The sequence below is a fragment of the Hemiscyllium ocellatum genome, chromosome 11 (genome assembly GCF_020745735.1).
Source record: "Hemiscyllium ocellatum isolate sHemOce1 chromosome 11, sHemOce1.pat.X.cur, whole genome shotgun sequence".
NCBI classification, from domain to species: domain Eukaryota; kingdom Metazoa; phylum Chordata; class Chondrichthyes; order Orectolobiformes; family Hemiscylliidae; genus Hemiscyllium; species Hemiscyllium ocellatum.
Window position 1 is genome coordinate 4,058,483 of NC_083411.1, and position 233,519 is coordinate 4,292,001.

The 233,519-nt window shown below is 44.6% G+C and overlaps 1 protein-coding gene and 1 long non-coding RNA gene across 3 annotated transcripts; one reads left to right on the plus strand and one right to left on the minus strand.

Moving 5' to 3' along the window:
• Positions 1–29,625: 29,625 nt before the first annotated feature.
• On the minus strand, positions 29,626–228,672 carry mcf2a (MCF.2 cell line derived transforming sequence a). Of its 2 annotated transcripts, none has more exons than XM_060832397.1 (30): positions 228,165–228,672; positions 184,481–184,564; positions 180,293–180,407; positions 163,139–163,229; positions 126,539–126,658; positions 122,695–122,811; positions 110,657–110,806; positions 105,463–105,578; positions 98,651–98,765; positions 96,035–96,154; positions 94,115–94,306; positions 93,236–93,427; positions 89,498–89,672; positions 85,858–85,943; positions 78,131–78,219; positions 75,955–76,021; positions 74,135–74,250; positions 73,975–74,044; positions 73,797–73,889; positions 69,406–69,498; positions 67,126–67,251; positions 63,813–64,034; positions 60,838–60,930; positions 57,213–57,291; positions 52,520–52,574; positions 52,218–52,327; positions 49,253–49,347; positions 40,430–40,542; positions 35,423–35,523; positions 29,626–33,527 (listed from the first exon to the last, which is right to left on the minus strand). In XM_060832397.1, the coding sequence occupies exons 1-30, from the start codon at positions 228,259–228,261 to the stop codon at positions 33,484–33,486; spliced, it is 3,336 nt and encodes a 1,111-aa protein (XP_060688380.1). In that variant the 5' UTR covers positions 228,262–228,672; the 3' UTR covers positions 29,626–33,483. The 2 variants fall into 2 exon arrangements, with proteins under 2 accessions (XP_060688380.1, XP_060688379.1); XM_060832396.1 differs by having other exon boundaries at positions 85,858–85,946.
• Positions 131,836–159,579, plus strand: LOC132820354 (uncharacterized). The gene is made up of 3 exons (XR_009645190.1): positions 131,836–132,253; positions 138,344–138,464; positions 159,372–159,579. It is a non-coding gene; the product is annotated as an uncharacterized LOC132820354 (long non-coding RNA).
• Positions 228,673–233,519: the final 4,847 nt, after the last annotated feature.

Genomic DNA, 233,519 nt, shown 5'->3' on the forward strand with positions numbered 1-233,519 from the left:
TTATATCTTCAAGGACAGGAGCAGCAGATACATGGGAGCACCACCACCTTCAGGTTCTGCACTCACCGTTCTCACTTGGAAATATATTGCCGTTCCTTCACTGTCGCTGGGTCAAAATTTAGGATTCCCTCCCTGAAGGTATTGTGTGTCTACCTACAGCACATGGACTCTGGCAGTTCAAGAAGGCAGTTCACCCCCACCTTCTCAAGGAGCAACTAGGAATGGGCAATAAATACTGGTCTAGCCAGCAACGCCCACATCCCTCAAAAATGTTTTTTAATAAATCCCAAAAATGTGGGGTAATGCAGCGTTTAGTGAGAGAGAGGAACCGAAGGAAATCAGTATGATTAGGGAAATGATGTTGGGGGAATTGATTGGAGTAAAATCCCCAAGGCAGATTCATCTATAGCCCAGCATACTGAAGAACATGGTCCCAAAAATAGTGGATCCATTGGTGGGATATACTCTGGAACAGATTGGAGAGTAGCTAATGTGATCCCATTAGTTAAAAAGGAAAGTTGAGAGAAAACAGGAAATTATAGGCCAGGGAGTCTGATGTCAGAAGTGGGGAATGTGCAAGAGTGAATTATTAAGGATTTTATGTCAGAGCACTGAGAAGACAACGGGAGGATCAGCCCCAGTCTGCGTGGATTTACAAAAGGGAAATCATGCTTGTTAAATCTACTGCAAGGACATGGTGGATGGTGAGTCTAGAGATGGGTCTGTTGATTCTGTAGGGCATGTCAATACAAAAATGGAGGAGATGCTGGGTGTTTGGAAAAGCATTAAGGTAGACGTGTCCCCAGGACCTGACGGGACGTATCTCAGAATGCTGAGGGTGGCATTCTCTCTCAGAATGCTGAGGGTGGCAGATGAGGAAATTGCTGGGTCCTTGTACAAAATCTTTCTATCCTCTTCGGTCAGAGGAGAGGTCCGAGAGGGCTGGAGAATAACCAACATTGTTCCTTTGTTTCAGGAGGGCAACAGGATAATCCAGGAAATTACAGGCTGGTGAACCTCACATCGGTGGTAGGTAAATTATTGAAGAAGATTCCGAGGGGCAGGGTTTATTCATAATTTGGAAAAAATATGGCGGCATGGCTTTGTTTGGAGAAGGTTGTGTCTTACAAACTTGATTGAGTTTTTTTTGAGGAAGTGACAAAAATGATTGATGAGGGCAAGGCGGCAGATGTTGTCTCCCTGGACTTGAGCATGGCCTTTGACAAGATCCCGTACAGAAAGTGCAGTCCCATGGGATCCAAACTGAGCTGGTAAGATGGATACAGACCTGACTTAGTTATAGAAGACAGAGAGTAGCAGTGGGAAGGTGTTTTTCTGATTGGGGATCTGTGAGCTGTGGTGTCCTGCAGGGATCAATGCTGGGATCCCTGTTATTTGTCATATATGTATAAATGGTGGAGAATGTAGGCAATCAGATTAGTAAGTTTGTGGATAGCACAAGGATTAGATAGTGGGGAGGATTGCCAGAAGATAAAGCAGGATATAGATAGGCTGGAGCTCTATTCCTGATGAAGGGCTTTGGCGCGAAACATCGATTTTCCTGCTTCTCGGATGCTGCCTGACCTGCTCTGCTTTTCCAGCACCACACTCTGATCTAGGCTGGAGATTTGGGCAGAGAAATGGCAGATGGAATTTAAACTAGGCAAATGTGAGGTGATATATTTTGGAAGAAGCCTTAGAAGTGTTCACATACAGAAGGATTTGGGTGTAGAGTTCACAGTATCCTGAAAGTGGCAACACAAATGGATAAGGTGGTCAAAAAGACATGTTACATGATTGCCCTCATTGGTCAGGGTATAGAGTAAAAAGTGAGGTCTGCAGATGCTGGAGATCAGAGCTGAAAATGTGTTGCTGGTCAAAGCACAGCAGGTCAGGCAGCATCCAAGGAACAGGAAATTCGACATTTCAGACAAAAGCCCTTCATCAGGAATGAAGGGCTTTTGCCCGAAACATCGAATTTCCTGTTCCTTGGATGCTGCCTGACCTGCTGTGCTTTAACCAGGGTATAGAGTACTCTGGCAAACATTGACAAATCGTGTTGCAGCTGTATTGAACTTTCATTAGGCCACATTCAAAATATTGTGTACAGTTCTGGTTGCTATACTACCAGAGGATGTGGAGGTTTTATAAGAGGGTGCAGAAATGGTTTGCCAGGATGTTGCCTGGGATGGAGGGTATTAGCTGCGGGGAGAGGTTGGAGAAACCTGGTGGAGGTGGATACAATAGCAATGTTAAAGAGGCATCTTGACAGGTAACAAAGGTGGGAAATAGATGTGTATGGACCGTGTAGGGTCAAAAGGTTTTTGGATCAGAAAGGCATCATGTGTTGGAGCAGTCTTGGTGGATCGAAGGGCCTGTTCCTGTGCTGTACTATTCTTTGTTCTTCATGGATGTAGTAGAGTTAATCAGGGAGCCAGTGGATGTGGTTTATTTGGACTTTCAGAAGGTTTTCAACACAGTCCAACATCAGAGATTAATGTGTAACATTAAAGCACACAGGCTTGGGGCAGTGTACTGAGGGTGAAAGAAAATTGTTTAGCAGAAAGGAAACAAAGAGTGAGTGTAGATGGGTTGTTCTGTGAACGACAAGCAGTGACTCGTGGGGTACTGCAGGGATTGGTACGAGGACCCCAGCCATTCACATTGTATATTAATGATTTAGATGAGGAAACGAAATGTGATATCTCAAAACTTGCAGACAACACAAAGCTCCTGGGTGGGAGGGTGAGTTGTGAGGAGGATGGAGAGATATTGCAGGGTGATTTGGACAGGCTGGGTGAGTGGGTAAATACCCAACTGACACAGGATAATGGGGATAAATGTGATGTCATCCACTTTGATAGCAAAGACCGTAAGGCAGATTACTATTTGATTGGCTGAAAATTGAGAGAGGGGAATATTCAACAAGACCTGGGTGTCCTTGAACACCAGTCCCTGAAGGTGAGCATGCAGGTGCAGCAGGCAGTGAAGAAGGTAAATGGTACATTGGCCTTCACAGTGAGAGGATTCAGTCCAGGAGCACAGATGTCTTACTGCAATTGAAACCTATAAAATTCTAACAGGTTAGATGCAGGAGGGATGTTCCTGATTGTGGGGGGAGCCCAGAACCAGGGATCATACTTTAAGAGTAAACAGTATACCTCTTAGAACTGAGATGAGAAAAAATTCCTTACTCAGAGAGTGGTGACTGTGAAATTCACTATCACAGAAATGGGTCGGGGTCATTATGTTTCAAGAAACAGGTAGATGTAGCATCTGTGGCAAAAATGATCACGATGTATGGGGGGAGGATGGAATTAAGGCGTTGATTAAGAGGTCGATGATCATCCGTGATCACATTAACTGGCAGCGTAGATACAACATGTTAAATGGCTTACTCCTGTCCCTATCTTCAATGTTAAACTAAAACCCATTGACAACCATCTCACCATCTGCTCTTATATAAGAATGGCCACCAGAGGGTGCTACTACACTGAGGTCAGAAAAGGTGCTTTAAAAATGAAAACCTTTCTTAATTTGAAAAACGAGCCCACTAATTCTTTACCTTCAGCTGTGAGGAAATGCCTAAACTTTCAGCTGGCAGAGGGTAGGCAGCAGAGAAGGCATGTGATGTGGTAGCGATTCTGCAGAGAGATAGCTGCAGGCAGGGCAGTACAGGAGGACCCCTCCGAGCAGAAAGGAGAGAGGGGCAGATTCTAAATCAGAGTTCGGAGCTGCAAGGGTGGAGTTTCAGGAGCTGTGCAAACAAGGACGGCAGGGTGGCACAGTGGTCAGCACTGCTGTCTCAGAGACCCGGGTTCAATTCCCACCTTGGGCAACTGTCTGTGTGGAGTTTGCACATTCTCCCCAGGTCTGCGTGGGTTTTCTCTGGGCGCTCCGGTTTCCTCCCACAGTTCAGGGATGTGCAGGTTAGGTGAATTGGCCATGCTAAATGGCCCATGGTGTTAGGTGAGGGGGTAAATGTAGGGGAATGGGTCTGGGTGGATTGCTCTTCGGAGGGTCAGTGTGGACTTGTTGGGCCGAAGGGCCTGTTTCCACACTGTAAGTAATCTAATCTAATCTAACCCCTCCAGCTGAGTCTGAATCACTGCATCTTCCTCCCTCAGTAAACAGGCATCTGGTCTATCCTCACAAGACCTGGGCTTTAGGAGGGAATATTTACCTGTCCCTTCCTTCCTGGGAGACACAGAGCAAACAAAGAACATTCTAGTTTGATCACAGGACCCACACACAGCAGAAGCTGTAATTATTGTGTGGTGTTTTCCACCAAACTGTTCAAATCTCAGGAGAACAATGAAAGGGAAGGCCAGGCTATACATTAATAATCTGTTAGGTAAGTGGCTGACATCATGTTAAACTTCCTGGCAGTTGGCTGTTAAAGTCTTTAACACGTCCCAGGAGCTAGTTCGAAACAGCAGTGGGTGGCACAGCAGCTGGAGAGTATCCTCTACTTGGAGAGTGAGGTGGTGGGGGGGAGGGGGTGCTGGTCAGTAGAAACAGAGGCATCAAGAACTGACTGGCATCTTCATGATGTTCTGCCCTGAAGCATAAAGGGGACAAGTTCAGAAAAAAGTCCCCTCCGGACTGGAATAATTACCCACTGCTCAACTCAGAATGATATGAGGAGTAGACTGGCTCGGAGAGATCTGCAGTTACAGACACAGCTGCCTATAACCAGCTACAGTGCCTATTCATTGGGAGTGTTGCAGCAGGTTGGCAGATGAGACAGGTTTCACACAAATCTCACACTCCAGTCTGAACCCACACCCCACCCAGTCTATTCACATTCTCCATCCTCGCAGTCCACTCAGAGTCCGATTAACAGGAATAATACCACAGGAACTGTGTAACCAACTTCGCCTGATCCTGCTATTACATATCTCTGGAACAGGTGAGATTCTAACCTGGGTCTAAATTAATCCGTAAAGAATTGAAGCTGCTGGAAATCTGAAATAAAAACAGAAACACAACAGCACAGAAGAAGCATCTCTGGGACCTATATATAAACATAGAAGATAGGAGCTGACTCTGCTTTCTGTCCATTCTCTGATTTAAATTAGTTACTTGCATTTATTGTCAATTGAACACAGGAATTAATTCCAATTGTAAATTCACAGCAGCAATGTTTTTAGTGCATATTTGCCAATATTTAATTGCTTGACTCTGTCAGTTAACTCTGAACATTAGACATGTAGTTATTGAGGGGTGACACGGTGGCTCAGTGGTTAACACTGCTGCCTCACAGTGCCAGGACCCGGGTTCAATTCCAGCCTCAAGTGACTGTCTGTGTGGAGTTTGCACATTTTCCCCTTGTCTGTGGGTTTCCTTCAGGTCCTCCCATCGTCCAAAGGTGTGTAGGTTAGGGTGGACTGGCCATGCTAAATTATCCTGTAGGTGGGTTAGCTAGGGGAAATGAAAGGTTAAGGGGTAGGGCAACAGAATTCTCTTCAGAAGGTCTGTGTGGACTCGATGGGCTGAATGGTCTGTTTCCACACTGTAGGGATTATGTGACGGATGGATACAGTACCGTAGGCTGAACAGGAAGGATACTGCCTGCTTGATCCCTAATGTCTCCACTCGGTTCCTGCTGACTCTGCCATCTCCCCATTGGCTGTCATTCAGGACCGTGTGATAATCACAGCAGCTGCAATAACAAACACAACTTTAATTGGACAATGCCAGTTAGTAAAAGGTAATTGTTGATCCTGAATGAGTCAGCCAGACCCATCCTGTTCCCTTTCTTTCCACGGTAAACAATTTCTGTTTAAATCAAATCCGTAGGATTTAATATGGTTTATCCAACAGATTTCTAATAAAACTATCCAGCTCAGAGGAGCTCTTATCACGCAATGTTGTGTGACATCTCTATCTAGTGTCCAATTCACGTTAATCTCTACTCTTTCTTCAGCGCCCTGTCATCTTTTCCTTTACAGATATTTTTTGAAGTTATTATTAAATCAGTTTCCATCATCCCTTCAGGCAGTGCTTTCCATTTCACAACAGCTAACGGCATCTGGAAACATTGGAAATAAAAACAACAAGTGCTGAAGAAATGCAATGCCGTGTGTGGAGAGAGAAACTGGGTTAACGTCTCAACTCCAATGGTTCTTCTCTGGTTTGTTTCCATTTCTTTCAAAAACATTTCCTCATCTCCTCCCAATGCTTTTGCTCGACATGCCAAAATTTGTCTCCCCGGTCAGTGATTTTCCCTGTGGCAGAAGCCTTCACAGCAGAGGTGGGATCTTTGAACGTGTTCCAGGCTGAGTTCGATGATTTCTGATAGAGAGGAGGCTTGAGAGATTATGGGGGGGCTCCAGGGAAATGGAGTTGAAGCCACGGCCAGTTTTGCTGTGATCTGACTGAATGATGGAACAGGTTGAAGGGCTGAATGGCGTACTCTTACTCCTCAGTCACATCTTCCTATTTATCTCCTTATCTGCTCAGTTGAAAACACCTCATAATTTTGAAAACCTCTATCAAATATCCCGGGAACTTTCTCTGCTCAATGGTAACAACCCCAGCTTTGCCAATCTCTCCACGTGATTAAATCATTTTGTTCCACGGAGGGGGGGTGGGTGTTTGGAATGCACCGCCTGAGTTGGTGGTGGAGGCAGAGACTCTAAACTCTTTGAAAAGGTACCTGGATCTGTAGGTGCTATAAGCTGCAGGGCTGTAGGCCGTGTGCAGGAAGACGAAATGAGAAAGGACATCCGGGTGTCTGTGGGTCATCATGAATAGGATGGGCCAAATGGCTGTATCATTTCTAGGGTTCTATGATACTATAGAATGGTTTCTCATGTAGGTGCTTGTTAGTTGATGAGCAATATACCAGTCTCTGTCAGAACATGAAGGGTTAAACTGGCACCAGACAGTGTATCTGATCGTGGCAAGTTAACCATCAGTGCCCGGATCAGTAATTTAATATTTAAACTCCACAATAGGCTCATGCACTGCCAATGTTAATGATTAATCAGATAACTGTATACTGACTAATCCATGAGAATTCTTCTCACTCTGTTCCGAATGCCAAGCCAATATCCTGGTAAACTAGTCTTAACTATGTTAACCGCAAGAACCCCAGCTGGTAAACCAGCTGTTTCAAGGTGGTTAACGCTAAACTTCACCCCGTGGCCAGTCTCAAACTAGGAATAAAAGTAAAATACTGCCAAGGCTGGAAATCTGAAATAAAATGAAGAAGTGCTGGAGAAACTCGGCAGCAGCAGTGGTGTAAGGAGAGAGAAATAGCATTTATGTTTCGAGTCTGATCTGACTTCTTCAGAGCACCTTGTTTTTATACTAGCATGTTGTGTTGGCTGTTTATAATACACTGCCTGTACCCAACCAGCTCAACACACAGTGACCATTTGATGAATACCCGGAGGGCACCAATAATGATACTGATGGACCAATTAATGATCGTAAGTCATGCTCCCAATGTGGTGCACTTTCTTGCACTGTGCAGACAGTATTCCATTCAACTAAATAGGTGACAGCTATTCTCTGTCACATTCTTCAGGGTAATGTCTTGACCAATCAGAATCAGTCTGCCTGGTTTAAATTTAAATATTGGTAGTCACTATCTAACTGGTGCATCTCCTTGGCAACACCTTGACCAATCAGAGTCCACTTGCCAACCAATCTGCTCTCTCCTCTCATGGACTAAAATACTATTTCCCAAAACATTGGCATATGTTCCAAATACTGATGACAGCAAGGTGGAAGACATTGTTAAAATGTGTTCTTTTAAATATCAATAACATTCAACTTCTGGATTGCATCACTAAATGACCTTGGGTAAAGGTATAGTCACAATAAGACTGTTCTCTCATTAGTGAGAGATCATAAGGCCATAAGACATAGGAGTGGAAGTGAGGCCATTCAGTCCATTGAGTCCACTCCGCCATTCAATCATGGCTGATGGGCATTTCAACTCCACTTACCCACATTCTCCCCGTAGCCCTTAATTCCTTTTGACATCAAGAATCTATCAATCTCGGCCTTGAAGACATTTAGCGTCCCGGCTTCCACTGCACTCCACGGCAATGAATTCCACAGGCCCACCACTCTCTGGCTGAAGAAATGTCTCCGCATTTCTGTTCTGAATTGACCCCCTCTAATTCACAGGCTGTGTCCACGGGTCCTAGTCTCCTCGCCTAACGGAAACAATTTCCTAGCGTCCACCCTTTTCAAACCATGTATTATCTTGTAAGTTTCTATTAAGTCTTCCCTTAATCTTCTAAACTCCAATGAATACAACCCCAGGATCCTCAGCCGTTCCTCGTATGTTAGACCTACCATTCCAGGGATCATCCGTGTGAATCTCCGCTGGATACGTTCCAGTGCCAGTATGTCCTTCCTGAGGAGTGGGGACCAAAACTGGACACAGTACTCCAAATGGGGCCTAACCAGAGCTTTATAAAGTCTCAGTAGCACAACGATGCTTTTATATTCCAACCATCTTGTGATAAATGACAACATTGCATTCGCTTTCTTAATCACGGACTCAGCCTGCATGTTTACCTTTAGAGAATCCTCGACCAGCACTCCCAGATCCCTTTGTACTTTGGCTTTATGAATTTTCTCACTGTTTAGAATGTAGTCCATGCTTGTATTCTTTTTTCCAAAGTGCAAGACCTCGCATTTGCTCACATTGAATTCCATCAGCCATTTCCTGGACCACTCTCCCAAACTGTCTAGATCCTTCTGCAGCCTCCCCACTTCCTCAGTACTACCTGCCTGTCCACCTAACTTCGTATCATCGGCAAACTTCACTAGAATGCCCCCAGTCCCTTCATCCAGATCATTTATATATAATGTGAATAGCTGCTGCCCCAACACTGAACCCTGCAGGACACCACTTGTCACCGGCTGCCATTCCGAAAAAGAACCTTTTATCCCAACTCTCTGCCTTCTGTCAGACAGGAGAAAGTGAGGACTGCAGATGCTGGAGATCAGAGCTGAAAATGTGTTGCTGGAAAAGCACAGCAGGTCAGGCAGCATCCAAACAGCAGGAGAATCAATGTTTCGGGCATGAGCCCTTCTTCAGGAATGCTGATTCCTGAAGAAGGGCTCATGCCCGAAACGTTGATTCTCCTGCTCTTTGGATGCTGCCTGACCTGCTGTGCTTTTCCAGCAACACATTTTCAGCTTCTGTCAGACAGCCAATCCTCAATCCATACCAGTAGCTCACCTCAAACACCATGGGCCCTCACCTTGCTTAGCAGCCTCCCGTGTGGCACCTTATCAAAGGCCTTTTGGAAGTCTAGATAGACCACATCCACTGAGTTTCCCTGGTCTAACCTACTTGTCACCTCTTCAAAGAATTCCAACAGGTTTGTCAGGCATGACCTCCCATTACTAAATCCATGTTGACTTGTTCTAATCCTACCCCGCTCTTCCAAGAATTTAGAAACCTCATCCTTAATGATGGATTCTAGAATTTTACCAACAACCGAGGTTAGGCTAATTGGCTATAATTTTCCATCTTTTGTCTTGATCCTTTCTTGAACAAGGGGGTTACAATAGCGATCTTCCAATCATCCGGGACTTTCCCTGACTCCAGTGACTTTTGAAAGATCTCAACCAACGCCTTCGCTATTTCCTCAGCCACCTCCCTCAGAACTTTAGGGTGCATCCCATCGGGGCCAGGAGATTTATCAATTTTAAGATCTTTTAGCTTTTCTAGCACTTTCTCTTTTGTAATGGCAACCATACTCAACTCAGCCCCCTGACTCCCATTAATTGTTGGAATATTACTCATGTCTTCCACTGTGAAGACTGACTCAAAGTACTTATTAAGTTCTCCTGCTATTTCCTAATCTCCCATCACTAGGCTTCCAGCATCAATTTGAAGTGGCCCAATGTCTACTTTTGGGGTAAAAACAATGACTGCAGATGCTGGAAACCAGATTCTAGATTAGTGGTGCTGGAAGAGCACAGCAGTTCAGGCAGCAACCAAAGTGCAGCGAAATCGACGTTTTGCCTGTCGTTTGTTTCTTACGTATTGAAAGAAACGTTTACTATCATTTGTAATATTACTGGCTAGCCTACCTTCATATTTAATCCTCTCCTTCCTTATTACTCTCTTTGTTATCCTCTGTTTGTTTTTGTAGCCTTCCCAATCTTTTGATTTCCCACTGCTCTTGGCACTTTATAGGATCTCTCTTTTTCTTTGATATATTTCCTGACTTCCTTTGTCAGCCATGGCTGTCTAATCCCTCCCCGGATAATCTTTCTTTTCTTGGGGATGAACCTCTGTACATTGTCCTCAATTATATCCACAAACTCCTGCCATTTTTGCTCTACTGTCTTCCCCGCCAGGCTCTGCTTCCAGTCTATTTTCGTCAGTTCCTCTCTTGTGCCCTCGTAATTACCTTTATTTAACTGTAACACCATTACATCCGATTTTGCCTTCTCTCTTTCAAACTGCAGACTGAGCTCTACCATATTATGATCACTGCTTCCTAAGTGTTCCCTTACTTTCAGTTTTTTTATAAAGTCTGGTTCATTACATAGCACTAGGTCCAGAATAGCCTGCTCCCTTGTTGGCTCCATGACAAACTGTTCCAAAAAGCCATCCTGTAAGCATTCCATGAATTCCCTTTCTTTGGATCCACTGGCAACATTATTTACCCAGTCCACCTGCATATTGAAGTCTCCCATGATCACCGTTTCCTTGCCTTTCTGACATGCCTTCTCTATTTCCCGGTACATGTTGCGCCCCTGGTCCTGACCCCTGTTAGGAGGTCTGTACATAACCCCCATTATGGTTTTTTTGGCTTTGTGGTTCCTCAATTCCACCCACACAGACTCCACATCATCCAATGCTATGTCATTCAGTGCCATAGATTTAATTTTGTTCTTAACTAACAAGGCCACCCCACCCCCTCTGCCCAACTCCCTGTCTTTTTGATAAGTTGAAAATCCTTGGAGGTTTAACTGTCAGTCCTGACCCCCCTGTAACCACATCTTTGTGATGCCTACCACATCATAATCATTCACTATGATCTGTGCCATTAGTTCATCTGCTTTGTTAAGAATGCTACGAGCATTCAGGTAAAGTGCCTAAATGCTAACTTTCTTATCATTGGAGATATTGGAAGTCATAAGATGTCCAAAGTTATCCTTCCTTTTTGCTGCATTCCCAGTCTGCCTCGAGTTTAGATCCGCCTGCACATATACTATCCTGTTGCTTATCTTTCCATTTAACTCCATACTCCCTGTCGCTTTCACTTTCCCTTCCCCCCAACTCAGAAGTTTAAAGTCCTACTGACCACCCTATTTATCCTCTTCGCTAGAACATTGGTACCTGATCGGTTCAGGTGGAGACCGTCCCGACGGTACAGATCCCCCCAGTTCCAAAACTGATGCCAATGCCCCATGAAGTGAAATCCCTCTTTCCCACACCAATCCCTTAGCCACGTGTTTACTTCCCTAATTTTCTTATCCCTATGCCAATTGACACGTGGCTCGGGCAGTAATCCGGAGATTATGATTGGAGATATTTGGAGGTAGTTTTAACCTGAGGGTCAATATGTCTCAGGCGAGGGGAGAGGTTGAGGAGGAGACTTCTTCATGGTGGCCTCAGTTGGAGCAGGAGTTGAACTTACACTGATGATATCACTCTATGTTGTGAACCAATCTGCCAAGTTAACCAATTCCTGAGTTTTGTGTGAGCTACGTTAGTGTTGTAAGGGAGCTGCAGCAATATTAAACTGGGAAACAGTTTGTAGAGATTTTAATTCATTCAGACTTCCTCACAATGCGCAATTCCATAAAATGCTTCACAGATCACAACTGTCCACATAACAAGTTTTACCCTGACATTTCAATGATACATTGCCTTAACAATGCTCATTGATGAACAAAAGAAACTGTCCGTACCTCTCAATATCATTGACAAGAGTCTACTTTATTATAATTTTATAAAGAGCCTCACAGAATCTCTCCCTGATCTGAGTACTACAGCGCAGTTTTCCATAGCATGCCGAGGGTGGAATTAAATCAACAAGAGTAGATATTTATAGTAACAATTTGCAAGGCAGAATTACCATTGGCTATTCCAGCTAATAATGACAGAAACTTGGAGACAGTTAGTCACTGTCACACACTCTGACAATGCTTTACTGAATATATCTCTGTCATAATTATAACGTTATAAACTGCCTGCAGGGACATCATCTACAAAGTACAGGGGACCTGAGACCCCACCTCCATCCCCACAGTGAGTGTAGAAAGCCCAAATACAGCCTCATATTTCAGACCCCGTGCTGCCTTCAATCCAAATTTGCAAGTGGAGGTCATGAGTCAGATATAAACAACTACATTGCACAATTAGGTAAGTATATTTTTAAATTATTACCCCTATAGTGTGCAGCAGACCATTGGGCCCAACCAGTCCACACCGACCCTCTGAAGAGTAACCCACCTGGGCCTATTTCCCTCTGACTAATACACCTAACACTATGGACAATTTAGCATGGTCAATTCATCTAACCTGCACATCTTTGGACTGTGGGAGGAAACCAGAGCACCCAGAGGAAACCCATGCAGACATGGGGAGAATGTGCAAACTTCACAGGAATCAAACTTGGGATCCTGGTGCTGTGAGACAGCAGTGCGAACCACTGAGCCACCAAAGACAGTATGGTGTTGATTCCAGCCTTGGGTGACTGTCTGTGTGGAGTTTGTACATTCTCCCCGTGTCTGCAAGGGTTTCCTCCGGGTGCTCCAGTTTCCTCCCACAGTCCAGAGATGTGCAAATCAGGTGGACTGACTATGAGAAATGCAGAATTAGAGGGATAATGTGAGTCTGAGTGGGATGCTCTTAGGGGGTTGGTTTAGACTCGATGGGCCAAATGGCCTGCTTCCACACTGTAGAGATTCTATGAAGTTGCTGTTTGTGAGTCACATGTAATGTTTAAATTGAAGGTTTGCCTTTGGCTGTGGCTCAGATTTAGGGTTTGTATTGAAGCAACAACATTAAAACCACCCCATTCCAAACCTCCAAGACCCAAGAATTACGAACAGGTGAAGCAGTGAGTAAGAAACGGAAACACAAATAGAATCAGCGTTGTGGGTGACCTGAGTGTTAGGTTATAAACAGCACATGCATCACTTTCACGGTGAGTGGCCAGGAAGTCAGTGGAAACTCCATCACATTAAGATTCTGATGTTCCAACACAATCGCACAGCTCTCAGTCAGATCCTTGCCTGGTATTGTGGGAAAGTGTGAGGCCATGCACCTGGTCAGAAGAACAGAGGCTTAGACTATTTTCTTAGTGGGGCAAGGTTTCAGAAATCTGAAGCACAAAGGGATTTGGGAGTCCTAATTCAGGATTCTCTTAAGGTTAACATGTAGATTCAGATGTTAGGAAGGCAAATGCAATGTTAGCATTCATTTCGAGAGGGCTAGAATACAAGAGCAGAGATGTACTGCTGAGGATGTATAAGTCTCTGGTCAAACTGTATTTGGAATATTTTGAGTAGATTTGGACCCCATATCTAATGAAGTGCGTGCTGACCTTGGAGTGGGTCCAGAGGTGGTTTACAAGAATGAACCCAGGGATGAAGGGCTTGTCATATGAAGAGTGGCTGAGGACTATATGCCATCAAGCTATGTTGACATTGGCAGAACACCAAATGGTGGGATCACACTCTTAAATTAGCCACTAACTGGCAACCCCCAATGAACAAACGGAGTTGGCAAAGCGATGGGTGCAGGAGAAGGCAGCCAGTTGCTGAAAGGGTTAATTGGCATCATGAGATAAGCTCCACCCATCCAGATATAAAGGCCTGTTGCTGAGAGGAGCTAACCAGAGTACTGTATGTCCCACAGGCTCTGTATATCTTCACCAGACTGAGTGTACTGCTTCAGGTATTCCTCCCCGTGTTAACAGCATGCAGCTAACATAATAATGTCCTTACACTTAAGTTGAGCCTGAAAGTCTTACAAGTGATTATTATGTGTCTTATATGTAACATAAATGGCTACTAACTATTAGAAAGTAAGCTATTTCCTGTTCATCAAGATCAGGCTTTGGTTGGCATCTTTCCCCACATGGTATCATTAGCCCAGATTACTAGCAACAAATGGTAGCAGTGAATCTACTCCAAGGTATCCCACTGGTTGCAACAGAACCCAACACATAGAGAGTTATGACAGCTGTGGGTATCTAGGGTGTCACTTAGCTGGAGTACAGATGATCACAGAGGCAGCAGCAGGCAGAGGTGATATTCTGAAAAATAACAAATCAGTTCTACAAAAGCCACAACCAACCGAAGGGAAGAGAGAAGACAAATTCCAGTCAGAAAACTGAGTGTGTTTCTAAATATTCAACAGCATAGGAGTGCACAGAGACACTGTGGATGAAGCAGCCATCATGTCCATGGACTCTGCGAGTAACAGCGGCATTCTGTGAAGGTTCAAATAGCTAGAAATAGTTGGAAAGATTATCTATACCACAAACCGTCTCACCAGAATGATGAGTAGGAAAATCCATAAATGTGGGCGGCACTGTGGCACAGTGGTTAGCACTGCTGCCTCACAGCGCCTGAGACCCGGGTTCAATTCCCGACTCAGGCGACTGACTGTGTGGAGTTTGCACGTTCTCCCCGTGTCTGCGTGGGTTTCCTCTGGGTGCTCCGGTTTCCTCCCACAAAGATGTGCGGGTCAGGTGAATTGGTCATGCTAAGTTGCCCGTAGTGTTAGGTAAAGGGCAAATGTAGGGGTCTGGGTGGGTTGCGCTTCAGCGGGTCGGTGTGGACTTGTTGGGCCGATGGGCCTGTTTCCACACTGTAAGTAATCTAATCTAATCTAAAATCTTGGATACAGTGGGAGTTATTGCACACCCACAGTAAGTTCAGACCCAAAGGGGCAGTGTGAAAATTTCAACACTTCTGACAAAATATTCCAAATGGAGAAATTCACAGAATTAATTAGTTAACTTAATTACTTAGCATGCTGCCTCACAGTGCTGGGGACCTGGGTTCGATTCCAGCCTCGGGTGACTGCCTGTGTAGAGTTTGTATATTCTCCCCATGTCGTGTGTGGGTTTCCTCTGGGTGCTATAGTTTCCTCCAACAGTCCAAAGTTGTGCAAGTTAGGTGGATTGACCATGGGAAATGCAGGGTTACAGGGCTAGAGGATGTGGGTGGATCTGGGTGGGATGCTGTTCAGAGGTCAATGTGGACTTGATGGACAAAATGACCTGCTTCCACACCTCAGGGATTCTGTGATTAGTTCACTATATTAACCCAATGAATGTCATAATCTTTGTAAAAACAGCACCTGTAAATGAATTATTAAAACAGAAGTATGATTTGACAAATTAGTGAAAACAAAATGGAAGGCAATAGAAGAGTTTACTCAAAGTCAGTTTTTTGAGAGAAAATAATAATTTTCATTGCTCGATGGAAATTATTGCATTAAATGCAAGGTAAGTGCAATGCCATTTTTCCAATTTGAACCCGTGCAAATAGAGTTAAAAATCACATAACACCAGGTTATAGTCCAACAGATTTATTAGGAAGTACGAGCTTTCAGAGCGCTGCTCCTTTGTCAGGTACCTGGATATAGGCAAAAGTGAGGACTGCAGACGCTGGAAACCAGTGTTTAGATCAGAGTGGTGCTGGAAAAGCACAGCAGGTCAGACAGCATCTGAGGAGCAGGAAAAATCGACGTTTCGGGCAAAAGCCCTTCATCAGGAATAGAGGCAGGAAGCTTCCAGGGTGGAGAGATAAATGTGGGGGGTGGGGCTGGAAAGAAGATAGCAAACTTAGGTACCTGGATATAACCTGGTGTTGTGTGATTTTTAATTTGCCGACCACAGGCAGTCACCCGAGGGCAGCATGGTGGCACAGTGGTTAGCACTGCTGCCTCACAGCACCAGAGACCTGGGTTCAATTCCCGACTCAGGCGACTGACTGTGTGGAGTTTGCACGTTCTCCCCGTGTCTGCGTGGGTTTCCTCCGGGTGCTCCGGTTTCCTCCCACAGTCCAAAGATGTGCGGGTCAGGTGAATTGGCCATGCTAAATTGCCCGTAGTGTTAGGTTAGGGGTATGGGTGGGTTGCGCTTCGGCGGGTCGGTGTGGACTTGTTGAGCCGAAGGGCCTGTTTCCACACTGTAAGTAATCTAATCTAATCTAATCACAGTCCAACACTGGCATCTCCTTATCTATGCAAATCATTCAGGAGAGCAACTCAGAGCAAATGAGTTCTCCAATGTGTTAAAAAGGGCAAATGAGAAACAGAGAAGAAAAGGGAATGACACAAGATGATAGTCTTTCGTCCACTTTTAGAGAAATCTAAGGTTTCTCCATTTGAAATACTTGAAATTATGAAGTCAGCAGAAGTAGGAGGTCAGTCTGATACAATTAGAAATCGTTCAACTTTAATTCACAGAAGCTGAAGACATTTCTGAAAATAAAGAATAAGATAAAAACTAAGAGTCTTGATTAAAAAAATCAATACTTTTCAACTACAAAGCCTTATTTGTAAATCATCTTCAGGAAAAACACAATTAAAAAGTAATTAATCATCAGGACGTCATCTGATGAAGGAGCAGCGCTTTGAAAGTTTGTGGTTTTGAATAAACCTCATTTGGAGATGCCGGTGTTGGACTGGGGTGTACAAAGTTAAAAATCACACAACACCAGGTTAGAGTCCAACAGGTTTAATTGGAAGCACACTAGCTTTCGGAGCGACGCTCCTTCATTAGGTGGTAGACTATCACCTGATGAAGGAGTGTTGCTCCGAAAGCTAGTGTGCTTCCAATTAAACCTGTTGGACTCTAACCTGGTGTTGTGTGATTTTTAATTGAATAAACCTGTTGGACCATAACCTGGTGTCATGTGACATCTGACTTTGTCCACTGCAGCCCAACACCGGCACCTCCCCATTGTAGAAAACAATGAGTTGTTGGGTAGTGCACCGCTTGTGTATTGTGGAAGGTAAAACATCTCATTGGTAGCAACAGCTATGGAGAGTGCACCAGCTAATGATAACAGAAAGAAATATATTCAACTGCATCAATTCCAAATCAACAGATTATAGGTGACAGCTACTGACTGGTTCATTTCTAAGGTAACACCTTAACCAATCAGAGGGAATCTGCCTGGTTTATAATTTAAACAAAGATTAGCAGTAAACTTTCCAACATCATTAACTTATGCATTTTCCAAGATGATGCTTCCATAAGTCAGAGTCCCTGCTCCTTATTCACATGAACTATGTTGGTTTTCCCTTTACTTTGACATTCTTGTAAACTATCTGATGAGTGCAACATGAAAAATTTTGACACAATGTGCCTTTCTATAGCAGTTAAAAATCATCAAAATACTCAAAAGGAACTTTTTTTTTAAATGTGAAGGCTCAATGTTAATACATTTACTGATTAGTGTCATAGAGTCATAGAGTTGTACAGCATGGAAACAGACCCTTCAGTCCAACTTGTCCAGGCCGACTAGTTACCCTAACCTAATCTAGTCCCATTTGCCAGCACTTAGCTCATCCCTCTAAACCCTTCCTATTCATATACCCATCCAGATGCCTTTTAAATGCTGTAATTGTACCAGCCTCCACCACTTCCTCTGGCAGCTCATTCCATACATGCACCATCCTCCATGTGAAAACGCTGTCCCTTAGGTACCTTTTGTATCTTTCTGCTCTCACCTTAAACTCTAGTTTTGGACTCGCCCACCCCAGGGAAAATACCTTGTCTATTTACCCTATCCATGCCCCTCATAATTTTATAAAACTTTATAACATCACCCCTCAGCCTCCGACACTCCAGGGAAAACAGCCCCAGCCTGTTCAGCCTCTCCCTATAGCTGAAACTCTCCAGCCCTGGCAACATCCTTGTAAATCTTTTCTGAATCCTTTCAAGGTTCACAACATCTTTCTGATAGGAAGGAGACCAAAATTGCATGCAATATTCCAATAGTGGCCTAACCAATGTCCTGTACAGCCGCAACATGATCTCCCAACTCCTGTACTCAATACTGTGACCAATAAAGGAAAGCATACCAAATGCCTTCTTCACTATCCTATCTACCTGTGACTCTACTTTCAAGGAGCTATGAACCTGCACTCCAAGGTCTGTTTGTTCAACAACACTCCCTAGGACCTTACCAATGATTTGCTTTTCTAAAATGCAGCACAGCACATTTCTCTAAATTAACCTCTATCTGCCACTCCTTAACACAATGGCCCATCTGGTCAAGATCCTGTTGTACTCTGAGGTAACCATCTTCGCTGGCCACTATGCCTCCAATTTTGGTGTCATCTGCAAACTTAATAACCATAACCCCTCTGTTCAAATCCAAATCATTTACATAAACAAAAAAAAGCAGTGGACCCAGTACCGATCCTTGTGGCACACCACTGGTCACAGGCCTCCAGTCTGAAAAGCAACCCTTCACCACCACCCTCTGTGTTTCAGCTTCGAGTCAGTTTTGTATCCAAATAACTAGTTCTGCCTATATTCCATGCAATCTAAACTTGCTAACCAGTCTACCATGAGGAACCATGTCGAATGCCTTATGTAGGCCTTATGAAGTCCATATAGATCATGTCAACCACTCTGTCCTCATCAGTCCTCTTTGTTACTTCTTCAGAAAATTCAATCAAATTTGTGAGATATGATTTTCCACACACAAAACCATGTTGACTATCCCCAACCAGTCCTTGCCTTTCAAATGCATGTACATGCTGTTCCTCAGGATTCCCTCTTAAAACTTTCTCACGATCAATATCAGGCTCACCGGTCTATAGTCCCCTAGTATTTCCTTATCACCTTTCTTAAATAGTGGCACCACATTAGCCAACCTCCAGTCTTCCAGCACCTCAACTATCACTATCGATGATACAGATATCTCAGCAAGGGGCCAAGTCATCACTTCCCTGCCTTCCCACAGAGTTCTAGGGTGCACCTGATCAGGTCCTAGGGATTTATCACTTTTATGTGTTTTAAGTTCATGTAATTTCAAACACTAAACTGATAGAAAAAACAACTCGTACAAAAAATGCTTAAAACATTCCAGCAACAGTTTTCAAGTAAATCGTTTAAATAGAAGAAATAACAGAGAGTAGTAAGGGTATGGAATGCTTTGCCTGCAACGGTAGTAGATTCGCCAAGTTTAAGTGCATTTAAGTTGTCATTGGACAGGCAAATGGACATACATGGAACAGTGTAGGTGGGATGGGCTTCAGATTAGTATGACAGGGAGGCGCAACATCGAGGGCTGATGGGCCTGTACTGCGCTGTAATGTTCTATGTTCTACCTTCTATGTTCTATAACAATGTAATTGGTGGTAGGGCCTTGGGTGGTGTTGTCCAGCAGAGTGACCTAAATTGTTGGTACAATTACTTCAAGTCTTTGAAGTTTGCTTTGCATATAGACAGGGTGGTTAAAAAGGCATTGAGCACACTTGTCTTCATTGCTCTGTCCTTAGAGTATAGGGGTTGGGGTGTCATGTTGAGGTTGTCCAGGACATTGGTGAGGCCTTTTCTGGAATACTGTGTGCAGTTCTGGTCACCCAATTAAAGGAAAGGTATTGGTAAGTTGCAGGGAGTTCAGAAAAGATGTACCAGGATATTGCTGGCTATGGAAGGTTTGAGTTATCAAGAAAGGCTGGATAGGCTGGGACTTTTTTTCTACTGGAGCATAGGAGGTTGACGGATGATCTCATCGAAATTTATAAAATAGTAAGGGGTATAGATAAGGTTAGCAGTAGTTGTTTTTTCCCTAGGATGGGGTATTTCAAGGCTCGGGGGCACATTTTTAAGGTGAGAGATTTTAAAAAGACATGAGGGGCAAATGTTTTACATAGAGGGTGGTTTGTGTGCAGAATGGACTTCCTGAGGAAGTGGTGGATGTGAGTAATGGAAACGCCAAGGGAGCAGATCTGGTCCTGTGTAATGAGACAAGAATAATTAATGACCTCATAGCTAGGGATCCTCTTAGAAGGAGTGATCACAGCATGGTTGAATATAGAATAGAGATGGAGAGTGTGAAGATAAAATCCAATACTAGGGTCCTGTGCTTGAACAAGGGGGACTATATTAGAATGAGGGAGAACCTGGCTAAAGATTGGAAACAAAGATTTTATGATGGGACGGTTGACGAGCAGTGGAGGACTTCCAAAACAATTTTTCAAAGTGTTCAGCAAAAGTATATTCTAGCAAAAAGGAAGGACTGTAAGAAAGGGGTAATCTGCCATGAATGTCTAAGGAAATGAGGGAGGCTATCAAGTTGGAAGGGAAGGTGTACAAAGTGGCCAAAACAGCATGAAATTAGAAAACTGGGAAAGTTTTAAGGCCACCAGAAAGCCATAAAAAGAGGTATAAAGGAAAGTAAGGTAGAACATGAGAAAAAAACTAGCTCAGAATATAATGGCAGATCTATGGAATTCCCTGCCCAGGGAAGTGGTTGACACCACAGTGGTGGCATGGTGGCTCAGTTATAAGCACTGCTGCCTCACAGTGCCAGGGACCCAGGTTTGATTCCAGCTCTGGGCAACTGTCTGTGCGGAGTTTACACGTTTTCCTTGTGTAGGTTTGCTCCGGTTTCCTCCCACAATCCAAAGATGTGCAGTACAGTTGAATTGGCTATGCTAAATTGCCCATAGTGCTCCGGGATGTGTAGGCTAGGTGCAGTAGTCAGGGGTAAGTATAGGATAATAGAGTAGGGGAATGGGTGTGGGTGGAGAACTCTTCGAAGGGTTGGTGTGAACTTGTTGGGCCAAATGGCCTGTTTCCACATTGCAGGGATTTTGTGATGATGACTTTAGTAAATGTTTATAAAGCGAAGGTAGATTTTGTTTGAACAATGAAGGAATTAATGGTTATGGTGAGCAGTCAGGTAAGTAGAGCTGAGGCCAAGAAAACATCAGCCATGGTCTTACTGAATGGCAGAGGCTCGAAGGTTCAGATGATGCACTCCTGCTTCTAGTTCTTACGTTGTTCTATGTCCAATGTTTTAAAGAATAAGTAAGGTTTGGAGGGATATGGGCCAGGAGCAGACAAGTAAGACTAGTTTAGTTTAGGATTATGTTCAGCATGGACTAGTTGGACAAAAGGGTCTGTTTCCATACTGTATGATTCTATGTCTCTCGAATAGCAGTTAAATGCAATGTCAAGAGGGAAAGCTATTTTCCCCAGTCACAAATATTACAACTTACAATATTTCAACTCACAAATGCTACTGGCAAGGAATTAAACTGGGTTCTATACAAAGAGGGTTTAAACTAGATTGGCAAGGGGGTGGGAACCAGAGCTACACATCTGAGAGGGGGGTAGTTGGAGATGGAGAAGTGACAGGATGTAGTGAATCTATCGGGAAGGATTTTCACATGGTGAAACAAACAAATCGGTTAAAGTGTGTCTGCTTTAACACAAGGAGTGTCAGAAATAAGAGTGACGAACTTAGAGCATGGATTAGTACTTGGGACTATGATGTTGTGTCCATAATGGAGACGTGGGTTTGACAGGGGCAGGAACGGTTGCTAGATGTTCCAGGGTTTAGAATGTTTAAAAAGAACAGGGAGGGTGGAAAAAGAGGAGGGAGTGTAGCATTGCTAATCAGAGAGTGCATCACAGCTACAGAAATGAAGGTTGTTGAGGAAGGTTTGTCTACTGGGTCAGTATGGGGGTGGAAGTTAGGAACAGCAAGAGAACAGACACCACATTGGGGGTTTTCTACAGACCCCCTATTAGCAGTAGGGAGATCGAAGAACTCATCGGCTGGCAGATTTAGGAAGAATGAAGATGTAGCAGGGTTGTTGTTATGGGTGACTTCAGCTTTCCCAAAATTGACTGGAACCTCCCCAGTGCAGATGGTTTGGATGGAGCCTTTTTTGTCATGTGTCTTCAGGATGGTTTCCTTACTCAGTATGTAGACAGACTGACAAGGGGAGAGGCTTGGGAAAGAGGATAGAAGAGAGAGAAAATACATTGATTAGCAACAAGGTGCCTAATGACACAAGATGTCAACATAAATTTAGAAGCCCTACAGAGTGGAAACAGGCCATTCAGCCCAATAAGTCCACACCTATTCTCCAAAGAGCATCCCATCCAGACGCACCCTCCTATCCTATCACTGTAATCCAAGGTTTCCCATGGCTAATCCACCTAACCTACACATCCCTGGAGACCTTGGGCAATTTAGCATGGCCAATCCATCTAACTTACACATCTTCAGACTGTGGGAGGAAACCGGAGAACCCAAAGGAAACCCATGCAGATACGGGGAGAATGTACAAATTCCACACAGACAGTTCTGAGGCTGGTACTGGTGCTGTGAGGCATCAGCGCTAATCATTGAGTCACCATACTGCCCCCATTTTAGAAAGACAGAACAGTCAAGGAATTGCAGATAATTTAGAGAGCTGAGATATGTAAAAGTAACAGTGTGATTTAGCAGGCTCCAAAACAGTCAGGGAATGAGAAACAACGAGTTAATTGCCTTAATATTAGTCAAAGAAGAGTTCTGGAAACAAAAGATTGCCAGAGAGGAGTTTCTGGAACTCACTTAAGAAATGTGTATAAGGATAAATATCTGAGGAAAAGATGTACAACTAAAGAAACACAATCAAGTGACAACTGAGATTTATTACACAGAAACCAATGACAGCACTCACCTGACCAATAAGGTTGAAAGTGGAAGCAATGTGACCTTCACCAGGGTCTGAGTATCTGTAAGGTTGTTGTTAAGGATAAAAGGATTACTTCAAATATTTGTAATAAGATTGCTTCAACCAATTCTTGTGAGTGGAATATAACTGGTGTTTTTACCCTTTTAAGCATGAAAACAAATTATGTTCTTTTGTAAAAAGTATGTCAACCTCTTGTGAATAAATTTAGTTGCTGTATGTGAGTGAGTGAGTGAATGAATGTGTGGATGGGGTTCCTGATGAAGGGCTTATGCCCAAAAAGTTGATATTCCTGCTCCTCGGATGCTGCCTGACCTGTTGTGCTTTTCCAGCACCATTCTAATCTTGACTGGGGTGGGTCATCAGGTGAGTGGGAGTTCAGTACAGTCAGAGGGGAGGTAAGTCTGGGCCAGGGTTTACTCAGGGAGCAGTGGGAATTGGGTTTACTCAGCAATTAATGGGAATGGGGTATAATTGGTGAGTAATGGGGATGGGGTTTACTCAGGGGTTGGTGAATGTGGAGATGGTTGATGGGTGTAGAGAAGTCAGGGGATCAACAGGGTTATACAATCGAGTGGGGGTGGTGGGAGTAGGAGAGAGTTAGATCGAAGAATGAGGTGAGTTTGGGGTGTGAGGCAGTTTGTGGAGAGAATCCTGTCAGTGTAAATGATTTGGGGGATGGTGGAGGTTAGTTTTGTAGTTAATGAGGAGTGTTTAATTGAACATTTCCTGGATAGCTCTGATCAGGCATACTGCCCTGAGGAATATACAAGTCCGACTATGCACCATTCACATGTTTCAGTGGTTTCTCCCAATGGGGAAGTCAGCACATTGGGACTTCCCCAGGATCTCCATGTCCATGCTCTGACTATTGGGCATGGCTATTATTTCTTTGGGTTAAACTCCTCTCTCAAGTGAAACGCCATGGCTCAGTGTCAGGGTCAATGTCAGAGCGATTGGTGTGAAATATTGATCACAGTTACCTCTTTCCAGACATCTCAGAAACTGGTGCAAGATTAACTCATTGAAGTGAGTCACAGAGAGCAGTGCATAGAAAACAGAAGTAAATTCAGACTGGTCCCCCAGCTGATAATTTCCCATTCCATGAAGTGTTCCTTTCCAAAATGTTACTTTTTGGAACTTTTATATGCATATTGTAAAGGGGGTTTAGAACCCACAGATGTATATGATAGTGGAATATTTGCAAATAACTCTAAGGTAAGTTATAATGTTTATTGAAAAACAACAGTTCAGTTGTGATATATTGTATAAATATAGGGGAGGATTCTTGTGGCAGAGTGGTAGTGTCCCTACCACTGAGTTAGGAGACCCAGCTTCAAGTCTCACCTGTTCTCAAGGTATGTCATATCGTCTTTGATGAGATAAAATCATTAAACTGGGAGACTTGCACGGAAACCAGAGGCCTCACTGATGGATGGCAGACAGTGTTTTGGTTGCAGTAGCTTATGATGGCAGTATTGTGCTGTCAAAACTAGTGTTAGGGGAATAGTCTCCTAGTCCACCTTCTATCTGAACGAAGGGACTGCCCATTGTCTCTGAGCACTTTGGTATGCTCAGATTTTTCAGTCACTTATTCACACCTTTCTAACCAATAGGTATCAATTCGCAACCTCTCGTCTTTCACTTTATCTCAAGGCTATTTCATTGTTTATCTCAACTAAAGTTACTTATGTTACTAGACACTTCTATAAAAAGCGAGGAAAAAACAATAACTGCAGATGCTGGAAACCAGATTCTGGGTTAGTGGTGCTGGAAGAGCACAGCAGTTCAGGCAGCATCCAAGGGCGTACGTATGGGCCCCAGCTATGCCTGTCTCTTTGTTGGCTACGTAGAACAGTCGATCTTCCGTAATTACACCGGCACCACTCCCCACCTCTTCCTCCGCTACATTGATGACTGCACTGGCGCCACCTCGTGCTCCCACGAGGAGGTTGAGCAATTCATCAACTTCAACACATTCCACCCTGACCTTTAATTTACCTGGACTATCTCTGACACCTCCCTCCCCTTCCTGGACCTCTCCATCTCCATTAATGACGACCAACTTGACACAGACATTTTTTACAAACCCACCGACTCCCACAGCTACCTGGATTACACATCTTCCCACCCTATCTCTTGCAAAAATGCCATCCCGTATTCCCAATTCCTCCGCCTCCGCCTTATCTGCTCCCAGGAGGACCAGTTCCACCACAGAACACACCAGATGGTCTCCTTCTTTAGAGACCGCAATTTCCCTTCCCACGTGGTTAAAGATGCCCTCCAACGCATCTCGTCCACATTCCGCACCTCCGCCCTCAGACCCCACCCCTCCAACCGTAACAAGGACAGAACGCCCCTGGTGCTCACCTTCCACCCTACCAACCTTCGCATAAACCAAATCATCTGCCGACATTTCCGCCACCTCCAAAAAGACCCCACTACCAGAGATATATTTCCCTCCCCACCCCTTTCCGCCTTCTGCAAAGACCATTCCCTCCGTGACTACCTGGTCAAGTCCACGCCCCCCTACAACCCACCCTCCCATCCTGGCACTTTCCCCTGCCACCGCAGGAACTGTAAAACCTGCGCCCACACCTCCTCCCTCACCTCTATTCAAGGCCCTAAAGGAGCCTTCCACATCCATCAAAGTTTTACCTGCACTTCCACTAATATCATTTATTGTATCCGTTGCTCCTGATGCAGTCTCCTCTACATTGGGGAGACTGGGCGCCTCCTAGCAGAGCGCTTTAGGGAACATCTCCGAGACACCCACACCAATCAACCACACCGCCCCATGGCCCAACATTTCAACTCCCCCTCCTACTCTGCCAAGGACATGAAGGTCCTGGGCCTCCTTCACCGCCGCTCCCTCACCACCAGACACCTGGAGGAAGAAAGCCTCATCTTCCGCCTTGGAACACTTCAACCCCAGAGCATCAATGTGGACTTCAACAGTTTCCTCATTTCCCCTTCCGCCACCTCACCCTAGTTCCAAACTTCCAGCTCAGCACTGTCCCCATGACTTGTCCTGACTTGTCCGACCTGCCTATCTCCTTTTCCACCTATCCACTCCACCCTCTCCTCCCTGACCTATCACCTTCATCCCCTCCCCCACTCACCCATTGTACTCTATGCTATTTTCTCCCCACCCCCACCCTCCTCTAGCTTATCTCTCCACGCTTCAGGCTCACTGCCTTTATTCCTGATGAAGGGCTTTTGCCCGAAACGTTGATTTTGCTGCTCCTTGGATGCTGCTTGAACTGCTGTGCTCTTCCAGCACTTCTATAAAAAGCACCTTATCGGTTTAGGGATGTCCAATGGAAGTCTGAATCAAGAACTCTCAGCATTTCTAGAATGTGGTTAAATGTTTTTACCAGTGAGAGAAAGAACTGATTTCTCTGTTGAGGTGATCGTAAGCTACGCCGACCAATCCCACAAGGACTTTGGAGTTTTTCAGAAAAGTATAATTTATTAGAGGTCTCATTTCTGACAGGGCTAAAGGCCAGTAGTGGAAAGGATTGGAAAACAAATTGAAAGCTTCAAGGATGGAAGCAAACATCGATTATTAAATGAAGAAAACAGCCTGATTATCATAGGCGTCCAGTAGGAAATCAACTGAGAAGTGAACTAAATGAAACCAGTTCAGATTGACAGAACAATTAAAAGTAATAAAAAGGGATTATGTAAAGAGACTGGCAGTTAACATAAAAGTGATTGCCAAAGTCTTCATTAGACAATAAATCATAAAATAGTGACTCAAGGCAGAGCTGATTCAGGAACAAAAAGGAAAGCTTACGCTTGGAGACAGGTGGAATGGCCGAGATATGAGAGGAATAGTTTGCATCTGTCTTCTCTAAGCAAGTAGATATTTATGCCGGTCCTGACCACAAAGGAGGAAACTCAGACACTGGAAGGACAATGTTTTTGTAGAAGCTCTTGGTACTGATGACAAAACCAGGTGAGTTGCATCCAAGAGACTGCAGCAAGTGTAGTGGAAATTGCACAGGCAGTGGGAATAATCTTCCAATCTTTCCTCCACTTGGGAGAGGTTGCATTGCAAACAATACAAACTTGTTCAAAGAAAATGTTTTAGGGATTTGCCCTGAAATTACAGACCATTCAGTTCAAATTTGATAGCAGACGTGGAACTTCTAGATACAATTGTTCAGGACAGAGAAGTCACATGGACAATCGTGGATTTATTTGAAAGAATTGGCAAGGTTTAGTTAAAAGGAACCTCATGTCAGACTATCTTGCTGGTGTGTTTAGAAGAGAGAAGAGTGTGTTTAGAAGAGAGGCTGCTGGCTTTATTAACAATGCCCTATGCAGTAAGAGCAGGGAGGTCATGCTGAGTTTAATACGTTACTGGTTAGACCACAGTACTGTGCACACTTCTAGACAGGACATTTTAAGGTGGATGTGAATACAATGGATTGTGGAAGAGGTTTATGAGAATGGCTCCAGGAATGAGAAATTTCATTTAAGAACACAAATTGGATAAATTGATGAGATAGATTGGTAAATTGCTGAGACTGTTTTCTTTGGAGAGCATCCTCAGAGGAAACTCAATTGAAGTTTTCATTGTCACATGTGAGAAGTCTAGACGGACAGAAAAATCTTCTTGCTGCTTGTAAACAGATTGAGAATGAGAGGGCACAGATTTAAAGTGATTTGCAAAAGAATCAAATGTGAAATAAAACTTTCTTCTTACACGTGGTATGTCTTTACAGCAAAAACAGTGAGAGGAAGGTTCAACTGAGGAACTGTACAGGACATTGGATGATTGTATAAACCTGTGTAGGATTATGGGGAAAGGGCGAGAGGATGGTACAAAGGTTTAATGTTCATTTTTGGGCCAATTCCATACTCAATGGCCTCCTCCTACTCTGTAACAATCATCTGTCATCTGTTTCGATATTTCTAGCTGGCTTTTTTTTGTACTCTTTCCTTCGTTATTCATCTTTTGGCCATTCCTTCCTCCCCACCCCCCAACTGACAGGCAATGCACATCTCCAACAAGAGAGAATGTAACCATGTGCCCCTGACCTTTGATGGCTATATCAGCACTGAATCTCCCCCCTAACAACGTGATGGGTATTACCGAGGAGAAAATGGGTGTGCCATAAAAATACTATGCCTTCAATAGCAGGCCAGTAGCTTGGAATTCTACAGTGAGTGACTAACCCCCTGACTCTCAAATGTTGTCCCATACAGCATCAGAAGACGCAAGTCAGAAGTGTAATGGAATACACCCCACTTCGATCATAGAACATTACAGCGTAGTACAGGCTCTTCGGCCCTCGATGTCATGCTGACCAGTGGAACCAATCTGAAGCCCATCTATCCTACATTATTCCATTTTCATCCATATGCAATCCAATGACCATTTAAATATCCTTAAAGTTGGCGGGTCTACTGCTGTTGCAGGCAGTGTTCCATGCCCCTACAACTCTCAGAGTAAAGAAACCACCTCTGACATCTGTCCTAAGTCTATAATTCCTCAATTTAAAGGTCTGTCCCTTTGTGCTAGCCATCACCATTCAAGGAAAAAGGCTCTCACTGTCCACACTACCTAACCCTCTCATTATCTTGTATGTCTCAATTAAATCGCCTCTCAACCTTTTTCTCTCTAACAAAAACAGCCTCAAGTCCCTCAGCCTTTCTTCATTAGACCTTCCGTCCATACCAGGCAACATCCTAGTTAATCCCCTCTGAACCCTTTCCAAAGTTTCCACATCCTTCCTATAATGCAGCGACCAAACTGAATGTAATACTCCAGTGTGGACCTCGTGGCTCTGAAACTCAATCTCTCTACCACTAAAAGCTAACACACCGTATGCCTTCTTAACAACCCTATCAACTTGGTGTGGCAACTTTCAGGGATCTATGAACATGGACACCGAGATCTCTCTGCTCAGTTACACCAGCAAGAATATTACCATGAGCCCACTTGCATGGATGGATGCAGCTCCAACACTCAAGAAGCTTGACACCATCCAGGACAAAGCAGCCGTTTCATTGGCACCACATCCACAAACATCCATCTACTCCCTCTACCACCGAGGCTCAGTATTGTCTACAAGATGCACTGCAGCCATCCTTAGATAGTACCTTCCAAACCCATGACCACTACCATCTAGGAGGACAAGGCTAACAGATCCATGGAAATACCAACATCTACAAGTTCCCCTCCAAACCACTCACCATCTAGAGTTGGAAATGTATCGCTGTTCTTCCAGTGTCACTGGGTCAAAATGCTGGAATTGCCTCCCTAACATTGTTACAACGTTCAAGAGCACATTTCACCACTTACTTCCCCGGGGAAAGATAAACATTTTTAAAAACATACAGAAACTACTGAAAAAACTCAGCAGTTTTTGTGCAGGGAAAGCAGAATTAATGTTTCAGTCCAGTGACTCTTCTTCAAGAATAAATGTTGGCCCAGCCAGTGATACTCACATACCGTGTAAGGTTATAATAAAATGAAGACTTCAAGTTGGAAGAATGTAAGGTATTCTTCACTGGGGGTCATGTCACATGGAAGTTAAACATCTTCCCAGTAAACATTGTCTGAGGAATTGTCTGAGGAATTTGAAAATGCATTCCCCAGGGAATTATTTATCTTCTTGGTTTTGGGTTTGTCTTGCTCTCTGAGGAGATCACGTGACTGTGGGAAAGGGTCTGGTTTGCAGGCTCCAGCGGTTTCTTGTGTGGGATAATCTCAATCGAGCCAATGCTCCCTTCCTAGCCATCATCTTTTTCTGTTAAAACTGCATTCAGAGGGAACTAGTGATCAAAGCCCAGCTAGACAGGAAAAAAATTCATCAAGAAAAAAGACAGGAAAGGAAAAAGGGGAAAAAAATGTCAAATAAAATTGGAATCTTGGAATCTTTTTATTTATTACTTTGTACAGTGTTTGCTCTGTAAGTGCAGCAGCAAGTGTACCATGTGATTACTTCTGTAAATTGAAAATAAGTTCAAATATTCAACCATGACAGAAGTACATGGCAGATTTTGTGAATAATCTTATCAAGTATTAATTCCTTCATGCAGCTGAGGTATTTGTATACCAGATACCCCGGATATGAGGCACAGCTATAGAGCAGGACAGCTACGTGAGCAGTGCTATCTGCATGACACACAACATAGATGGCTTTCTTTCATGTCCATCCAACTGGTCAATACAGGGGGTAAATATTTTGAATAAAATTGAAGTTAAGCAGGAAAGTTATGTCACCAATGAACCCTTTAGCTACCTTCTCAGCAAGCACAGAGTACCCTGATCTTCAGTGAAGAATGAGGTGAGGCTGAAACATTAAACTAAATGAAAATAGAGACGGTCATTTAATACACTGGAAAATCTTTCATTTTTGATGTGCCTCTGTATTCAGGGCCAAATGGGCAGAGTGCCTCAGAACAGAGCTAGCTGCCTGATGATGAATTAAATTCACAAATGAGTTGGTAGGTTCAATTTTTAACCCTTTCCCTTCCAACACCTCTCAATCCTCTTTCCACAACCAGTAAATTGCAATGAGTTAGCTGCTTTACATAAAAGAGTTAGTTGGTTTAGATAAATGAGTTAGCTGGTTTAAATAAACGAGTTAGCTGGTTTAGATAAACTACACAACAAAGGATTCAGCTGCAATTATAGATTAAAAGGAAGGTGACAATTTGACTGGAATGGAGAAGCCAGATTGGTAATGGCAAACACGTCAAGAGTTGGATTCAAGGAGAATTTCAATCAATTGTTGCTCTTTCTGGTAATGCTGGCCTTTGTATCAACTGAATTGGGAACCGTCTGAAGTGAACAGAATGCAGATAGTAGCAAAATATTTCTAAATAACAGTGAGGGCAAAATGCTGATACTTAATTAATGAAAGAGTAACAGGCTGGGTCTATGCACAAGGTTTGGGGGTGAAATCCAGAGTGAGTTTATTTCCATCTGCTTCTGAGAAGGGAGTGGAGTGATTATGTTACCAAACTAGTTAATCCAGAGAAAATAATTTCAAATACCATTGTGTCAGTAAATACACTGTGGAGGCTTGACAATGCAGTTGCATTTGAATAACAGCTTCTTCCTGCTTCAATAATCATTGGGTCGAGGTACATTACTGGGCCACAGTACTTAACAGGTTTGGACTATTAATCCTCACGACTTAAGTATACATTCACCATTAACAGTTTAAGATTTGGAATTCAAATTTTCTTCTTTAAAAAAAACCTTGAAATGAAACGTTAACATCAGTAAAAGTGAACGTTAAGCTTCTGGATTGTTGTAAAAACCAACTTGTTCATTGATCAGGAGGGAAAGCTGCTGACCTTTCTCACTCGAAGTGTATTTGTGACTCCAGTCCCCACAAAAACTTGTGTGGAGTCTTAATGCTCCTCTGAAGTGGTCCAGCATGACATTGAGATTCTGATGACTCGAGACCCTGGCCTTCAGCAATGTACAGTTTCAGAGGATTGACAAAAAAAATAATGCAAATACCTGGACTCCCGGTCCATTTAACTTAAAAAGCATCCTTGTGGAGTACAATTCTCTCGAGAAATAACAGCATTGAGCACAGTGCAATTAACTTAACAGCAAATATAAATAGATAAATAACAACAAGGATTAAATAATCACTGAGTTTTGTACAGCTAGCAATCCTGGTTTAAAAACAATTACAAGGAAAACAAGTGAACTACAAAATGGTGCTGGGTATCATGCATTGTGCAAGGTTTGAGGTTGCAATGTGAAAGATGTCCACCATTTTCTAACTGCTGAATGCATAGCAAGGTTTAAATTCACCAGAGACATGTGCACGGAGGACTTTGCTTTTCACTGATGATTTTTGCAGTTTTCTGGTCCGCATTATTGCATCACGTCACCACTTCCATCAAAAGGAGTGGAAATTCTACTCCCTGATGTAAGATACTTAGTCAAACTGAAGTCAGCATTCACTGTACTCTTCACTGTTAGTGAAACAACAACTGCATTCTGATAGATTGATACATTCTGAGGAGAACTGATAACAGGCCATGTCACAGGGGAGACCTGCAAATATTGAAATGCAGGGCTATGATGGGAAGACATATGGGCAGACACATGGAAATTGGAGGAATAAAGAACTGAAGATCTCATCTTTGGATGAAGGAAGTATATGCGCTATGCAGATGAGGCAGAATTGACAAGGGCCACCAAGTTTACAACAGCAAGAGAGAGAAGGGAATAGGTAAGAGTAAGGAACATATTCTCCAGTATTGCCTCAGTGAATATAATGAGTTTGATGCAATGAATCACATGAGTTAACCACAAAGATTCAAAGGAAGCAATGTGATAGAGTCATACAGCACAGAAACAGACCCTTCAGTACAATTCATCCACACTGACCAGACATCCCAATCTGACCGAGTCCCATTTGCAAGCACTTGGCCCATATCCCTCTAAACGCTTCCTATTCGTGTCCCCATCCAGATGCCTTTTAAATGTTGTAATTGTACCAGCCTCCACCACTTCCTCTGGCAGCTCATTCCATACACACACCACTCTATGTGTGAAAAGGTTGTCCTTCAAATCCTTTGTTAAATCTTCCCCCTCTCACCTTAAACCTATCCAGTTTGGTTTTGGACTCCACCACACCGGAGAAAAGATTTTGACTATTTACCCTATCCATGCCCCTCGTGATTTTATCAACTTCTAGAAGGTCACCCCTCAGCCTCCAACATTCTAGGGTGATAGAAATTGCATCTACATTTCCTTTGGACTTCGGCTTTTACTGTTGTTTTAAATATTGAATTAATATTTAGCAGGACTGCAGCCTTCTTGCTCACCAATTTCTCCCATTAGATTTTGCTACTGGAGATTTGGATTCTCAATCTCCTTCAAAGGAGGGATTCTGTGTGTTGAGTGGAAATTGTAAATCAAACAGCAAGCCTGCAGCATTGGGGGTGAGCAGGAGTGGAAGGGGTCAGGGGGAAACAGCAAAAAACGAAAGGGAGCACTCAAAGGGAAGAAAGGACAGGAAATAATGGGAAGGAGCGTTTACAGATGCATACAAACTGTTATAACAAGGCAATGGACATGAGCTGCCACGTACAATAAGTAATAATGGATCATGGGTTTCAGGCCAATGAGAAATCCTGCGATCCTGATCCCTTGTTTGCAAACAGAAATTAAAGTATGAAAACATACCAACATTCTAAATACTTCCATAAGAAGCCTTGTGAAAGTCATAATTACATATAAATGTTCATCAACAATGTCAACGTGTGTAATCGAGAAAAACACAGAACTTGCACAGTTACATTATTTTTCTGTGTAACACAAGATTAAAAATATGGATTACGTGAACAACATTTCCTCAGAATGATCGCGCATCCACACATTAAATACTCAGCAATTACAGAACCAGGAGCGTCTTCTCCTTGAGTACACCATGAGTTCAGCCAGGAGAACGCAGCAGCCAGTGAGGCTGTGTCCAGACTGGCGTGCCTTTGACTGAAATGGCAGTAAAAGGTCCAGAACCTGCTCATCGTTCCATCACTGAACGACCTCCACTACCTCGAAGCTCACAAAGTCACACCTTCACAATCCTTCTCCGAATTATTGCACAATGACCTTGCTTTCCACCTGCTCTGTGATTTATGGGACTGGGATCTCATTGGTCCCTGCTGACAAGTGTCATGAAGTACATATGGAGCAACATTCTACCTGCAAAGATCCTCCAACACAGAGGAAACCTGGATATGGTGAAGCTGTTTGAGGGGAAAGAGAGGATTGCTATATGGAGAATGTCCAAGGGACTGGCAACCCTGCATCGTTCTGGTCAGGGCGATGAACTGACTTTCCTTATCTTATGAATATCCAAACCTGAAAGACAAAAGAGGAAGCAGAAATCTTCACAGATAAACCACAATCTTCTCTTATGTGCAGATATCAGTAAATACTATTGGTATTCTAATTCTAGATATTTTCTAAATCAACTTATGGGTGGCTCAGTGGTTAGCACTGCTGCCTCAAAGCACTAGCCTCTGGTGACTATGCAGAGTTTGCACATTCTCCCTGTGTCCGTGTGGATTTCCTCCCACATTCCAAAGAGATATAGGTTAGGTGGATTGGCTAAACATGGGGCTGGGGTGAGTGAGCTGGGACTATTTGGGATGTATTTCAGAGGGTCATAGAATCCCTATTGTCTGGAAGCCCATTGAGTCCATACCAACTGTCCAAAGAGAATCCTACCCAGACAACTACCCCATTCCTGTAACCCTATACGTCCCATGGCTAATGGGCTGGTGTGTTCTCAATGGGCTGAATGGCCTCTGTCTGCACTGTAGGGATTCTATGATTCTAACCTGTTCAGGCACGTTAGGAACAAGTGAGACTCAAACCCAGACCTCCTGGTCTAGAGGTAGGGATACTACCCCAGCTCCTTAAGGATTGAGTTTATATTTTGAACAGCCTGCTCCGAGTTTTATTACACACCACTGGAGCGAGTCGGACTTGAACCTGGGGCTTCTTGGTGCAGAGTCGGGACACTACCACTGCACCACAAGCACCCCACCCACAGGTTAACTCTCTTGTTAATTCAAAATGCCTTTCAGCTGTACATTATAAATAGTTAGAGCACTTTTAAAGAGAAATACTGCGGGACACAGTACTGTTGGAGGGTAGGAAGTAGACATTTGTCATGCTGCATTTGAGAATAAATTATCGTCAGGAAAAAATGTTAGTGTTTAGTCTCACATGTCATTGACTGGTTAGGGGTCAATTTAATAATGAGCAAGGCAGTCAGGCCAACAGACTACAGGCTTCTGCTGTGGGTTGTCTAGAAACACAGGATTAAGACCAGGTGAGGAGGGGTCATTCAGCTCCCCCATTATTAACCCATCAGATTGCCACAATACAGGTTTCTCACTCTGATCATTTTAAATAAAAGATATTGGTCTATAACTGGATCGTAACAGTATATCGGTCAGCATCATACAGGCCCTTTGGCCCAACTATACACTGTCACCTATAATAGCCTTTCTTTCCATCTCTGGGCCGTAGCCTTGAATGTCTGAGTACTCTTGAAAGGTTGTGAGGTTTCCTGCCTCAACTACCCTCACAGGCAGTGCAACCCAGAGCCCCACAACCCTCTGGGTGAACAAAGCATTTTCCTCAAATCCCCTCTAAACTTTCTGCCTTTCACTTTGTAAATATGTCCCCTTGACCCTTCGATGAAGGGGAATAGCTGCTTGCCATCCACTCTGTCCATACCCCTCATCTTATATACCTCTGTTAAGTTCCCCCCTCAGCCTTCCCAGCTCTGCAGAAAACAACCCGAGCTTATCCAGCCTCTCTCTCCCCATCGCTGAATCTCTCCATCTCAGGCAGCATCTTGATGACACTACTCTGCACCCCCTCCAGTGCAATCACATCCTTCCTATAATGTGGGGGCCAGAACTGCACACACTACTCGCCTAACCAAAGTTCTGTTCAGTTCCAACATCACCTCCCTGTTCTTGACTGATAAAGGCAAATGTCTCATGTGCTGACCTGCGACCTTCAGAGGCCATCCATTGAGTACTCCGTTGTCTTGTTACTTCTTCCAAAGTTCATCATCATAGATATGTCAGAGTTAAATTCCACCTGCCATTGATCTGTCCACCTGACCAATCCATTTACATCCTCCTAGAACCTGAGACATTCTTCCTCTCTGGCAGCTACATCATATACAGCTGGAAACTTTTATCCAGTTTCTATGTACGGAGACGGACCCTTACCTGATGAGCTGGAGGTTTGAGAGCAACAGTCACCAACGATAATCTGGAGACTGTTGACAGAAATCCACGCTTGCTGCCCCCGGTTCAGGTTTTTCACAAACCTGTGAACATTACAGAGAAAAGGTGGCCATTGTTCAATCATTTCCATTCCAAAGACGAGCCCCATTGCCCTGCTCCCTCTCTGCAGCCCCACATCTGTCTCAAAAGTTCATCAATGCTCCCTTTAAGTGATGACACTTTCTTTGCCTCTGTTGCATCCTCTGGGAAAGTATTCTACAGCTGAAAATGTGTGGTTGGAAAAGCGCAGCAGGTCAGGCAGCATCCAAGGAACAGGAAATTCGACGTTTCGGGCATAAGCCCTTCTTCAGGAATGGCTTCAGAAAGTATTCTACACTTCAGTCACCTCCAAAGAAAATCCATGATCCAAACTAAACTGGAGTGCCAATCACTTCTGCCAGTCTCTATTGGCAGGGAGTGGTACTCTAGAGGGATTATCCTCAGGCCACTGCTGACCATCTTACAAACCGTTCATAAATGGGAAGCTGAAATATACGATTCCCTCCCTAATGGCATTATGGGTCAACCCCCAGCAGGTGGACTGCAGCGGTTCAGGAAGGCAGCTCACCCCCACCTTGTCAAGGGGCAACTAAGGATGGGCAATAAATGCTGGGCCCAGCCAGCGACGCCCACATCTTACAAATGAATAATTTTTTTAAAATTCCATTGGTGAACAACATCGAATTGAGGAGTAGAGTTAATGATAAGAAAGACTGCATTAATTTTCAAGAAGCCTTTCAAAGATTTGCAGTAAAGGGTAAATTAACCATCAGAACAGTGTCACAGTATCGTAGAAGGAATAAAGGAGCATATGCACTTTTTCAGAAATAAGAGTTTGAGTGGGGATTGGAGCACTATGAGGTGGTCAGATTGCAGGTTCACAGGTCAACCAAGGCAGAAAAACAGTGTCAACAAATAACTTGGGATTTATTTCCAAAGGGATAGCTTTGGAAAACATAGAACTTCAGTGAAATCTATCTGCATCATTGGCTGGGCTGTGCTGAGCACAAATTATTGCTGTGAAGTTAGAAGCACAGAGCTGCTACAATTCCCGACTTTGAAAAATGATTTGGGAGAAAGTATCCAACCTTAATGTTGGGGGTGGGGTAGTTTTCTTGGTGTTTGGCTCCGGAAACAATTTAGAGACAGACACAGCGGCTGCTGAGTGTGAAGGTTGTACCAACACACACCAGCCCATGTCCCATCTAATATGCCTCACCCTTACACCCTACAACTTGGGAAACCTGGGTTTGGTTTGTGACCACAAACTAGAGACAAACAAATGACAATCGGTCACCATCAGCCCGGCAGAACATTTCCTGCCGAATTCTGGGGGGTGCAAGCTCGAGATCTTCCAGAACTGGGGTTCCAGTGCCATATTGGCCAGGCTGGAGACCACTCCAGCATTACAGTACTGTGCACTGCTCTGGTTTCTCTGCTAAATGTTACCAAGTCGAAAGCATATATATTCACTTTAAAGTAGTGTGTGTTTTCTGAATTTTGGAGTGAATTTGAAGTGCAGGCTCAGCTGGAAAGACTGGGAAATGAGGTTTTGCAAATTAATATGTCTAACAATTTACTGTTAAATCGATTCCTGAGTTTGTTCAACCAATTTGTTTAAATTATATCCAGGAAAATAAAACCCAATTGAACTTGAATTTATTGTATTGACAACACTCGAATAATGACAAGGTATGATGCTGGCGAATATAAAAATACGGGCATTCTGGAAATTGCTCAGAACAACTACTACCATTCAGCTGAGCGACTGCCGTAGGGCCAGAGAGCTAACTGCACATTGAAAACTTTGCTCTCAAAGAAATTAGAAAACACTCTCTATCAAAAGGTACCTTTTCCTGTAAAACACACACACAGTAAAAAGAAAGAAGACGACCCAGAGAGATCAGCAAATGGAAGAGTGAAGACCGTGAAGAAAAAGGAGACTGTGTGGACTTGAGATTAAGTTAATGTAACGTTTAATAAGGGTGTGATTGGAACCGCATGTTAATAGGATTGTGTTCAGATAAGGGAAAGAGTGTTCAGTTTGTTAATAGTTTTGCTTAGTATTCACTGTTAGAGTTAAGAAAATAAATTGTTATTTTTTTCTTTAAATACTGGAAATTAGGAGTTGTCTGTCCTTCCCTCACACTTTAACAGATTACTACAGGAAGGGAGCTTTTCTGGGTGTTTGGTTTTAATTAGCAAAAAGGTTCGACTTCCGTGTCATAGCATGAAATAAAAGCCTCGAGAGCACTGGAACAATAAAGGAATACAGTGATAAAACATGGTGCCTACAGCCAGCAGGAGCGACAAGACAGGCTGAGCCATTTTCTCTTGAATAATAAACTGACAGAATTCTTTCCGATGACGAGAAGGTTTGTTCAGGTAGATGTGGAGAAAATGTGAAGAGTTCAAAACTTGGATCCAGAAATAGAAGACAATCACTAATAAATCCATTGAGAATTTTCGGATAAATCTCTTTACCCAGACAGAGAAATGAGAATGTGAAACTTGTTATAAAAAGATGAATGGCACAGAGGCATTTGCAGGGAACTCAGTCTAACATATGATGGACAAATATACTGATAGCCTGAGGTGATACAAGGTGGGAGGAGACTCATACAGAGCAGAAAAATAGCACAGATCTGTTGTGTCCTGAAGCTAAGTGGCCTAGTAAATAAATTTATTCCGAGCAATGAAAGGCACTACAGAAATGCAATTGTTGCTGGCCTCATTGATCATAAACCATTGAGCATCTTGTAGGCTCTGTGAATAATTAGGAACTTGCCAGTATAAGTTCAGCTGAAAATAGACTAAAGCCCTTTCAGAAATAGCCCCTTCTCTGTGTGGAGGTGCTAGACTAGTGGTAATGCCACTTGACTTGGCACCTAGACCCAGGCTAAAATGCTGGGGATGGGAGTTCAAGTCCCACCATGGCAGATGGCGACACTCAAATATACAGCTAGTCTGATGGCCATCATGTAAGATTCCTGATGAAGGGCTTCTGCCTGAAATGTCAATTTTCCTGCTCCTCGGATGCTGCCTGACCTATTGTGCTTTTCCAGCAACACACTGTCAACTCGGATCCCTAGCATGTTCAGACCTCACTGTCTCCATCATATAACTATTGTCTAATACCATTAACACAAAAAAAACTGCCTCATTTAATGGCCTTTAGGGCAAGGAAATCTGCTGTCCTCACCTGGTCTGGCCCTATGTGTGACTCCAGTCCCATAGCAATATGATTGACTGTCCTCCGGATTATTAAGGATTAGCAATAAATGCTGAGCCAGTGATACCCATATACATGAATGATGTTGTGACAAAGCCTGCACGCTGGGGTTGTAACTGAACCATGAAGTATGGGACATTTATTTAGGATGACCTGCCTTAATGGGGATTCTGTAATAAATCTGAAAGGGCAGCTGAGGGCCACCTTTTCCAGGGCAGCTCAGGATAGGCAATTAATTCTGGCTCAGACAGTGCCAACCACATCCTGTGAGTGAGAATCATTTCAAAATAATTTCAGGGAAGCTCTTGAAGGTTCAGGGCATAACTGAAATTGGATGCTTCCCCGTAGCTCCTGCCTCACTCAGTTTGTCCCCATCCTCCTCCTCCTCCATCACCATGATCAGGAAACATTCTCCAGAATCTAACGACGACAGAGTGACCTCTCCACGGGCACAGGCTGCAGCTCCACTTCTGATGGTGAACTCAGGTTAGTTTCGGAATGTAACCACCCAGCTGCCTTTCCTGAATAGATTCGCTGCTCCTTTCTTCAGACTGGGTCAGAAGTCACAGTTATAGATCAACATGTTTATTTTGAAAACACAAGCTTTGGACGTGCTGCTCCTTCGACAGGTGCTCAGAGTCAAATTGCTCAGAGGGTTAAACAATTCCCTTTGCCTCACAAAGCCCCAGGATTGATTCAAACCTCACGCTGGAGAGTTGAGAATGTCATCCAGTCCAGCAAAGCCAGCAGAACATAGAACATAGAAAAATACAGCGCAGTACAGGCCCTTCGGCCCTCGATGTTGCGCCAATCCAAGCCCACCCAACCTTTACTAGCCCACTATCCTCCATATGTCTATCCAATGCCCGTTTAAATGCCCATAAAGAGGGAGAGTCCACCACTGTTACTGGCAGGGCATTCCATGAACTCACGACTCGCTGAGTAAAGAATCTACCCCTAACACCTGTCCTATACCTACCACCCCTTAATTTAAAGCTATGCCCCTTTGTAATATCTGACAGTACTCTGACAGTTGCCCTGTTTGAGACACATCTTTCAGACAAGGCTGGGCCTCCACTGTCTGGTGGGTTAAAGGACTCTGGAGCTCACTCCAAAGACAAAAATGGGGTCTTTCTCTAGTATCCACGCTAGTCACTCAACCAACAGCACTAATCACTAATCCTGCTTCCTCCACAGCTCTCCTGCATCACAGAGACCAGCCTTTAGCCAATTCATTTCACTCCACATGATATCGAGAAAAGGCTGGTGTGACTGGATGTTGCAAAGGTTAACAATCCTGACAGCATTCCAATAACAGTCCTGAAGACTTGTACTCCAGAACTTCCCGCTCCACTAGCCAAGCTGTTCCAGTACAATTACAACACTGACATTTACCTGACAATGTAGAAAATTGCCCAGGTATGTCCTGTAAATAAAAAGCAGGAAAAATCCAATGACCACCCTATCAGTCCACTCTCAGCTATCAGTAATATAGGTATCATCAATAGAACAAGTAAGGATGGCAGATTTCCTTTCCAAAGGGATATTAGTGAACAACATAAGTTTTATAAAAATTAAGTGTCACCATCAAGATTAGGTTTAGATTTTAACAGAAATCATAATTCCACAGTGGGATTCACCTGGCATTCTCAATTGCTAACCCAGTCAGTTGAAGGAGGATTACTTAATTTTCATTTCGGTGGAGAGACTACACTTACCACTGTCCTTCACCGTTCTCATGCATTAACTGGACAACATCTCCTGTTTTGATCAACAGCTCATCAGAATCCAGGGTTTTGCCATCTGTGCGAGCTTTGTACCTCCCAGGGGACTGAAAGCATAAACAAAATTGATTTATAAAAATATTAAACTATTCCCAGAACCTCATTGTGTCTCTCAGACACCCCTCCCCAACCCTTGACCACTTACTTTGCAACAACAACTTGGAGTTACATAACACCTTTGACAGGAGCAATTGTCAAAATTTTATATTGAGCCACAGAAAGAGAAACTAGAGCAGGCAATCAAAAGATTGGTCAGAGAGGTAGATTTTAATAAGTATCTTAAAGGTTGAGAGAGAGGTGAGAGACAAAGAGGTTTACAGAGGGAATTGGGCCCAAGGAGCTGGAAACCAATGGGAATGAGAACCAGGAGTAGATTCACCAACTTTAAGTGCATTTAAGTCGTCATTGGACAAGCATATGGACGTACATGGAATAGTGTAGGTTAGATGGGCTTCAGATTGGTATGACAGGTCGGCACAACATCGAGGGTCGAAGGGCCTGTACTGCACTGTAATGTTCTGTGTTCTATGGTGTTTGCACGACTTCAAATTGCTGCTAGGACAATGTCGATAGTTGTCGTTCATTTATTACACCCTAATTTGTGTGTTATACACTTTATGCCGCTCTGAGTATGATTTGTAGTTTGTGTTGTCCATGGTCCTGGTCCTGGAGAAACACTGTCTTGTTTTTTTACCGTATCAGTTGTATAAATGACAAATAAAATCTACTCTACTCTACAGGGTGACCTGGACAGATTAGGTGAGTGGGCAGATACATGGCAGATGCAGTTTAATGTGGGTAAATGTGTGGTTATCCACTTTGGTGGCAAGATCAGGAAGGCAGATTACTACCTAAATGGAGTCAAGTTAGGTAAAGGGGCAGTACACCGAAATCCAGGTGTTCTTGTACACCAGTTAATGAAGGTAAGCATGCAGGTACAGCAGGTAGTGAAGAAAGCTACTAGCATGCTGGCCTTCATAACAAGAAGAATTGAGTATAGAAGCAAAGAGGTTCTTCTGCAGCTGTACAGGGCCCTGGTGAGACCACACCTGGAGTATTGTGTGTTATTTTGGTCTTTGAGTAAAAAGTGAGGTCTGCAGATGCTGGAGATCAGAGCTGAAAATGTGTTGCTGGTTAAAGCGCAGCAGGTCAGGCAGCATCCAAGGAACAGGAGGTTCGACATTTCGGGCACCCTCACCTTGACCTCCTTCCACCTATCACATCTCCATCACCCCTCCCCCAAGTCCCTCCTCCCTACCTTTTATCTTAGCCTGCTGGACACACTTTCCTCATTCCTGATGAAGGGCTTTTGCCCGAAATGTCGAATTTCCTGTTCCTTGGATGCTGCCTGACCTGCTGCGCTTTAACCAGCAACACATTTTCAGTTCTGCTATTTTGGTCTCCAAATTTGAGGAAAGACATTCTGGCTATTGAGGAAGTGCAGCATAGGTTCACGAGGTCAATTCCCAGAATGGCGGGACTATCTTAGGCTGAAAGACTGGAGTGACTGGGCTTGTATACCCTTGAGTTTAGAAGGCTGACAGGGGATCTGATTGAGATGTATAAGATTATTAAAGGATTGGACACTCTGGAGGCAGGAAGCATGTTTCTGCTGATGGGTGAGTCCTGAACCAGAGGACACAGTTTAAAAATATGGGGTAGGCCACTTAGAACAGAGTTGAGGAGAAACTTCTTCACCCAGAGAGTGGTGGCTGTGTGGAATGCTCTGCCCCAGAAGGCTGTGGAGGCCAAGTCTCTGGATACTTTCAAGAAAGAGTTGGATAGAGCTCTTAAGGATAGTGGGATCAAGGGTTATGGGGATAAGGCAGGAACAGGATACTGATTGAAGATGATCAGCCATGATCATAATGAATGGTGGTGCTGGTTCGAAGGACAGGATGGCCTACTCCTGCACCTATTATCTATTATCTACTCTATAAATGCTCAGTTGTTCAATTGTTCACTTACTCGTTGTATCTTAAAAGTATTAGATCTGTAGTGACCTGGGAAATTGACATGAGATGTAATGACAGATCTTATATGAGTTTAATGCTGCAGCTAACTTTACAGACAGTATATCCCTAACTCCTTAAGTGAAGAGCCATATTGGACTCAAAACGTTAACTTTGTTTCTCCCCCTACAGATGCTGCCAAACCTGCTGAGTTTCTCCAGCAATTTCTGTTTTGGTTTCAGATTTCCAGTGTCCGCAGTGTTTTGATGTTATTTGAGGTTTCATCACAAAGTTTTGCTTGAATAAATGCTGAGAATTATCTATTTAGTTACTTTTAAATCAATTTGAGAAACTTCAAAGTAATTGTGAGTTATTTTGGGCAGGTTTAGAAACTGACAACCATTTTTATTCTCTGGTGGGATGTGGGTGTTGCTGGCTAGTGTTTATTGCCCATCTCTAGCTGCCCTGGAGTTAGCTGCCTTCTAGACCTGCTGCAGTCGGTGTGCAGTCTGGGTTGACCCACAGTGCCATGAGGGAGGGAATTCCAGGAATTTGTCCTAGCAACAGTGAAGGGACAGCAAGATATTTCCCAGTCAGGATGGTGAGTGGCTGGCAGCTGGTGGTGCTCCCATGTATCTGCTGCCCATGTCCTTCTAGGTGGAAGTGGTCGTGGGTTTGGAAGGTGCTGTCTGAGGATTTTTGGTGAATTTCTGCAGTGCATCTTGTAGATAGCATACCCTGATGCGACTGAGTGTCGGTGGTGGAGAGTGGGTGTTTGTGGATGTGGTGCCAACTAAGCGGATTGCCTTGTCCTGGATGGTGTCAAATTTCTTGAGTGTTGCTGGAGCTGCCCGCATCCAGGCATGTAGGGAGAATTCCATCACACTCCTGGCTTGTGCCCTTCCAGCTGGTGACCATGCTTTGTGAAGTCAGGAGGTGAGTTACTCTCTGCAGGATTCCTAGCCTCTGACCTGCTCTTGTAGCCACTGTATTATGTGGCGAGTCCATTGAGGTTCTGGTCAACGTGACACCAAAGTTATTCATAGTTGAGGATTGGTTGTGTCTTTGAATGACAGGGGACAGTAGTTAGATTTTTGGAGGTGGTCACATCTGGCATTTGTGTGGCATGAATGTTACTTGCCACTGGTCAGCTCAAGCCTGGAGATTGCCCAGGTTTTGCTGCATCTGAAACATGGACTGCTTCAATATCTGAGGAATCGCAAATGGTGCTGAACATTGTGCAGTCATTGGTGAACATCCCCACTTCTGACCTTTTGATGGAGGGGAGGTCATCAATGAAGCAGCTGAAGATGGTTCGGTCTAGGACACCTGAGGAGCTCCTGAAGAGATGTCCTGGAGCTGAGATGACTGACCTCCACCAACCACAACCATCTTCCACAAGGATATTTCCAAGATTGGAAGGTTTGAGTTATTAGGAGAGGCTGGGACTCAGTTTTCATGGAGCGTAGGAGGCTGCGGATGACCTTATAGAGGTTTATAAAATCATCGGGGCATAGGTAAGGTGAATAGACAAGGTCTTTCCTCCAGGATAGGGGAGTCCAAAATTAGCGGGCATATGTTTATAGTGAGAGGGGATAAGATTTAAAAGGGACCTGAGGGGCAACCTTTTCATATAGAAGGTAGTACGTGTATGGAATGAGCTGCCAGGGGAAGTAGTAGAGACTGATACAATTGCAACATCTAAAAGAGAATTGGACACGTACACAGATAAGAAAGGTTTAGAGGGACATGGGCAAAGTGCTGGCAGATGGGACTAGTTGAGTTTAGGAAAGCTGGTCGGCACGGTTGAGCTGGGCCGAATGGTCTGTTTCTGTGCTGCATGACCCAAACCAGCGGAGAGCTAACCCTGTGATTCCCACTGACTCCAGTTCTCCTGGGCTTTTTGATGCCCCACTGTGGTTGCTTGTAGAATCTTGCATACACAATTAAAGTCTGACCTTGTAGAAGGAATTATACTGGGGGAATGAAGCTCGCAAATGTCACAGCTAACTGTGAAAGATACTGAGAACAGACGTGCCCATTCTCCAAGCCTAGCTTCAGCGTGGTCATATTTAAGAACATGTATATGTGGACATTGGCAGAGTGGTGTCTAAGATGCTCAAGGTCCATCGGCGCCCGCTCCCCCCTTCGCAGAGGGTTGCAGATCTTGAGAATTCTTGATGCCAGAGGAGAAATTTAGAACGGACCTAAGGGCAACATCTTCACACAGAGGGTGGTGTGTGCATGAGCTGTCAGAGTAAGTGGTGGAGGCTAGTACAATTATAACATTTAAAGAGCATCTGGATGGGTATATGAATAGGAAGAGTTGAGGGGGACATAGGCCATGTGCTGACAAATGGGAGTCGATAAGGTCAGGATATCTGGTCGAAATGGACAAGTTGGACCTAAGGATCTGTTTTCATACTGTACATCTCTACAACTCTACAACACTATTGGATGGGGGAGCAGGTCAAGGGGCTGAATGGCCTAATCTGCTCCAGTTTCACATGCCTTTGTGACCTCACAAAGGTGCCATGGTGGCTCAGTGGTTAGCACTGCTGCTAGGGACAGATAGTATCCTTTGCAAGCTGGATCGGGAGTCTTGCATGGTGCGTTGCCTGCCCGGTGCCAGGGTGCGGGACATCTCCGACCGGCTTGAAAGGATATTGGAGCGGGAGGGTGAGGATCCAGTTGTTGTGGTCCACGTTGGGACTAACAACATAGGCAAGACTAGGGTGGAGGACCTGTTTGGGGATTACGAAGCACTATGAAGGAAATTGAAGCACAGGTCCTCAAGGGTCATAATCTCTGGATTACTGCCCGAGCCACGTGCCAAATGGCATAGGGATAAGAAAATTAGGGAAGTAAACACGTGGCTAAGGGATTGGTGTGGGAAAGAGGGATTTCACTTCATGGGGCATTGGCATCAGTTTTGGAACCGGGGGGATCTGTACCGTTGGGATAGTCTCCACCTGAACCGATCAGGTACCAATGTCCTAGCGAAGAGGATAAATAGGGTGGTCAGTAGGACTTTAAATTTCTGAGTTGGGGGGAAGGGAAAGTGAAAGCAACAGGGAGTATGGAGTTAAATGGAAAGATTAGCAACAGGATAGCATATGTGCAGGCGGATCTAAACTCGAGGCAGACTGGGAATGCAACAAAAATGAAGGATAACTTAGGACATCTTATGACTTCCAATATCTCCAATGATAAGAAAGTCAGCGTTAAAGCACTTTACCTGAATGCTCATAGCATCCTTAACCAAGCAAATGATCTAATGGCACAGATCATCGTGAATGATTATGTTGTCGTAGGCATAACAAAGATATTACAGGGGGGTCAGGACTGGCAGTTAAACCTCCAAGGATTTTCAACTTATCGAAAAGACAGGGAGGTGGGCAGAGGGGGCGGGGTGGCCTTGTTAGTTAAGAACAAAATTAAATCTATGACACTGAATGACATAGCATTGGATGATATGGAGTCTGTGTGGGTGGAATTGAGGAACCACAAAGGATTAAAAACCATAATGGGAGTTATGTACAGACATCCTAACAGTGGTCAGGACCAGGGACGCAACATGTACCGGGAAATAGAGAAGGCATGTCAGAAAGGCAAGGTCACGGTGATCATGTGAAACTTCAATATGCAGGTGGACTGGGTAAATAATGTTGCCAGTGGATCCAAAGAAAGGGAATTCATGGAATGCTTACAGGATGGCTTTTTGGAACAGTTTGTCATGGAGCCAACAAGGGAGCAGGCTATTCTGGACGTAGTGCTATGTAATGAACCAGACTTCATAAAAAATCTGAAAGTAAGGGAACACTTAGGAAGCAGCGATCATAATAAGGTAGAGTTCAGTCTGCAGTTTGAAAGAGAGAAGGCAAAATCGGATGTAATGGTGTTACAGTTAAATAAAGGTAATTATGAGGGCATGAGAGAGGAACTGACGAAAATAGACTGGAAGCAGAGCCTATCGGGGAAGACAGTAGAGCAAAAATGGCAGGAGTTTGTGGGTATAATTGAGGACACTATCCAGAGGTTCACCCCCAAGAAAAAAAAGATTATCCGGGGAGGGATTAGACAACCATGGCTGACAAAGGAAGTCAGGAAATGTATTAAAGAAAAAGAGAGATCCTATAAAGTGGCCAAAGCACTGGGAAATCAGAAGATTGGGAAGGCTACAAAAACAAACAGAGGATAACAAAGAGAGTAATAAGGAAGGAGAGGTTCAAATATGAAGGTAGGCTAGCCAGTAATATTAGAAATGATAGTAAATGTTTCTTTCAATACATAAGAAACAAATGACAGGCAAAAGTCGACATTGGACCACTTCAAACTGATGCTGGAAGTTTAGTGATGGGAGATAAGGAAATAGCTAAAGAACTTAACAAGTACTTTGCGTCAGTCTTCACAATGGAAGACATGAGTAATATCCCAACAATTAAAGGGAGTCAGGGGGCTGAGTTGAGTATGGTTGCTATTACAAAAGAGAAAGTGCTAGAAAAGCTAAAAGGTCTTAAAATTGATAAATCTCCTGGCCCCGATGGGATACATCCTAGAGTTCTGAGGGAGGTGGCTGAGGAAATAGCGGAGGCATTGGTTGAGATCTTTCAAAAGTCACTGGAGTCAGGGAAAGTCTCGGATGATTGGAAGATCGCTGTTGTAACCCCTTTGTTCAAGAAAGGATCAAGACAAAAGATGGAAAATTATAGGCCAATTAGCCTAACCTCGGTTGTTGGTAAAATTCTAGAATCCATCATTAAGGATGAGGTTTCTAAATTCTTGGAAGAGCAGAGTCGGATTAGAACAAGTCAACAAGGATCTAGTAAGGGGAGGTCGTGCCTGACAAACCTGTTGGAATTCTTTGAAGAGGTGACAAGTAGGTTAGACCAGGGAAACCCAGTGGATGTGGTCTATCTAGACTTCCAAAAGGCCTTTGATAAGGTGCCACACGGGAGGCTGCTGAGCAAGGTGAGGGCCCATGGTGTTTGAGGTGAAGGACTGGTATGGATTGAGGATTGGCTGTCTGACAGAAGGTAGAGAGTTGGTATAAAAGGTTATTTTTCAGAATGGCAGCCGGTGACAAGCGGTGTCCCGCAGGGTTCAGTGTTGGGGCCGCAGCTGTTCACGTTATATATTAATGATCTGGATGAAGGGACTGGGGGCATTCTCGCAAAGTTTGTCAATGATATGAAGGTAGGTGGACAGGCAGGTAGTACTGAGGAAGTGGGGAGGCTACAGAAGGATCTAGACAGTTTGGGAGAGTGGTCCAGGAGATGGTTGATGGAATTCAATGTGAGCAAATGCAAGGTCTTGTACTTTGGAAAAAAGAATACAAGCATGGACTACATTCTAAACGGTGAGAAAATTCATAAAGCCAAAGTACAAAGGGATCTGGGAGTGCTAGTCGAGGATTCTCTAAAGGTAAACATGCAGGTTGAGTCCGTGATTAAGAAAGCGAATGCAATGTTGTCATTTATCTCAAGAGGATTGGAATACAAAAGCACTGTTGTGCTACTGAGACTTTATAAAGCTCTGGTTAGGCCCCATTTGGAGTACTGTGTCCAGTTTTGGTCCCCACACCTCAGGAAGGACATACTGGCACTGGAGCGTGTCCAGCGGAGATTCACACGGATGATCCCTGGAATGGTAGGTCTAACATACGAGGAACGGCTGAGGATCCTGGGATTGAATTCATTGGAGTTTAGAAGATTAAGGGGAGATCTAATAGAAACTTACAAGATAATACATGGCTTGAAAAGGGTGGACGCTAGGTAATTGTTTCCGTTAGGCGAGGAGACTAGGACCCGTGGATATAGCCTTAGTATTAGAGGGGGTAAATTCAGAACAGAAATGCAGAGACATTTCTTCAGCCAGAGAGTGGTGGACCTGTGGAATTCATTGCCGCAGGGTGCAGTGGAGGCCGGGACGGTAAATGTCTTCAAGGCAGAGATTGATAAATTCTTGATGTCACAAGGAATTAAGGGCTACGGGGAGGTTCCAGGTAAATGGAGTTGAAATGCCCATCAGCTGTGATTGAATGGCGGAGTGGACTCAATGGGCCGAATGGTCTTACTTCCATTCCTATGTCTTATGGTCTTATGGACCCAGTTCAATTTCAGCCTTAGGTGACTGTGTGGAGTTTGCACATTCTCCCTGTGTCTGTGTGGGTGCTCCAGTTTTCTCCCACAGTCAAAAGATATGCATGTTAGGTGCCAAATTGTCCCATTATGTCCAGGGATGTGTAGGTTAGGTGCATTAGTCAGGGGAAATGCAGCGTAATAGGGTTGGGGAATGGGTCTGGGTGGGTGACTCTTCAGAGGGTTGGTGTGAACTTGTTGGGTCAAAATGCCTGTTTCCATACTGTAGGGATTCTATGATTCATGTCAATTTGGAAACTGGCCTCTGGTGGAACAGTGAAGATCAGGTCTCCATGCAAACACCATGCATCCCAACCATGGGCTACCACATGCCCTTTCCTGGTCACCCTCAACACATGGAACATCCAATTAGACTTGGCTCACTCTTTGACCTGAAGAACAGAGTACGTTGAGTGATCAATTTGGCGAGTGGGTAGAGATCATTCAGTCATTTCATGTTGTGCTTTCACATAAATAACTCAGGAAGGTGGGGGTGCACTGAAATAGAGGTTGGGGGTGGACAGAGGGGAGGGAAGGGAGGGAAGGGTAAAAGAGCTAACCAATGATAAACAACAATCACTTCAGACAGATTAGGACCAGAAGGGTCTTGTTTTAAAAACATTAACTTTTGATGTTTCAGCCATTGATCTGTCAGAGTCACTGACCAGTTGATTTGAATCCTCTTCCTCAGTGTCATTGTTACTGGACCAGCCATCATTTCCCTCAGAGGCTTCAACATAACGTAAAGTCCCGGTCCAGTCTGTGGGGAGAGAGAAACACAGGGTCAGGTCACAGTCTCTGATTACATTCCCCTTACAATGTAGTGCTCACTGTGAAAGACAGGTACTGCAGTGTTCGGATTACACAGAATGGGACTTCCAGGAGATACAACTATCAAGATGGCAGAGAGGAGAGCTCATTAGCCAGGCCCATCCACTCCAACTGCTTTTATTTTTTTCCTCCTCTTTTCCTTTACTTATCTTTTTTCCTGAGCTCAAATGGCATTGGCAGCAGTGAGGGATCCCAGCACTGACCCATGGCAGCAGTGAGTGAGCCCAGCGTGGACGTGACCAAGCCCCTACTTACTTTACAGGGGCGAGTATGGGACCTGGCATCTGAATGGGTGGCTGCTACATTGGTGGGGGCGATGATGACAAGATGGACCGAGCAGCAAGGGTTGGCCTGAGGCTTGGCACCTTCATCACTATGTTGGGGGCAGCTAAGCAATGGCAGAAGGGCATCACAGTGACATTGATGAAGTGGGTCCAATGGCAAGAGATGTGACTCTGACTTCGGTGGGCCCAGCGCAGACAATGTGAGGTGGTGGGGGTGGGGAGGTGGGGGGAGGTGTGGGGAGGGTGGGTGTGGGGGGAAGTGAATGGTGGAACAGGCGCCACTGATGATGAGCTGTTTCAGGACTGATGGACAGATGATGAGCTGGCTCAGGACTGATGGATTCTCCTTAAGCTCTATCTTTCTACTATTTTTCTTAAACTATTCAAAATAGCACCGATCGTGGTGACAGTGGACAAGCTGTTTCCTGTACTTTACTGTTCTTCCCTCTGTAACATACACGTAACAATAAATCATGCATTCATTCAAAGCCTACTATGGCAGCTTGATAATCTTGAACTCAGTTTCTACGAAAAATATCTGGAAATAAAATAATACAAATGGCCATGAACTGTTGACGAAAGTAATGTCTTTTAGGGAATGTCATTCAGTCTGGCCTACACGTGACTCCAGACTCACAGCAATCTGGCTGACTTTTACTCATCCCTGAAGTCACTCATTTGTATAAAGCATACATAAATGGAATCTCACAGCTCTGCAATCTCTCACCATTTAGATAAAGTGCTTCATTTTTACTCTTTCTCCCAAAATGAACAATTCTACATTTTCTGATTTGCCGCTAACACGGAGATGCTGCTCATATATCTGTCAGTGAAAACCGATGCAAATTCATTAATCTGCCTTTTCCATTAGTAATTCCCCAGATTCACTTTGTTAACTACTTCCTTTTTAAAGCACCCACAGAAACTCTCACTGTTTTTCAGCCAGCCTGCTGTACATTAATTGGAAAACATTCCCACTTCTGACCTTACAATGGAGCAGCTGAAAGATGGTTGGGCTTAGGACACCACTTGGGGGAACTCCTGCTGAGATGTCCGCCAGCTGAGATAACTGAACTCCAACAACCACAACCATCTCCCCCATGTGCCAGGTATGACTTCAAGCAACATAGAGACTTCTCCTCATTCTTCCCATTGACTCCCTCCGGTTTTGCTGGGTGCCTCAATGCCACACTCGGTTAAATGCTGCTTTGATGTCCAGGGCAGTTAGTCCTCTTTTCCTTTGCTCCATGTTTGGATCAAGATTGGAAAGAAGTATGGAGCTGAGTGACCCTGATGGAACCCAAACTGGGCGTCAAGGTCATTGCTAATCAGGTGTTGTTTGATGACGCCTTCCCTCATTCGACTGATGATCGAGAGAAGTCTGACAGGCCGATAATTGGCTGGCATGGATTTATCCTGCTTTTTATGTGCAGGACATATCTGGGCATTTTCCACATTACCGGGTAGATGTCAGTGTTGTAACTGTACTGGAACAGCTTGGCTAGGGGAGTGTCAAGTTCTGGAGCACAGGTTGTTGTCAGAGACTACAGTCCTTGCAATATCCAGTCTCTCCAACGGTTTCTTGATATCATGTGGAGTGAATGGAATTGGATGAAGACTGATATCTGTGATGCTGGGGACCACTGGAGGAGACCGAGATGGATCATCCACTCAGCACGTCTGGCTGAAGATTACTGTGAATTCTTCAGCCTTATCTTTTGTATTGATGGGCTGGGCTCATCTGTCATTGAGGATGAGTATATTTCTGACGTCACTTCCTCCAGTGAGTTCATTAATTGCCCACCACTATTCATGACTGGGTATTGCACGACTGCAGGGCTTAGATCTTATCATTTGGATGTGGGATTGCATAGCTCTCTGTCTATTGCAGAGGATTATTGCGTCCTGTAAATAATCCCATGTTGTAGCTTCACCAGGTTGGCATATTTGTTTTTGTTATACCTGGCTCCAGACACATTCTCCCACAATTAATTTTGAACCAGAGTTGATCCCTGGGTTGATGGTTGAGTAAGGTTAGGTGGGGGGGGGGGCAGGGGCGGAGAGATTTAAATTGTGGTTAAATACACTTCTGCTGCCAATGACCTCATGAGCCCCCAGTCTTGAGCTGCTAGGGTTTTTTTTCTGAATCTACCTCATCAATCATGATGGTAATCTCACTATAAATACATAAATATGATTAAACAGCTAGCAATGGTGTCACTTCAACTTCCTTTTCACTCATTTTCTTTATCTAGAAGTTCTAAGTAAAAGCAAGAGAGTTTGGTGAAAACAGCTTCTGAGCTAACAACTGTATAAATTTAGCCCACAGAGCACACTGTTCTAGGAACACAGTCAGCTCAAAAACCACACAGCCAGTAACGCTTCGCTGAAAGATGACGAAACTCTCTGATTAGCATCACTGCAACTTGCGTATGTGCAGACCCACTGGCCTTTACAATAAATACCAGCCTGACATTTTCAGTTCCGATTTGTGAACAGGGGTTTGGGGCAGTACCTTTCCGTGTTGAAAGATGCTGAGGGGACAGAGAGAAGTTTTCCAAAATCACAGGATTTGTCAGCTCAGAATCGTTTTCCTCTGAGCTTAAAGAGGCTGTTTTCTGTTTCCTGTAGGAACGATAAAAATTAGAAAATTGCCTGAGACAAGACAGAAAGGACAAACTTGTCTTCTGAAGAACTGCTCAGATCTCTGGAACCGTATCTTTCCAATTGCATTAAATTAATGCAAAACTGATTCAATCTACTTTGTTCCTTTGCAAGACAAATAGAGCAGATCTTATGGACCATTTTAACACTTACCCTGGGGATAGAAGAATCTGATCTGTAAGATGATGATGATGAGATTGGCTGTCATCTGTGGAACCGAAGCACAGTGAGATAATGATCAGGCATTGTTATCACCCAGGGGTTGCCTGTATATCCTGTATCCATTCAGTTCTCAATTAAATAAATGGTTCCAATTAAGTGGAAATGAAATTCTTGAGCAGGCATGACTACTGAGGCAATCACAGGGACATCATTTAATGGTATTATAATAGAGAGGGAAGATTGTAAAAGGATATGGAATAGGGACTGTCGGCTGGAGCTTCAGTTCATAAAGCTGTGCATGAACAGGAGACCGTTCAGTCCCTCAGTCCTGTTCTGCTATGTGTAAAAAATGAGGTCTGCAGATGCTGGAGATCACAGCTGCAAATGTGTTGCTGGTCAAAGCACAGCAGGTTAGGCAGCATCTCAGGAATAGAGAATTCGACGTTTCGAGCATAAGCCCTTCATCAGGAATAAGAGAGACAGCCAAGCAGGCTGAGATAAAAGGTAGGGAGGAGGGACTAGGGGGAGGGGCGATGGAGGTGGGATAGGTGGAAGGAGGTCAAGGTGAGGGTGATAGGCCGGAGTGGGGTGGGGGCGGAGAGGTCAGGAAGAGGATTGCAGGTTAGGAGGGCGGTGCTGTGTTGAGGGAACCGACTGAGACAAGGTGGGGGGAGGGGAAATGAGGAAGCTGGAGAAATCTGAATTCATACCTTGTGGTTGGAGGGTTCCCAGGCGGAAGATGAGGCGCTCCTCCTCCAGCCGTCGTGTAGTTGTGTTCTGCCGGTGGAGGAGTCCAAGGACCTGCATGTCCTCGGTGGAGTGGGAGGGGGAGTTAAAGTGTTGAGCCACGGGGTGATTGGGTTGGTTGGTTCGGGCGGCCCAGAGGTGTTCTCTGAAGCGTTCCGCAAGTAAGCGGCCTGTCTAGCCATGGGGTGATTGGGTTGGTTGGTTCGGGCAGCCACGGGGTGATTGGGTTGGTTGGTTCGGGCAGCCACGGGGTGATTGGGTTGGTTGGTTCGGGCAGCCACGGGGTGATTGGGTTGGTTGGTTCGGGCAGCCACGGGGTGATTGGGTTGGTTGGTTCGGGCAAGTGACTCCCTTGTCAGATCCACACCCCCCACCAACCCAACCTCCACCCCCAGCACCTTCCCCTGCAACCGCAGGAAATGTAAAACTTGCGCCCACACCTCCACACTCGCTTCCCTCCAAGGCCCCAAGGGATCCTTCCATATCCGCCACAAGTTCACCTGTACCTCCACACACATCATCTATTGCATCCGCTGCACCCGATGTGGCCTCCTCTATATTGGTGAGACAGGCCGCTTACTTGCGGAACGCTTCAGAGAACACCTCTGGGCCGCCCGAACCAACCAACCCAATCACCCCGTGGCTCAACACTTTAACTCCCCCTCCCACTCCACCGAGGACATGCAGGTCCTTGGACTCCTCCACCGGCAGAACACAACTACACGACGGCTGGAGGAGGAGCGCCTCATTTTCCGCCTGGGAACCCTCCAACCACAAGGTATGAATTCAGATTTCTCCAGCTTCCTCATTTCCCCTCCCCCCACCTTGTCTCAGTCGGTTCCCTCAACACAGCACCGCCCTCCTAACCTGCAATCCTCTTCCTGACCTCTCCGCCCCCACCCCACTCCGGCCTATCACCCTCACCTTGACCTCCTTCCACCTATCCCACCTCCATCGCCCCTCCCCCTAGTCCCTCCTCCCTACCTTTTATCTCAGCCTGCTTGGCTCTCTCTCTTATTCCTGATGAAGGGCTTATGCTCGAAACGTCGAATTCTCTATTCTTGAGATGCTGCCTAACCTGCTGTGCTTTGACCAGCAACACATTTGCACCTGTTCTGCTATCCCATTCAATCATGACTAACCTGTACTTTAACTCTATTTACAATACTTTGGTTCTGTAACATCCTTAACATTGTAACCAAATAAGGGTGTAACAATCTCAGTTCTGAATTGTTCAGTTTATCCCCAGATTTGTGTGGATAGCATACTATATTCCTGTTGCTCACCTCATCAAAATTATTGGTTCTATTTTTCAGACAATTTTGCAGCGATGACTCCCAGCCTTATTTAGCGTGATGAGTGATGAGAGCAGAGTGGGGAAGGCAGTTCTGGTGCATGAATTGAAATTTTGAAAACTCTGTATCTGGCTTATGGAGCACAGTGATAACACCACCCTGTCTCCTGGAGTCACGCAGCTGATGTATACAACACAATGTGATCAGGAGACCAAACAGAGAGGAACGGGACTGTCCAATTACAGATAAAATTGGGATCACCTCACACCCAACGTCTCAAAGTTGGCGAGGCTCGGTGTTTGTGAATCTGACCAGAATGCCAGTAATCAATTGTTTTCTCATTATTAGTCATTAATATGACCATTGAGATAATCACTGGACAACTATTAAAAACCAAAAGAAGTGTAGATGCTGTAAATCAGAAATTCCTGGAAAAGCTCAGCAGGTCTGCAGCACCTGTGGAGAGAAATCAGAGTGAATGTTTCTGCATCTCAAGAGTGCTCACCTCCCGCCCCCTCCCATGGCTACACTATCAGTCTATTTCAATCCCCCCTCCACAAATTCACACCAGACTCACTGTCCCCACCCGTGAGATTCCTGTTACTGAACTGGGTGGGAAAAGGGTCAATGGGCCCAAAACGTTTCTCTCCACAATGATTTCTCTCCACACGTACTACCAGAACTGCTGAGTTCTTCCAGTGATTTCTGTTTCTGATTTCCAGCATCTGCAGTTCTTTGACATTTTTATAAGTTATGGTTATAAGTTTAAGGTGAGGGGGGGGAAAGTTTCAAGGAAATGTTTTTACACAGAGGGTGGAAGGTGCCTGGAATGTGGCAAAACTAGATACATCAGCAAGGTTTAAGAGGCATTTAGACAGACACAGGAACAGAGAAGAAATTAAAGGATAGGGACCATTGCAGGCAGCTGGGGTTGGCTGAGAATGACATCATGGTCAGCACAGATATTGAGGGCCAAAGGGCCCATTTCTGCACTGCACTGTTCTACATTCATAGAATCCCTACAGTGTGGAAGCAGTCCATTTGGCCCATCGGGTCCACACTGACCCTCCGAAAAGCATCCCACCCAGACCCATCTTCTCACATAATCCCTATAACTCTGCATTTCCCATGACTAACCCACCCAGCCTGCACATCCCTGGGACAATTCAGCATGGCCAACCCTCCTAATCTGCACATCTTTGAACTGTGGGAAACTGGAGCACTTGGTGGTTGGGTTGGTTGGTCCGGGCGGCCCAGAGGTGTTAGCCACGGGGTGGTTGGGTTGGTTGGTCAGCCACGGGGTGGTTGGGTTGGTTGGTCTAGCCACCTCCACCCCCGGCACCTTCCCCTGCAACCGCAGGAAATGTAAAACTTGCGCCCACACCTCCACACTCACTTCCCTCCAAGGCCCCAAGGGATCCTTCCATATCCGCCACAAGTTCACCTGTACCTCCACACACATCATCTATTGCATCCGCTGCACCCGATGTGGCCTCCTCTATATTGGGGAGACGGGCCGCTCACTTGCGGAACGCTTCAGAGAACACCTCTGGGCCGCCCGGACCAACCAACCCAACCACCCCGTGGCTCAACACTTCAACTCCCCCTCCCACTCCACCGAGGACATGCAGGTCCTTGGACTCCTCCACCGGCAGAACATAACAACACGACGGCTGGAGGAGGAGCGCCTCATCTTCCGCCTGGGAACCCTCCAACCACAAGGTATGAATTCAGATTTCTCCAGTTTCCTCATTTCCCCTCCCCCCACCTTGTCTCAGTAGGTTCCCTCAACTCAGCACCGCCCTCCTAACCTGCAATCCTCTTCCTGACCTCTCCGCCCCCACCCCACTCCGGCCTATCACCCTCACCTTGACCTCCTTCCACCTATCCCACCTCCATCGCTCCTCCCCCAAGTCCCTCCTCCCTACCTTTTATCTTAGCCTGCTTGGCTACTCTCTCTCATTCCTGATGAAGGGCTTATGCTCGAAACGTCGAATTCCCTATTCCTGAGATGCTGCCTGACCTGCTGTGCTTTAACCAGCAACACATTTGCAGCGGTGCTCAGGATTAGCAAGGCTCCATTGGGAAATATCTGAAATCGAATGGCTGAGGAGGAGCTGGGGACAGACCTCTTTTCTGTCCTTCAGTGGGAGTTGCTGTGATCTAAAATGCTCTGCCTGAAAAGGCATCTTAGAATAACTGGAGAAAAATAATTGGATGTACACTTAAATGGAAAGGCCTTGAGGAATGTGGGAAGGAGCTGGTGCAAGGGATGAATTGGGATAGCTCCCTCCAGTTCATGACAAATGGGCTGAATGGCCTTCTCCTGAGAATATAATTCCACATCAAGGAGGTCATCCACGTGAAGCCGGACTTCGAGTGGCCCCTCTGCACCAGAATTTGCACATTCCAGTTTCCCACAGTCTCTAACACGACAGCTAACTGAGAAATCAGCTTTCACAGGCAGAGTTTCTTACACTATTGCACAGTTAGACAAAGCATCTAGCTAAATGTTCATTTTAAACATCATAGTTTCTTACACTATTGCACAATTAGACAAAGCATCTAGCTAAGCGTTCATTTTAAACATCATAGTAGAAGACTTTTCTAGAGCCCAGCATCAGCACAAAGTGGCAAAATACCTCGAAGGAGCCTCTGTTGATTTGTTAATACTTTCCTCATCTCACTCAACCAGGCCACCTTAACATCGACTGATGGAGCCTGAGGAGAAACAGAGCAGATTGTCCTTCATTGGGTAAATCACTTCAAAATTGCTCCTAAAGACATTGGTTCTTCAGAGATAAAACACAGACAGGTCAAACGCACGCTCTGACTGCCACTAGTGGGAAAGGAGGAGCTAGTGCTAATTTGGGCAGCCATTCTGAGGGAGGGGTTTGTGAAATACCCCAGGTAAAAACAGGTAAAAACAATGACTGCAGATGCTGGATCCTGGATTAGTGGTGCTGGAAGAGCACAGCAGTTCAGGCAGCATCCGAGGAGCAGTAAAATCGTCGTTTCGGGCAAAAGCCCTTCATCAGGAATAAAGGCAGTGAGCCTGAAGCGTGGAGAGATAAGCGAGAGGAGGGTGGGGATGGGGAGAAAGTAGCCAAGAGTACAATAGGTGAGTGGGGGAGGGGATCGAGGTGATAGGTCAGGGAGGAGGGTGGAGTGGATAGGTGGAAAAGAAGATAGGCAGGTAGGACAAGTCATGGGGACAGTGCTGAGCTGGAAGTTTGGAACTGGGGTGAGGTGGGGGAAGGGGAATTGAGGAAACTGTTGAAGTCCACATTGATGCCCTGGGGTTAAAGTGTTCCGAGGCGGAAGATGAGGCGTTCTTCCTCCAGGCGTCTGGTGGTGAGGGAGTGGCGGTGAAGGAGGCCCAGGACCTCTATGTCCTCGGCAGAGTGGGAGGGGGAGTTGAAATGTTGGGCCACAGGGCGGTGTGGTTGATTGGTGCGGGTGTCCCGGAGATGTTCCCTAAAGTGCTCTGCTAGGAGGCGTCCAGTTTTCCCAATGTAGAGGAGACCACATCAGGAGCAATGGATACAATAAATGATATTAGTGGATGTGCAGGTAAAACTTTGATGGATATGGTAGGCTCCTTTAGGGCCTTGGATGGAGGTGAGGGAGGAGGTGTGGGCACAGGTTTTACAGCTCCTGCAGTGGCAGGGGAAGGTGCCAGGATGGGAGGGTGGGTTGTAGGGGGTGTGGACCTGACCAGGTAGTCACGGAGGGAACAGTCTTTACGGAAGGGGTGGGGAGGGAAATATATCCCTGGTGGTGGGGTCCATTTGGAGGTGGCGGAAATGTCGGCGGATGATTTGGTTTATGCGAAGGTTGGTGGGGTGGAAAGTGAGCACCAGGGGCGTTCTGTCCTTGTGAAATACCCACTCACCTCTCAGCCTGTATAACTGATTGGGATGGGGTGGGGGGTTGCATTTTTGTTGCCTTTTCTCCAGCCAACTCCCAGACTCTTTCTCCCCAACCTCGTACAGTCAAGGGTTTCAGAGTATCCTGATATCAGCACTGCAAGGACACAGGAAGGAGTCCCCATGATGTGTCTGCATTCATCACTGGAACATGAAGCAGGGTCAGTGGCAGCTGATTGTACTGACCCTGAGTGTGGATAGCAGGTAAACTGATTACTCCATCTACCGAAAGAAACATGCACCTTTCTAATTCTTCTGTATTCCTGATCTGAAAGCTCAGATGAAGCTGCCAGCTACAATCGGTCACCAAGAGTCATGGCTACGCCCCAGTCTAATTACAGACGGAGAATGTCCATGTGACAACACAAAGCTGGTCTCAGTATGGGTGACCCTAAAGCTGTTGAATGCCAGTCAAAACCTGACTAGTTCACTAGTTCCCTTCTTAGAGAAAGAGCCTGTTTATAATGTCAGATCTACATCGACACGGGCGGCTCCAATCTAACAGACCTAGCAATGCACTTTGTTGCATCTACAGCAGAAAAAATATAGTAAAACTTGTGAGTGACTCACATTGGTCTGACTTGGTTTGCATTCCTCAGAACAGTGATCTAGAATGACCACAACAATCTTTTCCAAGTATTACTACTTTTTTAAAAATTGGTTTTCCCAACATTTTGGAGACGGTCCAATCACCATCCAGTTAGTGCACCGAGCAATGGGCAATAAATACCAATCGTTCCAGCAACACCAAACTCTGGTGAAAACCCAAAGCCTGGGTTTGTTCAGGAGGCGGTAAATAAAGACAATGGTAATAACCAGTGTTCAGTCAAATGAGGACGGTGACATTTGGGAGGCTGGATCTGGAGGATCTGAACCTGTTTTTAACAGGTCGACCTCGGGAATCCCCTAGATTCAGTGATCCACTGTAAACCCTTGCTGATGTCCCTGGGGCCAGGGGAACTATGCATTTCAATGTTAAGTGATGGCACCACTAGTGAGGCTACCTGACTGATTAGGCGGGGGGGGAACTGCAGACAGTTCAAGGGGGTAGGAAAGTACAGGAATACACCGGGGGCCCACTACCTACAGTTCTCACTCTCTCTCTCGCTCTCTCTATCTCTCATTCTCTTTCTCTTTCTCCACCAGCTTTGAAAAGGAGCAAACATTTCTTCAAGGAGAATTGTACCCGGCTGGGGACTTCAGGCCACAGTTCAGGCTTCGGTCTCCCATTGGCTCCAGTGTAGCTTTTACACAAGGTGTAAGCAGGGACTGCCATCCCTCAGCTCCTCAGAATGTGGGAACTCTCAACAGAAGGGAGGGAGCTCTGAAGATGGAGCGATGCCCCTTACAATTACCAACAGGCAAGTCCTGGAGAGAATGCCTCAGCTGCGCCATCAGTGCTTTCTTCAAAATTCACTGACAGGATGTGGGTATCACTGGCTCGGCCAACATTTCTTGTCCTTCCCTAATTGCCCAGGAGGCACTTGACAGTGAATCACATTGCTGTGAGTCTGGAGTCACATGCAGGCCAGACTGGGTAAGGGTGGCAGTTTCCTTCCCTCAAGAACATTAGCGAACCAGATGTTTTATTTTCCTAAATAATCAACAACAGCTTCATGGTCATCATTAGATTCTTAGTTTGAAATTCTTTGCTGAATTCAAATTCCACTATCTGCCATGGCAGGATTTGAACCGAGGATTCCCACAGCATGTCCTGGGTCTCTGCATTAACAATACCACTGGGCAAACAGCTCCCTCCCTGGAGACTGGGTGAAGCAATAATGCTGAAACCCTGTTATGGATATGTATTAGAATGTGGTCCATAAAGGTTTACAGAGACATTACCATTGGATCCTCAGCTCAACTTGAGTTTGAATTTGGTTCTTTAAATGCTGTAACTGGATGTAAATGCAAGATAGATTTCAGAAACTCATCAAGTCTCATCTGACAACACATCTCAAGCCTCAACCACTTCTATTTGGAAGGAGAAAGGGCAGCAGATACATGGAAACATCACCCTTTGCAAGTTCCTTTCCAAGCCATTCACCATCCTAACTTGGAAATATATCACTGTTCCTTCACTGTCGCTGGGTCAAAATCCTGGGATCCCTTCCCTCAGAGTATTGTGGGTCTACCCTTAGCAGGTGGACTTCAGCAGTTCAAGAATGCAGCTCACCCCCACCTTCTCAAGGGCAACTAGGGAGGGGCAAAATTTGTTTTGTCAAAGATGTCTGCATCCCAAGAATATTTTTAAAAGAAGGAATAGTTGAGTCCTGCAATTAGAAGCAAGTCAAATCTTCCAAACCCATCCGGTGAATCCTGACTGCAACAAACTCACTTGAATGAGATACACTTCTTCACGGCCACTGTTCCAGACTTCAAACTTCCGCCGATCTCCTTTAACATTCTCCGTGATTCCGACAGCGCTCATCTGACAAATAAACCACAAGAAATATTACATTCCACCATTCTCCTCTCAGTCGCAAGTCACAGCATTAGATTTGTCAGCAGTATGTTTTAAAAGGGCTGTACAAAACCCCTGGTTAGACCTCATTCGGAGTAGGGAAAGCAGTTCCGGGCACCAGACCTTAGGAAGGATAGACTGGCCTTGAAGGGAATACAGTGTTGGTTTACAAGAATGATACCTGGACTGCAGAGCTTAAGTTATGAAGAGATTGTACAAATTAGACTGGTTTTCTCTAGAATTTAGAAAGTTAAGGGGTGATCTGATCCAAGTCTTCCAGATATTAACAGGAAAAGACAGATTAGACACACTATTTCCACTGATTGGGGATTCCAGGGCTAGGGGTCGTAATATGGGTAGCACAGTGGCACAGTGGTTAGCACTGCTGCCTCACAGCACCAGAGACCGGGTTCAATTCCTGCCTCGGGCAACTGTCTGCGTGGAGTTTGCACGTTCTCCCCGTGTCTGCGTCGGTTTCCTCCCACAGTTCAAAAATATGAAGGTTAGGTGAATTAGCCGTGCTAAATTACCCGTAGTGTTAGGTACAGGGATAAATGTAGGGGAATGGTTCTGGGTGGGTTGCTCTTCGGAGGGTCAGTGTGGACTCCATACTGTAAGTAATCTAATCTATAAGATTTAGGTCCAGACTGTACAGAAGGGATGTTAGGAAATACTTAACAAAGGGTGGGAGAGGTTTGGAACTCTCTTCTACAAATGGCAACAAACGCTGGATCAGTTGTTAATTTTAAATCTAAGATTTTTTTTCAGTCAAGGTATTAAGGGATGTGGGCCAACGGCGAGTGTGTAGAGAGTTAGGTGAAAGACCAACCATGATGTCACTGAAAGGCAAGGAAGGCTGAATGGTCTAGTTCTGTTGTTATGTAGATGTAACAACAACAGGTCAATAACTACAGGAATCAATTGCAAAAGGCTAGTGCTCTCTTGCTGTGAGTCGGAATTATTAGACTAATTACGTTGACCCAGATTCCATGGTGAATTTGTTTGCGTTCACTGTCATCACTTCACTGAAACTGATATCTGCACATTCACAGCGGAGTGTGGCAATGGGTATGAGGTTCTGAAAGTCTTTTTATCAACGGGATGGGTGGGGAGAGAAGTGGAGCCTTGGTATATTTTTGAGGCAGAGGTAGATAGGGGGTGAAAGGTTAGCAGCGGTAGGTGTGAATGTGGAGTGGAGGTTTAGATTAGCCATGGCCTACTTAAATAGCACAGAAGGAAGGTGGGGCTGAATGACCCACTGCTGCAACTCCCCAACCCACTGCCAGGAAACAACGGGGAATCTATAGATTAATTAATTAATGGAATCTTTCACTTTACACTAAATATATGTTGAAAATATTAACTCCATAATTACTGAACACACTCATTAATGCTGAAAAAGATTTCTTTTATTTGATAACCAACAAGTTCTTGCATTGCAATAAAAAAGGTATTTTAATTTATTTTCCATAGTTGTCTTATCTTGTGGTTTTAGTTTTCATCTTAATCCAATCACAAATCTGGTAGACTGATGTGGCAGTAATTGGCCGGGTTGGATTTGTTTTGCTTTTTGTGGTACAGGACACACCTGGGCAATTTTCCACATTGTCAGGTAGATGCCAGTGTTGTAACTGTACTGGAACAGCTTGGCCAGGGGAGCGAGAAATGGCAAACAGAGTTTAATATCGATAAGTGTGAGATCCTGCATTTTGGAAGGCCAAATCAAGGTAGGAGTTTCATGGTGAATGGTAGGGCTTGAAGGATTATAGTGGAACAGAGGGACCTTGGAGTTCAGGTACATGGTTCTCTGAAAGTCAGGTAGACAGGGCAGTGAAGAAGGCTTTTGGCACACTGGCCTTCATCAGTATATATTGAGTGCAGATGTTGGGAAGTTATGTTACAGTTACACAGGACATTGGTGAGGCTGCACTTGGGGATTATGTTCAGTTTTGGTCACTTTGCTATAAGAAGGATGTTGTTAAACTGGAAAGAGTGCAGAAGAAATTTACAAGGATGTTGCCAGGACTCAATGGTCTGAGTTATAGGGAGAGGTTGGACAAACTAGAGTTTTTTCTTTACAGAGTAGGAGACTGAAGGGGGATTTTATAGAAGTGTATAAGATCATGAGAGAGCTTTTTCCCAGGGTTGGGGAATTGAGGACTAGAGGGCATCAGTTTAAGTTTAGAGGGGAAAGAATAAAAAGGAACCTGAGAGCCAACCTTTTTACACACAGGGTAGTACGCATATGGAATAAGCTGCCAGCGGAAGCGGTTGAGGAGGGTACATTAACAACATTTAAAAGGCATTTGGACAAATACATGGATAGGAAAGGATTAGAAGGATATGGGCCAAGTGCAGGGAAATGGGGTTAACGTGGATGGACATTTTGGTCGGCTTGGACCAGTTTGGGCTTGTAGTACAATTTTACACACACCAAATTCTAACTTCCAATCTCCCAATCTACAATTACTCTACCCAACTTCCCAACACACCCACTGTCCAAGGATATGCAGGTTAGGTGGATTGATCAGGGGAAATGCAGGGTTACAGGGATAGGGCTGAGTCTGGGTGGGATGCTCTCTGGAGGGGCAGTGTGGACTCGGTGGGCCAAATGGCCTACTTCTACATTGTAGAGATTACATGAAGCTCTACAAGTGGAACAGTGTCAGTAACTCGCTGCTCATGATGAGCAACCTCCCAAAAAGGGGAAAGGGCTGGAGCTGGGTGTCTCTCACAACAGAATCCTTGTGTGGAATAGCAATCCTGGGGCACAGCAACACTGAACCTGCCCCCAGAACAATAGCACAACTGAGAAACACAACAGCAAACGGTCAGATTCGCTGTCTTACTTTTAAGAAATGTTTGAAACTGTAAGAAGGTGCTTTGTCATAACCTTCTCCATGCTCCTCGCGTTTCTTACAGAACAGAAGTGCTGTCTCGTGAAGGAAGAGATGGCGTTGCATGGGTTTGAAGCGAGCGAGATCCTTCATTTTGGTGGGACCTTTCTTGTGGTTGATCCAGATGTTGAACGAGCCCTGCATCAAAAGTGGACCAAATTCTTCCAGGTTGCCCTGTCAATCAAAACCATTAGATGATTCTTCTGCTGAGAATCCACTGTCTAATATTAACAAAATTAATTAATAATCAATATAAAATGTATATGTTTAACTGTCATTACCAACATTTGTTCCTTTTTTTTCCAAGAGCATTTTTCTAAATGCAATCTTGATCTGTTACTGAAAAGTCCCATATTTCTTGTCTAAATGTCCTCGAGAATGTGGTGGCCAGCTACCAATTGCAACCAGCACAGACCGTGTGTTGAAGGTGCCCCTGCTGTGTTTATGCCTCTTATCCCTCTTAGTCAAAAATACCTTGGCATATCCCCCACCTTACTATTACCATTGGCTGGAGACCAGGTTCACCAGAGAGTGCAGGAGGGTCAAGGGCAGTACTGGACAGTCCTAAATGCGAGCTGACCACCCCCTGGTGAAGCTGAAGCACGGCGTTCCCAGTGAGACAAACAGCAGAAGCAGTGTGCAATAAACAGAGCTAAAGTGATCCCACAACCAACAGATCAGATCAAAGGCTCTACAGTCATGCTACGTACAGTCGTGAATGGTGGTGGACAATGAAACAACTCACTGGAGGAAGAAGCTGCATAACTATCCCCATCCTCAATGATCGAAGAGCCCAGCACATCAATGTAAAAACTAAGGTAACAATGTTTAGCCAGAAGTGCTGAGTGGATGAGCCACCTCAGCCTCCTCCAGTGGTCCCCAGCATTGCAGGTCTTCAGCCGATTCAATTCCCTCCACGTGATCTCAAGAAACAGTTGGAGTCCCTGGATATTGCAAAGGCTATGGGCCCTGACAACTTTCTGGCAATAGTACTGAAGACTTGTGCTCCAGCCCTTACTCTCGATCATCAGTAAAGTGATGGTATAGGTCATTGACAGTGCTCTCAAATTATGCTTACTCAGTAATAACCTGCTCAGTAATGCCCAGGTTGGGTTCTGCCAGGGCCACTCAACTCCTGACTTCATTACAACCTTGGTCCAAACATGGACAAAAGAGCTGAATTCCAGAGGGGAGGGGAGGGCAACAGTTGCATTTGATCAAGTGTAGCCGAGTTCAAGGAATCCTGAACAAAGCCGGAATCAATGGGTATCAAAGAAACTCTCCACTGGTTGGAGTCACACATGGCACAAAGGAAGATGGTTGTGATTGTTGGAGGGTCAATCATCTCAGCCCCAGGACATTTCTGCAGGAGTCCCTCAGGGTAGTAAACTAGGCCCAATCAGCTTCAGCTGCTTCATCAATGACCTTCCCTCCATCATAAGGTCAGGAGCAGGGATGTTTACCGATGATTGCACTATGCTCAGCACCATTCACAACTCTTTAGATACTGAAGCAGTCCATGTTCAACTGCAACAAGATCTGGACAATACCCAGACTTGGGATGACAAGTGACAAGTAACATTCATGTTATGCAAATGCCAGGCTATGACCATCACCAATAAGACACAATCTAATTATCACTCCTTGACATTCAATGGCATTATCATTGTCAAATCCCCCATGACCAACATCCTGGGGGTTACCATTGACCAGAAACTGAACTGGACTAGCCATATAACCATAATGCCTCCAAGAGCAGGTTCAAGGCTAGGAATCCTGCAGTGAGTAACTCACCTCCTGACTCCCCAAAGCTTGTCCACCATTGATAAGGCACAACTCAGGAGTGTGATGGAATACTCCCCACTTGCTCGGATGGGTGCAGCTCCAACAACACTCAAGGAGTTGACTGGCAGCACATCTCTCATCAACAGCATTATGGGTTTCCCTACCACCGTGGTTCATGGAAGTGGCTCAGCACCAACGTCTTGGGGGGAATAGCAATGGGGGAATTGACAAAAGAAAAATATTGGACCCTACAGAGAGATGAATGAACCACTCTCTAAATCTTGAGAGGCAGACATTCAGAAGTGAACTCAGATGAAAAGTCTTAGGTCGTAAGTACACCTTAAAGTCACTGAGATTTAAACAATCCTTGGATAAGCACATGGATAATGATGGGATCGTGTAAAGGTATGGGCTTAGATTAGTTCACAGGGCGGCGCAACATTGAGAGCTGAAGGGCCTGTTCTGTGCTGTATTGTTCTATGTTCTATGTTCTATGAATAAGGGCGTCGCTGGCTGGGCCAGCATTTATTGCTCATCCCTAATTACCCAGAGAGCAGTTCAGAGTCAACCACATCACTGTGGGTCTGAAGTCATGTGTATGCCCAGACTAGATAAAAATGGCAGTTCCCCTTCCCTAATATGGAGGTGCTGGTGTTGGACTGAGGTGAACAAGGTCAGAAGTCACATGACACCAGGTTATAGTCCAACAGGGTTTTCTTAAATCACAAGCTTTTAGAGTACTGCTCCTTTGTCAGGTGAAGTCCATCTTTTTCAGCTCTTACACCTGATGAAGGGGCAGTGCTCTGAAGGTTTGTGATTTCAAATTAACCTGTTGGACTATAACCATTTTTTGGGTCATGTGACCTCTGACCTTCTCTAATGGACGTCGGAGAACCAGGTGGATTTTTACAACAATCCAATACTTTGATAAGTCCTATCACTGAAAGCAGCTTTTAATTTGCTGGCTATGCTACCATATACAATCATCCACTGGAGGTGAATTAACAGAATGAGAAATAAGAAACAAAGACAGAAAATTGCTGGAAAAGCTCAGCTGGTCTGGTAGCATCTGTGGAGTGAAATCAGAGTTAACATTTCTGGTCGAGTGACCCTGCCTCAGAAACTGGGACTCGAGTTCTGAGGCAGGATCACTCGACTCAAAACATTAACGGATGTCTCTCCACAGAAGCTGCCAAACCTGTTGAGCTTTTCCAGCAATTTCTGTTTTTGTTTCTGGTTTCCAGCATTCGCAGTTCTTTTTAGTTTTTTTATTTTCAGGGAGAAATAAGCTGAGCAGGTAAATTACTTTGGCAGTTGGATTATAATGTTTAATTCAGTTGCAACCTTATCAACACCTTGTTTTGCACAGCCCTCAGTTTCCTTGGCAATGCAAGAGCTCAAAAATATTGGAATAAATGCATGTTTTTTCCTCATTAATTGATGTTTAGGGTCAGTTACTCCTTCATAAAGAGGTACTCACGTTATATCCTGTGATAGCAATCTGGTGCATGGAGTCATTCACTGACTTCAGTAAGTTCAACATAGCTGTGAGAGCTTCATGTAACTCCTGGGTTCCCTCACCATTACTGCTGAACCTCAATAATTCCTGCCAGGAGACAGTAATTTGCAAATTACGTCAGAGAAATACCTCATTAGCTCAAAGAGTTGCACTCGACAGCATCTTTCTGGATGGTTGGTGTTTCTATAAAAGAGCAGAGGATTATCTACGTTCACATGTCATCAGGGTTAAAACTGGGGACTAGCAACTTAACAAATGATGTTTTAAAACCAAGTACTGTGGAAGGAATTGCTGCACTTTTAAGAAAGGCTTGCTGAAACTCGTTGCGTGTGGTATTTACACAACTGCTTTGTTAAAGTGGTTGGGGGCTAGGGGATGATGTTTCTAGATGGTATGACACCACAGGAATGGATGTTGAGAGTGATTTGACAGGAAACAAGTAGCTGATTTGGTTTGTGCAATTGTGACCTATCATGGAAGCCACATTGCCTAATGAGAAATCGCTGATTGGTTCCGGGATTGCTGAACTGCTTGTGGGTATAAAGAGTACAGTGTGAAAGTCTTTGGATCACTGGAAGGGCAGATTGTGTGTGTGTGTGTGTGTGTGTGTGTGTTTGTGTGTGCATGCGTGTGTGTGTGTACGTGTGTGTGTGCATGTGTGTGTGTGTGTGTGTGTGGAAGAGAAAGCATCTGTGTGTGTGTGCGTGAGAGAGAGAGCATGTGTGTGTGTCTCTCTGTCTCTGCAGTAAAAGTCTCTTAAACATGGAGAAAGCAGTTTTCCTCTCTGACAGTTGCTATAAGCTTTGCCTTTAACCAGGAATGTAGAGACTTTGCAGTTTGTGCACCAATTGCTCGGTACCTCCTACAAAGCAGATCAGGAACCTGAGAAAGGAAAGTGAAGAGCAGCAAGTCCTGTCAAATCAAAACAAACATCCCAACAGACCCTGTGGACTATGGCTCCAGGCTGTTTTCATTTGATCCATGAAACCAACATTTTTTGTCTGTATCTGTGGGCATGTGTGGGCTGGGATTTTAAAAGGGGGTTAGCGTTGTAGCTAGCAGAGTGATATGTTGGATAATTTATAGCTGTTTATTTGCGATTAGAAGGTATTCATCAGTAATAGACAGTAGTTCTTATTAAGTACAGGAACATGTCCAACAGTAAAGCATTAGCAAAGGAAGAAGGGTGCTGTCCAGATGGAGAAATTAACTTAGCAACTTTTACTGTTTACTGAGACTTAGGCACAATTGCTAACAATGAAGAAACATACTTGTATGAAATTATTCTGTCCTCTTATTTATAACAGCATATAATGTAACAGTTTTACAAAATTTCAAATAAAAGTTGAGTGAATTAAGAGAAAAAAAGGTTAAAATAGTGGACAGCATAATTTACGTTAACTATTACAACAACCATGCTTTCATTTTCGAATCATGTGTATTTTTGAAGTTATATTTCAAAAAAGCATCCCTTTGTAGACAATGGAACGTAGCCACATTTTCACTTGATCTTGACTCTTGCTGAGAGTCTCCAAGGCTTTTGCAAAGAATGAGCTAAGTTGTGCACAGCAAGATCCCACAAACAGTCCTGAGGTGAGGAGTCATTGCTTTTTATATTGGCTGGTCTTGGTTGAGGGTGGAATGGTGGTTAGGGAGCTACAAAGCTCTCTGCCCTCCTTTGAAGAGTGTGCCTTCCTGGATAGTGTTCTGGACAGTGTGGCTAAAGCTGCTTTCCAGATGCAAACACTTTCAGCTAAAGGAAGTACACAGCCTCAGCAGATCCCAAAGCACTTCACAACCGAGAGATCACACTGCAAGGTCAATGACCTTTCATCAGAAATGGAAAGTGTGAACTTTCCAACTTCCTGGAACATTCCTGGTATCTTCCAGTTCTGACAGAGGGCTATTGACCTCACTGATGTTGACTGACCTCCTGAGTCTCTCTAGCATTTGTGTTTTTTTTATTTCAGCTCTCCAGCAATGTGCGGTGTTTAACCTTTGCATCTCTGGAAATGGATTATCCAGCTGTGTTCACAATGTTGTTTGTGGGAGTTTGATGTGTACCAACTGGTTGCTGCATTTCTTAAACTACCACAGCAACTCCCCTTCAGAAAGAAAAATACTTACCTGACTGGTAGAGCTGGAGGATGGGAAAGGTACTATAGAAATGTAAGTCTCAGAGCAGGGTGAACATGATCGTGGAGTCTGCTGTGGTTCTGCTACAACAGCTCAGTGACGTACCTTCAGTAATAGCTGGTACTTTGTTAACCGTTGGATGGGTTTCAGTAAGTATGAGTCCAGCCCAAGTTTATGGTCTAGTTTACGTTGACATTCCTGGTAAAGAGCAGACAAGTTAGGAAGAGACAATGGTATCAGCTCTGAAAAAAATACCAAGCAACTCTGAATCCGATCTAAATGGATCACTGAGAGGGAAGAATATAAGAAATGGGAGCTGGAATAGACCATTCAGCCCCTGAAGCTGCCCCTCCATGTCTGCTCTCCTGTTCCAACTCATTTTTCTCGCTCATTCCCCTCATCACTTGGTTCCCTGAGAGATCAGAACTTTCTATCATAGTCCAGAAGATCTTCAATGGTACAGCATGCAAAGCCCTCTGGGTTGGATAGTTCTAAAGATACATGAATCTCTGAATGAAGACATTTACATGTTCTCAAATCCTCTCAGGGAGTCCAGGAAAATACAGCTTTGACCACAATCAGATCAGCCATGATCTTATTAAATAGCAGAGGGAGCTCAAAAAGCCAAAGAGTCTGCTCCTTCTCCAAAACCCCCTGTTCTTATTGACCCTTATCCTGAGGCTCTGGGTGCTCCAGTTCCCTCCCACAGTCAAAGATGGGCAGGTTGGGTGGATTGGTCTTGCTAAAGTGCCCCATAGTCCCCAGGGATGTGCAGATTAGGGTGGATTACTCTGGGCTGGGGTAGGGGTATGGGTGTGGGTGGGATGCTCTTTGGAGGGTCAGTGGGCTGAATGGCCTGCTTCCACACTGTAGGGAGTCTATCAACCTGCCAGACATTATCTTATGGTGTGAGAATGGTATTTCCACTAGTTCCACTGGATTGTGTCAGGGATTGCACTCCTCTTGGTAATTCTTCTAACTGCTGAAGGTAATGAGTACTGCACAACAGGAAGCCTCTGGAAACCAGACTGGCAATCAGACTAGAAGGATTATGTTATGTTAGGTTCCACAGATCATGCTTTTTTCCTCTTTAATACTGAGAATCAAAGTCAAGATGATAGAAGGAATTGATTGGAGAGTTGGGAAGAATGTGTTTTTTCTGCTAACTGGTATGGGAGAGGCGATCTAGAATAAAGGGACACAGAGCATGCACAAAAGAGAATAAAAGGCTTGCATTCTATAAAGTGTAGGAACAGAAGTTGGCCATTCAGCCCTTCTTGTCTGCTTCACCCTTCAATGAGATCATGGCTGATCTGGTAATCCTCATCTTCACTTTCCCCTGCCTTTTCCCCATAATGCTTAGTTTCCTTCCTGATTAAAAATCTATCTGACTAAGCCTTGAATATATTTAATAACCCAGTTTTAAAAGTCCTCTGCAATTAAAAAAATCCACAGATTCATTTCCTTCGGAGAAGAAATTCCTTCTCATCTCTGTATTAAACGCCGGACCCCTAATTCTGAAAATATACCCTCAGGTTCTAGACTCTGTCAAAAGGGAAACAACCACTCCAGACCTAGCCTGTCAAGTCTCTAAGAATCTGGTATGTTCCGAAAAGGTTTGATCTCACTCTCTTAAACTTCAATGTCACCCTCGTCAATCTCTCCTCATAACACAGTACCTGGGATCAGCCCGGTGAACATTCTCCGGACTGCCTCCATGGTACAGTATCTTTCCTCAGATAAGGGGCCAAAAGCTATTCATAATATTCCATTCCGATAGATTCTTTTGGTATCAGATGTTACAAGGTAACATAAGAACCAGGGAAGCAAACCCCCACAAACAGCACTGTCCCTTTATTCTTCCATGGGATGTGAGTACTACTGGCTGGGCCAGCATTTGCCACCCATTCCTAATTGCCCTTGCGAAGGTGGCGGCCAGCTGCCTTTTTGAGATGCTGTCCTTAAGGAGGGCGTTCCAGGATTTTGACCCAGCAACACAGAAGGAACTGTGATATATTTCCAAGTCAGGATGGGGAGTGGCTTGGAGGGGAACTTGCAGGTGGAGGTGTTCCTGTGTATCTGCTGCCCTTGACCTTCTAGATGGTAAAGGTTGCACTGAGATTTGACCCATGACCCCACAAACTTCTGGATTACCACTGTCACCTTGGTAACATAAAGCTAGCAAGAGTCAGAAGTCCATCTCAGTCCACAGCTTCGAATTCCCACTGATGGCATCAAATGAATAGGTTACTGCCAATTACCTTAAACCTGTATCCTCTGCTTACAGACTCTTCTACCACTCAAAACTGTTTCCATCTATTTACTCAATCAAAACCCTTTCTGTTTTAAAATTGTTTTTTTTTTACCTTGCCTTCTAAATTGGTTTCTAAATTCTTGGAAGACCAGGGTCGGATTAGAACAAGTCAACATGGATTTAGCAAGGGGAGGTCGTGCCTGACAAACCTGTGAGAATTCTTTGAAGAGGTGACAAGTAGGTTATTACAAGATAATACATGGCTTGGAAAGGGTGGACACGAAGAAATTGTTTCCGTTAGGCGAGGAGACTAGGACTCTTGGACACAGCCTTTGAATTAGAGGGGGTCAATTCAGAACAGAAATGTGGAGACATTTCTTCAGCCAGAGGGTGGTGGGCCTGTGGAATTCATTGCCGCGGAGTGCAGTGGAGGCCGGGACGCTAAATATCTTCAAGGCAGAGATTGATAGATTCTTGATGTCACGATGAATTAAGGGCTACGGGGAGAATGCGGGTAAGTGGAGTTGAAATGCCCATCAGCCATGATTAAATGGCGGTGTGGACTCGATGGGCCGAATGGCCTTACTTCCACTCCTATGTCTTATAGTCTTATGCCCTGTTCTAACGAAGAAATCGCCAAATTCTCCACAGAACTGAAGTTCCCATTCCTCCAGCACGTTTCCAAAGCTTAAACATTCCTTCAAAATGATGGTGCCCAGAGTTGAACCCAGTACTCTGGCAAGGCCTGACCAGTCTAAGAGTGCTTTAAGGAACATCTCCAGGACACCCCCACACCAATCAACCCCACCTCCCCGTGGCCCAACATTTCAACTCACCCTCCCACTCTGCCGAGGACATGCAGGTCCTGGGCCTCCTTCACCGCCGCTCCCTCACCACCCAAAGCCTGGAGGAAGAATGCCTCATCTTCCGTCTCGGACACTTCAACCCCAGGGCATCAATGTGGACTTCACCAGTTTCTTCATTTCCCCTCCCCCCACCTTACCTCAGTTCCAACCTTCCAACTCAGCACTGTCCACATGACCTGTCCCATCTGCCAATCCCCCTTCCCACCTATCTGCTCCACCCTCCTCTCTGACCTCCATCCCCAACCCCATTCACCTATTGTAATCTTTGATACCTTCTCCCCAGCCCCACCTCCCACATTTATCTCTCCATTCTGGAGGCTTCCTGCCTCTATTCCTGATGAAGGGCTTTTGCCCGAAACATCGATTTTCCCGCTCCTCAGATGCAGCCTGACCTGCTGCGTTTTTCTAGCATCACTCTGATCTAAACCCCAATCTAAGAGTTTTCCATCATCTTTCAGCTTTTGCAGTTTGCCCCTGCATTGATGTAGTCAAGGTTCTAATTTGCTTATTATCTGAATGGGGATAGACTAGGAAAGGGCGGAGATGCAGTGAGACCTGGGTGTCCTTGTGCAGCCGTTGCTGAAAGTAAGCATGCAAAGACAGCAGGTGGTGAAGAAGGTAGACAGTATGATGGTCTTCATAGTGAGTACAGGAGCAGGGATGTCGTGCTGCAACTATATAGGGCCTTGGTGAGACCACACCTGGAGTAGTGTGCAGTTTGGGTCTCCTTATCTGAGGAAGGATGTCCTGGCGATGGAGGGAGTGCAGTGAAGGGTGACCAGACTGATTCCTGGGATGGCAGGACTGACATATGAAGAGAGACTGGATTGGTTAGGATTATATTCACAGAAGAATGAGGTGGTGGGGAATTCATAGAAACCTGTAAAATTCTAACAGGACTTGACAGGACACATGTGGGAAAGATGTTCTTCATGACTAGGGGGGCCAGAACCAGGGGTCAAGTCTAAGGATATGGGGTGGCCATTTAAGACTGAGAGAAAAGTCTATGCTCAGCGGAGAGTTGAGGCTACAGAGGGCAGTTGAGGCTAAAACATTGAATGTTTTCAAGAAGGAGTTAGGTATAGTTCTTTGGGATAATGGGATCAAAGGATATGGGGGAGAAAGCAGGAACAGGACACTGAGTTGGGTGGTGTGCCATGATCATATTAAATGGTGGAGCAGGCTCGAAGGGCTGAATGGCCTACTCCTGCTCCTGTTTTTTGTGTTTCATGAATAACTTTCTCAGCTTGTTCTATCACCTTCAAAGATTGATGCACAAAAAAGCCCCCATGTCTCCATATTCCTGCAGCCCTTAAAAACCCAACCATTTGATTCTTAATATCATTTTAGATCAACATTTTTGAAAAATCTATTACCTGAAAGAAGGGGCAGTCTGAGCACTGTCTCCAGAGATGTTCTGAGCGTGGCTTGTTCTGACAGTATTTCACATACATTTGGAAATTCTCCCTCTAAAGACCAGAGTGAGAAACACTGACATGAAGCCAACAGATGCAATTAATATAAATGTCAGTCTAAAGAGTAGAAAGTTCATACCCTCTGAAGGAAGCAGACTCCTACTTTCTCTGGCATCTCGATGCAGTTCTGAAGGTCATTAAGAAAAATCCTGGGGAAGATATGAGCTATTAATAAAGGCAACGTTCATCCAAAAACATCCACTGCAATCTGCAAAGGGTAAGGCACGTCTGATTTATACCTGCTGTGAAAATCATAGATCTCTGACATATTCCCAAACAATACCTCCTTCTTGTTCTCCAATAAGGAAGGCATGAGCGATATCATCATTGGATTGTCCATCTCCATTTTGTAACCCTATAAAAGTACAGGGAAAATCAACTTGAGCCAACGTACAGAGATAGGAAGCAGAGGTGGATTACATCAGCTCTATGGGTAAAAAATGAGGTCTGCAGATGCTGGAGATCACAGTTGAAAATGTATTGCTGGTTAAAGCACAGCAGGTCAGGCAGCATCCAAGGAATAGGAAATTCGACGTTTCGGGCATAAGCCCTTCATCAGGATTCCTGATGAAGGGCTTATGCCTGAAACGTTGAATTTCCTATTCCTTGGATGCTGCCTGACCTGCTGTGCTTTAACCAGCAACACATTTTCAACTACATCAGCTCTATCCAGACAATAACCACATTTTGCTTCAGTTATGACAACCCCAATTTGCCTTTGGAGGTCACACACTGGTTTCTGACACTCCTGGAAGCTGGTGGCTTTTGGTTTGGTAGCTGTTGTATTTTTGAGGAACGAATGGGGTTGATGAAGAAGTTGCACTCAAGTATTTGTCCAACCAACCTCAAGTTTGTACCCAAAGCACAGAGAATTCTCTCTCACTACCTTTGTTCTTTGAGAGATAATCTTCAGTCTCTGACTCCTGGTTTACCAACCAACGGCTCACAAAGACTGTCCACATCTCAATTAGCCCCCAGCACACCCTCTTCTTGCCTCAATAAAGTAACCACAATTTTATTGAGCCTTTCTTCATAAGCACAACCATAGTATCACGACTCACTGAGCCAGCATATTGGAAATAAAGCCCTCTATTCCCAGAGTCATCACAAAATTTAAAGGTTTTACGAGTATGCAAAGTTCACCAACTTCCCTGATTTTCAGATCCAGGTTGACAGAAAGCACAGACCAGGTTTCTGTAGTTACCAAGAATTACTATTTATTACAAGGTACACATTTACAAACTGTCAGATATAACTCTGACAATTCAAACTAATTCCCTCTTACATAAAACACACACACACCCACGCACGCATGCACACTTACACACGCGCGTGCTCCAACACACACTCACGGACACACACTCACGGACACATGGGTGTTTTGGGTGGTGGCAGAGACTGGGGAAAGCTGTTTAGTGGTTCCTGTTATGTTGAGATGGTTTCTGTGCTGATGGGAATGTTGCTCTGGCACTTCCCTTTTTCTGGAAGTTTTCACTGGCTTGCGGAAGGCACAGGATGGGGCTGCCTCAATGATAAAAGGCGCCTGGCTTTTACTGACTAAATGTCACAGCTCATAGCAACTGTTGAAAGAGAAGGCAGCTGAACATCTTCAGCTTTGAAGTTGCATGTATTGCTGAGCACAGAGAGATCTCCCATGATGGAGCTCTGAACCTTCTTTGTATCTTTCTCACAGCCACAAGCTGTTCAGAGACCTGAGAACCAATCACACATTTGTTGGCAGTCAGAAGACTTTGTCATTGGTAGCTAGTCACTGCAAACCAATCTGCTAAATGTTGCCAATCAACACAACCCTTCAGCTCCAGTTCACCTGCAGCCATTGCTGTAACCCACAGCTGCACAAATAATTTTCACAATGAGCATCGGGTGAGTTGCTTTGAATTTGTATATCAACTCTTGCAACACCTGGTTTTAGAAATATCTTTCCTCATTTCAGACCGTAATTACAAAATAACACAAAAGTAAAGATTGGTCTTTGCAAGTACAAACAACCTCATGTAGATGATCAAACTCAAAGCAGCAAGCTGGTTTGTGGTGTTACCTGTAGTACACTGCTCAGCTCCTCCACATACACACGCTCCGTCTCAATCAGCTCATTTATCACGTGCCTGCAAAAATAAGCATTAAAGTGACATGGCAACAGCTCATCAACATCAGCATGCATTTATATAGCACCTACAACACAAAGCAACATCCCAACATACCTCACAACTGTGTAAATTTCACATCGAGCCACATGATGAGGTGCAGGCCAAGGGTTCAATTGTTTGGTGAGATGGAGGGTGGGGTTCACACAGCAAATTAAAGGACAGGTACAGAAGACAGGAGAGGTACAGAAATGAAGAGGCTGCAGGAGAGAGAACTGCAGTTGCCAATAGTTCAGTTTTAAACTCTGGGACCAAAGGCAGCTCGGTTTGAAGGAACACGGAGATGCTGGCCATAATGTTGGGTGACAGCACAGGGAAATAGGGGGTTTGTGACCACAGAGGGATTTGAAAATAACAATATGAACTTTAATGTGTGAGTATTTCTGGACTAGGAGTCCCTACTGGTCAGAAAGCTTAGGGGTGATAAAGATGGTATAGGGTGGGAGTTATGACGCACATATCAGGGTTTCTGAGGAGTACGGGTTTCAACAGGATGGAAGATGGGAGGCTAGAAGTAACAGAAGGTATAGATACACATCCTTCTACTCTTAGGGACATTCAACTTTGTTTTTAACACCAAAACAATGGGTCTATGACTTACATCTCCCTCAACGCTTATCACTAATTTATATCATTTCACTACATTCTTCCTTTCTGTTTTCACCTGACTGAGTTAAGGTGAGAGATTTCTGAGCAGTGACTGAATCCTTTATCAAATGTAATGCTAAAACATTCCCATGTCCAGCCCTCTCTCACCTAGTCAGCTGTAGTCTAGCACACTTCAGTCAGTTCATCAGGCATGTTACTCTTTGGATAGACTCGTTTTAGATAACAGAAGGTTGTGATTTCAAATCTAACCCGAGATTTAAGGAAGAAAATACAGGATGCAACACCCAGCACTAACAAAGTGCTGCACTGTTGAAGGGTCATTACTGCGGTAGCCCCCAGCTGTCAGAGGGTCAGTGCTGAGTGAGTGCTGCACTGTCGGAGGGTCAGTGCTGAGGGACTGCAGCACTGTCGGAGGGTCAGTGCTGAGGGAGTGCAGCACTGTCGGAGGGTTAGTGCTGAGGGAGTGCAGCACTGTTGGAGGGTCAGTGCTGAGGGAGTGCAGCACTGTCGGAGGGTCAGTGCTGAGGGAGTGCTACACTGTCGGAGGGTCAGTGCTGAGGGAGTGCCGCACTGTCAGAGGGTCAGTGCTGAGGGAGTGCCACACTGTCAGAGGGTCAGTGCTGAGGGAGTGCCACACTGTCGGAGGGTCAGTGCTGAGGGAGTGCAGCACTGTTGGAGGTGTAATTTTTTTATTTCATAAAACCAAGGCCTCTTAGGTGATGGCTAAATATGCCCCACTAAATTTCACGCAAGATAAATGATTTCTAATTAGCGCCGCAGCCAATCTTATAACAATAAAAAGAGATTATCCGTCAGTACCTGATTGCTCCTAGTTTGCTTATTGACTTGCACATGTTGTGACAGAGAGTACACTTTAAAGGGAAACGTATGTTCTTCCTGCACACTGACCCAGACAGGACTCACTGTCTCATACTGCATCTGTAATTCTCATAAACCAGCAGAAACACGCTGGAGGTGACAATAACCCCTACTTGACCCACAGACACAATTATTCCTGTCTTCTACACCATGTCATCGATATATTCATGAAACAAAAATGATAATAGAAGTTGTGAAGCAGGGATTCATTTCCAAGCTGTTGAGTATTTAGTTGTGTGGTGAATTCAGTTTATCTCTATGTGTTATAATGAAAGGTTAAAGATATGCCTGGAAAACATAAATTATAATAAGTGTTTATATCTGAAGTATAAGTACAAATAGGAAACAGTGAAACAGCCTTACAGTAAAATTCATTTCCAATTTCCATTGAATCATTCAGGAGCAAAATATATAACTGTTGATTGATCCAGTATCGACTGTTTTACATGATCATCCAAAATCAAAACGATCCCAATGAATTCTATTGTGATTAGCAGGATCAGCAAATAGTAACGTAAAACATTAAACACTGTGTAACTTAAAAAGTACTAAGACCAGATTGCAATTTTGTAAGTCTCTCACCCTTTTAGGATTTCCACGCTGTCATCACTTTCGGAATTTAGGGAGTACAATGCATTTCTTGTTTGACTGATTTCATGCATAACCTCAATCTGGGTGTGGGGAGATAAATAAAAATTGGATCAAACTCCTGTGCAAATATTCCTCTTTATGTTACCTTCTCTGATGTATCACACTCCAATTCTCCTGATTGACAGGGGCTTTTCTGATTACATCGTGATCGTGTCTATCACAGAGAAGAACAGAGTTTCATTCCAAATCTTTAGTGAGGAAGCAACTGTTTCAAACTCTGAGCTGTCCCACACTGACTCAATGGAGCAACCACTCCACGACAGCACCCCACAGCAAAAGTCCATTCCTGAACAGCTTCTATCCTTCCTGGTGTCTGGAAAGGACCAAGTCACAGAATGGACATCCCTTTCCAACTCCCCATGTCCTCTCCACAATGCTGACCGACAGTGAGCCTAATTTTAAACCTCTCTCTGAGGGAACAGAAACTGAAAACTGGAATTGAAGGATCGACTGGGCTTCAGAAGAACTGGGATCTCATTGAAACATACAAAATCCTATGGGGCGGGACAGGTACAGCAACATAGAACGTTACAGTGCAGTACAGGCCCTTCGGCCTTCGATGTTGCGCCGACCTGTCATACCAATCTGAAGCCCATCGAACCTACACGATTCCACGTATGTCCATATACTTGTCCAATGACGACTTAAATGTACTTAAAGAATGTTCCTGTTGGGGAAGTCCAGAACTAGGGGTCATAATCTAAGAATAATGGGTAAGCCATTCAGGACTGAGATGAAGAAGAATTTCTTCACTCAGAGAGTTGTGAACCTGTGGAATTCTCTCCCACAGGATGCTGGGGCCAGTTCATTAGATATATTCAAGAGGGAGCAGCAAGTGGTCCTTGCAGCTAATGGGAAAAAGTAGAGAGTAGGGATAAAAGGATACTTCTTACAGCCAGTGACTAGTGGTGTTCCAAAGGCTCAGTGTTGGGACCACAACTTTTCATTTGTACATTAATGATTTGGATGAAGGAACTGAGGGCGTTCTGGCTATGTTTGCAGATGATGCAAAGAGAGATGGAGGGACAGATGGCATTGAGGAGGCAGGTAGGCTGCAGAAGGGTACCCGCCCTCGATCTATTTATAGCCAACTGCCGCCGCGACATTAACCCACTCAACCTGTCCACCCCTCTTACCCACTCCAACCTCTCACCCTCAGAACGTGCAGCCCTCCACTCCCTCCGCTCCAATCCCAACCTCACCAACAAACCAGCAGACAAGGGAGGCGCGGTAGTAGTTTGGCGCACTGACCTTAATACCGCTGAGGCCAAACGCCAACTCGCGGACGCCTCCTCTTATCGCCCCCTCGACCATGATCCCACCTCCCACCACCAAACCATCATCTCCCAGACCATCCATAACCTCATCACCTCCGGGGATCTCCCATCCACCGCCTCCAACCTCATAGTCCCACAACCCCGCACCGCCCGTTTCTACCTCCTGCCCAAAATCCACAAACCTGACTGCCATGGCCGACCCATTGTCTCAGCCTGCTCCTGCCCCACCGAATTCATCTCCGCGTACCTCGACACGGTTCTGTCCCCTTTAGTCCAAGAACTCCCCACCTACGTTCGGGACACCACCCACGCCCTCCACCTCCTCCAGGATTTTTGCTTCCCCGGTCCCCAACGCCTTATTTTCACGATGGACATCCAGTCCCTGTACACCTCCATCCCCCATCACGAAGGACTCAAAGCCCTCCGCTTCTTCCTTTCCCCCCGCACCAACCAGTACCCTTCCACTGACACCCTCCTTCGACTGACTGAACTGGTCCTCACGCTGAATAACTTCTCTTTTCAATCCTCCCATTTCCTCCAAACTAAAGGAGTTGCCATGGCCACCCGCATGGGCCCCAGCTATGCCTGTCTCTTCGTAGAATATGTGGAACAGTCCATCTTCCGCAACTACACTGGCACCACCCCCCACCTTTTCCTCCGCTACATCGATGACTGTATCGGCGCTGCCTCGTGCTCCCACGAGGAGGTTGAACAGTTCATCAACTTTACTAACACCTTCCATCCCGACCTCAAATTCACCTGGACTGTCTCAGACTCCTGCCTCCCCTTCCTAGACCTTTCCATTTCTATCTCAGGCGACCGACTCAACACAGTCTTCTACTATAAACTGACTGACTCCCACAGCTACCTGGACTACACCTCCTCCCACCCTGCCCCCTGTAAAAACCCCATCCCATATTCCCAATTCCTTCGTCTCCGCCGCATCTGCTCCCAGGAGGACCAGTTCCAACACCGCACAGCCCAGATGGCCTCCTTCTTCAAGGACCGCAGATTCCCCCCAGACGTGATCGACGATGCCCTCCACCGCATCTCCTCCACTTCCCGCTCCTCCGCCCTTGAGCCCCGCTCCTCCAACCGCCACCAAGACAGAACCCCACTGGTTCTCACCTACACCCCACCAACCTCCGTATACAACGTATCATCCGCCGCCATTTCCGCCACCTCCAAACGGACCCCACCACTAGGGATATATTTCCGTCCCCTTCCCTATCAGCGTTCCGCAAAGACCACTCCCTTCGTGACTCCCTCGTCAGGTCCACACCCCCCACCAAGCCAACCTCCACTCCCGGCACCTTCCCCTGCAACCGCAGGAAATGTAAAACTTGCGCCCACACCTCCTCCCTCACTTCCCTCCAAGGCCCCAAGGGATCCTTCCATATCCGCCACAAGTTCACCTGTACCTCCACACACATCATCTATAGCATCGGCTGCACCCGATGTGGCCTCCTCTACATTGGGGAGACGGGCCGCTTACTTGCGGAACGCTTCAGAGAACACCTCAGGGACGCCCGGACCAACCAACCCAACCACCCCGTGGCTCAATACTTTAACTCTCCCCCCCACTCCACCGAGGACATGCAGGTCCTTGGATTTCTCCACCGGCAAAACATAACAACACGACGGTTGGAGGAAGAGCGCCTCATCTTCTGCCTGGGAACCCTTCCAACCACAAGGGATGAACTCAGATTTCTCCAGTTTCCTCATTTCCCCTCCCCCCACCTCATCTCAGTCGGTTCCCTCAACTCAGCACCGCCCTCCTAACCTGCAATCTTCTTCCTGACCTCTCCGCCCCCACCCCACTCCGGCCTATCACCCTCACCTTGACCTCCTTCCACCTATCATATCTCCATCGCCCCTCCCCCAAGTCCCTCCTCCCTACCTTTTATCTTAGACTGCCTGGCACCCTCTCCTCATTCCTGATGAAGGGCTTATGCCCGAAACGTCGAATTTCCTGTTCCTTGGATGCTGCCTGACCTGCTGTGCTTTAACCAGCAACACATTTTCAACTGCAGAAGGATTTGGACAGGTTTGGAGAATGTGAAAGTGAGGTCATGCACTTTGGTAGGATGAATATTCAGAAAGCTGAAGTAAAAAGGGACTTAGGATTCATAGTTCAGTATTGTCTCAAGGTAAACTTGCAGGTTGACTCAGTAGTTAGGAAGGCAAACACAATGTTGGCAATTATTTCCAGAGGAGTAGAATATAAAAGCAGGGATTATTTCTGAGGTTTTATAAAGCTCTGGTCAGATCATATTTAGAATCCTGAGAGCAATTTTTGACCTCATACTTGAGGAAGATGTACTGGCCCTGGAGCGGGTCCAGAGGAGATTAACGAGAATGATCCCAGGGTGAAAGGCTTAACAGATGAGGAACATTTGAGGACTTTGGATCTATGCTCAATGGAGCTTAGAAGAATGAGGGGGGAATCTAATTGAAACTTACAGAAAAGCCTGGACAGTGTGGACATTGGGAAGATGTTTCCATTGATAGGAGAGACTAGGACCTGAGGGCACATCCTTATAGTAAAGGGAAGACCCTTTTGAACAGAGATAAGGAGAAATGCCTTCAGGCAGAGAGTGGTGAATCTGTGGAATTCATTGCCACAGAAGGTTGTGGAGGCTAGGTCTTGGTGAATATTTAAAACAGAGATAGGTAAAAAATGAGGTCTGCAGATGCTGGAGATCACAGCTGCAAATGTGTTGCTGGTCAAAGCACAGCAGGTTAGGCAGCATCTCAGGAATAGAGAATTCGACGTTTCGAGCATAAGCCCTTCATCAGGAATAAGAGAGAGAGAGCCAAGCCGGCTGAGATAAAAGGTAGGGAGGAGGGACTAGGGGGAGGGGCGATGGAGGTGGGATAGGTGGAAGGAGGTCAAGGTGAGGGTGATAGGCCGGAGTGGGGTGGGGGCGGAGAGGTCAGGAAGAGGATTGCAGGTTAGGAGGGCGGTGCTGAGTTGAGGGAACCGACTGAGACAAGGTGGGGGGAGGGGAAATGAGGAAGCTGGAGAAATCTGAATTCATACCTTGTGGTTGGAGGGTTCCCAGGCGGAAGATGAGGCGCTCCTCCTCCAGCCGTCGTGTAGTTGTGTTCTGCCGGTGGAGGAGTCCAAGGACCTGCATGTCCTCGGTGGAGTGGGAGGGGGAGTTAAAGTGTTGAGCCACGGGGTGATTGGGTTGGTTGGTTCGGGCGGCCCAGAGGTGTTCTCTGAAGCGTTCCGCAAGTAAGCGGCCTGTCTCACCAATATAGAGGAGGCCACATCGGGTGCAGCGGATGCAATAGATGATGTGTGTGGAGGTACAGGTGAACTTGTGGCGGATATGGAAGGATCCCTTGGGGCCTTGGAGGGAAGTGAGTGTGGAGGTGTGGGCGCAAGTTTTACATTTCCTGCGGTTGCAGGGGAAGGTGCCGGGGGTGGAGGTTGGGTTGGTGGGGGGTGTGGATCTGACAAGGGAGTCACGAAGGGAGTGGTCCTTGCGGAACGCTGATAGGGGAGGGGAGGGAAATATATCCTTGGTGGTGGGGTCCGTTTGGAGGTGGCGGAAATGGCGGCGGATAATACGTTGTATGCGCAGGTTGGTGGGGTGGTAGGTGAGAACCAGTGGGGTTCTGTCTTGGTGGCGGTTGGAGGAGCGGGGCTCAAGGGCGGAGGAGCGGGAAGTGGAGGAGATGCGGTGGAGGGCATCGTCGATCACGTCTGGGGGGAATCTGCGGTCCTTGAAGAAGGAGGCCATCTGGGTTGTGCGGTGTTGGAATTGGTCCTCCTGGGAGCAGATGCGGCGGAGACGAAGGAATTGGGAATATGGGATGGCGTTTTTACAGGGGGCAGGGTGGGAGGAGGTGTAGTCCAGGTAGCTGTGGGAGTCAGTCGGTTTATAATAGATGTCTGTGTTGAGTCGGTCGCCCGAGATAGAAATGGAAAGGTCTAGGAAGGGGAGGGAGGAGTCTGAGACAGTCCAGGTGAATTTCAGGTCGGGATGGAAGGTGTTAGTAAAGTTGATGAACTGTTCAACCTCCTCGTGGGAGCACGAGGCAGCGCCGATACAGTCATCGATGTAGCGGAGGAAAAGGTGGGGGGTGGTGCCAGTGTAGTTGCGGAAGATGGACTGTTCCACATATCCTACAAAGAGGCAGGCATAGCTGGGGCCCATGCGGGTGCCCATGGCAACTCCTTTAGTTTGGAGGAAGTGGGAGGATTGAAAAGAGAAGTTATTCAGGGTGAGGACCAGTTCAGTCAGTCGAAGGAGGGTGTCAGTGGAAGGGTACTGGTTAGTGCGGCGGGAAAGGAAGAAGCGGAGGGCTTTGAGTCCTTCGTGATGGGGGATGGAGGTGTACAGGGACTGGATGTCCATAGTGAAAATAAGGCGTTGGGGACCGGGGAAGCGAAAATCCTGGAGGAGGTGGAGGGCGTGGGTGGTGTCCCGAACGTAGGTGGGGAGTTCTTGGACTAAAGGGGACAGGACCGTGTCGAGGTATTGGGAGATGAGTTCGGTGGGGCAGGAGCAGGCTGAGACAATGGGTCGGCCGGGGCAGGCAGGTTTGTGGATTTTGGGCAGGAGGTAGAAACGGGCGGTGCGGGGTTGTGGGACTATGAGGTTGGAGGCGGTGGATGGGAGATCCCCTGAGGTGATGAGGTCCTGGATGGTCTGTGAGATGATGGTTTGGTGGTGGGAGGTGGGGTCGTGGTCAAGGGGGCGATAAGAGGAGGCGTCCGCGAGCTGGCGTTTGGCTTCAGCGGTGTACAGGTCAGTGCGCCAAACTACCACCGCGCCTCCCTTGTCTGCGGGTTTGATGGTGAGGTTGGGATTGGAGCGGAGGGAGTGGAGGGCTGCACGTTCTGAGGGTGAGAGGTTGGAGTGGGTGAGAGGGGTGGACAGGTTGAGTCGGTTGATGTCACGGCGGCAGTTGGCTATAAAGAGGTCGAGGGCGGGTAGGAGGCCTGCACGGGGTGTCCAGGTGGATGGGGTGTGTTGGAGGCGGGAGAAGGGGTCGTCAGAGGGTGGGCGGGAATCTTGGTTGTGAAAGTAGGCACGGAGGCGAAGGCGGCGGAAGAATTGTTCAATATCTCGCCGCGTGTTGAACTCATTAATCCGAGGGCGTAGGGGAACGAAGGTGAGGCCCCTGCTGAGGACTGATCTTTCATCCTCAGAGAGGGGGAGATCTGGAGGGATGGTGAAAATCCGGCAAGGCTGGGAGCTAGGACCTGGTGTGGGACTGGAGCTGGAGCTGGAGCTGGGGGCGGGGACAGAGATCGAAGTAGGGGCGGAGTTAGACGTGGTGACGTTGCTCGACGTGGGGGCGGGGTCATGCGTCGTGACGGAAATAAGCGTGGGGGCGGGGTTACGACAGAGATAGGTAGGCTGCTGAAAACCAAAAGAACTGCGGGGACTGGAAATCAGAAACAAAAGCAGAAATTGATGAAAAAGCTCAGCAGGTCTGGCAGCATTGTAGAGAGAATTCAGAGTTAACATTTCGGGTCCAGTGACCCTTCCTACGAACTGACAAATGGTTCTTGATTGTGAAGTGGACCAAGGGTCACAGGGAGAAAGTGGGAGAATGGGTTGAGAAACGTATCAGCCATAATAGGTTGGGCAGCCTGATGGGCCAAGTGGCCCAATTTCTGCTCCAATGTCTCATGGTCTTATGGATCGAGGGATATGGAGAGAATGCGAGCGAAGGACACTGAGATTGCATGACCAGCAATGATCATATTGAATGGTGGAGCAGGCTCGAAGGGCCGAAAGGCCTACTCCAGCTCCTATTTTTAATGTTTAAGGATTGGATGATGATGGAAGACCAGCACTTCCCACCTCACACTTTTGTGCCTTATCTCAGATTTTGATGCATCTAACAGCAGTGAAGAATATTCACTTCCAAAGCTGTAATCCAGCTCAATTCAGTCCTCAGACCATTCAAGCCAAACACAATGATGGCCCACCAAACTGATGAATAGAACTCTGATTGGATGAATCTCACACTGCTACTTTTGGTCCATCCTCTTGGAGTTCCATGTTGGGAGGGTGATGGAGCTCTGGAAATCACTAGCAGAGACCGAGACCCTTAGTGCATTTCAAAACCACTTTATTATGTACCCAAGATGTTTAACCTACAGACCAAGGGCTGGAAGGTAGCTGAAGACTAGATTGCTCATTTTTTAACAGCAGAGACAGAAGGGGCAGAATAGCTTTGTGCCACATCGTGAATCTGTCTCCATTTCTCTGTAGCACTAACAGGAAATGACTGGCTCTCTTCCTGTTGCTCCATCCTTGCTGTCAGATCTCTCTGTGGTGCTGTATGTAATGTATCTGAGATATTCCTACATCTGAAACTCATCCGCGCCCACGTTGTTGTGTCACAAATTACCTTCTTTGCATTCTGCGGTTTTCTGGAGTTTCTCTTTCCATACAGGGAAATGTCAAATGGGAATTTCGACCCAGAACTCGAATCTACTGCTTCAAAGTAAACAGACTCCATTAAAAAAAACTGTTGAGTAAACGCCTATCTTCCCTCTCCCACCCAGACTTCCCCACTCTTGTCCCTCTCCCCCAATGCTATTCCTCAGACTACCCCCACCCCCCAATTCTGCACTGTCCCCATCCACCCATCCCTACCCAGAACCTGTGCTGATCAACACCACCCTGATCCCTTACTCACCCCCCACCTGCCCCTCCCACTCCAAACCTGTTCCACAGCTACAGAGAGTTTGCTTAACTTTTTTTTCATTTAGATAAATGTCTTCCACTGTCCACCAGTTTGGTGGAGATATCACTCCAACCTCAAATAAACAGGTTACCATTAGCTTTAAGACAGGAGGCAGAGGAATATCATGGCGAAATATTAAGCCTCTCATGTTGACAGGTACACTTTAAAGTTGCTGCATTTACTGACAATGAAGCAAAGAGCGCTTTGGGTGAAAGTGGCATTAATATTATGTAGGAGCAACCTATCAATGTCGAAGTTTGAACAGAGATGTTAACAATGAATGGTTAATGCATATAAAACCAGGTTAAAACATCAGACTAGAAATCAAAGCAGCTTAATCAATATTTGGGTAGGAGAGTGATCTGGGTATTTTTGTCCATGAATCATTGAAGGTTAGTGTGCAGGGACAGCAAGTAATCAGGAAAGCTCATTGAGGGTTCTAGGTTATTCCAAAGGGAATTGAATGCGAGAGTAAGGAGTTTATGCTTTAGTTATACAGGGCATTGGCAAGACCATGTCTGGAGTGCTGTATTATGCACTGGTCACTGTACTTATGGAAGGATGCTAATGCATTGGAAGCTATTCATAAAAGGTTTACCAGACTAATCCCTGGAATGAGGGGATTGCCTGATGAGGAAAGACAGGGCAGGCTGGGCCCTGTATCTCCTAGAGTTTAGAAGGGTCAGAGGTGAATGAATTGAAACATAAGATCCTGAGGGGACCCGACTGAGTGGAAAGGATGATATGGAAAGGATATTTTATTTTGGGGAGAATCTAGAACTAGAGGGTCAAAGTTTAAAAATATAGTGGCATCTATACAACTCCAAATGAGGAAACTTTTTTTTTCTCCAGAGGTTTGAGACTCTTTGGAATTCCCTTCCTCAAAAGGCAGAATCTTTAACTATTTTTAGGCAGACAGAGATAGACTCTTGATGACGTACGAATGTAGAGTTGAGGTTAAAATCAGATCAGCCATGATCTTAGTAAATGGGAGAGCAAACTGGAAGGGCTGAGTGGCTTATTCTTGGTCTTTCTCTCAGAGTACAACAGAGCCCTGATCAAATGGACCAATGGGCCAAGGAGTGGCAGATGGAGTTTAATTTAGATACATGTGAGGGGTTGCATTTTGTTAAGGCAAAGCAGGGCAGGGCTTACACGCTTAATGGTAGAGCCCTGGGAATAGAATCCCTACAGTGTGAAAACAGGCCATTTGGCCCATCGAGTCCACACCAACCCTTGAACAGCATCCCACCCTACCCAATTCCTGTAACCTTGCATTTTCTATGACGAACCCATCCAGTCTGCACATACTTGGACACGATGGGACCATTTCCCATGACCAATCTGCCTAACCTGCACATCTTTAAAGTGTAGGAGGAAACCAAAGCACCCAATGGGGAGAATGTGCAAACTCCACACAGTCACCCAAGGGTGGAATTGAATGCAGATCCCTGGCACTGAGAGGCAGCCACGCTAACCACTGAGCACCAAGCAGTTCATGCTGACATTAGTGAATCAGATGGCGTTTTTGACAATGGTCACACGTCACCACTAGATTAGCCTTTAATTCCAGATTTCATATTTAAGTTTCATCATTTGGGCACGGTGGGATTCGAATTCATATCCCCAGAACATTAACCTGGGGCACCTTCGGCGGGTGGAGGTAAGACATCCTTTGAGAATATGAAAAGGAAGGCTTGCAGATACAAAGCACAGAAACTCATTCAGACTACCAAACCTACCAAAGAACAGTCCGAAATTTCTATGGAGGCTGAAATAAGGCTAGGCATTTCAGAATGATCTGTTCACTTTAGCTATTTTGTATTGCTGCTGCACAATTAATTTCCCAAACTATAATTTTCACAATGTGGTGCCTATCAAGTGAGCATTTGGATGGATAGTTCCAAATATTTAAACAATTGAAATATTAGTATATAAAAGAGGTTAAGTACTTGATGTTTAGTTTCATAAGATATTCGTTGAAGGAATTTCAATGTTTAACGTTATTTTTTCCAATCATAATATGGACACTGTCAACATGGCTCCCGAGGTTTTGTCCTGGTGGATACACAGTGCGTTGGGACGGACAAGGAAGGACAAAGATGGTGGGTACAAGGTCTGAGTTGACATAAAAGTTAAAAAGGACCATGGAGATGATTGGGCAAAGAATGGAACAAGGGCTAGTAAAGGTCACAGGGGTAGGTATACAGGGATATAAACTGGCAGTGAATATATGGGAGTTGTGGTGGATGGGTAGGCAAACACAGGACGCATGAAAGGCCAAGAGGCGGGGTTGAGGGGCATAGGAAGGGGAAATGAATGGGATAGGTGCTCCACATTTCTCATCTTTCTTTTGAAATTCTGATCACAGCATTTCCACGTGAGGCCAGCTCTCTGTAAAACTCACCTTGGCAAATGGCAGCCCCATTAGGATCTTAACTGGGCATTGATCTGACTCCCTACCCAGCCCCAACACACAAGCCCCCCCTGCCCCTCCCCTGACTGGAAATGGGAAGTGTGGGTGGCTGGGGTATCTCCTGGCTAAAAGAAACCAAAGATGTCAGCTGACACTTCAGTGTGGCACAGCTGGAGGACCGCAATGCTTGAAGTACCACCCTCTGAATTCACGGTGAACAGGGACCTCACCCCCACCACACCCCCTCCCCCACCCCAACTCCGTTTGTCCTCTGGGGTGGCCCCCATTACGGTAAGAGCTGGATAGCTCTCCCTCTGTATCCTGTGGAGCAAAACACCTGCTCCTGATAATGCAATGGTTTGTGAGAGCTTTCTGTGCACAACACGTCTTCCAGATTTCCCACGTTGCAGTGAAGACTAATTAATAATATTAAAGGATTTGACCTGCAGACCCCAGGTGCGAACAGATCCCATTCCGAGTCCAATTGCAGATTCATTAGTACGCAAGTCAGAACACAATACAGGACAACATCAAGCAGCGTTCCGTAAATATAAGAAATGTTTGTTTGTCGGGTGTTTAATGCTAAACCCCAACATGGGATGCATTGGCAAGTATTTGGGTTCGTAAGTCAAACATTCGTGAATCAGGGACCCCCTTGTAAATCCGTTTGTGAAAGGGGTGCTATAGAAAGGCAGAACATCAACTGGACGTCTCCTCAGTATTGACATTGGTGCCTCCCACCAAGCACCTGTCCCCACACAATCAATTCACTAGCTGCAGAAATTGAGACTAAGAAAGTCTTTATGCTATTCTTGGATTGAGATGTTGGCTCCTCTTTGTTACCTTCAGTGATTGTGTTCCAGTTTATCCCAGCTGGATAGTTACCGTGTTTCGGTGAATTGAAAGGGCTCTTTAAAGACAGAGCAGAGGGTTCTGGTCGTGGTGCTACTGGTTGAACAGGACGGGCCTGCTTGACAGCCAGTTTCTTCAGGGACAATTGTCGCTGCTCGAACATTGCGTGCACGCTTTCCAGCTTCTCATGGACCATCTGGATCTGGGCCTGTGAAAGGGTGAAACAAACAAACCCACAACAGTATTAAAAAAAACTGAGATAGAACAAAGCAACAGCTGAGCTGATACACTCTGACAGAGGCATAAGTGAGGACTGCTGGAAATCAGAGTCTAGATTAGAGTGGTGCTGGAAAAACGCAGCAGGTCAGGCAAATGAAGGGCTTTTGCCCAAAATCAACACTTTGGGCAAAAGCCCTTCTTCAGGAATGAAGCTCATTTCTGATGAAGGACTTGTGTCCAAAGTGTCGATTTTCCTGCTCCTTGGATGCTGCCTGACCTGCTGTGCGTTTCTAGCAGCACTCTGACACACTTTGCCTTAAAGCTTGAACGGAAGGAAACAGGAGCAGAAACTGGCCCTTTGAGCCTCTTCCACCATTCAGTAAGAAATGGCTGTGCTGGCTGGGGTTTGGGTCCCATTATTTTGGCTGTCTCCAGCATTCCTGCCCTGCCCCACCCCCACACTGTAACCTTCGAACCTGTCGTCAATCAAACATCCACTGGAATATACAAACATGGAACAAAAGACTCACAAAGACTAAAGACTCATGATCCTCTGAGAGAGAACTGTTTTGTCATCTCTGTTTTAGATGGGTGCCCCCTTATTTGAGAACAGTTATAGATTTTCCCACAAGAGGAAACATCCTTTCAATATCTATCTGGACAGGTCCCCTCAGGACTGTACATGTTTCAATTCAGTCACCTCTGGCTCCTCTAAACTCCAGACAGGTCTAACCTGTCCAGCTTTCCTTCAGAAGGCAATCTTCTCAATTTAGGGATTCATCTAGTAAACAAAGACAGAAATTGCTGGAAAAGCTCAGCAGGTCTGGCAGCATCTATGGAAAGAAATCAGATATTTTGGGTCCGGTGACTCTTCCTCACTGGGTCGGAGGAAGGGTCATTGAACCCTAAGCGTGAAGTCTGATTTCTCTTCACAGATGCTGCCAGACCTGCTGAGCTTTTCCAGCAATTTCTGTGTTTGTTTCTGATTTACAGCATCCACAGTTCTTTTGGTTTATGTCAGTGTAATAAACCATCCAGTGCATTACCACCCTTCTGTGATTACAGTGACCAGTACTGTCCATAGTACTCCACCTACAGACTCATTCGGTAACTAAAGCATGATCTCTCTTCTCTTGTATTCATTTCCCTTCACAGTAAAATGCCACATTCTATTAGCTTTCCTGATTACTTGCTGTACCTGCATACTAACCTTCTGTCTTTCATCACCAGATCACTTCACATGTCTGAGATTTGCAATTTCGCACTATTTAGATAATATTAATCACAGAATCTCTACAGTGTGGAAACAGGCCCTTTTCTCCACATAAAAGAAACCCAACCATATAAGTAAGCAGCAATTCTCAGCATTGCCTAGTCTGAGGCCCACTGAAGGTGTTACCTAGTAAAGTAACAAAACATCTGGAAATGAACCTTGTAGCGCAGCGAGCAAACCTATATCCAGAACCTCAACCTGAGCTACAAATCTCACAACTCGCTAACACCAACCCTCCTAAGAGTAACCCACCCAGACCCATTTCCCTACCCTATTATCCTATATTTACCCTGACTAATGCACCTAACCTACACATCTCTGAACACTATGGACAACTTAGCATGGCCAACTCAGCTAACCTGCACATAGAGTCATAAAGATGTACAGCGTGAAAACAGACCCTTCAGTCCAACCCATCCATGCCGACCAGATATCCCAACCCAATCTAGTCCCACCTGCCAGCATATGGCCCATATCCCTCCAAACCCTTCCTATTCATATACCCATCCAAATGCCTCTTAAATGTTGCAATTGTAACAGCCTCCACCACATCCTCTGGCAGCTCATTCCATACATGTACCACCCTCTATGTGAAAAAGCTGCCCCGTAGTTCTCTTTTATATCTTTCCTCTCTCATCCTAAACCTATGCCCTCAAGTTCTGGACTCCCCGACCCCAAGGAAAAGAATTTGTCTATTTACCCTATCCATGCCCCTCATAATTTTGTAAATCGGAGCAAACCCACGCAGACACGGAGAGAATGTGCAAACTCCACACAGACAGCCGCCTGAGGTTGGAATCGAACCCGAGTCCCTGGCGCTGTGAGGCAGTAGTGCTAACCACTGAGTCACCGTGCCACCCCTAGCCACCGTGCTGCCTCACGGTGCTTCTTTTTATTCTGTCTTCCAAATTGGACAATTTAACACTTTCCACACAATGTACTCCAATTAACATTACACTTTTATTGAACTTTGTCTTGAATAAATTCAACAATTCAGCCTCCACTGGCTTGTGGGGGAAGGGAATTCCACTTGCAAATCTCCGACAGATGGACACTGTCCTCATTCGCATTCTGTGGGAGATCAACATTTTAATGGAATTCAAGAGGAGATCAGTCAGGGCAGATTCCCCAGATTGGAATGAGGGTATGGAAATGGCTTGCATTGTCACAAGATGTTGCTCAAAGTTTATGCTGCATCGAGTTTAACAAGATGAGGATAGCATCGAGCAGCCCAAATTTTGTGGGGTAGGTGCTTCATGGGATGCCCCATTAATTAAACATTGTTCCGTAACTTTGAATCAAGTTATGCCATGGCCGGCATGGTGGCTCAGTGGTTAGCACTGCTGCCTCACAACACCTTGGGTCCCAGGTTCGATTCCAGCCTCAGGTGATTGCCTGTGTGGAGTTTGCACATTCACTCTGTGTCTGTGTGCGTTTCCTCCCACAGTCACAAAGATGTGCAGGTCAGGTGAATTGGCCATGCTCAATTGCCCATGGTGTTAGGTGCATTAGTCAGAGGGAAATGGGTCTGGGTAGGTTGCTCTTTGGAGGGTTGGTGTGGACATGTTGGGCCAAAGGGCTTGTTTCCACACTGTAGGGAATCTAATTTCAAAACTGCTTTGCCATAACTTGCTGATAATGGTGAAGAAAGAGGAACAGGACTCCCAGTTGAACAAACAGCTGGACCAACACAGTATGAAGCAGATGTGGCAGGAGATTGATGAGCAGCATGATCGATAGGCTAGGTACAATGGGCCAAATGGCCTGTTCCTGTGCTGTAAATTCAAAGTAATTCCACGTTCCTCAGAAAGGACAGCTTCAGCACATTATTGCAGAGTCAGTATGAGAGAACGAGAGGAAAAACCCAAACAGATATATCATCAGCATAGTTTAAAGAAGAATTTAGATTAGATTATTTACAGTGTGGAAACAGGCCTGTCAGCCCAACAATTCCACACCGACGCGCAACCCAGCCAGACCCATTCCCCTACGTTTACCCCTTCACCTAACACTACGTGAATTTAGCGTGGCCAATTCACCTAACCTGCACATTATTGGACTGTGGGAGGAAACCCACATAGACACGGGGAAAATGTGCAAACTCCACACAGACAGTCGCCTGGGACAGGAATTGAACCCGGTCTCTGGCGCTGTGAGGCAACAGTGCTAACCACTGTGCCACCGTGCTGCCCATTTATGACATAAAGGGATTTGCAACTGATAATCTACAGTCTGCTGCTACATCTCAATAATACACAAGGTTTGTTCTTGTTCAGTACCTTAATGGGTGTTGTGAGGATGAGTCCAAATTCACTGTATAACTCTTCAGCATCACACAGTAGGTCATCTCCTGAGCTTTCTAGAAATTTCTCAATTTCTTGCAGTGCTCTCTTTGCTCCTTCCTGTGACTGACACTTGTCCATGGGCTGAGAGGCGAGGAGATATGCACCTTCATCACACCATTGCAGACCCTGCAAGGACCAGAACATGTACATCACACCATTACAGACCCTGGAAGGACCAGAACACCTTCATCACACCATTACAGGCCCTGTAAGGACCAGAATACCCCTATCACACCATTATATATCTGGGAAGGACCACAATATCCCCATCACACCATTATAGACCCTGGAAGGACCAGAATACCCCCATCACACCATCATAGACCTGGGAAGGACCAGAACTCCTCCATCACACCATTACAGGCCCTGTAAGGACCAGAATACCCGCATCACACCATTTCAGACCCTGGAAGGACCAGAACTCCTCCATCACACCATTATAGACCCGGGAAATACCAGAGCACCTCCATCACACCATTACAGACTCTTTAAGGACCAGAATCTCCCCATCACACCATTATAGACCCAGGAAGGACCAGAACTCCTACATCACACTATTACAGACCCTGGAAAGACCAGAACACCACCTTCACACCATTACAGACCCTGGAAAGACCAGAACACCTCCATCACACCATTATAGACCCGGGAAGGACCAGAACTCCTACATCACACCATTATAGACCCGGGAAGGACCAGAACACCTCCATCACACCATTACAGACCCTGGAAGGATGAGGGCAGTCCAGCTGGATCCCAGCTTCCTCGTCCACATTGAGCAGCTGCATTTAACAGAACTCTGAGGTTGCTCACCTGCTGCAGCTGAGTGTGAAGCTCCAGTGATTTGTTAAGGGTGACATATTTGCTCCTCATTTCATCGAGCAGGTCATCACAGCAGTGGCGGAGTTCCTTGCATTTCTCGCGGATTAAATCCTCTGCGTAATGGTGATTGGATATCAACTGGTCTCCTTGTGAAAGCAGCAGCTGGGCATTGTCAATTAGTTCCTGTCAAGAATACATTCCATTTAGCTGGTGTTCCAAGGCATCAACCACACTTTGTTCTTGGATAATCAGGCCATGGCTTGACTCTGTGAGAGCACAGAGTTACACAATACAGTAGGCTATTCTCCCCATTTTGCCTCATCCAGATCTTTGACAAAGCTACCCAATTGATGCTACTCCAACGATTCATCTCCCATAGCTTAGCCTGCAAACTCCCCCCTTTCAACTATTTACCCAGACCTCTTTTGAACGTTATTGTTGAATCACTTCCACTGACCTTTCACTAGAGTGCACCAGATTAGAAACATAGAATATAGGAGCAGAGGTGGCCATTCAGCCCTTTGAGTCTGTTCCACCATTCAGCATGGCTGATCAGGCAACTCAGAACCCTATTCCCATTTCTCCCCAATACCCTTTGATCCCTTTAGCCCTTAAGAACGATATCTAACTACGTCCTGATAACATTCCATGTTTTGGCCTCAACCACTTCCTGTCAGTTAGGGTTAAGGTTAGAATTCCACTCTCTGGGTGAAGAAATTTTGCCTCATCCCAGTCCTAAACGATTTATCCCATATCCTTAGTCTGTGACAAAAACAAAAATTGCTGGAAAAGCTGAGCAAGTCTGGCAGGGTCTGTGGAGAGAAATCCGTGTTAATGTTTCAGGTCACGTGACCCTTCCTCAGAACTGCGTGGTTCTGGACTCCCCAGTCACCAGGAAGATCCTTCCTCTACTTACCTTGTGTACGCCCGTTAGAATTTTATTGGTTGCTCGGAGATCATCCCTCATTCTTCTCAACTCCAGTGACAATACACAGTAGTCCCTTATGCCCCATAGAGTAGGATTACATGAAGAGTTGGCGACAGCAAATCTACTCAAAGAAGATCCTATACCTACTAGTCACGGGAGTCCCTTCCAACTAGGAGCATGGATCAAGGACAGATCTCCTGCTCCTCCACATAAACTGGAAAATTGGGATTTGATAACAGGAAAACAAATCACAATAATGCAGAGCAATTAGTGAGCATTGGTTAAGTTTAAGTTGGAGTGTCTTACGCAGATTATTTCTGAAGAAGAGATTACGAGGAGGAGATTGGCCCGAGATAATGATGCCCATTTTGAAGAGCTGTGGCAGGCATGATAGGCCGAATGGCCTTCTTGTGCACGGTGGCATTTGTTGGATTGTGTACAGAAGAGACCAGATGATGAAATGCAGCAAGGTGGATGTATCAGAACCTGTTTCCTCCTCAGACAGGGATGTCGTGAATAAAAATGGAAGGGAGTCACAAAGCAGGTGAAGGAAAAGGAGTATGGGGAAATGAGTGGGAGAATTCTGTGTGGAATATCTGTACACAACAGCACAGAAAGGCTGGATAGAAGCATATACCTCTGAGATGTGGCTCCAGCATAACCCCAACAATCTCTGCCGAGTACTGTTTGTAAGACTTGGATTTTAGATTTAGATTTTCATTGTTACGTGTACTCAGGCACTAAAGTATAGGAGTCTAATGAAAAGTATATAATGTCATCACACAAGGCACTATTTTAAATGTAAATACCTAGCTACAGAATCGAAAGAAAAAGATAAAAAGAAAGAACAAATTTAAAAGTTAAACATTACAGTAATTCTTAGCATTATGCAGAAAAATAAAGAAATAAAGCTAAAAGTCAAACATTAGTGTCTTCATTACTTGGTTCTTTTCAATCAAATTGTTACAAATACGTTATTTTACCTGAGATTGTTCATCAAAGTTACTTAACTCTCGAAGAGCTTGTTCTGAATGAGCCACATTGTCACCAGTTTCTGGAATATCTCCACCCTCAGATGCTAAATAATCCAAGGCAGCTTTAACCTGCAGAAGCAAATAAAATTGAGCATACTCATAACAAGCAAGCTGGCTAGTCATCACAGAGAAGAAATAAAAAATCCTTTTCTATTGAGGAGCAACTACATTCATTTGTGTATATACTGGACCTCACTGAACAGCAATCTGCTAAAGAATACACAAGCAGGGCTGTCCGACTGACGTACAAAATGATTAACACAAAATAAAAACTGTGCGTCATCAAAATCAACTATCACTGACTGCACATCTCTTACACTGAAAACTGTTGGGTAAACTCCCAAAAATAACAAAAAAAGCCCCAAGGACAGATATGGTAAAATTATACCCCAGAAAATGACAACAAAAAGTGACAGAAAAGATTTTGCAGAATGTAAAATTACAGGAGGTTCACACTTTACAGAAGAGTTCAGCATAACGTTTTCTTAGAATTGAGTCAAGGAATCCAGCATTTATTACCCATCCCTAGTTGCCCCTTGAGAAGGTGGGGGTGAGCTGCCTTCTTGAACCGCTGCAGTCCATGTGCTGTGAGTTGACCCACAATGACCTTAGTGAAGGAATTCTAGGAATTTGACCCCGTGACAGTGAAGAAACAGCGATATATTTCCAAATCAGGACGATGAGTGGCTTGGAGGGGAATTTGCAGGAGGTGGTGTCCCCATGTAGGAGGATTTGAGCTATAGGGAGAGGTTCAATAGGCTAGGGCTGTTTTCCCAGTAGCGTCGGAGGCTGAAGGCTGACCTTATCGAGATTTATAAAATCATGAGGGGCATGAATAGGATAAATAAACAAAGTCTTTTCCCCGGGGTGGGGGAGTCCAGAACTAGAGGGCATAAGTTTAGGGTGAGAGGGGAAAGATAAAGAAGAGATCTAGGGGGCAACCTTTTCACACAGAGGGTGGTACAGGTAAGGAATGAGCTGCCAGAAGAAGTGTTGAAGGCTGGTACAATTGCTACATTTAAAAGGCATCTGGATGGGTATAAGTATAGGAAGGGTTTGAAAGGATATGGGCCAGGTGCTGGCAGGTGGGACTAGATTGGGTTGGGATATTTGGTCGGCATGGACAGGTTGGACTGAAGGGCCTGTTTCCATGCTGTACATCTCTATGACTCTATGACTTTATCTGCTCCCTTGTGTTCTAGATGAAACTGGTCATGGGTTTGGAAGGTGCTGTCTTTGGTGAATTTCTGCAGTACATCTTGTAAATATTACACACTGCTGCTACTGAGTGTCAGTGGTGGAGGGAGTGGATGCTTGTGGATGTAGTGCTATTCAAGAGGGCTGCTTTGTTCTGGATGGTGTCAAGCTTCTTGAGTGTTGTTGGAGTTACACCCATCCAGGGTGTATATTCCATCACACTCCTGACTTGTGCCTTGTAGATGGTGGACAGGCTCTGGGGAGTCAGGAGGTGAGTTACTCACTCCAGGATTTCTAGCCTGAGTTGCTATTGCAGCCACTGTGTTTATGTGGTGATACCTGTTGAGTTTCTGGTCAATGGTTCCCCAGGATGTTGACAGTGGGAGATTCAGTGATGGTTACACCATTGAATGTCAAGGAGCAGTAGGTAGATTGTATCTTCTTATTCCTGATGAAGGGCTTTTGCCCGAAACGTCGATTTTACTGCTCCTCGGATGCTGCCTGAACTGCTGTGCTCTTCCAGCACCACTAATCCAGAAATTGTATTTTCTTATGGCAGGTCCAGTTAAGTTTCTAGTCAATAGTAACCCCAGGATTCTGGTAGTCAAGACTAAAATGTAATCTTCAGAAGTAAGTTAGTTGAAAGATAGATATAACGTGACTAGGCTTATACAAGTTGTGAATAATTTCTCAACTTAACTCGTAAAATGTGATCTCATTTATAAATAATACTTCAATTTAGTTGATAGTTGAGAGAAAACCGGTCTGAGAATTGGGGAGGTAGGGAAGATGAACTGAAGGACAGGCTGAGGGCCATGGAGATGAAACACCAAGGTGTTACAGTGCCATCATTAGCAGGAGGATACAGTCACATTGTGACATGTTAATACTGAGAGTTTTCATTACACATCTACAGATAGGCACATACCATAAGACCATAAGACATAGGAGTGGAAGTAAGGCCATTCGGCCCATCGAGTCCACTCCGCCATTCAATCATGGCTGATGGGCATTTCAACTCCACTTACCAGCATTCTCCCCGTACATGGAAACTGTCAACATTGATAGTGGAAAACAAAATGCAAGGTGTTACAGACAGGAAGTAATGAGCTAAGAAGGACTCAACTATCTGAGAAAATGTAATCCACAGGCATACCCCCTTTATTGAGCCCTGCCCCAAACTTAGTCTCAAATAAAATAAGAATCTGGCCTGGAATGACACACAGCATTGTGGTTGAGAGGAGAATGCGCTATTCCCTGAGCCACAGCTGATATAGTTTCCAGCCCCTGGGAATGTCCGACAAGTGCACGAGTGAATTTCACATATTGATCAATTTAATTAAAGAACTGATTAGAGCAGGTAATTACCTCTTCGAAAGCTTGTTCAAATCTCCACAGCTGTAGACACTGTTCAAGTTTAAGCAGATGCTTTTCCCAAAAGCCATCAAAAGCCATCTCCATCTCATGCAGCTGGGCAAGGAGTCTGTGTTCAGAAATAGAAGCTCTGTGAGATAATAAATCGATGACTCAGTCCTATTTACAGGGAATTTGTACAACACAGAAACAAGATTTGTGCATTATCATCAGTCGTGGAGAAAGTGGGAGTTATACTGCTTGGACAACTGTACTGGTATTTAGCTGTGCTGGGTCCAGTGTTCCACAATACTGTGTAAATTAGTAACTGTGGACTTTAGAATAAACACTGGGAATGAGGGGTCAGGGCTGCATGGAATTATGGAATCAAACAGTCCAGGAGAGTTCCTTTGACTCATCAAGCCTGTATTGCCAAAAATACACTACTGCGGACACTGGGACCGAAGCCTAGAACTGTTCTGTCCTGAAGAACGGTCACTCAACCCAAAATGTTAACTTTGCTTTGTCTCCACAGATGCTGCCAGACCTGCTGAGTTTCTCCAGCAATTTTGTTTTTGTTTCTGATTTCCAGCATCCGCAGTTCTTTTGGTTTATTGTCAAATATAATGCGGAGACATTTCTTCAGCCAGAGAGTGGTGGGCCTGTGGAATTCACTGCCACAGGGTGCAGTGGAGGCCGGGACGCTAAATGTCTTCAAGGCAGAGATTGATAGATTCTTGTTGTCTGGAGGAATTAAGGGCTACGGGGAGAATGCTGGTAAGTGGAGTTGAAATGCCCATCAGCCATGATTGAATGGCGGAGTGGACTCGATGGGCCGAATGGCCTTACTTCCACTCCTAGGTCTTATGGTCTTATAAACCACTCCAGATAATGATTAAGAAAATGACTGATTGCTCATCATCATTTGTAATCCAATGTGATGAAGATAATGAGGAGTTTTGGGATTGATGGAAAGAAATGTTTTCCAGTCTTGTGGGAATCTGGCACAAGAGATAGCCTTAACATCAGAGTCAGTTCATTCGGGAAACATAGGTTCATCCTCAGGCTGGTGGAGTATTGTAGCCAGACAAGGATGTGAAAGGGTATGGAGCTGTGGTGTGTGGATGGAGGTAAGTTCCAGATCAGCCACGATCTCACTAAATGGTAGATCAATCTTGAGGAGTTAAATGATTTTCTCTTGTCCCTCCTATCGAAGAAATAAAGCTGAAAGCTTATTGAGTCTGCTCTCCAAAGATACTGAATGAAACCAAACCCATTAAGAAAGTAAGAGTGCAGAGCTCAGGAGAGGTTATTAAAATCTCCAGCACAGACACAAATGGGACAGAGTGTCTGGAAAGGGTTAGCAACCAAACTTCAAGCACACTGGACAAAGGAATGACAATGAGAAGAGAGACAGTTAACACAGGACTCAAGGTATTATATCTGAATGCATGCAGTGTAAGGAATAAGGGAAGTGAGCTTGTGGTGCAGATGGAAGTCGGTAGGTACGACGTGGTGGGCATCACAGGGACATGGCTGCAAGGGAATCAGAACTGAGAGCTGAATATTCAAGGATATACATCCCATTGAAAAAATAAGCAGGTGGGCAGAGGGGGTGGGTTACCCTATTGGTAAATGAAACTAAATCAATAGTGAGAAACAATGTAGGGTCAGATGGTGTAGAATTGAGGAACCACAAACACAGAAAAACCATAGTTGGAGTTATGAACGGGCCACCAAACAGTAGTCAGGAGCTGGGGTGCAAGACACACCAGGAGGTAGGAAAGATGTGTAGGAATGGCAAAGTTACAGTGATCATGGGGATTTCAATATGTAGGTGGATGGGCAAAATCAGGTTGGTAGTGGATCACAAGAAAAATAAACTTTTGCTATGAATTCTGTGTCTTGTAATTGTGTCCTCCACAACTACCTGATGAAGGAGCGGCGCTCCGAAAGCTTCCAAATAAACCTGTTAGACTATAACCTGGTGTTGTGTGATTGTTAACTTTGTACACCCCAGTCCAACACCGGCATCTCCAAATCATGACAAGAAAAGGAATTTGTGGAATGTCTATGAGATGGAGCAGGTAAGGGCTGTTTGGCAGTGGCTGCTTGAAGGCTCGGTGATGTTTGTTTAACGGTTTAAATTTAAAAGTTTTTTTTTAAAAAGCGCGGAGCGGACCCGGAAGCTGGTGTAGAGCAAGCTTACCTGGGTAAGTTGTTTTTTCCTATAAAGGTGCGCAGGAGAGGAACCCGAGGCACTACAGGGGAAGTGCCTCCCACCCGCCCTTGTCCTCTCACCTAATAATAAGACCCGTTGTGGTAAGCAGGTAAGTGCTGCATATTGCTTGTTCTATTGTTTAGACCTAGTGTTTTTTTAAAGGTTACTTTTAGAGGGATGGCAGTGAAGGCAGTGCAATGTTCACTGATTTACTTTGGTAAGAGTAACAAGAAGATGGAGTACTGGGCTATTGGTCGGATACTTGGTAGTGTGGATGAGCAGAGGGATCTTGGTGTCCATGTGCACAGATCTCTGAAAGTTGCCACCCAGGTAAATAGTGCTGTGAAGAAGGCATATGGCGTACCGGCTTTTATTGGTAGAGGAATTGAGTTCCGGAGTCTTGAGGTCATGTATAAGACTCTGGTGCGGCCGCATCTGGAGTATTGTGTGCAGTTTTGGTCACCATACTATAGGAAGGATGTGGAGGCACTGGAACGGGTGCAGAGGAGGTTTACCAGGATGTTGCCTGGTATGGTAGGAAGATCGTATGAGGAAAGGCTGAGGCACTTGGGGCTGTTTTCATTGGAGAAAAGAAGGTTTAGGGGTGACTTGATAGAGGTGTACAAGATGATTAGAGGTTTTGATAGGGTTGACCATGAGAACTTTTTCCATGAATGGAGTCAGCTATTACGAGGGGGCATAGCTTTAAATTAGGGGGAGGTATGTATAGGACAGATGTTAGGGGTAGATTCTTTACTCAGCGAGTCGTGAGTTCATGGAATGCCCTGCCAGTAGCAGTGGTGGACTCTCCCTCTTTATGGGCATTTAAACAGGCATTGGATAGGCATATGGAGGATAGTGGGCTAGTGTAGGTTAGGTGGGCTTGGATCGGCGCAACATCGAGGGCCAAAGGGCCTGTACTGCGCTGTATTTTTCTATGTTCTTCTATGTTCTGTGGCTTTTTGGAGCAGCTTGCGGTGGACCCCGGTCGGGAATAGGCAATTCTGGATTTAGTGTTGTACAATGAGGCAAACTTGATATGAGAGCTTAAGCTGAAGGATCCCTTAGAAGGCAGTGATTATAACATGATCGAATTTACTCGCTGAGCTGAAAGGTTCATTTTCAGACATTTCATCACCATACTAAGTAACATCTTCAGTGGGCCTCTGGCCGAAGCACTGTTGATAATTCCTGCTTTCTACTTGCAGAGGAACCTCGATTATCCGAATATCAATTATCTGAATATGGGATTATCCGAAGGAGATCTCGAAGTCCTAATAGAAACACTTCATCAAAGTCGTGTTTCCAACACTGATCACGTCTTTTTGTACAGTGATTAAACAGGCACTGTCTCCAAATGACTGACCTTCCGCCCCCTCTCTCCCCACACCTTCCCTGGAGTTCTACAGAGGGGTATACCCTAAACCAGTCCTTCTCCAGATAATCTCTCCAACATTGTCCTGTATAGGGCAAAGTTGGAATCTGTCAAAAAGTGTGTGTGTCTGTGTGCACGCATTTGTGTGTGTCTGTGTATTTGTGTATGTCTATGTATGTGTGTGTGCGCGCGCTATTTGGAGACTCACCTCACACCACAACCACCCTCCACCAACCCCCAACACCCCACCCCAAAAGGCAGCAGCAGCAGTCTTGTTATTGATTTCCAGTCTGGCTGCCCTGGAGAGGGGTGGATGGGGTGTTGCATAGGGGCAGCCAGGGGGTCAGTGTTGGATGGGGTTAGGGGACAGGCATGAGGTGGTGTTGAACAGGAGGGGTGGGGTTAGATGAGGTTGTGGGCAGGTGGGTGCGCAGTGTTGTGGGGCGGGGTTGGAGGGGTTGTGGGGTGGGTGGGAGGCGGTGTTGGACGGGGACGGGGTTAGGGGGCCAGTGTTAGACTTGGTTGGGGGCGAGTGGGGGGGGGGCAGTGTTGGACAGGTGTGGGGTTGGACAAGGTTGGGTGCAGTGTTGAACAGGGGATGGGGTTGGGGGCGCGGGCTGGGGGCAGTGTTGAACCGAGCTGGGAGCAGTGTTAGATGGGGGTGGGGTTGGACAGAGTTGGGGGCGCGGGCTGGGGGAGTTGTTGGACCGGGTTTGGGGGTGGGTGGGGGCGGGGTTGGGGGTGGGTGGTGTTGGGCGGTGTAGGGGTGGGCGGAGAGGCAAGGGCTCGCTTGCTGTGTGCTATCTGGTCTCCTGAACGGGGAGCAGACTTAAAAAATCCGAGCCCCAGAGGAAAGGCATTTAATCAATTAACCAAATAATCGATTATCCGAATGAAATAGTGCCCGCCCAACACTTTCTCATAATCGAGGTTCCTCTGTAAAGGGTTGGGCTTCTTTGGGTTGGTGATGTCATTTCCTATGGTGATGTCATTTCCTGTTCTTTTTCCGGGGTTGGGGGGGGCGTGGTAAATGGGGTCCAAGTCAATGTGTTTGTTCATGGCGTTCCAGTTGGAATGCCATGCTTTTAGGAATTCTCATGCGGATTTCTGTTTGGTGTGTCCTAGGATGGATGTGTTGTCCCAGTCAAAGAGGTGTCCTTCTTTATCCTATGACATCATTATCGGAAATGACATCACTAACACAAAGAAACCCAAACATATAGATAGAAAGCAGGGAACATCAGCAGTGCATCGTCCGGAGGCTCACTGAAGATGTTACCTAGTAGGGTGATGAAACATCTAAAAATGAACCATCCAGCTCAGCGAACAAATCTACATCCAGAACCTCAACCTGAGCTACAAATCTTCTCAAAACTCCCTAAAGATTGAATTTACTCTGCAATTTGAGAGGGAGAAGATAGAATCAGAGTTAATGCTATTCCAGCTGAATAAAGGCAACTACAGAGGCATGAGGGAGGAGCTGAGTAGAATTGACTGGGAGAGGACCCTCGCAGGAACAGCAATGGCCGGAGATTCTGGGAGTAATTCAGGAGGCAGAGCAGAGATTCATCCTAAGGAAAAAGAAGTGTGGTACAGGGAGGATGAGGCAACCATGGCTGACTAGGGAAGTCAGGGACAGAATAAAAGCAAAAGAGAAAGAATATATAGTGAACAAAAGTGGGAAACCAGAGCATTGGGAAGCTTACAAAGACAAACAGAGGCCACAAAAAAGCAAATAAGGAGGGAGAAGACTAAATATGAGGCTAAGGTCGCCAGTAATATAAAGGAAAACTGTAAGTGTTTCTTCAGATATATAAAGGGCAAAAGTGGATATTGGGCCACTGAAAAATGATGCAGGAGAGAACAAAGAAATAGCTGAGGAACTGAATAATTACTTTGCGTCAGTGGAAGACGCGAGTAATTTTCCAAAAATTCAAGAGAGTGAGGGGGCAGAGCTGAGTATGGTGGCCATCACCAAGGAGAAGGTGCTAGAAAAACTGAATGGCCTGAGCTACCTGGACCAAATGGACCCAGGGTTCTAAGGAAAATGCCTGAAGTGATAGTGGAGGTATTAGTGATGATCTTTCAGGAATTATGAGAATCGGAGGTGGGGTGGGGTCCTGAAGGACGGAAATTCACTAACGTGACACCCCTGTTTAAAAAAGGGAGTAAGACAGAAAACTACAGACCAATTAGCCTAACCTCAGTTGCGGGTAACATCCTGGAATCCATCATGAAAGATGAGATTTCTGAATATTTGGAAGTGCATTGTTAAATAGGACAGAATCAGCATGGCTTCATCAAGGAGCGGGCAAGCCTGACAAATCTGCTAGAATTCTTGGAGGAAGTAACAAGCAGATTAGACCACGGAGAACCAATGGACATTATCTGCCTGGACTACAAGAAGGCTTTTGACAATGTGCTGCCCAGGAGGTTACTGAGTAAGATAAGGACCCATGGTGTTAGAGGCAAGGTGCTAGAATGGGTAGAAACTTGGCTGTCTGGTAATGATAAAAGGGTCCTTCTCAGGATGGCAGCCGGTGACAGGTGGTGTTCTGCAAGGGTCAGTGTTGGACCACAACCATTCATTTTATACATTAATGATCTAGTGAAGGAACTGATGACATTTTGGATAAGGTCTTGGATGATACAAAGATAGGTAGAGGGACAGGTATCATTGAGGAGGCGGGGAGGCTGCTGAAGGATTTGGACAGGTTAGGAGAGTGGGCAAAGAAGTGGCAGATGGAGTACAACCTGGGAAAGTGTGAGGTCATGCACTTTGGTAGGAAGTATAGAGGTATGGACTATTATCTACATGGGAAGAAAATTCAGAAATCTGAACTATAAAGAGACTTGGGAGTTCTAGTTCAGGATTCCCACAAGGTAAACTTGCGGGTTGAGTCAGTAGTTAGGAAGGCAAATGCAATGATGGCATTTATTTTGAGAGGACTTGAATATAAAAGCAGGGATGTACTTCTAAGGCTCTATACGGCTCTGGTCAGACCACATCTGGAGTATGGTGTGCAGTTTTGGGTCCCATATTTCAGGAAGGATATACTGGCCCAGGAGCGTGTTAGGAGGAGATTCATGAGAATGGTTTTGATTGGTAAGGGGATCAAGGATATGGGGAGAAAGCAGAAGAATGGGGTTGGGAAACTTATCAGCCATAGACTCCAAGTCATAGAGCTGTATAGCATGGAAATAGTAGCTCCAGAGTAGAGGGACAGGTACCTTTTCACTGTCGCTCGGTCTCCATCTTTCTCCATCATACACTGTGCATTACTGTCAGGCTCCGTGAGGTTGGTCAGGAGCAGGTCACCCTCCTTAATTACCCTCTGAACATCATTCTGTACAGAACAACAAACAGCAGAGGAGTTAAAGACTAAACCAGGGGATAGAGGACAAATCGACAACAAACACCTGCATTCAACAAGAGCCTTCAACGGAATGAAACATTCTAAGAAGAGTAATTATTAAAACAAGAATGAAACTGAACCTCACAGCCAGGAAAGGCAGATAAATTGCATTTCTCATCTATCTTAAAGGCACAGCAATACCAAGTATTAAAGAAAGCCAATGAAATACATTGGTATGTAGTCACTGTTGCATTGTAGGAAACAGAGCAGCCAATCTGCACAGAGCAAGCTCCTACAGGCAGATTGTTTGTTTTTTTAATGATGTTGGTTGGAGAAAAAATATTGCCCAAGAGAATAGGGAGAACTCAGCTTTCATATATTGACTGCAGGATTATTTCCATTCACCCGAGACGGCAGAGGGCTCTCAGTTTAAGGTTTCAACGGAAAGTGTGAAGTTGCAGACCTTCTGCAAAGTGCAAAGTCTGAGAAATGCCCAAGAGCATCTTTATCCAATAGCATCCTCAGCATGGTGGCTCAGGGGGTTAGCACTGCTGCCTCACAGCACTGGGTTCAATTCCAGCCTCAGGCAAATGTCTGTGTGGAGTTTGCACATTCTCCATGTCTGCAGGTGCTCCAGTCTCCTCCCACAGTCCAAAGTCCAGGTTAGATGGATTGGCCATGGAGAATGCAGGAATAAGGGGGTGGGTCTGTGTAGGATGCTCTTCAGAGGGTTGATATGGACTTAATGAGCCAAATGATTGCTCCCACATTGTAGGGATTCTGCCCGCTCCAGCCCTCAGTATCTCTAGAAACAAGGTAATGATTTTGATGGACCGCCTTTGTAAGAGCCCAGGGCCCAAAATTCCACTTAGGATTCTCCCATTTTCCTGTTCTAATTTTGGCAGAGGATTTACATTAATGTCAGAGAAACTACATTTAAGCCATTTCTGAGTTTAATCAATCCTTGCTCCAAAGGTAAAGATAAAGTCACCACATACCCAGAGACCCATAGGGCTACACCCTCATTAGAAAGAGACAAACGACTGGTGGTGGTTCAACCTGAAGGTCACTATGCCTCACATAAGGGGAAAGGTGGAGAAGGAGAGTCCTTCATGGTATCCTCAGCCTCAGCCATGTTTTTAGTAATTAGCACGGTTAGTGATGATGGGAGGTTGCAATGGCAGGGATGGTGATGTCATTGTAGAGATCAGAGTGGTGCTGGAAAAGCACAGCAGGTCAGGCAGCATCCAAGGAGCAGGAAATTGATGTTTCAGGCAAAAGCCCTTCATCAGGAATGGAGGCATGGAGCCTCCAGGGTGGAGAGGTGGAACGGAGCCATGGAGCCACTCTGGAGGCTTCATGCCTCCTTTCCTGATGAAGGGCTTTTGCTTGAAATGTCGATTTTCCTGTTTCTCAGATGCTACTTGACCTGCTGTGCTTTTCCAGCACCACTCTGATCTCTACTCTGGTTTCCAGCATCTGCAGCCCTCACCTTTGCCCATGGTGAAGTCATTGGCCTAATAGTCCAGAACGCCAAGTTAATCATAGAATCCCTTCAGTGTGGAAGCTGACCATTGGCCCACTGAGTCCACATCAACCTTCCAAAGAACATGCTACCCAGAGCCAATCCCCCTACCCTATCCCTGTAACCCTGCATTTCCCATGGCCAATCCAGCTAACCTGCACATATTTGGACTGTGGGAGGAAACTGGAGCACACGGAGGAAGCTCACAGAGACACAGGGACAACATTCAAACTCCACACAGACATAGGTCCCTGGCACTGTGAGGGAGCAGTACTAACCACTGAGCCACCATGCCACCCATGGCAGGTTAATGTTCTGGGGATGTGTTCAAATCCCACCACAGCAGATGGCAAAATTGGAATTCAATAAAAAACTTCAAAACTAGCCTAACGGCAATCATGTAACAGCTATCCAATCAACCGTCAACTGTCATAAAAATCCGTCCTGTTCACTAATGTTCTTTAGGGAAGGAGATGTGTCCTCTGGCCTATGTGTGACTCCAGACCACAGCAATGTGGTTCACTATTAATTACCCTCTGAAATGACTGAGCCAGGTAGTTAGGGATGGGAAACAAATAGTCCTCACCAGTTGGGGGCCACATCCCATGGAAGGATAAAGTACTTGCTATGCACATTGTTACATGTCCTATGATACGTTTCAAAAGTACTTCAGTTGTTTGGAAATTTCTGATACCATGAAAGATGCTATTAAAATGCAAGTATTTTATTTCCTTTTACATTAGCAATGAATGGGCCTTAAACCTTTCATTTCAGAGGCAAGAATGTCAGACACCATGTCAAAAGAGCCTTTTCAGATCAGGAAGTTATAGCAGGATATCCCTCTGTACCTGGAGTTACATCAGTGTCAATATAACTCCTTTATTCAAACTACAGGCCAATCTGTCACACAGCAATTGTTAGAAGGCATTATTAGACATGTTATAATGGAACACAAAAAAAAATCTAACCAGGCAGAGTCAATGTGGTTTGGGAAAGGGAAATCATGTTTCACTATTTATTGGAGATCTTTGAAGACATTCACGTGTGCTGTAGATAAAGGGGAACCTGTGAACGGACTGCACTTTAAATCTCTAGAAGGCATTTGTGAAGGTGCCTCATCAAACGTTACTGTAGAAAATAAAGGCTCCATGGTAGGGAGTACTATATTGGTACGGTAAAATACAAGGAGAAACTTCTTTACTCAACGAGTCATTAGGGTTTGGAACGTGCTGCCTGGGAGAAAGGCAGAGGTGGATTCCATTGGAGGTTCCAAAAGAGAGCTGAACATATGTTTGAAAGTGATGGATTTAGAGAGTTACAGAAATAGGGCTGGAGAGTGGGTCTAGCTGGGTAGCTCGTTCAAGAGCTGGTACAGATATGATGGGTTCAATGGCCTCCTTTCACACTGTAAAACTCTGTGATTCTATAAAAAATTGGCTAGCTAACAGGTTCCAGAGAATAGGAATAAATTAGTAATTTACTGCTTGGCAACTTCTAATGGTGCACAACTGTTTGCAATTTATCTAAATAACTTGGATAGAGGGACCAAAGGGAAGGTTGCAGGCTTTGGTGAAGTCACAGCGAGAGGTGGAATAGTAAATCGCGAAGAGACCATGAGGCTATTCCAATGGAATAGCGATTGATTAAGGGAGTGGATGAAGATCTGACAAATGGAATATAATATGGGAAAACGTGACATTACCAATTTAGGCAGGAGAAAGTATGTTATCTAAGTGGTGAGAGATTGCAGGACTCTGAATTATAGAGACGCAGAGAGATCTAGGTATCCTAGTGTGTGAATCACGGAAGGCTAGTATGCAGCTACAACAAGTAATCAGGAAAGCTAATGGAATGTTATCACTTACAGCAAGGGGAACTGAGTGCTAAAGCAGGAAGGTTAAACATCTGTTATACAGGGCATTGCTGAGATCATATTTCGAGTACTACGCACAGTAGGGTCTCTTATTTTCTCTGAAAATGTGTTGCTGGTTAAAGCGCAGCAGGTCAGGCAGCATCCAAGGAACAGGAAATTCGACGTTTCGGGCATAAGCCCTTCATCAGGAATCCTGATGAAGGGCTTATGCCCAAAATGTCGAATTTCCTGTTCCTTGGATGCTGCCTGACCTACTGCGCTTTAACCAGCAACACATTTTCAGCTCTGATCTCCAGCATCTGCAGACCTCACTTTTTACTCTCTTATTTTTTCTTAAACTAACTGCATTGGAAGCCATTCAGAGAAGATGTACCAGACTAATGCCTGGAATAGTCGTACAAGGTTGGGTTATGAGGAAAGGTTGGGCAGGCTTGGCTTGTAACCACTGGAGTATAGAAGAATGAAGGATAACTTAATTAAAACATGTAAGATTCTGAGGTGTCCTGACAGGGTGAATGAGGAGATGATACAGCTGCTGATGAGAAAATTGAGAACTCAAGGTCACAGTTTAAAAGTTAGGGCCCTCCCATTTCAGCCAGATGATGGGAAAACTTCTTTCTCTTTGACAGTTAGAAGTCTTTGGAACTCTGTTCCTCAAAGGTGGCACAGTGGCTCAGTGGTCAGCACTACTGCCTCACAGCACGAGGCACCTGGGTTTGATTCCAGTCTCAGGTGACTGTGTGGAGTTTGCACATTCTCCCTGTGTCTGCGCGGGTCCCCTTCGGGTGCTCCAGTTTCCTCTCACAATCCAAACGATGTGCAAGTTAGGTGAACTGGCCATGTTAAATTGCCCATAGTGTTCAGGGATGTGTGGGTTAGGTGCATTAGTCAGGGCTATATGGTAAATGGAGGGTCAGTGTGGACTTGTTGGGCCAAAGGGCCTGTTTTCACACTGTAGAGATTTTATTTTTAATTGAAAGGTTGTGGATCAGAGACTTTGAATCTTTTTAATGCCTAGAGAAATAGAGTTTGGGAAGCAAGGAGGTGAAAGGTTACTAGTGAAGCCAGGAATGTGGAGCTCCCGCATGGGAGAGTCTAGGACCAGAAGACATTCCCTCAGAATAAAGGGCTTCTGATTTAAGGAATTTCTTCTCTCAGAGGGTTGAGAGTCTATGGAATTCCTTGCCACAGAGAGCCAGTGGGGGCAGAGTCCTTGTGGATAGTTAAGGGTGAGATAGATTCTTGATCAGTTGGGAAATCAAGGGTTACAGGGAAAGGACAGGACAGTGGATGTGAGGAATGTCGGATCAGTGTGATCCTATTGAATTGTGGAGCAGGTTCAAGGGGCCGAATGGCCTACTCCATTTCCTATTTCATATGGTCTTGTGGAGTACTGTTAAAATCACAGCATCGAAAAGGTTTAATAAGTGACAGAACATACTCGAGGGGCTGAGCAGCTATGTACCGTACATATCCAGTCTGTACCAAGGACCAGGCCACTTGTTTCAACAGGTCTGTGCCAATATTTACGGTTCACAAGTGCGTCCTTCTGCCTTCTCAGGAAAACCTTCTGATATTTCCTGCCTCACATGCTCCCCTTAATCCTACAGTGAATGAGGGCTCTGTACTTTTCTGAAGGGTCAACACTGTAGCATTCACATTGTGCCTTACCTTAAGCTGATTATATTTCTCAGTTCTGGCGATAAGTAGGTCCTCTACGGAATGTAAATTATTGGGCAGCTCAGCTTCAGCCAGATCTGTTCCAAATGCCTGCAGCATCTGCGCAATCTCCTTCACCATCACAGCGAAGCTCTCGATAGCCTGAACACATGAGCACCAATTCATGAATGAGGGGGATGGGGGCGGGTACAGTTAGACACAGCACTTGAGCAAATTGCAATCACTTCCCTCAGAATGTGACCCTAGCCCTTCTGTAAACATAACACTGCCTTTGCCCAGATTGACCTCAGCTGGGATCTTCCACATTGGATGTTGGACAAGGGGGTCAGGAGGGAGGCACCATTAGAACACAATTAAGGCTTTTTAATTATTCAGAGGAGCAGTTTGTACTGTAAACTGAGCCTGAACCTGACAAAGACAGAAGGAAAACATGCACGAGAAAAAACATTTACAAAACTGAGATTTGCACCCAAGCTGAAAATACTCTGAGTCCCTTATCTTATAAAAGACAGACTGGCCTTGGAGATGGTCCAGAGAAGGTTAACTCAGCTGGTCCTGGGGATGGAGGCACTAGCTTATCAGGAGAGGTTGAGCAGGTAAGGGATGTTTGGCAGTGTCTACTTGTAGACGCGGTTACGTTTGTTTAACGGTTTAAATTTAAAAGTTTTTTTTTAAAAAGCGCGGAGCGGACCCGGAAGCTGGTGTAGTGCAAGCCTACCTGGGTAGGTTTTTTTTCCTATAAAGGCGTGCAGGAGACATACTTAGGAAGAGAGTTTCAGGGAGCTAGGTTGGAAGCTCAGAGTTAGAACAAACAGAGTTGTTGTCTCTGGTTTGTTACCTGTGCCATGTGATAGAGAGTCAAGGAATAGGGAGAGAGAACAATTAAATGCGTGGCTACAGGGATGGTGCAGGAGGGAGGGATTCTGGTATCTGGATAACTGGGGTTCTTTCTGGGGAAGGTGGGACCTCTATAAACAGGATGGTCTACACCTGAACCTGAGGGGCACCAGTATCCTTGGGGGGAGGTTTGCTAGTGCTCTTTTGGGGTGTTTAAACTAACTCTGCAGGGGCATGGGAACCTAGACTGTAGCTTTAGGATGCAGGACCTGGAGTGTCGGGAGGTTAGGAACCAGGCATCAATCTCGAAGGAGGGTGCCTGTAAACAGGAAAGTGGCTTGAAGTGTGTATACTTCAATGCGAGAAGTATATGAAATAAGGTAGGTGAACTTGCAGCGTGGGTTGGTACCTGGGATTTTGATGTTACACCTATTATGGTGACGTGGGTAGAACAGGGACAGGATTGGCTGTTGCAGGTTCCAGGATTTAAATGTTTTAGTAGGGTCAGAGGCGGGGTAAAAGAGGGGGAGGTGTGGCATTGCTTGTCAAGGATAGTATTACAGCAGTGGAAAGGATGATGGATGAAGACTCACCATCTGAGGTAGTTTAGGCTGAGGTTAGAAATAGGAAAGGTGAGGTCACCCTGTTAGGAGTCTTCTACAGGCCTCCTAATAGTCCGAGAGACGTAGAAGAAAGGATTGCGAGGATGATTCAGGAGAAGAGTGAAAGTAATAGGGTGATTGTTATGGGGGCTTTAACTTTCCAGATATTGACTGGGAAAGCTTATAGTTCGAGTACGTTAGATGGGTCGGTGTTTGTCCAATGTGTGCAGGAGGGTTTCCTGACACAATATGTTGACAGACCAACAAGAGGTGAGGCCATACTGGATTTGGTTCTGGGTAACGAACCAGGCCAGGTGTTAGAATTGGAGGTAGGTGAGCACTTAGGGGACTGTGTCCACAATTCGGTGACTTTTACTTTAGTGATGGAGAGGGATAAGTGTGCACTGCAGGGCAAGAGTTATAGCTGGGGGCAGGGAAAATATGATGCAGTGAGGCATGACTTAGGATGCATGGCTTGGAAAAGTAGGCTTCAAGGGAAGGGCACAATTGATATGTGGAGCTTGTTCAAGGAGTAACTATTGAGTGTCCTTGATAAGTATGTACCTGTCAGGCAGGGAGGAAAGGGTCTTGTGAGGGAGCCATGGTTTAATAAGGAATTGGAATCCCTTGTTAAAGGGAAGAGGGCGGCCGATGTAAAGATGAGGCGTGAAAGTTCAATTGGGATGATTGAGAGTTATAAGGTAGCCAGGAAGGATCTAAAGAGAGAGCTAAGAGCAGCAAGGAGGGGACATGAAAAGTCCTTGGTTGGTAGGATTAGGGAAAACCCAAAGGCTTTCTATAGGTATGTCAGGAATAAAAGAATGACTAGGGTAGGAATAGGTCCAGTCAAGGATAGTAGTGGGAAGTTGCGTGTGGAGGCTGAAGAGATTGGGGAGATACTGAATGAATACTTTTCGTCAGTACTCACTCAGGAACAGGACATTGTTGCCGATGTGAATATTCAGTCACAAGTGATTAGAATGGATGGCTTTGAGGTATGTAGGGAAGAGGTGTTGGAAATTCTAGAAAGGGTGAAAATAGATAAGTCCCCTGGGCCTGATGGCACTTATCCTAGGATTCTCTGGGAAGCAAGGGAGGAGATTGCAAAGCCATTGGCCTTGATTTTTATGTCCTCGTTGTCTATTGGAATAGTGCCAGAAGACTGGAGGATAGCAAATGTGGTTCCTTGTTCAAGAAGGGGAGTAGGGATAACCCTAGTAACTATAGGCCGGTGAGTCTCACTTCTGTTGTGGACAAAGTCTTAGAGAGAATTGTAAGGGATAGGATTTATGAACATCTGGATAGGAATAATGTGATCAAGGATAGTCAGCATGGTTTTGTGAAGGGCAGGTCATGCCTCACAAACCTTATTGAATTCTTTGAGAAGGCGACTAAGGAGGTGGACGAGGGTAAAGCGGTAGATATGGTGTATATGGATTTTAGTAAGGCGTTTGATAAGGTTCCCCATGGTAGGCTGCTGCAAAAAATACGGAGGTATGGCATTGAGGGTGAGTTGGAGGTTTGGATTAGGAATTGGCTGGCTGGAAGAAGACAGAGGGTAGTAGTTGATGGTAAAGGTTCATCTTGGAGTGCAGTTACTAGCGGTGTTCCACAAAGATCTGTTTTGGGACCATTGCTGTTTGTCATTTTTATAAATGACCTGGAGGAGGGGCTAGAAGGTTGGGTGAGCAAGTTTGCGAATGATACGAAAGTCGGTGGAGTTGTTGACGGTGAGGAAGGATGTGGCAGGTTACAGCGGGATATAGATAAGCTGCAGAGCTGGGCAGAAAGGTGGCAAATGGAGTTCAATGTAGCTAAGTGTGAAGTGATTCACTTTGGTAAGAGTAACAAGAAGATGGAGTACTGGGCTAATGGTTGGATACTTGGTAGTGTGGATGAGCAGAGAGATCTTGGTGTCCATGTGCACAGATCTCTGAAAGTTGCCACCCAGGTAAATAGTGCTGTGAAGAAGGCATATGGTGTACTGGCTTTTATTGGTAGAGGAATTGAGTTCCGGAGTCCTGAGGTCATGTTGCAGTTGTATAAGACTCTGGTGCGGCCGCATCTGGAGTATTGTGTGCAGTTTTGGTCGCCATACTATAGGAAGGATGTGGAGGCACTGGAACGGGTGCAGAGGAGGTTTACCAGGATGTTGCCTGGTATGGTAGGAAGATCGTATGAGGAAAGGCTGATGCACTTGGGGCTGTTTTCATTGGAGAAAAGAAGGTTTAGGGGAGATTTGATAGAGATGTACAAGATGATTAGTGGTTTTGATAGGGTTGACCATGAGAACCTTTTTCCACATATGGAGTCAGGTATTACGAGGGGGCATAGCCTTAAATTAAGGGGTGGTAGGTATAGGACAGATGTTAGGGGTAGATTCTTTACTCAGCGAGTCGTGAGTCCATGGAATGCCCTGCCAGTAGCAGTGGTGGACTCTCCCTCTTTGTGGGCATTTAAACGGGCATTGGATAGGCATATGGAGGATAGTGGGCTAGTGTAGGTTAGGTGGGCTTGGATCGGCGCAACATCGAGGGCCGAAGGGCCTGTACTCATTGGAGTTTAGAAGATTGAGAGGTGACCTGATTGAAACATACAAGATTTGCAGGGGGACCTGACAGTGAAGATATAACAAGTAATGAACGAGATACGCTTAAACAAGCAACTCTGTGATGTGACATTTCGGGTGAAGCACAATGCCCTGGAGGAGGAGTCGGTTGCACACAAAATTGATCTTGCCTCCTGCAGCCCTGTTTCCAAGGCCATGCTTCCCAAACTGTTTGAAAGAATGTGGAATGGAGGTTATACCCATTGTGGGCATTCACCCTAAGGTAATGCAAAGCTTGACTGAGTTTGCATTTATAGCTAGTGAGAGAGAAATGCACGCTACACATAATGGGTGGAGCAGTGATGTACCAGATAGATGGTGGTGTTAAAGCATGCTGCAAATTCCTAGTGGAGCAAATGGGTCCTAGTAATGCCATTGGTATCACTTCATTTGCTGAGGAAATTAGCTGCCAAGAGTTGAATGAAAAGGCGAGAGAGTATATAAACCTGCACTTCAGTGAGGTGGGTCCAAATAATGGCCATTCTACTTAATTTTGGATGGGTTATTGAAACATCAAAAGCTGCTTTTAGAACCTGGGTTTGTTCTGCCATTCAGTTAGATTGTAGCTGACGTTGATTTGATTAATGTGAATTTATTCATATCCCTTGTTACCCTTACCTCATAAACTCCCAACCTTAGTTTTGAAAATTTCAGTTAAGTAAGCCTTTTGGGAGGAACAGTCCCAGATTCCGACTATCTTTTAGCCTGCAGTGAGATGATCATTCTAGGTGTTTCGCTGTCTGACCTATGTTTAAAGCAAGTTAAATCAGTAAGTCTTCCATATTTATGAGTGTGGTCCTTTGTGGTTGGCTCATGGGTAGTCATTACTTCAACTGAGCAGGAATATCCTGAGCATGACATTAGGTGGGGAACTGAAAACAACCAGACACTTGCGTTGTGGGTTTGTTGGAGGCTGTGAACTGGGTCATTGTGCCTGTGAGCATTGAAGAGAAAAGTAGGTTAGACCCTGATCATGATATTGAAGAGATCATCAAAGACTGATTAAGGATTGTCAACATGGTTTTGTGCATGGGACATCATGTCTCACTAACTTAATTGAGTTTTCTGAAGAAGCAATGAAGTGTTTTGATGACTTGATGAAGGCATAGTGGTGGATGTGATCTAAATGTGCTTCATTAAGGGGTTTGACAAGGTTCCCCATGGTACACTGGGTTAGCAAGGTTAAATCACATGGAATATAGGCAGAACTAGTTATTTGGACACAGAACTGACACAAGGGTAGGAGACAGAGGGAGAGTTGTTTTTCAGACTGGAGGCCTGTGACCAGTGGAGTGCCACAAGGATCAGTACTGGGTCCACTGCTTTTTGTCATTTATATAAATGATTTGGATGTGAACATAACAGGTATGGTTAGTACGTTTACAGATCCCACCAAAATTGGTGGTGTAGTGGACAGCAAAGAAGGATATCTCAGAGTACAATGGGAACTTGATCAGATGGGCCAATGGGCCATGGAATGGCAGATGGAGTTTAATTAGATAAAATGTGAGGTGCTGCATTTTGTAAAGGCAAATCATGGCAGGACTTATAAACTTGATGGTAAGGTCCTGAAAAGCGTTGCTGAACAAAGAAACCTTGGAGTGCAGGTTCATAGTTCATTGAAAGTGGAGTCGCAGGTAGATAGGATAGTGAAAGAAACGTAAGGTATGCTTGCCATTATTGGTCTGTGCACTGAGTATAGGGGTTGGGAGGTCATGTTGAAGCTGCACAGGACATTGGTTAGGCCACTTTTAGAATGCTGTGTTCAATTCTGAGCTCCCTGCTATCGGAAGGATATTGAGAAACTTCAAAGGGTTCAGAAACAATTTACAAGGATGTTGCCAGAGTTCGAAGTTTGAACTATAGGGAGAAGCTGAATAGAGTGGGGCTGTTTTCCCTGAATCGTTCAAAGCTGAGGGTGATCTTATATTGAAGCTCATAAAATCCTGAGGGGCATGGATAGGATTAAAGTAGACATGGTCTTCTCCCAGTGTAGCACAGTCCAAAACTAGAAGGGCAAGATTTAAAAGGGAGCTAAGTGGCAACTTTTTCACACAGAGGGTAATTTGTGTATCAAATGAAGTGCCAGAAGAAATCTTTCAGGCTGCTACAATCACATTTAAAAGGCATCTAAATGGGCACGTGAATAGGAAGGGTTTAGAGGGATTTGGGCCAAATGCTGGCAAATGGGACTAGATTAATTAGGATATCTGGTCAGCATGGATGAGTTGGACCAAAGGGTTTGTTTCCATGCTGTGTCTCTGAGTCTGAGTCCAAGTTCAATCTTTTTATTCTTAAACTATTTACAATGACACCTGGTTGTGGCAACAGTTGAAGCTTTTCATTGTATTTCACTGCATTACTCACTGTAAAATACAATGACAATCAATCATTTAAAATTTCAAGATTTGGAAAGGTTGCTTCCCCTTGTGTGAGAGTCCAGGAGCAGAGGGCTCACATTTATACACAATTGATGAGGAAGTTTTCCGCAGAATTATTACAAGTGAAGGAGGCCATATGGGCCGTCAGACCTGCAGCAGCTCTGCTATTTAGTCTAGCTCTAGTCCTCTTCTCTCAGACGCCAGAGATTTTGTGTTACTGCACAGGACAGTTGAGACTGGGTCGTTCAGTACATTCAAGGCCAAGACAGGCAGATTGTTATTGACGAGGGAAATACAGAAAAGGCAGGGAGAGTGGAGTTGAGGATTATCGGATCAGCCATGATCTCATTGAACATTGGAGCAGATTCCATGGGCTGAATGGCCTAATACTGTTCCTACATCCTATGGTATTCATCAGAGCAAGTTCTTCAAGGTTATATCTTTTAAGGTATCTTATAACTTACACTTCAGATAGAAGTCTTGCCCTTCCACCCTTTCTTCAAAATCAGAAGCCACACCACATCAGGTTACGGTCCAACAGATTTATTTGAAATCACAAGCTTTTGACAGGCTGATCCTTTGTCAGGTGAAGTGATCACCTCACCTGACAAAGGGGCAGCATCCTGAAAGCTTGTGATTTCAAATAAACCTGTTGGACCATAACCTGATGTTGTGAGGTATCTGACTTTGTCCACCCACCCCCAGTCCCAGTCCAACACCAGGACTTCCACATCATGGAAACCTTTCCTCATGAGACACTCTGCCCAGTCCAGGTTACAACCTTCCTGGAACTGCTTACCCCAAGTCTTTGACTTGACTCATCTACATTGCTAGGTGGAGCAGGAAAATCTATAATCAGGTCTAGAAAGGCTTTGGTGACTTTGCTGTTTCTCTGTTGGCGTTTGTTAGATCAAACATTCAACTAATTAGGCTGAAGGAACTTGCACTGATGTAACTGGAGGGATGCATGAGAATTACAAGCTGGATGTACATTTATTCCATGTTCATTCCAGGTTCAATTGTTAGTTCCCTATGGAAGAAATGGAATGGTCCGTCTAGGCATTTGGGAGTTTAGAGACTGAACCTTACAGAGAGTTTCACTTTTGATGTGTATTATTTGTGAACTGGGAATAAAACAACAGCTTTGTAATAAAACAGATTACTTCACAGAAATCTCAGTGTATTTTTCTTTGAGATTAAAATAGTGAATACTTGGCAGGTATTCACCCTGCGTAATTAATTATCGTTCTATTGTTCTGTGTTGTTCACTGTGCAGCTCAATGTTAAACACCATGGGTGGAATGTGCAGTCAATGAGAATCTGAATTTATTTGCATCAGTCTGTTTTGGCAGGTCTTTGTTCTATTTATACTGTGACACTCCAAAGATTTATAAATTTACAATCAGTATTTTGGAGTAAATGGCAGATTGATCTCCTGTAAGAATCTCCAAGCCAAGGCTGCTCAGTGTCAGACCAAAAAACACAAAGATTTATTTTGTGAGATCACACTCCCAGGACCGAGCCTCACCAACCCGAGAGACACAAATTGTGGGAATTTCTTCCCCTGGGACAAGACTCCAACTGGAATTTCATAAAACTGACTTAGTAAAAATGGAAGTTGTTGCAAATATTGTTAAAAGCTTTGGATCCTCAGAGGAATTAAATTATATTGTCCCTCCTTTTCCAATTACCAGCCTAAAGCTACTGTCGAGTATGAACACAGCTCATTTACCTGATATTCCTCTAATTTAACCTAATAATTTGAAATGAATAAGGATACTGCTAGAATCATGGAGACGCAGAGGCACAGAGTGAGTCAGACAGTGAGAGAGGCAGAAAGACAGAAACACAGGAAGAGACAGAGAGAGGGGAGACAGAGTGCAACACGGGGAGAGAAGGACAGAGAGAGGGGAGACAGAGTGCAATACGGGGAGAGAAGGACAGAGAGAGGAGAGACAGAGTGCAACACAGAGAGAAGGACAGACAGAGAGAGAGAGAGAGAGACAGAGACAGAGAATGAGACATAGGTAAAAACAGAGAAAGAGAGTGAAAGGATTAGACAGAGACAGATAGAACAAGAGAGAGGGAGAAGCATAGAGTGAAAGAGTGAGAGGGACAGAAGGAGAAGGAGGTTTGTCAAACAAACACCAACAGGAACGAGTCCTCAATAGACAATAGACAATAGGTGCAGGAGTAGGCCATTCTGCCCTTCGAGCCTGCACCACCATTCAATATGATCATGGCTGATCATCCTTAATCAGTATCCTGTTCCTGCCTTATCTCCATAACCCTTGATTCCACTATCTTTGAGAGCTCTATCCATCTCTTTCTGAAATGAATCCAGAGACTGGGCCTCCACTGCCCTCTGGGGCAGAGCATTCCACACAGCCACCACTCTCTGGGTGAAGAAGTTTCTCCTCATCTCTGTCCTAAATGGTCTACCCCATATTTTTTAGGCTGTGTCCTCTGGTTCGGTACTCACCCATCAGCGGAAACCTGTTTCCTGCCTCCAGAGTGTCCAATCCTTTCATAATCTTACATGTCTCAATCAGATCCCCTCTCAGTCTTCTAAATTCAAGGGTATACAAGCCCAGTCGCTCCAGAATATCAGTGTAAGGTAATCCTGCCATTCTAGGAATTGACCTCGTGAACCTACGCTGCACTCCCTCAATAGCTAGAATGTCTTTCTTCAAATTTGGAGACCAGAACTGCACACAATACTCCAGGTGTGGTCTCACCAGGGCCCTGTACAGCTGCAGAAGAACCTCTTTGCTTCTATACTCAATCCCTCTTGTTATGAAGGCCAGCATGCTATTAACCTTCTTCACTACCTGCTGTACCTGCATGCTTACCTTCATTGACTGGTGTACAAGAACATCCAGATCTCTTTGTACTGCCCCTTTACCTAAATTGATTCCATTGAGGTAGTAATCTACCTTCCTGTTCTTGCCACCAAAGTGGATAACCATACATTTATCCACATTAAACTGCATCTGCCATGCATCTGACCACTCACCTAATCTGTCCAGGTCACCCTGTAATCTCCTAACATCCTCCTCACATTTCACCCTGCCACCCAGCTTAATATCATAAGCAAATTTGCTAATGTTATTACTTCTATATCATTAATATATATTGTAAAAGGCTGCGGTCCCAACACTGATCCCCGCAGTACCGCATTGGTAAGAATTATAAAAATGCAAAATAAAGACATTAAGAACCATGAGTTTTTGAATCACCATGGAAACCATTAGTCATGGTTTACTCTCTGACCTGAACACCACTAACACGAGTATCTGAATCACCCACAACAGATTCAACACACAGAAATACCACATGACTTGAGACAGAATTTTACAGCACAGAATCAGGCCATTCAGCCCAATTGGTCTATACTGGTATTTATGCTGCACATGAGCCTCCTCCAGCTCCATGTTGTCAAATCCCATTCACAGATACTTCCACCTCTGAAGATACAAATGAGGATTCCTGGGCTATGGGTAAAGGGTGAGGAACAAGACTAAGACACCAGAGACATGATGGGCCAAGTGGTCTTCTGCTCGGAAAACATTTATGATGGTGGGAGTGGATTGGGGTGGACGATGGGAGCAGATTGCTCAGCACTACAAGGCCACACTCAGGAATACAGCAGTTACATGCTGAGTGGAAATTCCATCCCTCAGGCACAACACTGGTACCTCATGGCCAGGCAGAAGATCAATGATCCATGTTCCAGGTTAGTGCCAGACTTTTAGGGCAAGGAAGGATAGTCAGCCTAGAAAGGGAGCAAAGGGCTGCCAGGTTTTGAAGGACATGCAGGAGGGAATGAAAGGAGGAGTGATATGGGGTGGGGGTGATCCTAATGGACAAAATGTATCCCCAGCCTCAACACCAATATCACAGCCCCATTTTCACCCAGGTGTTATTTTAGAACTTGAGAGCCTTTAAGGATGGCACAGTGGCACAGTGGTTAGCACTGCTGCCTAACAGCACCAGAGACCCAGGTTCAATTCCCATCTCAGGTGACTGACTGTGTTGAGTTTGCACATTCTCCCCGTGTCTGTGTGGGTGTGCTCTGGTTTCCTTCCACAGTCCAAAAATCTGCATGCTAAATTGCTCGTAGTGTTAGGTGAAGGGGAATGGGTCTGAGTGGGTGGCGAGTCAGTGTGGACTAGTTGGGCCGAAGGGCCTGTTTCCACACTGTAAGCAATCTAATCTAAGGACTACTTCCTACTTTTGGAGGATATTCTTCGGTTTTCAGGGTCCTCTTTTTGAATTCTCACTGACATCATCATTAGACGATGCAGTCAAATTGTAACATTACCTTTGATATCTGTGTTGACATAGTGGGCTATTTGGAGACACACAGAAACAGAATTAGAAGAACTAATCAATAGCCTCAATAATCATCATCACTCCATGAAATTTAAAGTCACAAAGTCCTTAGAATATATTTATTTCCTAGACATCACCGTATTTTTAATTGGTACAAGACAACAGGCTTAAATTAAAAATAACTACTCATTTTAAAATAAACCCGACACACATATAAACACAGCTACCCATTACCCGGAACCCTCAAACAAAAGTAAAATACTGCAGATACTGACAATCTGAGACAAACACAAAGAATGTTGGAGAAACTCAGCAGATCTGGCAGCATCTGTGGAGAGAAAAACAGTCGACATTTCAAGTCCAGGATGATTGTGAAGAAGAGTCATATCGGACCCGAGGGTGAGGATGAGGAGAAGGATGGAGGTGAGGGGTGGGTGAGGAGGACAGTGGGGTGTGGGGGGTGAGGGTGGGATGAGGGTGAGGATGGAGGTGAGGGGTGGGTGAGGAGGAGAATGGGGTGTGGGTGGTGAGAGTGGGGATGAGGATGAATGTGAGGGTGAGGGTGGGGATTGGGTAGAGGTGAGAGTGGGGGAAAGGGTTGGCATTGTGAGAGGGGGTGAGGGTGGGCGTGAAGGTGGGAGGTGAGGGTGGGGGGAAGAGTGGGGTGAGAGTGGAGTGGGAAGGGTCGGGAGTGAGGGCAGGGGATAGGAGTCAGGATGAGGGTGGTGGTGAGACCGGGGGTTGAGGAAGGAGGTGAGGGTGGGAGGGAGGGTGGGGGTGAGAGTGGGGGTGTGGGTGGGGTGAGGGCAGGGATTAAGGGTGGGGGAGAGAGTGGGGGGTGATGGAGCGGATGGGGGCGGTGAGTGTGGGTGGGGGTGGGGAAAGATCAGCCATGATCTTATTGAATGGTGGAGCAGGCTTGAGAAGCCAGGTGGCCTACTCCTGCTCCTAGTTCCTATGTCCTTATGGGGAAAAGGCAAATGGAGTTGAGGATTGTTAGATCAGCCATGATCTCCCTAAACAGCAGGGGAAACTTGCTGGGCTGAATGGCCTAGTTCTGTTCCAATGGCTTACGGTCTGATTGATTCATCTCCTCCCTGTGATACTGGGTCCCACATTCTCATCACTTTCTGGTAAAGAATGATCTCCTGCATTCCCTACTGGTGACAATCTGTGGACCCTACTGTAATGACTTGACCACGTGCTGTAGTTTTGTATCGGTTTCTTGCTGATATCCCTGGGTCCCCCACAATGTGCCATACTCACCGTTCGGAACAGAATCCACTCGTTGTGACAGTAATCAAGCGTGCCACCAAATTCGTGTGTCAGGTGGGTTTCATCGATATACCTCAACAACTCGGTGACCGAACTCAACATAACAACCTGCAGGGAAAGCAAAGGGAGCTTACTCTCTCTCTCTCTCGGTCTCTCTCTCACACTGACACACACACACTCACAGGCACACACAAACACACACTGACACACACAGAAACAGACACAAACACACACTCAGACACACACACACACACACACACACAAACATACACACACACAGACACACACACACACACACACACACACACGTAGGAGCTTTCACCTTCAACACAGCATGGAAATTCATCAACATAAAGAAAACACAACCTCTCTCTCAAAGCTCTGGTTAGGCCCCATTTGGAGTACTGTGTCCAGTTTTGGTCCCCACACCTCAGGAAGGACATACTGGCACTGGAACGTGTCCAGTGGAGATTCACACGGATGATCCTTGGAATGGTTGGTCTAACATACAAGGAACGGCTGAGGATCCTGGGATTGTATTCATTGGAGTTTAGAAGATTAAGGGGAGACTTAATAGAAACTTACAAGATAATACATGGCTTGGAAAGGGTAGACGCTAAGAAATGTTTTTCGTTAGGTGAGGAGACTAGGACCCATGTACACAGCCTTAGAATTAGAGGGGGTCAATTCAGAACAGAAATGCGGAGACATTTCTTCAGCCAGAGAGTGGTGGGCCTGCTGAATTCATTGCCGCAGAGTGCAGTGGAGGCCGGGACGCTAAATGTCTTCAAGGCAGAGATTGATAGATTCTTGATGTCTCGAGGAATTAAGGGCTACGGGGAGAATGCGGGTAAGTGGAGTTGAAATGCCCATCAGCCATGATTAAATGGCGGAGTGGACTCGATAGGCCGAATGGCCTTACTTCCACTCCTACGTCTTATGGTCTTATGGACCTCCGACATCCCTAAAGTGACTCCCAGCCAATGATGTAACTCTTGATGTGCAGTCACTACGCAATGTGGGTGATGCTGTGAAGTTAAAGGGAAGAGAAATTCGGCCTGTGCTGAAGGGGCTATCAATCACATTAGAAACACAGCCATATTACAACTGTGCTTACATTTGAAAAGCACCTTATTGCCTGTAAAGCACTTCAGGATGTCCTTATGTCAGGATAGGAGGTAAAGAAATGCAAGTTTGTCTTAGAGTCATAGAGTCACAGAGATGTACAGAACAGAAACAGACCCTTCGGTCCAACTTATCCATGCTGAACAGATATTCTAACCCATTCTGGTCCCATTTGCCAACATTTGGGCCATATCCCTCTAACCTCTTCCTATTCATATACCCATCCAGATGTCTTTTAAATGTTGTAATTGCACCAGACTCCACCACGTCCTCTGGCAGATCATTCCATACACGTACCGCTGTCTGTGTGAAAACGTTGCCCCTTAGGCCCCTTTTAAATCTTTTCCCCTCTCACCCTAAACTTATGCCTTCTAGTTCTAGACTCCCCCACTCCAGGGAAAAGACCTTGTCTATTTGTCCTATCCGTGCCCTTCATGATTTTATAAATCTCTATAAGGTCACCCCTCAGCTTCTGATGCTCCAGGGAAAACGGCCCCAGCCTGTTCAGCCTCTCCATATAGCTCAAACCCTCCAACCCTGGCAATATCCTTAAATCTTTTCTGAACCCTTTCAAGTTTCACAACGCCCTTCCTACAGCAGGGAGACCAGAATTGCACACAATATTCCAAAAGTCATCTGAAAATATAGAGGGAGACAGAGAGAGAGAATAACAGGCAGAAGGGAAGACATGCAGAGAAAGGACAAGATACAGAGAGTGAGAGAGAGAGAGAGAGAGAGAAAGAGAGAGGGACAGAGACACAGACACTCAGTGGGAAACTGATATAGAGAAACTGAGAAAGAGAGAGGGGAAAGACAGACATAGAGAGAGAGAAACACAGGGAGAGGGAGATTCACAGAGAGAGAGAGAAATGGGCAAAGAGAGTCAGAGAGAGAGACAAACAGACAGATAGACAGAGAGAGAGGAAGAGTCAGAGAGAGAGAGAGAGAGAGAGAGAGAGAGTGACAGAAAGAGGAACACAGAGAAAGGCAGAGAAATGGGGATAAGATACAAAGAGGGGGGTGTGCTGGATTTTGTTTTAGGAAACAAAGCCAGGTAAGTGTAGAAGGGCCGTGGGAACATATTGGTGGTAGTGACTATAACTCAGTAAGCCTTAAGATATTTATAGAAAAGGACAAAGATAGACCAGAAGTTTCTAAGATTGATTTCAAGATGATAAGACAGGCTCTGGCCAAAGTGGAGTAGCTTCTTACAGGAAAATCCAGGTCAGAGCAATGGGAGATATCCCAAAGGGTAAGAGTGAGAGGGCAGTGATCAACATGTTCCTGTAAAGGGAAAGGCTGTAGCTAGGAGGTGCAGAGAGCCCTGGACAGTCAAGGGATGGACAGGCTTGGATAAGGAAAAGAAGAGAAGCTTATGGTGGACCCGGAAGGTCAACCCAGTGAATGCCTGAAAGGAGTATAGAGGAGAAAACAGAAATTGCTGGAAAAGCTCAGCAGGTCTGGCGGGTTCTGAGGAAGGGTCACCAGACATGAAACATTAACCAGGATTACTGTGCACAAATGCTGCCAGACCTGCTGAGCTTTTCCAGCAATTTCTGTTTTTGTAACTCTTTTGAGTTATTTCGGGGTACAGAGAGTGCAGGAGGTTACTCAAGACGCAAATTAGGAAAGCAAAGAGGAAACACATAGAAACACTTCTGGGTAACATTAAGGCAAATCAAAGGTGTTGTATAAGTATAAAAGTGTTATAAAATAGCCAGGGAGAGTAAAGACCATTAGGAACCATATTGGCAATCTCTGTGGGAGAATGGCCATTAGAGAGAGAGACACACACACAGAAAGAGGGAGCTTCACAGAGAGAGAAAGAGAAAGAGAGAGAGTGAGAAAGGAAGAGCCAGAGAGAGAGGGACAGAGAGATAGAGAGAGCGAGAGAGAGAGAGAGAGATAGGAAGGAAGACAGAGAGAGAGAGGGACACAGAGAGAGAGAGGAAGAGCCAGAGAGAGAAGGACAGAGAGAGAGAGAAAGAGAGAGAGAGAGTGAGAAAGGAAGAGCCAGAGAGAGGGACAGAGAGATAGAGAGAGAGAGAGAGATAGGAAGGAAGACACAGAGAGAGAGGGACACAGAGAGAGAGAGGAAGAGCCAGAGAGAGAAGGACAGAGAGAGAGAGAGAGAGACAGGAAGAGCCAGAAAGAGAGGGACAGAGAGATAGAGAGAGAGAGACAGAGAGAGAGAGATAGGAAGGAAGATCCAGAGAGAGAGGGACCCAGAGAGAGAGAGGGCTAGGGAGAGAGAGAGAAAGGAAGAGCCAGAGAGAGAGAGAGAGACAGAGAGAGAGAGAGAGAGGGAGAGAGAAAGGAAGAGCCAGAGAGAGAGGGAGAGAGAGAGAGGAAGAATCAGAGAGAGAAGGATACACTGAGAGACAGAGACAGACAGACAGACAGAGACGGAGGAAGAGTCAGAGAGAGAGAGGGATACACACAGACAGAGAGAAAGAGAGAGAGAGAGAAAGAGTCAGAGAGGGAGACAGAGAGAGAGAGAGAGAGGAAGAGTCAGAGAGAGAGAAAGAGGACACATACGCACACACAAAGGAAGAGAGTCAGAGAGAGAGAGGGGAAGGGAGTCAGAGTGTGGGAGAGAGGTAGACTCTCAGAGAGATAGAGACAGAGAAAGAGGGAGGGAGTCACACAGAGGAGAAACCTAAGAGAGGGAGATGAGAAACCAGGAGATAGAGGGAAGATTAATACTTACTGGGAGTTTCAGGATAAAGTCATCCTGATTGAATCGGAAGCTAATGTCAGAGATGGCACGCTGGAAGAATCCGGTGGGGCGCAGGACCAGCACCAGCTGCAGGTTTTCTGGACACGTGGCCTATGGGGAACCAAATGGAAAACATTCATTTCTCACAAATCATCAGTCTCCAATAATCCAGAGCAATTTCCAGGGATTGAATGGAAAGTGCTTAAGTAAGTGGATCAATAAATCCCACAGTAAGCAAGCTGACCTAGTGAGAGCCACCCTGACCCAGTGAAATACACACTGACCCAGTAAAATCCACACTAACCCAATGAGATCCACCCTGAACCAGTAAAATCCACTCTGACCCAGTGAAATCCCCACTGACCCAATGAGATCGACACTGACCCAATGAGATGCCCACTGACTCTATAAAATTCACACTAACCCAATGAGATCAACCCTAACCCAGTGAGATCCACCCTGACCCAATGAGATCCACCCTGACCCAGTGAGATCCACCCTGACCCAGTGAGATCTATCCTGACCCAGTGAGATCCACACTGACCCAGTGAGATCCACACTGACCCAATGAGATCTACCCTGACCCAATGAGATCCACCCTGACCCAATGAGATCCACCCTGACCCAGTGAGATCCACACCGACCCAATGAGATCTACACTGACCGAATGAGATGGAGTCCCACACTGACCCAATGAGATCCACCCTGACCCAATGAGATCAACACTGACTCAATGAAATCCATCCAAACCCAGTGAGATCGACACTGACCCAGTGAGATCCCCACTGACCCAATGAGATCCATCCTGACCCAGTGAGATCGACACTGACCCAATGAGATCGACACTAACCCAATGAGATTGACACTGACCCAGTGAATTCCACACTGACCCAGTGAGATCGACACTGACCCAATGAGATTGACACTGACCCAGTGAGATCCACACTGACCCAATGAGATCCACACTGACCCAATGAGATCCACACTGACCCATACCGAATGCCAGTATTCCTGCCACAACATGGTCTGCACTGACATGCTTTAAGTTTATTCATGGGACATGGGTGATGCTGACTGGGCCAGGATTTATTGTCATCTGCAGTTGCCCCTTGAGAAGGTGGGGGTGAGCTGACTTCTTGAACCACTGCAGTCCCTGTGCTCTAGATAGATCACAATGCCCTTAGGGAGGGAATTTCTGCATTTTAACCCAGTGACAGCAATGTGGGTGAAACAGCTGAGCCAACTGCTCAACTGTATCAAAACAGTTACCATGAAAGGATTCTCCTTCATGATGACCCCCAGGTTAAAACACCACGAGTCCTCCTCTCTCTGTTTGTCTGTCATGACAGTGCATTATGATCCAGATGAACTATAGTAACAGTCAGGAGGGAATTTCCCTGGGAGTCCTCAGCATTGATTTAGACCTTAGGAAGTCTCATGGCAACAGGGTTAATTATGGGCAAGGAAACCGCCTGCTGATTACAATGTAACCTACACCTCTCTCAGTTGATGAATCAATACTCTTCCATGTTAGAACATAGAACATAGAAAAATACAGCGCAGTACAGGCCCTTCGGCCCTCAATGTTGCGCCGACCGAATCCTACCTAACCTACACTAGCCCAATAACTTCCAAATGCCTATCCAATGCCCGCTTAAATGACCATAAAGAGGGAGAGTTCACCACTGCTACTGGCAGGGCATTCCATGAACTCACAACCCGCTGTGTAAAGAATCTACCCCTAACATCTGTCCTATACCTTCCACCTCTTAATTTAAAGCTGTGTCCCCTTGTAACAGCTGACTCCATTAGCGGTAAAAGGTTCTCAGTGTCTACCCTATCTAAACCCCTAATCATCTTGTACACCTCTATCAAATCTCCCCTAAACCGTCTTTTCTCCAATGAGAACAGCCCCAATTGCCTCTGCCTTTCCTCATACGATCTTCCTACCATTCCAGGCAACATCCTGGTAAACCTCCTCTGCACTCGTTCCAATGCCTCCACATCCTTCCTATAGTATGGCGACCAAAACTGCACACAATACTCCAGATGAGGCCGCACCAGAGTCTTATACAACTGCAACATGACCTCAGGACTCCGGAACTCAATTCCTCTGCCAATAAAGCCCAGTACACCATATGCCTTCCTCACAGCACTATTTAGCTGGGTGGCAACTTTCATTGTACAATGTACTCTGAATGTACAATGAATGTACTCTGGGTGGAGGATTTCAATGTCCACCACCAAGAGTGACTCAACAGCAGTACTATTGATCAAGTTGATTGGATCCTAAAGGACATAGCTGCTAGACTGGGTCTGCAGCAGGTGGTGAGGGAACCAACAAGAGAGAAAAACATACCTGCTCTTAACCACACCACACTGCTCATCAGTGAGACTTCTGTCCCTGCTTTGTGAACTGTACCATTCACCAGAAACCTGGCAGATAAATCATCACAAGCAGGGTAGCACAATCAAGGAGAAACCTTGAATAACACGAAGGTTCGGTGCAGTAGTACAGCCAGTATGTCAGAGAGGAGGTGATGACCTGCTGGTATTATCCCCAGACTATTCCCAGGTTCAAATCTTGCCATGCCAGATGGTGTAATTTGAATTCAACTTTTAAAAAAAAATGGAATTAAGAGTCCAATGAAACTGTTGCCAATTTTCAAGAAAACCCCACCTGGTTCACCGATGCCCCTCAGGGAAGAACATCTGCCATCCTTACCCTGTCTGGGCCTTTGTGTGACTCAATGTGTTTGACTCTTAACTGCTCTCTGGGCATTGAAGGTTGGGTAATAAATGCTGGCCTGACCAGTGATGTTCACATTCTGTGAACAAATATTTTTTGAAGAATCCCTGTGGTCCCAGCACAGACACTGATAAATCGCAGTGATGTGTGACACAGTGTAGGATTTAATGAGCAATCTGCTTAGAGAGAATCACACAAATCCCCTTTACTAGCTCCTGATGAATCATACAATGATGTAACCACTGTGCCCTATTGATCATAAAGTATAAAGATGCGTGGAGGCAGGAGAGCTGATTTTGTGATTTTTGTTTCATTTCAGTGGTAGTGAGCTATTATGATGCTTGTGCATATTAAGTGTGCACCATAATTTATCCCAGGGAGTGGTGGACTGTTGCCAGCGATGCCTTCAAGTGAAAGACAGACAAAGTCTGGACTGAGGCAAGTATCACATCGTATAGAAAGCCAGTGATTTTAGACAAAATGTTAAAGTAGGAGTTGTATAGAGCTATGGTGAGACCACACCTGGTGTACCATGTCATCTCTCATCTCTTTATTTGAAAAGGGACACTATTGCATTAGAATCATTCAATGAAGGTTCAGTGCTGTTACAATAGGGATAATCTTAGGAGGAAAGGTTGAACTTTTTAAATAAAAAAAAAGAATCCCTACAGCGTGGAAGCAGGCCATTCAGCCTATCAAGCCCAAACCAACCTTCGAAGAGCATCCCACCCTATTGCTATAACTCTGCACTTCCCATGGCTAATCTACCCAACTTGCACATCTTTGGACTGCGGAAGGAAACTGGAGCACCCAGAGGACACCCATGCAGACACGGGGAGAATGCACAGATAGTTGCCCGAGGCTGGAATTGAATCTCGGTCGCTGGTGCTGTGAGGCAGCAGTGCTAACCACTGAGTCACTGTGCTCCGTAAACCACTGAGCCCACACCCACTCAGGAGAGAAGAATGAGAATGAAGCTTATTGAAACATTCAGGATGCTGAAGCAACTGGATATGATGGATGCTGGGAGGCTATTTCCTTATGGGAGAGATAAGAACTGGGGGACACAGTTTTAAAATAAAAGGTCTCCCTTTTAAATACAGAGATGAGGAGGATTTTCTCTCTGAAAGGTTCATTACTTTGTGAATTCACTTTCCCATGAAACAGTGGAAGCTGGATCATTGAATTTATTTAGGACTGAGTTAGACCGATGTCTGATAGACATAGGAGCCAAGGGTTATTGGGTAGATAGGAAAGTGAGGGTGAGACCACAACCAGATCAACTAGCAACCTGGTGAATGATAGGATAGTTCAAAAGGCCAAAAGGCCTACTCTTGCTCTTAAACCCTATATCGCCACAAATCTCACGTCAGTGTGATCTCCTTGCCTGGTTTCATCTCTTGCAGGGGTCAGAATTTTTCTAATTATTTTTTCTCTCCTCCTAGTTACAAATGACATCTCACATGGCTGTGATTCTGACCAAGGTAAACATTCCTTTCCTATCCTTCCGCCAATCAGCAGTCTTTGATATACTGATCATACTCTCTCCTGTGTTGTCCTACTGTTCTCAGCCTGGTTCCAATCTCATTGATCAAATCCTGGCCAGGTACACAGGGAGGTGATGACTGGTTTTATCACAAGACTATTAATGTTCTGGGACCTGGCTTCGAATCCTGCTACAGCTGATGTTGGAATTTGAAATCAATGAAAAGAATCTGGAACTAAGAGTCTCATGATGACCATGAAACTGTTGAAACCATGAAAACCCATCTGGTCCACTGGTGTCCTTTAGAGAAGGAAACTATTGTCCTTACCTTACGTGGCTCCAGACCCACAGCAATACATGGTTGACTCTCAGGGGTAAGTGAGGACTGCAGATGCTAGAGATCAGAGCTGAAAATGTGTTGCTGGAAAAGCGCAGCAGGTCAGGCAGCATCCAAGGAACAGGAGGTTCGACGTTCCGGGCATGAGGCCTTCTTCAGGAAGGGCTTATGCCCGAAACGTCGAATCTCCTGTTCCTTGGATGCTGCCTGACCTGCTGCGCTTTTCCAGCAACACATTTTCTGATTCTCAGGGGTCCCATGAAGTGAATTAAAAAATAAATTCTTGTAATGGTGTTTCTTCCTGCTCCCACACTATTACCTGTGACCCCCCAGAGACTGATCTGTGGCGCATCCTATTTCCCATCTGAGAGCTTTTGGGACCTTACAGGGTTGTTTGGAATCTGTACAGGAATGCTTTGGGATTAATGAGATTAGATAATCTCTAAAATCAAAATCTCTAAACTTGCGACGTGTGCAAATAGCTTGGCTTTATTCTGTTACCTTTGTTTCTTTTATTGTTAGAAACAAATCTGCAACATTGCACCCAAATGTTTCCATAACAGACCATCCCTTTAAAACAAAAACAAACTGTGATCTGACAAACAAGATTTCTGTCGGAATCTGACCTACCCTGTAATAACATCAGCTGAGGTGAAGGTGTTGGTTGGCTCGCTGAGCTGGTTGATTTCTTTTGTCTCCCTCCTGGGTGATATTGTGCTGTGTAATCACCGGGTGAAGCTCCGATGTCGTGATCTGCTCTGAATTTACACGGTTCTGTCTGTTGTGGTGGGTGGTTTAACTTTCGGTTGTGTACTGCAGTGGTCTGCAGATGGGGTCTATTTTAACTTGTTTGTTAATGGAACTACTGAATGAATACCAGGCATCCAGGAATTGCCAAGCTTGTCTTTGTTTCGCCTGTCCTATATCGTAACATTGCCCAAGTGAATTGGTGCCCTTCATTATCCTGAAGAAGGCCTTATGCCCGGAACGTCGAACCTCCTGCTCCTTGGATGCTGCCTGACCTGCTGCGCTTTTCCAGCAACACATTTTCAGCTCTGATCTCTAGCATCTGCAGACCTCACTTACCCCTGAGAGTCAACCATGTATTGCTGTGGGTCTGGAGCCACGTATAAGGTAAGGACAACAGTTTCCTTCTCTAAAGGACACCAGTGGACCAGATGGGTTTTCATGGTTTCAACAGTTTCATGGTCATCATGAGACTCTTAATTCCAGATTCTTTTCATTGATTTCAAATTCCAACATCAGCTGTGTATTGATATGAGGGTGAGTTGGCACTGTCGCTTTGCTGCTCGCTGATGCCCGTGTATTCTGGTAGTGAGCTTCTTGCCTGTTTGCCAATAATGGGTAGGTATCCTGTTGGCTTCATTCATTGATGCTTGGCATACAAATAACACCAAGAAAGCACTGTGCCCTGTAACACACTGACCACCCTACCCTACACTAGAAACATCACTGAACTAACAATGAGACTTCTACATGCTCTGGGAATAATGACAGCACACAAACCCAGAGCCACGCTTCACCAGCTACTACCCAGGACAAAAGAGCCCATACCTACACCATGCAGCATGAATGTGATATATAAACTGTGAGAAACATTACATAGGACAATTATTTAAAAAGGAAACCTGCTATCAAAATACACGAGCATCAGCTAGCAACCAAATGACACGACCAGTCCTCCCTTTGACAATGAAGGACACCAATTCACTTGGACAATGTTACGATACTGGGACAGGCAAAACAAACATCGACTCTCCTGCTCCTCAGATGCTGCCTGACCTGCTATGCTTTTCCAGCATTACACAGTCGACTCTGACCTCCAGCATCTGCAGTCCTCACTTGCTCTCAAGCTAAACAAAGACACACTCAGGAATTCCTGGAAGCCTGGTATTCATTCACCATACCCACAAACACATTGAACTAGACTCCACCTTCAGACCACGACAGCACAAAACCAGAAATAGAAGCACCCACCACAACTAGACAGAACCATAAACATTTGGGGCATATCACAATATCAGAGCTTCATCTGGCGACTACACAGCACTGAAGATGTCATCCAGGAGGGAGACGAAATGTTTGCAAGAAAATTAATCAACTCGGCAAACTGAACAACAACTTCAAATGCATCACAAGCTACATTTCCTCACTAAAACCTTAAACCAGCTGAGGTCATACCACAGGCTCAATGCCAGCTGGACATTGAAGGACGGAAGAGTTAGTGGTTGAATTAGAGTTAGCAATATGGGTGACTCTTAACCGGCCTCTAGGATGGGCAAAAAATGATGACCTAGCCAGCGACACCCTCATTCCATGAATGAACGAAAAGAAGCTCCACAATCAGAAGGCAGAGTGAAGAGACCTGTTTGGGTTCCTTTCTCTTACTTTCAGACAGCACCTCACCTGCTCCTCCTTCATTTCTTTTCCTCCTCCCATCTCCATTCCTTTCAGAGTATCTCAATTTCACTCACCTTCTACTCATTATTTCACTTTGTTCTTTTTCCATTCTTCCTCCATTTCACCTCATTAAAACCTATTATATTTTTAACAATCCCCATCGACCTGAATCCTTGATTTGAGCTCTCCTTGCAGACACTCTGAGGCCCTGTGGGTATCTCATTTTCCCTTTTGGCTTTAGACATTGGGCAACTGTTTTGCTATTTTGGGCTCTGAGATGAGATTCCAATTATTTATTTTAATTTGATTGATTATTATCGCATGTACATGCAAATCATACCATACAAAGTACATGAGGGTAATAGAGCAGAGTGAGGAATACAAAGTTATAGCTGCAGAGAAGGGCACAAAGAGTGAGATCAACATTAAATTTAACATTTAAGAGGTCCTTCCAGATGTCTAATAGCGGGGAAGAAGCTGCTCTTGAATCTTGGTACGTGTGTTTAAGCTTTTGTATCTTCGGCCTGTATATTTTGTATTTTACTTGCCAACTCTGAGCTGGATAGCATTCCCTGACTCTGTCCCTGCCTTAATGTATCTGCTGCGGAAAGCCTCATCAATGCCAATGCTGTCTCTAGACATGTCTGTTTCAATGCTTGCCTGGCCCCTCTCCCTTACGCTCAGTAAATTTAAAGTCATCCAAAACTTTGCAGTCATGTCCTGACTTGCACCAGCCTTATTCAATAATCAGCCCTGCACTCGCTGGAACAGTTCAATCAGTTTGAAGATGGTCACTGGGCTCAGAACATTCACTCTGTTTTCTCTCTGAACAGATTAGAATTAGAATTCCTACACTGTGGAAACATTTAGCCCAACAAGTCCACACTGATCCTCCAAAGAGTAACCCACCCAGACCCACTCACCTACCCTATATTTACCTCTGACTGATGCATCCAACCTACACATCCCTGAACTCCTCAGGCAATTAGCATGGCCAATTCACCAAACCTGCGCATCTTCAGATTGTGGAAGAATTTAGGGCGGCACGGTGGCACAATGGTTAGCACTGCTGCCTCATAGCGCCAGGGACCTGGGTTCAATTCCCATCTCAGGCGACTGACTGTGTGGAGTTTGCACGTTCTCCCCGTGTCTGCGTGGGTTTCCTCCGGTTTCCTCCCACAGTTCAAAGATGTGCGGGCCAGGTGAATTGGCCATGCTAAATTGCCCGTAGTGTTAGGTAAGGGGTATATGTAGGGGTATGGGTGGGTTGTGCTTCGGCGGGTCGGTGAAGACTTGTTGGGCCAAAGGGCCTGTTTCCACACTGTAAGTAATCTAATCTAAAAAAAACCCACGCAGACACGGGGAGAATGTGCAAACTCCACACAGACGGTCACCCGAGGCAGGAATTGAACCCGGGTCCCTTGCGCTGTGAGGCAACAATGCTAACCACTGAGCCACGTGTGACCCTGATGCTGCCAGTTCTGCTGAATTTCACCAGCAATTTCTGGAGATCTGGAGTATATTTGTTTTTTTACACTAGCTGAGCTTGTTGTCAAAGTGCTCTCCCACTTCCCCACTCCCTTCCAACCCTGCACCTCCCCACAATATCCCTTCGATATTCCCACCTTTCCTCGCTGTATTGTTGGTACCTGTGATGTCAGCTGCCTTGGCCCTACATTCCTGACATTCCCCTCCTAGAGAACCCTATATCTTGACCTTTCTCTCCACATTTAAAGATGCTACTTAAAATTTAGCTTTCAAACAACCTTTTGGTCACCTGCTTTAATATCTCTGTGGCTTTGTGTTAAGTTTTGTTTTTATAATACTCCTGTGAAGTGCCTTTGACATTTCATGATATTAAACATGCTATGTAAGTATAAGTTGTTGTTGCTTCAAGCCAAGCCAACACATTAAATGCTCATTTAACACAACACTGGTCATTACCAGATATTCAACAAAAACAATTCGGCAGTGATTGGTCTATGGTCTGTGTCTACATTGGGTCACAGCACTGATTAAGACAGGGGAATACTCTTCAATCAGGTCAAAATCTGTTTATTTTATAAAAGCACATCAAAATTTGCCACCTTTTTTGCAAGGTTTGAGACGGTTTGTAGCTTAGGTTGAGGTTTAGGGTGTAGGTTTGTCGCTGAGCTGTCAGTTTGATATCCAGACGTTTCATTACCTGGCTCGGTAACATCATCAGTGGCGACTTCCAAGTGAAGCGAAGCTGTTGTCTCCTGCTTTCTATGGTCTGACATCTGAGGTTAGTGTCCATGCAACCCTAGCCTTTCCTTTATCCTCTGGTCACTATAAACTAGATTCCAATCCTGAAACATGCAGCAATACAATCTCCCAGTGGGACATCTGTCGGGCATTGGTAGTGTTCGGGCATTGAAGCTCTGGGTTCAAGTCCCATTCTAGGACTTGATGACTCAGGAAGGTGCATTTTTAACACAATCAAATGAATTATCAACTTGCAAATTGTGAAAGCAATGGCCTGATGGTATTATCACCAGACTATTAATCCTGAAACCCAGCTAATGTTCTGGGGACCTGGGTTCAAATCCTGTCTTGGCAGCTCCTTGAAAGTGGAGTCACAGGTAGATAGGATAGTGAAGAAGGTGCTTGGTATGCTTTATTGGACAGTGTCTTGAGTACAGGAGTTGGGAGGTCATGTTGCGGCTGTACAGGACATTGGTTAGTCCACTGTTGGAATATTGCGTGCAATTATGGTCTCCTTCCTATCGGAAAGACGTTGTAAAACTTGAAAGGGTTCAGAAGAGATCTACAAGGATGTTGCCAGGGTTGGAGAATTTGAGCTATAGGGAGAGGTTGAATAGGCTGGGGCTGTTTTCCCTGGAGTGTCGGAAGCTGAGGGGTGACCTTATAGAGGTTATAAAATTATGAGAGGCATGGATAGGGTAAATAGACAAAGTCTTTTCCCTGGGGTCGGGGAGTCCAAAACTAGAGGGCATAGGTTTAGGGTGAGAGGGGAAAGATATAAAAGAGACCTAAGAGACAACGTTTTCATGCGGAGGATGGTACATGTATAGAATGAGCTGCCAGAGGAAGTGGTGGAGGCTGGTATAATTTCAACATTTAAAAGGCATCTGGATTGGTATATGAATAGGAAGGGTTTGGAGGGATATGGGCCAGGTGCTGGCAGGTGGGAGTAGATTGGGTTGGGATATCAGGTCTGCACGGATGGGTTGGACCGAACAGTCTGTTTCCGTGCTGTACATCTCTATGACTCTAAGACTCTAGATGGTGAATTCAATAAAACATCTGGATTTTAGAATCTGATGATGACCACGAATCCATTGTCAATCGTCAGGAAAATCCCAACTGGTTCACTCATGCCCTTTAGGGAAGGAAACTGCCATCCTTCCCTGGTCTGGCCTTCATGTGACTCCAGACCCACAGCAATTTGGTTGACTCTAAACAGCCCTCTGCCCAAGTAGAGAAGTGAAATAAATGTTGGTCTGGCCTGATTCCATGGAGTGAGTTTTTAAAACTCCATCTAACCCACACCCTTGGTCAGTGAGACAGAATCCTGGTCATTCCTGTGATGTTCAGAATGTAGAAGAATGTCTAACATGAGTCTTGTAAAGACCACATCTTTCTGTGTTTCTGCATTTTGGATTGTGCTCCAAAATGGGAAACAAACTGTCTTAAACCAAGAGCTCGGGAAGAAATTGCTGCACATTTTAAAAACAAGAACTCATTGTGAGTTGCGTTTACACTGCTAACTTGTTTAAGCTGTGACACCATAGTAGGCAAGGGTGCAGAACAAATTTTGCTCAGAGACAGACTGTTGATTTGTTCTTCAATCAGCATCAGTTGTGAGGGGCTAGACATCATCAGCATGACAATGACTTTCTGATTGGAGGGCCAATCAGAGTGCAGACAATACAGAGGGAAGAAGGTCTCAGAATGCAAGAGGTAGTATCCTTCACCTTCTCTCTTTGCAGTGAAATTCTATCTGTTCTATTACCCTGTGGTCTTTGTATGGTATGATCTACCTGTACTCCAAACAAAACAAAAGTTTTCACTGTACCTCAGTATGTGACAAGAATAAATCAAATCAAATCAAATCAAATAGCCAAGAACTGAAGGTAGCTCCCAGCATTTGCTGTTAGCTGACATCTCTAACCAGTGACTGAAAGACTGAATATTCAATGTGTGAAGTGCTTGTGACTTTAGGAGATCTGAAAATAAGGGGAAGGACTTGGAAGAAGCAAAATGAACACTTTGTCTAACTCTGTGCACTGGTACTATTGAACTGTGTTTCCCCAGTACTGTTCCCTCCTCCCATGACATACATGTTTGTTTGTCTGTGTGTGTGTGGGCATGTAGAAATTTAAAATAGAACTTAAGCTTACAGATTTTAGTTTTTGTGGTTCAGATCGAATTATTATAATTAAAAGAAATTATTGGATATATACAAAAAACCAATCAGTAGTTTCTGTTAACCTGAGTAAACTGGGGAGTTGCAGTGATTTGATTATTTTTTTCTGAAATCTTTGTGAAAAGATCCACAGTAGTGAGGCTCGAGTGTTGTAGTGGGTTGCAACATTATCTGCAACTTCAGACCACAACACACATGTGAACGTGCTTGCCAATTCTCTGACACTCTGAGTGAACTGTGAGACTCACAATTCCAATGCGTATATAAACAGGCCAACAGATTCAATAGCAAAGAAATTACTTTTGACAGTGTTGCTTTCTACCCCTGAACACCATCATATCAAATGTTATTGTGACATTTATATAACTTGAGCATTTATTGATTTATTTCAGACATCCTCATTGAACAATTTAAATTGCAGAGAGAGAAATTTGGTACAAGTTGTTGAACACTTGTCTCATCAGCAGTAACTCAGACTCCTATGCTTAAAGATCATTCCCTCAGAAATATTGGGTAAGTATAGTATATAACTGCAAAATATTGGGTAAGTATAATACATAACTACAAAATATTGGATAAGCATAATATATAACTGCAAAAATCAGTGACTGAGTGGGAGCTACTTAATGAGAAGTACTGAAAGAATATGTATATTGATATAAATTCATGGAAGCAAATTCACACCAATTCTGTGCCACCTCATAATCTAATGACAGAATCATGGAAAGGTCATTGTGAAAAGCACTGTATATTACACCAGCTGTCTCCCACCTTCAAGCACAAAATCTTCAAGTGGCGTGCCCTATTTTAGTCAGTTCTTGGACATGGGTATTAGTGACAAGCACAACAAAGGCTTCTTTATTGGCCATCCTCAGTTCTCCCAAGAAGGTCATGTTGAGGATTTGTGCTGTAGCAGGTTTGACATTATTCCCTGGCCAGTGTGGCCTCTTGAGAGGGCAGCTATGTTCCTGTGTCTCTGGAGTCTCAGACTGGGTAAGGGTGGCAGATTTCCTTCTGGAAAGAATTTTGGGAGCCTGTTAGCTTTTAGTGACAATTCAACATCTTTATGGTAAAGCAGCTCAAATCACCAGATGGTAATGATCAAACTATACAGGGCACCATTCAAACACAGAGCTCTGGTCAAACTGCACAGGGTTCCATTTAAACTCTGCAGCAAGTCACGTCACATATAAAAAAGTCATATTATGAGCTTTCAATCAATACTTTTAAAAACTGGATACAAACCAGCCACTAAAATGTTTGCCGCTAATCATGTCACCTTTGGTAGCTGATTAAATACAACCAACATCTCAAACAAATACTTCATTCAATGTGGGCATCCATGGCCATCTGGGCAAGTCACACCTCTCTTTGTTTAAGTATGGACCAACACAAACACACAATTTCCAAACTGGCTGCTTCATTGCTGCATGTTGCACAAGAGGGAAGGTTAAAAACTCAATTTCTGGTAGGTGAAAGTGAACAGACATTATCAACCTTTCAGTGTGGGATAGTGGCTTTCACTTCCGAATAGACTGGGTAAATCTCATAGTTGTTAGATCACAATGTAGAGGAATAGGATAGAATCCCTACAGTGTGGAAACAGGCCCTTCGGCCCAACGAGTCCACACTGACCCTTCAAAGAGTATCCCCCCCTAACCCATTCCCCTAGCCTATTACTTCACACTTCCCTTGACTAACGCACCTGGCATCCCTGAACACCATCGGTACTTTAGCACGGTCAATTCACTTAACCTGCACATCCTTGGGTGGCAGGAGGAAACCGAGCACTTGGAGGAAACCCACACAGACACGAGGGAATGTGGAAACTCCACACAAATAGTCGCCCGAGGCTGGGATCAGGCCCAGATTCCTGGCACTGTGAGGCAGCAGTGTTAACCACTGAGCCACCGTTTCACCCTCCATGTAGGTCATGGAATCAACATGAACAACACATCATAGAATTCTTACAGTGAAAACAGGCCATTCAGCCTATCGGATCCATACTGAACTGCATTCCATGCTGACCCATTCCCCTACCCCTGTAGTGCCCATAGCTAACCCACCTAGTCTGCACATCCCTGGTTATACGGGCAATTTAGCATGGCCAATCCACCCTAACTTACATATCTTTGGACTGTGGGAGGAAACTGAGTCACCCGAAAGAAACCCACACAGACACAGGGAGAATGTGCTAACTCCACACAGACAGTCACCCAAGGGTGGAATCAAACCCAGGTCCCTGGTGCTGTCAGGCAACAGTGCTATCTGTGCCACCCAATTTGGAAAAGCCTTTATAAGCCTTTGAAGCATAGGAGCAGAAATAGGCAATACACCTCATCGCCTTTGCACAGCCAATGAGATGGTGGCTGATTTGATAATCCTCCACTGCATTTTCCGTCCTTTTCACTACAACTTTGGATTCCCTATTAAAACCGAAAGGACTATGGATGTTGTAAATCAAGGACAAAAATTGAAATTGCTGGAAAAACTCGCAGGTCTGGCAGTATCTGTGAAGAGAAACCAGGGTTCACGTTTCGGGTCGAACGACCCTTCCTCAGAACAACCCAATGCTGTCAGAGTTTCCATCAATTTCTATTTCTGTCCATCCCAGCCTTGAATATACTTAACGACCCAGCCTCAACAGTCCTCTGATAAAGAATTCTACAGATTCATGACCCTCTATAAAGAAAAAATTCCTCCTCCTCTCTGTCTTAAATGGATGACCCTTTACTCTGAGACCATAAAACTATAAAAAACAAGAAGAGGAAGCCATTCAGCCCATTGAGCCTCTCCACTATTCAGCCGGACTACAGCTGATCCAACGTTCCTCATGTCCACTTTCTTTCTGTTTCCCCATAACCCTTGATTCCTGACTGATCAATAAACTATTTAGTGCAACCTTAAATATGCAGAAGGACTCTACCTGACAACTCTCTGTGGAAAGGTGTTTCAAAAACTCAATCCTCTCAGAGATGAAATTCCGCCTTATCTCAATCTTAAGGCTGCTGCCCTTTAATTCTGGGAAGATGCACTCTGGCCATGAGGAGAAACATCCTCTCACATCTACCCTGGCAAGCCCCTTAAGAATCTCCAATGTGTCAACGTCTCTTTCTTCTAAATAGAGTTCCAATCTGTTCAGCCTTTGTTCATACAACAATCCCTCCACACCAGGAATAGTCCGAGTGAACCTTCTCTGAACTGCCTCCAATGAACTAGCATTTCTTATGTAAGGGGACCAAAACTGCTCTCAGTCCTCCAGATGTGATGTGAAGATGCTGATGTTGGACTGAGCTGGACAAAGTTAAAAATCACACAACACCAGATTATGGCCCAACAGGTTTATTTACAAGCATTAGCTTTCAGAGCACTGCTCCTTCGTCAACTAGTACAGACAGACATTCCTTTATCCAAAATTCTAAAATCCGAAAAGCTCCAAAATCCAAAGGTGTTTTCCTGAAGTTTTTTTCTCATTAATAAAGTTGTTTGGCGTGCAAACAGATAAAGCAACTTCACACCCATTCCACTCACGTCACTCAGATATAACGTAGCGGCATAGTCCAGCACGTGCAGGCATCAATTCTGTCTCAGTGCTCAAATTAATCACAGGTGGGTCTGCTGTTCAGTAATTTTTTTTTGTATTTTACTATGAAAATATCATATAATCCTTTATCTGAAAAATTCTGAAATCTAAAAGACAGCTAATCTCCAGGGATTCGGATAAAGGATTGTTTACCTGTACTTCCAAGTAAACCTGTTGGACTATAACCTGGTGTTGTGTGATTTTTACCTTACTCCAGATGTGGTCTCACCAACACCTTGTAATTGTGAGAGAATAAGTAACCCTCATTATTAATCTCACCAAAGACTTCATGCTGAATTGTTGAAAATGGATACAAAATCAATGGGATAAGGAAGGGTGTTCCTCTTTTGATATTGAACAACTTCAGAGAGTAGCTGATGTAGAATAACAGTCACACAGAAGCTGGACTGGGATCTTCAATCATTTCTTCTTTAGTTAATACTTTAAATCTGAACCCTCTGGTTCTTGATCTGACACCTATGAGAATTGTTCCCATTTCAATTAAAGAGATGCCTCTTAGAAAATGGAGGAATTTGAGACATGGAGTATGGTGGATCTACCTCAGGGCTGATGCAGGGGGAGTTTTGGGGAAAGAAGTGACAAAGTGACTTTGGAACCATTCTTGTAAAGCTCTTCCACATGTTTGTCTCGTCCTGAAAGTGAGACACCCGGAACTGTACACAATACACTGAGTTCAGCATCACCTCCCTGCTTTTGTGCTCTGTGGACCTGTTAATGAATACTGGAGCTTTATTAACAGCTCTCTCTACCTGGCTTCTACTTTGAATGACACACCCTGATCTCTCTGCTCCTGCCCACTCTCTGGAGTGTGATTCGTTAATTTATACTGTCTCTCAATGTTCTTTCTTTCAAATGGATTGCCTCACACTTCCCTGCACTGAACCTCATCTGCTCACTCCCCATGGACTCTACCACCTTGTCAATGTCCTTTTGAAACTCTACAAAGTCCTCCTCATCACACATCTGCAGAATTTGAAATTGTCGCCTGCACACCATGATCCAGATTATTCCTATACATCAGAAAAAGCCAGGGCCCCAATACCTGGGGAACTCCAATACAAATCTTCCTCTTGTCCAAAACACTAATCATTATTCTCTCATTTCTATCCTTCAGCCCATTTCATATCCAGATTGTCTCCAGAAACTTAAACATTCTTTCTCAGGTCCTATGGTATTGAGCGTCTTTTTGAAGTTCATGTACACCACATCAACAGCATTACCCCCACCAACCCTCTCTGCTGCCTATACCTCAAGGTGAAACTAAAAGCACAAAATGGTGTAGATGCTGGCAGTCTGAAAAACTAAGATAATTGGATCTAGTAAACAGTCACAAGACCTGAATCAGGTGTTTTTCACAGTAGAATGATTGCAACATTAACGCAAAATCATCGAAATTATTACCAAGCTACAAAAGAGATAGACAGAGAGAGAGAGAGAGAGAGAGAAAGAACTATGTAAGCAAAGTTCTTGGAGTTTGGGCCTGCAGAAGAATACAGTAGATAATGAAGCTATTGGTTAGCTCGATTGGCTGAGTTGTGATGTAGAGTAATGCTAATAGTGTGGGTTCAATTCCTGCACTGGCTGAGGTTACTATGAATTTTCAACATCTCCCCTTACCTGAGGTATAGTGACCCTCAGGTAAAATCACCACCAGTTATCACACCCCCCTCTCTGATGCAGGAGCAGCCCTATGGTCTTGTAGGATTATAGCAATGGTATTTTTATAAAACATATTATTATTCTTATATTTGAAATCTGAATTGTTTTTAAAAAAGAGAGGCATATGGATGTGGGTTGGTTTTGTGAAAGTGTGGTGTCATGTTGAATAATGCATTTCAATTTTGCTTCGAAGTTTCAGAGAACACTGTCACATACATAATGACAATGGCACTGCATATTATTCATAATGTATGAGTCAAATTTCAATTTCTTCAAGTGCTGTATCTCATCAGACAGCTCAAATATGTGAACAATGTATCTGAGTGGGTCACTTTACTCTTATTATTTCTTTAGGAGGTCTGAACATTGTTGGCTTGGCCAGAAATTATTGCCCGTCTCTAATTGTTCCTGAAGAGATGGTGGTGAGATGCCTTCCTCAACTGCTGCAGTCCACTCAATCCCTTAAGGCTGGTTACCATTCAATAAGGTCATGGTCGATCTGTATGCAACTCCATTTTCCTTCTCTGACTTCTGACCCTGGCTTCCTGCACACCTTTAATGAAGTTCCACTAAGGATCCCACTTTTGATGAGATGTTTTACAATCTTCCAGATTTAACAATGAGTTTGACAATTTCAGATCATTACCCCTGCCTCTGTACACTTTGTCTTGAATTCCGCCAGCACTGCTGGTGATTATTCTGTTACTTACCCTTACACCTCCTTTAGACGCATATCGAAATCAAAATTGTGCAGATGATGGCAATTCGAAACAAAACCAGAAAATGTTGTGAATACTCAGTAGGTCTAGAAGGTCCTCTGTCTGAAAGGTTCACTGTTTCTCTCTTCACTGAGACTGCAGAAATGCCCAGCAGCCTCCATGAAGAGAGAAACAGTCCATATCTCAAATGGATGGCCTTTCTGATCAGCTACATATTCCTAGCACTTTACATTCACTCCACAGCCATTGACATCCCAATCCAACAAAAATCTACTGATCTCAGTCCTGAAATCCCTAATTATTCCCCCTAAATAATCCCTAATTATTCCCCCTAACTCTCTGCTATTCTGCAGCAGGGAGTTCCTGATTGACACGAACATTTGTATGAAAGAATATTTCCTGAATTCATTCCTAAACAGCCTCGCACTATGTTTAAGATTACACACCCTTGGTGCTCTCTCCTTTAGAGGCAACGGTTTCTGTTAATCTGCTCTGTCAAACCCTTATATATATGTTCACCCCCTCAGTCAGATCCTCTCTCCACCTTCTAAACTCACGGGAATACAAACTGTGCTAATGTAACCCATACTTCATCATTTAACACACTCAGTTATTCTGGTGAACTTGTTCTGCACATATACCAAGAAAATGAGTTTTGCCTGAGGTTTGGGGTTGCAAAACTGCAGATGAAATCGAACACTCTGTATAGGAGAAGTACGATTCATGCTCCACTTTGTATTCCGAAATCCTTTGAAACAAGGACAAATATTCCAGTAGTTTCCATGGTTACTCACACATCCAATTACTCCTACCACCATCAACCCACTCAATACCATTGGAACTTAATAATATGGAGGACTTGTCTTTTACACTACATTTCTAGAGCTGAAAATGTGTTGCTGGAAAAGCGCAGCAGGTCAGGCAGCATCCAAGGAACAGGAGAATCGATGTTTCAGGCGAAAGCCCTTCTTCAGGAAGGGCTTCTTCAGCCTTCCTGAAAGAAGGGCTTATGCCCGAAACGTTGGATGCTGCCTGACCTGCTGCGCTTTTCCAGCAACACATTTTCAGCTCTAATCTCCAGCATCTGCAGTCCTCAATTTATCCACACTACATTTCTAAACAACTTCACGACATCCTGAAGCTGTGTAGAGTACACGGAAATATAGAAAATGGGAGCAGAAGTAGGTCACTCGGCCCTTCCAACCTGCTCGACCATTCATTATGATCATGGCTGATCATCCAACTCAATAGCTTGGTCCCACCTACCCCTATATCTTTTCATCCTTTCCCCCAAGGGCAGTATCTGACTCCTCCCATGATGCTGCAAGTTGTACATTTAAAAGGCAATCATTGACAAGCTCAGAAGCCAATTTATGCACAGCAAGATCCCACAAGCACCAGACTGGTAATAAGCTCACTGACTAATCATGATGATTGAGGGATAGGTATCGGTGAGGGCACCACAGGAGGTCCCCCTGGTCTCCTCACACACTGCCACGGGTTCCTTGATGACCACCTCAGAGAGCAGACAAAGCCTCAGTTTCATTGGTCCAACTGAAAGGCAGCGAGTCTGACAGTGCAGCACTCCCTCAGTTACTGCACTGGGGGATTCCAGAGTGCGATCTGTACCCACACCATCCTGGCACGGGTGAAGGAGGCAGAGAGATGCTAATAAATCCTATTGTGATTTTGCATGCAACTTAACCAGACAGAGAGAGAAAAAAAAAACTAGATGCAGAAAGGAAAGGCCTCCTGTATTTGTCCTGTCCAGTTAACAATTGCAGGAAAATGACCAATGCAGCAACTGGGAATGTGAGGGCCATTGCAGTGTGCCCAAGCATGAGTTAAAGATTCAAAATTCAATGTCACAGCGCAGTGAGTTAAATCTCCCAGCATCTCAAACACACACATGCACTCACATATGTAATATGAGACAAAACAAAACGGACGCCTCTACAGATCCCATGTAGAAAAGGTGTCCAGACATCACTGAGCAGCTACTGCGGTACCAGCAGCTGTTACTTTGAGCAATAGCAGTGCTCAGTGTCTGTGTTAGTGCGGGTCTCAGTGCCGCAGTCTTTATCCTTGTGAAACTGGGGCTGTGCAAGGGGAAGGGGGTTAGCTAGAATGACCTTACCGCATTTTTCTTAGACTTGGCGTTGCTTCTTTGAAGATCTGCTCCTGACATCTCCATTTACTGTCCCGTCGACCGAGTGTAAAATCGGAGCTGTACCGGGGGGGTACTCCAGACTAACCTCCCTCCCAGATTCAATGTCTGACTGCGAGCGAAACAATCCTGCCTGCATTATTTTAGCCCCAGCGCTCCCGTGGTTAATTTCAATTTATTAACCAACACGTTCTCGCGATCTATTAATTCCGGACAATCCTCACACAGGAAACTGCTCCCTAAAACAAAAAGCACTGACTCCAGTTTTAAAGCAGCAATATTCACAACCACACACGTGCATACACACAAATTAGTTTGTTTCAAGGAAGATGTCATATTTACACTGTGCTATCTCACCCAGAGAGTTACTACTCATCAGTAATAACTTACAAACAATTGTATACATTATTCTGTTAACATAACAATCCCTCACATTTAATGGCAGAACGTTTGCAAATCCAAATGTGAACTTATGGAGAAAACATTCTGGCTATTATTTATTATCCTTAACATTTAAATTGCATTGGCTGAAAACTTTGTAAATATCTACAGTTTCATTCTTTCTTGGGGTGTAGGCATCGATGGCAAAGACTGATATTTCTTGCTCACCTTCTGAGCAATTTGAGAAGGCACAGAACTCGGACTACCACAGTTAATTCATATTGACAGTTCACCACCACTTTCTCCAGGGCAACTAAGGATGGACAAGCCACCCATGAGTGAATTAAGTAAAAGACAGTGAGAAGTGAAGCAAATTGCTGTGGGTCTGGAGTCACATGTAGGTAAGACGGCAGATTTCCTTCCCTCACAAACAAAAGTAAACTAGATGGGTTTTTGTTCAGCAATGGATTGATTTATAATCAATTAACTAACACCAACTTTCAATTCCAAATTTAATTTTAAAAAAATCACCAGCTCTTGTGGTGGGATTGGAACTCATGACCCCCAGAAGATAAAGATTAGATAACTTACAGTGTGGAAACACGCCTTTTGGCCCAACTAGTCCACACCAACACGCAACCCACCCAGACCCATTCCCCTACACCTAACACTATGGGCAATTTAGCATGGCCAATTCACCTGTCCTGCACAGTTTTGGACTGTGGGAGGAAACTGGAGCACTCAGGGGAAACCCACGCAGACATGAGGAAAATGTGCAATCTCCACACAGACAGTTGCCTGAGTCAGGAATTGAACCCGGGTCTCTGGCACTGTGAGGCAGCAGTGCTAACCACTGTGCCACCCAAGTTGGACATCTCCAGTATCAGTGCAGTATCTCCACTGTCTTCCCCATAGAGTAACCTGGCAACAAGTGAGAACAATGTCTTTCTCGCAGGTCACTAGGATCATTGTGGTGTGGTAGCAGTGCCCCTACCTTTAGACTGGGAGGCCTAGGTTTCAGTCCTACCCTGCTCCAAAGTATATTTGTAACATCTCTGAACAGGTTGATGAGGAAAATATCTCAGGTATTCCGTGCTCATTTCTGTGTCAGAACCTCACGCAGTCAGATGTAAGGATTTTGCACAGTTTTAACCTCCAGGTTTTTAGTACTTTTATAAAAATAATTACAAAGAACTTGAGCGTTAACAAAAATGTTGCTGAAACTTGCTGCATGGAAAGTTTCTTTGTTTACATTCCATATGTTTTAGCTTAATAGACCTGGTCCCTTCTATCGAATAAAGTCAGCCTAGTCAGTGAGTTTACAGATTCATTTAACTGCTAATATAAGACTCAATAATAGGGTGGATGTCATTGAAAATGTTCGTGAATTGGAGCGAAAAAGGCTGAGAGGTGACTTGATAGAGGTGCATGGGATGATGACAGGCGTAGATAGACTGGATAGCCAGAGACCTGTTCCCAGGGCAGAAATGGCTATCGCGAAGGGGGCGTAATTTTAAGGTGATTGGAGGAAGGTTTAGGGGAAATGTCAGAGGTAGGTTCTTTACTCAGAGAGTGGCGGGTGTATGGAGTGCACTGCCAGCAGTGGTAGTACAGTCAGATACATTAGGGACAGTTAAGTGACCCTTGGATGGGTACATAGATGATAGTAAAGTGAAGGGTATGTAGGTTAGTTTGATCTTAGAGGTGGATAAAAGGCTGGCACAACACTGGGGGCAGAAGGGCCTGTCCTGTGCTGTGCTGTTCTATGTTCTATATAATAGCACCAGTTTCAGTATTTGTTCTGGGGTGGCTGGTATTCTCATTGGGGTTTCCACAGCACACTATGACCTTCAAAGGTTCACTCTCTACCACACCAGTAAATTCTTTTAAAGCATTTACTTAAATACTTGATAAAGCTTCAGAATCTACATTTCTCATTTTGTTTTAGTTCTCAAGAGATTTCCCACCCCAATTGCCAATCACAAGGCAATTTACACATTGAACCCTAGAACTTTCCCTTCCTCTCTCCCCAGAAAAAGGCTATCCTGGGGGCATGAGCACAGTTACTACACAGATACATACAACAGAGAAAGGGCCATTCAGCCCAATCATCAGTTCTAGCGTTTATGCTCCATACATGTCTTGCTATCCTAGCTCATTTCGTCCTACGATCATTCCTCTCTTGAATGGGCCCAAAAATGACCATCAAAATGAAATGAAGTAAAACTAACGACACTGAAGAATTCATCTTGCTTCTCTAATATTTATTAATTTTTAAATACTGTGAACTGTATACAGATAATCCAACACAAAATAAATATATACCATAATGAATACACCATATGAATATATATAAACATATACCATCTTTCAAAATCACACAGACTCTTTAACAAACTATTGCTAACAGTCTGTTTATAGAAGCATGATATTGTGGATGCCGGAAATCTGAAACAAATACAGAGACAGCTGGAGAAACTCAGCAGGTCTGACTATATCGGTGGAGAGAGAAACAAACATATATGGAGAGAAACAGAGTTTTTCTCTCCAGATGTTCAAGTCCGGTAGGACTTTTTTCCAAAAGTGAACCTCTGAAACACTTCCTGCTGCACTTGCCAGCATTCTCTGAGTTAAGCCAGCCTGATTAGAGATGTTTCAACACACCTCTGGAGCAGATCGTACTTGAAAGCAGACCTTCTGGCTCAGAGATAGGGACATTACCACTACACCACAGAAGTCCCAAAGTCATCTGTTTCTATAACATCATCATATAGATCCTGATCATCCTCAACATCATGAACAGCAGTGGCATTTGTAACTTTGACATCATCAGTCCACAAACCTATGTTCCCTATATTGTTGAGATATTTGATGTTCATATTCAGGATTAGGAATTACTTCTGATAATACCAAAATATTACATACACTGCTGATTTGTCCTTGGTAAGATTTGACACTGACAACATTTATATGTTTAGTTAATACTAAAATTAGCCACATCAAACCACAAATAAGCTCAAAGTCAACACAACCTCAAGAAGGTTAGTATGGGATTTTTCCATATTATTTCACATAATGTGGGCACCACTGGCTAGTCCAGCACTTAGAACATAGAGCATAGAAAAGTACAGCACAGAACAGGCCCTTTGGCCCATGATGCTGTGCTGAGGATTAATCCTAATGAAAAATAAAATAACCTACGCACCCTCAATTCACTGCTATCTGTGTGCATGTCCAGCAGTCGCTTAAATGTTCCTAATGACTCTGTTTCCACCACCACCGCCAGCAATGCATTCACAACTCTCTGCGTAAAGACATCCTTTGATGTCCCCTCTATATCTTTCTCTTAGTATCTTAAAACTGTGACCACTCGTGCCAGTCAATCCTGCCCTCTGGGTATTGACTCTATCCATTCCTCTCATTATCTTGCATATCATTTGTTGCCAGATCCTTAATACTAGGGAAAAGATGATGGCCAGCAACTTCCTTGAGCCGCTGCAGACCCTGGGGTGTAGCACCACCCACAATGCTGCTGTGAAGAGGCTTCAGGATTCTCATCCGGTGACAGTGAAGGTTCAGTGATATATGGTGTGTGGCTTGGAGGGGAACTTGCTGTGGTGGTGTTTCCATGCATCTGTTACTCTTGTCCTTCCAGATGGGAGCGGTCATGTGTTTTAAGGACGTTATCTTAAACGCCTCAGTGAGCCATTTCAGTGTACCTCAGGATGTTGCTGGGGATGAAGCAATTCAGTGATGGGAATTCTGGTGCCCACACTGTAGGAAGGATGTGACTGCACTGGAAGGGGGTGCCGAAGAGATTCATCAGGATAATGCTTGGGCTGGGGAGATTCAGTGATGAAGAGAGGCTGGATAAGTTCGTATTGTTTGGAGCAGAGAAGGTTGAGTGGAGATCTGATAGAGGCGTATCAGATTATGAAGACAGAGTGATTATGTAGGAGCTGATCCCCTTAGTCGAAGGGTCAATACAAAGGGGCATTATTTTAAACTGAAAGCAGGAGGTTTAGAGGAAATTTGAAGAAAAGCTTTTCCATTCAGAAGGTGGTGGGTTGCTGAAACACACAGCCTAGGATGGTAGCTGAGATGAGCTGAAAATGTGTTGCTGGTTAAAGCACAGCAGGTCAGGCAGCATCCAAGGAACAGGAAATTTGACATTTCGGGCCAGAGCCCTTCATCAGCATCTGCAGACTTCACTTTTTACTGGTAGCTGAGATGGAAATCTCAAAACCTTTAAAAATTACTTGAATGTGCTCTTGAAATGTCATAATATTCAAGGCCATGAGCCAAGTGCTGGAAAGTAGGGCTGGTGTAGGTGGGCGAATACTTTTGGTACAGTCTCAATGGCTAAAGGGCTTTTCTGTACTGTATGATTCTCTGCCTCTAAGGTACACACTGCATCCACTGTGCATGTCAGGTGCAGGAAGTGAATGTTTAAGGTGGTTAGTGCTGTGTTAATCAAGTGGCTGCTTTGTCCTGGATGGTGACAAGCTTCTTGAGTGTTATTGGAGCTGCCCCCATCCAGGCAAGTGGGGAGTATTCCATCACACTCCTGACCTGTGCGTTGTAGATGGTGGACAGGCTTTAGGGAGTAGGGAGGGGAGTCAGCAATCGTAATGGTTACGCACAGTGGAGGTGATGGCTGGACGGTTAATCTGGAAACACAGCTAATGTCCTGGTGACCTGAGTTCCATTCCCATGGCAGATGGTGGAATTTGAATTCAATTTAAAAAGAAATGTGGAATTAAGAGTTTAATGATGACAATGAAACTGTTGCCAATTGTTGGAAAAACCCATTGGTTCTTTAATGTCCTTCAGGGAAGGAAATCTGCCATCCTTATCTGATGTGCTGACATGTGACTCCAAACCCACAGTGATGTGCTGACTGTTAACAGGCCTCTGAACAAATAGGGATGGGTGATTCTTGCTGGCTTAGCCCAGTAATGCCCACGTTGTGTGAATGAATAAAAAAAATGATACCTCAAGGATCTGGCAGATGGAGTACAATGTGAAAAGACTAAATATAGAAGCATTAGATCTGAGTGGTGAGAAATTGCAATACTCCGAGAAACAAAGGGATCTGGATGCCTTAGTGTATGAATCACAAAGGTTACTATCCAAGTGACAATCAGATTAAACATCATTTTATTTAATGGTGGAGCAGACTTAAAAGGCCAAGTGGTCTATATTATACTCCATCTGTTCACTCAGTTTTTTTTAACTGATTCAAATAACATTGGTAAAAGGGCTGTTACAAACAAAAACTAAAATAATGTTAATATTTATTGTGAGGCGAACTGAACGTACGGGCAGGGAGGTTATGCTTCAGTTATACAAGGTACAATATATAACAATAAATTGGTAAGACCACATCAGGAAAACATTACTAGGCATCTTATTTTAGGAAGGTTGTAAATGTGTTGGAATCAGCTCAGAGGTTTAACAGCCTCATTCCTGGAAATGGGTGTGTTGTCCTATGTGGAAAGGTTGAACTGGTTGAGTTTGAACTAATTGTAGATTAGATTATTTACAGTGTGGAAACAGGCCCTTCGGCCCAACAAGTCCACACTGACCCACCGAAGCGCAACCCACCCATACCCCTACATTTACCCTTTTACCTAACACTATGGGCAAGTTAGCATGGCCAATTCACCTGACCCGCACATCTTTGGACTGTGGGAGGAAACCGGAGCACCCGGAGGAAACCCACACAGACACGGGGAGAATGTGCAAACTCCACACAGACAGTCGCCTGAGTCGGGAATTGAACCCGGGTCTCTGGCGCTGTGAGGCAGCAGTGCTAACCACTGAGCCACTGTGCCGCCCATAGTTGAGAAGAATGAGAGATGATCTGATTGAAACATTTATAATTCTGAGGGAGCTCAACGGAGTAGGTGTTGAAAGGATGTCTTCCCTCATGCAGGAATCTGGAACTAGGGGTTACATTTTCAAAATCAGGGCTCTCCCATTCAAGTCAGAGAGGGGAGGAATTTCCTCTCTCAGATGTCTTTAATCTTTGCCAGTCTCAACCCCATAGTGTAGTAGAGGCTTGGTCAATGAAAAATTCAAGACTAAGTTAGACTGAGCCTATCAGAGTGAGTCGAGGGGTTAAAGCAAGGACTGCAGATGCTGGAAACCAGATTTTAGATTAGAGTGGTGCTGGAAAAGCACAGCAGTTCAGGCAGCATCCGAGGATCAGGAAAATCAATGTTTCAGGCAAAAGCCCTTTATCAGGAATAGAGGCAGGGAGCCTGAAGGGTGGAACCAGATCAGCCATGATTATTCGGAATGGCTTAGCAGATTTGAAGGGCCGAAAGACCTCCCACTGCTACTCCTTTCATGTTCTTGCACTTTCATAACTTTGAGTCCCTCCATCAGGTCTCTCAGCAACATTAAAAACCAAAAAAACTGTGGTTGCTAGAAATCAGAAACAAGAATAAAAATTGCTGGAAAAGCTCAGCAGGTCTGGCAGCATCTACGGAGGGAAATCAAAGTTGACATTTTGGGTTGAGCTCTGGGGTAGGGTCACATGACCCAAAATATTAACCTTGATTTCTCTGAACAGATGCTGCCAGACCTGTTGAGCATTTCCAGCAATTTTTGGTTTTGTTCCAGCATTTATTGCTTATCCCTAATTGAGGGTCAGCTACATTGTTATAGGTCTGGAGTCACATGAAGGCCAGCAGTTACCTTCCCTAATGGGCATTAGTGAACCAGATGAATTTCCTCATGTAATTGTTTCACAGTCATCATTAGACTCATACTTCCAGTTCCCTCATAGAGTCATGGAATCACATATGGCACGGGAACAGACCCATTGGTCCAACTTGTCCAGGCCAATCAGATATCCTATATAAATCCATTCCAATTTGCCAGCATTTATTTGGCACATATCCCTCCAAACCCTTCCTTTTCATATACCCATTCAGATGCCTTTTAAATGTTCTAATTGTACCAGCCTCCACCACTTCCTCTGGCAGCTCATTCCACACACACACCATCCTCTGTGTGAAAAAGTTGCCCCTTAGGTCCCTTTTATATCTTTTCCCTTTAACCCTAACCTTATGCCCTCTAGTTTTGGCCTTCTCCACTCCAGAGAAAAGATCTTGCCTATTTACCCTATCCATGTTCCTCATAATTTTATAAACTTCTATAATTGAATTTAAATTGAATTATGTGGAATCAAAGGTTATGGAGATAAGGCAGGAACAGGATACTGATTAAGGATGATCAGCCATGATCATATTGAATGGCGGTGCAGGCCCGAAGGGCAGAATGGCCTACTCCTGCATCTATTGTCTATTGAATTCAAATTTCACCAACTGCCATTGGAGGATTTGAACCTGGGTCTGTAGAATATTATCTGGTTCTCTGCACTATTAGTGCAGCAATAGTGCACTTCCACAGAATTGAACATAATCTAGTGAGAACCGTACTAGAAATTTACCCAGGTTCAACCTGCAATTTTATTTACTCTGTAAGAAGATTCCATTGTCCTTATGGCTAATGGGATCAGGGGACTGAGTTGGATGATCAGCCATGATCATGTTGAATGGCAGAGCAGGCTCAAAGGGCTGAATGGCCTACACTGGCTCCTAGTTTCCATGTTTCTACCTTCCTACGATTAAAGGGGTTTTGTTAAGTTGTTTAGTTCCAAACCAGTATCATATTGTTAAGTTAAAAAAAGTGTTATGTTCTATTTCCTACGCAGCCATTTTGCAGACATTGTGCCAAAGATTTAGCAATTACAATAAACGTGGTTACTGTCATCTCTGGGCTTTATTGATTGCAGGTTTTTTTTTTTATTAGATTAGATTACTTACAGTGTGGAAACAGGCCCTTCGGCCCAACAAGTCCACACTGACCCGCCGAAGCGTAACCCACCCATACCCCTACATTTACCCCCTACCTTATACTAGGGACAATTTAGCATGGCCAATTCACCTGACCCGCACATCTTTGGAATGTGGGAGGAAACCGGAGCACCCGGAGGAAACCCACGCAGACACGGGGAGAACGTGCAAACTCCACACAGTCAGTCGCCTGAGGCGGGAACTGAACCCGGGTCTCTGGCGCTGTGAGGCAGCAGTGCTAACCACTGTGCCACCGTGCCGCCCAAAAGGTTAAGGAGGAATTTTCTATTTATTGACTCCCTTTTGACTGTCTCCCAGGTGATGCATGGAGGAGAGAAGAAGTTAGAGAAAGTGTCTGTTATAAAGGTGCTATGAATGTGGAGTCAGTTAGTGGATAGCTGGTTCATAATGCAGTATAATGCCAGCAAGGTGGGTTCAATTCCTGCTCTGGCTGAGATGATCATGAAGGACCCTTTCTCTCAACCTCATCCCATACCTTAGGTTAATCCATGACCAATCATCTCTCTGTAATGAGAGAGTGGCCCTATGGTGACTTTACCTTATGAATATGGAACCTTCTGATCTGATCTTTCTCCCCCCACAAGCTTATTTTCCCATAGTCTGAGAGTTGTTAGTGTTTTTTTTTAAATATTTGATCAGTTTTCTAAATGTTTTTATATCGAGATGCACGAAGTTGGGAATGAATGGCTACTTGGCAGCAGGTTTGCACAGAGTAATATTCCATTCACAACTATAATTATAATTGAAAATGATTAATTGGATCTGAAAACTTAAAGGTGCTATCAGCATCCCACTGGGATGTTGACTGCATAACAATCTCTGCGTAAATGCCATAAATAATTGCCCAGATTAATCACCTATCACAAAAACAGAAATAATTACATAATGCTAAAAATGGATTTCTGCCAGTCAATCCATTGTTGACAATTGTTGAAGAATGTTGGCTAGGACACTTGCTTCATTTTATAACTAGTGTTATGTACCAGACCAAAACCCCTCAAAATAAATTAACAAGATAGCCTAGGTTTCTCTTATTTAAAATGGGCGGCACGGTGGCACAGTGGTTAGCACTGCTGTCTCACAGCGCCTGAGACCCGGGTTCAATTCCCGACTCAGGCGACTGACTGTGTGGAGTTTGCACGTTCTCCCCGTGTCTGCGTGGGTTTCCTCCGGGTGTTCCGGTTTCCTCCCACAGTCCAAGGATGTGCGGGTTAGGTGAATTGGCCATGCTAAATTGCCTGTAGTCTTAGGTAAGAGGTAAATGTAGGGGTATGGGTGGGTTGCGCTTCGGCGGGTCGGTGTGGACTTGTTGGGCCAAAGGGCCTGTTTCCACACTGTAAGTAATCTAATCTAATCTAAAAGGTAAGTGTAAGGCGTCGCATTCCAGATGCAGTTCGATTGGTCAAACTATTGACTTTAAACAAAACCCATATCATTTTTAGACTACAGTCAAAATATAGACAACATATACAGGAAAGAAAAGAATTGGCTTAACTGCAACTGTATTGAAATGCTTAACAAAATAATATGTATATTAACTACTACTTGTTAACTGTTCCAATATAGTAACATCCCATAAACACACCCTTGGCAAAAGGCAAATTTAGTAAAATAATTCTCTCACATGCAATTCTAACAGCAGGTAGAAAACCCCAGCTTTTAGCTGTACAGAGAGAGGAAAAAAAGTTTCTACATTAAGCTGGAAGACTCCAGCAATAGTGGAAAGCAAAAACTGAAATTCCTGGTTCTGTCGGAGCTTGCCTCCACCCATTCAGGCTGCTTCTATTGTTCCAATTTTTAAAACAAAAACCAAGGCCTCGCAAGCTGTTTACTTTAAAGGCTTTGAGTAGATTACTCTCCATCTATCTCAACCTTTCTTCACAAAAAAAAAAGACAAAATACATCTCTTAAAGCCATATATCTTCACACTAGTTACTTGAGGATATATATTTGGATCATTGCTCTCTTTTACCATTTGCACCTCCTCTGTACACACCTTTTCTCTTGACTTTTCCCATTTGCCTTACACCATGTAATGTTTAGTTATCTAAGAACGTACCCTCCATCCTATCGTAGAGCCTTCACTTTCATCTTCTTGATGACCTCCCCCTGACCTTTTGCTTAGTCAGCACCAATTACATCTCCTACTTTTCTCATTTCTAGTGTGAGGGCAATGACCTAAAATATTAACTTTGTTTCTCTCTCAACACATATCAAATCTGAAAGCAGCATTTTCTTTTCATTGATAATGAAATAACCCAGCCATATCTATTGCACTTAGATTAGCTCCAAATTTCCAGCCAGAAAGAAGTATTGGAGTCTAGTTTACACCCCCCTCAAGATTTGACTTAATTTGCGTGAATGAATGGTAAAATCATGCTTTTACTCTAAAATACTCTATTCTGCAGATTGTGTTGTATTAAAATCAGCTGTTACTGATCAATCACACCCGTTGAGTTCCTATGATGCAGAGTTGAACTGTCACAAATGACTCCAAAATCCTGTCTCTCACCTTTGGATCAATCTCTCCATCATCAGTAAAGTGATGGAAGGGGTCATCAACAGTGATATCAAGCAACACCTGCTCAGCAATAACCTGCTCAGCGATCATGATTCGGAGGTGCCGGTGTTGGACTGGAGTGTACAATGTTAAAAATCACACAACACCTGGTTATAGTCCAACAGGTTTAATTAGAAGCACACTAGCTTTCGGAGCGACGCTCCTTCGTCAGGTGGTTATGAAGGAGCGGCACTCCAAAAGCCAGTGCTTCCAATTAAACCTGTTGGACTATAACCAGGTGTTGTGTGATTTTAACTCTGCTCAGTGATGTCCAGTATGTGTTCTGCCAGGGGAACTCAGCTCCTGACCTCATTCACAGCTAGGCCCGTAGGGGCTAACCGGACAGCCTAGTCACTGCACACTTTAATTCTCCTTCCCACTCTCTCTCTGACATGACCATCCTTGGCCTCTTCCATTGCCACAACAATAACCAAAATGTAAGTTGGAGGAACAACACCTCATCTTAGGCCTCGGCAGCCTGCAGCCTGGAGAGGACTTAACATTGAGTTCTCCAATTTCAAATAACCTCCCTCCCATCCCAGTCCCTCCCCCTCACTTCCACTGCTCCCTGCCACCAACCGGATTCATTCATCCCTCCAGGTCATACCCTTTACCTGTCTTCACCTGTCCCCACTTCACCACCCTGCCCCCGCCTCCCCCTTTATCTGCAGCTTCCCCCTACACCCAACCCCAGTCCTGAGGAAGGGTTACACCCGAAACATTGACTTCCCCACCTCCTGATCCAGTCTCCTGTCTGTCTACTTTGGGTTCCAGTATCTGCAGCTTTTTTTTGTCTCAGACCTCATTCCAGCCTTGGTTCAAACATGGACAAAAGAGCTTAATTCCAGAGGGGAGGGGAGAGTGATGCCCCCTAACATTAAGGCTGCAGTCGACTGAGTGTGGTATCAAGAAGCCCTGGAATCAATGGGCATCAGGAAGAAAGGGACTGAAGAAGAATCACTGAAGCTGAAAAGTGAACTCTGCTTTCTCTCCATAGATGCTGCTGGACCTGCTGGGTTTTTCCAGCAATTTCTGTTTTTGTTTCTGATTTCCAGCATCTGCAGTTTTTTAGATTGGATTTGGAATCAATGGGAATCTGGGTGAAGCTTTCCACTAGTTAGAGTCATACCTGACACAGAGGCAGGTGGTCGTGGTTGGTGGAGGTCAGTCATCTCAGCTCTAGGACATCTCTGCAGGAGTTCCTCAAGGTAGTGTCCTAAGACCAACCATCTGCAGCTGTTTCAGCAATGACCTTCCCTCCATCATGAGGTCAAAAGTGGGGATGACTGCTGATGATTGTACAATATTCATCACGCCTTAGATACTGAAGCAGTCTATGGCTCAAATGCAACAAAATCTGGATAGTATCCAGGTTTAAGCTGTCAAATGGCAAGTAACATTTGCTTGGATGAGTGCATCTCAAACAATACTCAAGAAGCTTGATACCATAAACAAAGTAGCCTGCTTGATTGGCACCACATCTACAAACATCCACTCCCTCCACCACTGAGGCTCAGTAGCAGCCTAACCTTAACCCTAACCCTAATGCGATCTACAAGATGCATTGCAGAAATTCAACAAAGATCCTTAGACAGCACCTTCCAAACCCATGACCACTTCTATATAGAAGGACAATGGCAGGTGACACATGGGAACACCTCCACCCTACAAGGTCCCCTTCAAGCCACCAACCATCCTGACTTGGAAATATATCGCTGTTCCTTTGTTGTCGCTGGGTCAGAATCCAGAAATTCTATCCCTAAGGGCATTGTGCATCAACCCACAGCACATGGACTGCAGTGATTGAAGAAGGAAGCTGACCACCACCTTTTCAAGGGCAGCTAGGGACTGGAAATAAATGTTGATTCAGCCAGCAACGCCCACATCCCACGAGTGAATAAAAAAAAACTGAATACATTTATTGCTTGTTCTTTTTCTTGGTATGTTGGCATGGTTTCCATCCAGATGCCCTGGGCAGGTGGTGGTGAGCTGTCTTCTTGAACTGTTGAAGCCAATGTGATGATCAATGTTGGTGGTGATCTCCGTGATATATAATCAGACTTCCTGAAGGATACAGTGATAAGAATCCTGAACAACATGGTGGCAGAGTTGGAGGTGTTGATGTCACCCCACTATTCTCTTGCCCTTCCCAGCAGTAAAGGTACAGAGGAAGGATTGAATGTTGAATGTGGAAAGGCAAAGCTTCCAATTGCATCTTCTCTGGTCCCAGCTTTCTACATTTCCTATGAGCATTTCCTCTTGTCTTGTATGTTGAACTGATTTTATCATTGAATCCTGTTGCTTTCCATCCTAACACAGTAGCCACTGCATATTATCTACCCTCTTTCCTGGTTCTGCATTTATTTTAAAAACTTTCTGCCTACAATATCATATTGTTCCATTCAAAAATTATTGTCCTGATATATTGTCTCTCTTCACAGAGCCATTCCTGATGAAGGGCTCTGGCCCGAAACGTCAAATTTCCTGTTCTTTGAATGCTGCCTGACCTGCTGCGCTTTAACCAGCAACACATTTTCAGCTCCGATCTCCAGCATCTGCAGACCTCACTTTACTTTCTTCACAGATGCCACTTAACTTGCTAAGTGTTTCCAGTATTTTTTTGTTTTCATTCCAAATATATTGTTTTCACATGATAGTAACTTTACTTTTTTTCATTTCAAATATATTGTCTTAATTAAATCCCATGGAAACCTTGGACTACAATTAAACATTAAACAACAGTGGAAGTTAATTAACAATGCCACCTGGTGTCTTTAAACAAACTTTCCTTCAACCTACACCAGCCACAAGTTCCAAGCTAGCTCTAAGGTTTTCATTTCACGTTACATAAACTGAATTGGAAACAGAGGGGACAATCAGACGAGGGTGGAGATGGTCTCCTGGCTAAATTGCCATATGGGAAACAAAGGCTTTATAGGCCTCAGTTTTGGTCAATGATAATTGGTTCAAGTCCAAGACAAGGTATTTTCCTTGGGGAGTGGATGAGTCCAGAACTAGAGGGCACAGGTTAAGGTGAGAGGGGAAAACTTTAAAAGAGACCCAAGGGGCAAGTTGTTCATACAGAGGGCGGTACGTATATGGAATGAGCTGCCAGAGGAAGTGGTGGAGGCTGGTGCAATTGCAACATTTAAAAGGCATCTGGATGGGTATATGAATAGGAAGGCTTTGGAGGGATATGGGCCGGGTGCTGGCAGGTGGGACTAGATTAGATTAGGATATCTGGTCGGCATTGACGAGTTGGACTGAAGGATCAGTTTCCTTGCTGTACATCCCTGTGACTCGATGACACTAAGTCCTGCTGCAGAACTCAGTACAGTATTGAGAGAGGGCTGCTCAGTCAGAGAGACATCGTCTTTTGGCTGGACTATTAAACTGAGGGCCTATGAGCCCTCTCAAATGGATGGCAAAAGAGATCTTGCTGGTGTCATCAGTAATATTTGCATTTGGATAAGTATCACAAAAACAGACCATCAATTGCTAAACTTCAAAAGTACTAAATCAGCCTAAAACATTTTGGGATGTATAAATGTAATCCTTTGATTCAACCAGTTGAGGGAATTGGAGAGGCAGAGAGGAATTGCAGATTACGTGTTCCACTATTAGCTCTGTGTTCTTATCTTGTACCTGTGTCTTATGTCAGGAGGGTATAAGGCTGTGGGAGAGGATACCAGGAGGGAGAAGAGTTGATGCTTGAAGGGAGGAAGGAATTGGCAGTCGGGGGAAAGGGAATGCTCAGTCAGCACATGTGGCAACAAACAAGATAAAGGGAAGCAATGGATGTAATATATTTGGATTTTCACACATTAGGCTTCTGAATAAGAGCCGATGGATAGTATAAGCATGGTTAGAGGATTGGCTGATCAATAGAAGACAGAGTATTGCATTTTCACAATGGCAGCTTGTGGAAACTGGTGTGCCACAGGAATCAGTGCTGGCTCACAATTATTTACCATATAGATTCATGACTTGGATGAGGAAAGTGAATGTATTATTAGCAAATTTGCAAAAGACACAAAAAAAGGTGCGAAGACAAGTAGTGAGCATAACATAAACAGCCTTCAAAGTGACACAAACATGTGAAGTGAGTGTGCAAAAAGATGGGAGATGGAATATAATGAAGGAAAAAAAACTGAGATAATGCACTTTGGCAGGATGAATAGAAGAGCTGAATATTATTTAAATATGAAATTCTACAGAAAGAAAAGAAATTATCAAAACTATCATCTAAGTTTGGCAGATAATAGAGAAAATGGGTAATTGGGAAGGCAAATGGAATATTGGTCTTGACTTCAAAGGAAATGAAAAACTGTACAAGTTACTAGTCAGACCACAGCTGGAATGTTGTGGTTTTAGGGGCACTTATCTCAGGAAAGATATACTGGCATTGGAGGCAGTCCAGAGGTGGTTTGCTCGGCTGAAATCAACTATGGAGGGATTGTTTTCTGAGGGCAGATTGACGAGATTGAATTAGTCAAAAGTGAGGACTGCAGATACTGGAAACCAGAGTCTAGATTAGAGTGGTGCTGGAAAAGCACAGCAGGTCAGGCAGCATCCGAGGAGCAGGAAAATCCTAGATTGAACTTGTACTTGTTGGAGTTTAAAAGAGAGAGGTGACCTTATTGGAACAGACAAGATTCTTAGGGGGACTTGACAAGGTAGATGTGGAAAGGTGCTTCCTCGTGGAATTGTCTAAGGCCAGAAGGTATGATCTCAGAATAAAAGGTCACATATTTAAGGCAAAGCTGAGGAGGAATTTCTTCTTTCTGAGGACAGTGAATTTGTGGAATACTTTACTGCAGAGGGTTGTTGAGATTGGGCCATTAAATATGTTCAAGGCTGAGACAGACAGATATTTATTCAGTGGGAGGACCAAGGGTTATGGGAAAGGGCAGGAAAGTGGAGCTGAGGATTGTCAGATCAGCCATTGAATGATGGAGCAGACTCAGTGGGCTGACTGGCCTCTTTCTGCTCCTACGTCTAATGGTCTTGTCTGTTTCTGATCATCAACTCTGTTCAGACAGATCACAATTTGAAAACTTCAGCAATAGTGGAGTGGGAATTGACAACAATCAATGTCACCACCGCCAGGAAGCTCAGATCAGTCATCTTCTCTTGCCAAATGTAAACTTAAAATCCAACACAATATCCTCAAACAATATCCACAGTCATCATGCTTCAGACCTGTAGCTGCCTGGATCAATGATCCACAATTAGTCTCAGTTTTTTGGGAAAAGACTTTCACTCTGGCCCATTTACTCACTCCCCACATTTAGAATGCACCAGTAAAGCTGTTTTTAAGGTTCACTGAGAAAGTAAGGATTTTGTTCGGTTGAAAGGCACTATATCATTTCCAATCGGGCAATGACGTACAAAGTCAGATAGCCAAATGTCCATGATTTAGTCGATGTTTAATGGATTTTGAATCCTATTGTATTCTCAACAATTTATTGATATTCCTAAGCAACTGATCATTATAAATGAAAGGGACATGATATTTCAGACTGTCATTGCCAGCACTTAGTGGGTCACTCAGTATATTCAAGAACGACAGAAGGTTGTGTGCACAGCCCAGACCATCACAGGGGACAAACTTCCATCCATTTCCTCTGCCGTGGAAAAGCTGTCAACATCATCGAAGACTCCTCCCACCCCGGTAACGGTCTCCTACAACCTCTTCCGTCAGGCAGAAGATCCAGAAGCTTCAGCACACGCACCAACAAGTTCAGGAACAGTTTCTTCCCTGCTCTCTAACTTCCCATCATGCTGATCTTGCTTTGTGCATCTTCTGTGCAGTGTATGTGTCACTCTGTCTGAGCTCCCTATAATCTGTATGTCCTTGTTTACTGTAATTTGTCCGTAGTGCTCACGAACAAAGTTTTTCACTGTACTTAGGTACACGTGACAATAAATCAAATCAAGACTGAGACAGACATTTTTAACCAGGAAGCAAGATAAAGGGCTGTGGGGAAAGGCAGAAAAGTTGAGCTGATGATTATTAGATCAGCCATGATTGCATTGAATAGCTGTACAGACTCAAGGGAGGTGAGGAACTGTCCCCTTTACAGTCACATCCTGCAACAACTGCCCGGGTGCTGCTTGTTCTTACATCAGACGTTAAAGTAGCCAATACAGAAAGAGTCCTATTCATCACAAGCACTGAAGAGTGAACTGAAAATGAATTACATACCGCAATCTGGACCAGAGCTGCTTTGATGGACGTCCATGTATCCAGGCGCCTGTCCAAGATAATGATGAACTTGATTTCCGATTTGTGAACACTGTGAATACAAAAAAATGAGAAAACTGTCAAATAAGCTGAACAACAATTAATACAAAATACAGAAGATGGTGTCAAACAAACCCTCTCATGAAGGCTCTTCCCAATTCAGCTAATGAGTCTAAATGTCCAGAGCTACAGGGAACCTGAACTTTACCTCATGGTCCATTGGCTAGTGAGTCTGTGGAATTCTTTGCTCAGAGGGCTGTTGAGGCTCGGATGTTAAGTCGTTCAAGGCTGAGATAGATTTATAATCAGGGAGAGAACCAATGGTTATGGGGAAAAGGCAGCAAAGTGGAGCTGGGGGTGATCAGATTGTCGACGGGCAGAGCAGTCTCAATGACTGAATGGCCTACTTCAGCTCCTAAGTTTTGTGATCTTTTGGCCACATGTTGAACCAACAATGTAACTCCATCCAATTTTGTATTCCATACTTTGTCCTTTATTTGAAAAAAACTTTCAGGTGTGGCCAACACCTATAGTCCCTCACTAATTGTTCAATGAGACTTGTGTGACCATTGGAGTTTTGTGCAACCCATCTTAAAACTGGGTTGCTTGCCAGGTTACTTAAGTTAATAGTCAGCTCCAGTATGGGATTAGAGTGGTATGTAGAGAAGATCGACCCACAGTTCCCTTCCTTGATGGACATTACAAATAACGTCCACTTCAATAGTGCCTTTCACAACCCCTGAATATCCTAAAAAGTGCTTTCGAACCAATGTAATGCTTTTAAAATATGATCACTATTGTAATATAGGGAAAGCAGCAATCAATTCACACACACACATCAAAATTCCAAGAGCTATGAGATAATAGCCAGATCATTTATTTTAAGTGTTGTATGAAGGTTAAATATTGACACAGAAAAGCAGGGTGCTCACCCTTGCTCTAAATCAGTTGATGGTTTATTATCTCATCTGAAACATGGCACTCCCAATAGTATGGCACTCCCTCAAGTGTGATCAGTACAGCCTGGTGTGATTAAAACTCACGATCCCTGTCTCACATGGACCTGTAATCCAGAAACCCAGGGAATGATCTAGAAATATGGATTCAGGTCCCACTCCAGAAGCATTTTAATTTAATTTAAACATAAATGAAATTAATAAATCTGGATTATAAAGGTAATATGTAATGGGGTTATGACAAGTATAATTGATTATTAAAAAAAACTGGTTCACTCATGTCCTTTAGAGAAGGAAGTCTGCCATCCTTACCCAGTCTGGCCTACATGTGAGTCTAGACCCACAGCATTGTGGTTCACTGCTCTCTGAAATGGCCAAGCAAGCTTCTCTGTTCAAGAGTAATTAACGCTTGATTAAAGATTAAAGATGCTGGACTTGTCAGTGACACCCACACCATGAGAAAGGGAACAGTAAACTAAAACTATTAAAACATAATAATTCAGAAACTTGGAGATTGAAAAATAGCTATGCGTGGCTACTTGACTGCTAGATAAATTGTACACTGGGAAACTGGGTTTTGTTGTAACTATGTGGGGGCATTGCTCTGCATCTGTTGCCCGTGTCTTTCAAGAGGTCATTGGTTTGGAGGATGCTGTTGAAGTTTAGCCTCCCTAATGAATCCAGGAAAAAAAACATAAGAAATAGGATCAAGAGTAGGCTATTCGGCCCCTCAAACCTGCTCCACCATTCAATAAGACACGGCTGATCTGCTCCAGGCCTCAGCTCCTCATGGCCTTCAACCTCCCAATATTTAAAAATCTACCTCCTCTTTCAATACTTTTAGCGATCTATCCTTCAAACTCTCTGGGCTGGAAAATTCCAGACATTTCCAACTCTCTGGCAGAAGAAATTCCTTCGCATCTTCATTTTAAAGTAATATCTCCTTTTTCTGTAACTACGTCATTTCGTTTGTGGTTCCCACACTAGTGGAACCAGCTTCTCAACATCTAGCCTGTCAAGCCCCCTCAGAATTGTGCATACTTCAATAAAATCACTGTTGTTCTTCTAAACTCCGATGTGTAAAGGCTTAATCGATTTAAACATTCTTTATAAATCAAACCCTTCACCAAGGAATGAACCTGGTCAATTTATTTTGAACTATCTCCAATGTCAGTCCATCCTTTTCTAAATATAGAAACGAAAACTACACAGTATTCCCAGAGTGGCTACAGTAAGATAGCCCCATTGTCAGTCACTCTGTTCTGTCCAGAGTACATCTCTGAATCTGAGTGAGGCTTCAGAAGGACAATGTTTAAATCACAGTATTGTGCAATAACACCAGAGAGGCTCTTACTCTGTTAAATAAGGAAGTTTCACTCACCAACACTGTTCTCAATCTTTCTTGGAGCAATGCTGTAATTGAGTATACCAGGATCAGATCAGAATGGTGCTGGAAAAGGACAGCAGGTCAGGCAGCATCCGAGGAACAGGAAAATCGACCTTTCGGGCAAAAGCCCTTCATCAGGAATATACCAGGATCAGTCCAGGTGCAGAAATAAGTTATCATACATATGGTAAATCTGGCATCCTCTACAGGCTGAAAGTGAAACCTAAGCTTACCACTTCTGTACAGAATTACAATATGCTGATGAAGCATACATTCGTGCTTAACCTGAGAAAGAACTGCAACAGATAGTGGACATATTCACCAAAGTCAAGGACAGAAGGGGACTTGCCCTGAGCACCAGCAAAACCAATGTTTCTGAAGAGCTTGCATCTAATATATCAAAATCCAATGTCTTCCACTGAGATTCTTGGTGAAATTGGAAAAAAGAGTCTCAATTCCTACATTTTGGAAGCTATCTATCCCAAGAAAAACTGGCATTGGTAAGAGATACTCAACCTTATTCAATATCTATCTCAGCCCATGGTGCATCATCTACACAAGCCTTCCAAAACTGTGATCTCAGGCTCCAAATGAGAATCAGACACAACCAAGCAAAGACTCTCCATATATATCTCTGCAGCATGGAAGCCTGGATAACTTACAGACACCGTAATGAGGCCCTAGGACAACATTACTAACATTATCTCAAAGGATCTTGTGAATGTGGTGGGTGAACAAATAAAACAAGCAAGGACATCCTCCAATTGACACACCAGCAATGCAATTTGTGTTCAGGATCAGATTTGGAGGGAATCTATCTTAAGCAGATTAGACAGACCAGATGCATCAATAATTGCCCCTATTTGTCACTGTTACTGATTAAACAGTGTTCTGTATTATATCCTTTATAAGGCAGGGTTCAAGGGACAGATAAAGTCATAACAGATGGCTTCACTTTTACATGTTACTGAAGGTTCTTGCTACTTCTAAGAAGAAATGGCTTGGGGCCTGCCTTGTCTGATTAGTTTGATTTTTCAATGGAAACGCTATTTGTGGATGAGGAGATTTTGTGTACAAGACAAAAATAAATCACAACAATATTACCTTTAATTAAGTGTAATAAAGTGTAGTTATCTTTGTTCGGTCATACATATCTTAAGTATTGCTGAAGACAGAGACATGTTGAAGGTTTTAATTCTGCATTCATCAGGAGATTTACAACACCAATGATAATGGGAACAACATTTGGTATTGTGTGAGAAGAGGGTGCTGATTGGTTGGGAAGCGGACTCTGATTGGTGGATGCACTGCCATGGACTGTACCCATTACATGATGACTGACAGTTAACTGGCAGACTTGTTTATATTGAAACCAGGCAGGCTAAATCTACTTGGTCAAGGCATTGCTCTGAGGAATAAACCAGAAATTAGCTACCACATAATTTGTTAGACTGAAACTGACATAATGTTTTTTCTATCAATGAATAAAGGGCCCTATACATCTATCTTTGCCTTAAATAATTCTTTTAAAAAGGAGACCCTCTAGATTCTCTCAAAAGAGGAAACATAGTCTTTCCATCCACTCTGTCAAACCTCCTCAGGATCCTAAATATTAGAATCAAATCATCTCGTACTGCTCCATACTGCAGCAGATACAAACCTGTCATCCCAACCTTTCCTCATAAAACAAACTGCTCATCCCAGGTATTAGCCTAGTAAACCTATGGCCTGCTTTAAATATATTTAAATACTGATACAGAGCTATACTGTCTACAATATTCCAAGTGTGATGTCATAAGTGACCTGAAGCAGAAACTCACGACATTTGCATTCACTTCCTCTTACAGTAAACAATGGTGTAATATTCGCTTTCCTGATTACTTACTGTCCTTGCATACTCTCCTTTCGTGATACATATATAAAAACATCCAGATCTCTGCATCTCACAGTTCTGTAATCTCTCACTATTTACATAATATACATTTATTATAGCTGGAAAAATTGAACAGTTTGTCACATTCTACTCCATTTGTTCACTCACCTAACCCATCTGCAGTCCTTTAAAACCTTCTGTGTCCCCTTCACAACTTACTATTGAACATACCTTTGTGTCATCGGCACACTTAGCTCTCATACCTTCATCAAAGCTCATTGATGTAAATTGTAAATAGACAAAAGCATGGCACAGATCCCTGTGATACACCACTCATTACAACCTGCCAACCAGAAAAAGATCAATTTATGCCTGCATATATTAGTAAGTTAATTCTCACCTCATCTCATTCAGCCCTTTTGTTCAAGTTTAACCAAGGCTGCAATGAGGTCAGACGATGACTGATCCTATCATCACTTCATTGATGATTGTGTGTAGTCTAATACAATGATAATTGACTCTTCCCTCCAAGGCCCCACACCTCCACACTCACTTCCCTCCAAGGCCCACATCTCCACACTCATTTCCCTCCAAGGCAAACTTGCGCCCACACCTCCACACTCACTTCCCTCCAAGGCCCCAAGGGATCCTTCCATATCCGCCACAAGTTCACCTGCACCTCCACACACATCATCTATTGCATCCGCTGCACCCGATGTGGCCTCCTCTATATTGGTGAGACAGGCCGCTTACTTGCGGAATGCTTCAGAGAACACCTCAGGGACGCCCGGACCAACCAACCCAACCATCCCGTGGCTCAACACTTTAACTCTCCCTCCCACTCCACCGAGGACATGCAGGTCCTTGGACTCCTTCACCGGCAGAACATAACAACATGACGGCTGGAGGAGGAGCGCCTCATCTTCCGCCTGGGAACCCTCCAACCACAAGGTATGAATTCAGATTTCTCCAGTTTCCTCATTTCCCCTCCCCCCATCTTGTCTCAGTCGGTTCCCTCAACTCAGCACCGCCCTCCTAACCTGCAATCTTCTTCCTGACCTCTCCGCCCCCACCCCACTCCGGCCTATCACCCTCACCTTGACCTCCTTCCACCTATCCCACCTCCATCGCCCCTCCCCCAAGTCCCTCCTCCCTACCTTTTATCTTAGCCTGCTTGGCTACTCTCTCTCATTCCTGATGAAGGGCTTATGCTTGAAACGTCGAATTCTCTATTCCTGAGATGCTGCCTGGCCTGCTGTGCTTTGACCAGCAACACATTTTCAGCTGTGCTGAACTTGTCCTGGGTTTTGTTATTTTGGGCATGCCTGGGTGATGTTTCCATATATATGATGCCATTGTCCTTCAGGGTGGTAGAAGTTTGGGTTTCTAAGGTGCTGTCTTAAGAGCCTTGGCAAATATTTGCAGTCTCGATAGTACGCTGCTGCAACTGAGCATCAATAGAAGAGGGAATAGATGTTTGTGGTTGTACGGCCAATCAAGTAGGTCGTTGTCCACTTGGATGATGTCCAACTTCTGCGTGTTGCTGAAGTCTGTACTTATCCAGGTAAATGGGGAGTACTGTTGATGATACTTTCCATCACTTTACTGATAGTCGAAAGTAGACTAATGGGGTGATATTTGAATGTTTGCATTCATCACGTGAGATCATTATTTAATCTCAGTGTAGAATACCCATTCGAGTAGAGACTGCTCTATTTGATGAGCTCCTCATCCCAGCTACCCTTGTGATTATCTGATTTTTTCAGTCTTTTTTAGATTAAAACCTCTAATGATTATTCCTGTGCCTTTTTCACAACATCAAATTATTTTTGCTTTTATATTCTTTCCTGATATATGGTTACTCCTCAAGGATCTATACACCACCGTCACAAATTACCTCTTACTTTTATCATTTCTCAACATAAAATGATTCTGGATCATGGCTTTCTGCATTTGGGGCACCCCTCTCTATCAAGGTAATATCAGAGTTAATTAACAGGGCTACCTCGTTACCTATACCAAGCTACTGGTCCTTCTTAAATATCCTGTACTTGTCAATATTCAGGTCTCTGTAGTGGCTATCAGATCTTAATTATTCATTTCTAATTGCACAGTCAATTTGTTTTCCCACATGTTATATGCATTCAGATACACAGCCTTGAGCTTTATTGTTTCTATTATTCTTGTAACCTCTTATCTGTTGAGTTACTATTCGATTTCACTCTCTATTCTTTCTTGTCACAATCGGTTTATAATTTTCCCTAATAAAAGCTTTCTCTATCACCATGTTTCTACTCTTTGATTTATCACATGTTCACAAATTTGATGCCTTTTAGTTTAAGCTCCTTTCTATTTTCCTAGTTATGCAGCTCTGGCTGCATTAGAACACTGGCCACCATACAGGTCGTTTTACTATAACGCAGTAGTTGTGATCCTCTGCAAACTTGCGTTACAGAAAACCGTGACGTGAAGGTGCCAATGTTGAGCTGGGACAAAGTTAAAAATCACATGACAACAAGTTATAGTCCGACAGATTTATTTGAAATCGCAAGCTTTCGGAGCGCTGCTCCTTCCTCAGGTAAAGTTGAACAAGTTGAAAGAACCTCCACCCTGATGGACAATTGCAAAGACTGAGCATCCTACACTCTTTCCCTGTGTGTGTCCCCTTACCTGTCCCACTCACAGACATTCCAGGGGAGTGTGGAAAGTCACTGGGCCAACAAACCGTTAAACTCGGCTAATGGGGACATTGCTACATTTCCAGCTTGGCAGATAGTAGCATTTAAATTAAATGACTAAATTCAAAACATAACTCTGGTCTCAGTCTTGCTGACTATGTTAGCTATCATCAAACCCATCTGGTTCACTCATGTCCTTTAGGGAAGGAAATCTGCCACCCTTACATGGTCTGACCTACACGTGACTCCAGACTCACAGCAATGTGGTTGCTCTCTGAAATGGCCCCACAAGCCACTCAGTTCAAGGGAACTGCAACAAATGCCAGTGGCAGCCACATCTCTCTTGGCTGGTGGTGAGAAGGGCTCTGCCTCTGAGATCCTTTATGCAGGCCCGGACTCTCTGCTGCACCACACACTGCCCTCGAAGCGGCTGCGGAGGGGACGAGACTGTCACAAAACTCCTTCTGGAATGTGCCTACGCATAAGGAAGTCTGGAGAGGAATGCAGTGGTGTTTGGCGAGCGGGACTCCATGACACGGGACTCCATGCTCTACGGTCTGCTCCCCGGGACGCACACCGAGACGAACATCAACTGCGCCTGGAGGATCATCAACTCGGTGAAAGACGCTCTTTGGTCTGTCTGAAACCCGTTGATCTTCCAGCTGAAGGAGTTGACCCCGACTGAGTGTTGCAGACTGGCACATTCCGAGGTCCAGGACTACGTGTTGAGGGACACGGTGAAACTTGGGGCAGCTGCCGCCAAGGCGCGGGTGGGGAAAGACCACCGTGTAACATCTGCCTGCCTAAGAACAGGGGGCCCATGTAGTAAGGGGGCTCCGTTGACGCCTCAGCTAAATATATGGATAATAAACATACAGACCTGTATATACGAATGATTACTCTATCTCTGTATGCAAAGAAATGGAATGTTTACATATGTATGGCATGACCAATTGTACAGATCCTCAAAATATATTTATGAATAAAGCATATTTTTGAAATTAAAAAAAGTGGTAGCCACATCTCAGCCACTAAAGGAACATACACTCACCTGCCCCTGACCATTGGCCGCATTAAAAGAGCCTATCCTGAAGGAACATGACTGCCCCCTGATACAAAGGTAACTTATCCCTCCCTGATGTATCACAGGATCTGCAACTCAGCCTCAGCTCTGAAACTGTAGCCACCGTTACTTATGTGTGTGGAATGAACTGCCAGAGAGTGGTGGATGCAGGTACTGTTACAAGGTTTCAAAGACATTTGGGTAAGTTCATGACGAGGAAAGTGTTGCAGTGATATGGGACAATTGCAGGCAGGTGGGACTAGTTTATTTGGGAACATGGTAGGTGGGGATTGGTTAGATCGAAGGGTCTGTTCCCATGCTCTATGACCTGATGTGTTTGTCCTGAACCACACTGGCATCCAGAACTCCCACATGTTGTAGCTGTGACACATCACCCTTCCATCCACCTTGATGTGCTTGAATTAACCACCCACTTATTTATCTTTCTTCTTTATACATTTCTTCATGTTACCACCGGTTCCTATATTTCCAATTTTACAATTAGAATATACCTTAGCTACTTCCAAGACTCCCCAAACAGCTCACGTTTTACTCCTGTAGTGGGTAAGAACCAATCCTACAGGGTAACAAAAATTAGAAAACCAAAAAGCCCCTTTCTCCTACTTATTTAGAGGTTCCAATCACTAAACACCCAACGCTTTCTTCAAGTTTAAGTTTGCTCGTTGAACTGGAAGGTTTGTTTTCAGATGTTTTGTCACCATGCCAGGTAACATGATCAGTGAGCCTGTGAAGTGCTGGTGTTATATCCCGCTTTCTATTTATGTGTGTAGGTTTCTTTGGCTTTTTGGCGATGTCATTTCCAGTTCTTTTTCTCAGAGGATGGTAGATGGTGTGTCTGTGTTTGACTTGTCCTGGGATGGATGTCATAAAATCAGACAGTCATAGAGATGTACAGCACGGAAACAGACCCTTCAGTCCAACTCGTCCTTGCCGACCAGATATCCCAACTTAATCTAGTCCCATTTGCCAGCACATGGTCCATATCTCTCCAAACCCTTCCTACTCATATACCCATCCAAATGCCTTTTAAATGTTGTAACAGTACCAGCCTCCACCACTTCCTCTGGCAGTTCATTCCATACACGCACCACCCTCTGCGTGAAATAATTGCCCTTAGGTTCCTTTTGTATCTTTCCCTTCTCACCCTAAACCTATGCCCTCTAGTTCTGGGCTCCCCCACACCAGGTAAAAGACCTTGCCTGTTTACCCTATCCATGCCCCTCATAATTTTGTAAACCTCTATAGGGTCACCCCTCAGCCTCCGAAGCTCCAAGGAAAACAGCCCCAGCCTGTTCAGCCTTTCCCTGTAGCTCAAATCCTCCAAACCTGGCAACATCGTTGTGAATGATTTCTGAACCTTTTCAAGTTTCACAACATCCTTCCAATGTCAACCGGAACTCTATCAACAATTACATTGATTTGGACCCCATCTGCCATTGTCTGAGAAAAAGAACCAGAAATGACATCATCAAACGCTCAAAGAAATGTAAACACATAAATAGGAAGTGGGACATAACATCAGCGCTTCACTGGAGACTCACTGATGATGTTACCTAGTATGGTGACAAAACGTCTGAAACCAAACCTTCCAGCTCAGCGAGCAAACTCACATTCAAAAGCTCCACCTGAGCTACAAATCTTTTCAAAACTCGCTAACTCTGTTCAAAACTGTTCAGTACTAAGTCACACTGAGATGCTTAGTTTTATATGCAGAGAGTTTCCATATACTCAATGGACAGAATGACCTCCTTTTTTTCTGTTATCATTCTATCACTCTATGATGGATAGCCGAACAGATTCAGGAACTGAATGAGCTGACTTGAATTGAATTTATTGTCACATGTAAGAGGCAGTGAAAAACTGCTGCTGTCATTTGAACATACTATCATTTTTTTAAGTTGTTAGATTCTATGTCTGTCCAACACTGCTAGGTACAGTTTGCGACAATGATATCCCAAAGAATATCTGAACTGAAAGCCGTACCCTGAAGAGCAAACAAAGCTATTGGAGCAAAGGTGAATGTTTTTCCTTATGAGAATCAATTTGAGTTGAAGGAATGTGTTAGTTTAAACTTAATGTGAAATTGGCAGGCCATTTGAATGACACAGTAAGTCAGTATTGTTTAGTTATAGCATAACCACATTCAACATCACCACTGGCAGAACAAAGGAGGAAATCAGAATTATTTTTCTCTATATGTCAGGTTATTACAACAGGGAAGCCTTCATTTCTCAGAGACAGATGAAGCTAATTCTTCTGCATCTCATTTCTGAAGTAGACTAAAGAAAATGCACAGTGACAATGGATGGGAACTCCAAATGTCTGATGTTTCTCAATCAAGTTTAAAATTATTACTCTATCAAGTTTAAAATTATTACAGTACAAACAGACTTGGAACAGAAATCTATGGAATTCCCTGCCCAGTGAAGCAGTTGAGGCTATCTTGTTAAATGTTTTTAAGGCAAGGATGGATAGATTTTTTAACAGTGAAGGAAGTAAGGGTTATGGTGAGCGGGTGGGTAAATGGAGCTGAATCCACAAAAAGACCAGCCATGATCTCACTGAATGGTGGAACAGGCGCGACAGGCCAGATAGCCCACCCTTGCTCCTAGTTCTTACCTCCTTAGTTTCGTATGACTTAAACATTTCATATTAATGGTTAGTCTGTGGCAGCATCCTGATCACTTAAAACAAAATTATTGCCATACATTTGATGTGCTAAGGTTCCCATTTATCATCCATTCCTTGAGAAAGCAGAGCCTGACCTTCCCAAACAACTACGGTGCACGTGATAAAGGTAAACAGTGTCAAGAGTTCAGTCACAGCATTGGTGAAGGAACTGACAACATATGTCCCTGTAAGGATGGAGTTTAGCTTGGAGATAAGGCTATGTCATAATCCCAGATCATGGTAATACTGGACAAGAACTGTGTAGGATTTGGTATGTCATGCTGTGGCTGTATAGGGCATTGGTTCAGCCATTTTTTGGAATACTGCCTTCATTTCTGGTCTCCTTGTTATAAGAAAGATGTTGTGAAACTTGAAAGGTTTTAGGAAAAATTTACAAAGATGTTGCCAGAGTTGGAGGACTTGACCTACAAGGAAAGGCTAAATAGGCTGGGGCTGTTTTCCCTGGAGTGTTGCAGGCTGAAGGGTGACCTTACAGAGGTTTATAAAAAATATGAGGATTATGGATAGGGTAAATAGACAAGGTCTATTTCCCAGGGGGAGTCTGAAACCAGAGGGCATAGGTTTAAGATAAAAGGTGAAAGATAAAAGGGGATCTAAGGAGCAATTATTTCACACAGAGGGTGGTGCGTGTCTGCAGTGGGCTGCCAGATGAAGTGGTGGAGGCTGGTACAGTTACAACATTTAAAAGGCATCTGAATGGGTATAAGAATAGGAAGGGTTTGGAGGGGTATGGGCCAAAGAGTCTGTTTCCATTTTGTACAGCTCTATGATTCTATGACTGTAAGTCAGATTCCAGAATCAAACATCTCTTGATGTCTAAGAAACATAGAAGATAGGAGCAAGAGGCCATTTGGCCCTTCGAGTCTGCTCTACCATTCATTTCGAAAATGGCTGATCGCCCAATTCATCTGGCATGTTTAGTTTTTTTTAGTTAGTTAAGGTGGTGGTTAGTCACTAAAACATATTCACACAAAGCTGCAGATGTTATTTAACAACAGAACATAAGTTTATTACTCAAAAGGAGGGAAAAAAAGGAATAAACCAAGTGATAAACATTTGGCTGACAGTCTTAATCCAAACGGCAGAGTAACATTTCAAAACTGAACACTAGAGAAGTCTGAGAACCTGAATTCTGAGGAAGAGTTATACCAGGCTTTCTCTCCACATATGCTGCCAGACCCTGCTCAGTTTCTCCAAAATTCTGTTTTTATTTCATCTTTTCAACATCTTCAGTATTTTTGCTATTATTTTAAATAACTTTTCAACCCTATTTCACAATACAGTCCATTACACAGACTCAAGTCCAGAGAGATTATTGTCCAAACTCAACATTTTAAACTTTGTTCAATTGGCTTATTCCAGTTTCTTTTCCAAGTTCTGTGAAGCCAGTTTCACAATTTCTTTCTGAGTGTGATTGTTTGACAATGCCATAGTTCGGAGGGCCTAAACATACCCAGTTCAAACAACCTGAATATTTCTACACACATTCTCCGAGCTTGGAAATTCTTGTTTCTTAGGAAGGGATAGACAACATGGCTTTGTGCATGGGAAATCATGTTTCACAAACTTGATAGAGTTTTTACAAGAAGTAATAAAGAAGATTGATGAGGGCAGAGCAGTAGATGTGATCTATATAGACTTCAGTAAGGGGTTCGACAAGGTTCCCCATGGGAGACTGGTTAGCAAGGTTAAATCTCATGGAATACAGGAAGAACTAGCCATTTGGATACAGAACTGGCTCAAAGGTAGAAGACAGAGGGTGGTGGTGGAGGGTTGTTTTTCAGACTGGAGGCCTGTGACCAGTGGAGTACCACAAGGATCAGTGCTGGGTCCTCTACTTTTCATCATTTATATAAATGATTTGGATGCATGCATAAGAGGTACAGTTATTAAGTTTGCAGAAGACACCAAAATTGGAGGTATAGTGGACAGCAAAGAGGATTAACTCAGATTACAACAGGATCAGAACCAGATGGGCTAATGGGCTGAGAAGTGGCAGATGGAGTTTAATTCAGATAAATGCGAGGTGCTACGTTTTGGGAAAGCAAATCTCAGCAGGACTGATACACTTAATGGTAAGGTCCTAGGGAGTGTTGCTGAACAAAGAGACCTTGGAGTGCAGGTTCATAGCTCCTTGAAAGTGGAGTCGCAGGTAGACAGGATAGTGAAGAAGGTGTTTGGTATGCTTTCCTTTATTGGTCAGAGTATTGAGTACAGGAGTTGGGAGGTCATGTTGTGGCTGTACAGGACATTGGTTAGGCCACTGTTGGAATATTGCATGCAATTCTGGTCTCCTTCCTATCGGAAAGATGTTGTGAAACTTGAAAGGGTTCAGAAAAGATTTACAAAGCTGTTGCCAGGGTTGGAGGATTTGAGCTACAGGGAGAGGCTGAACAGGCTGGGGCTGTTTGACCTGGAGCATTGGAGGCTGAGGGGGTGACCTTATAGAGGTTTACAAAATTATGAGGGGCATGGAAAGGATAAATAGACAAAGTCTTTTTCCTGGGGTGTGGGAGTCCAGAACGAGAGGGCATAGGTTTAGGGTTAGAGGGGAAAGATATAAAAGAGACCCAAGGGGCAACGTTTTCATGCGGAGGATGGTACATGTATGGAATGAGCTGCCAGAGGAAGTGGTGGAGGCTGGTACAATTGCAACATATAAGAGGCATTTGGATGGGTATATGAATAGGAAGGGTTTGGAGGGATATGGGCCGGGTGCTGGCAGGTGGGAGTAGATTGGGTTGGGATATCTGGTCAGCATGGATGGGTTGGACCAAAGGGTCTGTTTCTGTGTTGTACATCTCTATGACTCTAAATGAATTGAAAAAGTTGATTTCTCTGCTCTCAAGTTAAACTAAAACTAATCACTTCCTTGTTTTTCCCATGTCTGTCATAAACTCACTACTGTAAAGATCTTATCTTTAAACACTACAAAGATTCTCCAATGCACTTGACTAGTTACATGCTTTCTTAATAATTATGTAATATTAAATGTAGATAGGATGGTAAAGAAGGTGTATGGCATGCTTGCTTTTATTGATCAAAGAATTGAGTATAAGAGTCAGGATGTCATGTTGCAGCTTTATCAGACTTTGGTTAGGCCATACTGAGAATTACATTCAATTCTGGTAGCCACATTTCAGGAAGGATGTGGAGGCTTTGGAGAAGGTGTTGAAGAGTTTTACTAGGATGCTGCCTGGATTAGAGGGTTTGAGCTATAAGGAAAGGCGAGAAAAACTCAGCTTGTTTTCTCTGGAGTGGCAGAAGCTGAGGGGAGGTTTGATTGAAATCTGTAAAATTATGAGGTGCATTGATGGGGTTGACAGTCAGAATCTTTTTTCCCAGAAGTTGAAATGTCTAAAACTAGGGTGCATGCATTTAAGTTGAAAGTTCAAAGGAGTTATGAGGTGCAAGTTTTTGACACTGATAGTGGTAGAGTGTGGAATAACCTGCCAGGGATGGTATTGGAGGCAGATACAATAGGGGCATTTAAGGGACTTTTAGACAGGCATATGGATATGCAAAAAATGGAGGGATATGGACCAAGGCCAGGCAGAAGGGATTAGTTTAATTTGGTATCATGTTTGGCCCAATCATATTTGGTATCATTGAGGGCTGAAGGGCTTGTTCCTGTGATGTACTGTCATGTTCTATGAAACAAAGAGAAATTTCTTGACTCAACGTATTGAGAATCTTTAGAGTTTTCTATCATGGACGGTTATAGGGGGGTTCAGTTGTTGAGTTCATTCAAGACAGGGATCATTAGATTTTTAGATATGAAGGGAATCAAGGAATGTAGTGTTAGTGAAGGAGAATGGGGTGAAGGCAGAAGGTCTGTGATGGAACAATACTTTACTTTTCTCTTGTTCTTGAGGGAGTTGCAGTGATGGGGTGAAAGAGTGGTGAAGGGGCAGGGACTAAAATTCCTCAGCCAACCTTTCAAAAGGGTTTCTTTGCATGCTGAATTCTGCACAATTTTGAGGTCTACACCTGCCAATCCACCATTGCCCTGGTTGAGCTCACTGGTTACTCTAATATGCAACAAGAAAAAGTGTTGTCTACTACAGTATCTGGTGCTACTGGGACTAGAGAGAGCTCAAAGGTGGTATTTCCACTCCATCCTCCTTAATCACCCACTCAACCATCCCCATCCCAAACTCCCAAGTGAGGAGTAAAAATTAATTAAAACTGGAGTGTTAAAAGGCTGTAGAATAGCCAATATCAACAGCAATGCATTCTGGGCTGACTCTCTGGCTGAGGGGAGGACATTAACCCACCACCTGAAGAATGCTATCCATGATAGTATTCACTAGTGAGACAGGCTGAAGGGGCTGGATGGCTTCCTCCAGGTCCTATATAGAACATAGAAGGATACAGCGCAGTACAGGCCCTTCGGCCCTCGATGTTGCGCCGACCGAATCCTACCTAACCTATACTAGCCCAATAACTTCCAAATGCCTATCCAATGCCCGCTTAAATGACCATAAAGAAGGAGAGTTCACCACTGATACGGGCAGGGCATTCCATGAACTCACAACCCGCTGTGTGAAGAATCTACCCCTAACATCTGTCCTATACCTACCACCCCTTAATTTAAAGCTATGTCCCCTAGTAACACCTGACTCCATTAGCGGTAAAAGGTTCTTAGTATCTACCCTATCTAAACCCCTAATCATCTTATACACTTCTATCAGATCTCCCCTAAACCTTCTCTTCTCCAATGAGAACAGCCCCAAGTGCCTCAGCCTTTCCTCATAAGATTTTCCTACCATTCCAGGCAACATCCTGGTAAACCTCCTCTGCACTCGTTCTAAAGCTTCCACATCCTTCCTATAGTATGGCGACCAAAACTGCACACAATACTCCAGATGAGGCCGCACCAGAGTCTTATACAACTGCAACATGACCTCAGGACTCCGGAACTCAATTCCTCTGCCAATAAAGCCCAGTACACCATATGCCTTCCTCACAGCACTATTTACCTGGGTGGCAACTTTCAGAGATCTGTGTACATGGACACCAAGATCCCTCTGCTCATCCACACTACCAAGTAGCCTACCATTAGCCCAGTAATCCATCATCTTGTTATTCCTACCAAAGTGAACGACTTCGCACTTAGCTACATTGAATTCCATTTGCCACATTTCCGCCCAGCTCTGCAACTTATCTATATCCCGCTGTAACCTACCACTTCCTTCCTCACTATCCACAACTCCACCGACTTTTGTGTCATCCGCAAACTTGCTTACCCAGCTTTCAAGTCCTTCCTCTAGATCATTTATAAAGATAACAAAAAGCAATGGTCCCAAAACAGATCCTTGTGGTACACCGCTAGTAACTGCGCTCCAAGATGAACATAATCCATCAACTACTACCCTCTGTCTCCTTCCAGCCAGCCAATTCCTAATCCAAACCTCTAATGTATCCTCAATGCCATACCTCCGAAGTTTTAGCATTAGCCTACCATGGGGAACCTTATCGAACGCCTTACTAAAATCCATATACACAACATCTACTGCTTTACCCTCATCCACTTCCTTGGTCACCTTCTCAAAGAACTCAATAAGGTTTGTGAGGCACGACCTGCCCTTCACAAAACCATGCTGGCTATCCCTGATCACGTTATTCCTACCCAGATGTTCATAAATCTTATCCCTTACCATTCTCTCTAAGACTTTGCCCACCACTGAAGTCAGACTCACTGGCCTATAGTTGCTAGGGCTATCCCTACTCCCTTTCTTGAACAATGGGACCACATTCGCTATCCTCCAGTCCTCTGGTACTATTCCTGTTGACAACGACGACATAAAAATCCAGGCCAATGGCTCTGCTATCTCCTCCCTAGCTTCCCATAGGATCCTGGGGTAAATGCCATCAGGCCCAGGAGACTTATCTATATTCATCCTTTCCAATATTCCCAAAACCTCTTCCCTGCATATTTCCAGGGCATCCATTCTAATTATTTGTGATTCCAGTTCTTAAATACCCTGCACCCTCTCGGGGTGGGAGAGTGGCTCTAAATGAAGAGTGAGGATAGGTTGCAGCCAATATTCATCCCAACAGTTCCCAGCATACGTTATCCCATCCTCATGCCATATCAAAGTACTTGACAAAGTGGCCCTTATCCTTGCACTGTCCATTTGTCAAGTATGCAGTCAAGTAAAGGACAGAACTACAGCACGGTGTAGAATAATTGAGTAATATTGAAGCTGGATAATCACATGAACGGGAAAGGGACAGAAGGACATGCTTATGAGGTGGGATGAAGAAGGAAATTGTTGTGGAGATAAACACCAGGGTGGAGGCCAAATGGCCTTTTGTTGTGTAAAAATTGACTGATCGCAGGGATCTTTCTTCAGGCAGTTTCCCTGGCAAACGAGCTCCAGTGAGCAGAGGGGTTCAGCAGTTTGTGAAACTCACACTGGAGAAGGAGGATCAGTGCCTACCTTGGAATAGCAGTCAAGTACGTAAGAACCTTCTCAATGACCTCGCCTGGAATCTCACTGAAGCTGGGGCACTCAGGGAAAGTAATAATCACAGCATCATCCTTTCCACGTCCACCTATTGAGAATGACAGGATAATATCAGAATAGCATCACTGTGTAACGGGCTATTGTGCTCTGATTGATATACCACTACGGGACTGAGAAAAAAAACCATGTTAAACAAAACCGAGGGAGACAGGATGAGACAGTGTTGGGTGAGAAGACATTTGTGTGAAGCATACATGCTGATAGGTACTAGCCTGAGCTGAATGGCCTGTGGCTGTGCTGTAAATTAGACAGAATTCTCTGCCTTATTGTTGTTAAGAACAGAAAAACGGTGATTGCTTAAGTGACAAGAGCTCTGCTGGAACATCAAATAGTTAGAGGGAAATTACTTTCCCCACTTAACTATTTACAACAAACCTTGCTGTTTTTTCTCACCAGTTTGTCAATTATAATCTTTTTCACAGTGCGTATAATCACCGACACCTCACTCAACACTGATTTATAACCTTCAGGAACTGCTGCACAGTCTGGGGCTCTTTCCTTAATATAATAACAGACCAGGAAGAACCATATAGAGGTCTTTCAAATTGTGAAGGGCTTCAATAGGGTACATACAGAAACTATGTCTAACCACCACCTCTTGACTTTAAAGGTATTACCATCACTGAATCCCCCACCATCAACATCTGTGGCGATGACCATCGACCAGAAACTCAACAGGTCGTTGTATCAATACAGTCACTACTACAGCAGGTCAGAGGCTAGGAAGCTTGCAGCGAGTAACTCACCTCCTGATTCCCCAAAGCCTGTCCACCATCTACAAGGCACCAGTCAGGAGTGTGATGGAATACTCCTCATTTGCCTGAGGTGCACTCCAACAACACTCATGAAGCTTGACACCATCCAGGACAAAGCAGCCCTCTTGACTGGCACATCCACAAGCATCCACTCCCTCCACCACTGACACTCAGTAGCAGCAGTGTGTACCATCTACAGATGCACTGCAGAAATTCACCAAAGATCTTCAGATAGTACCTTCCAAGCCACGACTGCTTCCTACTAGAAGGACAAGGGCAACAGACACATGGAAACAACCGCCTTCAATTTCCCCTCCAAGCCATTCACCACCCTGACTTGAAAAGTTATTGTTGATCCTTCACTGTCATGGTATCACAATCCTGGAATTCCCTCCCTAATGGCATTGTGGGTCAACCCACAGCAGGTGGACTGCAATAGTTCAAGAAGGCAGCTCACCACCACCTTCCTGAGAGGCAACTGGGGACAGGCAATAAATGCTGGCCCAGCCAGTGACACCTACATCCCAGAAATGAATAAACCCCACCACCCCACAATTATCTTCTAGAAGGATAAAGGATAAAGATACATGGGAACACCACCCCCTGCAAGTTTCCTTCCAAGCCATTCAACATTCTGACTTGGAAATATATCGCTGTTCCTTCACTGTCACTGGATCAAAACCTGGAACTCCTTCTCCAACTGCACTGTGGGTCTACCTACAGCATCAAGATGCAGTTCAGCTCCACCTTCGCAAGGATAACAAGGGATGGGCAATAAATTATAGCCCAGCTAGTGATGCCCACGTCCCACGAGAGATTTTTAAAAAGAGCATTATGTACACTCCAGTAAAGAGTTTAGGAAAGCATAATTCGGCCAAAGAGCTGAGAGATATTTAAGGGGAAGATGGATAACAACATGAGGGAGAAAGGAATGGGAAGAAATGATGATGCTTTGGGATGAAGTATTGGGGCAGGTTGGGAACATACAGTAAAATCTGAATGGTCAGTTTCTGTGCTGTATGGTCAATGGAATTCTGTGTAATTTAGATCTAAATCAGGACTTGAGCTGCCTAAGCTCCATGCCATTCAATTCCCTCTTAAACAACTCGACCTCCCATGCTCAGCTTGACAAAGAGAAGTCTGGGTCTGTGACCAGTGTGTTAAACCTAAATACAGGTAACTTTGTTACGATGGCAGAGATGAGCTGGGAAACTAAGTTAAAAGATGATTCAGTAAAGTTTCAATGGCAGACTTTTGCGAGGATATTTAATAACTCTCAGAAAAGATTATCCCAAAGAAAATAAAAGGCTGTTTGTGAAGGATACATTATCCATGACTAAATAAAGAAGTTAAGGATAGTATGGAAAGCAACAGTGTAAAAGTCCACCAAGATTAGCAGTAGTTCAGAGCATTTGGCAAACTTTAAGAAACATTAAAAGATTAAAAAGAAAATTAAAAAGCAGAAAGCAGAGTATGAGAGAAAGCTGGCTAGTAACATAAAAACAGATAATAAGGCTTTCTACAACTACCTGAATAGGAAAAGATTGACTAAACCAAGTATCAGTTCTCTCGAGAGTAAGTCTGGGAATTGACATTGGAAATCAAAAGCATAGTGGATATTTTGCACAAATATTTTGTCTCTGTCTTTACTATAGAAGGCTTAGAAAACTTGCCAAAGATAATGGAAAATCAGGGGTGAGAGGGAGAAATGAACTTAAAGCAATCACCATCATTACGTTGGGAAAGGTTGGGAAAACTATGAAACTTAAAGGCAGATAAATCCCCAAAACCAGATGGATTGCAACCAAAGATCTTAAAAGAAGTGGCCGCACAGATTGTAGATGCACTTGTTATAATCTCTGTATTTGATTGGATTCTGGAATATCCCCAGTCGATAGGGGAAAGGTGGGAGACAGAGAGCAGGAAATTATCAGCCAGTGATTGACAAAAGCAACGTTTCTCATATCCTTTGAGAGATTAATTGTTTAGACCTATCGTGTCTGGGATTTAGAAGAATGAGAGGAGATCAAATTGAGATCTATAAGATGCTAAAGGGGCTTGACAAAGAAGATACAGAGTGGATCTTTCCTCTTGGGAGTGGTCACAGTTTCAGGAAAAGAGGGAGCAGATTTAAAATAGAAATGAGGAGAAATTACTTCTCTCAAAGGCTCCTAAATCTGTCTCATTCCCTTCCCCAGAGTGTGGTGGATGCTTGGACATTGCGTAAATTTAAAGAGATATATTTTTAATGAGTAATGTGTTTTAGGATTATGGAGAGCAGGCAGGAAATGGAGTTGAGGCTGAGATGAGGTCAACCGTGATCATATTGAATGGTGATGCAGGCTTAAGGGGCTGAATAGCCTCCTCCTGTTCCTTCACTCACATTTGGGAAAAATATCACTTGTTTGTAATATATATAAAAGATTTGGAGGAGAAAGTAGGTGATCTGATTAGTGTGTTTGCAGATGACACAAAGATTGGGGGATCTGCCGATAATGAGGAGGATTACCAGAGGATACAGCAGATTATATAGGATAGAGTTAAGTGAAGAAAAGGTGGAGTTTAATCCAGACAAATAAGAGATGATGCATTTTTGGAGATGTAATGCAAGAGGGAAGTATACAGTGAAGGGCACAATACTTAGTAGTGTGAACGTACAGAGGGATTAAGGCAGCTAGGCCTAAAGTTCCCTGAAAGTGGCAACTCAAGTGGATAAAGTGGTCAAGAAGGCATAGGGCATGCTTGCCTTCATCAGTTGGGGCATACAGTAGAAAAATTGGCAAGTCATGTTGCAGTTTTATAGAGCTTTAGATAGGACATGTTTAGAATACTGTGTGCAATCCTGGTCTCCCTGCTATTGAAAGGATGTTGTTCAACTTGAAAGGGTTCAGAAAAGATTTACAAGGATGTTGCCAGGGTTGGAAGGTTTGAGCTATAGGGAGAGGTTGAACAGGCTGGGGCTGTTTTCACTGCATTTTGGTTATTTTTATAAAACGTGAATGCTGGTCTGGACTCGGCCAATTCTGAAGAATGTGAAAGTCAGTTTCAAGAACCACTTCACCCTCTGAGGAAGCGAAGCTGTCACAGTGAGAATGGGTTTGTTTCAGAAGAACATGATGCAGTGAAACCCAATTTGAATGTGTAAACTGATAACGCACATTAATCACCAATTGCTTTGACATTCCTCACCATCATCATGCTTTATTAACTACTGTTAACTTATTATTGATGAGTTACTGATCTCCAACACTGGCCAGTATCAGCTTTTGAAACAATAGTGAAGAGCTTGAGAGCCTGGTATCAAATTAATTTTAGGAGACAGGTCAAACGGAGTTAAAAAGTTCACCTGGAAGGAAAGCAAACTTTTTCTTCAGATCCTCAGAAATACTTTTTGCACAAATGGAGTTTGCGATTTCAGGTACAAAGTCATCTGTAAAAAGCAAAATAGAATAATTATTATGGAACTAATCCTTCAATCAATCAACAACAAAGCAGATGGACTTTGATATGAGGTCATCAGTCTGAACCACAAACTCTGTTTCTCTCCCCACAGAGGCTGCCAGGCCTACTGAATATTTCCTCCAATCTCTTTTCTTATTTCATGTGTGTAGGATTATTTTGCTTTTGTGTTTAGATAATGAAACGATGAGTCTGTCATGTGTCACAGCAATATTACAAAACAAAATTTGACACTAAAACACATCAGGAGATCAGAGACCAGGGAAAGAGGTGTGTGGTCAAAGAGGTGGGTTTTAAGCAACATGTTTAGGGGGAAAGAGAAGCAGAGAATTTTCGGAAGACAATTCCAGATCTTAGGGCCCAGGCAGCTGAATACACAACGCCCAATGGTTGAACAGATTAAAATAGGGGATGTACAAAATGGGCTGGGGCTACTTTCCCTGGAGCATTGAAAGCTGAGGGATGGCTTTATAGAGATTTATAAAGTCATGAGGGTCATGGATAGGGTAAATAGGTAAAAACAATGACTGCAAATGCTGGAAACCAGATTCTGGATTAGTGGTGCTGGAAAAGCATAGCAGTTCAGGCAGCATCCAAGGAGCAGCGAAATCAACGTTTCGGGCAAAAGCCTGATGAAGGGCTTTTGCCCGAAACGTCGATTTCGCTGCTCTTTGGATGGTGCCTGAACTGCTGTGCTCTTCCAGCACCACTAATCCAGATAGGATAAATAGACCAGGTCTTTATACCAGGGCCTGGACAAGTTGGACCGAAGGGTCTGTTTCCATTCTGTACAACTCTATGACTCTAACAGGCCAGAACTAGAGAGGTGCTAATGTTTTTGGCAGGTTGTAAAGCTGAGGAGAGGTTCCTGGGGTTTAGGGAGGGGGTGAACAAGAGGGTGAGAATTGACTGGGAACTACTGGAGGCCAGTGAGAACAGTGATGATGTACAAATAGGAGTGAGCTTGGGTCCAAGCTGCAGAGATTTAAATGAGTTGATACTTTCAGAGGGTAGACGCTATAAGGCCTGACCTGATCGTGTTTTTCACAAAACATCAATGGAGCTATAACAACGTCATTGGATATTTTAGAACATAAAACTGAAATAAATTCACCTGTACTGACAAAAACCACTAACTAATTACCCTCTTTACCACATGACCCTTGTCACAATAAAAGTAAATTCCTCCCAATTTACTCAGATCTACAGCCTATGGAAATGGTTAATTCTTAACATTTAACTTTTCCTTGTTTAAATTAAGTGCAATTCTGCTCAGACCAACCCAAATGACTGGACATCCTGGCCCCCATTGGCACTGAGCTGTGGGGGGAGTGGTTTAGAGAGCTGCATGTGCTCCACCCCTTCACCCCTGCACACATCTCCTATTTTATGGAGGTGGGGTGTGTATACAGGAGATGTCAGACAGCTCACCTGCCCTGGGGCCAATTGATCCCCTTATCCAGCATTGTTTTACCCCCCTCTAGGAGAAGGTCAGGCCAAGGGAAGGACCTGGCAAACGAGGTAAGCTTGCATCTGGCAGGGAAAGGGTGCAGGGACCTCTTTTGTGATACGTTCTCCGTGCCCATCAGCATCAACCCCACCCACGCCTGGTCACATAGCCCTCCTTTCACCTTTCCCCTGATTTTTATTGTATGGTTTGATGCCATGCTAGGAGGCTGCATTCCAGACACGCAGGTCAATGAAGAAACAAAGGCAGGAACTGTCTTCAGCTTTAGCAAAGTAACATTATTTATTGGACATAAACCTTAAATACCACAGGCATGGGAATTATAGACAGACCAGACTATAAATTATAGGTACATGAGGTAAGGAATAATTTATGTTCTTCATATGCTCAGATTGTGTACTGTCAAGATTTGGTGAAGTTCTCCCCTAGTGTAGTGTATAACGTAATGTCTGGTGCAGTATCTCCAAGTGTGGTGTAGACGAAGCAAGGCTGATATGCGAAAAGTAACTCGGTGAATCGTTAGAGTTTGAAATGGGGTGGAGGCATGGAAGCATTCGAGAAGCATTAGACAAAAATAGTGTGGAGTGAAATGGGGAAAAGGCAGGAGCCTTGCACCAGGCAACGGAGCTGGTGCAGACATGATGGGCTGAATGGCCTGGTTCTGCTCTGTCGTAATTGTATGGTTCTGTAAAATGTTGTCTTTTCTAGTCTGCTCTCCCTCCACCCACACCGTCACTTTGTATTGTCCAGCCCCACGTCATCATCACCAGCTTGCTGCAGGACTCTGCAGCCCTCCCTGACCACAGTGAGTGCTCAACTCATTGAGGGTGTGCCATTGGTCTAATGGTAGGCCACATCCCAACCGACACTTCAATGGCGGTGAGTGGGGGTCGGGATAGAAACAGGAACATGGCTCCCCATAGAATGCAGCCTGACATCATTGCATAGACACAGAGGGAACAGGTTCAGTCTACAGATCTGACATTCAGCAGAGACACAAGAAATCTCATGCTCAAGATCCATCCCAAGGCTGCTGTGATAGATGTGGAAAACTGGGGAGTTTCTTCTTTAAACTGGAGTCATAGAGTCACCTAGCAGACCCTTCGGTCCAACTAGCCCTTGATGACCATAGTCCCAAACTAAAGTAGTCCCACCTACCTGCTCCTGGCCCATATACCTCCCAACCTTTGCTATTCAGGAACTTATTCAAATGTCTTTTAAACATTGTAATTCTAAGTGCTTCCCCAACTTGCTCTGGCAGTTCATTGAACACATAAACCACTATCTGTACTTTTTAAATCTTTCTCCTCTCATCTTAAAAAATGCCCCTGAGTTTTGAATGAATTCAATTCATTGGACGAGGCAGTAACTTTGAAAGCTGCAGGTTCTCTTCTGGACAGAGTGAAAGCAGACATTAAGTACTGGAATCGATCTTTCAGCCTGGCTAATCATTCCCTTACAACACCCAACCATTGCGGCTCGTCCCTGCTACACCTTCTTTGTTTCATGTCGTGGTGCAGAGTTAAGTTGTCTCGGAGTATTTGTTTTCATTTGATTTATTTCATCATTGTCACATGCACCGAGATACAGTGAAAAGCAGTGTTTTGTGTGCTATCCAGACAAATAATACCTTACATAAGTACTTCAGGGTAATAGAACAGAATGTAGAATACAGTGTTACAGCTACAGAGAAAGATCAACTCTAATATATGAGAGGTCCAGTTATAAGTCTGATAGCAGCAGGGAAGAAGCTGTTCTTAAATCTGCTGGTAAGTGTCTTCAAACTTTTGTATCTTCTGCCTGATAGAAGAGAGTGGAAGAGAGTATAACTGGGGTGGGAGGCATCTTTGGTAATCCTGGCTGCTTTCCCGAGGCAGTGGAAAGTGTAGATGGAGTCAGTGGATGGAAGGCTGATTATCATGATAGACTGGGCTGTGTTCATGGGCAGAGCAGTTGCCGTACCAAGCTGTGATGCATCCGGATAGGATGCTTTTTATAGGCTTCTTTTATGGGGCTTTGAGTGTATACACTTTCAAAAGGGTCAATGTGTGTGCAATCTCAGTGGATCTCATCCCAAGACCTCCCACCGCAAAGTGTCCCACTCAGTCACCAGCACATCCAGTATCGCATTGTTGCACTTCCTGACAAATCTCAGTAAATGAACACAGAACTGTCTAACCTGACTGGACAATCTCAGGGTGGCCAAATCACATTTTTTCCACTATCATCCCGAATGCTGCTGCCCCACAGAAGGGAAAAAAGCAGAAGTTGCTAAGGAATGGCCTTTTCTATATCCAGGGATTATTTTCTCTGGAGTCACTTGTTGCATTGTTCTGGAGATTACTCTTTAACTTGAAGGTTCCTGCACAGTCACGGAGGGTGATTGGCCACAGTCTGAGGGATGCCTCTCCAGACGAAGTAGTGACCTTGAAACATACAGACAAGGCGACCGATCCCTTCAAACCTGGTCCCCAGTTCAATAAAACCCAGCCGATCTGATTTTAACATAAATTCTCCATTCCTGCTTATCACCTGGTAATCTTTCACCCCCTTTGTCATCACAAATCTGTTTCCTCTGCCTTAAAAATATTTAAAGATTCTGCATTTACTGCCATTTGAGGAAGGGAATTCCAAAACTTACAACTCTGTTTGAAGTGGGAAGTTCCTTATTTTTAAACAATGACACCGAGTTTGTGATTTTTCTACAGCAGGACACATCCTTTCGACACTGGAACATACAAACAGGACTGGGTCGTTTGGTACTCATGTTTGTTCCATCATTCACCCAATCAGGTCCCCTCAAGATCTTAAGTGTTTCAATTTAATTGAAGCTGGCAATACTGCAGCAAGTAACTCACCTCCTGACCCTCCAAAGCCTGCCCACCATCAACAAGGCACAAGTCAGGAGTGTGATGGAATACTCCCTGCTTGCCTGAATAGATGCAGGTCCAATAACACTCAAGGAGCTTGACCCCATTGTGATGATGCTGCTCCTTTAACAAGGTTATGTTGTTCTTCATATTTTTTTCAGAGGGGTCATAAATGCAGAGTTGCTGGGTGATCTGGCTTGGATGAGTTTTAGGACCAATTTGATTATAGTTATCAGGTGCTGCCTTGGGCTTTCTAGTTTTAAAAAAAAAACACTCGTTCATTGAAGGGGTAGTGACCAGTTCTCCGAGCTTGGCTTTTTTTTGGTTGGGTTTGGATTTAGAAGGGAGTCAGTCAGTTTTGAGGCTGCTACCTCAAACAACGACATGGAAGAAGGTGCTCTATGCTGAATCTCTCTGCCATCTCTCTCTCTCTCTCTCTCTCTCTCTCTCTCCTATAAGGCCCTGGGTTTGATTTTACCATGTTGTGCCAAAGGGTGTTTATGGGGATTATTGCAAGAAGTTTTGAAGAGCATCATTAAGTTGGGACACTCTGTTGGATTTGTGAATAGGTGATGTCATTCTATATTCTATATTCTGTTCCCTTTTGTTTGTGTTTCAGTCAGTAATCTTGCAAACAAATTCTTCTTTGTTTAAAACTAAGTGGTTTGACCAGCTGCATCATTCCTGAAATATCCACTCACACCTGCTTAAAGCAACTAGCAAAGTTAGGGTCCAGGCTACTTTCTTGAAATGATTTGAGGGGGTCTGGCCTAGTCCATTACACCATCCAAGAGAAATCAGCTCACTTGATTGACACCACGTCCACTCCTTCCAGCACTGACGCTTGTAGCAGCAGAGTGTACTATTACAAGATGCACTGCAGAAATTCTCCAAAGTCGTTTAGACAGCACCTTCCCAACCCATGATCACTTCTATCTAGAAAGACAAGGACAGCAGATACATGGGAACACCACCACCTTCAAGTTCCCCTCCAAGCCACTCACCATCCTGACTTGGAAATATACCACCTTTCCTTCACTATCACTGGGTCAAACTCCTGGAGCTCCCTCCCTAAGGGTATTGTGGGTCAACTCACAGTAGGTGGACTGCAGCGGTTCAAGAAGGCAGCTCACCCCCACCTTCTCAGGGGGCAAGTAGGGATGGGTAGCAAATGCTTGCCCAGCCAGCGACACCCACATCCCACAAATGAATAAAAAAAATTCAGTCATCTCTTACTTTTCTAAACTCCAGAGGATACAGACCGAGCCAGTCTAACGTTTTGTCATTAGGCAATCCACTCATTCCAGGGGCTAGTCCAGCAAACCTTCTCTGAACTGCTTCCAACACATTAACATCCTTCCATAAGTACAGTGACCAGTACTATACACCGCACTCCAGATACAGTCTCACCAGTGCCCTGTCTAACTGAAGCAATCACCTGCAGTCACCTCATTGTATTGTTCTAATTTAATCGAATTTAATAGGGCCAGCATGGTAGCTCTGTGGTTAGCATTGCTGCCTCACAGCGCCAGGAACCTAGGTTCGATTTTAGCCTCGGACGACTGTGTGGAGTTTGCACATTCTCCCCGTGTCAGCGTGGGTTTCCTCTGGGTACTCCGGTTTCCTCCCACAGTCCAAAACTGTGCAGGACAGGTGAATTGGCCATGCTCAATTGCCTATAGTGTTAGGTGAAGGGGTAAGTGTAGGGGAATGGGTCTGGGTGGGTTGCTCTTCAGAGGGTCGGTGTGGACTTGGGCTGAAGGACCTGTTTCCACACTGTAAGTAATCTAATCTAATCTAATCACGTGCAGGCCAGGTGAATTGGCCATGCTAAATTGCCCATAGTGCTATTGCATTAGTCAGAGGGAAATGGGTCTGGGCGGGTTACTCTTCGGACAATCAGTGTGGACTTGTTGGACCGAAGGGCCTGTTTCCACACTGTTGGGGATCTAATCTAACCCTAAAACAGGGAGCTTTGTTAATTCGTCCACTGAAATTGACAATAAATATAAAAAACAAAAGAACTGCAGATGCTGTAAATCAGAAAGAAATTGTTGGAAAGACTCAGCAGATCTGGCGACATCTGTGGAGAGAAACCAGAGTTAACATTTCAGGTCTGGTGAGCTCAGAAAATGTCAGCTTATATGCAGAAGAGGGGGTAAGGAGTAAACAATAGGCAGAGGATAGAGCCCAAAGAGAGCGAGAGAACAGTTAGACCGACAAAGGAGTGGATCACGCTCTGGCTTGGAGGGCGAATCATTGTTAATGGGAACTGTTAGTGGCTAACAATGGGTTGTGTGTAATAGCAGACTGTGTGATAACAAGGTCTGGTGTGTCGGGGTAGGGGGCTAGGACACGGGAACTTTCAGGTCCTAAAATTATTGAACTCAATATTGAGTCCACACAGCTCCAGTGGTCCCTCTGATTCCCCACCTTTAATGAATTTTGGGCACGACATAACGTCAAACTCCTCTTCTGCCATCTTCTCCTCCATCCTCATATCTTTGGGTAAGAGCCCACTCTCTGTCATACAGATCCCTTCACCCAGCTCCAACACTATTCCTCCACCTGGACCCTCCCTCCGGCCTTTGACCCACACTCAACCTGTTCATTTGGAACTATCGATGTGACATTGGTCGCCTCGGGTTCTCGCCCTCAACCAACCCAACCTGTCTCCCTTCGAACTGGCTGCACACCATGTGGTTAAGTTCAGCTCTGACTGTGTTATTAAGTCTGTGCTGATGAGGGGGTGCTGTTGTAGTCTGACATACTGCCCCGTACATTGCAGAGGCTGAGCACCAGCTCTTAGATACCTCCTCCTATCTCCTCCTAGACCATCACCCCACCATGGAACTTCAGGCCATTGTATTGACCACAGTCACTGACCTCATTTCATCCAGTAATCTCTCCACCCCACCACCGCTGCACCGCCAACACCCCTCCCCGCCCCCACCACTGCCTTCTAGATGATAGTTCCTCAGGCCCACCCAGCTCACTTCTACCTCCTTCCTAAAATCCACAAACAGGACTGCCCAGGCAGACCCGTTGTTCCTGCCTCACAAAACTCAGCTCTTCCTACTTTGACTGAGTTTTTCCTCTCCTGGCCCAGTCCTGCCCCACGTGTATCTGTGATTCTCCCAACACTTTACCTCACTTTCGGAATTTTTTATTTGGGAGTTCTAGCCCACCCCCTTTTCTCATGGTTGTGCAATCCCTTTACATGTCCATCCCCCACCAAAATGGTCTCAGGGCTCCCAGTTCCTCGGTCTCTGTCACATACGTTCTGATGAGGCCAACTCAAACAAGAGACCCTCTGAAATATCCACTTTCTTCCTCAAACGAGGATTCCCCAGCACCATGGTTGACAGGACTCTCAACCGGATCCAAACCCTCTCCTGGACCTCTGCCCTCACCTCCTCGCCTCCTTTCCACAAATGCAATAGGGTTCTCCTTGTCCTAACCTACCATCCCACCAGCGTCCACATCCAGAAGATCATCAGCTGCCATCATCGAGATGTTATCACCAGACACATATTCCCCTCCCCTCCCTTGTCTGCCTCCCACAGGGACCATTCCATCCAGGACACCCTAGTCCACTCTTCCTAAACTCCCAACAGACCCCCACACAGCCCCATGGCACCTTCCCTTGCAATCACTGAAGGTGTAACAGCTGCCCATTTCCCTCCTCCCTCCTCAGTATCCAAGGCCCCAAACACATCTTCCAGGGGAAGGAGCACTTTACGTATACTTCCCACAATCTGTTCTACCACATTTGCTGCTCACAATGTGGTCTCCTCGACACTCGGTGAAATAAAGCATAGACTGGGGGAACCACTTTGCAGAACATCAACATTCTGCCCGCAAAAAAAACCTTGTGCTTCCAGCTGCCTACCACTTTAACACCCCGCCCCACAAACGCACGAAACATTAGAAATACGATGGATGAGCTTGAGGCTCTTTTGGAAATTGGCAGGTACGATATTGTGGGGATAACTGAGACGTGGCTTCAAGTGGACAGGGCCTGGGAAATGAATATTCAAGGCGACACGTGCTATCGTAAGGACAGACTGACGGGCAGAGGGGGTGGGGTGTCCTTGTTGGTAAGGGAGGATATTCAGTCCCTTGCGCAGGGGGACCTAGAATCAGGGGATGTAGAGTCAGTGTGGATAGAGCTGAGAAATACTAAGGGTAAAAAGACCCTCTTGGGAGTCATCTACAGGCCCCCAAACAGTAGTCTGGAAGTCGGATGTAAGTTAAATCAGGAGCTGAAATTGGCCTGTCACAAAGATGTTACTACAGTTGTTATGAGGGATTTCAACATGCAGGTAGACTGGGAGAATCAGGATGGTATTAGACCTTAAGAAAGAGACTTTGTGGAGTGCCTCAGAGATGGATTCGTAGAACAGCTGGTGCTGGAGCCGACCAGGAAGAAGGCAATTCTGGATCTGGTATTGTGCAACAAACCAGAATTGGTCAGGGACCTCGAAGTAAAGGATCCATTGGGAAGTAGTGACCATAATATAATAAGCTTCAATCTGCAATTTGAGAAGGAGAGGGTACAATCGGAAGTGACAATATTTCAGTTGAATAAAGAGAACTATGGAGCTATGAGGGAGGAGCTGGCCAAAGTTCAATGGTGCAATTACTTAGCAGGGATGACAGTGGAGGAACAATGGCGGATATTTCTGTGTATAATGCAGAAGATGCAGGATCAGTTCATTCCAAAAAGGAAGAAAGATCCTAAGAGGAGGCATGGGTGGCCGTGGCTGACGAGGGAAGTTAAGAAACATATAAAGTTAAAAAAGAAAAAGTATAACATAGCAAAGATAAGTGGGAAAACGGAGGACTGGGAAGCTTTTGAGGAACAACAGAGGATTACTAAGAAGGAAATACGCAGAGAAAAAAATAAGGTACGAAGGTAAACTGGCCAATAATATAAAGGAGGATAGTAAAAGCTTTTTTAGGTATGTGAAAGGCAAAAAAATGGTTAAGACTAAAATTGGGCCCTTGAAGACAGAAACAGGGGAATATATTACGGGGAACAAAGAAATGGCAGAATAATTGAGTTGGTAATTCAGATCTGTGTTCACTGGGGAAGACACAAGCAATCTCCCAGAGGTAACAGTGGCTGAAGGACCTGAACTGAAGAGAATTTATATTTGCCAGGAATTGGTGTTGGAGAGACTGTTAGGTATGAAGGTTGATAAGTCCTCGGGGCCTGATGGTCTACATCCCAGGGTAGTGAAGGGGTGGCTCGAGAAATCGTGGATGCTTCAGTGATTATTTTCCAGAGTTCGATAGATTCAGGATCAGTTCCTGTGGATTGGAGGGTGGCTAATGTTGTATCACTTTTTAAGAAAGAAGGGAGAGAGAAAGCAGGGAATTATAGACCAGTTAGTCTGACCTCAGTGGTGGGAAAGATGCTGGAGTCAATTATAAAGGATGAAATTAAGACACATCTGGATAGTAGTAACAGAATAGGTCAGAGTCAGCATGGATTTATGAAGGGGAAATCATGCTTGACTAATCTTCTGGAATTCTTTGAGGATGTAACTCTGAAGATGGATGAGGAAGATCCAGTAGATGTAGTGTACCTGGACTTTCAGAAAGCTTTTGATAAAGTCCCATATAGGAGGTTAGTGAGCAAAATTAGGGCGCATGGCATTGGGGGCAAAGTACTAACTTGGATTGAAAGTTGGTTGGTGATAGGAAACAAAGAGTAGTGATAAACGGCTCCATTTTGGAATGGCAGGCAGTGACCAGTGGGGTACTGCAGAGATCAGTGCTGGGGCTGTAGCTTTTTACAATATATATTAATGATATAGAAGATGGTATTAGTAATAACATTAGCAAATTTGCTGATGATACTAAGCTGGGTGGCAGGGTGAAATGTGATGAGGATGTTAGGAGATTACAGGGTGACCTGGACAAGTTAGGTGAGTGGTCAGATGCATGGCAGATGCAGTTTAATGTGGATAAATGTATGGTTATCCACTTTGGTGGCAAGAACAGGAAGGCAGATTACTACCTCAATGGAATCAATTTAGGTAAAGGGGCAGTACAGAGAGATCTGGGTGTTCTTGTACACCAGTCAATGAAGGCAAGCATGCAGGTACAGCAGGTAGTGAAGAAGGCTAATAGCATGCTGGCCTTCATAACAAGAGGGATTGAGTACAGAAGCAAAGAGGTTCTTCTGCAGCTGTACAGGGCCCTGGTGAGACCACACCTGGAGTACTGTGCGCAGTTCTGGTCTCCAAATTTGAGGAAAGACATTCTGGCTATTGAGGGAGTGCAGCGTAGGTTCATGAGGTCAATTCCTGGAATGGTGGGATTACCTTACACTGATAGACTGGAGCGACTGGGCTTGTATACCCTTGAGTTTAGAAGACTGAGAGGGGATCTGATTGAGACATGTAAGATTATGAAAGGATTGGACACTCTGGAGGCAGGTAACATGTTTCCGCTGATGGGTGAGTGCCAAACCAGAGGACACAGCTTAAAAATACGGGGTAGACCATTTAGGACAAAGATGAGGAGAAACTTCTTCACCCAGAGAGTGATGGCTGTGTGAAATGCTCTGCCCCAGAGGGCAGTGGAGGCCCAGTCTCTGGATTCATTTCAGAAAGAGTTGGATAGAGCTCTCAAGGATAGTGGAATCAAGGGTTATGGGAATAAGGCAGGAACAGGATACTGATTGAGGATGATCAGCCATGATCACATTGAATGGCGGTGCAGGCTCGAAGGGCAGAATGGCCTACTCCTGCACATATTGTCTATTGTCTATTGCCCTGTTCCCTGGCCAACATCACTGTCTCAGGTTTGCTGCAGTGCTCCAGTGAAGCTCAGTACAAGCTGGAGGAACAGCACCTCATTTTCCGCGAGCTCTGAGAATCGTAGAATCATCGAATCCCCAGTGTGGAAACACACCATATTGGCCCAACAAGTCCACACCGACCCTCCGAAGAGTATCCCACCCCAGACCTATTCCCCTATCCTATTACTCTACACTTCCGTTAACTGATGCCCCTCACCAACATATCCCTGAACATTATGGGCAATTTAGCATGGCCAATCCATCTATCCTGCACATCTTTTGATTGTGGGAGGAAACCCATGCAGACATGGGGAGAATGTCCAAACTCCACACAGATAGTTGACCAAGGCTGGAGTCCAATCTGGGTCCCTGGTGCTGTGAGGCAGCAGTGCTAACTGCTGAGCCACCGTGTTCAATAAGTTTAATAACTTTAGAGGCTGAACTCTCCCATGTCCTACCCCCTAACCCACACACCAGGCCCTGCTTTCACATAGTCTGCCATTACACACTACCTATTGTTAGCCACTAACATTCTCCATTAACAGTTATTCACCCTCCTAGCCAGATCGTTATCCACTCCTTTGTCTGTCCAACTGCTCTTCCCTCTCTCTGGGCTCTCTGCCCACCTATCATTTACTCCTTACGTCCCCCCCACCCATACCCACTCCTATCTCCCACTGTATCTTCTGCATATACAAAGAACAAAAAAAATTATAACACAGGAACAGGCCCTTCGGCCCTAAAAGCCTGTGCGGATCCAGATCCTCTACCTAAATCTGCTGTCTATTTTCTAATGATCTATATCCCTCTGCTCCCTGCCCATTTGTGTATCTGTCTAGATACATCTATTGCTATTGTACCTGCCTCTACACCTCTGCTGGCAACATGTTCCAGGCAGCCATCACCCTCTGTGTAAAGAATGTTTCATGAATATCACCCTTAAACATTTTCCTTCTCACTTTGAATTCATGACCCCTAGTAATTTTCCACTCTGGGAAAAAGCTTCTTGCTACCCACCCTGTCTATACCTCTCATCATTTTGTAGACCACAATCAGGTCCCCCCCTCAACCTCCACCTTTCTCATGAAAATAATCCTAATCTACTCAACTCTCTTCATAGCAAGCACCCTCCATACCAGGCAACATCCTGGTGAACCTCCTCTGCACCATCTCCAGAGCATCCAGATTCTTATGGTAATGTGCCGACTAGGACTGTACACAATATTCCAAATTTGGCCAAACCCAAGTCTTGTACAATTGGAACATGACCTGCCAACTCTTGTACTCAATACCCCGTTGGATGAAGGAAAGCATGCCGTATGCCACCTTGATCACTCTATCGACCTGCATTGCTACCTTCAGGGTATAATGGACCTGAACACCCAGATCTCTCTGTACATCAATTTTCCCCACGGCTTTTCCACTTACCTTAAAGCTTGCTCTTGAACTGGATCTTCTGAAATGCATCACCTCACATTTGCCCAGACTGAACCCCATCTTCCATTTCTCTGCCCATCTTTCCAATCTATCTATATCCTGCTGCATTCTCTGACAGTCCCCTTCACTATCTGCTACTCCACCAATCTTAGTATCATCTGCAAACTTGCTCATCAGACCACCTATGCCTTCCTCCAAATCATTTATGTGTACCACAAAAACAGTGGTCCCAGCACGGATCCCTGTGGAACACCACTGGTCATAATTCTCCATTTCACGAAACTCCCTTCCACTACTACTCTCTGACTCCTGTTGCCCAGCGAGTTCTCTATCCATCTAGATAGTACACCCTGGACCCAATGCGATTTCACTTTCTCTATCAACCTACCATGGGGAACCTTATCAAACGTCTTACTTAAGTCCATGTATATGACATCTACAGCCCTTCCCTCATCAATCAACTTTATCACTTCCTCAAAGAATTCTATTAATTTGGTAAGACATGACCTTCCCTGCTCAAAACCATGTTGCCTATCACTGATAAGCCCAATTTGTTCCAAATGTAAATAGATCCTGTCCCTCAGTATCTTCTCCAGCAGCTTCCCTACCTCAGGCTCACTGATGTATGATTACCTGGATTATCCCTGCTACCCTTCTTGAACAAGGGGACAACATTAGCAATTCCCCATGCCTCCAAGACCTCACCCATGTTCAAGAATGCTGCAAAGATATCTGTTAAAGCCCCAGGTAGTTCCTCTCTTGCTTCCCTCAGTAACCTGGAATAGGTCCCATCCAGATCTGGGGAATTGTCCACCCTAATGCCTTTTAGAATACCCATCACTTCCTCCCTCCTTATGCCGACTTGAACTAGAGTAATCAAACATCTATCCCTAGCCTCAACATCCGTCATGTCCCTTTCCTCGGTGAATACCGATGCAAAGTTCTCATTAAGAAACTTCTCCATTTTCTCTGACTCCACACATAACTTTCCTCCTTTGTCCTTGAGTGGGTCAATCCATTTTCTCATTATCCTCTTGCTCCTTATACATGAATAAAAGGCTTTGGGATTTTTCTTAACTCTGTTTACTGAAGATATTTCATGGCCCCTTTTAGCCCTCTGCATTCCTTGTTTCAGATTGGTCATACATTCCCGTTATTCTTCCAAAGCTTCTTCTGTTTTCAGTCGCCTAGACCTTATGTACGCTTCCTTTATCCTCTTAGCTCATCTCACTATTGTCATGTCATCCAGGGTTCCCTAATCTTGCCATTTCTATCCCTCATTTTCACAGAAGCATATCTGTCCTGAAATCTAATCAACCTCCCTTTAAAAGCCTCCCACATATCGAATGTGGATTTCCCTTCAAACAGCTACTCCCAATCCACATTCCTGAGCTCCTGACAAATTTTGCTATAGTTGGCCTTCCTCCAATTTAGCACACTTCGTTTAGGACCACTCTCGTCTTTGTCCATGAGTTTTCTAAAACTTACGGAATTGTGATCACTAGTCCCAATGTAATCCCCTACTGAAACTTCAACCACTTACTGGGCTCACTCTCCAACACCAGGCCCCTTCCTGAGTTGGCCTGTTGACATGCTGCTCTAGAAAACCCTCCTGGATGCTTCTTACAAATTCTGCTCCATTTAAACCCCTAACACTAAGTGTATCCCAGTTAATGTTGGGAAAACTAAAATCTCCCACCACCACCATCTTGTTGCTCCTATTTGTCCCTCTATTTCACGCTCGCTGTTGGGAGACCTGGAGTACAGCCCCAATGTTGTTACTGTACCCTTCCTATTTCTGAGCTCTGCCCGTTATGCCTCACTGCCCAAGTCCTTCATCGTGCCCTCCTTCAGCACAGCTGTGATATCCTCTCTGACCAGTAACACAACCCTTCCACTCCTTCTGCCTCCCTCGCTATCGCGCCTGAAGCATCGGTTTCCTGGGACATTTAGTTGTCAATCTTGCCCTTCACTCAACCAAGTGTTATGGACTAGGCCAGACCACTCCAAACATTCTTAAACTGGCAGCCCAGACCCTAACTTTGCAATTTGGTTCGGTAAGTGTACAGTGAAAATTACCCAGAATAAAAGGGTGGCACAGTGGCTCAGTGGCTAGCACTGCTGCCTCACAGCACCAGGGTCCCAGGTTCGATTCCAGCCTCAGGTGACTGTCTGTGTGGAGTTTGCACATTCTCCCCCATGTCTGCGTGGGTTTCCTCTGGGTGCTCAGGTTTCCTCGCACAGTCCAAAGATGTGCAGGTCAGGTGAATTGGCCACGCTAAATTGACCATTGTGCTAGTTGCATTAGTCAAAGGGGAATGGGTCTGGGTGGGTTGCTCTTTGGAGGGTCAGTGTGGGCTGAAGGGCCTGTTTCCGCACTGTAATCTAAGTCGGTGAGGTTGACGACCAAGTTTTAAAACAGACAAAAACGTATTCACAAAATCACACAATGAAACACAAAGAACAGAATACTGAACTCAGTCTATCCAAACTAGACTTAATTATGCTGTTCTGAATATACACAACAGTCCCAATAAACAAACCTCCCTTAAAAACAGTTAAATAAAAGGGACAGATGCTTACAGGTTGAAGTTACAAGGGCAGAAGGAAAGAGAGAGAGAGAGAGGGAGCCTGTTCATGCAGTCCACTGCTGAACTCTTAATTAGTTCTGGACTGAGCTGCTCAACTAGAGAGCTGACCATTGCTCTTCCACTATTCAGGTCGCTTCTAAAACATGACCACTTTGGTCTGAAGTCTGATCTGTTTCCATATAAACAAAAAGGCCTTTCAATACCTTTTAATCTCTGTCCCAAATTGTTCTAATCGGAACCGGGAGTGGTTTATAACTCCTCTGAAAAAAAACCAAGGACACAGTATCCTTGAGAAAAAGAACAGGTTTTAGAAAAAACGACCCAACTTTGTGACACAAGTCTCAGTAACAGCAATAATATCATACTCCCAGGTGCTAATCCAAGCCCTAAGTTCATATAAACAGACATTTTCCAAGCTACCATCAGGTCTGAGGAAGGGTCACTGAAACGTGAACCCTGATTTCGCTTCACAGATGCTGCCTGACCTGCTGAGCTTTTCCAGTAATCAGATCCAGAGCTTTTGCAGCCTGTGATAAAGGAATTTGTGGTCACGCCTCCAGTTATTGCTCAACTGGAAAACAACAGATTTTTAACAACAGTAATCACTCCAGGTTAATGAGATACATCCCCAAAGATAAACAGCAGACAGCGCACACACCCGGTGTACAAATAGTACAGGGTAAAGGTTTCATTTTGAAATAATTTGTTCATGCCATTTAAGTGTTGCTGATAAGGCAAGCAGTTATTACCAATGTTACTACTTATATTTATAAGTGAGGAGGCAATAGTATCATGATAATGTTACTGGACAAGTAATTTACAACCCCAGGCTGATAGGACATGGGTTCAAAAGCAGCACCAGTGGTGAGACGGTGAAATTTCAGTTCAAGGGTAACCTGGTGTTGAAAGCTGGTCCTGTGTAACCATTGTCAATTGTCATGAAAACAAACATTGGGTTCATTAATGTCCCTTAGGGAAGAACATGTACTGTCTCAATGAGATCTGGTAATCTGGAAATCTGGTCTAAATGTGACTCCATACCCACAGCAATGTGGCTGACTCTTAGGATAATTTGGGATGGGCAATAAATGCTGACCTATCCAGCAACACCCACCTCCTCTCCTTATTTTTAAGATGTATGGGGGGGGGGGGCAGCATTAATTGTCCATGCAACGGGACATGAATGATCCTGAGGAGTTTGAATTCTGTCAATTGTCTCATGATTTTTAGCAGACTTCCAATTCTTTTTATTGAATTCAAATATCACCATCTGCCGTGGCGGGATTCGAACTCAGGGCCCCAGCACATTACCTGGATCTCGGGATTAATAGTTTAGTAATAACACCACTCGACCATCAACAACAACAACAACAACAACAACACCGCCACCGCCACCGCCACCACCACCACCGCCACCGCCACCGCCACCACCACCACCACCACCACCCCCCCCCCCCCCCCCCCCCCCCCGTGATAACAGGTAATTGGGGATATGAAGGAATGGAGAGTTAAGGTTGACATCAGATCATCCATGATCGTATTGAATGACAGGGCCAGACATGACTGGCCTCCTCTGCTTCCTTGTTTGCATGTTCATTCTTCTGGAGGGTAAAACACCATCACTTCAACGATAGGAGATTGCTGAGCCAGAACATATCCGGGAGGAGAAGGTGAGGACTGCAGATGCTGGAGATCAGAGTCAAAAAGTGTGGTGCTGGAAAAACACAGCCAGTCAGGCAACATCTGAGGAACAGAAGAGCCGATGAACAGTTTATGTCCTAAACGTCGACTCTCCTGCTCCTCGGATGCTGCCTGCCCAGCTGTGCTTTTACAGTGCCATACGTTTTGACACAGGGTTAGCAGCACTGGCTACTTATAAAGAAACACATTTACAGATATCACATCATACTGAGGCTGGGTCACTAAGTATCTTCAAGACAGAGAGAGAGAGATGTTTAATCAGGAGGTGAAGCCAGAGTTATGGGGAAAAGGCAGGCAAGTGGAGTTGAGGATGATCACGACCACATTGAATGGTAGAGCAAACTCGATGGGCCAAATGGAATACTTCTGCTCCTACGTCTTGTGGCCATTTATCACATTACAGTGGTAACAAAACACTGTTATCATGAACAGCATGAAAATAATGCTCCCATTTGACATCTCCCTGTCTGAAAGTAATGCAGAGAATGTTTTAGAATACAGCATTCCATTCTGGTCTTCCTCCTGTCGGAAGGATGTTGTGAAACTTGAAAGGGTTCAGAAAAGATTTACAAGGAAGTTGCCAGGGTTGCGGGGTTTGAGCTACAGGGAGAGGTTGAACAGGCTGAGGCTGTTTTCCCTGGAGTGTTGGAGGATGAGGGTGACCTTATAGAGGTTTATAAAATCATGAGGGGCATGGATAGGGTGAATAGACAAAGTCTTCCCCCAGGGTAGGGGAGACCAAAACTAGAGGGCAGAACTTTAAATGAGAGGGGAAAGATATAAAACAAATCCAAGGGGCAATGTTTTCACACGGAGGGTGGTACAGGTATGGAAGGAGCTGCCAGAGGATGTGGTGGAGGCTGGTACAATTACAGCATTTAAAAGGCATCTGGATGGGTATATGAATAGGAAGCATTTAGACGGATATGGGCCAGGTGCTGGCAGGTGGGACTAGATAGGTTTAGGATATCTGGTCGGTATGGACGGGTTGGACCAAAGAGTCTGTTTCTGAGCAGTACATCTCTATGACTCTAAGAAATCAGATCGAATTGTGCTGTTTTATGTCAAATGGACTCCCAGAAGAGCTAATATTGGATTGATCTCTGACAGCCAGTTAAAACATAAATTCAGCCTTTTCTTTATAAATGAGTGGACCAGCACCTGTCTTTCTGGTTGTCAGTGGGCTGACAATAAAATTAAACAGAAAACAAAATACAATTTACATGGGAATCTGCAAGGGAGTTAGTAATTTCACTCAAAGTAACACTTGTTGGGCTTGTGATACCTGATGGTGAAGGTGACAGCCTGGTGGTATTATTGCAGGACTATTAATCCAGAAACTCAGCCAATGCTCAGGGTTGAAACCCTGGCATGGTGGAACTTAAATTCAGTGACAATATCTGGAAAAGTGGTGTCCATGAAAACATTGCCGATTATCAGGAAATCTCACCTCTCAAGAAAGAAATGAAACCAGATGGACCACCTGGCTTCAATCTAGGAACCGGCAAAGACAACGGCAGAAACAGCCCTGTTGACCCTGCAAAATTTTTCTCAGTAACATCTGGGGGCTAGTGCCAAACCTGGTAGATCTGTCTGACAGACTAGTCAAGCAACTGTCTGACATAGCAATGTCTCAGACCCACCATCACCATCCCTGGATATGTCCCATCTCACCAGCAGGACAGACCCAGTAGAGGTGGCGGCACAGTGGGATGCAGTCGATTGGGAGTCCTCAACACAGAATCAAGACCCCATGAAATCTGATGCTGTCAGCTCAAACATGGGCAAGAAAACCTCCTGCTGATTAATACGTACTGTCCTCACTCAGCTGATGAATCCATACTCCTCAATGTTGAACAACATTTGAAGGAAGCGCTGAGGGTGGCAGGGGCACAGAGTGTACTCTGGGTGGGGGATTTAATGTCCCATCACCAAGAGTGGCTGGGCAGCAGCATTACTGATTGAGCTGGTCAGGTCCTAAAGGACATCGCTGCTGGACTGGGTCAGCGGCAGGTGGTGAGGGAACCAACAAGAGGGAAAAACAGACCTGACCTCATCCTTACCAACCTGCCAGCTGCAGGTGTACCTGTCCATGACAGTATCGGTTAGAGTGATCACTATACAGTCTTTGTGGAGATGAAGTCCCACCTTCACATTTTGAGAATAACCTTTATCGTGTTGTGTGACACTATCACCATGGTAAATGGGACAGAGTTCAAACAGAACTAACAACTCAAGACTAGGCATCCATGAGGCACTGTGGGCCATCAACAGCAGCAGAACTGTACTCCAGCACAATCTGTAACCTCATGGCCTGGTATATCCCTCACTCGACCATTACCATCAAGCCAGGAGATCAACCCTGGTTCAATGGAGAGTGCAGGAGGACATGCCAGGCAAACCTGATAATGAGGTGTCAACCTGGTGAAGCTGCCAAACAGCATAAGCAACAAGTGAAAGGCAGAGCTAAGGGATCCTATAACCGACCTGTCAGATCTAAGCTCTGCAGTCTTGCCATATCCAGTTGCGAATGGTCGTGGACAATTGAACAACTCACTGGAGAAGGACGCTCCACAAATATCCCCATCCTCAATGATGGAAGATCCCAGAACATCCATCCAAAAAATAAGACTGAAGCACTTGTAGCAATCTTCAGGCAGAAGCGCCGAGTAAATGATTCATCTCAGCCTCCTCCTCCAGTGGTCTCCAGCATTACAGATACTAGTCTTTAACCAATTCCATTCACTCAATGCGATGCTAAGAAATGGTTGGAGGCACTTGATACTGCAAAGGCTATGGGCCTGATAACATTCTGGCAATAGTACTGAAGACGTGTGCTCCAGAACTTGCTGCTCCCCTAGCCAAGCTGTTCCAGTACAGCTACAACACTAGCATCTACCCAACAATGTGGAAAATTGTCCAGGTATGTCTTGTACATAAAAACAGGACAAATCCAACCCGGCCAATTATCACCCCATCAGAATGCTCTTGATCACCCGTAAAGTAATGGAAGGGGCCACCAACAGTGCTATCGATAGCAATCAAGATGGGTTCAGTCCAGAGCTCATCTGCTCCGTCCACTTTCACATTCTTGTCTTCCTTTACAGCTATTTTTTTTCTGACTTTAATCTACTTACCTTATGTGGAGAAACTGAGTCAGTGAGAGAACGTGGGAGAGAGTGGACCCAATGCAGAGGAGAAGGAGCCAGTGTGGGGGCGAGTGAGCACAACGTGGAGGAGATCAAGCCCAGCGTGGCAGCAACAGAGGTCCTTCCCCATGTGCGTCAGCGTCAGGCATTGGGAGATCGAATCCAGCATGGTGGAGATTGAACCCTTGTTGGGAATGGGAGCCCAGCATGGCTGAGGACTTAAGAACGACTTTAATATTAAACTTTTAACTACATTTCCTTCTTTTCTACTTTGTACCTAAGATTTTGTACTGAGGTACCTTTGTCCTTAAGATGGCATCGCGAAAGTGATTTTGTACATTTTTCGCTCTGCTCCTGCATCATTCTAGCAAACCAAAAGCAGCGCCAGCTCAGCACTAACCTGCTCAGTAACGCCCAGTTTGGGTTCCTCCAGGGCCACTCAGCTCCTGACCTCATTACAGCCTTGATTCAAGCATGGACTAAAGAGCTGAGTTCCAGAGGCAAGGGGAGAGTGACAGCCCTTGACATCAAGGCTGCATTTGACCGAGTATGACATCAAGGAGCCCTGGTAAAACTGGAATCAAGGGGTATCGGGACTAAACACTCTGCTGGTTAGAGTCAGACCTGGTACAAAGGAAGATGGAGCAAGTGAGGACGGCAGATGCTGGAGATCAGTCAAAAAATGTGGCGCTGGAAAAGTACAGCAGGTCAGGCAGCATCCGAGGATCAGGATAGTTAATGCTTCGGGCCGGAGCCCTTCATCAGGAATTCATTTATTCTCCTGCTCCTCGAATGCTGCCTGACGTGCTATGCTTTTCCAGCACCACACTTTTCTGCATCGGAAGATGATTGACAATGTTGGAGTTCAGTCATCTCAGCTCCAGGACATCCCTGCAGGAGTTCCTCAGGGTAGTGTCCTAGACCCAACCATCTGCAGCTGCTTCATCAGTGACCTACTCTCCATTATAATGTTAGAACTAGGGGCATAGCCTCAAAACAAGGGGGAGCGGATTTAGGACGGAGTTGAGGAGGAACTTCTTCACCCAAAGGGTTGTGATTCTGTGGAATTCCCTGCCCAGTGAAGCAGTCAATGCTACTTCATTGAATGTTTTTAAGGCAAAGATAATAGGATTTTTGAACAGTAAAGGAATAAAGGGTTATGGAGAACAGGGAGGTAAGTGGACCTGAGTCTATGAAAAGATCATCCATGATCTTATTGAATGGCGGAGCAGGCTCGAGGGACCTGAAACACAATACCTCTCTTGGCACTCCCGGAGTCAGTGCTGACAGAGTGCGATACACTCAGAGTTCAAGGGTTCAATTAAAGCCCCTGGTGGATGATACAAATCTCACAGCATAGGTTCGATCAGGAGAATTCCTGGCTAACATTTTCCTACATATATCCCCTGAAAGATTTAACCTCTCATCTGAAAAATGACACCTCTGACATGAGAGACTGCGTCAAATGGTGATATCTTCAACTAAACAAACTAGAAAACTGGTAAGAGTCTCTCACTCCGTGTATAGTTTCCCAGTCAATAATGGTGACATTTCACAAACCAGCTCCAACCAGTGGAATGCGGATTAAAGATCAAAGTTTCTATTGTTAAACATGATCAAAGCTAACCTTCATTGTTCAGGCTACCTTCCAGACCATGTCATTCCTAAATTTAATCAGCAATATCAGACTTCCCTTTATCACATTGTGTCAGCTTATTCAATAACAGCATGGCTTTGTTCTAACTCTGTAAGTCCCTTCCAATCCCAAAACCCTCTGATCACTGAAGTTTAGTTTCGGCCACTTGCCTGTCACTGATTAGAACAGCTGCCCTGCTGGGAGTCACCTCATCAACTCCCTTGACCGTGAGCTCTAGAATTCCCAAACATTTCCTCTCTTTCACTCACCACCTCCCTAAGACCCTCCTTGAATCCTGCCCTGTTGACCAACTGAACGTGCCCTAACCCTTTTGTGGCTTTCTGTTGAATAGATTTTGATAGTGTTCCTGTGAAGTGCTGAGGGAAGGATCATCACATTAATGGCACTACATTAATAGAAGCTGCTGCTCTTGCAAATGGTATGTTAGCCTTCATCGTGAGAGGACCTCAAATAAGGAATCTTACGGTAATTATACAGGCCCTTGGTGAGTACTGTCTGCAGTTTTGGTCTCCTTACTGAGGCTATGGAGGATGTGTAACACGGGCTGACTCCGAGGATAGTAGAGCTGATGTATGACAAGAATCTGGATCAGCTGGGATTATATTTATTACAGAAAAATGAAGGGGGATCATACAGAATCATAGAGTCACAGAGATGTACAGCATGGAAACAGACCCTTCGGTCCAACCTGTCCATACCGATCAGATATCCCAACCCAATCTAGTCCCACCTGCCACCACCCGGCCCATATCCCTCCAAACCCTTCCTATCCATATACCCATCCAAATGCCTCTTAAATGTTGCAATCGTACCAGTCTCCACCACATCCTCTAGCAGCTCATTCCATACACGTAACACCTTCTGTGTGAAAATGTTGCCCCTTAGGTCTCTTTTATATCTTTCCCCTCTCACCCTAAACCTATGTCCTCTAGTTCTGGACTCACCAACTCCAGGGAAAAGACATTGTCTATTTACCATATCCATGCCCCTCATAATTTTGTAAATCTCTATAAAGTCACCCCTCAGCCTCCAACATTCCAGAGAAAACAGCCCCAGCCTGTTCAGCCTCTCCCTATAGCTCAAATCCTCCAACTCTGGCAACATCCTTGTAAATCTTTTCTGAACCCTTTCAAGTTTCACAACATCTTTCTGATAGGAAGGAGACCAGAATTGCGGGCAATATTCCAACAGTGGCCTAACATGACCTCCCAACTCCTGTACTCAATACTCTGACCAATAAGGGAAAGCATACCAAATGCCTTCTTCACTATCCTATCTACCTGCGACTCCACTTTCAAGGAGCTATGAACCTGCACTCCAAGGTCTCTTTGTTCAGCAACACTCTCTAGGACCTTACCATTAAGTGTATAAGTCCTGCTAAGATTTGCTTTCCCAAAATGTAGCACCTCGCATTTATCTGAATTAAACTCCGTCTGCCACTTCGCAGCCTATTGGCCCATCTGGTCAAGATCCTGTTGTAATCTGAGGTAACTCTCTTCGATGTCCACTCCACCTCCAATTTTGGTGTCATCTGCAAACTTACTAATTGTACCTCATATGCGCGCATCCAAATCATTTATGTTAAATGACAAAAAGTAGAGCACCCAGCACCGATCCTTGTGGCACTCCACTGGTCACAGGCCTCCAGTCTGAAAAACAACCCTCCACCACCACTCTCTGTCTTCTACCTTTGAGCCAGTTCTGTATCCAAATGGCTAATTCTCCCTGTATTCCATGAGATCTAACCTTGCTAATCAGTCTCCCATGGGAAACCTTGTCGAACGCCTTACTGAAGTTCATATAGATCACATTTACTGTTCTGCCCTCATCAATCTTCTTTGTTACTTCTTCAAAAAATTCAATCAAGTTTGTGAGACATGATTTCCCACGCACAAAGCCACGTTGACTATCTCTAATCAATCCTTGCCTTTCCAAATACATGTACTTCCTGTCCCTCAGGATTCCCTCCAACAACTTGCCCACCACTGAGGTCAGGCTCACCGGTCTATAGTTCCCTGGCTTGTCTTTACCGCCCTTCTTAAGCAGTGGCACCACGTTTGCCAACCTCCAGACTTCCGGCACCTCACCTGTGACTAACAGTGATACAAATATCTCAGCAAGAGGCCCAGCAATCACTTCTCTAGCTTCCCACAGAGTTCTCAGGTACACCTGATCAGGTCCTGGGGATTTATCCACCTTTAACTGTTTCAAGACATCCAGTACTTCCTCCTCTGTAATCTGGACATTTTGCAAGATGTCACCATCTATTTCTCTACAGTCTATATTTTCCATATCCTTTTCCACAGTAAATACTGATGCAAAATATTCATTTAGTATCTCCCCCATTTTCTGTGGCTCCACACAAAGGCCGCCTTGCTGATCTTTGAGGGGCCCTATTCTCTCCCTAGTTACCCTTTTGTCCTTAATATATTTGTAAAAAGCCTTTGGATTCTCCTTAATTCTATTTGCTAAAGCTATCTCATGTCCCCGTTTTTCCCTTCTGATTTCCCTATTAAGTATACTCCTACTGCCTTTATACTCTAAGGATTCACTCGATCTATCCTGTCTTTACCTGACATATGCTTCCTTCTTTTTCTTAACCAAACCCTCAATTTCTTTAGTCATCCAGCATTCCCTATACCTACCAGCCTTCCCTTTCGCCCTGACAGGAATGTACTTTCTCTGGATTCTTGGTATCTCATTTCTGAAGGCTTCCCATTTTCCAGCCGTCCCTTTACCTGCGAACATTTGCCTCCAATCAGCTTTCGAAAGTTCTTGCCTAATACCGTCAAAATTGGCCTTCCTCCAATTTAGAACTTCAACTTTTAGATCTGGTCTACCCTTTTCCATCACTATTTTAAAACAAATAGAATTATGGTCACTGGCCCCAAAGTGCCCCTCACTGACACCTCGGTCACCTGCCCTGCCTTATTTCCCAAGAGTAGGTCAAGTTTTGCACCTTCTCTAGTAGGTACATCCATATACTGAATCAGAAAATTGTCTTGTACACACTTAACAAATTCCTCTCCATCTAAACCCTTAACACTATGGCAGTCCCAGTCAATGGTTGGAAAGTTAAAATCCCCGACCATAACTGCCCTATTATTCTTACAGATAGCTGAGATCTCCTTTTAAGTTTGTTTCTCAATTTCCCTCTGACTATTGGGAGGTCTATAATACAATCCCAATAAGGTGATCATCCCTTTCTTATTTCTCAGTTCCGCCCAAATAACTTCCCTGGATGTATTTCTGGGAATATCCTCCCTCAGCACAGCTGTAATGCTATCCCTTATCAAAAATCCCACCCCCTCTCCTCTCTTGCCTCCCTCTCTATCCTTCCTGTAACATTTGTATCCTGGAACATTAAGCTGCCAGTCCTGCCCATCCCTGAGCCATGTTTCTGTAATTGCTATGATATCCCAGTCCCATGTTCCTAACCATGCCCTGAGTTCATCTGCCTTCCCTGTTAGGCCCCTTGCATTGAAGTAAATGCAGTTTAATTTATTAATCCTACCTTGTCCCTGCCTGCCCTGACTGTTTGACTCACTTCTGTTCTCAACTGTATCAGTCTCACATTGATCTCTTTCCTCACTATCTCCCTGGGTCCCATGCCCCCCACCTCTCCCCACCTTACTAATTTAAATCATCCCAACCCCAGTTCTAGCAAATCTCCCTGCCAGTATATTAGTCCCCTTCCAATTTAGGTGCAATCTGTCCTTCTTGTACAGGTCACTTCTACTCCAAAAGAGATTCCAATGATCCAAAAATGTGAATCCTTCTCTCATACACCAGCTCCTCAGCCATGCATTCATCTGCTCTATCCTCCTATTCCTGCCCTCACTAGCTCGTAGCACTGGGAGTAATCCAGATATTAGATTAGATTAGATTAGATTACTTACAGTGTGGAAACAGGCCCTTCGGCCCAACAAGTCCACACCGACCTGCCGAAGCGCACCCACCCAGACCCATTCCCCTACATTTACCCCTTCACCAAACACTGCGGGCAATTTAGCGTGGTCAATTCACCTAACCTGCACATTTTTGGAGTGTGGGAGGAAATCGGAGCACCCGGAGGAAACCCACGCAGACACGGGGAGAACGTGCAAACTCCACACAGTCAGTGGCCTGAGGTGGGAAATGAACCCAGATCTCTGGCGCTGTGAGGAGTCTTGAGGACCTCCTTTTTAAATTCCTGCCTAACTCTCTGTAATGTCCCTTCAGAATCTCGACCTTTTCCCTTCCTATTTCGTTGGTTCCAATGTGGACAATGACCTCCTGCTGGCCCCTCCCCCCACCGTGAGAACATTCTGCACCCTCTCTGAGACATCCTTGATCCAGGCACCAGGGAAACAACACACCATTCTGCTTTTTCTCTGCTGGCCACAGAAACATCTGTCTGTTCCTCGGACTACAGAATCCCCTAACACAATTGATCTCTTGGAAGGCAAAGTACCCCTCGTTGCCAGTCTTAATACCAGAAACTTGGCTGTTCGTGCTATGTTCTCCTGAGAATCCATCACCTCCTACATTTTCCAAAACAGCATACCTGTTCGAAATGGGTATGTCCACAAGACTCCTACCCTAGGTGCCTACTTCTTTTACCCTTCCTGGAGTTAACTCATTTATGTGACTGTATCTGAGACTTTCCCCCCTTCCTACAACTGCCATCCATCACATACTGTTGCTGTTGTAAATTCCTCATCACTTCTATCTGTCTCTCCAACCGATCACTCGATCTGATAAGATTCACATCCAACAACATTTATGGCAGATATAATCTGCAGTAACCCTTAAACTCTCTTTAAACTCCCACATCTGACAAGAAGTACTGCAAAGGCCAGTTTTGCTCCTTCACAATCTACAGACCCAGAAAATAACACCATCTTATTCCTCTACAAACACTGCCCCAGATTAAATTAATAGCTATGGCTTGTATTTTAAGTTTAACCAACAGACTTATCTCCAAAAACATATAATCAAGAAAGAACCCATAGTGCTCACTAATACAGCCTTTCTCTTGGACAGACTAAAAACAACAGTTAACTTATCTGATTCTGTGCTGTGAACTTCACTCAAACTGGTTCCTCCAAGATTAGTTGTGAAATTCACTGTTTGTTAATTTTCCCAGATGCACTCCGATGTCCAGCGACACATGAATTCAAACAGCAAAGGCGGTAACTGTGCAGGTTCTCTCGCTCTCTCTCTCCCTCCTGCACTGTCCTCACCATGTGCTTCCTTTGTCTGCCCTTCTCCCTTTGAAAACTGCTGTTGTTTTGACTTTTCTTTTTCCAAAGTTCCAAAACAATGCAACAGCATATAAAACAGTAATTGCTGCTCCTGGAATTCGAGGAAATCACCTCCAGCTCCTAAAATACCTCAAAATAAAAGGAGCAGCTCTTACAGAAATTTTTCCCGTCCTCCATCTTGGATTATCCAGAATCAGAAAAAACAAGTCTATAAACTTTTAACAAGACTAGACAGGGTGAATGAGGAAGGATGCTCTCAATGCAGGGAGCCCAGAACTAGGGGTCACAGCCTAAAGGTATCGGGTTGGCCATTTTGGACTGAAGTGAGAAGAAATGTTTTCACCCAGTGAGTGGGGAATGCGTGGAATTCACTGCCACAGAAAGCAGTTAAGGCTAAAATATTATTTTTCAAGAGTTAGATACGGTTCTTAAGGCTAAAGGGATCAAAGACTGTGGGGAGAAAGCGGAGACTGAGTTGGGTGATCAGCCACGATCATATTGAATGGTGAAGCAGACTCAAAGGGGCTGAATGGCCTCTTCCTCCTTCTAGTTTCGATGTTTCTGTGTTTGAACGAGGTCAGTTTCCAGTCACCCCCACGTCCATGCACATGCCTGATCCTCCAACAACAACCTGTATTTACATCAGGAAAATGAGAAAGCAGAGAACTGACAACTGAGGAGCTGTCTGGTTACAATGTCTAAAGCTCGATAAGGTCTCAATCATAAGGAGCGCCATACAGGAGGGAAAGGAGACCCAGAGGCACAGTTGTTTCGGGAAGGAAGTCGGGAAACTAGGGCCTTGAGATCCAATGGAACAGCATTTTGTTCACCTGAGAGTTTATTATAGCACGCAGTCTGCAACTGACTCGTACAAACCTAGACATCCATCTTCCTTGGTCTGACTGACTCAGTACTAGGCCAGTACTGAATGAATATTACAGTCTGCAGCGTGTGTTTGCGATGATCTGAAATTCACTGACAGGGAGGAGTGGTGGAAGCAGGAGGTTTTTGGAAAGAGTGGAGAAAGGTGAAGACTTGGAAAGCTTGATCAAAGAGCAGTTACCAGCACGATGGGCCAAAGGGCTTCTCCTATACAATAGATCGTATCAAAAAATGATACAAAAGATTGTTTTCTCAATGTGACAATAACAGATCGTCACTGACAACGCTGAAAGAAAAACCATTGATCAGGTTAAATTATAAGAACCCGAGAGTTAGGAACAGAAGGAGGCCATTCAGCCCCTCAAACCTGCTTGTCATTCAGGGTTGATCTCAGCCTCAACTCTCCTTTCCTGCGTGCTCTCCAAAACCCTTCAGCCCATTACTGATTAAACACCTGGCTATACTCTCCTTACATTTACTCAATCATTGTTTGATTGATAGATTGATATATTGTCACATCTGCCGAAGTACAGTGACAAGGTTCTTTTTACGAACTGTACAGGCAGATCATTAAAAGCAAATAAGTACAGATCATAGAATGAAAAGAAAAAAAAAACTTAGACAGAGGCAGGTGGGTACATCACACAGGGGTGTGTGCACGCAGCAAGATTAACATGAGTAAGATCAGCATTATTTGAAGTGAGAGAGTCCATTCATCAGTCTAATAACAGCAGAGAAGAAGCTGTTTCTGAACCTGTCGGTGTGTGTATGTTCAGGCTTCTGTATTTTCTGCCTGATGGAAGAGGTTGTAGCAAATCATTCCCAGGGTGGGAGGGGTCTTTGATGATGTGGACAACCTTTTTGCGGCAGCGAGCTGTGTAAATGGAGTCCATGGATAGGAGGTTGGTTTCTGTGATGGTCTGGGCTGTGCACACCACCTACTGTCGTTTCTTATGGTCCTGGGCAGAGCAATTGCCGTACCAGGCCATTATGTTCCCGGACAGTATACTCTCAATGGTGCTTCTGTAAATGTTGGTGATGTTGCCTGGAATGGAGAATAGGTTGTACGAGGATAGGTTGAGAGTTCTCGGCCTTTTCTCGTTGGAACGGCGAAGGATGAGGGGTGACTTGATAGAGGTTTATAAGATGATCAGAGGAATAGATAGAGTAGACAGTCAGAAACTTTTTCCCTGGGTACAACAGAGTGTTACAAGGGGACATAAATTTAAGGTGAAGGGTGGAAGGTATAGGGGAGATGTCAGGGGTGGGTTCTTTACCCAGAGAGTGGTGGGGGCATGGAATGCGCTGCCCGTGGGAGTGGTAGAGTCAGAATCATTGGCGACCTTTAAGCGGCAATTGGATAGGTACATGGATGGGTGCTTAATCTAGGATAGATGTTCGGCACAACATCGTGGGCTGAAGGGCCTGTTCTGTGCTGTATCGTTCTATGTTCTATGTGGGTCCTTGTGGACATGTTGAATTTCCTGAGCTGTCTGAGGGAGAAGAGGCACTGTCGTACCTTCTTGACATCGCATCTACGTCCCTGCATCCAGTGCACTCTGGGGGGATCTGGGGGAGTGAATTCCACAGATTCAGGACCCTTTGAGAGAAGAAATTTCTCCTCATCTCTGTTTTAAATCTGCGGCCCCTTTTCCTAAAACTGTGACCTCTCATTCCAGATTGCTCCAGAAGGGGAAACATCTTGTCCATGTCTACTTTGTCAATCCCCTTCAGCATCTTATATCCCTCAATTAGATCACCCTTCATTCATCTGAAGTGCACATAGTATGGGCCTAAACTGCTCTCTTCATAAGGCAAACCCCTCACCTGTAGAATAGATCTAGCAAACCTCATCTGAACTACCTCCAAAACAGTGACAGCACATCCCTCCTCAAGTAAAGGGACCAAGACTGTACACAACACTCCAGGTTCCGTCACTAATGCCTTATAGTTACAGCAACACTCCCCTATTTTTAAATGCCATTCCTTCAGTAATAAATGTCAAATTCTATTTACCGTCCTAAGGTGTGCGATAACATCTAATGTACAATATTTCAAACTATTTTTTTACTCTTTGCTAGTGTGTGGGTCACTGACAGGCAACACTCCCCCTAAGTGTCTGGGCAGCTCCATGTAGATTGATGGCTGTGGTGACACACAGTTTCTGATTCTGAAAGTGAATCCCTTTCAGGGATCTGGTTGGACAATGCATCAGCGAAAGGAAATGTCATTGGCATTTGTTCCCCACCCCTAGTTGCCCTGGAACTGCGTGATTTGCTGTGAGATTCCAGAGGGCATTTAAGCAACAGCTACATCACTGAGTCTGGAGTCACATGTAGGCCAGACATTCTTGAACCAAATGGGTTTGTACTGGAACAACATTTCATTGATCTATCCTTTTATACCTGCAGGTTTCTGGTTGCTGTGCTCAGTCAGAGATCAGGAGGATAATCTACAGGTAGTCATTCACTTTATCCCTCCTCGCAGTACTGGACCTGATCGTCCAGGAAGGACTGGATTGGGGCGGGGGTGGGGAAGCTGTGCTCATGAGAAGCTCCTTTAAGTGCAAAACTAGCTTTTTTCTCTTTATTTTCATTTTGAAATGTGACACATATACTCACACCACCCAAAGTATGACATATGTGTCTAAAAACCTTTGCGTCTATGAATCTTGTGAAAGTCAGAGGTAAAAGGAAACTGTTTTCCTATGAACATATGTTGTTTGAAATATAAATTGAGAACTACAGTGTTTACTTGGCACTAACATTTTCAGCACATAATTCTTCAGTGACAACTTCTTTTTAGTTTGTTCACAGGACGGAGGAATCACAGTCTGGGCCAGTGTCGGTTTTTTCTCATTATCTCGTGGGTTGAGGTCGTGGGTGACTCTATTAGGCCAGCATTTATCACCCGCTCTGAGTTGCACTTGAACTGCTGCCCACAATGCCATTAGGAAGAGCTTTCCAGGATTTTGACCCAGCGACGGTGAAGGAACAGCGATATATTTCCAAGTCAGGAGGGTGAGTGGCTTGGAGAGGAACTTGTAGCGGATGGTGTTCTCATGTATTTCTGTTGCCCTTAACCTTCCAGGTGGAAATGGTCATACAGTGATACGGTACAGAAGAGGCACTGTGGCCCATTGAGTCTATCTCAATCTATTGGCACTAATCCCTCTTCCCAGAGCAAGGCCCATAGGTTTGAATGTTATGACATTTCAGCTGCTCACCGCTGTAGAGATTGTGAGGTTTCCTGTCCCAACGCCCATCCCAGGCAGTGCATTCCAGACCCTCACCGTCCTCTGAGTGAAAACACTTCTGCCCTCCAGCCAAATGGTACCCTCTCATTATTGAGCCTTCAACTAAGGGATAGTTGATTCCTATTCACCCTGTCCATGCCCTGTGGAATCTTATACAGCTCAGTCAGTCCCCCCTCAGCCTTCTCTGCTCCAAAGAAGACAACCTGAGCTTACCCAGCCCCTCTTCATTGCTGAAATAAGACCATAACAAATAGGAACTGGAATAGGCCATTCTGTACATCCCTCACGTCCACTGTCCTGTCCTTTCCCCATAACCCCTTGATTCCCTGACTGATCAAGAATCTGTCGATCTCAGCCTTAAATATACACCAGGACCATGCCCCCACAGCTCTCTGTGGCAAGGAGTTCTAAACACTCACAACCCCTTGAGAGAAGAAATTTCTCTTCGTCTCAGTCTTCAATTGACTCCCCTTTATTCTGAGACTATGTCCTCTGGTCTTAAGAGTCTCAGACTCTCAGCATTTATCCTGTCAAGCCCCTTAAGAATCTGAAATATTTCAATGTGAATGTTACGACATTTCAACTGCTCACCATAATAGAGATTGTGAGGTTTCCTGTCCCAACTCCCATCCCAGACAGTGCATTCCAGACCCTCACCGCCCTCACTGAAATACTCCAACCCAGGCAACATCCTGGTGAATCTCCTCTGCACCATCTCCAGTACAATCACGTTGCTCTGATAGTGTGGGGGCCAGAACTGCACACAGTACTCCAGCTAAAGCCAAACCCAAGTTCTGTACATCTCCAACATCACGTCTCTGTTATTATAAGCTAGATTAGATTAGACTTACAGTATGGAAACAGGCCCTTCGGCCCAACAAGTCCACACCGACCCGCCGAAGTGCAACCCACCCATACCCCTACATTTACCCCTTACCTAACACTACGGGCAATTTTAGCTTGGCCAATTCACCTGACCCGCACATCTTTGGACTGTGGGAGGAAACCGGAGCACCCGGAGGAAACCCACACAGACACGGGGAGAACGTGCAAACTCCACACAGTCAGTCACCTGAGTCGGGAATTGAACCCGGGTCTACAGGCGCTGTGAGGCAGCAGTGCTAACCACTGTGCCACCGTGCCGCCGTGAGGCTATGCCTCAACTGATAAAGGCAAGTGTTCCGAATGCTCTAACTGCCCTATTACTCTGCCTTGTTGCTATCATGGACAAACATCTCAATATCCTTCTGTTCCTTTGAGCTTCCTAGTGTCCTGTCATGCACTGAGTACTCCCTTGCCTGGCTACTTATTCCAAAGTTCATCACCTCACGTTTATCAGGATTAAATTCCATTTGCCACTGATCTGCTCATCTATATGCTCTTCTATACTATTAACGACCAATATGGATCCAGCACCGATCGCTGTGGTATGCCAATGGACACCAGCCTCCAGTAAAACAGCCTTCTGCCAACACCTTCTGTATTCCGTCACTAAGCTAATTTGGGATCCAGAGTTGAAAAGTGTGGCACTGGAAAAGCACAGCAGATCGGGAAGCATTTGAAGAGCAGGAGATTCGACCAGGTCAACCCTCCTGCTCCTTGGATGCTGCCTGACCTGCTGTGCTTTTTAAGTGCCACACTTTTCAACGCTGACTCTCCAGCATCTGCAACCCTCACTTTCTCCCAATTTTGGATCCAAGTTGCCAGGTTATCCTGGATCCCATGTGGTTTTGTCTTGTTTATCAGTCTCCTACGTGGGACATTGTCAAAAGGCTTTGCCGAAATCTATATAAACTACATCAACTGCCCATCCTCATGGGTTTGGAAGGTGCTGTCTGAGGAATTTTGGTGAATTTCTGTAGTGCATCTTGTAGATGGTACACACTGCTGCTACTGAGCGTCGGTGGTGAAGGGAGTGGATGTGGGGCAAATCAAGCGGCTGCTTTGTCCTGGATGGTGTCAAATTTCTCTAGTGTTGTTGGAGCTGCACCCATCCATACTGTTACTGGTAGGCAGTGATGTCTGGGACATTGTGAGTATGACTATGTCAATTGCTTGACTTCAGAAGAACAGTCATAGCAGACTTGAAACATTAAATCAGTTTCTCTCTCCACAGGTGCTGCCAGATCTCTTGAACTTTTCCAGCAATTTGTTTTTGTTTCTGATTTCCAACATCTGCAGTTTTTTGTTTTTTTCTCCACGGAGTGAGGAAGGCTTTGGGGGTTTGACTGTGCTCTTGTTGTCTCCGGTGCCTAGCTCAATGCCAGGTGGTCCAACCAAAGTTGCATTAACATCTGCCCGTTCTGATGATCCTATTGTTTTGGGCAAGAAGAAGTGGTCTGTAATGAGGGTCCTGATGGGTCATCTCTGGTGGTCTTTGTAGTTACACTGAACTGGTAAGTGTCACTTCTATCGATTGTATGTATTATACAAGGTGCCAAAATTGAAGGAGCACAGAGATTGTGGAGTCTTTCAGGGTTAGAGGAGATTACAGAGATTAGGGAGGTTTAAAATAACGAGTAGCTAGGACATCCTGTTAGTTCAGCTTCAGTCTCAGACAATACAAGTTCGGCTCATGTGTGTGACAAATTAAAATTGTGCAATGTCATTACTTTCCAATTTCAACGAATCAGTTAAAGTCTCATTCAAATAATTGTTCCAAAAATAAGCATGTGATAAACATGGGGCTGAATGATGGTGACACCAGTGTTAAATCTGACCTTTACGCAGAGGGCACTGAGTTTAGGATCAGATTCCTGTTGATTTATTAATAACTCAACATTCTGTGAATTCAATAGATTTATTTTAGAGCTGCACTGGACTGTAGCACAGTTCCTTCAATGAATAGATATTGTTCCTGCAGTAAGATCGCTCTAATCAGCTGAGAATCAGCAATCACACCCACACACCTGCATTAAATAGCTGCACCTGACGTTAATCCACCTCCTCACCCTGAACAGTCTCTGATGTATTCCAGTACCCACCCTAGGCAGGGCCACTTACCTGCCAATTGTAGTTTAATTGATAACATTCTTGTCTTCTGAGTCAGAATATGATGGATCTAAGAAAGGTTATTAATCCTGATGAACGCTATATCTTCTGCCTCAGGACCCTTCAACCACACGCCATCAACATCGACTTCACCAGTTTTCAAATCCCCCCTCCCCCACCTCATCCCAGATCCAATCCTCCAACCCGGCACCGCCCTCTGGACCTGTCCATCTTTCTTCTCACCTATCTGCTCCACCCTTACCACCGACCTATCACAATTACTCCCCACCTGCATCGCCTTCCTAGCTACCGTCCCCCCTAGCCTCACACCCACCCTCCGATTTACCTCTCAGCCTCCTCTCTCCTTCATATTTCTGATGAAGGGCTTATGCCCGAAACATTGATTCTCCTGCTCCTCGGATGCTGCTGTACTTTTCCAGCGCTACATCTTTTGACTCCTACATTCCTGCTGGCCTACTGTAAGAGTACTACACTGTTGGAGGTGCTCTCTTCTCAATGAAATATTCAGGAGTACAGCCACAGTTATGATATAACAAACACAGCAGCTCATGTGTGAACAGTCAGATCCTACACACAGCAAATTGCAATTAAAGAACAGCCAATTGATTACTCTGCAGGGCATTAGCTCATCCACCAGCATCAACATCCACTCCCTTCAACGCTCAGAAGTTGCAGTATGTACATTTACAAGATGCACTGCAACAATTCACCAAAGGCTCCTCTGACAGCATCTTCTAAACCTGAGACCTCTACCATTGAGAACATAGAACATAGAGAAATGTAGCGCAGTACAAGCCCTTTGGCCCTCGATGTTGCACCGATCCAAGCCCACCTAACCTACACTAGCCCACTATCCTCCATATGCCTATCCAATGCCCGTTTAAATACCCATAAAGAGGGAGAGTCCACCACTGCTACTGGCAGGGCATTCCATGAACTCACGACTCGCTGAGTAAAGAATCTACCCCTAACATCTGTCCTATACATACCTCCCCTTAATTTAAAGCTATGCCTCCTCGTAATAGCTGACTCCATACGTGGAGAAAGCTCTGCCCACCATTGATAAGGCACAAGTCAGAGGTGTGATAGAATACTCTCCACCAGCTCCAACAATATACAAGAAGCTTGGCACCATGCAGAACAAAGCAGCCCACTTGATTGGCAGCACACCCACAAACATCCACTCCCTTCACCACTGACGTTCAGTAGCAGCAGAGTGTACTATCTACAAGATGTACTGCAAAAATTCACCAATGTTCCTCAGACAGCATCTTGCAAACCCATGACTACTTCCACCTAGAAGGACAAGGGCAACAGATACAAGGGAACATTACCCTTTGCAAGTTCCCCTCCGAGCCACTGACCATCCTGACTTGGAAATACATTGCTGTTCCTTCACTGTTGCTGCTTCTTAGAATTCTCTCCCCAAGGGCATTGTTGGTCTAGCTACAGCACATGGACTGCAGTAGCTCAAGAAGGCAGCTCACCCCCACCTTCTCAAGGACAATTGGAGATAGGAAGAAAATGGCAGCTTTGCTATTTATGCCAACAGCCCTGAATGGAGAAAATAGAAAAGGAAACATACTCCTAGTATTGATATTATTTGGCAGGGTCTGGGTTTAATATACCAACAGTACCTTGGGGATTGTGTAAGGAAACAGTTAAATGCTCACATTTTGGAACATCTGCCCATTCTGATGATGTCACTGTTTTGGGCAAGAAGAACTGGTCTGTAATGAGAGTCCTGATGCAAATGCTCAAACTCTGTGTATCTCAGTCTGCTCTGGCCTATATGGGCAAAGCAAAGATATTTTTCCAAAGAGTCCAACCATGGGCAGTACAGTGGCTCAATGGTTGGCACTGCTGCCTCACAGCGCCAGGAACCTGGGTTTCATTCCCACCTCGGGCAACTGTCTGTGTGGAGTTTGCATGTTCTCTCTGTGTCTGCGTGGGTTCCTCTGGGTGCTCCGGTTTCCTCCCACAGTCCAAAGATGTGCAGGTTAGGTGAATTGGCCATGCTAAATTGCCCATAGTGTTAGGTGCATTAGTCAGGGGTAAATATAGGGAAGGGGACTGAGACTGGGTCGGGGTGGGTTACTCTTCAGAGGGTCGGTGAAGGCTTGTTGTCTCCATACTGTAGGGAATCTAATCTAATCTTTAACCAGACAACGTCAATGAACCAACAGCAGAGTACCCCCCCCACCCCCCCCAAAAGGCAAGCTCACCTCAGGCAGCTGGTCCTGCTGCTGATTAAAGCTGCTCATTCTGTTGAGTTTTTGATCGTGCAATTAACACCAAGAGTGAAATTAACTAGCAGGAAGAAGAATTGCTCCATCAAGAGGCAAACGTTTCAAAGTCTCATTTGCAGAATTTCCTGTAGGTTTGCAGTCTCCTCGTGAGCACCAGGTTTTCCAGGTTTTCCGAGGCCTGGCAATCTCGCACACACGCCTCCTCCTTCTTTGTCAACCAAGAGAGAGCTGCACATTTCTAACACGGGATTCCAATCGGAAATGTGGAACTGTACTTCTGATCGTAGGGCAGAGCTGTCAAGGAGGACAAAAACCAAGCCACATATTCACTGGGGTCAGCTGTCCCCATTCCAACATTTCAATGTCCTGACAACTACTTCGACAGCTGCTGGTGAACAATAAGTCAGTGTGAGGTGAGGGTGCCGGGATGGGACGTTTATATTGACTGATGGCTGGAAGGAGCTGGTGAGTAGTATGCCAGGATGTACATTGGAAAGAGATTGAGCACATAAGCATTTAACATAGGTTAGGCTGAGTGTGGGAAATCAGGTCTAGCAGGGTCTAGGAAGGGTGAATGGTGGGTCCCAGTGGGGTGTGAGGGGGGTATTTCAGGTCCAGAGCTGGGTGTGGGTAAGGGGAGGAAACATGTCCAGAGTAGGCTGGAAAAGGGATGGAGGCAGGTCCAGGTGAAGGTGGTGTGGAGCAGCAGATCCTGTAGAGTGAAGGGGACTTGGGTCTCCAGGGAGAGTGCTGGGTGTCAGCTCAAGGTGTTGGGGAGCTAGTGGGTCTGAGAGATGTGTAGTTGGGAGAGTGTGTCATTAGAATGGGATCTGTTTCACAATTACTCATGTATTCCCTTGCCTAAATCATTAATATATATTGTGAATAACCGGAGTCCAAACACAATCCTTATTAATCATTGGCTGTCAATCAATGAAGGACCTGTTCATTCTTAGTCTTTGTTTCCTGTCTGCAAACTAGTCCTCTCTCTATGTCAGGATACACCCACCCTCAATCCTGCCACCTTCAATTTTATAGCTGAAAATGTGTTGCTGGTTAAAGCGCAGCAGGTCAGGCAGCATCCAAGGAACAGGAAATTTGACGTTTCGGGCATATGCCATATTTCCATTTAAGATGTGAGTCATCCAATTAGAAATCTGCAGATAATTAAAAGCTGAGAAAGTCTAAGCCCTCATTTTTGTGAGTGTTCATTGTGATAAAGCTTGACAGGAAAGAAATTAGAGATAATTAGTTAAATTTAACTCGAATATTTGTTATGGGGATAATTACTCCAGATTTGAATCACAGTATCGCATAAGATAATTAAATTTGTTATGCTGCATATTTTGAGATTTTTCAAACTGTGTTTTATAATTAGATATCTTGTTTGCTTTTGCTTATTTTTGGTTTTCTTTAGTGTAATAAACTTCTATTGTATTGTTAAAGAAACACTGCAGTGACATGTGACTATATTTCAGAATCAACCACCAAGTTAATAGATCACATAGATTCCCTACAGTGTTGAAACAGACCATTTGGCCCAACAAGCCCACACCGACCCTCTGAAGAGTAACCCACCCAGAGCCATCACCCTAACCTACAGTTACCCCTGACTAATGCACCTAACTTACACATCCCTGAACACGACGAGTAATTTAGCACCACCAATTCACCTAACTTGCACATCTTGGATCTGTGGGAGGAAATCGGAGCACCCGGAAGGAAACCCACAGACACGGGGAGAATGTGCAAACTCCACACAGACAGTCGCTCCAGGCTGGAATTGAACCTGGGTCCTTGGCGCTGTGAGACAGCAGTGCTAACCACTCAGCCACCGTGCCATCCATGGTTGGACTCTTTGGAAAAGTATCTTTGCTTTGCCCATATAGGCCTGAGCACACCGAGATGCACAGCTTTGCCAGAACAGCATCGCTTTCAGATCTGTTTAGATCCATTTGGGTCAAAGTCTTACATTTCTAAAGGGTCTGAACTCAACATGTCTAGACATCTATCAGATCCATTTGAATCTTCTTTTGAAAACTCTTTGGTTTTTAGGTTGTACATTGGCTGGGATCGTAACACAAGCAATATCGATAAAGGCAAACTTGTAGATGTGCTGTACTTGGATTTTAAAAGACATTAAATAACGTCCCACATCAAAGGTTGACTACAAACTAACAGCATATGGAGTAGTGGGGTAACATATTATCCTGAAGAGAGGATTGGTTAGTCAACAGGAAGCAGACAGTAGGCATAAATGGAACATTTTGGGTTGGCTTGATAAAGAAAATCTGCAGACTTGTGTACCCATGTTTCAGTGAATGACACCATGATGAATAAATAAAAATTGATCTATCAAGTCAGACTTTATCCCTGGGATCTGACTTGTCCAATAGTACCATCAGCTGGAACCATTACAATATGTAATGACATTACCTTTAGTGAATACTATCAACATCATGCAGTTTACCATTGACCAGAAAATGGATGGGGCAACCATATAAATATAGTGGCTACAAGAGCAGGTCAGAGGCTAGGAATACTGTGGCAAGTAACTTACCTCCTGATTCCCCAAAGCCTGTCCACCATTTACAAGGCAGAGGTCAAAAGTGTGATAGGATACTCCCTACTCTAAGGATGAGTGCAGCTCCAATAACACTCAGGAAGATCGACACCATCGGGGATAAAACAGCCTGTTCATCAGTACCATATCCCCAACCTTAACCTTCAATCCCTCCACCAATCACACACATGTGCTTCCATTCCTATGTCTTAAGGTCTTGTGAACATCACATGATGGGTCAAATACTGCCCGAAAATGACTTAATGTCTTGGCGAGGTTTAGCAGCAGTTTCAATGTGAATGACCAGAAATACAGAAGTAGGCCAGATGTTCAAACCAACTCTACCATGCTCCACCCTGGCTGACCACTTTCCTCAACTCTGTCTTCCCGCGCTAACCCCATGTCCCTTGATGTTATTGGTTTGTAGAAATCTATCGATCTAGGCTTGTACTCATTCAGTGACTAAATTTCAGTGGCCCTCAGGAGCAAAAAAAATCCAAAAATTCACTCCAATCTGAGTGAAGAAATCTCTCCTCCTCTCAGTGTAAATGGTTTGCCCTTTATTCTGAGCAGCAGACCAGCCCATTATATAATTCAACCCATTTTTTGTCTTCTCTGGATAAGAGATCCATATGCATTGTTTAACAGGCATTCAGTTAAAAATATTCCATTTATTATTTCTATCAAAGCTATAAATTTATCCATAACTTCCAAGCTGCACACCAATAACTAAAGACCACAAACTTCTAAATTATCCAGAATGCAGCTAGTCAACAGAACTCCGTTTTTTGGGGAAAAATAGATACAGTGACACAGGAAGTTACAATTCAATTGTAGCCTCAGAGCCCATTGCAAAGCAGTTTATTCAATGAAGCAAGTTGCTTGAGCAACCAACATTTTGTTGTGAAGAGTACATTGGGTGGCGTGGGACATCATGTTGAGGAAATGATTCAATTTCACGTATACTTATTTACTGGCAAGGCCAATATTTGATGCCCATCACGGATTGCCCAGGAGATACTGATGGGCCACTTTCTTAAACTAGTGCAGTCTATGAGCTCCCTCGGTACTGCCGTATGTAACATTCTACTGCGAATCCTCTTACAAGGATGCCTTCCTTGAAGAAGCTCTCTTCCTCCCTCTACAAGGATTTCAGTGAGTCCCTCTCTCACTGCACCCCCCAGGTCATCTCCTCTGCACAGAAGCTCTTCAGCCACGTTCTCAAACAGCCTCTCCGCCCCCACCCCACTCCGGCCTATCACCCTCACCTTGACCTCCTTCCACCTATCCCACCTCCATCGCCCCTCCCCCTAGTCCCTCCTCCCTACCTTTTATCTCAGCCGGCTTGGCTCTCTCTCTCTTATTCCTGATGAAGGGCTTATGCTCGAAACGTCGAATTCTCTATTCCTGAGATGCTGCCTAACCTGCTGTGCTTTGACCAGCAACACATTTGCAGCTTAATTCATTTCAACCAACTTATCAGACTCAAGATGCTTTTTCTTATCTCAACCTGTTCAGAGATGTTATGACACACCTGTGGAGCAGGTGGGAGTTGCTCCCTGGCCTCCTAGCTCAGAGGCAGGACATTAGCACTGCACCGAGAAAGCCCCTTAGTCTTAAGAAGAATTTTATTTCACTTCATTTCAGCTATTTCATTCATTTACAAATTAAAATGCTTAATATTTGTTCTGAAAAGTTAATAGCTAAAGTATTCAGTATCATACAGAAGTATGACAATTGACAACTGAGATGAAGACTAAACAGTCAATTCTGTTGTGCATCAGTGAACCAGGCAGATCTAATCAACTTGCTTAGACATTTTATGTTACACCTCTGGAGCAGGAAGAATTTGAACCTGTGCTTCCTTGTTTAGAGAATCGTAGAATTCCTAGAGTGTGGAATCAGGCCATTTGGCCCATCAAGTCCACACTAGCCCATTGAAAGAGTATCCCACCCAAACCCACCCCGAGCTCTGTAACCCTGCATTTCCAACAGCTAATCTACCCACCTTGGACATTATGGGGCAAATTATGACCAATCCACCTAACCTGCACATCTTTGGACTGTGGCAGGAAACCAGAGCATCCGGAGGAAACCCACACAGAAACGGAGGGAGCATGAAATTCAACACAGACAGTCCCCTGAGGCTGGAATCAAACCCAGCTCCCTCGCATTGTGAGGCAGTTGTGTTAAGCACTGAGGCACTGACCCACCCCTAGAGGTATGAAGACTACCACTACGCCACAAAAGTCCCTCAAACATGAAGGATCAATGCAGGCCCCTCTAACCCAATAGGCTACAATGTTACCTACATTGAATGAGAGTTACAAGAAAAGCAGCAAGGTCAGTTGTGGTCCTCAGGTGAAACTGCCTTAGAAAGAGGATATTCACTGAACCAACAATTCTCCATGTAATTACATCCTGATCCCATGTCGGGGTCAGGACCTCAAGCACAGTCGTAAGCTCCATACAGAGATGCCCATCATCGAATTCTAACATCCCGCACTGACCTCCAGGAGCCCTCTTACACAGGACTGCCCCCAACCCTGACTCTCGCCGGTGCCCCTCTACTCCCCACATGCCCTCCCTTACCCCCATCACCTCAAACCCTACAATTTTCACACAGCGGTCAGGACAATTTCAAAATGAAGTCATTGTAGGGAATTATTTGGGAAGCACTGCCTTAGAGTCACTGACTTAGGTCTGCATTTGCCCTACATTTACGATGTTTATATTAATTTTTCATGTACTCCTGTGAACCATATTTTCAGCTTTAAGATTAGCACAGCTTGATATTTTGGTTTAAATGTTTTGAATCTGTGATTTTTTTTTCAGGGCTGGTTATTAATCACACTGAAATGTTAAGAAAAGAGAAGTGTTTATCCCTGAAAATGCATGTGGACTGAACTAACCTCACTGTTACAGTAGAGCACAAGACTACAGCTGGGTTTGAAAAGGTCAAATTTCTTTCTGTGCTCCTGGTGAACAGAAAGTGACTTTTTGAGTCTACAGTCTGCATGCAAACAGGATTGGAGTATTTTTAGCAGGAAGGAGGATTTATGCGGTGGAGGTGCCAGCAGTGTGCAGCTGATTTCTCAGTTTTGACAGTTGTCAGGATGTGAAGAAACAGATGGTATTCATTTGTTCAATGTAACACTTGTGATCAGCGTGTTGCTAACTTTCTAAGCTTCAATTACCATTGAGTGGGTACTAACTCTGAGCTTTGAATCACAAAGTTTGTGTCATTGAGATCCAACCCAGAACCCTACTGCCTGTGTGAAGGAAATTCTGTACTTGTAGAGGTGCCATCTTTCAAATGAGACATGAAGGCCTCATCTGTCCTCCAATGAGAGGCATTTGATCCTATGTCACCACAGGAGGGCAGTTTCACTCAGCATCCCAGATAAAACGTACCTGCTCCCCAACATCACTGGCCACAGCTCCTGGTTGCAAATGTGCTGCTGGTCAAAGCACAGCAGGCCATGCAGCATCTCAGGAATAGAGAATTCGACGTTTCGAGCATAAGCCCTTCATCAGGAATAAGAGAGAGCAGCCAAGCAGGCTAAGATAGAGCAGCTCCTGGTTGTCTATGGGAACTTGCTATTCACAGACGGGTGTAAATTATAACAATGAGTGCACCTGAAAGGTGCTATCAGATGGCCTGGGGCTGTGAGCGGCGCTGTATAAATGTTTTTGTTTCATTCAAGGGAAGTGGACATCGCTGACTGGCTAACCGGTGTCCCATGTCGGGTATTGTCTAAAGCTTTAACAAGCATCAAATCTGGAATATATTCACGCTCGGAAGTAGGGCTAGCCATTGACACTTAGTGAGGACACATTGTACACATTTGTGATTAACAGTGTCATCGCCTGTAAGCTGCTGATTCACTCAAGTTGAAAATGTGCTGCTGGAAAAGCGCAGCAGGTCAGGCAGCATCCAAGGAGCAGGGGAATCGACGTTTCGGGCATTAGCCCTTCTTCAGGAGCCCTCATTCCTGAAGAGGATGCTCCTTGGATGCTGCCTGACCTGCTGCGCTTTTCCAGCAACACATTTTCAGCTCTGATCTCCAGCATCTGCAGTCATCACTTCCTCCTAGGAGATTCACTCAAGTTGTAGACTTTCATTCAGAAGAATTAAGGCGCCTTCGAAAATCAATAAAAGTCTACAGTGTTGCCTTTAATGAATGGTTACACCGTGTCATAACTGAGAAATGCATGCCTTGTACAAACCCGGAAAAAAATACAATCTGGAAACTCCTTGTGTACCGGCTGTGCAGATGTAATTAGATCTGATTCAGCAGTATTGTCAAAATTTGCTAAACTGGAAAGACATTCCAAGTCAGACAGAGAAAAAAAGCAGGCTCGGCTTGGAGTTCCTGGTCAATATCGTTAAATAAAAACAAAGCTGCTTATACATTTTATTGCTGACCAACAGTGCGAGGTTTGAAATGTATAAATGGTCATTTTCCGAGATTAGATTTCACACCCAGAACGGACATGTGCACCTGAATATTAAATAAATTGTTTATTTTCAACTAAATGAATCATTGACGCCACTTGATTGCTGCAGAATAGAAACAAAGTCTCACACGGTCAGGACATTTTTAAAACGGCACAAACTAATGTTAACACTATCACACCAGCACCACAAATAGAGGCAAACTTTTGGCACCTACTTCTCACTGTGGATTCCAGCAGTAAACAGGCACTGCACAGCAGATAGTAGCTCTCCATCTCGGCCTCGGAGATCTTCAGATTGTCCACGGCTGCCATGTCGACTCTGTTTGTGAAATCCTCTCCCTCCTACACAACAAGCCGGTTCACAGGCTGTGCTCAACTCAGCATCTCACCCGCAACAAAAAACGCAGAAAGTGGTCTCCTCCCCACCTCCCGATTCATCACAGGAACAGGCGCCAGTGAATATTCCGGTCACCTTAACAAATAAAAACTCGGAGGCAGCCAACACAGTGGTTTTTGGATGTAAACGTGGCAAAGGAGCACACACACACACAAACACCCACGCAGCGAGACAGAGACACACAGGCAGGTATTGGATGTAGCAACACCTCAGTGTCCCGGCACAGAGCTGCAGTACCAACCACCCAGCCTCACTGCGCACCCGCCTGAACAGGATGAACACATGACAGAGATTTTCCCATCTTAGCCAGAAACTCGGCCAGCTGGTACACCTCTGCTTTTACAGTTTAACCCAGTACCTGGCGGCAAATGCTATGACACCCTGTTTATTTGTTTCCAGTTTTGGTTCGCCCCTCCCTCTACGTGATATTATTAACCAGCAGATCAAATGACACGGTGACATGCAACATACAACTATTATCAGCCATTATTAGCTGCTGTGCTTACATTTACCAATGCATTTATGAAGATCAACACAATTATCTTTTCAGGCATCATTTGCCATGTGGTACATGGCGAATGAGTTGCATCAGACAAAATTCCTCCTGGTCATATTTAATATTACAACATATTCCAGGGGTGGAACATTTGTCATTGCCCTTGGATTAAATTAGTTTAGATTGTGATCCTTTCATCACCCTGAACTCTCTGCAACTCCAAGAAGTTAGTAACATGCCTGCAGATGGTAAGAATAAACTAATCAGATCCCCAAATAAAACCTGCAGTGAACTTTCGCAGTAGGTTAATCTGGTGTTTGATCACTGAATATATTCCATTCAGCAACTAGAGTAAGTTATGTGGCCCTCCAAGCCTGTTCCCCCCATTTAATAAGATCGGGGCTGATCTGATTTTAACCTCAGCTCTACCTTCCTGTATATCCCCTTGGTCTTCAGAAATCTACCTCCCTCTGCCTTTTCCAAAGACTCACAACAAGGATGGTCTTTAACCACTGAAACTATTACATAAGAAGTAAATTATCCAGTTAGAAGGATCTTAATATAAACCACAAAACCAAGTTCCAACCTGTTTCTTAACAGCATCCTTTATCGAGAAGCAATCTTTAAATCTTTATTTAAACTGGATCCCCTCACTTATTTCTTCTTCAACTGTGCAGACAATTTTATGATTCCCTCCAGTGTCTGCTGTTAGGGAGTTCCAGGATTTTGACCCAGTGACAGTGAAGCAACGGTGATACATTTCCAAGTCAGAATGGCGAACAGCTTGGAGAGGAACTTGCAGGTGGTGATGTTACCACGTATCAGCTGATTTTATCACTCAGGTGATAGTTGTTGTGGTGGTTCTTTATTCGCTTGTGGGATGCGAGGGTCACTGGGCCAGCATTTATTGCAGAACGTAGTTACCCTAGAAAAGGTGGTCGTGGTGAGCTGCCTTCTTGAACCACTATAATCCACAAAATTTCCTGTACATAATCTTCACAACTCCTACGATCTAAACTTTCTCAGTTCCAACAACTTGAAGATTTATATCCAAACTCACCTGGGTTTGGAAACTCCACAGACTAAAACCATTTCTGCTGAGGTGGTGGACTCCCCTGAACTGAAATTGCTTCCCCTGCTAAAAGAAACTTCTGAACTGAACTCTAGAACCTTTTAAATGCAAAACTGAACTAATTTTCTTTATACATCTAATCTGCTTGGCATAAACCCTTCAATAGATCAAATTTATCATTCACACTTAACAGGTTCTCCCAGGCACTCCCCCTGCAGCCTCAGACTTTCTTCAAAGTGATACATACCAATCACTGTCACAAACTTTCCATCCTTGTAAAGAAAAGCTTCACAGGACTGATCCACAACCATCTGCCCCTATTTGGAAATCCAGAAATATAATACACTGTACACTTTTCACCTCAAGAAAAGTGGTAACTTTGAGATCTCACAGCTTTCATTTTGTCATGTGGTTTCATTTAAAAGCTCCATGCCACACAGGTCTTTCTCCTTTTTGATGCCTTGGCTGAACTATTTTTGACAAGTTTCTACAATTAACAAGTTTCACAACTCTGACTGGATCTGGTCCACCTTGAAAAACAGGACCAAGACACTAGCTACAGTCAAAATACCCACAGGCATTCTTCCGCTTTAAAACAAACTATCCCACGTAACGTCAGCGTAAGAGTAGACAGTGTGGTGCTGGGAAAGCACAGCAGGTCAGGCAGCACCCGAGGAGCAGGAGAATCGACGTTTCCGGCATAAGCTCTTCATCAGGGATGAGGCTTGTGGGTTGGGGTGGGGCTGGGGAAGGTAGCTGGTAATGCAATAGGTAGGTGAAGGCAGGGGGGCTGATAGGTTGGAGAAGCGGGTCGAGCGGAGAGATGGGAAAGAGGATGGACAGATAAAGAGGGCAGTGCCAAGTTGTAGGCTTGTGACTGGGATAAGGTGGGGGGAGGCAAAATGAGGAAACTGGTGAAATCCACATTAATCCTGTGTGGTTGCAGGGTCCCAAGGCGTCCTTCTTCCAGGCGTTGGATGGTGATGAAGGCAGCCCAGGACCTGCATGCCCTTGGCAAAGTGGGAAGGGAAGGGGAATTGAAGTGTTCAGCCACAGGGCAGCGGGGTTGGTTGGTGGGGTGTCCCAGAGATGATCTTTGAAACAATCCGCAAGTTGGCTTCCTGTCTCCCCAACGTAGCGGAGAATTTTCCTGCTCCTCAGATGTTGCCTGACCTGCTTTGCTTTTCTAGCGCCGCACTCATTTCTGATCTGCAGTCAGTCCTCGCTTTCTCCTAATGTCAGTTTAACCCAATGTCAAAAAATTCACCTGGGTGCCATGTACCTACTGTTGTTCCAAAGTAGCTGTGAGATAATTTTCTTTAAAGTCAGATTTCAAATTCTTAAAAATCTTTAATAAATGCATTTCCCAATACAACAGGGAGAGGCGTTGGTGCAGTCGTAACGTTCGTGGACTAGTTATATTTAACCCCAGGTTAGTGATCTTGGTACATGGTTTTGAATCCCATCAATGCAGGTTGTGAAATCTGAGTTCAGTACTAACTGGAAATATTTTTAAAAAAAACTAGTCTATTGGTGACCATCAGACTAGTATCTATTGTAGTAAAATGCATTTTAGGGAAGGAATTGGCCTTCTTTCTCTGGCCTACATATGAGTCCACACCCACTGTTGTCTTACAAGTGTAGAGTCCTCTCGCTTGTTTTTCCCCCCTCAGCATGGGTGGCATAGTGGCCTCACAGCACCAGAGACCCAGGTTCAACACCGCCCTCAGGCGACTGACTGTGTGGAGTTTGCACATTCTCGCAGTGTCTGCGTGGGTTTCGTCCGGGTGCTCTGGTTTCCTCCCACAGTCCAAAGATGTGCGGGTCAGGTGAATTGGCTATGCTAAATTGCCCGTAGTGTTAGGTATGGGGTAAATGTAGGGGCATGGGTGGATTGTGCTTCGGCGGGTCGGTGTGGACTTGTTGGGCCGAAGGGCCTGTTTCCACATTGTAAGTAATCTAATCATTCCAACTTTCGATTATCAGGCTGTTAAACAATTTTAATACTTATTCTTAAAAAAGGGTGCAAATGCTGTAAGGTTTATTCTGGAAACTCCCAAGCTCCCACATTGGGACCACGTTAGGTCAGGACTTCCCCCAGCATCCCCAGCGAAGCTGTGCAGAAACCCCAGTTTGCTCAGTTGTGGTATCAAGAATGAAGTGCTAGGTTTGTTTCACGATTTTCATTCTTTCGCCATTTGATTACATTAACACAAAATGATAAAATGTAACTCGGAAACTCTTGTGATAGAGGATACAGATGAGTATGAGCAGCATAAATGGGGATGTATTTTTTTTTAATGCTGGTCTTACCAACAACACTCGCATTCCATGAAAGAATGAAGAGACAAACATTGCTGCAGCCACACAGTAAGTGATGTGGGGTTGGGGTGGAGCAGAGCCACAGTAGGTAAGGAGATATTATTCGATAAATGCACTTTGTTCCACCCTGATTTCTGGCACTAGACCTAGGAATTTGAGGCTCTCTCATTTTACAAGTAGGTATCTAATAGTATACTCCCTTAGTTAACCAACGCTGTGCAACCTGCATGCAATGACATGGCGTTGCAAACATGGAAAAAGTAGTTCACAATCATGTCACCAGAATTTAGATTCTAGAGCAACAAAGATCGGTTTGGAAAAGTTGAGACAATTTAAAAACTCAAAATTGTGGGCATTTCGCTAGAACAGAAATGATAAAGAGGCAACAAGTTTTCATGGGGGGAAATTATTGTTTCTAACAGATTAACAAGCACACTACAGAGGCACAGACAACGATTTACAATAAATTGATGACAATTTAAAAGGGAAAATCAAAAGAAATATACTCAAAGGGCAGAAGATGACCAAAAGAGGTAACTTTGATTGAAGATATAGTTCTGGCTCAGTGCATTGAATTGCCTCTTTCAATGCTGTAATTTCTGCATTTCAAGTGATGGTGTCTCTGGGCATAAAGTAAAGCCCATTTATGATTTTGCTTGTTTGGTAATATTTGTACTGTCTTTCCCCTTGTGAGGACCAATGCTCGATTTTGCAGAATCAAATCGAGAACTATCAGAATTAACTGAATGCTGCCAGAGCATTTACTTATTTTTCTGTGGAGGAGAATCAATAAACATAAACCAGACAACCAGAACGATGGGTGCAGGTTTACCTGATCCAAACATACTCAAATGGATTCACGGCAAATGGCATTTCAACCTCTGCCTTTTACATCTAATATGCAACATAAACATTGCACAATTCTAAAATAGCCTGAAGCAAACAGTGTGGGTTTAAATGTGTGTTTTTTCAACATTACGTTAAAACATTGTATCCTGTCACAAAGTAAAACTGAGTAAATTCCATTCCATCCAAGTATCATTCTGATATTTTTATTTCCCAATATCACACAGCAACTCTCCTTATTCTCCTTCTGATTAAAAAAAAGTATAAAAACTCAGCTGTGTGTGTGCGCGCACACACACATAGACATGTCTACGTCAAAGATCTGACTACATTGACGCTATTTTCCAGTGCATGGATGGTAGACATTTGAAATTCTCCCACAATGGCAGTTGATGCTAGATCAGCTGTCAATTTTAAACTGAGACAGATAACTTTTT

Bases quoted from the DNA above. Each gene is read 5' to 3' on its own strand.
- mcf2a (XM_060832396.1), bottom strand. From the start codon at position 228,261: ATGGCAGCCGTGGACAATCTGAAGATCTCCGAGGCCGAGATGGAGAGC. The intron at 163,230-180,292 runs GTAGGCACTGAT...TTGTATTCACAG, and splicing joins TACTTGACTGCTATTCCAAG to TGTTCACAAATCGGAAATCA. The intron at 89,673-93,235 runs GTACTGAACAAG...ACCCTTTCACAG, and splicing joins TCCTCACAACACCCATTAAG to GCCCAGATCCAGATGGTCCA.